The 234,479-nt window shown below is 45.3% G+C and overlaps 6 protein-coding genes across 16 annotated transcripts; 2 read left to right on the top strand and 4 right to left on the bottom strand.

The window, feature by feature from the left end:
• Positions 1 to 30,033: 30,033 nt before the first annotated feature.
• Positions 30,034 to 115,587, bottom strand: LOC111142454 (protein HIRA). 7 transcript variants are annotated; one of them, XM_022495615.1, is made up of 26 exons: positions 97,606 to 97,784; positions 95,444 to 95,554; positions 94,115 to 94,205; positions 92,686 to 92,780; positions 85,596 to 85,691; positions 84,217 to 84,377; positions 82,280 to 82,447; positions 79,898 to 80,011; positions 77,833 to 77,903; positions 77,014 to 77,119; positions 74,333 to 74,548; positions 73,289 to 73,374; positions 68,691 to 68,888; positions 67,388 to 67,549; positions 51,446 to 51,521; positions 51,317 to 51,394; positions 50,858 to 50,962; positions 49,574 to 49,615; positions 49,467 to 49,516; positions 48,107 to 48,268; positions 47,503 to 47,561; positions 46,995 to 47,100; positions 45,251 to 45,373; positions 44,595 to 44,758; positions 42,482 to 42,570; positions 30,034 to 30,924 (listed from the first exon to the last, which is right to left on the bottom strand). In XM_022495615.1, the coding sequence occupies exons 1-26, from the start codon at positions 97,700 to 97,702 to the stop codon at positions 30,808 to 30,810; spliced, it is 2,943 nt and encodes a 980-aa protein (XP_022351323.1). In that variant the 5' UTR covers positions 97,703 to 97,784; the 3' UTR covers positions 30,034 to 30,807. The 7 variants fall into 7 exon arrangements, with proteins under 7 accessions (XP_022351323.1, XP_022351324.1, XP_022351320.1 ...); XM_022495612.1 differs by adding an exon at positions 115,469 to 115,587 and having other exon boundaries at positions 30,039 to 30,924; positions 49,467 to 49,615; positions 51,317 to 51,521; positions 97,606 to 97,668; XM_022495610.1 differs by lacking the exon at positions 42,482 to 42,570 and adding an exon at positions 115,469 to 115,587 and having other exon boundaries at positions 30,048 to 30,924; positions 49,467 to 49,615; positions 51,317 to 51,521; positions 97,606 to 97,668.
• A 515-nt stretch (positions 115,588 to 116,102) lies between these two features.
• On the top strand, positions 116,103 to 120,753 carry LOC111142480 (mitochondrial ribosomal protein L40). Of its 2 annotated transcripts, none has more exons than XM_022495675.1 (4): positions 116,103 to 116,429; positions 117,005 to 117,088; positions 119,334 to 119,492; positions 120,315 to 120,753. In XM_022495675.1, the coding sequence occupies exons 1-4, from the start codon at positions 116,359 to 116,361 to the stop codon at positions 120,637 to 120,639; spliced, it is 639 nt and encodes a 212-aa protein (XP_022351383.1). In that variant the 5' UTR covers positions 116,103 to 116,358; the 3' UTR covers positions 120,640 to 120,753. The 2 variants fall into 2 exon arrangements, with proteins under 2 accessions (XP_022351383.1, XP_022351385.1); XM_022495677.1 differs by lacking the exon at positions 116,103 to 116,429 and adding an exon at positions 116,462 to 116,689.
• Positions 120,754 to 122,472: 1,719 nt separating this feature from the next.
• LOC111142506 (chromosome unknown C22orf39 homolog) lies at positions 122,473 to 128,932 on the bottom strand. 3 transcript variants are annotated; one of them, XR_002640267.1, is made up of 4 exons: positions 128,906 to 128,931; positions 128,590 to 128,757; positions 125,125 to 125,534; positions 122,473 to 123,448 (listed from the first exon to the last, which is right to left on the bottom strand). XR_002640267.1 is itself a non-coding variant. In XM_022495735.1 (3 exons), the coding sequence occupies exons 1-3, from the start codon at positions 128,927 to 128,929 to the stop codon at positions 125,406 to 125,408; spliced, it is 321 nt and encodes a 106-aa protein (XP_022351443.1). In that variant the 5' UTR covers positions 128,930 to 128,932; the 3' UTR covers positions 124,592 to 125,405. The 3 variants fall into 3 exon arrangements, 1 of the variants encoding a protein (XP_022351443.1); XR_002640266.1 differs by lacking the exon at positions 122,473 to 123,448 and adding an exon at positions 124,592 to 124,924; XM_022495735.1 differs by lacking the exon at positions 122,473 to 123,448 and having other exon boundaries at positions 124,592 to 125,534; positions 128,906 to 128,932.
• Positions 128,933 to 130,669: 1,737 nt separating this feature from the next.
• Positions 130,670 to 157,446, bottom strand: LOC111142640 (ubiquitin recognition factor in ER associated degradation 1). Of its 2 annotated transcripts, XM_022495952.1 has the most exons (12): positions 157,337 to 157,446; positions 153,170 to 153,302; positions 152,758 to 152,790; positions 149,776 to 149,897; positions 146,452 to 146,582; positions 144,026 to 144,098; positions 139,024 to 139,092; positions 138,135 to 138,200; positions 137,847 to 137,894; positions 136,987 to 137,075; positions 135,813 to 135,894; positions 130,670 to 131,666 (listed from the first exon to the last, which is right to left on the bottom strand). In XM_022495952.1, the coding sequence occupies exons 1-12, from the start codon at positions 157,337 to 157,339 to the stop codon at positions 131,592 to 131,594; spliced, it is 924 nt and encodes a 307-aa protein (XP_022351660.1). In that variant the 5' UTR covers positions 157,340 to 157,446; the 3' UTR covers positions 130,670 to 131,591. The 2 variants fall into 2 exon arrangements, with proteins under 2 accessions (XP_022351660.1, XP_022351661.1); XM_022495953.1 differs by lacking the exon at positions 157,337 to 157,446 and having other exon boundaries at positions 153,196 to 153,235.
• A 543-nt stretch (positions 157,447 to 157,989) lies between these two features.
• LOC111142691 (cell division cycle 45) lies at positions 157,990 to 190,985 on the top strand. The gene is made up of 19 exons (XM_022495987.1): positions 157,990 to 158,268; positions 158,391 to 158,450; positions 159,446 to 159,538; positions 160,672 to 160,809; positions 161,778 to 161,924; positions 168,521 to 168,576; positions 169,956 to 170,004; positions 171,343 to 171,404; positions 173,288 to 173,338; positions 174,717 to 174,836; positions 176,351 to 176,482; positions 176,734 to 176,832; positions 177,414 to 177,575; positions 182,898 to 183,036; positions 183,120 to 183,203; positions 184,442 to 184,560; positions 187,025 to 187,101; positions 189,250 to 189,316; positions 190,893 to 190,985. The coding sequence occupies exons 1-18, from the start codon at positions 158,218 to 158,220 to the stop codon at positions 189,312 to 189,314; spliced, it is 1,704 nt and encodes a 567-aa protein (XP_022351695.1). The 5' UTR covers positions 157,990 to 158,217; the 3' UTR covers positions 189,315 to 189,316; positions 190,893 to 190,985.
• Positions 190,986 to 193,448: 2,463 nt separating this feature from the next.
• On the bottom strand, positions 193,449 to 194,952 carry LOC111142578 (claudin 5). Its single transcript, XM_022495862.1, has one exon. The coding sequence runs from the start codon at positions 194,763 to 194,765 to the stop codon at positions 194,109 to 194,111; it is 657 nt and encodes a 218-aa protein (XP_022351570.1). The 5' UTR covers positions 194,766 to 194,952; the 3' UTR covers positions 193,449 to 194,108.
• Between the last annotated feature and the right edge of the window lie 39,527 nt (positions 194,953 to 234,479).

The following is a 234,479-nucleotide window of genomic DNA, read 5'->3' on the forward strand; positions in this document are numbered from 1 at the left end:
CGTGCGCGGGAAGGTGGCGGGATACCGGGCTAAACCCCAGCCTGTGCTCCAGGCAGGTGTGCAAGGGAAGGGGGCAGGGGGTTCCGGGCCAGATCCCCAGCCAGTGCATGGGGCAGGTGTACGTGGAAAAGTGGAACGCGTCGGGGGCTGCTCCCCGCGGATACTCGGGACCGGTGTACGCGGGAAGATGGACCGAGTCTCTGGCCGCTGTGCCCAGGACAAGTGTGCGCGGACGGGGACTAGGCGTGGGCTGTCCTCAGCAAGTTTCCTGGGGAATAGGGTTTTCAGAAGAGGTAAATCAAGTTCCCGGACTGCCCTTGTCTAGAGGCTTCCATGTGTTGGGGGTAGCGGGCAGTGGGGGAAGTTCTACCTCAAACTCTGGGCAGTTTGAGGGACAAACAAAAGGGACGCTCTTTTTCAGTCAGGCACAGATGTGCCTAAACACCGTGAAAGGAGTGTGGGAAGTATGTGTGCTGATAAGTGTCTGCACAAGGCTCAGCCCTCGTTCTTGTAGGGAACATCTTTCCTGGCTCATGCAATTTATATAGAGTGTGCTATATCAGAACATCAGGCCGGAGAGCCTGCAAAGATCACATCTAGCAGCAGATGACTAACGAGGGGCCACGGAGGGTCACCTGGATTGGCTGTGGTCGCACAATAGTGGGAGCAGTTCCGGAACGAGAGCCCACACCTGCTTTGCCCAGCGGTCAGTTGTTTTCTGAGGCACCATTTGAAGATGTGTTTTGCATGCAGATGGCTCAGCTGCATAAAAGAGGTTTGTCAGGGAAGGGAAAGCCTTTGGCATTCTGTGTAAGCGTTCCCACAGTGTAATCGATACTCTGTATGCTTCCCTTTGCTCACTGGTAATTTTAAGAAATTAATAGTCCACCGTGAATAACACAGTGATTGTGCAATTATTTGCACAGTAGCTTCACAATCTAGTATCATCCAAAAATATGTTAAAGAAGAAAGGCTGCTCACTTTTCAAATGAAATCACTTTTTCAGTATTAGCCAAGAACCTTTCGCAGACTGCCCTTTCAACATCTGGGTAGCCTCACCATCTAACAATAGATCTGGCTTTTGCTATGGGTAGTACCACCCAAATCTCTCCATTTTGGCAGTTATGCCTGTGACTCCCAAGTACCCTTCACACCAAACATGTAAATCCTTTCATATTAATCCGTATCACTCCCTAAATTACCATTCCCCCCACACAAAGGGGGGGGGCTTTTGAGGGGTCAAAACTAAAAATGTACATCCTAGAAGAATTTCAAGAAAATTGTGGTTAAGCAAAATGATAGGATTCTTAGTAAGTCCAGACCTCGCTGTGTGTCTGTACTTGTAAAGGAACTGAACATTCTGATTTGAGAAGGATTCTAGTATTGTCACCACTGGTCAGTGACCTGCATACATATATTTACAAATTTATATATTCTATATACTTTTTGTATGTGCATTGTGTACCTATTAGCAAGTCAAAAACTTGGATAATGCTGTGGCATAAGGGTATGAGGAGGGCAATTTGGTGATATTTATGCATTTTCTGTTCTGCCTAGGGTATCTATTCTGCAGTTGTTCTTGCAGACCATCCTACAAATAAAATTCCAAGGGAAATTAGCAACTCATGGTAAAAATAGATAGATAGATAGATAGATAGATAGATAGAGACAGATAGATAGATAGCCAGCCAGCCACATGACCACTCAGGGAAACAAGCCACCACAAGAAGCAACCAGGAAGACCAAGAAGCAAATACAGACTCACAAAGGTTGAGAAAATGAGATTATTACAAACAACTTCTAAATTCCTATATTTAAGAGAGTTAAGCAACAGCTTAAAAATACATGTGAGAAAATACATGCAGGAAACCTGAAACTCTAAAGAATGACCCTAACAGGTTTTTGAAAAAGAACCAAATGGAAATTCTAGAAATGCAAAATGTAATAGAGTACATACAGTAAAGCCTTGGCACAACATTGTAAGTGGGCCCAAAATGATCTAATCATGCCGTGAGGTAAATAAAATGAGAATAGAAGGAGGACAGGGGTGGGAACTATCAGTGAGGAACAAGTCAGGAGACAGACATCGCACTAGTTATTTGAACAGAGGGAATTTAATTAAAAAAAATAGTTAAGGGGCGCCTGAGTGGCTCAGTGGGTTAAAGCCTCTGCCTTCAGCTCGGGTCATGATCCCAGGGTCCTGGGATCAAGCCCGCATCGAGCTCTCTGCTAGGCGGGGAGCCTGCTTCCTCCTCTCTCTCTGCCTGCCTCTCTGCCTGCTTGTGATCTCTGTCTGTTAAATAAATAAATAAAATCTTTAAAAAAATAGTTAACATGAAATTACATTACTAACCAAATAGCTGGAAGGGTAAAACAAGAACCCAAGTTATCGTGGAGGTATAAGTGCAGGAATTAGCTACCATACATAGAGCTCATGGATAAATAGGACCTGAAAATATTCCAGCTTCGAGGAAGGCCTCTGGGGAGAGGGATTGATTGCCCAGCTAGGGCCAGGGTCTCTAAGCTTAGGGGAGGGGTCTACGTAGGACTTGTATGTACACTGCTAGGGAGGGTCAGTGGAGCTGGCAGCCAGAGTTCTGAGAAGGAGGTGCTCTTCTGTGGGAAGAATCTGCTGAGCTGAGGTAGTGCTCACAGGAACAGATTCTGTAGTCACTCTCCCTTGTCCTTCGGGACAGAGTCTAATGGAGAATCTGCCAGCACAGAAATATTTGTTTCCAGAGTCAGCCCTTGCACCACAAGGCAGTTTATATAAGGAGAAGGGAAGATAGAGCTGAAAGACAAAACTTAATAACTGCCACAGAAAACCTGTTACATCCAAATTAAAATTCCCATGTGGCTTTCAGATAAGTGAAATTAAAAAGCCCATGGAGGACTTCTGTTTCCAGAAAGCATCAGAGAACTAACAAGGGAATGAATAATGATGAAGTCAATATCCAAGAGAAAAAGGAAATGAGAGGTTGGCCTGGCATTCAAGATGCTTTTTCCTGAGAGGCCAAGTCCAGAGAAAGGGCTGAGAAGGTAGGACTCTGACATTATTTTTATCATACTCATGCCCTAGGTAGACAAAGTTTAAGTCTGGGAACCACCAAGGAGGTACCCTAATGTATTGTTTGGGGACCACAAATTGTTTGGGATACCATTCAAATCATTTCAGTCCTTGCCAGCAGCAAACATAAATTCTCTAGGGAGAGAGATAACCTCATGATGGGCCTCACATCGTTTCTACCATTGTTCGTATGCAGTTGTTACGCTCAATCAAAAATAGGCATCCAAGGAGAGAAGGTAAAAGACTGCAAAACAAGAGAAATAACAGAAAAAAAAAAACCACATCTATAGAGAATTGAGGTAATGCTGTTTCCCCAAAGACTTTTCAAGGGCTATGCTTAATATGGTTAAGAGAATTAAAGACAAGATTGAGAATTTTATCAGACCTAGGAACTATAAAGAACCAAGTGGAAATCCTGTAACTGAAAAATATAACAAGTAAAAAATTCGATGGATAGTGTTTGTTAGCAAGTTATACGTAGCTGAAAAGAGGAAACCAATAAAGCTAGAGTTAGGTCAGAGGAATATTTCCAAATTAAAGCACAGACAGAATGGGGTAGAAAATACAGAATATAGACAAATATAGAGGATACAGTACCAAGGCTAACATACATGTAACTGAAATCCTTGAAGTGGAGAGGATGAGGCAGAAGCAATGTCTGGAGAAATAATGGCTTAGAGTTTTTTGAAAATTGATGCAATAGATCAAGCTTCAAGTTCCAGAAGCATTACAGACTTAAATCAGTATTCGTAAAAAGCAAACCACACTTAGGCATGTCAGACTAAAAATGGCTGAAAACTTAAAAAGCAAAAAAACCTTAAAACCAGCCAGGGTGAATAGACTTTCTAAGGAGCAGTAATTAAGCTGAGAACTGACTTCTTAAACAGTAGAAACCAGAATACAGAAGAATCATACTTTCAAAGTGTGAAGTTAAAAAAAAAAAAAACAAAGCCTGCTAACCTAGTTTTATATTTGCGGGGGGAAATCCCTTAGGAATGTAAGGGAAATTATATTTGCAGACAAATGAGATCTAGGGAAATTTATTACCAGTAGACCCCAACCAAAAACAGTACTAGATTGTCTTCCGGAAAAAAGAAATGATCTCAAATGGTGAATCAGAGATAGCGGAAAATTAAAATTCAAGAAAAATATGTTGGTAAATCTAAATGAAAGTTGACTGTATAGCACAAAATAATAACACCTTCTGGGGTGAAAAAAATATCAGATTTAAAATGTATGAGAATCATAGTCTGTAACTCAGGAGTGGAGTGAATGGATTCAAGGTATCTTCAGACCAAGACCCAAGCATCATCTGAGAAAAGTATAGAGAGAAGTTAGGTTTGTGGTAGATTGAATGGTTGGTCCCATGTCTTAATTCTTTGCAGTAGGATTCATCCACATCCTTGCCGTAGATTTGTCATGAACTAAAGATACCTCTTCACCCCTTGGTTTCAGACTTGGCTCTGTGACTTTCTTTGGCTGATTGGCCAGCAGAGGTTTAAACATCCTCTGTTGTTACACCTGCAGTCTTACAGTTCTGCTGCAACTAGGAGTACAATATGTCCACAGGAGTCCCAGCCTTTTCAGCTTGAAGCTCAGAATGCAGCATGCAGACAAGAGCCAACCCCAATCTGAAGCCTAGATGCAAGTTTAGCCCAAATCATCCAAACCCCAACCAATCCACAGACCCAGAGTGAGATGTAATCTAAAAAAAAAAAAAAAAAAAAAAAAAGAAGAAGAAGAAGTAGGGGCGCCTGGGTGTCTCAGTCATTAAGCGTCTGCCTTCAGCTCAGGTCATGATCCCAGGGTGCTGAGATGAGTATCAGGCTCCCTGCTCCACGGAGAGCCTCCTTCTCCCTCTCCTGCTCTCCCTGCTGTGTTCCCTCTCTTGCTGTCAAATAAATAAAATCTTTTTTTAAAATAAAGTAAATGTGGTTATAAGCATAAGTCACAGAGAGGTTGAGGTTGTTACATTATTGTGGCAATGTGGTAATTACATTATTATGGTAATATTGATGGATACAGAAATTGGTATCTAGAAATGATGTACTTACATAACAAAACCCAGAAATATGTGGCATTGCTTTGGTACCAGGTGATAGGGTAGTAACAAACAGCTTAACAAAGCTGAAAAATTGGAGTTCTGTATTATTAATTGACAAAATTGCCTCTGGTAAATGTTATGGGTTAAAAATTATGTTCCTCCAAAAGTCATGTTGAAGTCCTAAACTCCAGTGTCTCAGAATGTGTCTGTATTTGGACACAGGGTCTTTAAAAGAGGTGATTAAGTTAGATGATGTTGTATGGGTGGGCCTAATCCAATCTGACTGGTCCCTATGAAAAGAGATTAGAAAAAGACACAGAAATGGCCATCTGAGGACACAGGGAAATGAAGGCCATTTACAAGCCAAGAAGAATGACTGGAGGAGAAACAACCCTGCTGACAGTGTTTTTGCTTTTTTTTTTTTTTCCTTAATGTCTGGCCTCCAGAACTTTGAGAAAATAAATTTCTGATGCCTAAGCCTCCCAGTCTTTGGTACTTTGTTATGACAACCCTAGTAAACTTATAGTTTATGGGAAAGAAAGTGTACCAGTTGGGTAGAACGAATAAGGCAAATGTTGAAAACATGGGCTGGTTGCTTCTGTCTTCACTTGATAGGGTTCTACCACACACACAAAAATGCACTAGGAAAATGACCAATTCGTGGGGCACTTGGGTGGCTCAGTCAGTTAAGGGTCTACCTTCGGCTCAGGTCATGATGTCAGGATCGTGGGATTGAGCCCCATGTCAGGCTCCCTGCTTGGCCAGGAAACCTCCTTCCCCCTATCCTACTGCCCCCTCCCTCCACTGGGGCACACTTGTATACTCGCGCTCTCTCTCAAATAAATAAATAAATCTTTTTTTTTTTTTTTTTAAAGAAAATGACCAATTTGCAAGTTGAATTTAGAAGCAATGGCAAGAGTGCAAAAGTTGCAGCATTGGAAGATGAGACTGTTTCTAAACCAAATGTGAGGCCATTACCCACACAACCTTAGGAAGAAGTCTGTATCTAAAACTTGGCCAGTAAAGATTAACAAGGCAGGAAACAATAAATGTTGGCAAGGATGTGGAGAAAGGGGAACCCTCTTACACTGTTGGTGGGGATGCAAGTTGGTGCAGCCACTTTGGAAAGCAGTGTGGAGATTCCTCAAAAAATTAAAAATAGATCTACCATATGACCTGGCAATTACACTATTCAGTATATACCCCAAAGATACAGATGTAGTGAAAAGAAGGGCCATATGTACTCCAATGTTCATGGCAGCAGAGTCCACAATAACCAAACTGTGGAAAGAGCCAAGATGCCCTTCAACAGACGAATGGATAAAGAAGATGTGGGGCATATATGCAATGGATTATTACTCAGCCATCAGAAAGGATGAATACCCAACTTTTTGCATCAGCATGGATGGGACTGGAGGAGATTATGCTGAGTGAAATAAGTCAAGCAGAGAAAGTCAATTATCATATGGTTTCACTTGTGGAACATAAGGAATAAAATGGAGGACATTAGGAGAAGGAAAGGAAAAGTGAATTGGGGGCAAATTGGAGGGGGAGACAACCATGAGAGACTGTGGACTCTGAGAAACCAACTGAGGGTTTTGTTTTTTTTTTAAGATTTTATTTATTTATTTATTTGACAGAAAGAGCACAAACAGGGGGAGAGGCAGAGGGAGAGGAATAAGCAGAGCAGGGAAAGCCCCATATGGGGCTCAATCCCAGGACTCTGGGATTATGACCTGAGCCGAAGGCAGTGACTTAACCAACTGAGCCACCCAGGTGCCCCAAAACTGACGGTTTTAGAGGGGAGGGGGTGGGGGAATGGGTGAGCTTAATGGTGGGTATTAAGGAGGGCATGTATTGCATGGGACATTGGGTGTTGTACATAAACAATGAATCTTGGAACACTTCATGAAAAACTAATGATATATTTTATGGTGACTAACATAACACAACAACAACAAAAAATACAACTTGGCCAGTAAGACATGGACTCAGGGTAAATATCAATTGAAGATGTAGCTGTGACCCACTTTGTTAGGGTGATACTAGGTAGATCCTTTCAGCTGGATAAGGGTGCTCCTATAAAGGTTAAGAGTATGTTTCTGTATGTTTCTGTAGAAGCCTAATGTGCTCAAAATAAATTCAGAGGCATGTCTTGAAAAGAACGTTGGGTGTGGTTTTTGGCACATGGAGTTGACTCATGACTTTGGCCCATGGAATCAAATACTTGGAAAGCCCATTGCTAAGGGGTGAATGTTTGTATCTTCCCACCGACCCCACAACCGAATTCATATGTTGAAACCTTAATCCCAAGACGATGGTATTCAGAGGTAGTTCTTTGGGGGTGATTAGGTCATGAGGGTGGAATATTCATGAATAGTAAGATCAGTGCTCTTATAAAAGAGGCCTGAGAAAACTCCCTTGCCCTTTCTACCTTGTGAGGATGCATGAGAAGCTGGCAGCCTATAACCCGAAAGGGAGCCATCACCAGAACCCAACCATGTTGGATTTCCAGCCTCCAGAATGGTGGGAATAAATTTCTGTTGTTTGTAAGCCACCCAGTCTGTGGTACTCTGTTAGAACAGCCCGAAGGACTAAGACAACCACAAATATTTTGTGAGTGATATTGGTAAAGGCACCATCACAATAGACTAAAAGACAGTGACTCTGTTTGAGATAAAAAGACTTCTGGGCACTGAACTTTCTGCAGGTTGAGCATGTTGAAAAACCTATCACCACCATAAAGGTATTTTCTTTGATGTATTCTTCAGAAGTGGCCAAGGAGATTGATGGAAAAGCAACGATCTCCCAGAGAGTGGAGCCAAGAACAGTGGACAAGGGTGAACGGGGGAACGGTTCACAAGGACAATTTCCTCCCCACAGGCTAGGGATGCCTGGCAACTTGTGCCCAGAACTTTATAATTACTAAGGGCCAGTGATTTCGGTGTGCCTCTCATTCCTCCACTTTACCACTCCCATTCTTTGCCGCTGGGAGTATTTATTGTAATTTTCCTGCCCCTTTCCACCACTGTATGTTAGGTGGGGTTGGGACAGGGAGAGGGGGCAAGTAATTTGTATGTTTAGTGTGTACATCTATATCCCAACTGATACAGATCTTGAAATCTCGGACTTCAAGCCCGATGCTGTGATTAATGGAGGTTTTGAGGCCTTGGGATGGGATGAGAACATTTTTCATGCAGAATTATAATGAATATTCATGAACAAAATTGTGGGTTGAGATAGTTTGGATTATAATTCAAGTAATACTTACTTTCTACTATTCTACTATTCCCACTATTGAGATGAAGTGTATTTTCCTATAGTATTTTTAGGCTTAACCATATGACTTGTTTGGGCCAATGTAATGTAGATGGAAATGACATGGCATGAGTTCTATATCCCATCCTTTCAAGACATCAGTTACTCTTCTGAGAGCTTCCTGTTCTGGCATGAGCAAAACATGCCCCAGGTGGTGAATGTGTCTCCTGTCTGAGCCCCACAAAGAGGTGCATGGACAAAAGACAAAACACAGAGTCTGCTCAAGGAATTTAATAGGAGACCTTCCTCACACACAAGTGGGACCCCAGATGACTCAGCAGCAATCCAGCTCCACTTGGAGGGGACATCAAAGAAAGTTGCTTGGGTGGTTTAACAGAGCAAGGTGGGGAGGCAGACCTCTCTCTAAGATATAAGCATAAGCCAGGCCTTGTACACACTGGCAGGCCAGATTTGTATCTTTTTGTTTGTCCATAAAACCCCAAGCCATGAATTTAGTCTGTGGTGCTCCTAGCCTGGTAGTGCCACCTAGGGGCCTAGATGAAGCAATTCTAGTGACCTTCAGAAAAAGGTACCTTCATCCTACACCTCAAAAGTGTCTGACCAATACTATTCCAAGGAAATTAGTAGTGCACAATCAACTATGATTATAGAAGGAAATAAGATACAGTGGGGTAGAACAAGAAGAAATAAAGACAGCAGAAATTGACCCACAAATAATTCATGTATCGGAGTGATTGTTCAGATGGGAAAAAAAAATTACAGTATCTCAAGTATTTAGAAATAAAGACTACATGGTGATCTAGTAATTCTACTTCCGGGTGTATGCCCAGCAAAAATACATGAATATATTCATCAGAAGACATGTGTTAAAACCAGAACATTCCCCCCATCTCTCTCTGCCTGCCTCTCTGCCTACTTGTGATCTCTGTCTGTCAAATAAATAAAATAAAATCTTTAAAAAAAACAAACAGAACATTCACTGCAGTACTATTTACAACACCCCCCAAATTGAAAACACCCAAATGCCCACTAATAGCAGAATGGATATGAATAAATTGTAGTGTGATCACACAATGGAATGTTATAAAGCAATGAGAATAGATGATCTAAGACTACACACAATGTTATGGCAGAAGCTCGTAGACATAATGTTGAGTAAAAGAAATCAGACAAAAAAGAGGACATATTTATGATGTCATTCATTTAAGGAACAAAAATAGTCGAAACTAATTTATGTATAAAAAGTAACTTGGGGAGCGCCTGGGTGGCTCAGTGGGTTAAGCCTCTGCCTTCAGCTCAGGTCATGATCCCGGCGTCCTGGGATCGAGCCCCACATCTGGTTCTCTGCTCAGCGGGGAACCTGCTTCCTCCTCTCTCTCTGCCTGCCTCTCTGCCTACTTGTGATCTCTGTCTGTCAAATAAATAAATAAAATCTTTAAAAAAAAAAAAAAAAAGTAACTTGGTACTGGGACGCCTGGGTGGCTCAGTCGGTTGAGCAGCTGCCTTCAGCTCAGGTCATGATCCTAGTGTCCTGGGATCGAGTCCTGCATCGGGCTCCTTGCTTGGCGAGGAGCGTGCTTCTCCCTCTGCCTCTGCCTGCCACTCTGCCTACTTGTGATCTCTCTCTCTCTCTCTCTCTCTGTCAAATAAATAAATAAATAAATCTTAACCAAAAAAAAAACTTGGTACTTTTGGGATTTTGTTGTTGTTGTTGTTTGTAGTTCAGGTGGGTTTTGTGACTGGAGAGAGAAGGCAGGGTACATCAGGCATGGTGTTACTGTTCTTCTTATTCTGAGTGTTGATTATATGAGTGTTTTCCTTTTGTGAAAATTCAGTGAGTATTCAATTGTATTTTGTACGGCTGCATAAAAAATTTCCCCAACTTTGCACTTTAAACCAACAAATATTTATTATTGCATACAATTTTTTATAGCAAAATTACCACATACAATTTTTATAGCAAAATTTGTACAAAAATCTTGAATTTTTTGTAAGAATCTGAGGGAGACTGCCTCAGGATCTCTCATGAGGTTGTAGTCAACCTGTCAGCAGGAGCTGCAACTGATGTGGAAAACAAAGAAAAAAAAATTAAACTTCCTTATATCTTATAGCCCATTGACAAGTACTTGGGACAGGCAGGAACTCAACTGCCTCAATGTTAATGCTTTGCTAAAGGCAAAAAACAACCTTAGCTTGACATTAACCTGACCTCCAGGACCCTGTAAGTCTACTTTAACATATGAAAATTCCTTTGGAAACTTCCTTTATCTTTACCCACCTCCCCATCTCCTGACCAAATACATGTTGAGAGTCATCTTCTAAGCATCTGGCCCACTGATATACATCTGAAGGGTCTCATGACTAAAGTTTTACTAGACCTTAAATGACCTCATCCTAACAAGAGCTAGCCCCTCAAGGTCTTGGAAACCTTGCTTCCAAATTCCTCAGAGATTTATCCCTAACCCCCACCCAACTTGGAATTATATAATTAGCTACTCATCACAATCCCAGGGCAGCTCTTTCTGCCCATGGGTGGGTCCTGTCCCTGTGCTTTAATTAAACCACACTTTTTGCACCAAAGATGCCTCAAGAATTCTTTCTTGACCATTTGCTCCTGGACCCCAACATTTTCACATCACAATGATTGGAAGGATCATCAGGAGCCAAAGGTTAATTCACTTGGGTGTTAGCAGGCCTCAGTTCCTCACTGGCTGTTGGCTGGAAGCCTCAGTTTCTCCACATGGGCCCCTCCAAAGAGTGTCAGAGTGTCCTCATGGCTTGGTAGCTCTTTTGCCCCAGAGTGAATGATGAGAGGGAGAAGGTGAAGGTGAAGGAGAGGAGGAGGTGGAAGGGAGGGAGGAGAAAAACCCTGAAGTTTTTTTTTTCTTAAATTCAATTAGCCAACTTACAGTACATCATTAGTTTAGATGTAGTGTTCAACAGTTTATCAGTTGCATATAACACCCAGTGCTCATCACATCATGTGCTTAATACCCATCACCCGATTACCCCATCCCCCTGCCCACCTCCCCTCCAGCAAACCTCAGTTTGTTTCCTATAGTTAAGAGTCTCTCATGGTTTTTCTCCCTCTCTGATGACTTCTCATTCTGTTCCCTCCCTTCCCCTATGGTCCTGTGCCCTGTTTCTTATATTCCATACATGAGTGAAACCGTATGATAATTGTCTTAATCTGATTGACTTATTTTGCTCAGCATAATACTCTCTAGTTCCATCCATATCAATGTAAATGGTAAGTATTTATCCTTTTTGATAGCTGAGTAATATTCCATCGTGTATATATATATATATATACTGCATCTTCTGTATCCCTTCATCTGTTGATGGACATCTTGGCTCTTTCCACTGTTTGGCTATTGTGGAAATCACTGCTATGAAGATTGGGGCTAACAGCCTGGATGGCTCAGTCAGTTAAGCCTCTGACTCTTGGTTTCAGGTCAGGTAATGATCTCAGGGTTGAGAGCTTGAGCCCCACATTGTGCTCAATGAGGAGTCTGCTTGGGATTCTCTCTCTCTCTCTCCCCACCCCTGTGCTTATACACACTCTTCTCTCTCTCTCTCTCTCTAAAGTAACTAAATAAATCTTTAAAAATAATAATAAATTTAGCATAGTGTTTGGAGGTCCATCCATGTTATAGCATATTTCAAAGTTCCATTCCTTTCGTTGAATGATATTCTATTGCATCCAAATTAGAGAGAAAGAAAGAAAAGTATCTCTGTAGGTGACATGATCTTATATGTAGAAAACCCTAAAGATTAGACAAAAACTATTATAACTAATAAATAAATTCATCAAAATAGCCGCATACAAAATCAGTAAACAAATAAATTACATTTCTACCCACTAACACTGAAAAATCTGAAAAAGAACTAAAAAAGACCATTTCAGGGATGCCTGGGTGGCTCTGTTGGTTAAGCATCTACCTTCTGTTCATGTCATGATCCCAGGGTCCTGGGATGGAGTCCCACATTGGGCTCCTTGCTCTGTGGGGAGCCTGCTTCTCCCTCTGCCTGCCACTCTCCCAGCTTTTGCTGACTCTCTCTCTGTCTCTAACAAATACATAAATCAAACCTCTTAAAGAAAAGAAAGAAAAGAAAAGAAAATAGTTCCAGAGGCAACTGCATGGCTTAGTTGATCTGTCTCTTGATTTTTCGGTTGGGTCATGATCTCACGGTTGTGGGATCAGGCCCTGCATCAGGCTCTGTGCTTAGTGGTGAGTCTGCTTGAGATTCTTTCCCTTCCTCTCCCTTTGTCCCTTCCCCCCATTCTCCCTCTTTCTCTCTCTCAAATTAATAAATCTTTAAAAAAGAGAGAGAAAATAATACCACTTACAATAATATCAACAAGAAAAAAAAACTGAAGAATAACAAAGGAGGTAATAGACTGGTGCATTGAATAAGAACATTGCTAAAGGAAATTAAAGAACACATAAATAATTAGGAAAAAACCTATGTTCATAGATGAAAAATCTTAATATTGTTACGATGTCAATGCTAGTTAAAGTGTTTTACAGATTCAGCACATTTTGTGTTTTTCAGCATACAAATTTTTCACCTCCTTAATTAGATTTATTCCTAAATATTAATTTGGGGGATGCTATTAGAAATAGAATTTCTTATTATCTTTTTGGATTGTTTGGATCTCTTTGGATTGTTTATTCCTGGTGTACTATAAACACAACAGGTTTTTCAGCAGCTTTACTAAGCCCTGCAGCTTTACTAAATTTATTTGCTTTAGTAGCTTTCTTGTGGATTACTTGGTATTTTCTATATATAGGATTATTTCACGTGCAAATATAGTGGTATCCTTTCTGTTCAGTTTGGATGTTTTCATTTATTTTTCTTGTTTAATAGCACTGGCTAGAACGTCCTTTACAATATGGGTAACAGTGGTGGAAGCAGGCATCCTGAACTTGTTTCTGATTTAGGGGGAAAATCTTTCAGTTTCCATTGAGTATTACATTAATTATGGGTTTTTAATGAATACCCTGTATCATATTGAGTAATTCTCCTTCTATTCTTAGTTTTCTAGGTTTTTTTTTTAAATCATGAAAGAGTGTTGGATTTTGTCAAATACATTTTCTGCATCAGCTGGGGCTTTTCCCCTTTTTCTATTAAAGTATATATTATATTGATAGATTTTATCTTGACCTGCTCTTGCATTTCTTGAATAAATTCCACTTGATCATGCTGCTGGACTTGATTTGGTAATATTTTGTTGAGGGTTCTTGTGTCTATATGAGCAATGAATATTGGTCTGTAATTTTCTTTTCTTGTGATATTTTTATTTGGGTATGGTATCAAGGTAAGGCTAGCCTCAAAGACTGAGTTAGGAAGTGGTACTGCTTCTTCCATTTTGGGGGATAATTTTTAATTAATTAATTAATTTTTAAAAAGATTTTATTTATTTATTTGACAGAGAGAAAGAGCACACAGGTATGGGGAGTGGCAGAGGGAGAGGGGGAAGGAGAAACAGGCTTCTCACTGAGCAGGGAGCCGACAGGGGGCTTGATCCCAGGATCCTGAGACCACGATGCAAGCCCAAGGCAGACCCTCAACCAACTGAGCTACCTGGGCACCCCCAATTTTTTGGGAAAAATTTAAAGAAGATTTTTTAAAAAGATTTTATTTATATGACACAGAGAGACACAGTGAGAGAAAGAACACAAGCAGGGGGAGGGGAGAGGGAGAAGCAGGCTTCCTGCTGAGTAGGGAGCCCAATGTGGGGGCTCAATCCCAGGACCCTAGGATCATGACCTGAGCTGAAGGCAGCTGCTTAACGACTGAGCCTCCCAGGTGCCCCTTAAGAAAGATTTTTGTTAATTCTTTGTAAAATGTTTGGTAGAATTCACTAGTAAGGCCATCTGGTCCAGTACTTTTCTTTGTTGGGAGGTTTTAAATTACCGTTATTTTTTCAGTTTTTACTTGAATTAGTTAACATAAAATGTAAGTTATTTTCAGGTGTACAATTTAGTGATTCAACACTTACATGCAAAACCTGGTGCTCATCACGCGTGCACTCCTTAATTAATCCCTATCACCTATTTAATCCATCTGCCACTCTGGTAACCATGAGTTTGTTCTCTAGAGTGAAGAGTATGTTTCTTGGTTTGCCCTTCTCTTTTTCCCCCTATGATGTTGGAGAGGATGCAGAGAAAGGGAAATTCTCTCTCTCTTTTTAAAAATTTATTTATTTATTTATTTGACAGACAGATCACAAGTAGGCAGAGAGGCAGGCAGAGAGAGAGAGGAGGAAGCAGGCTCCCCACTGAGCAGAAAGACTGATGTGGGGCTCAATCCCAGGACCCTGGGTTCATGACCTGAGCCGAAGGCAGAGGCTTTAATCCACTGAGCCACCCAGGTACCCCGAAAGGGAAATTCTCTTATACTGTTGGTGGGAATGCAAACTGGTGCAGCCATTCTGGAAAACGGTATGGAGGTTTCTCAAAAAATTAAAAATAGAAGTATCTTACAATCCAGCAATGCACTATTAAGTATTTACCCAAAGGATACAAAAATACTGACTTGAAGGGATACATGTACCTCAATATTTATAGCAGGATTATCAACAGTAGCAAATTATGGAAAGAGCCCAAATGTCCACCAACTAATGAATGGATAAAGATGTGGTATATATATTTTTAAATTTTATTATAATATATATAAAAGATATATATTTTATGTATTTACTTAGCCATAAAAAAAGAATGAAACCTTGCCATTTGCAAAGATGTGACTGGAGCTAGAGAGTATAATGCTAAGCAAAATAAATCAGAGAAAGAAAAATACCATATGATTTCACTCATTGTGAAATTTAAGAAACAAAACAAATGAACATGGGGAGGAAGAGGCAAACCATAAAAAAGACTCTTTTTTTAAAAGATTTTATTTATTTATTTGACAGAGAGAGAGAGAGAGATTGATCACAGAGAGACAGGCAGAGAGAGAGGGGGAAGCAGGCTCCCTGATGAGCAGAGAGCCTGATGTGGGCTCCATCTCAGGACCCTGAGACCACGACCTGAGCTGAAGGCAGAGGCTCAACACACTGAGCTACCCAGAAACCCCCGTAAAACAGACTCTTAATTATAGAGAACAAACTGAGGATTGCTGGAGGGGAGGTGGATGTGGGGATGGGTTAAACAGGTGATGGGTATTAAGGAGAGCACTTTTCATGAGCATTGAGTATATAAGTGATGAGTCACTAAATTCTATACCTGAAACTAATTTTGCACTATATGTTAACTAATAGAATAGAAATAGAATTTAAATAAAAACTTGAAACTCAGGATGCCTGGGTGGCTCGGTCAGCTGAGCATCTGCCTTTGGCTCAGGTCATGATCCCAGGGTCCTGGGATTGAGTCCAGCATCCAGCTTCTTGCTCAGCAGGGAGCTTGCTTTTCCCTCTGCCTGCTCTGTCTGCCTTCCCACTGCTTGTGGTATCTCTCTCTCTCTGACAAATAAATACATAAAAATCTTTACAAAAACCCTTGAAATTTAAAAAAAAAAAAAAGAAGAAGAAAGAAAAAAAATCTGGAAGCATCGCAATTCCAAACTTTAAGTTATATTACAAAGCTGTAGTGATCAAGTCAGTATGGTACCAGCACAAAAGTAGACACATAGATCAATGGAACAGAATAGAAAAAGCCAGCAATGAACCCAAAACTATATCAAGTAGTCTTCGATAAAGAAGAGAATATCCAATGAAAAAAAGACAGTCTCTACAACAAATAGTGTTGGGAAAACTGGCCAGCAACAAGCAAAAGAATGAAACTGGACCACTTTCTTACATCATACAGAAAATAAATTCAAAATGGATTAAACATTTAATTGTGAGACAGGAAACCATTAAAATCCTAGAGGAGAACACAGGCAGTAACCTCTTTGACATCAGCCATAGCAACTTCTTGCTAGATATGTCTCCTGAGGCAAGGGAAACAAAAGCAAAACTAAAGTATTGGAACTTCATCAAAATTATAAGCTTCTGCACAGTGAAGGAAACAATCAACAAAACTAAAAGGCAACCTACAGAAGAATGGGAGAAGAAAGTTGTAAATGACATATCTGATAAGGACTAGTATCCAAAATACATAAAAAACTTATAAAACTCAACAACTAAAAATCAAATAATTCAATTCAAAAATGGGCAGATGACACGAATAGACATTTTCCCAAAGAAGATGTACAGATGGCCAGCAGACACATGAAAAGATGCTCAACATCGTTCACCACCAGGGAAATACAAGTTAAAACTATAATGAGATATCACTTCACACCTGTCAGAATGGCTAAAATTAACAAGAGGGGAAACAACAAATGTTGGTGAGAATGCAGAGAAAGGGGAACCCTCTTGCACTGTTGGTAGGAATGCAAACTGGTGTAGTCACTCTGGAAAACAGTATAGAGGTTCCTCAAGGAGTTAAAAATAGATCTGCTGTATGATTCCAGCAATTGTACTGCTAGGTATTTACCCAAAGAATACAAAAATACTAATTTGAAGGGATATATTCACCATGTTGTATATAGCAGCATTAGCTACAATAGCCATATAATGGAAACAGCCTAAGTGTCCATGAACTGATGAATGGATAAAGAAGAAACAGTATACATACACAATGGAATATTACCTGCCATAAAAAAGAATAAAATCTTGTCATTTGCAATGACATGGATGGAGCTACAGAGTATCACAGTAAGCAAAATTAATCAAAGAAAGACAAAAACCATATGATTTCACTCATTGTGGAATTTGGGAGGTTTTAATATTACTTAAATCTTTACTTATTATAGGTCTGTTGAGATTTTCTATTTCTTCTTGAGTCAGGTTATCTAACAGTTATATAATCAGATTATATCATCAGATATATAAACAGATTATATAATCTGTTGACATATAATTGTTTATAGTTACATACTTATAATTTTTAAAGTCTCTGTAAGGTTGGTAGTAATGTCCCAGTTTAATGATTAGATCTTACTTTCACCCTAAAGTTTTGTCAGTTTTTTTTATTGGTTTTTTTTTTTAATTTTTAATCATTTTTTAAAATTTATTTTCAGCATAACAGTATTCATTGCTTTTGTACCACACCCAGTGCTCCATGCAATCCGTGCCCTCTCTAATACCCACCACCTGGTTCCCCCAACTTCCCACCCCCCCCCCCTCTTCAAACCCTTCAGATTGTTTTTCAGAGTCCATAGTCTCTCATTGTTCACCTCCTCTTCCAATTTCCCCCAACTCCCTTCTCCTAACTCCCCATGTCCTCCATGCTATTTGTTATGCTCCACAAATAAGTGAAACCATATGATAATTGACTCTCTCTGCTTGACTTATTTCACTCAGCATAATCTCTTCCAGTTCCGCCCATGTTGCTACAAAAGTTGGGTATTCATCCTTTCTGATGGAGGCATAATAAATACTCCATAGTGTATATGGACCACATCTTCCTTATCCATTCATCCGTTGAAGGGCATCTTGGTTCTTTCCACAGTTTGGCAACCGTGGCCATTGCTGCTATAAACATTGGGGTACAGATGACCCTTCTTTTCACTACATCTGTATCTCTGGGATAAATACTCAGTAGTGCAATTGCAGGGTCATAGGGAAGCTCTATTTTTAATTTCTTGAGGAATCTGCACAATGTTCTCCAAAGGGGCTACACCAACTTGCATTCCCACCAACAGTGTAAGAGGGTTCCCCTTTCTCCACATCCCCTCCAACACATGTTGTTTCCTGTCTTGCTAATTTTGGCCATTCTAACTGGTGTGAGGTGATATCTCAGTGTGGTTTTAATTTGAATCTCCCTGATGGCTAGTGATGATGAACATTTTTTCATGTGTCTGATAGCCATTTGTATGTCTTCATTGGAGAAGTGTCTGTTCATATCTTCTGCCCATTTTTTGATATGATTATCTGTTTTGTGTGTGTTGAGTTGAAGAAGACACAAAAACATGGAAGACCATTCCATGCTCTTGGATTGGAAGAATAAACATTGTTAAAATGTCTATACTGCCTAGAGCAATCTATACATTTAATGCCATTCCAATCAAAATTCCACCGGTATTCTTCAAAGAGCTGGAGCAAATAATCCAAAAATTTGTATGGAACCAGAAGAGGCCCCAAATAGCTAAGGAAATGTTGAAAAACAAAAATAAAACTGGGGGCATCACATTACCTGATTTCAAGTTTTACTACAAAGCTGTGATCACCAAGACAGCATGGTACTGGCATAAAAACAGACACATAGACCAGTGGAACAGAGTAGAGAGCCCAGATATGGACCCTCAGTTCTATGGTCAGTTACTCTTCGACAAAACAGGAAAAAATATGCAGTGGAAAAAAGACAGTCTCTTCAATAAATGGTGCTGGGAAAACTGGGCAGCTATATGTAGAAGAATGAAACTCGACCATTCTCTTACACTGTACACAAAGATAAACTCAAAATGGATAAAAGACCTCAACATGAGACAGGAATCCATCAGAATCCTAGAGGAGAACATAGGCAGTAATCTCTTCGATATCAGCCACAGCAACTTCTTTCAAGATATGTCTCCAAAGGCAAAGGAAACAAAAGCCAAAATGAACTTTTGGGACTTCATCAAAATCAAAAGCTTCTGCACAGCAAAGCAAACAGTCAAGAAAACAAAGAGGCAACCCACGGAATGGGAGAAGATATTTGCAAATGACAGTACAGACAAAAGATTGATATCCAGGATCTATAAAGTTTTGTCAGTTTTGTTGAACTTTTCAAATAACCAACTTTTGGTTTCATTAGTTTTCTCTATTATTTTCCTATTCTCTATTTAAAATTCATTCTAATCTTTATTATTTCATTTCTTCTATTAGCTTTGGATTCATTTTACGCTGCTTTTTCTGATACCTTAAGTTGAGAACTTAGGTTATTGATTTGACGTCTTTCTTCCTTTTTGGAGTAGATATTTACAACTATAAATTTCCTTTGAGGACTGCTTTTGTGGCATTCCATATGTTTTGGTATGTTGTGTTTTCTTTTTCAGTTGACTCTAAGTATTTTTTTTATTCCCTCATGATTTGTTGTTTAAGAATGTATTGTTTAATTTCCACATATATGTGAACATTTTCTCTTTTTGTCATTGGTTTGTAACTGCGTCCTCTTGTTGTAAGTGAAAATACTTTGTATGATATCTGTTTTAAGATATCTATTGAGATGTGTTTTTATGATGTAATTTATGGTCTATCCTAGAGAATTTCCCATGTGCTCTTGAGAAGAATGTCTGTTAGGTTTAGTTGGTTTCTTGTGTTGTCCAACTGTTTTATTTTCTTATTACAATCTGTCTGGTAGTTCTATGTATTATTGTAAAGTTAGCTATTGAAGTCCCCAACCATGACTGTAGAACTATGTCCCCCTTCAATACTGTCAATTTTGTTTCATGTATTTTGAGGGTTTGTTATTAGGTTTGTAAATGGTATATCTTCTTTCTATAAACCTTTTATTAACATATAATATCTTTATTATAATTTGTTAAATTTAAAATCTATTTGTCTGATATTAGTATAATCATTGTAGCTCTCATTTATTATTTGCATGGAATTTCCTTTTCTGTCCTTTCACTTTCAACCTATTTGAATTTTTGGATTGAAAGTGAACACTTATAGGAAGCATATAGTTAGATCATGTGTTTTGATCCATTGTTAATGACTGTCATGTGACTAGTGGGTTTAATTCAGTTACATAAAGTAGTAACTAATAAGGAAGGAGTTCTACTATTGTGCTATTGCTTTCTTATACTCCTCATAGACTTTTTGTATACCTCATTCTCTCCATTACTGTCTTTTTGTGTTTAGTTAATAATTTCTGCAGTCAAATGCTCTAGTTAATAATTTCTGTAGTAAAGTTTTTGGTTGGCCCAGTGATGAGTATTGAGGAGGGCACATATTGCATGGAGCACTGGGTGTTATATGCAAACTATGAATCTTGGAACACTACATCAAAAACTAATGATGCACTGTATAGTGACTAACATAACATAATAATAAAAAAGTTTTTATTCCCTTATTTCCTTTTGTGTATGTTGTATACTTTTTTTGGTGATTACCATGAGGATTGAATTTAATATCCTAAAGTTAAAACAATCTAATTTGAATTTATACTAACTTAAACTCAGTATCATACAAAAACTCTCTTCCTATACAGCTAATTCTCCCTTTTTTCAGTTTCTGATGTCACAAATAACATATTTATATTTTTGGTACTCAATGCCATAGATTAGTAATTTTTATGCACTTGTCCTTTAAATAATGTGGAAAATGAAGAAATGGAATTACAAGGTAAAATTGAACTAACACATATAGTTTTGATTTTCTGTATAGATCCTTTCATTTCAACTTGAAGGATTCCCTTTAGCATTTCTTGTGGAACAGCTCTAGTGGTAAAACACTCTGTTTTCGTTTATCTGAGAATGTCTTAATTTCTCCCTTATTTTTGGAGGATAGTTTGGCTGGATATAGAAATCATAGTGGATTTTTTTTTCCCTTTTAAACACTTTGAATATATCAGCCCAGTGCATTCTGTCCTCCAAGATTTCTCATGAGAAATCGGTTGATAATCTTATTGAGGATCCCTTCTTGTGAGGAGCTGCTTTTCTTTTTCTTTCTTTTTTTTTTTAAAGATTTTATTTATTTATTTGACAGAGAGAGATCACAAGTAGACGGAGAGTCAGGCAGAGAGAGAGAGAGAGAGAGAGAGGGAAGCAGGCTCCCTGCTGATAAGAGAGCCCGATGCGGGACTCGATCCCAGGACCCTGAGACCATGACCTGAGCCGAAGGCAGCGGCCCAACCCACTGAGCCACCCAGGCGCCCCGAGGAGCTGCTTTTCTGTTGCTGCTTTCAAGATTGTCTTTGGCTTTTCATAGTTTGACTATAATGTGTATTGGTGTGGGTTTCTTGTTGGTTTGTTTATCCTTGTTGGAATTTGTTGAGTTTCTTGGATTTGCAGATTCGTGTCTTGCATCAAATTTGGGGAGTTTTCAGCCATTACTTCCTCACATGTTCTTTCTACTCACTATTTTCTACTTATGCGATTCCCACAAGACATATTCATGTTGGGCTGTTTAATAGTGTCCTACAGGTCATTTAGGTTCTGTTCGCTTTTCTCCATTTCTTTTTCTTTTTGTTCCTCAGACTTTATAATGTCAATGGTCTTATCTTAAAATTTGCCAGTTCTTTCTTCTGCTTGCTCCAATATGCTTTTAAAGCATTCTAGTGAATTTTTATTTCACTTATTGTACTTTTCAGTTCAAGAATTTCTTTTTTGTTTCTTTTAAAAAATAAATTCTAGGGATGCCGGGGTGGTGCAGTTGGTTAAGCATCTGCCTTCAGCTCAGGTCATGATCTCAGAGTCCTGAGATCGAGTCCCACATCGGGCTGCCTGCTCAGGGGGGAGCTTGCTTCTCCCTCTCCTCCCTGCTTACACTCTCTTGCTATCTCTCTCTCTGTCTCTTTCTCTCAAATAAATAAAAAAAATCTTAAAAAAAATAAATTCTACCTCTTTATTGATATTCTCATTTTGTTCATACATCATTTTCCTGTCTTTTTCCATGCTTTCCTTTAGCTCTTTGAGCATCTTTAAGAAAGTTGTTTTTTAATGTTTTATCTAGTAAGTCTGATGTTTGGGGTTCCTCAAGGACAGTTCATTGCAATTTATTTTGTTCCTTTAAATGGGACAAATGTTTGTTTGCTTTTGTATGTTTGTGATTTTTTGTTATTGTTCAAAACTGGACATTTGAATTTCATAATGTGGTAACTCTGGAATAAGATTGTTCCCCTTCCCCAGAATCTGCTCTTTTTTTTTCCCCCCATTGTTCAAGGGTGTCTTTGCTTGAGATCAGCTTGAGATGAAAACCTGAGATCTTCTCTTGTCTTTTCTGAGACTTTGTTTCCTTGGGCATGCATAGAGGTTTTCTAAATTCCCCTGTATACATGTTAGATTTTGAACATCATCATCCTTAAATGTCTGACTCTCAAAGGGGGAAAAGTTTTGTAAAAAGAAAAACAGAAAAAATACCCCAAGGGATGTTCCTTTAAATCCCCTGGAAGGAATTTCAACTGGTGCAAGTTAAAAAAAAAGGGGGAAAAAAAAAAAAAAAAAAAAAACAAAAAAAAACAACAACAGTGGTCAGCCTCTGGACCTGCATCTCAGTGGTCAAAATCAGTCAAAAATCAGAGAAACAAACTGAGGGTTTTGGAAGGAAGGGTAGAAGGAGGACGGGTTAGTCTGGTGGTGGGTATTAAGGAAGGCACATATTGCATGGAGCATTGGGTGTGATGCATAAACAATGAATCTTGGAACACTGAAAAAATAAAATAAAATAATTAGAATACCAAATACCAGTATTTGAGGACAGAGTCCTTATTACTCACAGTGGCAATAACAATCACTAATATTTGGGGACAAGGTTCTTCTTGCCCACGGTGGTTCCAGAACACCACACCAGGAACCAAGATTATGGCTGCTTGCCATAGGCTTGGTGGAAAGAAGATGGGTAGCCATTACTGTGCTAAAATGGAAATTAATAAAAATGAACTGCAATTTACCAGCCAAGCTTTCCCTCGGTAGTGGCAATCATTCAAATAAACTTGAATTCCAGCATATTTATCAGACAGTTTCTGCCAGTACAATTTTCATCTAGGTGGAAAGATTCTTCTTACTGATTCTTCTTACTCTTTATCTTCCTTTACTTCACTCCAATGTTTTAATGTTAATGACATATGTTTTATATTTCTTGTCATATTTCATGCTTTTGTGTTATTGTTAAGAACCCCCAGTTACTAAGATTTCCTCATATGTTTTCTCTTAGAAAATTTATAGTTTTAGCTCTTACATTTAGGTCTTTACTCCATTTTGAGATTTAAAAAAATATATGTTGTATGAACTGAAGTTCATTATTTAAACAAATGTATGTCAAATTGTTCCAGCAACATTTGTTGAAAATTATTTTTCTTTACTGAGTTATTTTGACGACTTTGTTGAAAATAATTTTTTAAAGATTTTATTTATTTATTTATTTGAGTGGGGGGAGAGAGAGAGTTTGATTGATAGAGAGAGAACAAGCAGGCAGTGGGGCAGACAGACAGGAGAAGCAGACTCACTGTTGAGCAGGGAGCCCAATGCGAGTCTTGATCCCAGGACCCTGGGATCATGACCTGAGCTGAAGGCAGATGCTTAACCAACTGAGCCACCCAGGTGTCCCAGGGGGAACCCTCTTATACTGTTGTGGGAATGCAACCTGGTGTAGCCACTCTGGAAAACAGTGTGGAGCTTCCTCAAAAAAGTTGAAAATGGAGCTACCCTATGACCCAGCAATTGTACTACTAGGGATTTACTCCAAAGATACGAATGCAATTATCTGAAGGGGCACCTGCACCGCAATATTCCTACCAGCAATGTCCACAGTAGAGAAACTATGGAAAGAGCCCATATGTCCATTGACAGATGAATGGATAAAGAAGATGTGGTATAGATATACAATGGACTACTACTCAGGCATCAAGAAAAATGAAATCTGGTCCATTTGCAATGATGTGGATGGAACTAAAGGGTATTAGGCTAAGTGAAATAAGTCAATCAGAGAAATAGAATTATCATATGTGGAATTTAAGAAACAAAACAGGATAATAAGGAAGGGAGGGAAAAATAAAACAAGATGAATTCAGAGAGGGAAACAAACCATATAAACTCTTAATCATAGGAAATAAAACTGAGGGTTGCTGGAGGGAGGTGGGTGAGGGAATGGGGTATCTAGGTGATGGGCATTAAGGAGGACACATGATGTGTCATGAGCACTGGGTAATATCACTAGCGAATCACTGAACTCTATCTCTGAAACTAGTAATACACCACATGTTAATTAATTGAATTTAATTAAAAATGTCACAGAATGGATAATATAAAAAATGGATCAAAGTCTTAAATATTAGAGCCAAAGCTATAAAATTCTTAGTAGAAAACACAGGGATAAATTTACATAACCTCAGATTTATCAACAGTTTCTTAGGTATGAGACAAGAAGAATAAGCAACAAATGAAAAAATAAATTGGACTTCACCAAAACTGAGGACTTCTATGCTTCAAGACACTATCAAGAAAGTAAATGTAGGGGCGCCTGGGTGGCTCAGTGGGTTAAGCCGCTGCCTTCGGCTCAGGTCATGATCTCAGGGTCCTGGGATCGAGTCCCGCATCGGGCTCTCTGCTCAGCAGGGAGCCTGCTTCCCTCTCTCTCTCTCTCTCTGCCTGCCTCTCCATCTACTTGTGATCTCTCTCTCTGTCAAATAAATAAATAAAATCTTTAAAAAAAAAAAAAGAAAGAAAGTAAATGTACAACTGCAGAATGGGAGGAAATGTTTGTAAATCATATATCCAAGAAGGAACTTGTATTAGAATGTATAAAATACTCTTACAACTCATTAATAAAAACATAATCCAATTTAAAAATTGGCAAAGGATCTGAAAAGACATTCTCTAAATAAGATATTTAAATGACTGATAAGTACATTAGAAGATGCTCACCATATTTAGTCACTAGGGAAATGCAAGTGGAGATACTTTTTCACACTCAGATGGCTATAATAAAAAAGTTAGATAACAAGAATCATTGGTGAGAATGGGGATAAATCAGAACCCTCATATATTGCTGATAACAAATGTAAAATGTGGGGCGCCTGGGTGGCTCAGTAAGTTAAAGCCTCTGCCTTCAGCTCAGGTCATGATCTCAGGGTCCTGGTATTGAGCCCTGCATCCGGCTCTCTGCTGAGCAGGGAACATGGTTCCCCCTCCATCTCTGCCTGCCTTTCTGCCTACTTGTGATCTCTGTCTGTCAAATAAATAAATAAAATCTTAAACAAAACAAAATAAAACAAAAAAACAAACGTACAATGGTGCAGCCATTTGGAAGGTAGTCTAGAAGTTCCTCCAACAGTTAATTATAGAGTCACCATATGACCTAGCAATTCTACTCCTATGTATATATTCACGAGAAATGAAAACATGTCCATACAAAAATGTGAACACAAATGTTGATGGTAGCATTACACATAATCATCAAAAAGGTGAAATCAACCCACATGTCCATTAACAGATGAATAGATAAGCCAAATGTGGTATTCCAAACAATTGAATATTATCTGACCATAAGAAGGAATGAAGTACTAATACATGCTAAAACATGGTTGAACCATCAAAACATTATGCTAAGTGAAATAAAGGAGTCACAAAATACTACATATTCTATGATTCCATTTATATGAAATATCCAGAATAGGCAAATTATAGAGACAGAAAGTAGATTGATGATTGCTTAGGAATGACAGGAATGGGTCATAATAAAGGCTGTGGAGTTTCTTTTTGAGGTGATCAGAATGTTCTAATAGTGACTATGGTGATGGTTGCACATATGTGTAACTCTGAAAAACCACTGAATTGTACACTTTAAATAGGTGAACTGCAGGTTATGTGAATTATATTTCAATAATTTTTTCAAAGGGCAACATGAGGCATTCTTGTGTTGATGAAAATATTTTATATCTTTAAAAATAAAACAAAACCAAAAACCTAGGAATGGGTCCTATGGTGTGTATTTTTAACTTTATAAGGCACTGTCAAACTTGATCAAAGTGGCTATTTTGTCTTCCTGCTAGCAATGTATAAAAGTTCCAGTTGTTGCACATTCTTATCAATATTCGGTAGTATATATAGTAGGTGTTATATGCAACTAATGAATCATTGAACATTACATCAAAAAGTAATGGTGTACTATTATGTTGGTTAATTGAATTTAAATTTAAAAAAAGAAAAAAATAGGATATGGACAAAGGGGAAACTGTCTGTATATTAGACAGAGCAGAAAGTTAATAAAGAGAGCTACTTAAATGTGTAGTGAAGTTGATTTCAAAAAATGGAAATTCCAGGAAATAAATAGAAGGAGCTGATCTAAAAAGAAATTTTAGATATGTCTTGTTATATCATTGTGGTTTTATCATTTATCATTTGTATTTTCTGAATGACTAATGATGTTGAACATCTTTTCATGTACTTAAAAAAAAAATTATTTATTTATTTATTTGACAGACAGAGATCACAAGCAGGCAGAGAGAGAAGAGGAAGCAGGCTCCCCAGTGAGCAGAGAGCCCAATGTGGGGCTCGATCCCAGGACCCTGAGATCATGACCTGAGCCAAAGGCAGAGGCTTAACTCTCCATGTACTTATTTTAGTTGCCATCCATGTATCTTTGGTGAAGTGTCCTAAGTTCAAAATAATTAGTTACAAAAGTAATTAAATTTTGATGAAATTTAAGATACAAAAGAACAATAATTAAATTTCACAAAAATTTTAAACTTAAAACCAAAATACCAATAACATTTAAAAGTGAAAAACCATCTGGAGAAAATATTTGCCATGTATGTGAAAGGACAGGGATAAGGGCTCTGATATGGGAAGAGGTGATGAGTTTTCGTTCTTTCTCTTGAGTTACACTATGTGTATATACCTCTCACTGCCCCAGACTAATTTGTAAAGGGTTCTGACTCCTTAAATGTGATCTGAAGGCTAAAGCTGGGAGATGCCTAAGATGATCAGGTTAGAACTCTGAGAAGCAAGGAGTCCCAGCCCTGGAAGACACAGGCCCCCAGTGTTCTGCTAGCAAAAGAGGTCAGTGGGCAGAGGTAGTGGGAAGGTGTGGGCATCAGTGGACAGAGTAGGGAGGTCAGCAGGCATTAGGGTAGGGGTGAGGAGAAAAGGACAGTGGCAGAGGGGTCACCAGCAGAAACACAAAGAATAAGAGAGGTGCAAGTTTTAGCCATTATTTCTCCAAATACTTTTTTCTGTCACCTCCTTTTCTCTTCTCCCCTGCCCTTTGAGGACTTCAATTGCTTGTATTTTACATTACTTGGCAGTGTCCCTTGGCATATGACACTATTTTTTTTTTCTTTCCTCTTATGAATTTTTTTTCTGTTTTGGACCATTTTTATTGCTATGGCTTTACACTCACAGATCTTTTCTTCTGCAATGTTTCATCTTTTTCATCTTTAAAAGTTTGTGATTTTCTTATGGTCTTCTATGTTTGCACTCAATTTTTTTTAACACAATGCAGAGTGTTATAATAACCATTTTACTGTCCTCTGCTAATTTCAATATCTGTATAAATTTAGGGTCAGTTTTGATAAATCAGTCAAGATTGATTTTTCTCATTTTGGATCATGTCCCTGCTTCGTATGCCTGGTAGTCTTTGTTTGGATGCCAGACATTGTAAACTTCACTTTGTTGGATGTTGCATACTTTAGTATTGTTATAAAGCCTGTTTTTTTTTTTTTAAGATTTTATTTGTTTATTTGACAGAGAGAGAGAGAGAGAGATCACAAGCAGACAGAGAGGCAGGCAGTAAGAGGGAGAAGCGGGCTCCCTGCTGAGCAGAGAGCCCAATTTGGGGCTTGATCCCAGGATCCTGAGATCATGACCTGAGCTGAAGGCAGAGGCTTAACCCACTGAGCCACCCAGGCACCCCAAAGTCTGTTTTTAATTTTTTTTTAAAGATTTATTTATTTGTCAGAGAGAGAAAACACAAGCAGGGTTGGGGGCAGCAGGCAGAGCAGGCAGAGAAAGGAGCCTCCCCGCTGAGCAAGGAGCCTGATGCAGGACTTGATCCTAGGACCCTGGGATGGTGACCTGAGCCAAAGGCAGCAACTTAACCAACTGAGCCATCCAGGCGTCCCTGTTATAAAGCCTCTTGAAATTTGCTTTGCATGTAATTAATTAGTTGGAAACCGTTCCATCCTTTTGGGTCTTGCTTTTATTTTTGTTAGATGAATCTGGAGTAGTAATCTAATTATTCTTCAATATTTAGGCAATACTTCCTGAGTACTCTAAGCCCGTGAGTTACAAGGTTTTCTAATCTGGTTGGTAGGAATAGGTACTGTTCTTAGCCCTAAGTGATACCTAGGCAATTTTCACTCTAATCCTTTCAGGTGGTTGGTTCTCTGCCTACCCTTGGCGGTCTCATTTCCACACCCTGATCAGCGCTCAGTTAAATATGCACTGATAGGGTAGGGCTCCCTAAACTGAGGGTTGGGTTCTCTATGGAGCTTTTCCTTTCTGGTATTCTGTCCTGTGAGTTCTAGCTGCCTTGGTCTCCCTGGGTTCTCAGCTTTATTTCTTCAATTCAAGTAGTTGTAGGGCTCTACCTCAGCTTCTCCTCCCTTTGCTGCAGCCTGGAAACCCTCTGGGTAAGCTGAGACATCTTGTTTGCTTTTTCCCATCTCCCAGGATTACTGTCCTTTGTTTTCTGATATACAGTGTCTTAAGATCATTGTTTCATGTATGTTGACTGGCTTTTTTGGTTGGTTCAGGGAGGAGGGTCAATTTGGTCCTTGTTAGTCCATCTTGGCTGGAAGCAGAAGTCCCTAACATCTTTCTGCTTATTTTCCTCTCCTCTCCAAATAATAGTGTCAGGTTGCTCAGTTGTTGGTCATCTGACTCTTAATCTTGGCTCAGGTCCTGATATAAGGGTTTTGAGTTCAGGCCCTATGTTGGTTTCTGAGCTGGGCCTGAAGCCAACTTAAGAAACAAAACAAACAAAACCCCCACAAATAAAGTGAAAAACACTGATTGTTAGTTTTCTTTAAGGAGGCATTTGTTAAGCTCCAGGACTTTGCCTGTGTGATTCTGGTTAGTCTTCACAACCATATAGGTTTTCTTAACCTCATCTCCATTTGACAGCTGAAAAGCAGGCCCAGATTTTTGCTTGCTTGTACTCTGGACAAGTCTGTCAGTCCCAAAGCTGTGTGATCCTGTGGCTCCACAAAGTTCTCCATGCCTTGCTACAGAATTGCCAGGGAAGCTGCCTGATCTGCATAGCATCCCTGGCTCCTCATTCCTTAAAGAAAAGCTCATACTTGCAGCCTGGCTTTTGAGGTGTTCATACCCACATGCACTCTGTGCTCTGGCTTTGTCAGCCATGCATGTATGCCTGTGTCTCATCCAGCTACTTGATATGAATGAGAAGGCAGTAAGAAGGTAGAAAAGCATCCAGAGATGGGTATCAGTGGCCAGAGTCACCCATGTCTTCTACTAATTCCAAATCCATGCCTCTTCCACGAGACTCAGGATCCCACACAGCTGGCAGGAAGGCAACAGTGAGATGCATAACACAGAGGTAAAGGTGCTCCATTCTCACCATGCTTGAAGATTCTGTGATTCTAGCTATTTCCTCTCCTGAAGGTCAGCTTCTGGACAACTTTCTAGGAAAATCACAGCTTTCAGATAATTCTTCAGAAAACTCAAGTCTGTTTTTACTGATTTCCTTCCATGAAATTGGAAAGCCAGCTATAGCCCTTTGTGCCTAGCACAGCCAGAAGACCTTGATGACTGGCTTGGAAGAAGACTTGTGTGAGGTGGCCTGCTAGCTGCAGAAGCCTCAGATGCTTCATAGTCAAGAAAGTGACCTCTGTGCTGGGAAATGAATTTCTGCATGGAGAAGTTGGGGCCATGAGATGAAATCAAAGATTCCTTCCGGTTCTGATGTTTCATAACTACCCATTTCTGGAGAGGGATCAATAGCAGGGGAGGAAGGTGGAAGTTATAAGGAAAAGGCAGGGGAAGCCAGGATGATTTGGTATCCAATGCGTGTTCATTTATTTTACACTTACAAAAGAAATCGCCCACCCCTCTGCCCCATTCCCCAAAAAAACAGTCTCTTTTTACAAACATTTAAAAATTAAAACCAAATGAAGATAGACAAGTTAATTTCAGTACAATTATTTTTCAATGTAGCTGTCATAATTAGAGTTTAAATTTCCTACAAGTGACCAATGTCCAAGTGACTTATAGGGAAATCCTGATTATTGGCCAAAAGGAAAATTCCATATTACAAGTTAGCAAATTCTAGTACAAAAATAGTCCATGTTGGAATAGCCTTTCCTTTTACATAGGTCTCAGGTCAGTCTACTGACTGCATAATACACTAACATTTCAGGGTTCTCTCTTTCACAAATGGCTCATTCGTCATAGCTGAAGCAGCACGATGCCTGCAGTGGCAGGGACTAGTGTCCACCTTGGGACCGTGCTGGAAACGGCAGGCCTGGGAGTGCCTCACTGACCCCAGGGCAGCAGGGCAGGGCCCCAGCCCCAGCTCCACACAGGGGTCCTGGAGGGAGGGATGAGTGGCCGGCAGAGCTGCCCCCTTCTGAGGGAGCAACAGGCCCAGGATATAGGGGAAGTCTGCCCAGGTAGCTGGGCCAGCGCTGGCACAGGACAGCCCACCTCCTGCCAGTGTCTCCTCGTCCTTCTGTAGTCTGACGAGGTGAGAGGGGGCCCTGTGCATTGTCAGCAGCGTGAGGGTGGCCTTGCCCTTGCTGCAGCCAGGGAAGGTCTGGGCAGGCTACTTGTCCCTCAGGATGTCGAGCTGCTCCTGACACTCGGTAAAGAGGCGCTGAAAGCGGAGATTCTGCCCGATGACTGGCAGCAGCTCCTTCAGCAGCTCCCTCTTCCGCAGACCCTGTGGACATGAAGAATGACAGTTGAGTGCAAGTGTCAGTGAGGAGACCTGGATGGTGCTGGGTTTCCCTGGCCTGGCAGAGACCCCGTGTCTGCCCATCTGACCCCCAGACACCCCCTGGAGAAAACAGAGATGGATGAGAACAATTTCTCTACATGCAGGCAAGCTAAAAGTCTGAGCTGGAGCATACGAGTGGCAGGGAGCAGGGGAGAGACACAGTGCAAGGTTACAGCAAAGAAAACCAGGGTAGGTTCTACTCCTCTGTGTCCCCTAAGTCTGCTCGCACAGTCCCTGCTGGCCTTCAACTGCACTGATTAGTGGCTATAGTAGCTTAGCCTTCCAGAGCAGGATGGGAGTAGGATATTAGGGTAAAAGGGCAAGTGGATGGCCATCCAGGAGGAGTTGTTCCCTAATGTGAATGCTCTCTGGGGGCCTGAGGTCAAGTCTAGGAGTGAAGAGGCACCTGGGAGGCAGTGGCTGGCCTTGGTTTTATAATCCTGGGGCCTCTGCCCTTGGGCCTTGCCCAGGGCTCTTTCATGCCTGGGTGTACTGGTACCATGGTCTGCCTGGGCTCTTTTGCAATATGCACTGCAAGGAGGGGTCTCCAATGCACAGAACCCTGAGGAGCACAGCCACCGCAAAGAAAAAAAACACTAAACGATAACTCTGACCACTGGAAGAGAAGGAAGGCCCAGGATGTTAAAATAAGAATGGCAGAAAGACAAGGAATTATAGAAAAGAACCAAGTGTAGATATTAAGTTTGAGCAACACAATGGTTGAAGGGATGGGATCTGCAGAAGAATGGCCACTGCTGAAGACCAAGTCAGAGTGGAGTCAGATGGAGGACCAGACCATGCTTGAGAAGGGAGGTACACAGAGAGGAAAATGCAAGAGGAGAAACCATACAGGAAAAGTTAAGGCAGATGGAGGATGACAGAAGGGCCCAATATCTATATAATGGGTCCCACAGGAGAGAGAGAAAGAAGAAAGAAGGAAATATTTAAGGAAATAATACAGGTAGATTTCACGCAACTAAAGAAAGTCAAATGGCCTTAGGTTGAAAGCCTCCCTGAGTGCTGATCATGTAATATATGGAAACAAAATAAAGGCCATATATGAAAAGCCCACAGCTAACATCATACTCAGTGAAAAACTGGGAGCTTTTCCTCTAAGATCAGGACGAAGACAAGGGTGCCCACTCTCACTGCTTTTTTTTTTCAACACAGTACTGGGAGTCCTAGCCACAGCAGTCAGATAAGAAAAAGAAATAGGAATCTAAATTGGTAAGGAGTAAGTAACATTCACTATTTGCAGATGACATGATACTACTATACCATACTATATAGAAAACCCTAAAGGACTCCAAAAAACTACTAGATAAATGAATAAATGAATTCAGCCAAATCACAGGATACAAAGTTAGTATACAGAAATCTGTTGCATTTCTTCACACTAATAATGAAATAGCAGAAGAGAAATTAAGAAAACAATCCCATTTATAATTGCACCAAGGGTAATAAAATACCTAGGAATAAACCTAACCAAGGTGGTGAAACTATACTCCAAAAACTATAAAACACTGATGAAAGAAATTAAAGATGACACAAATAAATGGAAAGATATTCCATGGTCATGGGTTAGAACAGCCAATATTGTGAAAGTATCTGTATCACCCAAGCAATCTACAGACTTAATGCAATCTACTTACTAAAATACCAACAACATTTTTCATAGAACTAGGAAAAAAAAAGTAAGATATGGAAAAACAGATATCTAGACATGTAGAATGAAATATATAGAATTTGAGAGTATCGAAGATAGAAAAATTATGAAAGTTCCTAAAAAACAAGATCATATCACCTACAAAAAAAGAGAGAACAAGGTACACAATGAAGTAATATTTTTAATATATTGGAAAAAAACCTCACAACCTAAACTTTTTTACCCAGTTATTCATACAATAGAGTATAATAAAAAATATTAAAAAAATATTCTTGGGCTTTTAAGACCTCAAGAGGCTTGCTACAAGAAAGATTCACCATGAAAATCTTTTAGAGGAAATACTCAAAGTAAGAAGAGATAAATCTAGATAATGTTACAAGAGATATGAAAAGAAATGTGGATAACTCAGGCTAAAGTTTATGTTGGCCTTGAGAAAACCAAGAAAACAAAGAATGTGGATGGTTTGAGCTTGGTGATTAAAAAAAAAAATCTGTCAGACTGGATAACATAAAAGTCAGCCATCTGATGTTAGTAAGAAATATATAAACATGGATGAAAAGGGGTTAAAAATTAAAGACAGAAAGATACGTTAGTAAAGAATGAAAAGAGAGCTAGTATTTTTAAATTACCAAAGTAGATTTTGTTATAAAAACATCACTGGGGAAAGAGCCAGTCAAAAGAAAGAGACAAAACTACCCTCAGGAAGATTTTAATACACATTTAACTAGTGATGGGTCATGGGAAGGCAAAAATCTGCAGATTCAGGTAATCCGAACTGACCAGTTAGTAAACATGACTAAATGGATATGTATAAAATGAAAACAAATAGTCTTTGGCACACGTGGACATATAAAAAATTGCTCTAAAAGCAAACCTCAACAAAATAGCAGGTATCATGTACACAGCAGACTGGCATACACAGATACAGCCCATTATATATTTTTGTAAATAGTTTTATAAAAATGTAGCCACCCCTGCCTATTTGTTGGTATATCACGCTACAACAGCAGAGTGGAGTAGTTGCAGCAGAGACTGTATGGCTTTGCAAAGCCTGAAATATTAACTCTCTTCCCTGACAGAAAAAGTTGGCCAACTCCTGATATAAATCATCTTCTCTAACCAAAATACAATTGAGTAGAACTCATAACTGATTAATCAATTAAGTTAACTTAGTTAACTGATATTTAAAAATGATTTACAAGTAAATGGTAATAAAAACACTGACTGTTGCAAAACTGTTGTAGAAATGTCACAGAGGTGGGGCTTTATAAGGATACTTACAAACATAAAACATCTTCTATTAGAGAACATAAAAGAATGACAACCAATTACCTGAGTCTGACCTAAGATGGGAAAGAAGGGAGGAAGGCAAAGAGGGAGGGAGGGAAGGAAAGAAGGAAACACCAGAAAAAAATATTTTAAAAATGAGCCTCATGACTGGCTGAGTAGTGAATCCAGTCTGCCAAGACTGGGAAAGGTGGCCATTTTTTCAAATGCCCAATATTCAACAAAAGACCATGGGGCATACAAAGAAACAGAGAAACATGGAAATGGCTGGCTATGGTATTGGCCCATTCAAAATCACAAAATAAACATCCAGAAAACTGACCCTAAAGAAACATAGGCCTAGAACTTATGTGACAAAGACATTAAAACAATTGTCTTAAATATTCTCAAAGAGAACATGAACAGATGGACATACCAGGAAAATGGTATGTGAATAGAATGAGAGTATCAACAAAGAGGTAGAAATTATAAAAAAGAACCAAACCAAAATTCTAGAACTTAAAAACATAGTAACTAAGTAGAAAAATTCACTCAAGTGGTTCAACAGTAGACATGAACAGACAAAGAATCAATGAACTTGAAAATGAAGAAAAATGAAAATAGTCTAAGGACTTATAGGACACCATCAAGCAGACCAATATATGCATTATGTAAGTCCCAAAAGAATAATAGAAAGGAGAAAAGAGCTTATTTGGAGAAATAATGGCTGAAAAGTTCCCAGGGTTGAGGAAAAACATGGATTTACAAATCCAAGCTCAACAAATACTCCATGTAGGAAAACCCCAAAGGAACCCATACCATGACAGATTTTACTTGAACTATGGAACATCAAAGATAAAGAGACAATCTAGAAAGCAGATACTTGACTCACTGTGTAAAAAGCAAACTCAATAAGCATATTTCTCAGCAGGAACACTGAAGGCCAGAGGGCAGTGGGATGACATATTTAAGGTGCTAAAAGAAAAACTGACATCTGAGAATACCATAGTCAGTGAAACTACTCTTGAAAAATAAGGGGAAAACAAACACATTTCCAGATAAATGAAAACTGATGGAATTCATTACTATTAGATCTACCCTACAAGAAATGCTAAATGGAGTCCAAGTTGAAATGAAAGGATGCTAGACAATAAAACAGAAAGTTCTCTGGTAAAAGTAAAAGTAAGGACAAATAAAATAACCCATATTTTGTAATTTTATTTGGTAATTCCATTTTTTTTATTCTATAAGATTTAAAAGACAAAAGCATAAGAAACTATAAGTCTATGTTAAAGCTATAGAATATATAAAGATATAATTTGTGACTTCAATAACAAAGTGGGTGGAGTGGAACTGTAAGGGAGTGGGCAATGTTTCTGTATACAATTGAAATTAAATTGTTATTAGTTTAAAATAGATTGTTTTTGTTATCCCTATAGTTACTAAAAAGAAAATATCTATAGAACATACATAAAAGGAAAAGAAGAGAATAAAAACATGTCACTAAAAAAATCAACTAAAATGCAAAGTAAAATAGTAAAGGAGGAAATGAGGAACAAAAACTATAAAACATACAGAAAATAAATAACAAAATGGCAATATTAAGTATCTGTCAGTAATTATTATTTTTTGCCAGTAATTATTATTATTATTATTATTATTGAGAGAGAGAGAGGAAAAGCAAAAGGAGAGGGACAGAAAGAGAATTTTAAGCAGGCTACATGCTTGGTGTGGAGCCTGACATGGGACTCAATCTCCCAACTCAGATCATGACCTGAGCCAAAATCAAGAGTTGGATGCTTAACCGACTGAGCCACCAGGTACCCCTGGCAATAATTACTTCAAATGTAAATGTATTAAACTCCTCAATTAAAAAAAAAAACAAAAACGGGTAAAAAACCAGAATCAAACTATATGCTACCTACAAGGAACTCACTTCAGAGCTCAGAACACATACAGGTTGAATATAAAGGATAAAAAAGATAGTCCATGGAAATAGTAACCAAAACATAGAAAAGTTGGCTATACTTGTATCATACGAAATAGATGTTATTTCAAAAACTGTTACAAGAGACAAAGAAGGACACTGTATAATGATAAAGGGGTCAATTCACCAAAGATGATGTAACAATTATAAACATATGCACCAAACATCAGAGCTCCTAAATATATGAAGAAAACATTGAGTCGAAAGGAAAAATAATTCTACAATAATTGTAGTAGACTTCAATATCCCATTTTTGATAATGGGATATTGAACAACCAGAGAGAAGATCAATAAGGAACCAGAAGTCCTGAAAAACAATACAGACCAACTGTACCTTATGTACATATATAGGACATTCCACTCAACAACAGCAGAATCCACTTTTCTTAAGTGCACATTAAACACTCTTTAGGAGAGACCACACAGTAGGTCACAAAACAAATCTCAATAGGTTTAAAAAGACCAATATCATAAAACTATCTTTTCCAATCACAATGGGATGAAACCAGAAATTAAAAGCTAAAGGAAAACTGGACAATCCACACATATGTGGAAATGAAACAACACACTGCCTTTTTTTTTTTTAAAGATTTTATTTATTTATTTGACAGAGAGAGAGAGAAATCACAAGTTGGCAGAAAGGCAGGCAGGGGGTGGGGGAAGCAGGCCCCCTGCTGAGCAGAAAGCCCTGATGCGGGGCTCAGTCCCAGGACCCTGAGATCATGACCTGAGCCGAAGGCAGAGGCTTAACCCACTGAGCCACCCAGGCACCCCGAAATAACACATTGTTAAGCAATGATTCAAGAAGAAATCTCAAGGGAAATTAGAGAATATCCTGAGACAAATGAAAATGAAAACAACATACGAAGAAATATAGGATCCAGTAAAAGCAATTGTTAGAAATTTATAGCTGTAAGAATCTACAAAGAAAGACCTCAAATCTTTGAGGTCCATCCTTTGCTTTCCATCCTTTGAAACTAGAAAATAAAAGCTAAACCCAAATCAAACAGATGCAAGAAAATCATTATTTCAGAGAAAATAAAATGGAGAATAGAAAGATCGAGAAAATAAATGAAACCAAAATGTGCTACTACTTGAAAGGATCATCCAAACTGATAAACTCTTAACTAGGTGGACTAAGAAAAGCAGAGCGAAGACTGGAATGACAATCAGAAATGACACAGGGACATTATAACTGATGTCACAAAAGTAAAAATTATAAATATGGGGATACTATAAGTAATTGTTCACCAACAAATTAGACAACCTAGATAAAATGGACAAAATCCTAGAGACACATAGCCTACTAAGACTGAATCATGAAGAAATACAAAATCTGAATGGATCTATAACTAGTAAGGAGACTGCATCAGTAATCACCAACTTCCTAAAAAAAAGAGCCCATGACTTACCAAATGGCTTCACTGGTGTATTTCACCAAATATTTAAAGAAGAATTAATAATAATCTTCAATTGATGCAAAAAATTTTTTTGATCAAGTTCAACACTCTTCATTACAAAAACACCCAGCAAACTAGTAATAGAAGTCAACTACCTCAATATAATACAGACCATATAAGAAAACATCACACTCAATGTTAAAAAAACCGAAAGCTTTTGCTCTAAGGTCAGGAGAAAGGTGAGGATGCCAGCTTTTCACACTTCTACTCACCTTAGTACTGGAAGTTTTAGCCAGAGCAATGAGGCAAGAAAAAAATAAAAGGCATCAATATTGCAAAGGAAGAAGTAAATTTTTTTGTTTGTAGACATCATTTTACATGTAGAAAACCCTAAAGACTCTACAAAAAACTTGTTAGAACAAGTGAATTCAGAAAGTTTGCAGAATAGGAAATCAGGACACCAAAATCAGCTGCATTTTTATATACCAACAACAAACATTCTGAAAAGAAAACTAAGAAAACAGTTCCATTTACAATAGCTCCTGAAGAATAAAATACTTGGGAATAAAAAACTTAACCAAGGAGGTGAAAGACTAGTACACTGAAAACTACAAAATGTTGCTGAAAGAAATTAAAGAAGACACAACTAAATGGAAAGACACCCCCTGTTCATGGATTAGAAAACTTAATATTGCTAAGATGTCAATATCATCAAAAACAATCTATAGATTTAATGTACTCCCTATCAAAATCCTAGTAGTGTTTTTCTACAGAAATAGAATAATTCATCCTAAAATTCAAATGGAATCTCAAGGGATCCTGAAGAGCCACAAGAATCCTGAAAAAGAAGATGAAAGGTGGAGGCCTGTTTCTGACTTCAAAACTTATTTCTGCTCTTCCCATAAGTGGCCCGAGGTGACCTCTGAAAATGGTTCACTATTCACTTGACCCAGAAAGCCCTACAAAAGCATGCAGATCAAGAGGTTGAAAGCTTTGCGTTCACTTTATGAATGCATCAAAAGTTTGCATATCTGAGAAGCCACCACGTATCTGAAGGATGTCACTATATAGAAGCAATGTGTGCCATTCTGTTGCTATAATTGTGGAGTTGGTAGGCGTGCTCAGGTCAAACACTGGGGGTGGACACAGTGTAAGTGACCTGAAAAGGGTGTTGAATTTTTACTGCACATGCTTAAAAATGCTTAACAGTGAACTTAAAGGTTTAGATGTAGATTCTCTGGTCATTGAGGATATCCAGGTGAACAAACCCCCCGAGACGTGATAGGAACTTACAGAATGCATGTTTGGATTAACCTGTTCATGAGCTCTCCCTGCCACAGAGATGACCCTTATGAAAAAGACCAGATGGTTTCTAAACCGGAAGAGACACTTGCAAAGAAGAAAAAGATATCCCCAAGAAAATGAAGAGACAAAAACTTAACGGTCTGGGAATAAATTCTGCATAAAATAAATGTAAGTAGAAAAAAACCCAAAACAAAAAACAACCAAAAACCCCCCCAAACTTACTTCAAAACTATTATATCTTTTAGTTTTTGAACTATGTGACTATATTACCATCCAAAATTAAATTTATTTATTTATTTATTTAAAAATATTTTATTTATTTATTTGACAGAGAGACACAGTGAGAAAGGGAACATAAGCAGGGGGAGTGGGAGAGGGAGAAGCAGGGAGGTGGGGCTTAATCCCAGGACCCCAGGATCATGACCTGAGTTGAAGGCAGATGCTTAACGACTGAGCCACCCAGGCGCCCACAAAATAAAATTTAAAATTAAAAAAAAAAACATCAAACATTTAATTAAAAAATCAAAGAGGATGAAGTAAACTGCTAGAAACAAAGCAGAATATTCTGTCTGCCTGTGGCAACAGCGGAAAGAGAGATCACAAGTAGGCTGAGCAGCAGGCAGAGAGAGGGGGGGAAGCAGGTTCCCCACTGAGCAGAGAGCCCAATGCGGGGCTCTATCCCAGGATCCTGAGACCATGACCTGAGCCGAAGGCAGAGGCTTAATCCACTGAGCCACCCAAGTGCCCCAGCTTTTCTTTTTCTGGTAAGAATGGTAGATGCTGTTGGTACTGGTTTCCCCCCTCCGGCTGACTTATTTGGAGGACAGAAAACAATATTTCAGTCACTATTGGGAGTACCACTTACCTGCAGCTGAGAGCATTTGTCATAGATACCAGGGACCATGAGCAGACTAGCTATGTTAGGCAATTTACAGAAGATGAAAAGCAGGTGGGACCACACGGAAAGGGAGCCCCAGGCTCTTTTGGGCAAAGCTCCAATGAGGTGTCCTGCTCAGAGGTGGTAAGAATAAGTGGCAGGAAGGAGAGGGAGAAAAGAGCACATGGCTAATAAATGGTGGCCTGTCTGTGCCTCCTTTCATCTGCACTTTATTGGCCTAGCACCCCTGCCTTCAGTCTGAGACAGAAAGCTGCTATGTAGAACTCCAGCTCACGTCTTGGGCTAATGCTCCCAGAGTGGCAGCTGGATCACAGAATGAGGCTCTACAACCTGGCTGGGGAAGAGGTTGGTCAGGCACATGCTGACCTATCTCCCACCCAAGAAGACATCCTGTCAGGGCACCCCAGAGCTGACGTGTGCTAGGGAATTACTGGTAATTTGGAACCACCCTTCCTGTTGAGGTCATGGGATGAAGGTACACAAATAGAAATGGACCTCAGGGAGCTAATGTGCTAATGACCTAGGTTGAGCTGGGATGTGGGGAAGGTAGAAATTCAGAGAGGGATGCCTTTGCCTTGGGAATGTTTATTGATGAGAAAAAGGCTGAGCGAGCTTCTGTCAGACTTGAGGGCCTAGGGAGACAAAAGCAGGGGCCAAAATGAAAAGTGGGGATTCCTGTTAAGTCATCCCTCTTTGTGCTGACACCCCAAAGGGATGTAACCCAGAATAAAGGTAAACCAGAAATAAATCCGCCCTTGCACAAATGAGTGTCTGGCTTTGAATCATGAGATAGCCTAGAAAACCTCAATCCCAGAACTGGGCTGAGGGGAGTCTGCAGTGCTGGTGGTGCCTCAAGAACTGGCAACAGCAAATAAAAGCACTCTGTAAAAGAAGGTAACATCACCTGAGGCCTCAAACCATTTCTACAAATAATTTTTCAAACATGTCCAGCGGATAGAAATAATCAGGCATGTAAGGAAACAAGATAATATAAATGAGACCCGGCAGAGACATTTATAGGCAATTGAAACAGATCCAAGAGGGCTCCCAAAAGTAGAACTATCAGACATACAACTTTAAAACAACTAAGGTTACTATGCTCAAGCAGATAAAAGACTAAGTTGAAAATATGGGGGGAGAACTGCAACCATAAAAAATGATACAGCAGATTTTAAAAAGAGAGGACATTACATCTCTCTGAAGATGTGGAAAATGGAAGGGAAGATATCACTGAGGAAGAGAACCAAGGCAGATCCACAGAATGAATGAAAGAAACAGACTTTCAGGTTTGTGAAACTTCAAAACAAGAGAGAGAGCCAAAAGAACTTACACAGCAATGGAAATCAGATTTGCAGCAGAGATTTTAGCAACAACAGTGGATGTTAAAAGTCTGTGGTGCCATACCTTCAAAGATGTAAGGAAGGGGAATTGGACTTTGAAGTTAGGATTCTAGTAACCAACCAAATTAAGATCTACTGCTACAAAATAAAAATCAAATAAAACACACAGGCCAATCACACACCAAGGCCTGTAGAGCTTGTGAGGTCTGACCTCCAGCCTTTCTGACTGCAACCCGTTTCATCCTCCCACTGCCATTCTGCTTGGCTATTCCTTCCACACGGCAGGCCCTTCCACCTTGGGCCTTTAGACTTGCTGTTCCCACTGCCTGGATATTCTTCCCCCAAACATCTGTGGGGCTTTGCCCTTCACCTTTTCTGGTCTCTGCTCAGTTAGTTAAGACTCCCTTGACTACTCAATATAAAATAGCATCCTGCCAGTATGCCCCTGGCCACTTTATGTTTGTTCTCAGCACCCACCCCCACCCAACACAATACATGTACTTGCTCAGCTGTTTAGAATCCACCTCTCTGCACAAGAATGGAGACCTAGGAAGGTGGGGGCCGTGAGCTTTGTTCACTGCTCACTGTCCCATGCCGAGCCAGAGCAGGTGCTCCATCAGTATTTGCTCAGTGACTGCATGAAGCACGGGAGCTAACTTATATTCACAACCCCCAATCCCTCACCAACCTGGTCCTTTCAAGGCACTAGCAGGCACATGTGCAAGCCAAAAAATTTGGAGGTGACTATCCATGTTCATTATTCTCTTTCTCTTAATCTATTCTACCCATCCACCCACCAAGTCTTGTTGGGTCTGCCTCTAAAATACAACTTGAATCTGTCTCCTTTCCCCTCTCCATGGCCCTCACACTGATCCAAGTCACCTTCGTCTATTGCCAGGACTGCTACAAAAACAAGTTCTGACTGCTCTCCTACGTCAGTTCGCATTACCACCCCTGCTAATTGATCTCTTGCCACCAGCTCCTCCAAAAGCTCCAGCTCCTCACAAGATCTCACTGATCTTCTTCCTGCTCCTCTGTCTTACCTCATTTTCTACCACCCCGTCCTTTGCCTACTATGCTGCAGCCACAGTGGCCTCCATGTTTGCATTCACTATCACCTCTACCAGGAGACTCCCAGGTCCTGGTAGAGCTGGTGTATTCTCATCCCTGGGTTTCATCCTAAAAGACCCCTCTCATGTCTTCCCTGGCCACGTGTTCCCAGGCACCCTTGTCTGATTGTTCTGCTTATTTCTGGGCATAGTATAATCCATAGTCTAAAACTATCTTGTTGACTGAATTGCTTCCTTGCTTTTGTCTGCCTTCCTATCAGACTGGGAGCTCCACGAAGGCAGGGAAGGATCTTTCACCTTCTCTACCGAACAAACCCGTAACCCCAGCAGGCAACTCTCCTCAGGTGCATGCGTGGCTGAGCACTTCCTGGGCCCCTGATGCCGAGGGCCCAGCTGCCGCCTGGCAGTGCAGTGCTGGCATTTCACCCTCCCACGGATCCTGGGGCCTGTGGCAGTGTGCTCAAGAAGTCTAATGGGGAAGAATTCCAAAGCACTTTGGCTTATTTTTCATCTCCACTTTCACTTTTCAAGACAGAATTCTTGTGGCAAGAACGAAAGCAGCACCTACCACTACCGTTGACTCCCACTGGCTTCCAGTGGAGTAGTGAACCGGACCCAGTAAGTCCTTGCATATTTCTCGGAGCCGGTATTCAAACCCTAATTACGGAAAAAAACAAAACAAAACAAAACAACAAAACAAAACAGAAATAGGAACACATTACAAAAAGAAATAAAAAAATCAAGAATATGCTAAGTTGTTGTGTATAGCAAACCAGATTGAGCAAATGTTTATTTTATTGCCTGCTTAGGGCAAAATGCCTCTTGCATGTCTCTCAGTTTGGGGCACTGAGATTCATAATGACAGACTCTCACTCAGGAACCCACTCCCTTGACAGCATAAAGAGCAGCCCCTCTGTGTGCTGGGCCCATGGGAAAAATAAATGTGGCCAGCTCTGGGAAAAACTCCCCAAGGTGATGGGAAAATGCAGGAATCGTGGAAGTGGGCTAGTCAGATTTGTTTCAGAGAAGACATGTTGGTAGTGAGAGAAGATCAGCAGGGTCAGTAGGCAGCCTTCAGGAGGTAAGAGATGGCAAGGGTATGAATTTAGGCTGAGGAGGTGGTGACAGAGTGGAAAAGACAGGAGAAGCAGTCACAGGCCTGTCAACTCATGGGTTATGGCACAGGTATGTGGAGTGCCAGAAGTGCTGGTGGCAGAATCTGGGGGCCTGTCAGCACTGGCGGCAGCTGAAGCCACAGGGAATGATGAAATCACCCAAAGATGAGGGTAGAGAGTAAGAGGGTGATGCCGGAATCTGAGGAATTTTAGAAGTGAGAGGGCTCTTCCTTTACAATTTGAGTCCTTTTATGGTCAAGGAAACAAGAGATAGAGTGGAGGTGACTTGTGTATGGACGTAGGAACAGACGTGTGGAAGATGGACAAAGAGAAGCAAGTGGTAGAAGTGATCCCACAACTGGTGCAGGCCCTCGAGGAGGCAGCGACCTCGTACAGGGCGTCAGGATGAGTCCTGATCAGTCCCCAGGATGAAGAAAATTAGAGAAGCCAGGGGAACAGTCTCCCCAGTGGAATGGGGTATGAAGCCCAGATGTGACAGGAGCATCCCAGCAAAGGTATGGGTTTGGGAAGACTGAGTATTTAGAAGAGTCAGTGACCACACAGGCTGGGCAACCACACAGACTGGGCAGGAAGAGGAAAATTAAACTCATGTATGGAGTCTGCTGGGGAGGGGCGAGGGACTTCGAGTTGGTCAGCCATGGCTGTTGTCATCAGAGGTGTATATATACATGTCATCACAGGCAATGTGGCATATCTGAGTTCTAGGAGTGACATTTGTAGGGGTTCGGCATGTTTTTCTCTTTTTCTGTACTCTAAATTTTAAACGAAATAGGGAGGGTGTCGTCAAAAGCAAAGCAGGAAGGCCAGGAGAGGCTGTGGGGAAGGCTGCTCTGTGACCAGGCCTGGAGCTATGCGGTAACACAGGGAGCTTTGGGAGGGCCGGTTCCCAAGCCACAACCCTGGAGGCCAAGCTCAGGGAAGAGGAAGGCTGGTAAGAAAAACACCACACATGCCTAGCAAACAGATGAAAGGCTATTTATTGGAGGTTGCCCTGAAAGCAGGATGGCCACCTCTTTCAACAAACCTAGCTTTCTGTTGGCCAAAAGGGGCAAGAGGAGGTGGTGGGGGAGATACTGGGGAGGGGAAGTGCTGGCAGGGAAAGCTGGGCTGGAAGGCCATGGGAAGGCGCTGGATGGGCTGGCCCTTCCAGGCCAGGAGGGGCTTGGGGGAAGAGAAATACAGGCTCACTGGATGCTGCCAGAAGATGCCCTTCCCTGGTGTGACCGGCTGACCACTGAGGATGCAGGGTGTGAGGGAGGGCAGGAGGGTGAGCATCTCATCTGCTCCTTTGGAGAATGTCTATCTGAGCATCCTCCGCCCCCACCCCCTCCTACAGCCAAACCTTTCGGCCCTCAGGGCCTACCTGATTCAGAGCCTCAGAGCCTCTAATGGGCTGGATGCTTGCTGAGCTGCCTTGATTATAGCTCAGGCTAAGAGATGGGGCGAGGGCCGTCTTTGCCTTGATTCATAGGCTTTCAGGAGGGTCATATTGGGACAGAAATTGAGTCAGTCCCAGGAAGATGGAAGGGCCGCAAGAAACCTCACCTTCATTCACAAGGTACCGAGCGTAGAGGAGGAGCCAATGGCGGTACTCATGGCTGGACTGCAGGGTGAGTGCCGCCGCAACCTGATTCTCCAGGTAGGCCAGGGTGGTCTCCTGCTGCACTACATGAGGCACGGAGAAGAGCCGGGCTGCCTGTCTTCCTGAACTGCAGAGACCGGCAGAGTAAGCATCATGAGGCAGTGGGTACTGCATGGGTCAGGAGGCTGCTACCTTGAGCCCCTGGGCCCCAGTGAGGAGCCAGTAAAGGGGCAGGTGTCAGACACCACGCTGGCTAACCTGTCCCCATGTCCCATGACAGGCCTCCTGCCCACTCTAGCACCTCAGGTGTATCCCACCCTGTCCTTTCTATCTAGGCCCGAGGTGACAGGTCAGCAGCTCATTTCTCCCCAGCCCAAATACTGCCCATCACGGTGTCCATGACTCAAAGCACCTCAGACTGCCATCTATGCCCTGAAGTGACAGGGATTGTGACCTAGTACCCTGAGATATTACCCAACGTGGGCCCACAACCCTTGGCACCTTGAGCCTACTTGTGCTAAGCAGCAGTTAGGCAGAGGGCTGGGCAGTCAGAGAGCAGGCCTGAGTGGGACTGTGCTTGCATGACCCAGCCACCTCCCCCAACACTTGAGTCACCTACGTGGAAGCACGGCCCTGGACTATGGCTAAAGGTCCGGAGCATAGCATGGCATCCTGGGGAGGCAGGCTGCTCCTGAAGTCCGCACACTGGGCCAGGGAGTCCTGCTTGTCAGAAACCAGGTTCCTGGGGAGGCAACAGCAGGAGCAGAGGTCAGAAAAACCAGGAGGTCCACCAGAAAGGCTGGGGGTGAGGCCGCCAAGAAGCAGGTACCACATGACTCTCTGTCAGAGTGTCAGCAGAGGCCAAGTAGCACTGCATTCTCCCCACAGGGCCCTCAGGGACAGGTTTCATGAGGCAAAATCAATGACGGTGAAGGTCATCAACAGGGTTCTTGCTGGGACCCCCTGAGCACCATAGTCTCAGAACTTGAGGACAGGAGCCTGTGTATGAAGTGTACACAGGTGCCCACTTGCTGGGGGCCCATACGGCCTGGTCCTTGGAAGCCTCCAGGAATGCCAGGTGCTAGCCTTCCTGGGCCTCTCTAGCATCCCAAGCAGACAGTTTTCACCTTCTTGGGACCTTTCACATCTTTGTTGAAAACATTCCAGCCACACTTTAAAAATAGTTGGGTGAATTTGTAAAATACCGGGCCAACGTTTCCCTTCTTAAATAACTAGTCTGTTTCCACTATTATAGTAATCACATAAAATACACAAGTTTGCAACTTGGGAGAGCTGGGAATGGGGAGGTTTTTTTTTTAAAGATTAAATTTTATTTTTTTTTAATTTTAATTTTGTTTTTAAAGAATTTATTTAATTGACGGAGAGAGAACTCAAGCAGGCAGAGTGGCAGGCAGAGGAGAAGGAGAAGCAGGCTCTCCACTGAGCAGGGAGCCCAATGTGGGACTCGATTCCAGGACCCTAGGATGATGACCTGAGCCGAAGGCAGCCACTTAACTGACTAAGCCACCTGGGCACCCCTTAAGATTTTATTTTTAAGTGATCTCTACACCCAACATAGGGCTCGAACTTAAAACTGCAAGATCAAGAGTTGCTTACTTTAATGACTGAACCAGCCAGGGGCAGCGGCTCCCCATCCCCCCACCCTTCTTTTTTAAACTCAAGAAAGAAATCTCAGTGGGAGGATAAACTTGTGCCTGGCAACTCTTAACAGAAGAGGGCTGGAAGGCAGCTGGTTTGGGTATGATGGACCAAAGGTGCAGGCAGAAGAAAAGAATTTCTGATTGGCTGGTACACAATGTACACACTTCACACATCTGGATTAAAATCTTGGGGGAATAAAGATTTTGCAAATACAGAAAAGGCCTCCAAACTCCAAAATGGGCTGAGGAAAGACACAGACCATGACATATAGTGAGTGACTATGCAACCTCACTAATTCACAAAGTCAGCCAGAAGTACTACTCAGCTCCTGCTAAGCTACAAGAAGTGCGGAATGATGGTGAAGTTGTTATGAAGCCAACTCGCCTATGCTGACAATGGCTAAGGAGGCAAGGCTGGAAATGTGTATTGACAACCATAAGAATTTTCAAATGCCTGTTCCAAAGTGACCTCAGGAAACAATGTAGAAGGAAAGCATCCCTGCCCACAGGGACAGTGGGGCCTGTACTGGCAGGTTTGAGCTCTCTCTCTTCTCTAGCGGACAGAGTCCAGCAGGGCTGCCACCATGGCACCCACTCCAGGGCTTGACTGTCAGGAGCCGAGCCAGGCAGGCCTGACTGCTTTTGTTCCAGCTCAGATGGACACTCTCCCAGAAGGGTAGGGCCAGGAGCTGGCTTACTTACCATGTAGAAAGTGATGGATTAAAGCAGTATGCCTTCCCATCAGACAGATTCATCACTGGGATTCCATGCTGTGTCAGCAAGATCTGTGACACTGTCATGTCACTTCCTGGGGAGACAGCACAAGAATGGGTTCTTGGGTGTGTTCTGATCAGCAGGTGCCTGCATACACACCTAAGGAGAAATGCAAAGCACAGCTCCCACAGTCCTAGCAACAGGTGTCTTAACACTTACGCATAACTAGTCAGTCACTGCTCTACTCTGCACATGAGGGTCTCACTGCTATCCATAGGCTGTTCATCACCTCTCAGGGACCCATTAAAATATGTCCCTGGAGAGAATGCATCACCCTACAACGTACTGACATCCCCTACAACACGAAATGCCTCAGGCTGGGCCCAGAGCTTGGCTCTCCATCTAGGCTGAACAGGGTGCTTCCATGTCAGGAACCCAAGCTGCCAAGCCCTCCCCCAACTCCAACGTACAAGGGGCGGTCCACTGCTGAGGTTACCTGCCAAGATGGAGTGTAGAGATTCCTCTTTCACCACAACCACCTGTCTGTGAACATCCCTAGGAGGGAGACAGGGAACAGCTTACTCTGCAGCAGGGGTAAAAGCATCACAATGTGCCCCAATGATCAGACCCCACTCCATGGTCCCTGGTACATACCCAGCCCTTGCTTCCAGGAGAGGAGCTCTGTGCTGGAAGTGGCTTCTACTCCCCATGTGTACTACACTACCTCTCCACAAGTCTATAGCAGAGGGCCTAGGAAACAGCTGTAGGGCCCGCCACCAACACTATGCCAACTTTGGGAGAAGTGTGGCCACGCTCTGGCAGCCGAGATCCCCTTTCTGGACAATGGCACATGCAATTAGGCATTGTGATTTGTCGTGAGGTTTCAGGACACTCCCCCAGTGCGGGGTGGCTATCATAAGCAATGTGTGACTGGCTGTTCAGGGCTCCTCAGGCATTAAGATGCCCAGGCCAGCAGGGCCCCAAGACATGTCTGCCGAGTAGCCACCTTTGCTGCCTTCCCTACCCTGCAGTGAGAGGGGACCTGCACAGCCCCATCCCATCCTGCTTAGAGCCCACCCCACCTTGGGCCTGCCTCTCACCAGACAGACAACGTGGCTGCAGCAGTGAGTGCCATGACGTAGGAGCCCGTGCAGTGCAAAGTGGAGATTGGGGACGGCAGGAGAATGGGAGGGAGGAGGCGGCGACCACAGGCAGAGAACACGGATAGCATCCTCTTTTCACAGGCGACACATACCACGTCACTGAAAAAGCAGAGAGGGGACAGGTGTCATGATCATCGGGAGCTGTGGCAGAGGCAGCAGCCCTGAAATGCAGAGCCTTCCCTCTGTCTGTGCTTGACCCGTGCCTGCTGCGGCCTTCCTCTGAGCAGGTGCAGCAAAGGGAGAGGTGGGTGAGGCCTTGTCCAAGGACTGGGGCAGCAGGGCTGATGCAGCCTAGTTTCAATGAAACATCTGATTAAAAAGAATGTGTTCTCTTTCCTTCAGGGGCTGCTTGAGCTTTTCTGAGCTCACACTAATGCTAATCCAGGGGGAGCCCACAGCAACGCCCAGGACACAGGCCCATTTGCCCTTTGTGAGTGCCTGGGATCAGGAAGCTCAGTTTGCTTATCTTGGCAGAGAATGAAAAGGAGGTACAGAAGTATGGTTCCTTTTAAGTGCAACACCATGCACTCACTCAGGGTCCATGGGAACCTGACCTAAGATAGAAGGTCAAGTACTCACAGACATTTTGAAAGCATTGTAGGTGCAGCCTTATGATAACTGACTAAGGGCCTAGTTAAAGTTACTGTATCTAAGCCAATTATGTTTGTAAAATCCTTTTAAGAGTCAAAGACGGTCCTGACTAGAGGCCCTACACCTCAACAGGCACCTGAGGAAAATGCTGGTCCTCTTTCCAGATCAAGCACATGTGAAACAGCGTTAGGGCATCATGGCCTGGAAGTCCATGGGAAGACATTAGGAGACTAACCACTGAGTTAAGGTTCCCCTCAAAGTGCAGAATATGGAGAGGGCTGGGCTGCGGACTCACAGGACAATCAGAAATCCATCGTGACTTCTCTAGAAGAAAATCTGGGGTCCAGAGAAAGAATCATCCCATGTTAGAGAGAGCCAGGCAGAGCTCAGCCTGGAACCTGAGACTTTAGGAATATGGCCAGATAAGGGAATCAGAACATCTGGGTAGAAATCCTGCCTTGGTTGACCCTCAAAGACCGTTTCCCCACCTATAACATGGTGATAATGATACTGACTTTATTAGGTTTTGTGGGGGCTGAGAAGACATGTACACGCTTAGCCTAGGGCAAGGCATGGCACAGGTCTCTGTGGAAGCTAGCATGTAGGGCAATGCCTCCTGCCTCAGACAGTAACAGGGCCATACAGCATAGCACATGGTGCTTGTCTGACATTAAAAGCTGGTTTGGGTGAAGACCCTTGCCCTTACCAGCTGCCGGCAGCGGTGAGGATCCGGCTGGTGAGTACTGTCTCCCACTCCTTCCCTTCCCGGTTACACTTCAAACGACTTAGCTTCACACCCCCCACGGCAGTCACTTCATTCTCCACTTCAATGTACATGGAGGGATCGGAGCTCACCTGGGTGGAGGAAAGCAAACACAATGTCTTTTCAGGTGATGGTGGGCCCACTGAGACTTGGGTCATGTGACAGGTGAGATCATCAGAGGGCCCAAAGTAGGAGAAAGACAGAGAGGCAGAGAGAACGGGCTGGTAAACAGGAGGGTGGCAGTGTGTGCAGTAACAGGGTGGGACGAGAAGGCCAGATATTTGGATGTGTGGCCCCCAGGGCAGGGAGACGGCTGGGAGCTTGCTTGGTCTCATCTCTCATGCCCAAGGAGCTCATGGACTAGATACCCCTATATGGAAAACCCAGGCAGAACGGCTGAATAGTTTGTACTCATGTGGGCACAAAAGTGGGTGACTGGGAGAAAGGCCCGTTTATAGACCCCCGGAAACCAAGAATATCCCCATGCAGAACTCAGTGGTAAAGGTCCTGGATGGGGGTTGGGGGGGCGGTGGCTAGGATTTGGAAGGGGGTTTGTGTGCCCTATCTCCATGCACAACAGCAACAGGAACAAACCACGTGGGTCCCTATCCTTAGGCCCAGAAGACCTGTAGTGAGAAGGGCTGACATCAGCTCTCAGGTATCCCAGGAAGACCAGCATGCATGGGGCAGTTGTGACCAGTGGAAAGTGACCTCCATGTGGGGTCCTAGAATGTGTTCTGAGGACATGCACCTGAGCTGAGGAATAATAGGCATGAACCTATGGCATGTCTAAGGTCAGGTGCTAGATGGAATGAATGGAAGGCTTCTGGGCATAAAGGATTCTTTGTTTTAGAGGTGTGTTTTGAAAAAGCACACAGTCATAAGCTTCTACTTCAAGAACTCAAATAGCCCTGATGATGACAGGGACAGGGCCAGCAAGGGAGGATGATGGGGAGGTAGGCCATTACCATGCAGTCCAACCGTACCAAGCCCAAGGCTGCCCAGGGTGGAGCGTGGAGCTCAAGGAGGCTTCCAGAAGAATACCTGAGACAAGTTTTGAAGGAGCTGGCCATCCAGAAGATGGCAGCAGGACTGTAAGAGCAAAGCATAGAGGAGAGAAATTCGAGGTGGGGGCAGCAAGAGAGTCCCTGGGGAAGAGGGGCTTTGACCCTCAAAGACCGTTTTTTTTACAGAGTTGATCTGGCTCTGATTAACTACAACTTCCCTCAGAAAGTGATGGAGAGCCATTGAAAAGCAGACCTAAGTCAGTGATAATTCGGGTTTTACAGAGGGGGATGGTGGAGAGAGTGTGCAGAGGTGGGAAGCCTGCTCACCTGGAGGGTGAATGCTCTCTGGGGGCCTGGCATGGGTAGTTTCAGTGCAGGTGCTGGTACAGACAAACACACGGCGTCCTTCTCTGCGGTCAGGGCAGCTGGGGACTGCAAGAGGAGAAATGTCTCTGAGCCCCGCCCCAGCACCGTAGGGCAAAGTCAGGTAAAGGTGAGTCACCCAGTGGTGAGGCCAGGCCAGTTCCCCAGGCATTTCCACCTAGCAGATGAATGCTATAAAGACCCCCACTTTCCAGATGAGTAGCTGACCCCAGGGAACTGGTCAAGGACTCTGAGTGGGCTGAGGGCAGATGTGGGGGCCTGCAAGTTTCTGCCGATTGTTCCCACACTGATGAGGCACACAGTGGCACGCACCACTTCTCCTATCGCACTCGGGCACGTGCAGATTCCAGCACTGAGCTCACAAGTGGGCTGGGGGAGACCGCATGGGCCCACTGGCCTCACCTGGACAGACAGAGACACAGGCATGAGCCGAGAGTCCTTCCGAGGCCGCCCTTTTTTCTTCTTTTCCACTGTTTCCACCTCAAGCTCCAGTTTTCGCTTGGACAGCGAGGAGGGCTTAGCCACAGGGACCTTTTCGTCGCTGTCACTGCTGCTCTCCAGGAGGTCCCGCGGCCTTAGCTCCTTCACAAGGTTTTGCTCTTTCAACCTGCACAAACACAGACATCCATGGCCTACTCCATATGACTACTAAGTTTATAATAATTAATAAAATCCATACTCATCACCAAAAATTAATAAATAAAAATAGTAAAAAAGGACTTCTTGTTTCTGCCCCAACATGCGAAGAGCTTGGAAGTCATTACTCTCATTCTTAATGAGGAAAGCTGAAAAAGTGAAAATCAACAACTTTTCTTGGATTCATCAGAGAAGTAAGGTCACAAGGCAAACTACCAGCCTGGAAACTGGAGATGCCAGGTGAAGACAAAAAGTCGGAACGCACCTGGAGCTAAGCCCCTGGAGCCCTAACTGGAAGGAAGACTTAAAGTAACTGGTACACTGCTGGAGGCTGAGTGTGGGCTGGCTTGTAAATCAAAACTCTTGGGGGTCTGGTGGCAGGAAGGTCCCCACACTTATGTTGGTTTTACCTCCAAGAGCTCTAACAGGCTTTCACAGGTGAAGATCAGGGATGAAAAAAATCCCCTCAGTGCTTTTGGCTAGTGGAGGGGAAAAAGAACCATTGAAACACAGTCAGAGTTCCCTTCTCCTTAACAAAAGCCTGCCTTCAAGCGAAACTACTTTACTAGACCCCATGTGACTTAGCGGCAGGGAAATTAACCAACTATAGCCTAGCACCCCCCCCCCCCCCCCCCGCCCGGCTACACAGACTACAGAATTCTTCTGAAGGTCATAGCCCAGGGTCACCAGTCCAAAACAACTAAAAAAGATTTATCACGTGATAACAGAATGCTTCTCCTCCCCGAAACCTCACCACCAGTTCAACATGGCTCTGGTATAACAGGAGTAGAATAACTAGTTTGAAGCTAGCATAGGGTGGTTCATGAGTTTGAAGGAAAGAAGCTGGTTTCATAACTAAAAGTGCAAGGAGAAGCTTCAAGTGCTAATGTAGAAGCTGCAGGAAGTTGTCGAGAAGATCTAGCTAAGATAATTAGTGAAGGTGGCTACACTAAACAGCAGATTTTCAATACACATGAAACAGCCTTGTTTTAAAAAGTAGAAGCTATCTAGGATTTTCACAGTTGGAGAGAAGTCAATGCCTGGCTTCAAAGAACAGGCTAACTCTCTTGTTAGGGGCCAATGCAGCTAGTGACTTTAAGTGGAAGCCAATGCTCATTTACCACCCCCCAAATCCTAGGGTCTTAAGAAGTATGCTGAATCTACTCTGCCTTACCCTGTATGAGTGGAACAACAAAGCCTAGATGAGAGCATATCTGCTTATAGCGTAGTTTACTAAATATTTTAAGTATTTCAAGCTCACTGTTGAGACCCACTGCTCTGAAAAAGATTCCTTTAAAAATATTACTGTTCAGGGGCACCTGGGTGGCTCAGTCAGTTAAGCAGCTGCCTTTGGCTCAGGTCATGTTCCCAGGGTCCTGCGATTGAGCCCTACATCAGGCTCCCTGCTCAGCAGAAAGCCTGCTTCTCCCTCTCCCTCTGCCTGCTGCTCTGCCTACTTGTGATCTCTATCCCTGTGTCAAATAAATAAAAACCTTTAAAAAAAATTACTGTTCATTGCCAATACCCCTGGTTACCCAAGAGCTCTGATCCGGATGTATGAAATTAATGTTGCTTTCATGCCTGCTAACATAACGTCTGTTCTGCAGGCCATGGATCAAGAGTAGTTTTGACTTTCAAGTCTTACTATTAAAGAAATACATTTTGTAAGGCTATAGCTGCCATACATAGTGATTTCTGTGACGGATCTGTACAAAGTAAATGGAAAACTTTCTGAAAAGGATTCATCATCTATATGTCACCAGGAACATACAAGATTCACAGGGTCAAAACAGCAACATGAACAGGAGTTTGGAAGAAGTAGATTCCAACCCTCATGGATGACTTTCAGCGGTTCATGACTTCAGTGGAGGGAGTAACTGCAGATGTGGTGGAAACAGCAAGAGACCTAGAATTAGAAGTGAAGCCTGGAGATGTGCCTGAATTGCTGCAATCTCATGAGAAAACCTGAATGGATGAGAAGTTGCTTCTCATGGAGGAGCAGAGAAAGTGGTTTCTTGAAATGGAATCAACTCCCCGAGAAGATGCTGTAAACGTTATTGAAAAGACAATAAAGGGGACACCTGGGTGGCTCAGTGGGTTGAAGCCTCTGCCTTCGGCTCAGGTCATGATCCCAGGGTCCTGGGATTGAGCCCCGCATCAGGCTCTCTGCTCTGCGGGGAGCCTGCTTCCCTTCCTCTCTCTCTCTGCCCGCCTCTCTTGTGATCTCTGCCTACTTGTGATCTCTGTCTGTCGAATAAATAAATAAAATCTCTTAAAAAAATTAAAAAAAAAAGATTTAGAATACTACATAAACTTAGCTGATAAAACAGTGGCATGTTTTGAGAGGACTGACTTCAATTTTGAAAGAAGTGTTGTGTATAAATGTTGGCAAACGGCATTGCTACAGAGAAATTGTTCATAAAAGGAAGAGTCAACCGATGTAGCAAACTTCATTGTCTTAAAGTTGCCACAGCCACCTCAACCTCCAGCAACCACCACCCAGAACAGTTAGGAACCATTAGCATTGAGGCAAAACCCTCCATTTGCAAAAAAAAATGACTTGCTGAAAGCTGAGATGATGGTTAGCATTTCGTAACAATGAAGTATTTTTTCCATTAGGGTATATATATTGTTTTTCTTAGATACAATGCTGTTATTGGACACTTAACAGGCTACAGTAGGTTGTCAACAACTTTTACATGTACTGGGAAATGAAAAAATTCATTTGATTTGCTTTACTGCAATATTAAATTTATTGTGGTGGTCTGGAACCAAACTTGCAACTCTCCAGCATATGCCTACATGCCATGCTAACTCTAATTGAAAGAAAATTGGAGTAGCTATATTAATTTCAGACAAAGTGGACACCATAGTAAGTAAAAGTATTAAGAATAAAGAGGAACATTACATAATGACAAAAGGGTCAACTTTCCAAGAAGACATAGCAATCCTTAATGTACAAGCCTAACAAATAAGCATCAAATCACATGTGGCAAAACCTGATAGAACCACAAGGAGCACTATACAACTCCACAACCAAAAGTGGAGATTTCAATTTACCTCTATCAGTAACCGACAGATCCAGCAGACAGAAAATCAGTTAACGAATTACTCAAACGAACAGTACTATCTATTCATTTGAATTTGGTTGATATTTATAAGATACTTCATATAACAATAGCAGAATACACATTCTTCTCAAGATCACACAGAATATTCACTAAGGTCACATTCTGGGTCTTAAAACATACTCTAACAAATTTAAAAGGATAAAAAACATACAAAGTATGCTTTAAGCCCACAACATTGAATCCTGAATGTTCGATAGACAACAATAACAGAAATATACCTGAAAAACTTCCAAATGGAGATAGAAGCACACACTTCTAAACAATACATGGTCAAAGAAAAAGTCACAAGAGAATTGTAAAAATATTTAATTAAATAAAAACAAAAATGTAATGTATAAAAATTTGTGGGATGCAGTGGAAACAGTGCTTAGAAGGAAATTTATAGCAGAGAATATATTTTATTTTACTCCTACTATTTTAAAAAATATTTATTTATTGGGGCACCTGGGTGGCTCAGTTGGTTAAGTGCCAGCCTTTGGCTCAGGTCATGATCCTGGAGTCCTATGACTGAGTCCTGCATTGGGCTCCTGAGCAGAAAGTCTGCTTCTCCCCTCTCGTGCCTCTCCCCACTCAAATAAATAAACAAAATCTAAAAAGAGATTTATTTGTTTATTTTTTGGGGGGAGAGGCAGAGGGTGAGAGTCTTAAGCAGACTCTGCACTGAATGTGGAGTCCAACACAGGGCTCTATCTCAGGATCCTGAGATTCATTACCTGAGCCAAAACCAAGAATCAGACACTTAACTGACTGCTACCCAGACACCCCCTTTGTTATTTTTTTTAAAAGATTTTATTTATTTATTTGAGAGAGAGAGAGCACAAGTAGGCAGAGCAGCAGGCAGAGGAAGAAGGAGAAGCAGGTTCCCCGCCCAGCAGGGAGCCCAATGCAGGGCTCGATCCCAGGGCCCTGGAATCATGACCCAAGCTGAAGGCAGGCGCCCAACCGACTGAGCCACCCAGGTGCCCCTTCCCTTTGCTTTTTCTTAAATATTTATTTATTTGAGAGAGAGAGAACAAGAGTGAGGGTGGGGGGAAAGGTAGAGGAATCTTCAAGCAGACTTCCTGAGGAGCATGGACCCTGATGTGGGGCTCAATGTCCTGTCCCTGATATCATGATCTGAGCCAAAATCAAGAGTCTGCAGCTTACCCAACTGAGCCACCTAGGTGCCCCGAGAGTGCGTATTTTAGAAAAAAAGAAAGACCTGAAATAAAAAACTTAAACTTTACCTTTAGGAACTAGAAAAAAGATGAGCAAGCAGAAGCAAATAAATAATAAATAGCAATACAATAATATAATAATAAGGCAATAATAAGTAAAATAATACAAAGCAAGGAGAAGACAATAAATTATAAAAATTAGAGCAGAAATCCATGAAATTTAAAACAGGAAAATGACAGAGAAAAATCAATGAAATAAAAAGCTCGTTCTTTTAAAAGAGTAATAAAATTAATAAACTTGTAGCCAGGCTAATCAAGAAAAGAGAGGACACAAATCACTAATGTCAAAAATGCAAAAAGGTTCTTTACTACTGCTCCCATAGACAATAATAAAAGGAACACAGAGGAATATTAGGAATAATTCTAAACCCAAAGATTGGGTAACTTTGAGGAAATGGATCAGTTCCTTGAAAAAAACAAAAAACAATCAACTAAAACTCACACAAGGAAAAATAACTAATCTGAATAGGTGTATTAAAGAAAATGAATCAATTAACAACCTTCTAAGAAAAAAAAGTACCAGGCCCAGACAGTTTTACTGGTGAATTCTACCAAATATTTAAAGAAGAAATTATACCAATTCTCTACAATATATTCTACAAAAGAGAAGCAGAGGAAATAAATCCTAACACCCATGATGCAAGCATTACCCAAATATAAAAACCAGATACTGATATTACAAGGAAAAACAACTATAGGCCAGTATCTCTCATGAAGATAGATGTAAAAATCTTCAACAAAATACTGGCAAACTAGATCCAACAATGTATAAGAATTATATACAACGACCAAATGGTATTTACTCCAGATACACAAACTACTCAACATTCAAAATGATTAATGTAATCCATCATATCTAATAAAGCTAAAGAAGAAAAATATTATCATCTTATAAACAGATGCAGAAAGGGCATTTGACAAAACCCAACATCCATTCATGATTTAAAAAAAAAACAAAAACCCTCTTAGCAGTAAAAAAAAAACCAACCTCTTAGCAAACAAGATTAGAGGAGAATTCCCTCAATTTGATAAAGGATATTCACAAAAACACCTATAGCTAACATTATTCTTTGTTTTTTAAAAGATTTTATTTATTTATTTGATAGAGATCACAAGTAGGCAGAGCAACAGGCAGAGAGAGAGGGAGAAGCAGACTCCCTGCTGAGCAGAGAGCCCTATGCGGGGCTTGATCCCAGGACCCTGGGATCATGACCTGAGCCAAAGGCAGAGGCTTTAACCCACTGAGCCACCCAGGCGCCCCAGCTAACATCATTCTTAATTGTGAGACACTAAATGCTTTCCCATAAGACTGAGAAGGCAAGGATGTCCCCTCTCACTACTTCTATTTAATATAATATGGTACTAGAAATCCTAGCTGATGCAGTAAGATAAGAGAAAGAAATCAAAGGCATTAAGATTGGGAAGGAGAAATAAAATTATCTTTATTTGCAGATGACATAATTCTCTTTGTAGAAAATCTCAAAGAATCAAAGACAACAACAAAAAATGGAACTAATAAGCAATTATGGCAAGGCTACAGGATATAAAGTTAAGATACAAAAGTCAACTGCTTTTCTACATATCAGTAAGGAACAACTGGTATTTGAAATTCTAAACACAATACTTTTTACATTAGCATAAAAAAATGAAATAATTAGATATAAATCTAACAAAATATGTCTAAATTCCATATGAGGAAAACAAGAAAGCTCTGATGAAAGAAATCAAAGATCTACATAAATGGAGATATTCTACATTTATGGATAAGAAGACTCAATATATATTTTTTAAATTTTTTTTCCCCCAAGATTTTATTTATTTATTTATTTGAGAGAGTGAGTGTGCACACGAGAAGGAGGAGAAGCAAAGGCAGAGGAAGAAGCAGGCTCTGCGCTGAACAGGGAGCCTGAGGAGAGGCTCAATCCCGGGACCCTGAGAATCACGACCTGAGTTGAAGGCAGACGCTTAACTGATTAAGCCCCCAGATGCCCTAGAAGACTCAATATTGTTAAGATGTCAATTTTTCATAACTTGATCTAGAGATTAAATGGAATCCCAATAAAAGTCCCAGGAAATTATACTGAATATACTGACAAACTGATTCTAAAGTTTATATGGAAAGATAAAAGACCTAGGAATAGATCCATACAAATATACTTGAGTGATATAATTAATGCAAAGGCACAGAAAGAACACTCTTTTCAACAAATGATGCTGAAACAACAGGACAACCTCATGCAAAAATGGGATCTAGACTCATTCCTTACATCTCCCACAAAAATTAACTCAAAATGGATCATAGATCTAAGTGTAAAATATAAAACTATAAAAGGAGAACTTAGAAAAAAACATGGTTGGAAGTCTAGATGAGTCTGGGTTTGGCAAATTTATTTTGCTTACCATGGTAAGTGTAGTTACCATCTGTCAGCATACAAAGTTATTACAATATTATTGACGAGTGTTTGACACAATACTGAAAACATGATTCATCACAGAAAAAATCTGGTTCAGTAGGACTTCATTAACATTAGAAATTTCTGCTCCAAGACACTGTTAAAAAAATGAAAAGAGAAGCCAAAGACCGGAAGACTTTTGTATTTGCAAATGACATTATCTGAGTAAGGATTTGTAACCAAAATATACAAAGAATTTGTAGAACTTGACAGTAAGAAAACAAGCAATCTAATCTAAAAAATAAAAAGGCACCCCACCAAAGAAGATCCAGATGGTCAATAAGCATATGAAAAGATGGTCAACATTAGAAGTGAAAATCAGGGAACTGAAAATAAAAACAATAATAAGAGATCACTCAACACATACTAGAATGGCTAAAATCTAAAAAAAATGTATAACAAATGTGACAAGGATGTGGATCAAAGGAACTCATTCATTGTTGGTGGAAATGCAGTCATTGTGAATGACAGGTAGTTTCTTACAAAGCTAAACCTAGTCTCACCACACAACCTAGCGATTGCACACCTAGGTATTAGCTCAACTGAGCTGAAAACATTTATTCACACAAAAACCTACACGTGAATGTTCACAGCAGCCTTATATAATACTTATACATAACTGCCCCCAAACGGAAGCAATCAAGGTGTCCTTCAATGGGGGAATGGATAAACTGGTAGTGCATACAAACTGTGGTACATCCATACAATGGAGTATTATTCAGTAATCAAAAGAAATGAGCTATCAAACCATGAAAATGCACATAAGAACATTACGTTGCTAAGTGAAACACACCCATTAGAAAGGGTATATACAGTATGATATAATTTTACGACATTCTAGAAAAGGCAAAACTATGGAGGCAGTAAAAAGTTCAGTGATTGTCGGGTGTTCAGGGAAGAAGAAGGGAAGGATTAATAGCTAAAGTACAAGGGATATTTAGGGAGGTGAAGTTACTGTGCATGATGCTATAATGCTGGATACAAGACATACATTTGTCAAAACAGATACAACTCTACAACACAAAGAGAAAACTCTAAACGATGGACAGTACTTTATAAATTTTTTAAAAAAACATTTTAAAGTGTAGGACTAAATACCTACTGGAGTATGATAATGGAATGTGATTATGTAGGAGAACATCCTTGCTTAGGAAGTGACTCATAGCAGGAAGGACAGAAGTGTTTTGTTTCTGTCATGTGTGTTGTAGAGTAAAAGTAAAATAAAAACTGGCAAAAGTGATAAAAACTGCTGAATCCAGGTGAAGGATACAAAGAAAGATGTTTGATGGTGCTGAAGGTATGGAAGTTTTCAAAACAAAAGCCTATCAAAAACTCCACTTAGAAGTCCTAGGTACTGCTGACATAGAAACACGGTATCTCATGCATTTTCTTACACTTCTCCACTGGAATCTGTGTATGTGTACGTGTATGTGTGTGTATGTATGTGTATAATGCGTTTATTTTTGGTAACAGCTTTACTGAGATGTAACCCACATACAATTCAGGAATTTAAAGTATACAATCCAATATTCTTGCTATCTTCACAAAGTTGTGCAACAACCGCAATAGCAATTTCAGAATATTTTCATCATCTGAAAAAGAAACCCTATACCTCTAGGTTATAACGCCTTCCCTCCCCCAACAAATTCTCCCATTCACCACAGCTTGGGAAGCCACTAATCTACTTTCTATTCCCATAGATGTCCCCATTCTGGAAATTTTCTATAAATGGAATCACAGAATAGGAAATATCCAGAATTGGCTTCTTTTACTTAGCATGTTTTCAAGGTTCATTTGTGCTGTAGACTGTATTGTACTTTACTCCTTTTTTTATGATTGAATAATATTTCATTGTATGCACAACCACATCTTGCTTACCCATACGTCAGGTAACAGACATTTGGTTGGTTTCAAGCTTTTGGCTATTGAAAGAATGCTGATATGAACATTCACGTAGAAGTTATTTGTGTAGGCATGTTTTCATTTTTCTTGGGTGTTTTTACCTAGGACTGAAATTCCTGTGTCAAATGTTAGGTCTACGTTTAACTTTTTTTTTTTTTTTTTTTTTTTTTTTTGACAGATCACAAGTAGGCAGAGAGGCAGGCAGAGAGAGACAGGAGGAGGCAGGCTCCCTGCTGAGCAGAGAGCCCGACGGGGGACTCCATCCCAGGACCCTGAGATCATGACCCGAGCCGAAGGCAGAGGCTTTAACCACTGAGCCACCCAGGAGTCCCGTTCTACGTTTAACTTTTAAAGGAACTGCCGAACTATTTTCCAAAGTGTCTATACCATTTTATATAACCACCAGCAGCGTATGAAATTCTCAATTTCCTCACATTGATGCCAACACTTATTATTTATCTTTTGATTTCCTAGAAGTACACAAAGTGGTTTTACTTGTATTTCCCCAATAGCTAATAAGGTTGAATATTTTTTCATCTGCTTATTATTTGTATATCATATATATTAAGATTTTATTTATTTGACAAAGAGACAGAGACAGCAAGAGGGGGAACAAAAGCAGGGAGAGGGAAAGAAGGAGAAGGAGAACAGGCTTCCGGCTGAGCAGGGAGCCAATGCAGGGCTCGATCCCAGGACCCTGGGATCATGACCTGAACTGAAGGCAGATGCTTAATGACTGAGCTACCCAGGTGCCCCTATATCATATTTTTAAAGAAGATTTTTATTTATTTATTTTAGAGAAAGAGAGATTGTGAGCGGCAAGAAAGACAGAAGGAAAGCGAGAATCCCAAGCAGGCTCCCCACTGAGCGTGGAGCCTGATGTGGGGTTTAATCCCAGAAACCTGAGATCATGACATGAGCTGAAATCAAGAGTCAATGCTCAACTGACTGAGCCACCCAGGCACCCCTCATATACCGTATTTTTAAAAACGCTGGGGCACCTGTGTGGCTCAGTGGGTTAAAGCCTCTCTGCCTTTGGCTTGGGTCATGATCCCAGGGTCCTGGGATCGAGCCCCACATTGGGCTCTCTGCTCAGTGGGGAGCCTGCTCCCCCCCAACCCTTGCATCTCAGCCTACTTGTGATCTCTGTCTGTCAAATAAATAAATAAACTTTAAAAAAAATGCCTATTCAAATCCTTGGCCTACTTAAAAACTGCATCATTAGTCTACTACTGAGTCGTAAGAATACTTGTATTCTAGACACAAGTCCTTTATTAGATATAGGATTAGTAAATATTTTCTCCAGTTCTACAGTTTTTTCCCCCACCATCATGATGGTCTCTTTCTTTTCTTTTTTTTTTTTTAAAGATTTTATTTATTTGACAGAGAGAGATCACAAGTAGGCAGAGAGAGAGAGGAGGAAGCAGGCAAGCAGGCTCCCCGTGGATCAGAGAGCCAGATTTGGGGCTTGATCCCAGGACCATGGGATCATGACCTGAGCCAAAGGCAGAGGCTTTAACCCACTGCGCCACCCAGGCGCCCCATGATGGTCTCCTTTAAAGCACAAAAGTTTAAGGGCGCCTGGGTGGCTCAGTGGATTGAGCCTCTGCCTTTCACTCCGGTCATGATCTCAGAGTCTTGGGATTGAGTCCCGCGCCAGGCTCTCTGTTCAGTGGGGAGCCTGCTTCCCTTTCTCTCTCTGCCTGCTGCTCTGCCTACTTGTGATCTCTCTGTTAAATAAATAAATATAATCTTTAAGAAAAAAAAAAAAGGCATGAAAGTTTTAAATTTTAATGAAACCCACTTTATCTATTTCTTTGATTACTTGTGATTTTGCTGTCATAGATTATCGAAAAATGCATTAACAAATCCAAAGTAACAGAGTTTTCTAGTTTGGCTCTTAAAATTAAGTTCTTTGATTAATTTTGAGTTAATTTTGTATGCAAAGTGAAGTGAGGATCCAACTTTATATTTTTGCATGTGTGGATATCCTGCTGTCCCAGTAACATCTATTGTTAAGAATCTTCTTTCTTTATCCATTGAATGGTCTTGGCACCCTTGTTGAACATCAACTGATCGCAGACTTGAGCTTATTTCCGGGATTTCAGTTCTACTCTTTTGATCTACATGTCTATCCTTGTGTTAGTACCACACTGTCTTATTATTGCTCTGTACTAAAGTTTGAACTCAGGAAGTGTGAGTTCTCCAACTTTGCTCTTTTTCTCCAAGACTATTTTGGCTGTTTGGGGGTCCCTGTGTTTCTACATGACCTTTGGGATCAGCTTGTCGATTTCTAAAAGGAAGACAGAATTTTGCAAAGGACTGCACTGAATCTGTAAATCAATTTGGGAGCTACTACCATCTTAAGAATATTAAGATATCCAAAGGAATGTCTGTCCATTTATTCAGGTCTTTAGTTTCTTTCAACAATGTGTTGTAGTTTCCAAAGTATAATTTTTATGCTGTATTTCTTTTGTTAAATTTATTCCTAAACAATTTTATTCTTTTATGTGCCATTACAAATAGAACTATTATCTTAAGTTCTTTTTTGGATTGTTCTTTACAAGCGTATAGAAATACAACTGGTTTTTGTATACAGATCTTATATCTTGCAATCTTGAAGTCATTTAGTCTAGAAACTCTAGTACAGTATTGAACAGAAATGGCAAGAGCTGACATTCTTGTCTTGCTCCTGTTCATTTTCCTTAGGGGGAAAACATCCAGTCTTTTACCATTAAGTATGATCTTAGTTGTGTGGGTTTTTCAAAGATGTCCTTTGATCATGTTGAGGGAGTTTCATTCTCTTCCTAGTTTGTTATTTGTTTAGGTCATGAATGGGTGCTAGATTCAATCATGGGGTGTCTGTTTTTATTCTACTGATATCGTATATTACATCGGCTGATTTTCGTATGTTGAACCAACCTTGTATTTCTGGGATAAATCCCACTTAGTTCTTGTGTATGATTAAAAAAAAAAAAAGTTGTATTTTTGAGGATGTCTTCTGCTGTTCTTCCTACCGGTAGCCCTAGGTTATAGAAAGGTAGACAGGCACACTAGGGTCTACAAATCCTGACCTCTTTCCAATATGTACCCATGTACAGAACTGGGAAAACCCAGAAATTCCTAGTTCTACTCCATGAAACCACAAAGCCTGCTCCCCATTCTTCTGACGCCCTACAGCAGAGCAAAACATCCACCTTTGGATGTAACTTGATGGTCTAGACACCCTAAGTTAGTGCTTCCCAAAATCCTTTCAAAAATCCTTTCTAGAATTTATAGACTTTTGTGTAATTATGGTTTTATAAAATACAGTAAGAATGTTATAGCAATGTCAAATTCATATAAGCTTCTAAATTATTTGATCACTTTCTAAACTCAATACCAGTGCATGAACCTCACTTTGCTTAGCACTGCCCTAGCTCAGGCTGTATCACTCTCTATGGCTGAGACTTCTTTGAGAGCCCTCAGGAGTCTCTCCACCTTTTACCTCTACCTGACATCCCATTCAGGGCTCCTAAGGCTAGGGACCCACTGAAAACTGCACTTCCCAGCCTGTGTGGGCCTGTACCAGAGATCACCCAGTACCCCTAGGAGAACCAAGCTATGGATTTATAGCAGCTGTCTCTTAGATCCAGGTATCTGCTGAGAAAGAGCACAGCTGGTCAGAGATGCCACACTTACAAATGGGCTCCATCCTAGGTTCTGCCTGCACAGGCCAACTTGGAACCCTACTCTGTGCCTTTCACTGACACACAGCCCTAAGGCAGGGTAGAGTGGAGGACCCACCCACAGGTTCAACTAGGATGGCCACCCTGCACCTGGGAGGCTAGCTAGGCTTCCAGACTCATCTAACACTCTTGGCAAAGTACCAGTCAGGTTGCAAAGACCAAATTGCCAAACCACCAGGAGGTATAATGAAGGAGTAACAGCAGGAGACCAGGATCAAGATATGGTTTTACAGGCACTGCCTTCCTCTTCAACCCTCAAGATATATCACCTATGAGTTAGGTGTTCCTCAGAGAGCTGTTCTGCCTAGCGGGGAGAGGGGCTGAAAAAGACTGTGTGTCTTGCTTAAGATCACCCCACCAGAGTGGGGAATTAGGACTTAACCTCAGAGTGTATGGCTCTGAGTGCTGCTCCTAACTATGCATGACACTGTGACCCCAAAGGAAGACCTCTACTGATGGGTGATTTAAAGGATCACAAGAAACAGCCATATCAAGAAAGCTGCATTTTGGGGCACCTGTGTGGCTCATGACCTGAGCTGAAGGCAGATGCTTACCTGACTGAACTATCCAGGCACCCCCTCATATCACTTCTTCTTCTTCTTCTTTTTTTTTTTTCCAAGATTTTATTTATTTATTTTACAGGGAGAGACACAGCCAGAGAGTGAACACAGGCAGGGGGAGTGGGAGAGGAAGAAGCAGGCTTCCTGCCGAGCAGGGAGCCCGATGCAGGGCTCCATCTCAGGACCCTGGGATCATGACCTGAGGTAAAGGCAGACGCTTAATGACTGAGCCACCCAGGTGCCCCACACCACTTTTTATTTTTTTTTAAAGATTTTATTTATTTATTCGACAAAGAGAGAGATCACAAGTAGGCAGAGAGGCAGGCAGAGAGAGAGAGAGGAGGGGAAGCAGGCTTCCTGCTAAGCAGAGAGCCTGATGCGGGGCTCGATCCCAGGACCCTGGGATCATGACCTGAGCCGAAGGCAGAGGCTTAACCCACTGAGCCACCCAGGCGCCCCCCCCCCCACCACTTTTTATTATGACTTTTTGAGTATAGCCATCCTAGTAGTATCTCACTGTGGTTCCCAGTTTGCATTTCCCTAATGACTATTGACAGTAATAGTCTTTTATGTGTTTATTGGTCATTTGTATATTTTTGGAGAAATTTCTATTCAAATCCTTTGTTCATTTTCAAATTGGGTTATTAGTCCTTTTATTGTTGAATAGTAAGTTCTTAATATATTTTGGATCCTAAGTCTTTTAGTTGATTTTAGTTGTTTAGTTCTTTAGTTGTTTGTGCTTTAGGTATTATATCTAAGAAACAGTTTCTTAATCCAGGGTCATATAGATCTACATCTGTTTTCTTAAAACAGTTTTAAAGTTTTAGCTCTTACATTTAGTTCTTTGACAGATTTTGAGTTAACTTTTTACATGAGATGGCAGATTAGACTTTCCTCACATTTTATCTTTCATGTCTTTGATTATTTAAGCATATTTATTTTATAGTCTTTATCTGGCAATTCTCTATGATCACATTTATAAAAAGGTCTAAACCCATTCATTATGTCTCCTGACATTTGTGTGTAATGCATGGTCTCTGCATGTTTTTCCTTACTTTGGATTTTGAGTGTCCCTTTTTGGCAGTGCTTCTCGGTGGGAATGCTGGACTTCTTCGGGTCAGGGAAACGTCACTGGGATGGGGTGGAGGGAGGGCGGTTTGCGTCAGTTTTGCCAAGTGCCTCTGGGTGTTAATTAGGCCTAAATCTCCTTTTGTGTTCATTTCTTTGCTTGGTTTCCAGATGACCTGGGTAGCATTAAACATCCCCAATCCACAGGAGGGCAGGTCGGTGGCTATACAGTCTATTTTCCCAACCCGGAGGACTGACTGAGATATTTTAACTTTTTGGCCATGTTCTCATCCTGCCCTTCAGGTTTTTTCTATCCTCTCCCTCACTGGTGGTGTACTTTCTCAAGCAGTTTGACTTAATGGTAGTGTCTTAGTTCCAACCCCCTACATGGCTCAGGCCCAAGGCCCTGTTTTGAATCTGTGTGGCCATTAAAACTCAAGGTTACCATGTCAGTAACCCCCAGCCCAACACCACAGTGTGGTCCTGCCCACTGCTCTGGCTGTCTTATCATCCTTAGATTTCGGCTCCTGGGGCCTTCCCTTACTTTCTCACAAACTGGTTACATGTTTTAGGCATATGTATTGCAGTTCATCCATCATTTCAAAGTACTGAGCAAAAGGAAGGTTTTCAGATCATCCATACTGCTGGACAGAGGAAATGCTAGATAAAGAGATCCCAAGGGTTTCTGTATATGTAAATAGGCATGATCACAACAGAGAAGAATACAGGTCCCGTGCCAAAGTCATAGACGCAGCTGATGACTTGAAGGGAGAGTCCTCCCATGCTCGTTTCCAGAGGCTGTTCTCCAAGGAGAACAAATCCTGATCAGACAAGCAATTTTGAGATCATGAGTCCAGTCCTAGGGACAGTGTCCTACAGCTTTAGCTCTAAGACATTACCTACTGCCAAGGTCAGGTCTTATTACAAATGCTCCCTTCATTAAGTACCTACCTGTTGTGTGCCTACTGTGAGTCTGTGACCAACGTCCCTGAATTTGGCTGATAGCGGCAAAGGGCTGCTGAGCCCCTATCACCTCAAGGTAGAGTGCAACCCCAAGAGGACATCACTTAAGCCCTTTGCCCCTCTGTAGGAAGCTAGCCCAGCCCACCTCTAACCCCCTCAGCCCCCACCTCACTGAGCTCTGTCTCTTGGTGGGTTCATGGTCATGGGGGTGGAGATACGCTCCCTAGGAATCAGAAAAGTACTGTGCCAACAAACACACCTGCTCTGGTCACCTCAAGAGGACTCCTGCAATTCTAAGAAATAGACATCCTAGATGGTTTGGTTGCTGTGTGCTAAGGGAGGTGCAGAGAATGGGCGAGTAGCATAGAGCCTGAAAAGGCGCAGAAGCTCATTTCATAAAAACCTCTTATCACTTTTATCTGAAGCTCCAAAATGCCTGGTCAGTGTCTGAGCAGGCCATTACTTCCATGGTACAACAGTATCAGAGCCAATCTCTTGCTCCACTTTAGGCAAACTCTGGGCTCTATTCAAATGACAACCTTATCTTCAGCATAGTCTCTGCACCGACCAGCCCTGGTGTCATTGTCTTCATTGTCCTTTATGCCTGTTCTGTGCCCGCATGACTCCTTGCAACCATTTTCCCACTTAAAGAAGCTGCTCCTTTCTCTTTGGACACAGAGGCTCCTGGGTACAGAGGGACCAGAGTCTGCTCCTGCCTGGGAAGGCAGGCTGGTTGGTGCAAAAGCAGACACCACACTACTGGCTGAAACTGTACCCTCCCTGGTCTCTTGAGGCCCCACACAGCCACCACCTACCTTTCCACGGCTGTTGGAGTCACACTGGTCAAGGAAGGAGCACCTGGCGTGGCTTTGGACCGCTCCGTGAATCGGGAGTCAAATGCTTTCATGGGTTCAATCTTGGACGGGGTTGTTAACATGGAGGGTGATGATGCAGCAGGAGTAGAGGTAGCATTCACACTGGGGGTCGGGGGGTAAAAAGGGGGAACATGTCAAGCACAATCCATCAAACATCTGGGAGTCCTAGATTTGTGTTACTTGGAGCCAACTAACAGGGGCATGAATATCAAAGTTACATAGAACCCAACTTCAAGATGTAATCTAATACTACTGACTATTTCTTCAATAGTTTCATGTGTTAAAATCTGGAAGTCTGTCTATCTGAGAAGGTCATGAGCAAATGTACTCACATTTCCCCACGGCATGTTGACAGCTTCTGGGGGTAGTATGAGGCCTAGAAAATGGCTCTTACAACCTTTTTTTCTCACCATACAGCCTTATCTCCACAACCTGAATATAGCACCTCCACCCCAAACCAAATCCAAACTCACCAGCTTTTCCTGCTTCAACAAATGGTCTGAGGGAAGTCCCCACCAGCATCCTAAAGCCACTGTCTACACCTGCCCTTCAACCTCAGCCAAAGACTGTGGCCTGGGTGGCCCCTCTCATCTTACCTTGGCAATTATGCATTCTTCATACACTCCTCCAAGTGCACACCCCATAACCCTTGTGTTCTCCACAGGAGGGGCCCAGGCTTGAGCCTGCAGGTTTTCCCCCATGCCCAAGCAGGTCACACAAGCTGAGTCCCAAAGCCATTGGGCCTCCTACTGACCACATCCACCTGCCTGGACCCCGCACCAGACACCTGGCTGGTATCTGGGAGCCCCCCTCCTTGCCCAAGACCTGTAGGGCCAACTGTTAAAATGTCTTACAGATCTGGAGCTGTCCTTCCCCAGATATCCTTTCTGAGATGACTGGTGTGGCAATGCTCCTGACTGTGCAATGAAGGCCTAAGCCACTTCAAATGTAGAACTGCTGATAGGTGGGGCTGACTTTGAGGCAGGTGATCTGTCCCTGGCCAGGTCCCACCCTCAGGAACACATCTTGGGACTCCATCTTGTCCCAGGAGGTAAAGTCCTTATGGTCCTGTGCATCAGAGACTCACCTGAACAAGGTCTCCCTCCCAAGCAGGCCCTTATAAAAAAAAAAAATCAAGCATCTCTTTCTTTTTTTATTGAAGGAGCCATGAAGTTTCAGTGAAACTGTGTCCAAATCTGAACTTTCCCCAGAGACAGGAGCAAGCCTTGGCATGCCCACTCACCTGTCCTTACTGACAGTATCACCAGCCGGCCTGGCGCCAGTTGTAGCCACAGGCTCTGTGGAGGGCTTCGAGGTGCCAAAGGAGTTGGGGGTACTGGAATCCAGTGGCAGTAGCTGTGGATTGCTATGAGAGGAGAGCATGGTGCCCGCCAGGGAGCCTGAGAGTGGGATGCTGTTAAAGAATGCCGTGGAGAAGTCCCTGTTGTCAAGAACAAAAATCAGCCTGGGAAATCAGACACCACATCAAGTACTTTCTGTGTTTGAAGTAATTTTTTTCTGGGTCCATAGATGAAGTATTTTTGTGGAAGAAAATGTGCAAAGTTACAGAAAAGTAAAAAGAAAACTAGATTTATGTCATACACTATGTGTAATTGAACCTAAGATGATCTGGTACTTTATGTACCACTAAGAAAGAAAAAATTACTACCAAATGTAATTGTTAGATGCCACTGATTATAAAATGTACCCTGATTTCAGAGATAGTAAAATGTGCAAACAAGTGTCTCAGAACTCAGGAAATGCAGCATACAGAGCAAAACTCCCTTTCGTTATGGGCTGTATGGATATACCATAATTTACCTAACCAGCCTCTACTGAGGAATGCCAGGGTTTTCTCCCAGCTTTTCCTGTAACAGACACTGCTGTAACAGGAGGCAAGATACTGCAGTGCTAAGGCTAAGGGCCCTGGGCCAATCAGCCAGGTCTCATTCCTTTGCCATACACAAGCTCTGGGATCTTAGGCACTTCAACCACTCTGTGCTTCAGGTTCCTATCTGCAAAACAGAAAGTGACAGGCCCCTCCCCATGACGTCAGGACTGTGGTCAGTGTAGCACATACTTAGAACACATAGTAGCCGCTCAAAGATGCTCCCTATCATAATCATCCTTGCACTAGTTGTTTCACATATTACATAGGATAAATTCCTAGAAGTGGAATTGCAGCAGCAGATGGAATGTTCACTAATGAGTTCTGATTAATAGTTCTAAAGTGCCTTCCGTGGAGGTTTAAATTCCAGCTGCACATGCGAGTGCTTATTTCCCCAAACCTCACCAACAGTCTTACCAAATTTTTTGATACTTGACAATCTGGTAAAAAACAGTAACTTACTATAATTTTAATTTGCAATTATTTTGATGTGAGATTGAAATTTTTTCATATAGAAGCATCTGATTTCCTTTTTTGGTGAACTGTTTATATCCTTTGTATATTGTTCTATCTGGTACTGGTCTTTATTATTGATTATAAGACCGATTTATAGAACTAAAATATTCCTTATATGAAGAATTAGTATTTTCCCTAGGATTTTTTTTTCTTTTAAGATTTTATTTTTAAATAATCTCTACAACCATTGTGGAGCTTGGCTCACAATCCCTAGATTAAGAGCTACGTGGTCTTCTGACTTAGCCAGCCAGGTGTCCCCAAGATGCTGTGTTTTGACTTTTTATGGTGCAATTTTCCTTGCCCCCAAAATGTTATTTTTGTGTGATCTAAATTTTATGTCATTTTAAAAAATGACTTTAAAAAAAAAATCTCTGATATCCTAAAAATATTCTCTTAGGGAATCTTCTAAAATTTTAAACAACAAAAAAGCTAAATATTAAAAAAAAAAAAATCTACGAGCTGTTCAGAAAGTATCTAATTTTAAGTTGTGAGGTAGGGATCCAACTTTGTTTCTAGAGGGTAGGTAGTCCTCTCATTTATTAGATTAGCTGATGCTTCATCACTGATGCAAAATGCTACCTTTAAAATTCCAGTAAATATTTGGGCTTACTTGTGGGTTTTCCATTGTATTTCACTGCTCTAGTCATGTGTTAGTATCTATTTTATTATAGTTCATAAGTTTTAATTTCTGGTGGAGCTAGTCTTCACCATATTTTTCCATTAATTTAGAATCAGCCTAATTCTGAAAACTGCTTTTTGTATTTGTATGGGCTCATGTTCAGAGAGATCATCTTATGATGTTGAGTCATCCTACAGAATAAATGGTATGCATTTTCAGTTATTTCTTTGAATTTTCTTTTAGTTCTCTCAGTATTGAATTTTTTTCTTCACAAAGAGCTACATTTCTTGTTACATTCTAGGTACTGCATTTGTGAAAGTGATTTCTCCCTTTATATCTTCTAAAGGTATAGATCTTCTTGATCGGTTGCATCCAGTCATTTTTTGTCCTATTTTACGATCTATGACAGTTTTCCCAGTTGCCTCTTTTGTACATCATACCGTCTTTAAATAATGACACATTTTACCACCTTCTCTTCAATTTATTCTTTCTCCTGACGACAGTATGAGCTAGGACCTCCAGAACAACGTTAAAGTATAGTCAACAAGAAAGGACACTTACTTGTTTAGTTTCTGAATTTACTTTAAAATAAGGTAGTTTTTAATCAAATTAAGGACATATCCATCTATTCATGCTTAACTAAATTTTAAATCAGAACATTAGTAAAAATGTCTCCTACGCATTCGTGGAGATGATCACATATTTCCTTTGATCTTTTGACACATAGAATCAAATTAAGTTTCCCAAAATTTGAACTGCCTTGCTTCCCTGAAATAAACCTTACTATGTCATAGTGTATTAGCAATGTAACACTGTAAGTGTCTGTTACTATTTTCTTTAGCATTTCTGAACTGACATTCAGAAATGAGACTGATCAGGAATTTATTATGTTCTATCTTTGTCATGTTTTTGATGTAAATATTATGTTCATTTCAAAAAGGTTTTAGAAGTTTTCCTTTTTCTATGCACTGGAGTATTTTTAAGAGTATTACGATGATCTGTCTCTCTAATCATTAGAATGATTAGAATGAAAACTTTATTAGAATTTCCCTGTGATACCTTCTCAGCCTGGTGGCTTTTGGTAGGTTAGCTCTGTGACAGCGTCCTTTATTTCTTCTTTAATAATTTAGTTGTATAGATTTTCTTGTTTTTATAATTTTATTTCCTCAAAATCATCTATTCTCAAATTTATTTGCATAGAATTCATTAAAGAAGTCTTTCAAACTTTTGATTCATTCTTTATCTGTGATTATTTCCATTTAAAAATGCTTTTCTGGCTTGATTAGCTAAGCTAATCGTTACCTATTCTGTTGCTACTCGTTTTAACAAGTAGCAACAGAATAACAAGTAACAAGGAATCAAAGAGGGCAACAAAGCCTTTAAGACCAAAAGAATCAAGTTCTGGTGTCAGAAATATACGCCCTGTAGCACAGACAGAAAGCCACCTACCACCTTTGTCTCCTCATCAAGTAAGGCCTGAAAGGATCCACAGAAGAAAAGTGCCACCATCACCACCACCTCCAGGATCCTCACTCCCACAAGCCCTTCAGTGTTCAAAGCACAGTCACATACCTGTCTGATTTTGTCCTAATAAAAAGTAAGCATATGGCATTACCCACTAGTAGGTTAACAATAGAAAAAGGCTTGGTCAAAGGAAAACCACTCTCTGGGAGGAGTCAGGAGACCTGGTACTGGTTCTATCTGGTCAGGTCTCTGCCCTCCAGGGCTTCAGAACCTGCACACCCTTATCATGAGGAAGGGATATCAGCAAACCATATGACTGGTAGGTTTTTCAGACTTCAAGGAAGATCTAGAACAGCTCGCAGATGAACAACTGCAAAGTGCACAGGACTAGTATATATGTGATGTCCTGAGCAGACTGGTTGAATAGAAAACCAGAATGAATCACCTTAATAGTGGGGGTCTATTTCTTTCATGCAGGACCTTATTATCCTTTGAATCAAAATACATTGTTTTGGGGAGAATGACCAATATAAAAGCAAGCCTGACTACAGATGTTGAGACAACAGCAAATGGTGACTGGGTCCACTTCCCCCTTCTTTGCCCCCTCCAGGGAAATGTGCCTTAGAGCCCTATTCTCTGTCCAGCAATTCCACTTCTGGGAAGTATCCTGAGGTGACAGTCACAGGTGTGCTCAAAGATTTATTTATAATCACAAAACACTGGACACAAACTGTAAGTCCATAGTTAAGGGGCTGGTCAAGTAAATCATGGTGCATTCACAGCCTCGGAACCTGGACAATCAGCAAGCCAATGCTTCAGAGGACTATTTATTAAAAAGGATGCAAGGTCAAGATACAGGAACAAGTGGGGAAAAAAGACCAGAGATACAGATGCCAAAATGTTAACAGTGATTATATCTCAGAAACTGGATTACGGGTAATGTTTATGTCCTTCTTTGGGTTTTTACTATTCAACAGAGTGTATACAGAAGGCTATAAAAGGGAAAAATGAAACAGAAAAAAATCAGTCCGACTTCTCTCCCTGGTGTCTTCAATGCCCCACCAACAATGAGGCAGAGCTGCCCATCTGGACACACTGGCCCTTCGAAGGCGCCTTCGCCCTCTGACTTATCACAGGCTCCTCCCTGCCCACCTTCTGATGAGTCAAATGTGCCTAAGGGCTCTGGAGGAAGCATAGGGCTTTGAGGCTGGTGGGAAGCTGGGCTCAACTCCCCCATTTCCAGATTGGCCCAAGAGCCCATGAAGACCCTGATTATGAAAGTGTTAACTGCTGAAAGGAGAGAGGAAGACCTCCCCAGATAAGGCCACAGAAAGCTCGGTGAGTGAACAAGTACCCGGTGTCCAGCTGTGCTATGCAGAGAGGCGTGATTCTTCTGCGACCATCTGCTGTCCGAGTCTCAACTTGTTTCTTCAAAAGATTCTGGCAAAGGAGAGTGACATATGAATAGAAAAGTTTCTGCTAAGTATCTCCATGTATCAAAAAATAAGGCTTCCAAGGAGATGAATTTTAACTTCTCTTTCTATGGCCTTTCTGGTTCAACTAAACTAAGCCGCTGAATCAAAAACGAAGCATTTTTGTCAGGTGTGTGTTCAACTTCCTGCACAGTAAATCAGCAAGGACAGAAAAGCTCCCAGTTGAACTGGTGCAGCACTTTGCTCTCCATCACCATTACTGCAGGCCTGGCCAGGCTTCCTGGGCAGTGAGCAGGCCCCTCCAGCCCAGCAGCCATGGGGCTCACTGAAGGGATGAAGGAAACCTGCATCTGTAAGCCACTCTTGTCTCTAAGCTGTGATCTGCAGACCTTCTCTCATCAGAGTAATTTCTTCCACTGAAGGCTCATAAAATCAAAGGTTCCCAGTCACACATTGTGTCTCAACTACCTAGGGAGGTTTGTTACCCTGCACAAGCTCATGAAGATGGTTTAAGCTCCCCAAGGGATCCTGACATTTCCTGCTCTGTTCCTGACCCATGTTCACCCCCATTCCACAGTGAGACATGGGCTTCCAGAGAAAGAAGGGGAAACCATAGACATCTCCTCAGGACAGAACCTGAAACCTACCGTTCTCATGATTGAGAATTTCCTAGAAAGGCTAAAAGTGAGGTTTGGAAGTTCCCACAAGAGATGACCTCCTCTAGAGCTCCTTGGGACAAAGAAGCTTTTGACAAAGTGCCTTAGGCTCCATTACTACCTCATGCAGCCGATGGCAACAGGGCTAAGTAGCCCAAGCTGGCTAACCCCTAGGTCCTGTTCTAGGCACAGCATATACTTGCCTCCCCACCACCTGCACCTGTGCTCTGTTCAATGGACTGCATGCGCCCCTTCCCCTGTCCCCGGGTCTGGATCCACGTCATCAGTGATATGGGGCTGAGATCTCACCTTCCTAATGTCTTCCAGACTTTCCCCGTTGACGACACCAGCAACTGAGGCAGCTGAGCTTGTCTCTCTGGCCGAGGCACTCTTCTGGTCCAGCTGCTGTTGCTGCTGCCTGCGTTGGTATTTGAGCATCTCTGGGTTCTCAATGACAGCTGTGGAGAGCTGGGCCTCAGTCATGATGGCCAAGCTCTTGCCATACGTGGACTGATGAATGCGGCTCTAGGGGAAGCAGAGAGAAGTGCAATAGACTAGTTGTGGGCAGCAAAGTGGTGGCTAGTGCCCACCAGTCGGTGAGCTGCATGTTAGGTCTCCTGATTCTGAGACTAGAAAGGGTCCTGGGCAGTGGTCCCAGGGCCCTGGGTGCCAGCTTGCCCTCACCACTCACCCTATTCTGCCTAGAGCTGACTAGATGACTCTGGAGAAGTCTTAAACCCTCTCTAGATGTATAGAGCCTCCTTGTATCTACAGCCAGGGATGAAAATGAATGAGTAACTGATCAAAAAACTGCCATGTGGTCTGGTGCAGAATGAATGGCAATGAACATTTGCTGAATTTAAAGTAAGACACTCAAATTGTTAATGTGAGGTTCTTAAATCACTCCAAGGACCCCAGACATTTTTGGGGAATCAAATGTTAAAATTCAGAGCCTCCTTCAGTGTTCTTGTCTGCAGTCATCAGTCCCATGTGGTTGAAGTTTCCGTGGGGCTGCTAACAGTGTCTTAGAGTAGGGGAAGGCCTGGCACAACAGACCTAGGGAAATCTTTCTCAGCCCTTGCTGTCAGCCAACATGTCCTGACCCTTCCGAGCAGGGCCCCTCCCTCCACCTTCCCAGGTCTCAATCCTATGTGACAACAAGCCAGATAGGACCCCATGTGGGCAGGGACAACCGGTGTGATGAGAAGCAGATTCATACAAGGATGTGTTAATGACCAGTGGAGGCCAACAGGACATATGCTTCATAACAGAGGATACAGGGCAGGGGAAGGTGATGCCCTGGGACTCATTTCTGCAGGGCCTGGTATGCTGTATGTGGCCAAGAACCTTCCTCCCTTGCTACCTGTCCCTTCTCCCCTCAATCCCTCCCCTGGAACCTAGAGGCAGAATTCAATTTGGCAGATGTTTACCTATGTTTCTTTTTCTTTTTTTAGAAAGATTTTATTTATTTATTTGACAGAGAGAGAGAGAGATCACAAGTAGGCAGAGAGGTAGGCAGAGAGAGAGGGGGAAGCAGGCTCCCTGCTGAGCAGAGACATAAGCGGGACTTGATCCCAGGACCCTGAGATCATGACCTGAGCTGAAGGCAGAGGCTTAACCCACTGAGCCACCCAGCTGCCCTACCTATGTTTCTTAAACATGGGGTCCCTGCCTGCCATCTGGGAAATGGTAAGCTAGACAGTATTATTTTGTAGGACTCCCCTTGACTAGCCAGGACTCAATAAAGAGGAGGGGAGTGTACAGTGATCCCAGGATACCTGACGACAGGGTAGAAAGAAGACCTGAGGCCACTGAGACACTCATCCCTTCACTGACCAGTGACTTCTGGGGAGCCAGGCCATTTTAGGTATGTCAACAAGGCAGTCCTCTACCCTCAAGGGGTTTACATCATAGTGGGAGGTCCACATAGTAGCTTATGAGGGAACCTCTACCAGTAATTGAACTTTGAAGGAGAGAGCCACCCACCTGCTTTGGGCTTTTATAAGGCTTCTTTCAGACAAACGAATACATTTCACTAAGTGTCATCAAAGACCCATCTATAGAAATGTCTGTTTTCTAAATCTACGGTCCATTAAGCAGGGCCTGTCCCAAAGTCCCTGAAGAGCACATTGGCCTCCCTGTCCTGGGCAAAGCACAGAGGGAAGGAGGCCTATAGGCGTGAGTCACGGTTCTGTTCTCAAACCTTAGGGTCATGTATGGTCTCTGCAAAGAGCCAAACTATTTTCTAAGGCTTAGTTACCTCATTGATAAAATGAGCCCCTCCTTGAAGGTTTTTGTATAATTCATACAAAATAATACATGCAAAATAATACATGCAAAATGCATGGCCCAGAGTCTGGAATGCAGTAAGCGCTAAGAAATGACCAACATTGGGGCGCCTGGGTGGCTCAGTGGGTTAAGCCGCTGCCTTTGGCTCAGGTCATGATCTCAGGGTCCTGGGATCGAGCCCCGCATCGGGCTCTCTGCTCTCTCGGGGAGCCTGCTTCCTCCTCTCTCTCTGCCTGCCTCTCTGCCTGCTTGTGATCTCTCTGTCAAATAAATAAATAAAATCTTAAAAAAAAAAAAAAAAAAAGAAATGACCAACATTACTGTTATAGTTGATACACCTTGGCAACTAGGTCTCTACAAGACAACGGGGAAAGTGACATGAGCAGGCATCCTTGGGTGTCACTCCTGCTATCTCCCAGGGGGAAAACTTTTCAGTGTGGAGCTAATTCTAAGCTCAAGAAAAGATGCCAAACTTATTCTTAGCTCTAGAACTGATTTCTGACATGAATAAGAGTCTCATCTTTAATCTATACTGTAAAGAAGATAAGCATTATGAACTATAAAAGACAAATACCCAATAATATTTTAAGAAACAATCCTAAGAGGAGGGTCCAACTGAAGGGGCCTCTCAGAGCTATTTCTGTGGCCCGAGAGCAGGTGCAGCACTCAGGCCACTAGCTGAAGGTATAATGTTCTCTTACCTTCTCCTCCTCACTCAAGGGGTCTCCGAGCTCATCCTGGGAGAAATCTAAGAATGCCACAGAGCCATCCATGGAGCACACCAAGATGCCCAGCCCGTTCAGAGTCCTGAAAGAGATGGCCATTAGCAGCCCGGAGAGCAAGTGCCTATGGGGCTTACCCACACCCCCAAGGGTGGACCAGGAGGATGACATGCAGGACTTTATGCAGATGCCAGAAACCCTTCATTACCTTCTGTGGCATTCCCTGGTAGGGTGAGGACAGGAGAGACAATCACGCCCTAGCAGGTTCTGGTATCTTTTAGTTCTTTTTTTTTTTTGTATCTTTTAGTTCTAATTCTAAGCATATGTGCAAAGTATACTTCATCTTCTTTTGTAAGAATTTCATTTTTATTTGTTTTTGAAATCACTTTAAAAAAAACATTAAGTATACATCTAGATGAGGTCGTTGAAAAGCAAAAAAATGTGTCTCCACGCTTGTGCTAATCTGGTTCATGCAATGACAAAGTGAAGTGAAACCAGAATCATAGCACTCTCTGTTTCCCAAATACCAGTTTGCCTAAGAAGTATTTTCTACAGGCAAATGCCAACAAAGCAAGGAGCACAGCAGCAGACATTCTCCCAATGGCAGGGGCAGGTTGCCCTTTTCTGAATCATATGCAAACAGTACCCCAGGGGTCTGGTCTGGCTCCCACACCTTGGAGGGTTGAGGGGTGGGGAGAGTCCCTGGCTACCTGACCCTAATCACATTCAGAAGCCTCGTGTTCCAACATGTGGCTTCTCTTTTCCTAGCCTGTGCATTTTAAAAAGAATCCATCTTACCAGGAAATATCCATGATGGATTTGTCAAATAGTTCATGGATGACAACCAAAGGCCGTTTCAGACACGTGAGCTAGAAAAAAAGAAGGAGGAGAAGTTAATGAAATGAATGAACACTGCTTTATGTCCACTCAGCTCATCAACAGTCCGAGAAGTCTTGATCTGAGTTTTTGTTGACATATAGGGCATACTGGATTCTATTCAAACAGCGACCAGCAAGATCCCAAGCCGTGGAAACTGTGGAAACTTGCCAAACTTGCCAAAATAAACATTTCAGTATGGCCCCTGTCTGAAGGGCTCACTGTGGTCTGCCAGGGGAGATGGATTTATACATAGACAACTAAGAATGGAGAAGGTGGGTCTAAAAAGGCCATGACCTGTGCAGAGGTCTACAAGCAGGGATAGGATGTCAAGGCCTGGGCAGAAAATGAGGCAGCAAAAGTAGCACCCAGGAGAGGAAAAGAGCCTCGGAGAGAAGCCAGGACATCTCCGCCCAAGGAGTTCTGGTATGTATTAATGCAAAGCTCACTGTAACTGGCTACATACATCACATGGGCTCATTCTAAAAAGTGTGTGCGGATAGTCCACCAACACCAAAACAGTTTAAGTTGCCTTGAATCTAGACCCACAGTTAACCACTATAACACTTGAGTTATTTTCTCCTGGTCTATCTTGTGCAAATATTTTATTCTTTGGCAGATGACTGTGCTTGCTTTTCATTTAATACATAATTAGTATGTCATCAAACACCGTAAAAACCTCTCTTTGATGACTGCACAACATTCACCACATGCATACTTGTATCTAGTCGCTCAAAGGCTGGGCTGTGTGTCATCTCCACATCCCTACAGCTCACATGCTAATGTCTGACCACCCTGCTGACAGGTCTAGGGGCCACAGAGTGGTGGGCTGGGATGGGACACCTTCTGCACGGCTCCCATCAGGTGCTGCTTTTGTGGGGGAAGAGATGCTGCAGCTACCCTAGTCCTGAGGAGAGGAAATCTGAGCTACCTGGAATCCATAAGAAGAATCTTGCCCCTCCCCTAATTCTACTTTCAGAAAAAAATAGCCCTGTCTCTTCTCTCAAAAATGTGCCTACAGACCACTCAGAAATCTGGAACCCATGTGAACACCTGACCTCAGCATTCTAAGAAAATGGGATCAGGAATGTTTTGGTCAAAGCAGGCCAGCAGGAGCCCAGGAAGAACATGCCTGGAAGTGCCTATGATAGCACTAAGGTTCAGGTTCTGAAATGTCATGTGAGTAAGAACGTCGATAAGAATGTCATGTGAAAAAAGAACCACAGTGTACACAGAAATCCATTTCTGTGTGACAAACAACTGTAATAAAGGCAGCCTGAGGACAACCTTCAGCTCCACAACAAGTCCATTCTGCTTATGGGGAAATCAGTTAGGAACAAACTATTGATTGCTAAATCCAACAACAAACACAAATCTCAACATTAAATCAAGTGAAAGCAACACAACTGCACAACTTGTTGATGTGACACACATCACTGGAGCAGTTGCCTTGGCCAAAGGGGGTTGGGAAGTGGGGTCTTGACTGGGGGCAAGTGGGGGCGGGGATGAGGGGTTACAGGTTCGTGGTTAGACTGTATATATGTATGTCATACACGTATGACAACGCACTGAGGTGTATACTTTAGGTGAATGCATTTGCTGTAGGTTATTTTTTAAATTTTATTTATTTATTTATTTGGCTGTAAGTTTTATAATTAGACAGAAAGATTTTCCAAAAGGAAGCAAACACAACATACCAAGTGAGGGTATTCCCAGAGTCTGGACACAGAGTTGCTCAGACTGGGGCTCAGGGTGGCCTTTTCTACCTGGGCCCAAGCCTAGTCTTCAGTCCTCCCTTCTTCTTGGGGTAACGCGGGGGCCTGACCCCAGGTGTAGGGTGGAAGCACATACTGAGCACCACTAAAAGTGGCTCTTCCAGGCCTCTGGGCTCCGCCTCCTTCAACAGCCCCTTCTCATTCCCCCTGCAGGAGCCACAAAAGCTCTTGGGGGAGGGTTGGGGGGTTGGGGGGAGGGAGTCGGGGCTCACCCAGACGGAGAGAGAACGGTCCTTGCTGCCAACAGCACAGCAGCAATACGGGCAGCTGGGCTTTGCAGAACTCCCGTTCTTCTGCTTCTTTTTGAAGATTTTTGGGTTGAATTTCTAAAGCCAAATGTTAAAATAATTAATTAAGCATCAAGCATACACCCCATGCCAGGTTCAGAAATATACCACAATACCAGCCTGTCTGGGGGAAACCCACAATGACATTCTCCCAGCCCCAGGCACTCAGCATGCTTGACTTCATCTTCATCACTACCCAGAAGGCATTTTGCTGAGGTTGAAATGGAGTTTCAGGGAGGCCAGGAAAAGTGGGCCAAGTTACCCAATAAGTAAGTGGTGGGACAAGGATTTGAAGCTGGCTCCACCAACTCTCCATTTCTGGGCCTGTAGCCAGGTTGATGGCATGGGAGCTACTGAAATCGGCTCTCTGATTTCATCCTGGCCTGAGAAAGGCCAGTTCCAGGACCTGGCTTTAGGTACAAAGTCTTGACAGAGGTCGGTGGGATTGTCAGATACCTACCCCATTAATCCTTTCCCCTTCACTGTAAGTGATGCTCAGAGTCAAAACTATCTAGCAGATACTGATTAGCCCTGAATAATCTTACTTGGCCAGCTAAGTCATGCTAAAGTCTGTACCGGGGGCTGTCCTCAGTGTAACCTGGGTGCTGCTTTTGGCAAGCACACCAAGAGCTCCTGCCATATTCCTGGATTGAAAGGGATAGGAACTCTAGACTCAGAACTGGAGTCCCCAAGCCAGGACAACTGAGGAGAAGGGTGGCTCCCTGGAGCCTGGTATCAGCTGGCCTGGCCCATAGGGGTTCTAATTCCAGAGGGCAGGTATAAAGACCAGACAACATAGAACCTGGAGGTGTGTACCATGGTCTTGAGTCTCACCCTGACTTGCCTGAGAGGCATCAGTACCATGATCTCACAGTGTCACTCTTACAGTGCCTATGAGGACCACCTGACAGTCATGGGGAAGCATTGTGCTATGCTGAAGCAGTGATTTTCAATCATTTTCATAACAAGGACCTGGGCTCAAACAAAGTCCTACATGGGTTCCAATACAAAAAAAATTAAAGAAGCAACATTTTTTTTGTATAAAACATATATATTCTAAGTCACAACATATAATATTTATTATTATTATTTTAAAGATTGAGAGAGAAAAAAAAGAGAGTGAGCCAGTGTGTGGGGGGAAGGGGCAGGGGGAGAGGGAGAGAATCTCCAGCAGATTTCCCATTGATCTCAGGCCTAATGAGGGGCCTGATCCCACGACCCATGAGATCATGACTTGAACTGAAATCACAAGTCAGATCCTTAACTGACTGAGCCACCCAGGCACCACTATAATATTTATTATTAATTTAAACAATTGGAAAGATTAGCCCATTTTAAGTAACACGAAAAACTGAGATCAGGATCCTGGCTGATTCTTCATCTTTTCTTTTCTTTTCTTTTTTTTTTTTTAAAGATTTTATTTATTTATTTGACAGAGAGACACAACAAGAGAGGGAGCACAAGCAGGGGGAGTGGGAGAGGGAGAGGCAGGCTTCCTGCTGTGGAGGACCCTGGGGTCATGACCTGAGGCAAAGGCAGACACTTAACAACAGAGCCACAGGTGCCCCTGATCCTTCACTTATTTTTAAAAAATATTTTTTATTTTTATTTATTTGACAGACAGAGATTACAAGTAGGCAGACAGGCAGGCAGAGAGACGGGAGGGGGAGAAGCAGGCTCCCTGCTGAGCAGAGAGCCTGATGTGGGGCTGGATCCCAGGACCCTGGGATCATGACCTGAGCCGAAGGAGGAGGCGTTAACCCACTGAGCCACCCAGGCGCCCCGATCCTTCACTTTTGTCAACCCTAGTCCACCAACCTATTTACTTTGTTTTGGTTGCCCAGTGCTGAGAAAACCCTCACTAAAAGTAGCCCGTATCTTCCGATACCCTTCACCCTCCATATCAAGATTGGGTAGGGCAGCTCCAGACTCAGGTGATCCACAGCATGGCCTCACAGCCACACCTGGCCACGGGTGGGGTATAGGCCCACGTGCTTAGCAGGCACATGCTACTGGAGCACTTGTCAGGACCACCATGCTTGAGTACACAGGACCTGACCCAAATATGGAAAAAGGCTAGTGTGGAGCTACAATGTTCCCAATCAAAGACTGATTTCGGTGAAACTCATTAAAATATGTGAGTATGTATTCGGTTTTGTAAAATGTGTTTAAAAATTATGAAACATAAGTAATTAAAATGAAACAAGAATGTAGCATGTGCTGACTCTCAGAGCCCACCACCTGAGCCCCACATGTGACCCAGCCTCGGGGCAAGACAGCACCCAGGTGGAGGCTAAGTACACTTACCACAACAGTCACAGCTTTCCGGTGCCCGACAAAGTCCATGTTGGTCTTCCAGCCCTCTCGTTCAATGATCTGGGCAGTGGGGCCAGAGTTGTTCATGGCGTGGGCAGACACCAGGTAGTGCCCATCAGGTGACCAGCTGAGACGCAACACATGGGTTGTCCCTCCACACTGAAAGAAACATGTGCCCTTGGAAGGAGCTCAAGACCAACTGTGTGACCAAAACTCTGTCCTCAAGAATAGAGTCGAATTCAGATTTATAAATGTATGATGGCAGAGCATGTACACCAGCTTTTGGCTATGCTAATAGCTCTAACGCTCCAGTCCCTCCAGGTGTCTGACAAAAAAGGCTGTAGGTGAGACTGGGAGCTGCAGCACCCTATACTCCCCTATGGGAGCTGAGCACAACACAGTGGCATCTAGATGATCAATAGCCACCTCTTCTGTCAGTTCTGTTTGGGCCAAATCTGTCTGGCCACTGACCTCTTTCTTCTGCCTAGCATGTTAACCTTACCACATGAGATCTGCAGAGCATTCATTTCAGTGGAGAAAGAACTCTGTGGACCTTCAGGAACCCGTCTCTGTGATGCATTCAGTGACCATGAGCCGCTACATGCTTTCTTCAGCCTGCCTCAGCTGAAGACTGGTGGTGCTACTAACTAGCAAATGAGAAAAACTTCGTAAAGCCCATATAAACCATTAAATCCATGGCAGAAAGATATTGTTCCCCTGATCTGGACTAGGCCTGAAGCAAGGCATCCCTCCACATTATTATTCCTGCAAAGTGAGATGATATGGGCCAGAAAAACAGCCCTCTAAAGCTCAAGGTCAGTCCAGGGCAGCCTGAATGACTTAGGAATTAAGATCTTGGCCTCACAACCCTAGAGAAGGGTAGGATGATGCATGGCCTTGAGTGCAGTGACACAGCTGCCTCAAGCCCACTCAGGCCCACCCGAGGCTAAGGAGTCCCACCAGCTCCCTACTGGGATTCCAAACATTCCTGCCTATCTCCATAGCTGCCCCAGGAACCCTGCTAGTGGGATCCTGCTGCCTGGTTGCCGGAACCCTGAGGAGGAGCTCCAGAAGGCATTAGGGCCCATGTCCTCTGTACATGGAGGGCACATACTCCTAAGGAGGGCAGGACTAAGCAGGGTGAATACCAGTGCTCATGTGGTGCTGTTGGTTTGGGGAAAACTGCATACATGATTTCCACCTTCCTTCTGCAGCCAGCCTTGACTTACGGGCAAATGTCTAGACCTCTTGCAAAACTTTACTCATAGCCCTTCCTCTGATGTAATCAGTACTCCTCGGCTGCTTCTGTGCATTCTGGACAACTCCATCACCATACTCACAATGGATGTGAAAGTCTATCTTTCCCACCAGGTTCTAAGCTTCAAGGCAGAGACTCCATCTCAGTCCACTTTCATTTCCTTTATCCAGTACTACCCTTCTTACAGCAGGCACTTAAGAAATATCTAACAAATAAGGGAGACCCTGAACTCTGATTCCACATGAAACAAGAACTCAAATAAAAGGTAGTAAAATACTACCCAAGTCACTGCAGTCTGACATCCAGACATTCTGCATGAGGTACTGCTTCACTATCCAAGAGAGAAGTGGGCTGGCCTGCAGAGTACAAGTCAGTGAGTAAAGCCACAGCACAGTCAGGAAAAAATAAAAGAGAAGGCCTCCTCTACCTGTGTGGCACAATGCTATGGAGGCATCACTAAAGTTCTCTTCAGCTTTTTCTCACTTCAAAGTTGGACATTTCATACTGTCTGAGAAGTGAAAGATTTTCACCATCTGACTCTTTGGGCCACAGTGCCCACCCCAGAGAACCTTGTTGGTTCAACCACAATGTATGGACCCCAGCCAGCTTCTCGTCTGTGCATGGAGGCCAGGGAGGCTGCTGGACCAAACTCCCTGAGCTGTGTTCTTACCTCATCAAAAGGCTTGGTGATGCTGGTCTCCAACTGCCAGTCCAGCGTTCTCCACACCTTTAGGCTGCGGTCATCAGCTTGAGAGGCAATGTATTTACCAACAGGGTCCCAAGTCAACCCCTTTACCAAGCCAGAATGGCCTCTCAGCGTAGCTAGAATTTCTGTGGAGGAAAAGAGGAGATTGGGAAAGCATTAGCTAAGGGAAAATGATGAGTCTATATAGAAACATGAGCTGCAATCCATGGGCTATGGAATGGCTAGCCAAGAGAAGGGATCTCAGGAGTCCATCTTGGCCAGCTCCCATCCCTGGGCACAAGCAAAGAGCCCCCTAATATGATCCCTATCAAGCCAAAAGCAACTTGAAAGAAGGACTACACCCAGGAGCAGGCATTGTGATTTCCCTTTAGCCACAGCTAATACTGACTGAACCTGCATAAGCCCCCTAAAGGGCAGGCAAGCAGGGATCCAGGTTTGGCCAGAGTCAAATTCTGCCCCTTTGACTTGTCTGTGGTTGGCAGCTCTGCCAGTGGTTTCTCCATCTGGAGGCCATGCCCACCTGTGCTGTGACATCGATATTTGTGATTTGAACCTTCCTGGCAGCTAAAAGCAGGCCTAACAGCTCAGGGGATGGAGCACTGTGGTGAAAGTTCTTTGTAAGTCATCACAAAGGACAAAAGTGTATGAGATAGCATGTCCTAGAGACCTGTAATCTAAATGCCACCCCAACTCTCAATCTGGCCCTCTGTGACCACAATGAAAATGCCCCTTGCCCACCCTGCCCACATCTTGGTGGCTTATAGAGAAAATGACTTGGGCCTAGTTCACGGAGGATGCTTTTTAGCCCACGAACAAAACATATTCTAGATACCAAAGAGGAATCAAAGTATCTTACTAGTTATCAACTACAGTGATATGCTAGGTTATGCCATCTGTTTTGACTTTACACACATTAATAAGAAATACCAATCTTTTGCAAAACTGGTTTTGTTAGCCTATATCTGTTTAAGAGCTTCAGAGAGGAGATGGCAACTAAGTGGAGGCCAGAGCCCAGTGGGGTGGGGAGGGTGGAGAGGCATGCCCTCAAGAGCATGTGTGTAGTGGGGAATGCCAGGTGCCAAGCACATGCAATGCCACCCTATCACCCTCGTGATCTGTGGCACATCCACGCTAGCCCTCAATTACTATTTTTCTTTAACATAAACCTCTTTTAAAACCTTAAACAAATGTCACTGAAGAGAGAAAGAACTGAGTTGCTGATGAGACGCACGAATCCCCATTCACTGCAACATACTTGTCACTGCCAGCCTTAGGAGACAGAGAGCCCACCCTGCTCCAGATGATCAGCCCATTTATGCTGCCACCCAGTCAGAGGTCCAGACCTGGGAACTTCACAGCATTCCAGATGACGACAGTGTTATCCACGCTGCATGAGGCCAGCCACGCGTCATGGGGAGACCATGCTACATCCATCACATCTGGAAGACAGAGGGCTGGCGGTGAGCCTCTTATCTGGTGTGCAGACTCAGCGAGGGGGGCACTCGGCAACACCTGTCTGCCAGGTTGGCCGGCAGCCCCTAGCCTCTCATGTTTGAGGAAACTTGACTTGCAATCATCATAACTAAACTCCTTCTTAAAAACCAGTCTGTAAAACTTCCCCACTAAGGTTTATGAACTGGTCATGACATTTGAGGCATCTGAGTGACCTCCCTCACCCCTCACAAAGGAGGTGACTGAGGACATGGCTGACAACTTAGGGCCACATATAAGAACTCTGGCTCTGACACCTGCTGGGACTGTGGCCTCAGGCTCCCTAAGCTTGCTTCTCTGATCCCAACTGGGCCTTTCTGAGAGCCCTTTGAGCTCTACAGGCACCGCTCCTGGCATAATGGCTAGCACAGAGCCAGAGTACAATAGCTGCCCAATAAGTGGGAGGCCATCTTCAGGCCCTTCTCCTCACAAACTGGATCTCATCTCCAAGACCCCACCAGAATATCCCTTCCCTAGAGAACCCCTAAACACAATCACTCATGTTAATTCTTTGTGACTGTTTTCTTATCTATAAAATGCAGATTAAAAAAAAAAAAACCACAACCCTATGCTCAGAGGGTTATTATGAGGATTAAATGTGGGAAATTGCTGTAGCACGGTGCCAGGCACACACCAAGGCATCGATAAAGGTCAGCTGTGACGGTGACGATGACCGGGCCCATCTCGCCGTGCAGGTGTGATTTTTCTAACCTCTGTGCCTGGTGCAGTGCTAGGTGTACAGAAGAATGGCTGGTGAGGTGAAGAAACAGAAACACAGCAGCAAGTTAATAGCTATCTAGTCCTCTCCTCATAGGATTTTTAAAAAGGTGTAAGCAAAATACTCAAAACTTCTATTTTTTTTTTCTATTTTTTACAGTCTTCAGGGACAGCTTGATGAATTTTTTCCACAAGGTACTGCAATTTGTATTTCACACTGCATAAGCGCTAGTGTGCTGCATTTAGTACCCCCACAGCCTATGTGATCCTAAGGGCTCCTCTTGTTTAGTTCTACATTCCATGTCCATAAACAGACCTGATTCAACTATTGACTATCAACTAATGAGCTATTAACTGAGTCCCAGGTTTCATGCTAATGAGCACATGGGTGTACGCCATTCTCCACACTCTGGTTTATTTCTTGTGCCTGGCAGCCCAAAGTGGACTCTGGGCAGAATGCCTGAAGACTTTCCTAAGTCTGGACTCTCTTAACCCCATAGACAGCTTTTCAGAAACCTCTATGACTTTACACTTTTATAAGCAGAAATGTCCATTTCAAAATTCTCTTATTATCTTGAGGATTACGATTTTCCCCTCTAACTTATTAAGTACATTTTTTATATTTTAACTTTACTAATAAAAGTGAAGATTTTTTCTATCTGTCTAGAGTTGTCTTCTTGGGCTATTTTGCTCCCATATTCTGTCTGTTGGGAGGCCTTTTGTGCAGCGGGTCTAACAAACACCAATGCAATGCCTAAAAAAATGAAGAATAAAAACCTCCTCTAAGAGCTTAGAGGCCAAGAGGGGCAGACATGTAAACATCAGAATTTCACCATGGTACCTAAGTCCTAGAGCCGAGAAGTGGTCAGCTGGGAGGGAATTCCAGAAGGGAGATGTGATTTTCCTAGCAATTTCCATGGACTACTGATAATACAGGCATTAGCTGCAAATTCTAACAGTTTATCTTCCTATACTGTAAGAGATTGATATAGTAAAATCTGTGATTCTCCTTTGTGATGTCTTTTATTGCCTGTTAACCTTAAAAAACATTCCCTCTGGTAGCGGTCTGATGAATATTCAGTTCTGTTTTCTTCTGCTTTAATTATTTAGAATGTTTCTCTCTTTAACATATGGAATTTATTTCAGTACATGCTGTATTTAGGGAGGCTCTACCTTACTCTTTCCTCATCTACAAACCATATAATGGTTATTCTATCACAAGTGGGGAACAATTCTTCCCATAACTGATAATTGGTGCCTCCTTCACAATAATACACCAAGGTCCTAGGTACATGTAGTCTACTTCAATGTTGTTAGTTTTGCCCCCAAACTCATGACATTTTAATCATTGCAGCTTTGAATGATTTCTTCTGTAACCTTCCTTACTCTTCCAAGTGCCCTTTGGAGTCGCTGCTGAGTTATATAGTAAAGCCATTTATGGACAAATTTTCCACTAATTTTCTCCCTTAACCCCAGTTTTGGAGCTTCTGTCTTCAGACCATACCATTCCCGCTCTTTCTCTTTGCACATCTACATACATCTGAGACTCTCCTGCATTTGAAGTGTTTTCTGGTCACTGTCATTCCGGATACTCTAATCATCATTCTTGGTGATTCTAGGAGGATGATCTGTTTAATACCCAAGGCTCCTGGATCCTTAAACTCTGCCTCCTCCTCCAGTAACCTTGGCTTCTGCTACCTCAGGCATTCATTCCCAGTCATGCCCAGAGATTCTCCCAAACAACACACTGTAATTCCTCCCTGGTTTGAATGCCAACCCTCCCTTACTCCTACCATCAACTGGTGCTTCCAGCTCCCTCTCAGCTCCAACAGAGCTTCCAGGTGCTATGGGCCTTCTGCTGTCTCCCTATTTGGCTTAGAGTCTACCATACCCTCCACTCTTCTGTGTTTTCACAGGTGCCCAAAACCCAGCCTGGTTCAGTCTAGCTCTGTCCTCTCTTGGGTCTTAACCTTGAGGACCCTCTAATGAGGCTTCCACTGAATTGCACCAGCCTGAACAGCACTAGCCAAGGCCATGGGTGGCCTCCATGTCATCAAGTCCAATGGTCAGTATCCTCAGTCCTCACCTGACCTCAAGACAACATTGGATGCACTGCTGGATTGCTTCTCCTTCAAACGCTCTCTCTATCTTAATTGGTCTCCTCTCCATCTCAGCCACTTTTCACTGACTGGTTCCTTATCACCTCCAAATCACCCCATCACCCCAGCCTCCACCCTTGGCCTCCAGTCCCACATACACTTGTCCCCTATACTCAACTCTCACATATCAAAATGCCTATGCAGCAGGGCTAATTACACCCCTGCTAGGCAATGCAAACTAAACATGCCCCAAAGCCAATTCTTAAACATTTCCCTCAGCAAATATGTCTGTCCCACCTACACACCTGCCATCAGGTAATGGCAACTGCATTCTTGACACCCTCCAGACCACAGTCTGGTACACTGTCCTGATTTCCTTTGCTTATCTCACACCCCATATCCCATCCACCAGGAATTCTCCATCTGATCATCGCTCCTCCTGACCTCCACTACTATGACCCATCTCGCCAGCAGCCTCCTCAGTGATCTCTCCAGTGCTGCCTGTAGTCCATGCAGCTGCCACAGGCCTCCTCACTCCTCTACTCAAAATCCTACTTAGTCTTCCGATCTCACTCAGAGAAGAGCCCCTCACAGTGGCCGTGTCCTAGCTATTCCTTTAGCCTGGAAGGCTCTTTGGATGTGTACTCAGTGGTCCCCTCACCTCCACCTGGTCTCCTGTTGGATGTCACCTCAGTGAGGACTCCTGGAAAACCCATCTCATTTTGCTTCTCGGCACTTATCTTCTAGTTGCTGATGTGACTAGTTGTCTGTCTCTCTTATAAGAATGTAAACTTCCTGAGGGTAGAACAGCACCCAGAACATGGCAGGTGCTCAATAAATATTTGTTAAATGAATTTGGGAAAAAAAATAGTGTCTTTATTTTTTTTGATCTTTCCACTTATGAAGTGGCCATTTTAGCTCTCTCAAAAAAGGTTTGTGTTTTAAGACTTACAGATCTCACACATTTCTTGGTAAAAGTATTCCTGAATATTTACAATTTTTCTTCCTGCTGTATAAGAGTTCTCTTTGTATCATTAGATATTCTAATTGGCTATTACTAGCGAAAGGTAAATAATTTAAAGTTTTCTTTTTTTTTTTTTTTTAAGATTTTATTTATTTGTCAGAGAGAGAGGGAGAGAGAGCGAGTGCAGGCAGACAGAATGGCAGGCAGAGGCAGAGGGAGAAGCAGGCTCCCTGATGAGCAAGGAGCCCGATGCGGGACTCAATCCCAGGACGCTGGGATCATGACCTGAGCCGAAGGCAGCTGCTTAACCCAACTGAGCCACCCAGGCGTCCCAATTTAAAGTTTTCTTATGAGACCAACTCAATGACTCATTATTAGCTCTAGGTGCTTTTCAACGCTTTTTAAGTTCTAATAGCTGCGTGCTACAATATTTGCCATTGGTTTGAAAAAGACATTTCATGTTAAGGAAATAGCTTCCTATGGCTATTTAAAAAATATTTTTATTACAAATTGATGCTAAATTATCTCATATCCCTTTCAGAAAACCTCCTTAGATGACTGTTTTTGTTTCTTAAAGTAGGCTCCAAGTTCAACTTGGGGCTTGAACTCAGGACCCTGAGACTGAGTCATATGCTCTACCAACTGAGCCAACCAGGCGCTCCAAGAGTCTTTTCTCATTTAACCTCCTAGTATGTTGTTATAGTAATACACAAAATTCTTCCATTATAAATCATACTTCATCAAAATGAATTAGTGTTTTAAAAAGTTATCAAATTCACAAGCATTATGTTTCTGGTTTTTCTTTTTTCGTATTCGTCTAAGCTTTTGTTTTACTATTTTTTTTTTTAGGTTTTTGGAACCCAGGGTCACAGCTTCCTTTGAAGAATAAATATTTCTAGGGGCGCCTGAGTGACTCGGTTGTTAGGGGTCTGCCTTCAACTCAGGTCATGATCTCAGGGTCCTGGGATCAAGTCCCACATCAGGCTTCCTGATCAGGGAGCCTGTATTTCCCTCTGCTTCCCACTCCTCCTGCTTGTGCTTTCTCGCTCTCTGTCTCTCTCTCCCCCCAACAAATAAAGAAATAAAATCTTAAGAAGAATAAAGTACCTAAAAAATTCTTAAAAAAAAAAAAAAAAGGAATAAATATTTCTACAACCTGGAATAATTTTTCTTAAAAACTTGAAAAAAACCCCGCATCAACAAATCAAAAAATAAATTAGGATCAGGAAGCATTTATGAGGACTCCAATTTTTTCACTGGTTACTACTTTAAGTTTTCCTAACCTTATGGTATCAATTCTGAAAATTTGTATTTTCTAGAAAATTTTACTTCTCTTAGCATTTTTTTTTTAGTTTAATAAATATTATGTTGTACTCCGTGGTAACTTTTTCCTCTAGGTTAAACGTTTTTCTAGCCCCATTCCCTCTAATTTCTTCTAGGTTTTTTTCTTCCAACCCTCACTCCCCAATTAAATATGCCAAAGTATATGTTTTTCACACTCTGCTTTCAAAGACCCAGTGCTTTCTATTTATTTATTTATTTTTGCGTTTTCACTGATTTTTCTTCTTTAAGAGTTCTGCCCATAACTGCTATCAGGACCACTGAACAAGAAATGGGTGTCCCTGCTGAAAGTGGGCAACCCTACTTCCTGGTAAAGGAGAACCCTGGGATGGTGGGTATGGAGAGAAGTTGAAGTTATGGTTCAGCCCAAGTCTCAGGGTAGGGAACCCAACAAAGGCCTCACTGAGGCCCCACCCCACACTTGAACACCTGCATGGACACTTTCTCCAAGTTCCAGAGGAGTCCAATTAGACTCTGCTTTGAGTAACTGTGAGTAAGCGAGGTTAAGTTACACATTTTTATGGTTATCAACAAGTATACAATACTACTCTGCCAGCTTTCAAAAATGTGGAATTAATCTACGGTCACTAAGAGGTGGGTCTGTTCACCTTTAAAGTGTGTGTAGAGTATTTGCAGAGCATAAACTGTCAGTGGATTACGGCTGATGCCTTCCAAACCACTCACTCTTGCCCCATCTTCTCCCAGAGCTCCAGGCTCAATTCCAAATCTTGTGACATTCTTCCCTGCCCCCACTCCCCAGACTCAGCACATCCCACAATGAATTGGTATCCATCCTCATAAGCCCACTATCGATATAGTCTGAGAGAGGACACCACCGGCTATGCAGGCACCAGCTAGGACTCTCCTTCATCCCTCCCCTGCTTTGTCCTAAGAATTTCTCAAGTCAGTCTCTCCCTCCATCCCAATTATCCCAGGCCTGGTTCAGGCCCTTACAGTTTTCATCTGAACCACTGAAACAAGCTCCTTTCTACATACCTATCAGAATGATCTCCCTCTTACATCTCAAATCTTTTAAAGGCTCCCTATCTCTTCCACAATAAAGGCCACCTTCATTAACAGGGAACACAAACCTTCTATGACCTGGCCCCTGACACTTAGCCAGCTCCACTCTGTACTACTCCCTGCCTTGTATGTAAAGATCCAGCTGTGGTGAAATGCTGCTGACCCACCATGTGCACCAGGCCTTTCTGGCTTCTGCTCTCCCTGTCTGGGAAATGCTTCAGGCCATTCTTTGGCTAGACCACAGGCTTTCCAAGGTATAGTCACTCTAGCACCCTGGCATCTGACTGTACAACACATGGCTTTTAACTACTCTTGAATGACATTCCTCTTCTTTGGTGTAAATTTGTAAAATGTGTCCCTTTCCATTTCAAGTCCATTAAACACTTTTCAAATATACTCAAGGTCAGGTAAAAAACTTTTCATCGGGCCCCTTTTCATGTGTGCTGGTTTCTGTGGAATAAATAAAGTGTGCTTACAGACTTAGTGATCCATTGATGAGGTAGTGATTCAGTTCACCAGGATAAACGGCAGAACGTGGGGAGTTCTACATTGAAGATATAAACATATACCCAATGAGGGCAGGAGTGGGGGCACTGAATGCAGCTGGAGGCAGGCAGTGGGGACAGTGACTGCACAGACCTTGAGGGACAGGCAGGGTGTGACCGATGGTGATGGGGAGGGATGGCCCAGACGCAAGGCTGCTATAAGGACCAAAACAGTCCACCAGGCCATGGAGGTGCTGCTGCTGACTGCAGACAGCTGCCAGGGCTGCCCATCCCAAAAGGCAGCCCCACTCACCGCCTGAGTGACTCCGGAGGATAGAGACACATCGCCACTGCTCCACATTGGCAAGCTTACCACTGGAGCCGAACACGGTGCTGGGGCCGATGTACCTGTGTGAAAGAGGAGTCAGAAAGGCACTCCAAGCATACTCGAGGCACGGCACAGAGATGTCACTGCAGCATGGCTTATCATGGCAGACAGAACAAAGCAAACCAGACAATGGCTAGAAAGCATCAAATTGTTGAACAAAAGGGACTGATTAGGTAAGTTATGTTCCATGCACTTAATGAAATACTAAATAGCCATCACAAATCTTGTGGTAAGAGACTATCCACTGTATGGGGAAATGTTCACCAAATATAATTAAATGAAAGAAGCAGGCCACAGGACATCCTATACAATATGAAGATATCACTATGTAAAGAAAAGAAAATACATGTAATATCAATATCATCTATGCATGGAAAATGGATCAGAAAGACACACATGAAAAATACCAAAATATTAATCATGGCTTTTTTGGATGGTGATTTTCACATACTTTTTCAGATTCCCAAATTATCTACTAAATTCATTATTTATATTGACTAAAGCAGCAAAGCCAACAGTCTTTTTAAAGCTGTCTTGCAAAGCAGTCAAAGCCCGGGTACTAACTGCTTGCCATGCAAGCAGTCGGGTAGGTCCCCATGGAGGTGGTGCTGACACCACTGATAGACAGAGCCTCTGTTAACACACTCTGCTCCCACAACTCTTTACCAACTCACAGAAGGAGCTCACTGAGTGGGCCAAAGGAGATAGCACGCCTCTGCTCTCATGGCCACAGCCAAAGGGCCACTCTGGCTAAGCAGCAGGGTAGGGTCTGGTTCCCTAGTCTGACTAGCTCCCAGAGTCACCTGGGGAGCTGGTTATGGAACAGGCTCCCAGGACCCACCCTGAGACACTCTGCCTAGGTTTAAAGAAAAAGTTTTCTATGTGATGGTTAGTTCATTATGGGTACAGAGCAGGCACTTTCAAAGGGGGCTCCTTAGAGTCCCAGGGTGGGGCTGACAAAGAATGAGGTGAGTGGCAAAGAGGGCAGGCTCCAGATACCACCCCCCCATTCCATCAGAGCACTTTGACTTTAACCTATTCTGTATGTTGGGAAATTTCATTTGAAGAGCAAAACAAAGTTACCAAGGTCAGCAATGGAAAGGATTAATATTCCTTTTCAGATGGAAATGCTGCAGCCCTGGGAGGGGGCGACTGAGTAGGTCTCCAGGCAGGTGGGTGGCTTCTCAAAGACCTAGTCAGGCCCCAGAGGCTCCAGGCCTATGTGTGCTTCCTGCTACTCAGGAAGTTTGGAGCTCTAGGGACTTCAGTGCCAGAATGGGGAAAGGTGACTGTGATTAAGACCAGCAAAGAAGCTTCTAAAAATAAAATGTGAAGAAAGGAAAATGATGCTTACGTAGCCCGCTTCCACACCATAATCAGTTTGTCATCTCCCCCAGAAGCTAAATACATCCCACTGTTTGACCACCGCACACAGTTCACACATGCTGGGAAGAAAAAAAAATAGGGTGATGAAAATCCAATAGTCATGCCCATTTGCTTTATGCAGAGTCTGGCAAGATGCAAAGGGTTTATAAAACCTATTCTCTCTCAACTATTCAAGGCATCCACTGTGGGTGAGTCCCAGAAGAACAATCCAGATTAAATACTATCCTACTTGTACTGTAATAACAAATGATCAGGACAGAGTTTGGCGAGGGGAAGTCTACATAACCTGAGAAGTGTTAGTGCTGGACGAAACAATCAACAGGAGGTGGTTTCCATGAAAACGTGTAACTAAATCTCTATTTCAAAAGGGCTATCTCATGATGAGATGTGTTCCTGAGCAGGGAGAAGTCCTGAAATGAGGGCATGTACTAAAAAGGCTGAGATGCCCTTCACAAAACTTTCAGGGGAGCAGCTTGTTAGAGCATAAAACTCTGACTTCATCCCATCTGTGGCCTTTTTAAATTTGGATTTTCCAAACTTGTCAGCACTACAGGTTGATTGGTTCTGCACTTATAAATTAAGACCAGCAGAAATGCCTCCTAGGCCCCTCATGGGTGAGAGCGTCTGGGAGCACTCACAGCTCGGCCTTTGGGAACCCTGCAATACAAGGGACACTATCCAAGTTGTAGCCCACACATGGCCTGCGAGTGACTTGTGCTCCAAGTCAGAGGGCACTGAGGCACGTTGGGAGAGCAAGAACACACAGAGCTAAGGAAGGGGACATAGCTGTTAATGGAGCATCTCAGTGAAGGCAGCTAGGTTGGAAACCAGAGCCAGATACAGTCACTCTGATGCTCAGAAGCAGGAACCTAAGGCACTAAATATAGGAAAGGAAACCACGACACTGTCCGACCATCAAAAGGATCCTGGCAGAGGGCCTCAGAGTGACACTGTGGCAATCTGAGACATTTTGGTGAGTTGTCTTTAATACACCCTTCCCCAGAACCCTACTGCTTCCAGGTCGCTGGCCCCAAAGCCCCATGGAATCAGGCAGTAACGACTCATGAGCAGGAAATCACCAGAGGTACCTGCAGACTGTCCAAAGATGGTTCTGTGGGCGGGCCGAGTCTTCTGCCGAATAACTCACCCAGGTGTGCAGCCAACATCTGTGCCTTCAGACAGCAGGCCGAGGGGAGTTACCGCCGCACGGGGCCTTATCTTTCTAATTACAAACACATGTGCTAACCTTGGGCACTCTGCCAACACGCAAAGCCTGCAAAGGGCCACTCTGTAATACCTAAGTGATTGTCCATCTGGCAAAGCATCTTGGGAATATTTTCATCCTTCTCGTCATCCTCCTGGAGGACTGGAGACATATTCCAGATCACAACCTTCCCAGAATCCTGTCCTGGAATGAAGGAGCAGAAAAAATTCAATGTGCAATAAGTAGAAATTTGATATTAACTCTGAGACACAGTCTTCACTTAGCTTTCATAAATCATAATGGACTAGACTGGAGGAGACTAAATTTGCATCATTAAGTTACAGAAAAGAAATGAAGAAAGATTAAGTGCTGAAGGGGGTCAAAAAGCATATGGATTTAGTAGTAGGGGGAAGCCAACCTGACTTTGAAAAGAACTCTGGACTAGAAATCAGGAGGGGACTGAGCTCTAGTCTGTCCTCTACAATAGATCCCTCAGGAGTCCCTAGAAGGTCCTCATCCCTGCCCACGAACCAGACTCCTCATCTGTAAGTTGAAGACTGGAAAAACTGATGTCCCAGGACCCTTTCAGGTTTGTGCATGGGAACCTTAGCAACCAAGGGCAACAGCACATTTCTGCCAGTACTTTGATCCCTTTTCAGGTGCTGCCTGGAGTCAAGGGCAGCCCCTAGAGCTGACTGGATGCTTTGAGACCCACGTCTCAATGAAATGTGCCCTGTATACAGGAAAAAAGGCTCATTATCTTCTTATCTGCCCTTTGCTGTCACCTATAGATGGGAGAGCAACCAAAAGAGGGCATTTAGGGATCCTGGATCATAAGGTGATATAAAACCCAGCTAAAAAATTTATCTATGGGGGCGACTGGGTGGTTCAGTGGGTTAAAGCCTCTGCCTTTGGCTCAGGTCATGATCCCAGGGTCCTGGGATCGAGCCCCGCATCGGGCGCTCTGCTCAGCAGGGAGCCTGCTTCCTTTCCTCTCTCTCTGCCTGCCTTTCTGCCTACTTGTGATCTCTGTCAAATAAATAAAATAGAAATCTTTAAAAAAAAATTATCTATGCATTTTGGCAATGATCTTTTCTTTTCTTTTGCAATGATTTTTCTTTCTAAGCTTCTCACCTACTGATAACTGATGAAAGTCTGGCCCCTCATTTAACTATTACAGAGGAAGAAACACCAATAAATGCCTACAAATGGACATGTCAGAATTATCATAAGGCATACCTGAAACTGCCTATTGGCCAGTATATAAAAATATTTCCTAAACAGCTCTTCTTGACCATACTACATACTGAGAAGGGTAGGAAGGTATGTCTTCTTATGGATGAGGAAAAAAACCTTGTCCCCCAGCTTAGTGCAGTAGTCATAGATGACGTCAGTGGGTACCTTCCAGGTGCAGTCCGTAATGTGCTGGAAGGAGATCAAGGGTCCCCTGCATACCCTTGCAGCAGGAAGCTCATAGGCAACCCACCCTGTAGCACCTGGCCCAAGGGCCTGGAACTCACAGAGGCACTCTTCAGGTGCTGTCCAGGAAGGCCTTGGCCAGAGGAAGACGCTGCTCTATAGTGAAGCTGTCGGGGGCTGAGATCTGTGGGAATGCCACCTTGTTCCACCATATATACATCTTGGTGTCCTGGCCTGAAAAATGACTATCTTTCCAAGCAGCACTGTTACTGTGACACTGTAACACCGATGAAGCATGCTAATACTACTATGGGCCGTATTTTCAAATGGCGTAGGCGTTTTTACTTGCCCACAGCATACTTCTCTAACTTAGCTGAATTCCTCTGAGCCCAGAAAAGGCCTCATAACTACATGACTAACTCAAATAGTTTTAGTTTAACCACTTCTTCCCCTTTTTCAGATGAGAAAGTACTGCCAGAACGAAGATGAGGACCCAACCTTGGCCTCAAGGGCTGGGGATCTATCCATGGGACCACCTGCCACTTGCCACCTTCAATAAGCTGGGATTTGGGAATGCAAAATGATTTGAATATTAACCCAATGAATAGGAATTAGAAAGATACACCCACTACTGAAATATTTATATGGAGCAAGCACCCTAGAGCAAAAAAAAAAAAAAGGGTTTTGAAATAACAGATTATAATTGTACATTTTAAATGGAGTCATATCCATACTGAAAAAAGAAAGTATTCTATCTTCAGCTCAGTGGGCAACCAGGAGAAGCAGAGCAAGGTGTCAGGACTGTGCGTGCTCTTTCTGTTACTCTGTGAACGTACCTTGTCCTCCAGTTGCGAACTTGGTCCCGTCAGGGTGAATATCAACTGAAAAAATTGGCTTTCCTGGAAACAAAGGGAAAAAAAACACACACAACATCTATCTTGGCTTGTATTCACTGGAGAATAGCAACAAAGTCAAAATTTTTGAAACAGTGGTTATATGAGTAATATCTCTAATCGCTGCTCCTGGGAAGAAAAAATAGGCTGCCGATAAATTCCTTCTAAGAGTGGAATGATCTAACAGTTTTAGTTAAAGTAGAAACTGCTGGAAGACTCTCCAAGTGACATTAAATAGCTGAGTCTCAAAGGGGAACAAAGCGTTCTGTCATTAGAACTGAGTCCAAAGATTGCTTGAGCGTTTGCACAGAGGTCCAATAGACAGTAGCTGGCCACATTCTGGGGACACACATTTGTTAAAGCTATGAGCTGTTTATGACAGCAGCTCTGAGTTACAGAGCTACATCTTCAGCTACCACTCCATCCCATGGACCTGCACTTGGCTGGCAGCCTGGACACAAGAACCCTGGCCTTTCTGCCTTGCTGAAGCTGGGTAGGACCAGAAGCTGACCAAGACCACAGTTATCACTTCCCTCATTCTTCTGCTTCCAAAAGCCCTCCTATATATTTGTGTTGCTTCGAAGTCTGTGGAGAGTCAGCTTTCTTGGCCTCTCCTATGGCTGAACTTCCTTCAGAGGATGTGCTCTGTTCAACTGGATGCTCAGTCCCTCCAGGGGGAAGAACTGTAGCTACTAGCTCCTGGAGTCCCCACAGGGTGCAGACCCACACCAAGGGCCCATGAAGCGGTGTGGCTAGCTTGGTGGACCAGACTGGTAAGGCGTCATGACAGCTTGAAACCCAGCAAACTGAAGTGTTGCTGGGGCCTGGTCCCTGTGGCATTTGTCAGGCTAACCAGTCTGCTTCCATGCTAAGAGTGGCATGTCAATTGTTGTCAAGTTTATCACCATATCCTCAGCTTCTAGCAAAGGCCTGATGAGTGGTGGCTCAGTAACATTTATTCAGTGACAAATCAGATGCATGACAATAGACTGAACGTCAGCAATCACTAATACAGACAAGGTGCTGTTGCCAAGGAGTCTCTTGGTTAAGGATGCTGTCTCCGTTACCTAAGAGGAGTTGGCATGGACACCAGAAGGAGGGCTACCAGCTCTAGAATCACATGATGGCAAGTGGAGACAGGGCAGGGTGGGGCAGGGGCAGGCGGTGGCGCCTAACAGCTGAAAGCCTTGCCAGGGTTACTGTCCAAATACGGAAAATCAAATATTGGTACCCAAAAAGGCAATGGCCAGCGTGGGCCCCAAGGAATAGACAGCTTACTTTATCTTCTTCCACAGAGCCATACCCCTAACAGGCAAATCGAGCCTGAGCTTCCACAGACAAGGAGAAATGTGCTCTCCTTCCTGTCATTACACAGTAGGGTGAAACAGCTGTGTAAGGACACTAGCAAGCAGGTGTCCCAAATGCAAGGGCCCTATTTTGTCTCAGAGAACAAGCAGAAACCCAAGCAAAGTTGGAAATCGCATCACATACTATTTCATCTCTACTACTTACTAAAATTCAAAACAACAAAGGCTGCTACAGCAGGACCCTGCCATGCTGGCAGCTCTAGCCAGGTTCCCCAGACCATCAGTCACCTCCAGGTCCACACCTAAGAGCCAGAGCTTTACAGTGACAGGTCAAGTTTAGCCAAGCTGCTACTGATTGCCTTCCTGGAGCACAAACATACGGGAAATTCAGCCCTGGTCTGCCCTGAGCATTCACTCCAAGGATTCCCAAGACAAGCCCCAAAACAGCTTGGCACTCTATATAGCTTGGAAGGAGCCAGAACCAGCAGTGGAGCGCACTTACAAGGACGCGAGGAGAGAGAGCTATTGCTATTCTTCCACAGTCCAGATGGGCAGACCCTAATTAGCCCCATTTTTGCCTTCAAAAGAATCCAGAAAACTATGTACAGTAGGTAAAAAGAAGGTAGGGACTGAGAATACAGGTAAAAAAGACTGGAAGTGTTAACACTGGTGTTCCTGTGCCTATGCACTCAGACCTACAATGGCACACCATGCCCTTGCTGGGTCAGGTGGTTGTCTCGTGTGTTAAGCCAGAGAGCCTGACACACTGCTGCTGAGAATGTGCCATGCTTTCCCAGAGGATGAGGACCTAGGAGGGAAGCAGTAGCAAGAAAGTGGGTTTCTTGACCATCTGGGGCACGACAAGTGCCTGACAGGGAAGCCTCAAGAAAAAAGAAAGGACAATTAGGGCTATGAGCTGTGCAGACCATGGCTTCTAGTGCTGAGAATGAGTTGGGCCAGTCCTCGTAGATGCCAGCCAGCTACTCCTTCTGGGAGAGGCAGAGCAACAGTGGGGTAAGCCCTGTGGAGCTCTCCTTCCCAGTCCATGACATACTCTACTAAGCGTCTGATGTGGTCCCTCAAGCCACGCAGGCAGCACAGTCCAAGGTATTCTCTAAATCTCACACCACCCGGTGCAATGGATCGTTCTGACATCCTCATTTGACAGAGGGGGAAACCGAGGCACAAAACTTAGGGAAGTTGCCCAAGGTCATGCAGCTTGAGGGGGCACACTGGATGCTCAGCTTTAAGTATACAATGTGCTGCCCCTTCACGTGAAGCTGGCAAGGGACATGCCTGGACATGCTGGGAGGCCTTTGATGACACTGCCTGGAGGGAAGAGATTCAAAGCCCACAGGTGAAAGGTGAAGTAGGGAGTCAGAGGGAGAGTGAGAGCTATGCACACATGTGCAACTGGTCCTGATGACCTGGACGAGGCCTTGGACTTGCTATACTGAGCTTCGATCACCCCGGACACCTCAGTCCCAAGGCCTGGGGAGACTGCTACTTGGCTAGGTTCTGGTGAAACACATCTCTCAGGACTCCTGCCCTTGCATGCTTCCCTTTCCTTGAATTTGGATTGGCTCTGTGATCTGTTTTAACTAAGAGAATGTGACTGAAGTGATGCTGCTCCAGTTCTGAGATTAAGCCTAAAGAAGGTCCAGCAGTTCAACTTTTGCCCTCTGGAGGAAGCCAGAGCCCTGTGGCATTTGTCTGGCTCCAGTGATCAGGTGGTTGCCATGTAAGAAGTCCAAGTACCCTGAGGCCACTGTGCTGAGACCCCCCAAGCTGGCCAAAGAATCCAGGGTCAAAGGGTCAAAGAATCCAGACAACAGTGAGAATGAGAGCCCTGAAACAGGACCCAGGGTGAACTGTTCTGGCCCCAAACTGCTCCAGCCATCCCAGCAGATTCAGTGCAAAACTAAGATGAGCTGTCCCTGCTGAGCCTGGCCAGGTTTCACAATCACAAACAAATAATAAAATTGCTATTGTTTTAAGCCAGCAAGGTTAGGGGTAGTTTGTTATGCTAATTCATTCGGTTTCCTGCCTAGGGCAACTGGAGCTACATATTTGTCATTTTCACCAGAAAAGTTCTAGCTGACTCAGCTAGAGTCTTGAGAAGGCCATCCATCAGTGGGGAGCATGCACCTGGCCACAGGAGGGCTTTTCAGTTCTGTTAAGTTGTGAGACATTGTATTATATGCCCCCCAAGAAGCACATCAAAATGACTTACATGCAAGTCAGAAACAAACCTGACTCCCCAAGAGCACACAGAGCAGAGCCTAGGTAAGCAGAGGGGCTTCGCTGCACAGGTACCCATCACAGCCCAAGTCTTCCCCACCACACCCACTCATAGCATCGATGGGATGTTTTCTCATCCATCCACCTTTGTGGTTGTCTATGAGCCTGCTATGGGACTAAGCAGAGGAAAGGTAAAGCCAATAAAGGTTCAGCCCTGCCCTCAGGAAGCTCCCAGGGATGGGTGTCTGCACAGGTGGAAAGCTACCTAACTCACCCTGGGCTTTCTACAGAAATCACAACAGAAGTGAGTCCCAAAGTCTGAGGAGGAGTCAGCCAGAAGAGTAGGGAAGGGAATTTCAGGCATTGGGGACATGGCATAGAATACAGAATAATTCTGACAAGCTGCTGCAGAATGTGGGGAGAGGAGGCTTGGAGGAGGGGTAGGGCCTAGCAAGACACCGCTGAGGAACACAGACCTTCCTCTACAGCTACCTCTGAAGCAAGGGAATGCTAAGGTCAGATTCACATTTCAGCTCCACATAGCTGCGTGGAGCATGGGCTTTTGTTAAGACCAGAGGGGGCCTCAAGGCTCCAGAGGAAGGCAGAAACAAGGGCTGGGAACAGTCCTGGGTATGAACAATGAACATGCCTGGGTAGAATTCTTAGCCATGCTACTCAACAACTATGCAGCCTTGAGTAAGTTACTGAACGCCTCCAAATACCAGTTTTCCAATCTGAATGGTGTGGAATTCCCGTCACCCTTAAAAGTACTTTCTCAGAGAGATTAAGATGCTGTGCCACATTGCTTCGAAGATGCACACATTTCACATGTGAACATTTCTGAGATCATAATGTGCTTTGGTGAAAGGTGTGACTGGGGTAATGTTTCCTTCTGTAGAGATGCGCCACAGAGTTGATGAAATATCGCTACTCAAAGCCACCAGCATGGTATTGGCTCCCTACTTCTTTCCAGCACTAGACTCTTCAGTCTAAGGAATACAGCAGTTCACATACCCGCAGTAGGAACAGACCTCCTTTTTCTAAAGGGCTCTTTGAGGCAGAGTAGAGGAAAAGGATCTATGGCCTGATTAGTTAGATAACTTTTCCTGTGGCACAATGTTAAAGATGAATTACTAACTGTTTCCTGCATTCCACCTTTCTTTGTACAAAAACAAAGACAAGGGATGCCTGGGTGGCTCCAGTCACGATCTCAGGGTCCTGGGATCAAGGCCTGCATCAGGATTCCTGCTCAGTGTGGAGCCTGCTTCTCCTTCTCCCTCTGACCCTTCCTCTGCTTCTGTTGTTTCTCTGTCAAATAAATAAATAAAATCTTCATTTTTGTTTTTTAAAAACAGAGACAAAAGAGAAATTAATCCACTCCCTAGGCCCTAGAGCCACCAGGCAATTTCACATCCTCTGAATGAAGTGGCATGTTTTCCCTGCACACCTACCAAAGCCCATTCTCCTTGGGGACCTGCTTTCAGGTGACCCCTCTTGGACACCTTCTTGCACCCCTCCTCAGACCACACAGAGCACCCTCCTGTCACTCTCTCCCTAGAACTGTGATAGTTGGCCATGTTCCCTGCCTGGGGGTTGCTGATCCGACAACTGCAGTGTGAATGCTCTCCCTCTGGCAGGAATAAAAAGTAAGGTACAGAAGCTGAATTTTGACAGGGCATGGTCAGACAGCATCCTCCTCCCTGGTATCTGGGGAAAAGACTCCTGGAGGAGGCCCAAATGTGGAACTTAGTCTGAACCGAGAGCACTGGCCAAAGAGAAGCAGGGAGGGCCCAAACAAGAATGGCTGGCACTCTCAGTGGCCTTCAGATCTTTGGTTTGTGCTCCTCCTGTCTTTGAGTCTTTATGCTCTGAAAGCTCACTGGGCAAATCCAACTGGAACATCTGTGAGTACATACTGCTGGAATGGAAGCTTAGGGGAACCTGAGCCCTTTGCCCACTGTACATTGTTCCTGGAAACGCTTATCCTATACAGCCCATTAATACTTGGTTTTAACAAATGTTGGTGAATTTGTAACAAAAAATGAAACATGGGAAAATGTTTGAAACATTTATTAAGTGAAAAAAATTACAAAAGAATATTAAAATATAAGGTGGGTGCAAAGGACATGATCTTCTATGCAGAAAACCTTGAAGAGTCCACAGGATAAATTTAGTAAAATTGAATGACACAAAATCAGCAAACATTAGTTGCATTTCTGTACATCAAGTGAAAAAATCTAAAAAGAAACCAAGAAAACAATTCCATTTAAAATAGAATAAAAAAATACTTAGAAATAATAAACGTAACCAAGAAGGCTAAAGACTTGTACACTGAAGACTAGAAAACAGCGCTGAAAGAAATTAAAGACACAAATAAAAGGAAAAACTCTTGTCTTCATAAACTGGAAAACTTAATACTGTTAAGATGTCAACAATATCCAAAGCTCTACAGATTTAATGCAATCCCTATCAAAACTACAGTGATGGGGTGCTTGGCTGGCTCAGTCGGTACCAAGCGCGCAAATCTTGATCTCAGGGTTCTGAGTTCCAGCACTGTGTTGGGGGTAGAGTTCACTTGAAACAAAACAAAACAAAACAAAAACCAGCAATGACATTTTTTGCAGAAATAGAAACCCATCCTATAAATTCTTATGGAATCTCATGGGACCCTGAATAGCTAAAAGAATCTTGGAAAATAACAAAAGTTGAAGTCTTACACTTCCTGATCTCAAAACTAACTACAAAACTACAGTAATCAAAACAGTGTGTACTGGCATAAGACAGACATATAGATCAGCATAGCAGAATAGAGAGCACAGAAATAAACCCTTGCACATGTGGTCAAGTGATTTCTGACAAGGGCGCCAAGACCAGTCCATGGGAAAAGGACAGTTTTGTCAATAAATGGGGCTGAAAAAATGAACACCCGCATGCAAAAGAATGAAGCTAGAGCATTATGCCATATAAGGATTTAACTGAAAATGGATCAAGGATGCAAATGTAAAACCTAACATTATAAAACTCAAGAGAACATGGGAGAAAGTTTAATGACAATGGATTTGGCAATGGTTTCTTAGACATGATACCAAAGACACAGGCATTAAGAGGTAAAAATAGACAAAGTGTACTTCTTAAAAATTAAAATCTTTTGCCCACCAAAGGGCACTACCAACAGAATAAAAAGGCAACCCATAAAAAAGAAGAAAATATTTGCAAATCATATATATGATGAGATTTTAATATTCAGAAACACAGAGAACTCCTAAAACTCAATGACAGAAAACAGGAAAAAACCCATTCAAAAATGGGCAAAGGACTTGAACAGACATTTCTCCGAAGAAGATATACAAATGGCCAACAAGCATGTAAAAAGATGCTCAACATCATTAGCTACCACAAAAATGCAAATCAAAACCAGAATGAGATTATCACCTTACATCTGTTAGGTTGGTTACCATTAGAGAGAGAGAGAGAGAGAGAGAGTAACAAGTGCTAGTGAGGATGTGGAGAAAATGGAATCTTGTGCACCACTGGTGGGAGGGTAAAATGTCACAGCTGCTATCAAAAACAGTATGGGCATTCCTTAAAAAATGAAAAACAGAATTACCTGTGGTCCAGCAATTCCACTTCCAGGTATATATCCAAAAGAACTGAAAGCAGGGTCTTGAAGAGATATTGTACACCCGTGTTATAGCAGCATTAGTCACAACAGCCAAGAGTAGAAGCAATGTAAGTGTCCACTGACGGATGCATGGATAAGCAAACTGTGGTATATATATATAATATATACAACAGAGTATCATTCAGCCTTGAAAAGGAAAGAGATTGTGATGCATTCTACAACATGGATGAACCCTGAAAATGTTGTAATTAACATAAGCTAGTCACAAATAATACATGATACCACTTAGATGAGGTCTGTAGAGCAGTCAAATTCATAAAGACAGAAAGTAGAGTGGTGGTTGCCAGGAGCTGGGGGTAGGGAGAATGAAGAGTTGTTGCTTAAGGTGTATATAGTTTAGTTTCACAAAATGACTAAGTTCTGGAGATTGGTTCCACAATAGTGAGTTCTCAGTACGCTGATACACTCATAACACTACTGATTTATACACCTGAGAGACGGTTAAAATGGTAAATTTTGTGTATTTTTTATATTTTAGCATAACTTAAAAAACTTAAAAGAATGCTAACTAAAACCAAACCCAACCAATCTATCTATATATATCTATATAACTCTACTCACCTACCAACCTACCTACCTACCTACCTATCTATAAGGTACAGAGGCGTGGAAGGGTTATAAAAGGATTAATTAGAACTGCTCGGTGTCTTGACTATGGTGGTGTATACATGAACCTATACAAGTGAAAAACTGTATAGAACTAAACACCAGGGGGGCGCCTGTGTGGCTCAGTCATTTAAGCCACTGACTCTTGATTTTGGCTTAGGTCCCGATCTTAGGATCCTCCAATCGAGCCCTGTGTCAGGCTCCGTGCTCAGCACGAGACCACTGCTCCTTCTCCTGCTCTCCCAAATAAATAAAATCTAAAACCAACCAACCAAACAAAAAACCCTAAAACCCAAACAAACCCTAAACACCTACCCAAACACAAATGAGTATAAATGCAAGTGGAGAAGTCTGAGTAAGACAGATGGATTGTTTCAATATCAATGTCAATGTGATATTATGTTGCTGTTTTATAAAATGTTACCAGTGGGAGAAACTGGGAAAAGAGTACAAAGAACCTCTTAGTATTGTTTCATTCCACTATGCGGTAATCTACAACTATCTCAATAATAAATAAATAACTACACACATATACATGGTCTAACTATGTCTCTGCATAGTAATGTATAATAAAAGCAAATATCAAAACATCAGTGGCTGTCTATAAAACTGACTCCTTATGCAGGTGATAACGTGCAAATCTACAACTAGCCATCTCTCTGGAGAGACTTGCACCTAAGCACTCTAACGAGCAGCTCACTTCTCTATCCAGCCAAGTGCAGACATTTCACCTTCAATTTCTTTACAATGGAACTCCTGATCTTCTGGCCTAAACCTGCTCTACCCATCATCTCCCCATCAGCAAAGATCATACCAGGGACAGGGGAAGCCAAGAGGCCCAACATAAAAGCACCACTCCCCATGACTTTTCTGGCCTCATTTTCTGCCTCCTCCCCCAAACACTGGCCCCATGCCCTGGCCTCCCCTCTGTTCCTAGACTGCACAGGGGTGTTTCCATCCTGTGCCTTGCACTGGTTCCTTCCCAGATACACATTCCTTTCTCACCTCCTTTTAGTCTTTGCTCAAATGTCGCCCTCTCACTGAGGCCTGCGCTAACAAACCTACCTGAAAGTACTACTTCCTCAACTTGGCACAACCAATCCTAATTCTCATCTACTTTTTTCTTAGCAATTTCTTACACACTGTATAATTTCCTTTATTGCATGTCTGTCTACCCCAACCACCAGAATGTAAACTCCAGGAGCTCAGGAATTTTTGCCTGTTTTAGTCACAGAGTCACCGTGGTACCTAGAGCTGTGGCTTGGCAAACAGTAGGCACTCAATAAATACTTATTATTAATGGCTGGAGAAAGACTGCAGAGAGACCCAAAATTCAAAACACCTTCATTGTCACTAGGATCCCAATCTTTGAAAGGCAGGCTCCTCATCTCCTGAAGTGAGGACTCAGATATCACCAAACACCTGCAAGTGGGAGGCATGGCCCTGGCCTGCTCACAAAGCCATCTGCTGCTGTTACCTCTACCAATTTCAACCACAAAGACTTCTCCCATCTTCTTAAGCAAGCTCTACCAGGATGACATCTCATAGATACAAGGTGGCTGAGAGATTCAAAACACAGCACAGGAAGGAAGCTGTAGCAATCATGCAACCATTTTGTTTTGTTTTGTTCTGTGTGTGTATGCGTGTATGTGCATGTGTGTGCTGCCACAAACTAAAGTAAAAGAAAGTCACAGGTATATCATTTATGAATCTTAATCACTTCTCTTGCAGCATTTGCCAATGTGTAACCTAGAAAGTTTTGGTAATGGTCACTATTTCTTCATACTTTTTTAAAAAAAAGATTTTATTTATTTATTTGTCAGAGGGAGAGAGAGGGAGAGAGAGCGCACAAGCAGGAAGAGTGGCAGACAGAGGCAGAGAGAGAAGCAGGCTCCCCGCTGAGCAAAGAGCCCAACGTGGAACTTGATCCCAGGACCCTGGGATCATGATCTGAGCTGAAGGCAGCAGCTTAAATGACTGAGCCACCCTGGCATCTCTTCCCCTTTACTTTTACAGAACACAGATATTCTTTAAAAGTTATCTGCAAAATGGATTTCTCCAAACATCATCATCTCTTCTATACAGCTCCACTCGAAAATTAAGAGCAATTAAAAACATTTCTTTGGGAGCAGGGAATGTTAGCTGTTTAACAATTAAGAAAATAACACTACAGTTAATAATACTGTATCCCATACTTGAAAGTTGCTAAGAGAGTAAATTTTAAAAGTTTTCCTCTCAAGAAAAAAAAGTCTGTGACTACGTACAGTGACAGATGTTAACTAGACTTACTATGGTGATTATTTTGTGACACATACAAATATGGAATCATTATGTTGTACACCTAAAACATTAATGCTATATATTATACCTCAATTTAAAAAAGGGGGGGGGTGGAGAAAATAACCTACAGTCTTATTTAAGTAGAAAATACAAAGCAACATTTTACCTATTCGTTATATGTGTAATGGGAAGTCTGAAGGGAGGCTATACAATAAAAACACTGAACGTGCTACAGTATTAGGGATTTGGCTAAGGTCATAAAGAACGTAGATACTTTTACATTGTGATATGTACACTAAACAAAATGTGTGTGTGTGTTTTTTTTTTTTTTTAAGATTTTATTTATTTGACAGAGAGAGATCACAAGTAGACAGAGAGGCAGGCAGAGAGAGAGAGAGAGAGAGAGAGAGGGGAGCAGGCTCCCTGCTGAGCAGAGAGCCCGATGCGGGACTCGATCCCAGGACCCTGAGATCATGACCTGAGCCGAAGGCAGCGGCTTAACCCACTGAGCCACCCAGGCACCCGTGTGTGTTTTTAAAAGTACCAAGTTATCCATTTATTTTTTTTCCAAATGGTCTCAAAGACTATATAAGTTTTAGCATTTTCTAATTTTCCCTAAATTGAACAGGTATTCCTATAATATGAGAAATAATTTTAAGTTCCTAATCACAAAATGCTTCATTATCCAGATCCACTCATACACCATTAGACAGATGTATCCTAGTATAATTATATATGGCAATTGTCTCTGGCCAAAATGTAGGTGTTTGTCCTATTCCTTAACAATAGCTCTAGAATGGAGTTCTAGTGTTTTCAAAAGGGAGAAGGCGAAGAAGCCATTTATCAAATGGGACCTGGGGGAAGCCCTGTGTGGTGGCCTCATTTAGGCAACTTCGTCTAATTGAATCCTGGCTCTTCTGCTCCGTCTACTCTATTCTCTTGCTGATCTCAGTGGACAACAACCCTGCCCTTCACCTGGGAGCCACCCCATCTTACACCCCACATTCTACCCTGGTGACTCTACCTTTACAGTATGTCTGTAACTCACACTTCCTAGAGAGGTGCGAACGTTTGTATTTTGAGTTGGGAATGAATAAGAGAGTGTATCTGTTTGCTGAAATTCATTAAATTGTATACAAACTGTGCATTTTACTATGTAAATTTTACTTAAATATGTCTATAATTTACATATTTTATGTAATTATAATATACAATTACTGTATAAAGTAACATATGTAAGTTATATCTAAAAAAATAATATGTGTACACTCACATAGAGTCCAGTCATTTCTCATCAGCACTATTACCTCCATCACTACCCTGGTCCAAACCACAGTCATCTCTTACCTGGATCACTGTGACTGCCTTTTAATGGGTCTCCCAGCTCTCTCCCTTGCCCCCAAACCCATCCTAGTCCCAGTGCAGAAGTCAGGAAGATCTTTAGCAGTCACATCAGAACACCATTACTCCTCTGCTCACGTGGCACTAGGAACAGAAGTCCAGCAGCCAAAAGGTCCTCCCAGTCCATCCACAGCTCTCTCCAGCCTCACCTCTTAGTGCTCTTGCCCATCTGCTGCTCCAGCCTCACTCCAATCACAAGATATTGGTACTATTCCTCAAACCCGCCAGACAAGTTCTGGCTGTTCTCTCTGCCTGTAATGCTCCTCCCTCAGACAGCTGCCTTCCTCACCTCCACCATGCCTGTCATGGATGCTGTGGTACCAGGCCAGGTCCCTCCCTCCAGGAATGAAGCTCCTGCCCCTAACTGTGGGAGTGTTGGCAGCCTGTGTAAACTTCCAGCTGAGGTCTTCTCCATAGAGGACCTACCCTTAGTGGAAGAACTGCTTTGACTAAGGTCAGGTCCCCTCCCCAGGACAGCCTGCACCCAATGATTGCAGATGTGCATTAGAAAGCCCTGGTTCTTCACCCCAATCCCAGACAACTCATAAGGACTAACTGCAGAGCCCCTGACAGGGTGGGCAGCAGCTTCTGTTGCACTGCACTACAGCTCAACTTCTTCCTGTCCAGCCCTGTTTCCAGCACTCCCTAATAATTCTTCCTTCCTCCGGACAGGACACCCCCAGCAGACAGCTCTCTCAGTCTTACTGGCTAGAATGCATCACATGCTGCTCCTCAAAAGATCCTGTTATGCTACTTCGTTCACTGCTACATTTCTAGCATTCAGCCCCTGGCACACAATTTGTACTCAATATTTGTTGAATGGATGAATTCACTGAGTGCCTCTCTGTGCAGGACCTTCTGATCTGACAGACGATGCAGCAGACCTGGAGTCCATTCCTATGATGGTCTATTCCTGGCTCTCAAATGAGACTCACTGCCTCTTCTATCTGTCCCTCATTACGGTGCCTCTGACCAGGGAAATGTCCCTGTGACTTGGTCTGTCCTACGTGGGTTAATATTCAAAAACAACAAGTTTTGACCTAAATGGGTTTTCCTTTTGCCAGAGGTGTTCTAAAACACCTGCTGTTTGCTTCATCTACTCCCTTTCCTAAAATGCTCCCAACCCTCCCCAGGCCTTTGCTTCAGACACTTCCACAGTGGCAGCACCTTCTCTACTACTACAATCCACTTCCCATCAAGGCTCAGCCCCAGGGTACACCCACAAACCAGACTCTTGTCCCTAGGGCTATACTGGCTCACTTGTGTAGCCCTGGTTTCCACCTGCCCTGTATTCTAGAATGTGGTCTATAGGTCCTCTCCCACCTACACACAAAGGGGTAGCCTTATTTATCTATGATCATCACAGACCTTCTCTCCAAAAGGGTTCAAAGTTTTGTCTATAAATAAGTGAAAGACCCACATGTGTATTATCTAAGGCAAAATCCCACCCGTTTTCTTCTGAATCTTCAGATGCATTCTGGTTATTTATTTATTGATTTATTTATTTTTAAAATCAACCTACTGTCTTCAGGCCTCACTCAGTGAGAGACAGCCTGGAGACAGCTCAGATTCCCTCAGCCTTCACAAGTAGCAGATGCAGCAGGTATTACTGGCTTCATTTAACAAATCAGGAAAGAGATTAAAAAAAAAAAACAAACCTTCTGTAACACATATTTTGTGAGCAGCAGAGCATGGAGATTCAAGAACAAGACTATCTGACTCCCAGATAAACAGCACTAATTCTCATCCTCAAGAAGTTTATAATCTAGTTGGAACCACGAGACAAATAAATGAAAAGGCAAATAACGATAAAGATGTTCTTACATACAGCAGGGTTTCTCAACCTCAGCACCACTGGCCTTTTGGGCCAGATGATTCTTTATTGTGAGGGAATGTCCCATGTGCTGCAGTGTTCAGCAGCAGTCCTGCCCTCTACCTACTAGCTGCCAGTAGTACCCCCCTTCAGTTGTGAAAACAAAATGTGTTTCCAGACATTGGCCTGTTTGAGAACCCTTGATGTAAACGCATTGCAAGGCTTATCTTAATGACCACTGCAATCATAAAATATCACTATTAGGATCCTCCCAGCCTGTTCTCAGAGATAGGTCTGCAGTGCCCCTCTAGCAGCTGTGCAGGGCCTTTCCACACCAGCTGCTGACTTCATTATTCTACCACCGTGCCTGCATTTCCCCTTCAAGCGTACTTATTTATTTTCATCGGTGTATGTCTCAGAACGATGTCTTGAAATCTTTTCTGGAAGGACACAGGGTAGGGGAAAATATAATCCAATTACAGGGCAGGAGGAAAAACACACATCATAAAGCAAATGTGATTAACTGACAAATTACCCCAGTACTGAAAATTTGCCAAATGCCTTTATACAACAATGCCATCAAAGTGTGAGCCAGAGGCCAAGGGAGGACAAGAATTCTTTCAGTTCTGTCTCTTTTGGTTAGAATGGGCTTCCCTGAAGAGCTGAGCATGAACACTGCCCAGGAGTGAAGACTTCCAGACACTCTCAGGAGCAAAGGCCCGGGGATGGGAAGAACCACGAGTCTCAATGAAGTTTTCTAAACATATAAATTATATTTTTCTACAACCAAAAACCCAATCATCCACTTTCCGACCAATATGTGGCTATAACCTAACTTAGAAAAGAACCTTCAAGCCTAAAATAAAATCAAATATATAAGAAATACTGTATCCAAGAACACAGAGTAAAATAGGTGTAGGTGTTAACAGTGTCTGGCACATACTTCCATATATATGATAAATGTTATCAGCTCTTATTGTATATCTTCAGATAGCTTTCTTATATTTGGGTACAGGGTGAAAACACAGGAACAAATCTTTATATTTCCTCAACTTTACCTAGAAGTGGAATCACAAGCCCAAGAATTTACAGCTAATACATGAAATGCATCTTGAATCCAGTTTGATTCCTTGTTCAAGGCTCATTTCACTGTGATACAACAACTTCAAAATTTGTCAACTTACGGGATCACCTTAGAGCAGTGATTCTCAACTGGGGCTGATTCTGGCCATCGCGGCTCTGCTACATTTGGTTCACTGGTATATTTCCAGCACTCAGCCCCTGGCACACAATCTGTACTCATTATTTGTTGAATGGATGAATTCACTAAGTGCCCCTCTATGCAGGACCCTCTGATGGATGATGCAGCAGACCTGGAGTCCATTACTATGATGGTCTTTTTGGTTGTCACAGCTGGGTGTGTGTGTGTGGGGGTGGTGGTAATGGTATCCCAATGGGTTAAGGCCAGGGATGCTAACATCCTACAGCACACAGTATGGTCCCCACAACAATTAGGTGGTTCAAAATGTCAATAGAGCTAAGGTTGAGAAACCCTACCTTAGAGGAAAGGTCTTACCACTATTATTAGCCAGGAAAATGGAGACCGAAAGTATGCTTACATCCCAACAGATATTTCTTCCTTTGCCTTTAACCTGCTTTATTCTAGCTGTCCTCTCCACCATGGCTGAATGGACACTGCTACCACAGGGAAAATACTGGGCTCTCTGCTCCTTCCCTCTTTGGACTCCCAGACACCAGAAAAAGTATGTTCAAGCCAAATAACAAGTCAGGAGATATGAATGCAGAGTCAGGAATCCAGGAAGTGCAATGATGCACTCTCCACAGCACCATGGTCTTCTGGGTTTGTTAGTCCAAAGGAAGCATGATTTTACTGGCCACCACCCACAACTCTGGTTTCTGGCTAAGCAGCTCCTGCTCCCAGCAGCTCCCATTATTTACCAGTCTTTAAAAGACCACTCAGTAGTGATCCAGATTATTATCATGTCCTTCAGGACAGTGGTAATTAACCCTGACAGTCCTTCTGAACACTTGAAAAGACAGAGACTGATTTCAGGAGATTTTAAAAGAAAGGAAACTTAACTCCTATCCTGCCAGAGTTTCAATTTCTTTTATTACTACCTTTTAGATTTCTAAAGCACTTTATAGCCTGGGGAGCTTTTTTGTGTCTACCTTTGCAACCAAAGATCACAACTGTACTGTGAAGAAACCAGAGCAAATTATTATCCTATTCCATTCTAGGACCATGGAGGGAGAGACTGCAGCAACAAGAGGCCAGGGCCCAGTGCTCTGTCCACTCTGCCAGGTTGGAATGTTTGGCTGCTGGCCTGGTTGCAGACTCTCGCTCATTTGTACCTAGATAATTGCTTGAGCATCTTGACACACTTAATGCTTACATAGCATAAAACTTGTGTCCTACAAAGGAGTTTATCACAAAGTTAGAAATTATATGGCAAGAGATAGAAGAAAGACTAAAGAAGGGTAAATTATACACAAAAATTGATCTATGGGGTGATCTCGGGGTCCTGGGATCAAGCCCCTTCTTGGGTTCTGTGCTCAGCAGGGAGTCTGCTAGAGGATCCTCTCTCCCTCCGGCTGCCCGCCTACCCCAGCTTGGCTTCTCTCACTCCTGCTCTAAAATAAATAAGTAAATCTTTAAAAAAATGATTCAGGGATGCCTGGGTGGCTCAGTGGGTTAAGCCTCTGCCTTCCGCTCAGGTCATGATCTCAGGGTCCTGGGATGGAGCCCTGCATCGGGGTTCTCTGCTCAGCAGGGAGCCTGCTTCCTCCTCTCTCTCTGCCTCCTTCTCTGCCTACTTGTGATCTCTCTGTCAAATAAACAAATAAATAAAATATTTTTAAAACAAATAAATAAATAATCCAGACAAAGCATTTTAAAACAAAAATTCCTTTAGATCTTCACTTATACAGCAAAATTTTTCCCTTCCAGACTCATGAGCACCATAATTTATAATCACTGAACATTTGCCCAATTCTCCAGGGAAAGATCTACAAACTACACATCAGGGAATGCTCTTGGAGGTCAGCACTTGGAAAAATCCAACTAAAGTTCACCACTTTTGCTTTCATGCACAGTAAGTCTAGTTGTGTCTTTGTAAATTACGCAAACCTCAGCTTACCTGTTGCAACCAATATTTACCATATACCCTTTGTGTGAAGGTACTGTTGAATGTGGTAGGGAATACAGAGGGGACTGTGGCAGTCCCCTGCCCTGAGAGAGCATATGGAAAGTACACACACAGGGACTAGGCACATCTAGTGGAATAAAACAGGAAGAATGTCAACAACAACAAATAAGGTGAACTTATCTGGACCCTGAAAAATGAGAGAGATGTCATATAAGAAGACAGAAGGAGAAAATACTTCTGACTGAAAGAACATAGATGTTCAGTTCAGTTGTGGTAGTGTACAGCACCACGGGATTAAGTTCAAAACTAAAAAGCTCCACATGTATAAAAAAGGGGCCTTACTTGCTCTCAAAGGAAACACTAGCTCCCTCTAGTCGCCTTGCAAAGCAGATATGAGGAACAAGACAGAATCAGGGTGACCCTTTTCCTGTCAGCACAGACAGGCTGGCATCAGGGATACAGGCCCTAGGCTGGAGGAGTGCTCCTTGGGCTTCAGCGCTGTCAGCAAGAGGATGGGGGTCTCTCCCACCTCACCTCTCCCGGGAACAAAGACCAACTCCTGCAGTACTTGTGCCAACAGAGTACAATTATGACAAACTGCTCTACCAGTTTTGGGGGCTTATATGCACTCAACCAGAGGACTAGGAGAGTCTGTTCCCCCAGGGTGCGCTTTGGGACCACCGCCACAGGGTTAAGGAAGGCCCTATCCTAGATCACTCCTTGTCCTACAGGCTCCAACCCAAGCCACCCTGATGTCTCAGCTCAGCATAAACGTGGTTCGTTCAGCTGGGGGACCTTGGGGACCAAGCCATAGTCCCCCAAATGGGGGCACTGTCACCAGATTCAGGTCTCTGGCAGGAGCAGTAACAGTCCCACCAGCTGGGCAGACATGCAGATTGCAGGTGTTCACCCGGCCACTGAAAAGCCACACAGGGAAGTGGGCCCCAGTTTCACACACTGGACCATCTGAGCACATCCCGGCTGCTGTAGACGAGTGGCAGGAGCTGGCTGGCGCCCAGGGCCGCTCCCCGGAGGCAGGCCGCGGCTCCTCCACAGACCACGGGTGGGCGACTGAGGGCTCAGTGCAAGTGCCAGGAGTGAGGGCGGATTCGCTGAGGACAAGCGGAGCACGTGCCCGTGCTCGCCGGCTTCCTCGGGCGGAGGACAAAGTCCGCTGCCGCCGACCCCGCAGTTTGGGCACCGGGCGCGTCGGGGCCGAGAAGGGCAGGGCCTGCGCTTGGCTCCGACCCCGCTCCAGACCCCGCCTCGACCCCCGACTCGGCCTTTCGCGAACCCGGCGCGCACTCACCATTGTGGTTGACCCAGGTCGGCTTCAGGAGCTTCATTGTTCGGCCGCCGCCGCCGCCGCCGGGCTGAGGCGAGAGCCGCGTCCCTCAGCGCGCCCGGGCCATGGAGCCACCGCCGCTGCTTCCTCCCGCGCCGCCCTCCGGCCGCCGCCCGCCCCGCGCCCTCAGCGCCGCCGCGCCATTGCCGGCCCGCGCCCCCCTCCGCCGCCACAGCCGCCCCCCGCGCTCGGCCACCGCCGCCGCCGCCACAGCCGCATCCCCTGCGCCGCTCCTCCTCCGGCGGCTCCCGGGCAACGCCGGAAGTCACGGCGCGCACCTGCCAAATCGCCCCGGCGGGAAACCGCTCCCCACGCGGACGGGGCCGCACGGGCTTCTTCGCGGGCAGGGGCAGGGCAGTGTGACCCCACCTGGAGCCCGCCCGGGGCGCGGTCGCCGACGAGGGGCTCGACTAGGAGGGCGGCTGGCGAGCTGGGCCTCGAGCTGCAGCCCGGGCCGGCGAAGCCAGTAAGGGTCGGGATGGCGTGAACGGCCCTCTCACCAGCTCTACCTCGCTGGTGCCGAGTCCGACTAATTAGCTAGTTTCCGTCATTCATCAATACGCGTTTGTTGGGCATCTCGCGAGCGCCAGGCCACGTGCCGGAGCCGGGATGCTCTGGCCAGCAGTGGCCGGGGCCCCGCAGTTAGGACGAAATGGCGGGAGGGAGCTAGCCCTGAGGGCTGGGACGGTGGGTGGTCGCGGGGGAGACCGAGACGAGTGCGTTTAGGAAGATCGGGACCATTTTCAGAGACGTAGGCACTTGTACCCGGAAAGACGCCCTCTCGGTCACTCTGGCTGCACTGCGGGGTCTCAGCCCTCGCAGGGACACAAGCCGACGAGCTAGAGCAACCGCTGATGGAATTGTACTCTCAGCAGGGAAGAGCTCGCAGTGACCCGCAGATACGGAAAGGAAGACGCAGAGCTAGGTGCAAGCAGCTCGGGGCGTGCCCACGCGCCGCCGGGGCGTGCGGGGCGGGGCCACGTCGGGGGCGGTCCAGGTTCAGCCCAGCCTTCTGTAGCCGGAACGCGGGAACGCGGAGCGGCGGGAAGGCCGGAACTTTGAGAGGGGCACTGCGGACCGGATCGCCAAGGGGCGGGCGCCCGGAAGCAGCGGGTTGACTGCCAGAGGGGCGATGGCACTCGCGGCGCTAGGGGTTTCCGCTCGCGCTCTGCGCTCACGGAGTTGGTGAGTGCGGACCCCAGCAGGGTCGTGGGGTCCCTCGCCTGTGCTCTCTCTCCGACCGCCCTTGACCACTTTATCTCAGGGAGGAGCTAGCTAATTGCGCCTCTTCCTGTAGATGAAAATCCAAGGACCCTGGCGAGCTGGGACTCTGCCCAAGTGCTCTCTGGTGTGAACGGGGGGTTTTGGCAAGTCTCCCACGTTGACTTGTCACATCCAGCAGTTACCAGGGCCCCAGATTTTAAGGATAGCATATTTTTTTGTTCTTTTCCTGTTTAGTGAGGAGAGTCAGATATTTATATATCCTTTTGTCTTTTTCAGGCTCCTGGGAACTTGGCAGACACAGATTAGAGATACCCACCAGCGAGCTTCTTTATTGTTCTTCTGGGAACTAATTCCCATGAGGTAAACTACCCTGGGCCCGACCCTTTGGGGGTGTCTGCAGGAGACTGATGTGCATATGAACAGAACAAGACTACAGGACATTTGGTTTGCAAAATTATTTGCCTGCAAAATATCTTGGTTAAATTTACTATTTCTTAAAGATTTTGTTTATTTGACAGAGAGAGACACAGCGAGAGAGGGAACACAAGCAGGGGGAATGAGAGAGGGAGAGGGGTTTCCCCTGACCAGGGAGCCTAATGCTGGGCTCAATCCCAGGACCCTGGGATCATGACCTGAGTTGAAGGCAGACACTTAAGGACTGAGCCACCTAGGTGCCCCTCTTGGCTAAATATAGCCAATATATATATATATAAAATATATAAATTATATATATATATATATATATAAAATATATAAATTATATATATATATATAAAATATATAAATTATATATATATAAATAATATAGCTAAATATGCTTTTCTGTTTTTCAGCATTCTATATGTGGAATACTGCTGCCTGTAATCAGAAAACAAAAATTAAATATAAAAATGGATTAAATAGGGGCGCCTGGGTGGCTCGGTGGGTTGGGCCGCTGCCTTCGGCTCAGGTCATGATCTCAGGGTCCTGGGATCGAGTCCCGCATCGGGCTCTCTGCTCGGCAAGAGGCCTGCTTCCTCCTCTCTCTCTCTCTGCCTGCCTCTCCGTCTACTTGTGATCTCTCTCTGTCAAATAATAAAATCTTAAAAAAAAAAAGGATTAAATAAAAATTAGTTTTAGGGGTGCCTGGGTGGCTCAGTGGGTTAAAGCCTCTGCCTTCGGCTCAGGTCATGATCCCAGGGTCCTGGGATCGAGCCCCGCATCGGGCTCTCTGCTCAGCGGGGAGCCTGCTTCCTCCTCTCTCTCTGCCTGCCTCTCCGCCTACTTGTGATCTCTGTCAAATAAATAAATAAAATCTTTAAAAAAAAAAAATTAGTTTTAAAGTGATTGTTGTATGTTTTAAAAGACACAGCACAGATGTCTGATTTCCCAGAGAGGTCTAGAAAGGCATGAGGATTAGCTTTTCCACCTAGGAGTCTGGATGCTTTCTAGGGACTTGATTCACAAGGCTCAGTCTTGATGCTAGAGGATTTACTTCTTTTTTTTTTAAAGATTTTATTTATTTGACAGAGAGAGATCACAAGCAGAGGGAGAAAGAGAGGAGGAAGCAGGCTCCCCGCCCAGCAGAGAGCCCGATGTGGGACTTGATCCCAGGACCCTGAGATCATGACCTGAGCTGAAGGCAGAGGCTTAAGCCACTGAGCCACCAAGGCAGCCCTACTTATTTTCTTTCTTAAGATTTTATTTATTTGTTTGAGAGAGAGAGCGAGCCCAAACCAGGGGAGGGGCTGAGGAAGAGGGAGAAGCAGACACCCTACTGAGCAGGGAGGGCCCCCTGGCTGGCTGTGAGGCTGAAGCCCAGAATCTGGGGATCATGACCTGAGTGGAAGGCAGATGGTTAACCTACTGAACAACCCAGGGGACCCAGAGGATTTACTTATTTTTAATAGTATATTATCCCCATAGGAGATCTGTTCCTGAGTGTACACTGGACTTTTGTGAATGCTCTAGGATGGGAAATTTGTTAAGAAATCCCAAAAAGTAAAGAGAGACCTACCAGTCACTTTTATTACTCAGTTGACTTTTACAAATCACAAATCCTGCCTGGGGTCCTGGGTGGCTCAGTTGGTCAAGGATCTGTCTTCAGCTCAGGTCATGGTCCCAGGGTCCTGGGATTGAGCCCTGCATTGCATTGGACTCCTTGCTCAGAGGGGTCTCTGCTTGTCCTTCTACCTCCACCTTGCTCATGCTGTCTCTCTCACTCTCTATCTCAAATAAATAAAATCTTTTTAAAAAATGACAAATCCATTTAAAATGTGAGTAATGATTTTCTAATTCATCAGTTTGGTGTTTTTAGTTTCCACTGCAATCCCAAGACACACCCAAACCCAACATGAAAGATGAGTACTTATTTTTAATTTATATCTGATGGCCCATGAAGTTTTTCTAGCCCTTCCTGGGTTGCCAGTGCCCACGCAGTTCTGACAAGGACCCTGGGTTGGAGGCCGTCCCCTTTCACACTCAGCTCATGAGGTTAGACCCACGTATAGTTCCTTTCCCAGTGGAGAGCACAGTACAAGTTCCGGGCACCTCACCCAGCACCACGTCTCTCAGCAGGTTTGTGAGACTGAAGAGGAAAATGTCTAATGTTTGCTTTATCCATTAGAGCAGAACCTCTGCGAAAGAAGAAAAAGGTAGATCCTAAAAAAGACCAAGCAGTCAAGGACCGTCTGAAAAAGAGGATCAGACGGCTGGAGAAAGCTAGCCAGGAGCTAATTCCCATTGAAGATTTTATTACACCTGTGAGGCTCTTGGATAAAGCAAGGTAAGAGTTCTCTAGGGTCAAGGTTCTCAGGACAGAGTTCCATCATCTTCAGGTAGTTGTATCTGCATTTCACACCCGTGAGATGAGTGGGCATGGGCTGACTAGGTCCCAGTCTGAGTCCTCTTCTCCTTGACTGTGTTTTGTGGGAGGTGGTGAAAGCATTCCTGGGTGGTGCTCCTGAATGGCTGACATGGGAAGGAAACTCAGAATAACTGATAAGCCAGTTCATGTTGTTGCTTTTTTGCAAGCTGAGTTTTAGCTGTGACTGATAACTTGAGCCTTGGGTCTGCAGCCCTTGCCTCATCTTGATGGTAGAAACCCCTTAGCCTCTAGCTTTATGGTACAAATGCTCACAGTTGGAATGTGATGTGTACAGGCCTGGCAGGGTTGCTGCCTTGTAAAAAGCGTGAACCATTTTTAAAGTAACAGCTTGCCATACAGGTGGGACAGAGCAAGTGCTTTTTTGGTATTCTGTGGCTGATCTGGGCTCTTGTCTCCTTGGGACTTGGGTATCTATTTCATGACACCACTTAACATTTCCACACTCACCAAAGGTAGTCTCAGCCTGGGGTAAGGGAAGGGCTGCCAGTCTTCTTAGAGCCTCACTGTTTCTTGTAACCATGTAACTGATGCTTCCAGCATCAGTTGCATCCGCTACCACATCACTATTCCGTTATTTAATTTATCCCTAACTTCCATGTTTTCCAAGTCCCATCTCTGTCTGGCAGTGGGGACTTTTTGGTCATAGGCAGTCACCCAGCCTACCTCGCCAGTGAGATTGGTGCTTCCCAGCTTTACACCTTTGGATTTGTGTGTTCCCAGACAGCGGCCTCCTGTGGAGCTTCCCTTTGAGGAGAGTGAGCGGAGAGCTCTGCTTCTGAAGAAGTGGTCCCTGTACAAGCATCAAGAGCACGAGAAGGAGAGGGATGCCATCAGGACCATGCTCAAGTCCCAGCAGGAAGCTCTGCAGGAGCTGCAACTCATGTCCCCAGAGCTACATGCAGAGGCCACCAAGCGGGACCTCAATTTGTTCCCCTTTGAAAGAGAAGGACCAGATTACACACCACCAGTCTCCAACTACCAGCCCCCTGAAGGCAGGTACCATGATATCACTAAGGTATACACACAGGTGGAGTTTAAGAGGTAGAGCTGCAGGCACCTGCCTGCAGAACACTCTGCCCTTTAGAGCCAGGAGGACGAGGGCTCAAGTTTGCTTGTCACAGAACCAGGGATGCTGTGAATAAATACGTTTAATCAAGTGTCTCTGTCTTATGCTTGAGTCAAAATTAATTGACCGGAAGACTGATGGAGGTGAGAGATGGCGCCCTTGTCTGGTACTGGGGAGCGAATGACCAAGACATTTACCGCTGCTCCCCAGTAAAAAAGATTCTAGTTGTGTGGGGCAGACACCACCAGCAAGAGGCAGCTAGGTTCAAGAGCAGAGGAGAAGGATGTGCAGACTGTGTGCTGTGTGTTGTCTGTGTACCTGTGCAGACAGGAGAGGCTGGGCCTTCCCACTGGGGAAATGGAACACGGGACCTTCCCCACATCTCTGGCAGGGCCAGCTTTGGGTTTTAAGCTGGGGAGGGAAGTGGAAGAGAGTGGAGCAAGTCTGGCACCCACTACTTAAAGTTGCTGTGCTCCCTAGGAGGGCGTAGCACCCGGCTCTTGATTCAAGTGTTAGTCTGGGATAGTGAATGTGTTAGTGTGCTGGGGCTGCAAGAGCAAAGTACCATAGTCCAGGGGCTTAAACCACAGAAATTTGTTTCTCATAGCTCTTGAGGCCAGAATTCCCAAGATCAAGGTGTTGGCAGGACTGGTTTTTCCTGAAGCTGTTCTCCTTTGCTTGCAGAGAGCCACCTTCTCCCTGGGTCCTCGTAGGGGCCTCCCTCTCTGCCTGTCTCATGTAATAAGGATACTAGTCAGATTGAATTACGGCCCAATATTATGACCTCCTTTTAAATTAATTACCTCCTTAAGTACCTTATCTCTAAATAGTCCCATTCAGAGGTACTAGTGGTTAGAGCTTCAAAACAGGAATTTGGTGGCAGGGGGTGGGGGGTGGGGGTGGGGAACAACACAATTCAGCCAGAAATAGTGAAGGTCCAGTGAGCAAATAGAGCCATTTCTCCTAGTGACTTGCATTGCTACCTCAGAAAGAGTTTGGGTTTTTCACCGCCTTAGTGCAGATAAACCAAGAAAACATTTCATTTGAGGAAGAATTCAGATTATTTTCTTCAGGTATGGGGTTCACTTTTGGTTTAAAAACTTACTAAACATTTTTACTGGATAAAAACACTGCCTAAGGATTCTGAGTTCATTAGTTCGATCTTTGAGACAAACACTGAATATGGCCACTTTTCACAACCTCACTGCTCCCTTAAGGTCCACACCACTGCCACCTTTTGTCTATTCCACTGTTGCAGCAGCCAACTGATGCCTCCACGTGGCCACTTCCCCCCTGCCCTCCCCGACCCCCTGTAAGCTGCTCTGCACAACCAGAGGGCTCTGTAAAGCACAAGCCAGGGCCGGCATTTGGCTACTCACCACCCATGATCACACCTTACACACCCCCATCCACCTTCCCCCCATCAGCACATGGCACCCAGTTGTTCCTTGTGGACTGTGAGCTGCTTCCCCTATAAGGCTCAGGCCTCTTCATCCAGGTCTCGACTTAGATGCTGAGGCCTTCCCCACTTCCCTGTTGGTTTTTGTTTGTTTTGTTTTTAGTTTTATTTATTTGTCAGATAGAGCATAAGCAGCAGGAGTGGCAGGCAGGAGAAGCAGGCTCCCTGCTGAGCAAGGAGCCCAATGTAGGACTGGATCCCAGGACCCTGGAATCAGGACCTGAGCTGAAGGCAGATGCTTAACTGACTGAGCCACCCAGGCGCCCCTGCAGGTGCTTTGTTTTAGTGCTTTTCAAACAACAGGTTTCATCCATTAGGTTATATAATCAATTCATGGGGTCAGGGCCAGCAGTTATAACTTTTTATTTTGAAGCAGTTACAGATTTATAGGAGGCTGGAAATAAAGATGCAAGGAGAGGCTGTATGTGGTTCTCCCAGCCTCCCCAAGTGTTAACATCTTACACGCCACATACAGTGTGTGAGAAAGAGACTGACATAGGCAGAGCCCAGAATGCATTCAGGTTTCCCACTGTGTCTGCACTCACCTGTGTGTATGTCTAGCATTGCACAATTCCATCACACATGCAGCTCTGTAGGAGTCAAGGTTCCATTACCACAGGATCCCCTTATGTACCCTATCCACATCCACACCCTCCTTCCATCCCTAACCCTTGGCACCATTAGCCATTCTCCATCCCTATTATTACATCATTTCACCAATGTTACATAAATGCAACTGTGTCATATGCACCCATTTAAGATTTTTTAGCTCGGTATAATTTACTTGAGCTTCACCCAAGCTGCTGCACATACAGCAGTTTCTTTTCAGTGGCACAGAACTGCAAATGTCAGTGTATCACGCCTTGTACAGATAAGGACTGTTTTGTGAGGCTTATTTCAATCATATATGTAGCATATAAAGTATGTACCAGATCATAAAACTTGTTACGGGTTTCATGCAAAAAATTTGAGAGCTGCTCTATCTTCTCCCTGCCCATTTTCTTCACAGCACTTACCATTATTTTAGACTTATTTAATGATGTTTAAATGTTTATGTCAGGCCCCTAAACTCAACTGGAGCTCTTTGAAGGCAACTTGCCCATTTCAAGAGTGCAATCCCAGAGCCAAAGGCCCCACCGGGCAGTGTAGCAGGTGCTCAAGAGTGCAATCCCAGAGCCAAAGGCCCCACCGGGCAGTGTAGCAGGTGCTCAGATGTTGGGAGTTAAAAGTTAAAACAGGAGCAGACGTAGGAACATTCTGTGCAGCAATGATATCTGTCACTAAGACTTCCTCACAGAGAGCGCATTCAGTGGCGGGCAGCCTCCAGCCCTAAATAAGCACATAGAGAATGTGGATCCCTTGTGGTGAGCCCTCAGGACTGCTGTGCTGGCTGCCACTGCAGCACCCCCCTCCCCCCGCCCGCCCCGGGAACCCCAAGGGATCATACGCAGATTGCGAAATTCCAGTGTCCCTTCTGTTTCAGAGTGAAGAGAATGCCTGTAGCTCCCCAGCTTCCCACTCTCCTCCTTGGCTGGAAATGCTCCAGAAAGTAGCCACAGACACAAGGCAGATACCCTGGCTGACTCAGGTATCAAAACACCCACGCTGAGATAGGCTCTTCTTTATACTCACCCCTCTGCTCCTAGGCTCCTATGTGCACACCCCCCACCCACTCACAGGTACATGCAGTCACAGGAAAGGACCGTTGGGGGCCTGTGTGCAAACGCCCCTACCACTCAACGGGTACACACACACACACAGGGAGAGGCTACTGGGGACCTATGTGTAAACCCCCCCAACACACACACATACCCTGGTACACAGAGTCACAGGGAAGGATCACTGGGGACTTGTGTGCACACATCATACCACACACAGGGAGAGGTTATTGGGGCTCTATGTGCAGATCCCCCCAAACTTACAGGTATGTGCAGTCACAGGGACTCTTGGGTTAATACAGGATGATAGGGCAAAATCTAATTTTTAATTTGTGCCTTTCTGAAGTGATGGGATTATTTTGCCCCAAAAAATGAGTTAAAAGATGTCTGACCCACTGCCTGTGGCCAGGTTGGGGCCCAGTCGTGAGGGGGGCTACTAAAGTGGCAGCTTGGCCAGGAAGAAGCAGAGAGGCTGCGGAGCACACAGCCAGCCTCGCCCTCAGCACCATGCCACAGGACCTGCTCTGCAGGCACGAGATGCTAAATCATTTCGTTAGTGATAAAAAGACCTCTTCAGGGGCGCCTGGGTGGCTCACTGGGTTAAGCCGCTGCCTTCGGCTCAGGCCATGATCTCAGGGTCCTGGGATCGAGCCCCGCATCGGGCTCTCTGCTCAGCAGGGAGTCTGCTTCCTCCTCTCTCTCTGCCTGCCTCTCTGCCTGCTTATGATCACTGTCTGTCAAATAAATAAATAAAATCTAAAAAAAAAAAAAAAAAAAAAAAAAGACCTCTTCAAAAACTCGAGTTCTTGTTGGCTCATATGCATATATTTTAAAAACACCTACAGGTGTGAAGGATACAAAATTCCCATACTCTTCTGAGTACAATAATGTCAGATGCTAAATCTAACAATCTCAACTATTAAATTGTGGATTTAATTTTCAGTCTGTCTGAAATCACATGTGTAAAATGGCATTTGAGATAATCTACATTTTCTAAACCGACCAAAGGAAATTTTAAAGGAAGGAGACTAAAATTCCACGCATCCTGGGCTTGGGTTTCTTGAGCCAAGAGTCTATGATCCCGTTTAATGCGAGACTGTGTATTCCGTAGCTGTGTTCGTTTCTTAAAAACCAAGAGGCCTATCTCCTACAAAGAGCAATGCCACAGATGAACTTAGTGAGTGGGCTAATAACTCCATGTAAGCACCAGGGGCTGGCAATGCACACTGTCACCAAGCCAAGACCAGGAAAGGTGTTCCCCACAGCACGACCATTTAGTTACCTCATTAGGAGCCCCCCTCCCCCCAATGTGTCCACTTGGGTCCGGTCTACTGCTCAAGAGTTTACCTGAGAATGCTGTTGTCCCTGGGAGTGGAGCATGAACTGGCCTGACCTGGCTGCTCACTGGGATCTGCGGTGGTGTTTGGCATCCTGGGAGCTGTGCGGTGGGCGAGATTGTCTGCCAGAGCAAGGCAGCAGCGGGGGTGGGCAAGGAGGGCTGGAGACCCCAGGCTCTGTGTTCTAAGCCGTGTGGAAAATTCAGGGACCCACTAGACTGAGCCGGTCACTGTCCTTAGGGCGACAGCCCCACTTCAAACAGATGAGAGGAAGCCGTTCCGGAGTGCTCATCACTGGTCTTTCTCCTCTTGTGGTAGAGGGAGGTGCCAGTCTGCAGGAGGGCTCTGCCTCAGGGCCCACACCAGGGCGTGCTTCCGTGTAGCCTGGACTCTTGCACGCTCGCTCTCACAGAGGGACCGCTGTGCAAAGGAGACCCCCGGTCACTTCCAGCTCACGTCGCCCCTGTAACTCCCTTCTCCTCAGCCCCCTTCCGAACAAGCTGGAAAAATGAAGCATAAGGCACATACCACTCCAGAACTTGGCTGCTTCTACCTAATAAACCTTGGCGATTATTCCATACTAAAACACAAAGATCTAGATCATTCCTTCTCCTAAGCTACTGTGAAAACTATTGTACAGATCACCATCATTTGAGTAAAGTTTAAAATGTCTTCTTCTGGGCCTCAGGACTTGATGCCTTCAGTTCAACCTAATCAGATTTACCTGCTGAGACCAGCATGAGGCCAAGCTGAGAGGAGAGACAAGAGTCTGAAAGAGTGGCCTCAGTGGGGAGGATGAGTAAGAGACACATGCTAAGGGAGCTATGGACAGGGGAGGAGGAATCCAGACAAAAGACAATAGGTACCACTCAACCAGCGGGCTTTTCTCTGCTACTCTCTTCCCAAAATAAACACAGGGCAGTACCTTATAACCATGAAAGGTGCACTTGGTAGGTGCCAAGCACTATGTTGGCCTTTTTACAGATAGAATTTCACCTTCTCTATCTCATTGTCTGTCTTTGCTCAAGCTCTACTGTCTTAAACAGAATGTTTTTGTTCTTACTTAAAAAGCAATCAGAAATGCAAAGGATATGAAAAACTCCCAGACCTCTGTCCCTGTGGTGAAACTAACAGCTTCCCCAACACAATTTTAGACCCAAATTTTAGTGCTAATAGTGTTTCCCTAAAGATGGAATAATCTACTGCCTAGTGTACTTCCATGGTTTATCACTAGGTATACTATGGGTACCTTTCCCTGCCCAGATAGATTGCTATCTATTTTTTTTAATGGCTAAGTTGTACCCCACTGTGTGGAGGAAGTTACTTGATTACACGTCTACTAGCAGCATTTAGGATGCTTTCAGTGTTTGTACTATCATAGTGATGCAACAGGTATTTTGAATTTTTTTTAAAAAGATTTTATTTATTTGACAGAGAGAGCACACAAGTAGGGGGAGCATCAAGCAGAGGGAGAGGGAGAAGCAGACTCCCTGCTGAGCAGAGAGCCCTACGTGGGGCTTGATCCCAGGACCCTGGGATCATGACCTGAGCTAACGGCAGACACTTAACTGACTTAGCTGCCCAGGCACCCCAGGTATTTTGAAGTTTTAAATGCACTGTTACCCAGTTACTTCCCAAGGATGGACTTCCAGAAGTAAAATAAGGAGGTCAAAAGGTATCCTTTTGACAGATAATCAGGATAAGTCAACACTCCACCAACACTGCACAAGGGCCCCTGACTCTCCAAACCCTTATCAACACTTTTGACATTTCACTGGGCAGAAATCACTTGTCATCTGACCTTATATACCAGGTCATTTAATTTTCTTTTTGAATGAATTCCTTCTTTGTGCCCTTTGTCCATTTTTTTAAAAGATTAAAAAAAAAAAAACTTACTTGAGAGGGGGGTGAGAGAGAAAGCAGGAGCAGGGGGAGGGGCAGAGGGAGAATTAGGGAGCTTGCTCAGCAGGGAGCCGGACACAGAGCTCCATCTCAGGACCCTAGGATCATGACCTGAGCTGAAGGCAGATGCTTAACCGACTGAGCCACGCAGGCATCCCCTCTCCCCACTTTTCTATCCTGAAATCATCCCCATTTTTGTGATAAGAAAAGCTCTTTCTGAGCTCTCCCTAAAAAAGTTATTAATTTCTTGCCATACAAACTACAAGCTATCTTTCCCAATTTTTTGATTTCCACTTATACTAGACCTGTCATCATTTTCTTTTATACAGAAGCTTGGTTTCCACATCTGTTTGTCTGTTTCAATAATCACATACATTTAAGCATGCTGAAGCAGCTGCCAGCCCTGCTTCCCCCTTCACCATGAGCACTGCACCCTCAAGCTTCTCTTCATGTCCCCATCCAAAATAGTTCCAAGGCACCACTACCTATTCTAGACTGGAATGAAAGTGCCAGAAGGGCAGGGGCTCTGTTCTCATCACTCCTCTATCTTTAAGAGCTCCCAACATGATAAATATTCGCTGAATGAATAGAAAACCAGAACCACCTCCTCACTGGTCTCTTTGGCCCTCCATAATACACTCTCCCACCCTGGCAGTCAGACTGATAAATATCTATACCTGTGTGTGTGTGTGTGTGTGTGTGTGTGTGTGTGTGTGTGTGTATATATTTTTTTTTTTAAGAGAGGGAAGGGGAGGGAGGGGTGACGTGGGAGACAGAGAGAAAGAGAGGGGGAGAGAGAGAAACCCAAGCACACTCCCTGACCAGCATGGAGCCTGATTCCACAATCCAGAGATCACAACCTGAGCCTAAATCAAGAGTCTGTCACCCAACCAACTGAGCCACTCAGGCACTCCCTGCCCCCCACCCCCCTTTTTAAGTAGGCTCCATGCCTAACCTGGTGCCCAATGCTGGGCTTAAACTCCTGACCCGGAGATCAACACCTGAGCTGATGTCAACAGTCAGACGCTTAACCAACTGAGCTACCCACGGCTGATCTTTTCAAGATATAAATCAGATCATGCTTCCCATGATCTGTAAACCCATCTTTAAGCCCCACCAGGTCCCTGGTACCTCTCTAGCCTCATCCCCTACCCCTCTATAGCCCACGGTCCTTCTGCTCCAAGCACCTGATCCTTCTTTGTGCTCCTCAGATGCGCCCCGCCCTGGGCTGGGTGAAGGCTGTTAAGGCTGGTTCCCGGTCTTTCAGGCCTCAGCAATATCAACTCCTCTGCAGGCCTGCTGAGGACACTAACGCTATTAGGGGATCCCTCCTCTCTCTCCAAACCACTCTACATTCTCTTCCTTTCTTCGTTTTTCAGTGTCTGAAACCCCCGTTGATATACTAATATTTGTTACTTCTCAAAAGGAAGGAAGCACAACCAAAGGGGGACCCAGACAGTACTCCTCTCCAGCGCCCCCGGGCCTGGAACGTGGGGAGGGTGTGGTCCGTGCACTCGGACGCCGGGGCAATGCACCCCCACGGCCCAGCGCCACCCCCAGCTCCCCAGTGCACCTGGGCCTCCGCGCTCCGGCGCTCCTCCCACTCCCGGCAGCTGGCCAGGTCGCGCCGCCACTGCTCGCAGGCCGGCCGTTCGCCGTGGACGTAGTAGTGGTGCAGGAAGTGTCTGGCGCTGCGGCAGAGCTTCCACTCCGCGCCGTAGACTTCGCAGGGGCGCGGCGGCTGCAGCGAGAAGCACGCCTGAGCCAGGAGCCACCGCACTACCCGCCTAGGGACCTCCATCCCGCCCCTTACTTGGGAGAAGCCTCGGGTAATCCGGTCGTCCGGCCCAAGAAGGTCCCTGCACGTCGCGGGGGCCCCTAGCACTCACCCGCCAGCCTCCACCATCCGCCATGTCCGGGCGACTGCGGAACCCCGCCTCTGAGCTCGCTAGCCAATGAAGATTGAAGAAAAGGCGTACCGTGTGATAGACGGATAGGAACCAATGAACTCTGCGCTGTGACGCTGGACTCCTCCCCCACCTCCTTGAGACGCGCCAATAAACAAGACTTCCGGGATGAGCCGCCAATAACAGCCGGGGGGCGGTGACGAGCAGAGGAGGTGCTCAGGATGGCCAAGGGGCGGAGCGGGCGGGGGTTTGCCGGGAGGTAGAAAGCACGGTGGCGCGCGGGCTGAGAGGATGAAGAGATGTCAGTGGCCCTTCCTCTGGTGCCTGGCGGGCCTCCCGGGATGCACAGCCACCTTGTTAGCTATTTCTGAAACCACGGGGTCCACGCCGGTTTTCAGCAGTTTTATTAAATCTCAAAAGATAGGGTTCGTTTTCATAAGCACATACTGATCATCGGCTCGTGTGGCAAAGCTGTCAAGTCTGTGGATGCAGCGGACTCGGTGAGGGTGGCCCGCTGTGACCTGTTGGGAGTTGGGGCTCTAGGGCGCCGGATGATCTCTGGAGGGAACGCAGGCTGGTAGTGGAGGCGAGCGAAGGGTGTTCTGAGCACAGTGATGAGCTGGTCAAAGGCGTGGAGGCTGTGTGTGACACGGGGTAGAGGGGAGAACCTTGCTAAGTGTGGGGCGCCTTGCATGTCTGATTAGGAGTGAAGGCTTTACTCTGAGGCGTGGGAAGACATGGAACCTTTATAAAAAGGAGGTGACAAGAGGCAATAAAAGCAAAGAGGCTGGTGATCTGCGGAGGAGACCTGCAGTACCTATGCAGGGGTTCTCCAACTTCCACAAACTTAATCCTCCGGGGGAGGGGGGTGCTTACAACGCGGTTGCTGGGCCCACCCCAGTATCCAGACTGGGTCAGACTCCCTGAAGGTGGGCCAGAAAGCTGCAATTTAACCAGGGGTCCTGCCAAGCTGGTTCACAGACCAAGCTCGAAGACAGAGAAGGCTGCAGGCCAGGGTGCAGCAGTAATGACCAGGATTTTTGCTCTGGGTGACCCCCCCCACCCACCGCGTTACCAGAAGCTCACCAACAGGATCCACCCCTGGCCCAGGCAGGAAAGTGTGGCTCAAGCAAAGGACCAGGAGTGTTTTCATTGCTCACACAGAAGATGTTGCTTAGGGAAGACAAAAACCCAAGGCCAAACAACGTCTTACTGTAAAATTCATTATGCATAAAATGACACATTAGCCAATGTGATCCTGGAAATGGAGGCTGCCTACCCACCGAGGGGGGCTTCCACCTCAGCTAGTGAAACAGAGACCCCTTAAGGGGAGGGTCAGGGAAGTCACAGCAGTGCTTCATGCCTGTTGAAACCTTGCCCATCGTCAGTGGTGACCCTTTGAGCCATAGCCCAGCCCTCATCTTCATGACAATCACCTATGCTCTTGATCTGATGACATGTGGGTGGACCCTGGGCCACCATCCTGAAGGGAACATCCTCTCTTGAGTGTTGAGGGAGTTCTATCCAGAGACTGGATAGGATACCAGGAGTCCTCCTACAAAAGGAGACCCTGTTCGGGCTGACCATCCCCAACGCAGGGGTCAGAGAGCCTCATCTCTCCATACATTCTCCAGAAGCCTCCCAGAGGATGGAACAAGGGACACTTGCAAGCAAGTCTTCCTCCAACTCCTGGTTGGTGGCCCAACCAACCCATGTTGATACCTAATCAAACATTTAGAGGCAATCCAGGTTTAATCATTGCCTGTTTTTATTTGAAATTCTTGATGTAAAACTCTTTTCAAGGAACAAAAGAGATTAAATTAGATTAACATGTCAAAAGAGCTCACATTATAGAAAGTGATCCGAGACCAAATTAATGCTAATAAAAAAGGTAGGCCAGCAGAACCTTGGATAATTTAATACATTAAAACTGGGAGTGGGGGGTAGGGAAGGAGAAAGAGGACTGTATCTTTAGCACTTATTTATCCTAATATTCCTATTTGTGCTTCATCATGAAGCTGTTTTACTGTAGAACAGATTCATTAAGGAGCTAATTATCTCCATATGAAATCAAATTACAAGATGAAATATATTCAGATCAGGAATCCGCCTTCTGAAGAATGGTTCTTTGAGCGTGGGGAGAATATCAAAATGTAAAATAAAAATAGAAACACCCTTCCTCATACAATTGCAGCCAGAGTAATGGGATAACCACTATTTATAGAGCACGGATCTATTTAAGCCACTTTTTTTCTAGGCCAAAGGCAATGTTCTAAGCTATCGACGTGGAAAAGCAAGGAATAAGTGAAAAAAAGAGAAACACCTCAAGTTAGAGCAGTTCAATCCCCTCCATTGACTTCCATCAGGAATTAGGGAACTCTGCTTTGGCTAAGGCAGTGGGAGCAACCCCTCAAGGGCTGAAAGCAAGAAGGGGCGAGGAGGAGGCTGCCTGCCAGACCTCAGAGTGAGGTTTCTCCTTCCCCAAATCATCCACCGAGTCTGACTGTTTCACTTCCAGGTCACACGCAGTAATTCTTAGGTAACTCTAAACAAAACCTAAAGTGACAGAGCATCTTCTGCAACAGTCTCATCCCCATCAGAGCCAGTAACTAAAAGCCATTATGTTGCAATTGATTATTTTATTTTCCAGTCAGCCAAGAGTCCCAACTTATGGCTTTCTTCCCTTTTTACGCAACGACTGTCCTTCTCCAGAGAAAGCGACGAATCTGCCTCCAGCTTCATCCTGAGTGTGAAGATAAAATACTATTTTCAGAAACTCCTTGGAGGCTTAGAATAAACACTTGATTTTGTTGACTCATGTGCCAGCCACCCATGTCCCTTACTTCCCTGTTATTCATAATACTTTGAATAATGGCTTTGAAATAGAAATCATAATCTACTCAATTAAGAAATGAAACCAGAGGGACGCCTGGGTGGCTCAGTTGGTTAAGCAGCTGCCTTCGGCTCAGGTCATGATCCCAGTGTCCTGGGATCGAGTCCCACATCGGGCTCCTTGCTCATCAGGGAGCCTGCTTCTCCCTCTGCCTCTGCCTGCCATTCTGTCTGCCTGTGCTTGCTCTCCCTCTCTCTCTCTCTGACAAATAAATAAATAAAATCTTTAAAAAAAAAAAAAAAAAAAAAGAAATGAAACCAGAGAATTATAACTATGCCTCGACCACATCCTTTATTCTCAGGTTGAATGTACATCCTTCTGCAGAAGCACCGCCATTTTCAAAATGTAAAAAATGCAAAACACACCCCCAAAAGAAAAATCATCGATAACTCCACCATTCAAAAATATTTCCGGCCACTTTACTATATATGCTTATGTAAATTATTCCCATACTTCCCCAGTCTCAAGTCGATGAATTTCTTTTCTAGTACGCTCTAAAGGCTACAGAGAATTCCATCATCCGGGAGAGGCAGGCTTTCACCACTGGATAGTACTTCCAGGTTGGGGTATTTTAAATTGCTGTGGTGAGCAGCTTCATGTGTTTGCACACAGCTCTGATTTTTTTCTTGGAAGTGTTATTCTACCATAAAAGGCCTGCATAATTAAATTTTTTCTTTCTTTTTTTTGGGCGGGGTGTTGCACGTATTTTTAAGGCTCTCAATAATACAGTCACTAACAGGCCCTCAGAAACATTCTACTAAGCTATTTTCCCACCAACAGCAACAGGGCCTGTTTTTTTGCAACTGAGAATAGCAGGTACCTTTAAGGAGCTTATACTGCTAGTCAGTAAGAGGCATTCTCCACGGAAGGAGAGGATTTTGTACTCCCTGATACACAGCCCTGCACCTGCCCTGTCCCTCCCCCCCACAGGAGTGCATCGCTGGCAGGGCCTGCACACGGCTTTATGTGGTGGCGACCATGTACATCTGAGTCATAGCTGAGCCATTCAGTCTTCCTTTCCTGCACAGCCTTCTGTTTGTCCCGCTGTCCCTGTGTCTGATTTCTCTCTTCTGCATACATTCCATCACAGCAGGCATCCTGCTGGTTGTGTCTGTTTGAAGGTGTATCTCTGTGGGGACAAAAGGCTGCTCTGCCTGACTGGCCATCCTCTTGGTGCTGCGACGGCTTCAGGGCTCCCTGTTTCCTGGATCTAGGTCTTTCTTATTTCTACTTTATGTCCTCATTTTAGTAGGGTACATCCTCCAAACACTTCCTGAGAAAGGGTGCTTCAGGAATATCCTTTTGTGAGATCTTACATGGCTGAAAATCGCTTTTTCTCCTCTCATTTTCCCTGACAGGTTGACTGGTGTTACCATGCTAGGGCTGCCTTAACAGAATACCATAGACTGGGCGGCTGAGACAAGAGACATTTAGTTTTTCATAGTTCTGGAGAATGGAAGCCTAAGATCAAGGTGCTGACAGGGCTGGTTTCTTCTGAGGCCTTGCTCTTTGGCTTGCAGATGGCTGCCTTCTTGTGATGTTCTCGCATGGTCTTTCCTCTGCACATCCAACTTTCCTCTTTTTATAGGAAGAGTCAGACTGGGTTAGGGGCCACTCTACTGGCCTCATTTTAACTTAATTGCCTCTGTAAAGGCCTTATCTCCAAATACAGATCACATACTGAGGTGCTGGGGTTAGAGCTTCAACAAAGGATTTGGGGGAACACAATCCAGCCTGTAAGAGCTGGGTACAGAATGTTTTGGAAAAGTTTCCTCTCAGAATTTTGGAGAAGCTACTCCATTATCTCCTAGCTTCCTGTGCTAAAATGATGCTGTTCTTAATCAGTGATATAACCTCTTTTCTCCTTCTGGAAGCTTTAGATCTTTGCCTTGATAGGGGGCTATTTTCATTCATGGGCTGGACACTCAGAAGGTCCAATGCAAGGGCTGCAAACTCATGCCCTTGCATTGGGGAAAATTATTTTCCTGATGGCTCCTGAACCTTTGGTCTCTCTAATCTCTTTTCAGAACTCTTCAGAAAGTAAAAACTTTCTCGGGGCGCCTGGGTGGCTCACTGGGTTAAAGCCTCTGCCTTCAGCTCAGGTCATGATCCCAGAGTCCTGGGATCGAGCCCCGCATCGGGCTCTCTGCTCAGTGGGGAGCCTGCTTCCTCCTCTCTCTCTCTCTCTCTGCCTGCCTCTCTGCCTACTTGTGATCTCTGTCAGTCGAATAAATAAATTAAAAATCTTTAAAATTAAAAAAAAAAAAAGTTGTGCTAAAAAAAAAAGAAAGTAAAAATTTTCTGACTGCAGTCTCCACATTGGAGGAAGTTGGCTGGGATATTCCTCAGAGGTTGCCAGACTATCCAGAGAAAGCTCCTCCAACTGCAATGAGCAACCCTGGCAGCCAGCGTGGGAGGCAAGCAAGGGAAGGACACCGAGGGCAACAATTCAGAATTCACTCATTCTTTTAATTCTGTCCTGCTATCCACTGTGTTGATGGCCCCAATCTAGGGACCTGCCATAATGCCTCTTCCAGAAGATAAGCCTCCAGCCTTCTCCTGGGGTCAGGCAGGTACAGCCCCATGGTGGGGAAGGGTGCTGCGGTTCTAAGTTCTTTGTGACACACATTCCATCTTTGGCCCCCCATTTCCAGAGGTACCTTTCAGGATCTACTATCTAAACCAATCGGCCTTTTGGCTTTCTCCACAGGCAGCTCAGGATGCAGCTTCCATGGCCTGTGGTCTGTTACCTCTTGTCCTTCTGTTCTGGGGCTTTCAAAGTTTTGTAGCAGTTGCCTCCTCTTTTCATCAATGTCTTTATTACCTTGTGCCACAGCTTTAGTGGGGGTTCAGGATGGGGTAGAGCTAAGTGTGTGCCTTCAATCCCATCGTCAGCCGTACATTCCTTCTGGACTGGACTTATGGATTAAACAGCTCCAGCTATGCCTGCCAGCCTTGGCCTCCCTTCCCCTCATCTCCCACAGTCAGGTCACAAGTCAGCCTGCAGGAAGCCCATGCTGAGGCCTCTAGGCCTGAGGTAGCAAGCCCCAGCCTGTAGCTGGCAAAGGCCTGGAAAGGCACTCGAGGAGGAATCAGAGGCTGAGGTCTCATTGAGGACCACACTTGTTTCCCTGAGCCTGAACGTTCCCCAATCACCCCCCAGGTAGAGGGGAAGAGTTCAGTGGTCAAGAGGCTGGTGATGGCCCAGCAGGCAGGAGCTAGCCAGTGACTGATCCTGTTTAGCCGCCCATCCTGAATAGGCTCACAGAACATCTGCCCTCTAGCCTACCCTAGATGCCCAAGAGACTGAGCCTTTGAGAAGAGGAACCAGGAGAGTGGTGGATCTAAAGTGTTGGTGTTCTAGAAATACACAGCACAATGGCTATGGCTGCTGGGTGGTGTGGGGCATCTGCAGTAGGGTGTGCTGGGTTTTCTGAGCTGGTTTCCAACACTTGGAAGAAGTGCCCACAAGTTGGGAACGTACCCTTTGCAAACACCTGCCCCAATCTGCAGCCTTCCCTTCCTATAACAGGGAATTTCTGGGCCAGGGGAGGCCATGTCTAGAGGGTGGTGGCACAGAGGCGGCCATGTAGTGGTCAGGAGCTTGTCTCTGTGGCCTGGGTGCCCTCACCTCCACACATCATCATGCTCAAATCTGTAAAAATGTGGATAATCACAGCAGCCACCTCAAAGGATGGTGCTGGGGATTAAATAGTTAAGTACAAAGCACCAGCATGGGGCCTGGCACTTGGGTCAGAATTCTGTGAGCTGGTATGACGCTGATCACCACTACCAGGTGTCACCAGAGCTATGGCCTGTGCACACCCCTAACACAGCCTTAACAGGACAATCAGGGTACCAGGGAGAGGGGAGCCCCAGGCACAGGTCGGGGGGGTGGGGTGGGGATATGACAGAAACGGCCTCATTCAGAATGGGAAGAACTCTCTAGTCATCGCTAACAAACCAAACTTCTCATTACCAGTGAAATAAACTCACCTCTTCAACCTTTTTGACCAGTGGACGTGAATTTCTGATGAAAGTGATCTTACCCAGTTTAAATTCATAATTGGGAATTCCTCTGTGAAGGAGAGGAAGGAAAAAAATGGAAAAATGTTAGTTGTGGGAGAAAAGAATTAAAGTTTGTTTCTGACCATTGAGAGAAAATCAGGCAGAAAGAGGCAAGCGTCATCCTAGTGACTCACTCTGGGCTATAGCACTGTACCCATTCTGGGCTTGGCCAGCCCTCTGGTGCTTCCCAGCCTCCTTTCTGAAGTAACCAGAAGGCAACTGGGGCGGAGGCCTGTGGACCTGATGGATGGCCTGCTGTGGAGGATTGGGGGGCCCTTACAATCTCTGTCCTCTAGTCTCACAGACCCTGCAAGGGCTATATTCTCATTAAACTCTTTATGCTCTCTTAAGAGGCTGGGTAAAAACCCACACTTCCAGGGGAGCCTCACTGGCTCAGAGGGTCGGGCATCTGCCTTCACCTCAGGTCATGATCCCAAGGGCCGGGGATCAAGCCCCATGTCAGTGGGGAGCCTGCTTCTCCCTCTCCACCCAGTTTGTGTTCTCTCTCTCTCAAATAAACAAATAAAATCTTAAAAAAACAAAACAAAACACACCAAAAAACCCACACACCCAGCATTCTCCTTCTGCTCTAATACACGAGGTAGACAGGTGACATATGTCATCCCCACCACCTCCATGACAGCCGCCAGAGCAGGAAACCTGCTCTGAGAGTCCCTGAGCCAAATGACAAAAAACACATTAAGGCAGCTCCGGCCTCCTGTTTGAGGGAAGTTGACATAATGGGACTTGATCAATTATGGGAAGTCACAAAACAGGAAAATAGAGAGATGACTAAACAGGAACCAGAAAGACCGGAAACAGCAGGGCAAGCTGATCAGGTACCACTTGGAGGTGGGCGGAGGCTGGACCGCAGTGGGAGAGGTTTGGCGAATGAGGCAGGGCACCGATCTCCTCCCCAGTGAACCCCCGCCGGGAAACACGGGCTCAGGTGGTGCTCCGGCCCACTGAGGAGAGCAGGCAGGGGCCAGTCATCCACACCACCAGCCTCCTTGGTCCAGGCTTTGTCTCCAGAGCTTGAGTGAGGCAGCCCCGGCTCAGGAACCTGGCACAGAGTCTCCCTAGAGGATGACAGAAAACCCACCTTTTGATGTCTCCAGGCTTGACTGGGGAAGGGCTGGGTTCTACACCTTTCTTCTTCCCATCCAGTCTATTCCCGGAGCCAGAGAAGGCCTAGATGAGGGAGCAGGAGAGTGCGAAAGAGCTGGTGAGCACACACATACATCCTGTGGCCAGAGACTGATGCCAGGATGTATGGGGGAGGTGCTGCCCAGAACCCTTAGGGACTGAAGCCCTCACTCCCCAACTCCTGGAGTACAGCAGGCCAAGAACTTTCCACCAGCCCCTCAGGGGATTGCTGTGAGATGAAAGGAGCCTACTGCTCAAACACAGCCACCCTACATGGGCAGCCAGTAGCTAAGGACAGGTTGAAGGTTCTGGCTCTAGCCTCTGTGGGACCAGCCAGTTCGGTGCCCTAAGGGTGGGCGAAGGCCTCTGTTGCAGCTGCCACACACAGCTCAGCTCCGCTTTCCAGGCCTGACTCCTCTGCCGCCTCCCAGTACCCTGGTGCCAGAGCCCTGGTTATCTCCACCTGCTTCCCAGGGAGCCTAGCTGGCCGCAGTGCTGGGAGGTCACGCTGCAACTTCCTTTCAAAGAGTCATGTTCTCAGAGATAAAGCAGAATGTGGTCCCCTCTGGTGAATATAAGAGAAGGGTATATGTGTGTCCTATTTTAACTTTTTGGTAGGTTAGAAATCTTCAAAAAGAAGAAAAATTGGAGCCTGCCTTATAGAATTGTTTGGAGGATTCCAGGACAAAGTGGATGTGAAGGACCATGTCACCGAGAAAGCACCAGATACGTGCGTGCACGAAAACCGCATCCCTGCAGAGGAACCCAGATGGCACGGCGGGAGCACAGAAAGTGAAACTGTGGCCTGGTACTCACACGGAAGCCCAGCTCTCCGGCATAACCGCTGTGGTCAGCTTCACCCTCCTGACGGGGACAGAAAGACGGGTGATGAGCCTCTCACTGTTACTGCTATCCCTGCACCCCCAAAAGCTGGGACATGCTGTCCCCTAGGAGCAGGACACATGGCTGTGTCAGCATCAGCAGAGGCCAATCGCGACGTGTCCGTTGCCACAACACGCGCGGGACACCCTCCCACAGAAGCCCCATCACTGAAGAGGGCAAACAGTGCCAGGGCTGTGGAGGGACGCCAGACAAACGACTTACAGTAGACTCCTCATGCTGGACTTGTCTTTCGGGCTCCTTATAGCCCAGTGGGGCATCGAAGTCCACCTGTGGTCCCAAAGGGAAGAGTACAATTTTGAGATATGGGGGTACTGAGGCTTCCTTAGCATTTGTGTTTTCACTTGAGACAACCATAGGTTCACATGTGGTAGCAATGCGACAGAAAGCTGCCCCTGTATACTTTGCCCAGATTTCCCCAATGGTAACATTTTATAAAATCACAGAGGATCACCGCCTGGATGGCAATAGTGGCACCGTCCTGCCCTCCCATTCAGATTTCCCACTTAAGTTCTCACTGTTTTATCACGAGTTTAAGTCAGTGTCTCCATTGCCACAGTTGAGACACTGATCGTTCCGACCTCAAAGGGACCCCTCAAATTGTCCCATTATAACCACACCTGCCTCTCTCCTGGCCTGCTCCTGACGCCTGGCAACCACCACGTCTTCCATTTCTAAAGTCCTGCTGATTTCAAGAACGTAGCTAACAAATGGAACCAGAGAGAATATAACCTTCTGAGATTGTCCCCTCTTGCTTGGCAGCGTTCCCTGGAGACCCATCAGGCTGATGTGGCTACCAGTAGCTGCTTCCTACACAGAAGCTGAATAAGCTTCCTTGGCTTTCCAAAATATCCACGCTATGGCATGTCTGCAGTGCTGGTGAGTGCGGCCACCTCAGAACTGGCTACAGCTTTGCCACCTCGCTTGGCCTCAAGTAGGTTACCAGGTCCGCAGCCTCCTCTCAGTGTTCTGGTATCACCTTCTTCTGCCTCTGTCACCCACATGGTCCCAGGGGCTGCATGACACCCTGGTGGGGCACTGAATGCCCATCTTCCCCTGGTCCAAGCATACTGCAGGCAGCAGAGGTACTCACGTTCATATCACACTCAATGATAGATACGGCCTTGTCAGGCTTCGTCTCCATCACCCGCAGCTCATAGATCTGTGGGCAAAACACAAAAAACAGGTGCGCGGTTTCATGGGCTGTCCCCACTCACGTTACTGTGGCCCCCTGCCTAGCTCCTGCGGACATGCTGTTCACCTCCATGACACCCTCCCCCAGCCGCCACCTCTTGCTGTGACGAGGGGGCTGGCTGCCTGCTTGGATGCCTTCCCATCACTCAAAAGAGGCTGTTCCCTATAAGTGGTTCAAATCAGGCAGGGTAGTTATGCATCAAATTGCAAAAGACACAACCTTTATCCCAGGAAGTTCACGTCTAGGAATTTATTCTGAGTAAATAATTAGCTAAACAGCCCAAGAGAAAATTCTGAGACGGCTCTCTCCAATATGACTAATGATAGTGCGTGCTCAAAATACCTACCGATAAATCAGTTAAATGAGTGTTATTTGTTCATATATAAAGAAATTAAGTCACCAGTGGAATACTATGCAGCCAACAGGAAAATAAGTTTAAAGACCAGTCACACTGCTGTGTGTCCCAGTCGATCTCAAGTATGTAACAAACATAAAAAAGCTCTGAAGGGCAAGAGTTGAAAGTGGCGGAATCTGCTTTTTCCTGCATTGTTTTTGGTATTTTAGCTAGGGTATGCCTTGCTTTTCTAAAGAACAGTCTGGAGAGTCCCACCATTAAAAAAAACCCTAAACATTAATGAAGTGAGAGGGCTTTGGGTCCCCAGCCTGTTTTCTAAAATTTCCTCATGGGGCTCCTGGGTGACTCAGCCAGGTAAGCATCTGCCTTTGGCTCAGGTCATGATCCTAGGGTCCAGTGACTGAGTCCCAGGTCCGGCTCCTTGCTCGGCAGGGAGACTGCTTCTCCCTCTGCCCCTCCCCCACTGCTTGTGTGTGCTCAATCTCTCTCTGACAAGTGAATAAATTAAACCTTTTTAAAAAAAATAAAGTGTCCTCATTATTTATTGAAGATAAGCAGCAAGGCATGCGTGCCACTGTGTGGATATAACCCAGTTTCTCCACTCAATACCTGGGCTAACTCCACCGGTTTGGCCATCCCGTCTACACCACCACCAATACTGCCAAGATATCCGTCAACACTGGGGCCACAAGTTCTGATTTTGTTACAGTCGTGCTTTCAAACTGAAGGTCACAGCTGATTAGTGGGCCATAAAGCCAACTGTGTCATAACCAGAGCTGGGAAAGAAAAATTTTGCAAGGAGCACAACAGAAATACTAGACTGCGTTGCATGCAGTAAAGAGAAATTCTTGTGACTTTTTTTAGTTTTTTTGTGTGGTCATGCTGCCTCTAAAACAGTCATTTTATTTATTACTTATTTATTTATTTTTAAAGATTTTATTTATTTATTTGACAGACAGAGATCACAAGTAGGCAGGGAGGCAGGCAGAGAGAGAAGAGGAAGCAGGCTCCCTGCTGAGCAGAGAGCCCGATGCGGGGCTCGATCTCAGGACTCTGGGATCATAACCTGAGCTGAAGGCAGAGGCTTTAACCCACTGAACCACTCAGGCGCCCTAAAACAGTCACTTGAAAGTGTTTTTAAACATTCAACACGTACAGAGAGTTTCTAGTTATTTTTATTGATTGAATATTCTCATGGAGTGCAAAGAGAACACTTTCGTTCTTCTTTTCCAGTATTTGGGATGTCCTTGTTTCAGGCTCACATGTTAAATATTATTTCTGCTTTATGTGGGATGTTTACCAAGATTTACTTCGGATTTGCTAGTTTATTTGTTCGCCGTTCCTTTTGGCACACTGGTCTTTCCTTCTAGGATACTGCTTACTCCTGAAGCTCATGCTTTTCAAGTTCCACAGGTAAATAAACTCTCTTGGATTTTGTTAATCTGGAAGTATTTTGATTTTGCTTTCATTCTTTAAAGATGAAGATGACTGGTGACAGTTCCTTTCCGTCCTCCTTTGGAGATACAGTCGATCCTTGAACAATGGGTTTGAACTGCACTGGACCACTTACCCGGGGAGTTTTCACAGTCCAGTGCCTTAAACCTGTTTTCTCTCACTTGTGACACTTAGTAACATTTTCTTTTCTCTGGCTCACTCTACTACAACAGCCCAGTTTATGACACACAACCCTACACTACGTGTGTTAATTTGCTGTTCCTGTTTATGGTAAGGCTCCCGGTCTACAGTAGGCTATTAGTAGTGAAGTTTTGGGGAGTGTGAAGTTATACACAGATTTTTCACTGTGCGGGGCTGGGTGGCCTAACCCCATATTCTGCAAGGGTCAACTGTTTTCTGTTATTTTAGGCTATAATGGCTACCATTCTTTTTAAGTACCTTCTCTCTGCCTACCTCTCCATATCCTATTCGGTGTCTGCAACTCACCCTGTGGGATATACACTATACTCCCTGTAAATGTGGGGTGAAGGCCAGCTCTAAAGCAATTTCCCTTACTGCCTCTTCACAACAGCGACAGTCCTCCGTCCTCTCCTGCTGGCATTTTCACTGAGTATGTGTGACTTTCTCAGGATCCCCAGTACCCTAGTTTCCCCTGCGCTCATGGCTTTGACTCTCTGTGTAGAATTCTAAGGCCCTTCTGCAGATTTAGCTTTCATTTCATGAATTCTCTATCAGCTGTTATTTAACTCTTTGACTGTTTTTTCAAATGTGCCTAGTTATTTTTGGTAGTCTTTTGCTGATTGCTAAGTTTTATGATTCCATTTACAAAAATTTCTTTGAACATTTTATACGTAATTACTTGATGTTTGCATCTGAAAATGCCAATACTGGGTCGCCTGGGTGACTCAGTTAAGTGTCTGCCTTTGGCTCGGGTCATGATCTCAGGGTCCTGGGATCGAGCCCCATGTCTGGCTCCCTGCTCAGTGGGTTCTCCCTTTCCCTCTGCCCTTTCGCCCCCTCCCAATTCATGATCTCCCTCAGATAAATAAAATCTTCCAAAAAACCCACAAACCCCACAAAAGACAAGAAAAAACGAAAATGCCAATACTGATTTCGCTAAGGGTCTGTGTCTGCTTTTCTTGTCTCTGCTTGGGCATCTGGTGGTTTTATTATGAACTCCTGTTTGCTTGCTCAATCTACAGTAATCCTGAGGGTTTAACTAAATGGGGGCTGCTTCTCCCATAGAGTATCTGAGTTCCTTCTCCTGGGATGAGGACAACATCCACCTCTGGATCTGTTTAAGCCCCTTTAAAGGCCTTACTTTAATGTGAAAGCCTCCAGTTCTGATCGCTCACTGACGCATTGGCATGGTCATCTGCACACAGGACAACACTGAGAGAGATTCTTAAAAACCTCCTATGTTCTGGGAGGGGGGGGGTGGAGTTATGGACATTGGGGAGGGTATGTGCTATGGTGAGTGCTGTGAAGTGTGTAAACCTGGCGATTCACAGACCTGTACCCCGGGGATAAAAATATATTATATGTTTATAAAAAACAAACAAACAAACAAAAAAAAACCCCAAAAAACCTCCTATGTTCTAAGCAAGACCAACAAGGCAGTCACAATCTAGACTTTATCCTAAAGAAATTGGGTTTTATCAGAAAGGCCCTTTAGAGTATCCACCCTTCCCAACTTCCAAAAGCAGAGGTCCAAACAAGCATTTCATTTCTATGCCACTCACCTTCCCTCTTCATGCAAAAATTTCAGTATACTCCTTTATCATCAATTCGGATTATATTTAGCATTACTACCTTCATATTAAGAATGTTTACATTAAAGCGGCCCATAATTAATTATGAAAGCTTCAAGTATTCAGTTAAGGTAGAGAGCACCTAAATTGTTTCCCACTAGCTAAAGGGAACAAGATTATTTTTTAGTTTATGAGAAAACATCAAAGTGTGATTCAAAAACCACAAAACTGAAAAATAAGGATTCTCAGCAACAGATGCCTCGAACAGAAGGAAACTGAGAACACTCTGGATCCCTACATTGACATGGAGGGAGCAAGCGGCTGAACCCAGGTACCTATTCTCGGTTGTGAGAGCCCGAGTCCCCGACGGGACGGGACAGTGTGTGAAGGGGCAAGGAGCTGGCCTTGGGGAAAGTCGAGCAGGGGCTGTGGTCACTCCTGAGCACCAGGAGGTCTGTTCTGGCAGCAACTCCACGAGGGTCACCATCCACAGTCATAGCGGGTGAGGGTGTCCACATGGTTGTGCTCCATGCCTGTGGCAAGATGGGGAAGGGGCAGGCTTGCCAACTATGACAGCTCTCCTCCGCCTGTTGCCACAGATAATGGGGACGTGGATAGCGTCTTGAATTTTGTGTCGCTTATACAGGACACAAATGAGAAACAGGAGGACGAGAGACATTGTCTAGATCTAGAGAGCTAGGAAGCACTGAATCACAGACGAACATATACGGTATTCAGACCCAAAAGATTCATGTCCCAGGGGAGCTTCCAAGGGAAAACCAGGGCTGAAGAAAACAGGAGGAAGAGGACATGTGCTCCCGTGAGAAGGAGAGGTGACCTCATGTAACACTGTCTGTAGGCAGAGCCAGGCTCTGCTTTCCCTGTGCCCCACAGGACTTGGGGCATGTTGTAGGGGGCCAGCTCCTCAAATCACAAGGACAAGGACCCAGGCTGCTTTGTTTCTGTTTCCCCAGACCAGCAAAGGGATTAGCTCAGATTATGGGTGCAGTGAAGAGCTTCCCAACAGAGACACAGTCAACACTGTTGGCATCATGGGACGCACACACATAATTAATAACGTGAAGCTCAGGCACCTGAAAACGCAATCAATCAATTCTCGAAACAGAGCTGATGAATGAATTACTACAGGACTCTAAACATGAACTCATGGGGACTTAAACAAGCAAGGAGCAGGCAGCCATCATGATAAAAGCCAGGCATACTCTGCCTAAAAAGAACCCCCATTCAAACCCCAGAAGGACACTGTTGGTACCCACTGGCTGTGACCTCTGCTGACCAGGACTCCAGGCCCTGCTGGCCTTATGGTGGAGACACTCACCTTCTCATTGTAGTTGATGGCAATCACATCCCCCGTGGTCAGACAGGCAAAGTTTCTCAAGGCGTTTTCTAATCTGCAGACACACACTGTCAAGGTAACATGGCAACATGGGCACCTCAAATCTGAAACAAGTTCCATGAGGGGTTTAGATAATCACCGTCATTAATTTCTACCACACAAACAGTGGGATATGACTCAGCAATCATTATGGAAGGGTAAGCTCCTGGCACGGATGAATCTCGCAAATGCCGCTGAGGGAAAGAACCTGCCACAAAGTGTTCCCTCAAGAAAGGCAGCTCTCTGAGGGCCAGGAGGCAGTGGGAAGTTCCCAGGGCTGGAGGTCGGGTGAAGATGGGCAGGCAAGGGCACAGAGGACCTCTTGGAAAGATGGAGACGTTCCGGATATACAAGTGTTCCCATTCGTCAACCCATCAAATTGTGCATTTTACTGTATGTAAACTATACCTGAACAAGTTGATCTTAAAAATCCCATGGGAGCACAGAAGAAAAAAAGAGTGTATGATAAACAGGCCCCCTCAAAAATCAAAAATGTTCTGACACTTTCATTGTTTCTATCTTTTGGGTGGTAACCCAATTTTAGGGGTATGTTTAAAGAGGAAAATTAAAAAAAAAAAAATTAGGAAGGAAAAAGTAACCTATAAACTTTTTTTCTAATAATAATTAATAAGAATGTCTTAGAAACTGAATAATCCAAATGCCCAGGCGAGGGAGTAATGCCTATTCACACGGAATATTTTTACCACGTCATCCTCATCAATTTGGAGGATTATTTTAAATAGAAAGGTCACATATACACTGTGGCTCCAGAACCCAGCACTGGGACATGGGACAGCACGTGAGGCTCTCAGAGTTTCACGGAGGGTACAAGACTCAGCCTGACTAGAATCCCTACTCTTCCTCTCACCCTGTTTCTTACTCAGACAGTCTTCCAAGATGAGAACAGCTTTGTGTAAAGGGTATTCTGTGCATACTGTCTTTGTCCCCTTGCATAAAATGCCACGCTGTTGGGGTGCCCTGCCCTAACTCCCCCGGTGGCCCTGGGAGGCAAGAGGCACTGAGCTGTCCCAGCCAGCCCTCTGGGCCTCTGGGGGCGGAGCTGGCCTCTGCCTCACAGCTGTGTGTGCCCTCAGCCTCTGGGCTGAGTCTGGCTTTTACTATGAGTGTCTCTATCCTGTCAGCCTGCCCGGGGAGCACCACACTGCCTCTCAGCTGACAAAGGGGACACTCTTTCTCTACGGGCTAAAAAGTTAACCATGAGGCTCTAGAAAGAGCCTCTGAAAACTGTGTGGTAATTCTATGTCGAAACACACATGAAAACCAGAGAAAAACCGTAAGGGGCTGCAGTCACGGAGGCAGACACTTCTGGGCCCCGCAAGGCAGGTGAGTATATCCAAGGCGGAGCTCTGAGGTACCCGGGCAAGCAGATCTTGCCACAGGATGTCATCCTACCTGTAAGTCTGGAAGCATTCAACAGTGAGTGCCAGTGAGCACAGCTCCCCAGACCCCCACAATGTCCAGGGCCCTGTCCTAGGGGACTTGACAGGCTTGTCCACAGACATGGTCAGCAGAAGACAACACAGTGCACCCACATCCAGGACGTGGCCAGCAGCAGGCTCGCTCCTGGGTTTGGGGTGGGGACGGGGATGTGCAACTGGGGGGAGGCAGTGGAAAGAGACCTTTTTTTTTTTTTTAACTGTCTACCTATCTGTATTGTTAAATTGTGTTTTTTTTCAAGCCTTTTAAAAACAGGCAGCAGAGTGACAGCTCTGTAACATGATGTGAATAGCCAAGATGGGGCCTCCAAGCCAGAGGTCTAGACCATAGAGGACTTACAGCATGCTCCTTGCCCATGCCGGTTACTCCTTTAATTATCAACACACATGTCTGGCTTACGTTCAGAGACTATACCAAAAACCACTAAAACCTATAATCTTTTCTTTCTTCTTGCTGACAGAAAATGTACTCTGTCAATGCTCCCTACTGGTTTGGAGTGCAAAGTGCTAACCCTGGGTAAAAGGTGAGGCTGAGAAGTGCTCATGGCTGAGGTGGGGCACCGGGGGCCCACTGGGGTAGGGCCTGGAGGGAGAACAGCCAGCCTCCTTCCACCAAAGCACACTGAGCTTTGTGCCAGGTACCCTAGTCCACCTGGAGGAAGGGCTCCATTTTGCCCTCAAAGAAGTGTCTGGAAGAGGCCCGCCGTAGAGCTCCTGGAAAGATTGTCCAGGGCCAGGCCAGGGTGGACATGCTGGCCAAATACCCTTCTTCTCAAACCACAACTTCAATCACAAACAAATGTGTGGTCCTCAAAGCCGTGCGGCACATGGTCATCAAAAAGCTCGCTGTTTACCGACTGCCGGCACACCCCTCCTTTGTCCAGAAGAACCCTTCTTATCGCAAAAGGATACACTGCTTTGGGGTTGGTGATGTCCAGGAAGTCAGGGCTCTGAGGCTGGAATTTGGAGTACGTGGCCACTTGAAGGTTGACACTCTCCACCTGAACCAAGCCCCCTTCTTCCAACAGCAAATTCTGCATCATCTAAAGGAAGAAGAAGGCTACATGAGGCTCTTGGAAATGGCCAGCGTCAGTGCCATCTAACCACACATACGGCAGGCCCAAGTCCAACATTCAGACAGCCTCATTCTTGGGTCGCTGGAAGAGGAGTCTGAGATGAGGACTTGAGGACAGGTAATTTAACCGTAATTTGACATTAGGAAAGAGGACAAAGCAAGCCAGGACACAAGTCAAGGACATGAAAGGAAGGCCTTGGAGTGCTACCAGGAGGCTGCCGCTGGCAGTGTGGGTGTCTCTGCCAGCCTCTGAAAAAAGATGGTCCACTGGAAGGGTCACCTAGAAGGGACAGCTACCAGTGCTAGGTCTCTTACAAGCAAAGTGTTTCCCCATGGAAGTTCACCGCCCCTACTCCTTGAGCTATCCCACATCCAACTTACAAGGCCTTGGGGTAAACGGCTGCAATGGAGGCAGGACAGTGATGACAACCAGTGGGCTCACCTCACATGGAATGGCCCCCTAGCTAGGGCACAGGGCAGTGACGAGCCCTCAGAGGCATCTGCTACAGGGGGTCATATAAAACTGACAAGACAACCCCACACCTCTATGTAATTGTCCTGTGTGGTGGATGCTGGCTGAGAAACAAGGTGCAGAGAGAAGAACATAGGCCTGTGAGTACCTGGTGGGCAGGAAATCAAGATACCACAACCAGGCTGACACTTGGGGGTCAATGAGGGTAGGCCAGAAATGAGAAACCCTGCATGTCTTGGAATGGTTTTTTTGCTTTTCTTATTTTAGAGTCTCCCCCCCCCCCACAAGATTTATTTGAGAGAGAGTGAGAATGCGTGTGCACATATGAGTTTGAGCAGGGGTAAGGGCAAGGGGAAAGGGAGAGAGATCTCAAGCAGGCTATGTGTGAGCGCAGAGCCTGACGTGGGGCTCAATCCTATGACCGTGAGATCATGACCTGAGCTGAAACCAAGAGTTGACCTCCTAACCGACTAAGCCACCCAGGCGCCCCTTGGAGTTTCTTACAGAGAACTTCAAACATATAAAAGCAGAAAATGGGAGGGTATCTCGCTTGCTCAGTCAGTAGGGCATGAGACTCTTTGATCCACGGGTTTTAAGTTTGAGCCCCACAGTGGGTTGTAGATTTAAAAAAAAAAAAAAAAAATGCGGAACTGCATGAGTCAGCATCTACACACCCACCCCTGGCTTCAACAGTGATCAGGTCAGTTGACCTTGGTTCCTCAGTCACTGCCCCACTTCCCGGCCCCATCCCACAATGGGCTGCCCTGGAGCTGGTCCTGGGCATCATATCCCCTCAAGAACACTTAACCCAGATGGCACTGTCAAATAGCACTGCTGACCACAGAGGCTCCACAGAGGTAGCTGGAGGAGGAGACTCTAAAGGTCCAAGGACAAGATGCACATAAGAGGAAGGAAGGCCAGGGCCAAGGTGGGCAGAGGTCATGAGCAAAGCTGGAGAATGAGTAGGGCCCCTCAGACAAGCCTGCTGAGGTCTCCACAAACTCTCATTGGAAGGGTGCTCACCAGGCTGGAGAGGCAACAGACCTGGTAACTGGGACATTCGGTGACCTTGGAGAGGGACGTTTTCCTGGGAAGTGCTGTAAGGACTGGCAGTCAGTCTGTTGCAGCCCAAGCTCACAGTCCCTTAGGGATTTCCTTGGGAAATCTGCCATTGAAGACAGAGGTTAACCGATGGCTGGAAGAAGGTCACAGCCATTGGCAGCTCAAGGAGGAAAGGCAGGAGCCCGGGTCCCCTGCTTGTGGTTGAATCAGCAGGCTCAGACAGGACTTTGGGGGGGAAGTAGTTGATGGAAGACCCCAACGGCAGGGAGGAGGCTTGCTCCAGGGCTGGCCTGCTCCTTGTGTGCACAAGCCCCTGGAAGGCACTGGTCACCATGGAGTACAGGCAGTATGACAGTCACCTCGCAATAGGCATCCATCCACACGCTCCCAGTGTCCTGGGCAGGATCTTGGTCTAGGCCAATAGATGAGGCCTCGGGTGCTAGAAGAAAGTCCAGCATCTGTTCCAGGCTGACTTGCCCTGAAGAAACCTGGGAGCTCCAGGTGGGACAGAGGCCACCAAGCAGCTAACAAAAGACCCCTGCTCACATACCCACTGGGGGTGGAAAGATCCTCAGGCTGGTTCTGATCCCAGCAGTAGCTGGGAAACCCCAGGCCAACCATCCACTCTGGACAAGAGCTGGAAGACCAGCCCAGATAGAAGCAGGTCCACGTTATCTAAAGAAACCTCCCAGGGGATACAATATTCCTCAACAAAAGGGATCCAACCAGTTTTCTGATCCAAAACGGTCTGAGAGCCTGGACAAGGGGCCACCCAAACCCTATATCTGTACGGTTTTCCCCAGGTTACTGTCTCCTCTTTTACCTCTTTGTAAGAGTCACAAAGGGGTTCTGAGGATTCAGAATGACCTGGGGAAGTAGTCAGTGCCCAACACTTCAGCCACCTACAGCACTCTATCTGATGAGTAGGACAAGGCCTCATGCCCATGAGGGGCACCTGTAAACCCACAGGACAATAAGGCAAGGTTTTGAGCGGCAAGTGCTGGGAGAGCAAGTGAACAGGGAAGCAAGTTGAGTCTGGGCTTTGAGGCATGAGTAAGAGCTCCTTGGGGGACTGAGGCTAGGAAAACAACATAGGAGAGGTAAGGCAGCAAGTGAGATGAGAGAGTAGGGTTCCTGGTAGGGAGGGGGCTGGCCAGGCCTAGCACTCAGGAAGAACCCAGGCTCAAGAGAAAGTCTGAAGGCAAAAAAGAAAGGCTTTGTTTCTATGGCAAGGAAGTGATGTGCTCTGGAAGGACTCAGTTACAGACAAGCATGGAAGCACACGAGCGTGTACATACCCACGCGTGACAGAACTGGGGAGAAATTAGTAGAAGTGGGAGCAAATGTATTAAAACATAGAACTCGGTACTCAGACCACTTCAAAAATACTCCTGCTCTATTATTTTTACAAAAGCCTTACCCAGGAAATGGCAGGTAAAGAGCATGGCTGCGGTTTCTGGGCTATTGGCTGACCAACTGTCAAAGAAAAGGCCACCCCCCAGCACACAAAGCCTTGCTTTGCATCCCATCCTTGTAGTCCTGACACACACTGGGGGCTACCCTCCTATGGGGCCCCAATCCTGAGATAGGCCTATAGATTCTCAGAGACCGGCACGGCCCCACTCACCCAGTGCGGGAGGTAGCAGATACCCTCGTCAGCCACGAACTCCAGCACACCGCAGTGCGTCATGCGGTCGGAGTTCTTGTTGGTCAGTTTGAACAGCATGGGGTAGGTAATGTTGAGTCGGCCTAAAAAGGAGAGAGAGGATGAGGCACAGCTTCTGTGAGGGAGAAGTTCTATTCCCCAAAGGTGCTCCTCTGAAAATCAGCCTCCCTGGGTGCCCCTCATGGCTCCACAGGGCCTAGTTCCCCAGAGCAGGCAGACCCACAAGGCGCTCAGGCCCCTGGGTGCCTGCCCACACTTCTCCCATGCACGTCACCTGGCCCAGAGCGCAGGAACGTTTGGTCACCTGGGGATACAGTACTGGCTTACGCTTGAGGCTTTCGGAAATCCCAACTTTAAAAAGTAATATGGTAACTCATGTGTTTGTAAATAATTTAATTGCCAACCACATGTTGGACAAAAACCCCACCTGCAGAGGTTTCTAGTTAGAAAGGTGGGTAGGAAAGAAACACGTGCACCGAGATGCTGCAGTGCAGTGGGAAGGGTGGCATGGGGGAGGCAGCACTCCTGCAGTCAGGCCTCCAGGTGAGTCCTGGGCAGGCCAGCTGGGGAGGGAAGGCCAGAGAGGAAGCAGCCTGAACAAAGGCATGGAAGGAAGGGGAGCCCAGGCAGTTTGTGAATGGCTGGCCATCAGGTGAGACTGGGCTGAGTGTGGTCAGGAGGAGAGGGAGGCTGGGCCAGACACTAGGCTGGGTGGGAGCATTCGTCAAAGTGGGCTCTCAGCAAGGTCATGCATGACACAGTACGTCCCCTCACTTTAGTGGTCCGGAGACCAGGCTGCACGGACAGCCAGAGGCAGGCAAACCCAGAAGGGCAGGAGGTACAGGCAGTGTGAAGCAGGAGACCCAAAAGAGTCAGGGATCTGGGGATGGGTCTGGCACAGACTGATGCAGTGACAAGTAACAAGTGTTTGCTACATTCCAGGCTCTTGCTTACTCTTTCCATACCAGTGAGGTAAGAATGACCGTTACTCCTTTTATCTATGGGGAACTAACATGCCCAGTCAGCAAGAAGCCCAGGAGCGACAGCGCTAGGATTCAACCCAGGCTGCCGGCCCAGGTCTGAGGCTTAACCACCGAAGCTCACTTTAGCCTGTCAGCTTAAGCAGATGTGGCCACAAAAACTTCATTCAGTGGCAGGAGGTATGGCAGACTCCGCCTGGGATCTCCCTGAAAATTATGGTGATGCAGATCAAGTAAGAAGCTTGGGCAGGAAGCCAGAGACGGGGGAGAAGAGCCTCCAGAAGTGGCAGCAGTGGGCGTGGGTGTTCTCGCCCCATCACCAAGGGTGACTTGGAGGCTGGAGTACAATCGCCAAGGGCCCAGAGGCCAGGGCTTCTGTCCCCACTGCACCTGTCAGCTTCGGAATCGTGAAGCAGAACAGTGGTCAGTCAGGGCTGTGAAGCAGAAGTTCCAGCCAAGGAGCCAAGATTCTTGTGGTTGGAAGAAACCCCTGTGCTCCTCAGGCTGGTGGTTTTTACAACACATTTTCTGATTTAGAGAAGTGTGTTGGGGCTCCTGAGCCCTCTGCCTGTCTCACCTCCTCCAAACTGAGCAGTGACCCTTTTATAAATGAAGACTCTCTGTAAAATTTCGTTTGGACAAAATTTCTTCCATGACTTAAGAGATCCAAACGCTGATCTAAGCCCCCTGTCCCGATCCGTGTCTCTTCTCAGACACCTGTAACAAGGGTCACACCTGGCACTCAGTGCCTGGCTCAGCTCAAATGGAAAGGCAGGCTCTCTGGGGGGCCTTGTTTCCATTTCTGTGATAGGGCTATGAACCCCATGGGTCTGTTAACCCCCTGGCTGCACAGAGGCCAGAATTACAGGCCTCCACCGGGTGTGGCCACTGCCACTGCCAGCACTGATTTAGGCCTGCTGGCTAAAGGCGACCTCCTGCCTTAACTGGTGTCACATGGGCTTGGGCTATTTACACACCTCCCATTGGGCACCCTCTCAGGAGGAGGAACTCCTGCCATACAGAAGCTTTGACAGGTGGCTGCTGTGTGTCCCTGTTTAAAGATGAGAATACTGAAGTTCAGAGCCCAAGTCACTAGTCTACAGGCCAGGTGCAAAGCCCAAGCTGGAATGCACCAGACCCACACCCCTTCTCAATGGTGCTGCCCCCCCCCCCACCCACTATACCAGACACTGAGTGTGGACCTGCCCTCTGGTGGCCTCCAGGGGTTCCTGCCTCAGATAAGAGAAATTCACACCAAAAACACCACTGAATCTCAAAAGGAACTGATTGCGCCCATGGCTGGGGGGCATGAGGTCTCCATGGGTTGTTCTCAAGGGATGAAGGGTTGAAGAAAGAGGAAGTATAGCCACTCCCACACCCATGGGACTTTCTCACTCCTGCTATGAAAGAAAGGACCGGATGAGCGTGGCAGCAAACAATAGTTCAGTTTTTAATGTGCTTTTCAATGCAGAGGGGCAGACAGCGCTAGGAATTCGGGCCTGGAGCTGGGGGAGAGATGAGAAGTCTGCTGCACAGCACACTCCTGGGAGCCCACTGCCTCCTTTAGGAAAAAACCTAGTGAACCCAGCCAGTAGCATCAGGGTGATGCCTCAGCAGGGTGGAAAAAAAGCACTGGTGCTCGAACTTTCCTTTAGTCCTGATGGATCCGAATAAGGTGTATATATGTGTTGCGGGGGGAGTGGGGGGTTTCACAAGAGTAGAACCCCCTTCACTGGGGAGGGACCTAGAACTGAGTACTTGCTGGCCCTTGGACAGCTGGCCACCACCTCGCCAGGGCATCTGCAGGCCCAGCTCTCCGGTCCAGCGTGCACCCTCCATGGACAATTCCCAACCAGAAATGATGAAGGTCGCCTATGTCTGGACATACTGAAGAGCATGTGCCAAGTTTCTGATGTACACATGTAAACAACCTCGGTTCCCCAGCCATGGAGAAAATACTTACTGAGTTGATCGAGAGCTGAGGGCGGCATAATTACTGTGGAAAGAATATTTTAAAAACATTAAGAAAATAAAATTAAAAAGGCAGAACAAAAGCCAAAATTTAGTCTCTGTCGTATCTTTAAAACATACTATATGATACTTGTGAGGTAGCCAGCATTTCATGATGGTCTTTCATGAGGAATTTTACTCGCTGTAATTCATGGTGGGGAACCCAATAGCTATTAGCCATAAATCTAATCATAATTAGGACTCTCCCCCCCACCCTAGGCCCCCCTTAGCAAGTCTAGGGCAAGTAAGAGTATCGCTGTAACTAGCTTCTGGTTACACATGCAAAACAAGGGCTACTGAAGACTATAAGCACTGCAGGTTGAGGGCAGGAAAGGTTACTATTCAAAATAAAAACGAGCACATACTCTTCCCTCCTTTCTCCACATCTGACCTGTCATTAGGCCCTGCGAGCATGGACACGGAGAAGCAGCGGTACTGTGTGGAGAAGCGGTTCTGGAAGACCCGGGGAATCGGGTGGTCAAACATGTTGAAGGAGAACTACAAGGAAGGAAAGAGACGTTGGAGTTAGAACAGAACAAAGGTATATTTCTCACGTCGAAAGCCCAAACAGGGCAGTTAATGCGGCGGAATGTTCTGGAAGAACAAGATGCACCAAAATCCTGATGGAGCACAGCAGTCTGCTGGAAGCACTTACTTCCCCGGAACATGGGAATCTCAGATCTGTTTCTACACATTTGGCCCTGCCCAGTCTCGTCCCTCCCGTCTCGATTCCACTGCTTTTAGAAGGTTCAATCTTATTAAAATATACAATTGGCCACATTAGGCCTGTCATTAACCTTTCTCAGTCTCTCACCCCTCATCCAAGGATGCAGGCCAGACCTCACATGTACCTCAGGGACTCATTACTACGGTCCACAATCTCCTACACCTGCCACACCTGGTTCCTCCAACTGGAACACTTTCCCTCTTCAACAATTAAAAAAAAAAAAATCTATTTTTTTAAATTTGAGTGCCTGCTATCTGCTAGGCTCTGATCTAATCACTAGCAGAACATCAGTCTAGGCTGTTTGCTCATTGACAAAACAGGTACAACATCCACCCTGGAGGAGCTGGCATTTAAGACAAGGGAAACAAGAGAAAATGCCTGCTGTGTCTGGTGCTGATCAATGCTCTGAGGGCAAGATGGGGTAAGGGACAGAGAGCTCCTGGGAATGCTATATTTTTTTTTAAGATTTTATTTATTTCTTCGAGAGAGTGAAGGAGAGAGCAGAGCACTAGCTGGAGGAAGGCAAGAAGGAGAGGGAGGAGCAGACTTCCCGTGGAGCAGGGAGCCCAACATGGGACTCAGACCTGAAGTCGGATGCTTAACCGACTGAGACACCAGGTGCCTGGGACTGCTATTTTAAGTGGGTGGTCAGGAAGGGACTCTGCAGAGACTTGAATGCCAGGAGGGAGCCAGGCAAAAACAAACAAACAAAAACAGGGAACAGCATTCTAGACAACAGGAAGAGCAGGCATGAGGTGTTTGCACTCCTTCCCCTGGCTTCCATGACCATCCTTTCCTTGCTCCAGGAACCTTCCCTGCTTTGCCCAGGGCTTGGACTGGTGCCCCTCCAAGGTGTTCTCATGTTGTTACACTGTGGTACGCCCTCATGTTAATAAGTAAACTCAAGACATGGTGCCACCAAAAAGGTACTATCCCAGGTCTTAACATGCGGATTATGGTGAGGCTTAGAAAACATGTTATACAGCAATCTGGGGTCTTCTCAAGTATTGCAATTACCGATGTCCCTCCTCCCAACCCCCACTAATGTAAAATTACACAACAGGGTACATATCCAAAAGAACTGAAAGCAGGCTCTTGAAAAGATATTTGTCTCATGTTCGAATGTTCATAGCAGCACTATTCCTAATAGCTAAGAGGTGGAAGCAATCCAAGTGTCCATCAACAGACGAAAGGCTAAAAAAATGTGGTCTAGGGGCACCTGGGTGGCTCAGTGGGTTAAGTAAGCCTCTGCCTTCGGCTCAGGTCATGATCTCAGGGTCCTGGGATCGAGTTCCGCATCAGGATCTCTGCTCAGTGAGGAGCCTGCTTCCTCCTCTCCCTCTCTCTCTCTCTCTGCCTGCCTCTCTGCCTACTTGCGATCTCTCTCTTTCAAATAAATAAATAATTTTAAAAAATGTGGTCTACCCACACACAATGGAATATTATTCAGCCTTTAAAAGGGAGGAAGATCACGGGGCGCCTGGATGGCTCAGTCGTTAAGCGTCTGCCTTCAGCTCAGGTCACGATCCTAGCATCCTGGGATCGAGTCCCACATCGGGCTCCCTGCTCAGCGGGGAGCCTGCTTCTCCCTTCCTCTCCCTCTGCCACTCCCCCTGCTTGTGCTCTCTCTCCTGCTTCCTCTCACTCTCAAATAAATAAATAAAATCTTTAAAAAAAAGGGAGGAAAATCTTATCACATACTACAACATGGATGAAACGTGAGGACATTACGCTCAGTGAAAAAAACCAGCCACAAAGACAAATACTATTTGATTTCACTTATATGAGGTCCCTAGAGTTGTCAAATTTATAGAGACAAAAAGTAAAATGTTGGTTGCCAGGGAACAGGTGAGGGGAAATGGGGGAATTGTTTAATGGGTACAGAGTTTTGGTTTTATAGGATTAAAAAATTCTGGACATCCAATACACAACAATGTGAATATACTTAACATTACAGAATCTATGCTTAAAAATTGTTAAGATGGTAAATTTATGTGTTTTTTACAAGTTTTAAAAAACATCTCATAATGAACAACTATTTCCCTTTTTTAAAAAAAATATTTTATTTATTTATTTGAGAGAGATCACAAGTAGTCAGAGAGGCAGGCAGAGAGAGGGAGGAAGCAGGCTCCCTGCTGAGCAGGGATCCCGATGTGGGGCTTGATCCCAGGACCCTGAGATCATGACTGGAGCTGAAGGCAGAGGCTTTGACCCACTGAGCCACCCAGGCGCCCCTGAACAACTCTTTCTTGACTGGATTCCAAATACACATTAAATAGAGGCAAAGCCGTCTACTGATAAGGTCTATTACTAGCAATTCCAAAATTAGCAAGATGAATCTGCGATCTTCCTGAAATACAAACACAGTATGTTCCTGCCTAGAATCTCAAATGGCTCTTCAATCCCTGGGAGCTTTAGCATAGTAGTTTTCAAGGGTTTATCTCTTCTTTTAAGCACAACTCTGTTCCACAGTCTTGGCCAGAAGCGTAACAAATGTGAAGGTAGACCAGTGGGGGATTCCCGTAGCTTTTCACTACACCACCCCATCTAAGCCATTTTTTCTCTTTGCTTTCATTCCTTCTTAAATTAGAAACCCCCCACAAAGTATTTAATGCCCCTAACAACTTGCCTTCAATCCACCCATGAACCTGCCCTTTTGCCCCTCCCTGCTGCTCCCAACCCCAAGTCCTACTTTCCTTTAGGACTTTCCTTTATAATCCCAATGCCTAGCATATTGCCTAGACCTCTCAGGCATTCAACGTGTTTAAGTGGATGAACTTGAGAATGGAAGCATGATTCAACAATGACACACTTCGGATAAAACCTAATAACCATTACTTCTTTTTGCTAAAATAAACAAGTGACACTGAGGCAATGCCGTACAATGGCAACAGGACTAATCTTGCGGCCAGACACACTTGGCTTCAAATTTCCACTCCCACTTCCCTGATCTAAACTACTTTTTTAATTTTATTTTATTTTATTTATTTATTTGATAGAGAGATCACAAGTAGGCAGAGAAGCAGGCAGAGAGAGAGGAGGAAGCAGGCTCCCCGCTGAGCAGAGAGCCCGATGTGGGGCTCGATCCCAGGACCCTGGGATCATGACCTGAGCCGAAAGCAGAGGCTTTAACCCACTGAGCCACCCAGGTGCCCCCTAAACTACTTTTTTAAACCTTGGGTGTTTTCACGGTTAAAATGATGATAATCATCCTTACCTCCAAAGGCACTGTAGGGATTAAATGGGATGAGGAGTAATAAGGGACTGTGGGTGTTAAAAACTGTGTAAAAGAAAGAGCGCCAGCAAAAACTAGCTACTACCGTTATCTTTACTGAATCGCTTAAATAGCCAAAGGCGTCGTTACAACCGAGACCATGACCCAGAAGTACCGCGCTGGAGGAGAACTGGGGCAAGGGCTGAGTGTTCCCGCCCATGGGAATGGCCCCCAAGCATTATCCCTGGGGGGTCCCCCGACTCGGCTCCTCACCCCCAGCAACTTTTCCATTAATTTGGTGTTATGGAAACCTGTTACATGCCTAGCACTTGTGAGACCCATGGGGTGGACCTAAACGTAGAAAATTCCTTTTCACCCTAAAAGAGTTTAAGTCCAACTGAGAGGAAATTCGAACTGTGCCCGGGAACAACGAAGACGAGCCAAGGCCGTTCGTGGTCAAGGGTCCGGCTCTTGCCCGGCCCGGGTGACTCGGCATCTCCGCGGCCGTCCTGTCAGCCCTGCCGGACTCGGCCTCGGCCCCTGGCTCCAGCCGCCAGCCCCAGCTCCCAGCCCTCGCCAGGCCGCGCTTACCATGGTGGACACCCCTGCCTCGAAGATGCCGCTTCGCCCAGAGAACGTTACGATGAGAGCCCGCCGACCCTCTCTGCTCGCAGCAGCCGCAGCCGCCGCTTCCGCTCGGACGCCCTGGGAGGCTCACCGGAAGTGCCGGACCTGAGACCCAGGGGGAGATGAGGAGGACAGGGGTCGGCTGCAAATGAAAAGAAGCCGGGCAAAGGCGCTAGAGTCTAAAACTTCTCTGGAGTATATACTAAAATACAAATTCCTATTTTTTGTCGCTCTTGGGTAATTTTTATCATTATTTTAAATTACATTTTAATAGTACTCCCCTCTAGAGGAATTTAGTGAGGTCCGCTCGCCTTTTCGACTACACTACCCAGAATGCACGTAGACTTCCCGGCTTTTGCTGCAGCCTTCGAGGATGCTGGCGGAAGTAAGCTACACATCAGCCTTCGAACTACGCCGAGAGCTTTTTGAAGTCGTAAACTGACGACTCCGTTCGTTGCATAAGTGGATTTAATTTATGGAGAGGTTTCTTTTTCCTGGAGTTCCCAGTGGGAGGCTATAAGCTTCTCTTCCCAAACTAAAGATGTCCACCAAGCGTCAGATTTGTGGGTAAATGGGAGTCAGGATTGAAGTGGGCAACCGTGCTTGCGTACTGCCTGTGGATGACGCTCCTTTAGGAGCCGGCCTGACTTTTCCAGCCTGAATGGCGGAGTGCTAGTGCCCGCCTCCAATATGACCCAATGAGAAAGAGGGAAAGGCAGGGAACTAAGTAGCGATTGGTTGGATCCTGGGCCAATCGGACGAGTCCTGATTTGGCGGGAGTCTTGACCACCCCGGCAACTCTCAGGAGTTTCTGCAGTAACTCTCGGTGTCCGGCCGCCGTGGCCATGTTCGTGTCCGATTTCCGCAAGGAGTTCTACGAGGTGGTCCAGAGCCAGGTGACCCCTTTTCTTGGACCTCGTGGCCTTGTCGGGGGAAGGGATGAGAGGGAGCGGCCGTGGGAGGGCACCAGGGGCCAGTGTTCGGGTCTCTGCGTTCAACTGCGCTCTTCTCCCGACAGAGGGTCCTTCTCTTCGTGGCTTCGGACGTGGACGCTTTGTGCGCTTGCAAGATCCTCCAGGTGAGCCTTGCGTATTTTGGAAGGGAAGGGCCGGGACGAAAGGTGAGGATGCAGGTGGGGCCCCAGGAGGAGTTTGGTGCCGGGTGGGCTGGAAGTCGGGGCTGGAGGTGAGGAGCAGAGTAGGGAACCTTTCTTCACCCCAGCCCCCATGATGAGAGCTCAGGCTACCATAGGGGATGGAGCAAAGGAAACCTAGGGAGGGGCACTCGTCGCTGGCAGGAGTATTGGGTGGGTCAGGGAAGGATTCGGCAAAAAGCAGGAATACTAGTTAGTATTTTGCAATAACGTGGGACAAAAAAATGGTTGCATTGGAGAGACCCTTAGACCCCGCGTGTCTTCGCGAATGTGGGATTTCAGACAGAGGACTCTGTGATAACTGAGGGCACCGTGGTTTCATACACAATACCAGAAATTCAGATTCCTTTGTCTATTAGGGAAGATCATTGGTTCTATTTTGAATATGATCCAGTTTACATGACCTTTGCTCAGGCCCTTGTGTGAGGCACTGCTTCTCAGAAGATCTAGAAATAAGATCAACTTTCCCCTCAATGTTTTCCTTTAGTAATTTTCAAAAATTAGGCAAAGTTGATAGAATGATACAGTGAACAGTCATATACCCATAACCTAGTTTTCCCCATTAACATTTTACCATTCTTTTTTTTTTTTTTTTAAAGATTTTATTTATTTATTTGTCAGAGAGAGAGAGGGAGAGAGAGCGAGCACAGGCAGACAGAATGGCAGGCAGAGGCAGAGGGAGAAGCAGGTTCCCTGACGAGCAAGGAGCCCGATGTGGGACTCGATCCCAGGACGCTGGGATCATGACCTGAGCCGAAGGCAGCTGCTTAACCAACTGAGTCACCCAGGCGTTCCAACATTTTACCATTCTTACTTTATCACATGTCATTCATTTCTCAATCCATCTTTTTTTTTAAGTGCTTTTCAAAGTTAATTGTAGATATCCTAAATTTAATAGGTTTGAAATTAATATCTCTCAGGCCCTGTTCCAGTGCGATCACGTGCAGTATACCCTGGTTCCAGTTTCTGGGTGGCAAGAACTTGAAACTGCATTTCTTGAGCATAAAGAACAGGTATGGAAGAAATATTTTGGAATAATTAGTCTTATTTTACTCAGTTGCAATTTCTTACTACACAGCATTCTTTCTATGTCCATGATAGATTGTATGTATATTTAACTATCAGCTATATTAGACAACATGGAAGGAAAAAATGAGTTATACAGGGTGACTTACCCTCAAGTTGTAGAGACAAAATTGACAACCAAAAAAAAAAAGATAGTGACGGCAGACACCCTCTGCCTTTGAATTTGTGTTGCAGACATTTTCATTGTAAGCTGCTTAGAGTTTAGCAGTTAGTTTTTTATATGGCCTAGTTAAAATTATGTTACACTACACCACTAGTTTACATTCTCTCTCCAAGAAAAAGTATCCCAGCTTCCAAATGTTAATCCAGGAATATGTCTTCTCCCTTTGCAATTTAAACAGTAGAGGCCAGGACTCCTGGTACCTCTGCATGGGGCTATCCTGAAAGATGGGACATTTTAGATCCCACAGGGTAGGGCTGTGGTAGGGAAGAGGGTCTTTGGGGTCTGTGGCCACATTTTGGACTGTCTAGCAGAGATAAATCCTTGCCTGGAGCTCCTGTCATCACGGAAGGAGCATACTGGTGCCAACTTGGTGTTTACAAGGAAGGGATTGTCTATAGTGATAGGACGTAATAAGACTTAATTTAATATTATGTGCCCGTTGAGTATGGGCTGCCCAAGACTTGCTACAAATTTAGACCTGTATGACATTGTCAGTACAGAGAGGCAACACCGTCCGGTAGGGTGACTGAGATCTGCAGAGGCTCTGTTATGCCTTTGAAGTCTTGGTCTATTGCTCGTCAACTTCTTGGTCCTGTGCATGAAACTGAGTCATGCTGAGCCTCCACGTGCTGCTCTGAGAAGCAGAGACAGTCACAGGGCTAGCCATGGGGCCTGTCTCATGGTGTCATCATGGAAATGAAATAGCATGTGGAGTATGTTAAAGCACTAACACAGACCAGCACTTGCCATTTTTGGAGCCTTTCACCATCCAGGCCTTGCCCAGTGCCAGGGGCTTGATGTGTCTCAGAAGAAGGACTTAGGGGCCTAGTAGGCTGAAGTGAAGAACCTCCTCAAGGCACTTACTTCACAACGTCCTCTCCTCTTTCTTCTTTCCAGTTCCATTATTTTATCCTCATAAACTGTGGAGCTAACGTAGACCTGTTGGATATCCTCCAGCCTGACGAAGATGCCATATTTTTTGTGTGTGACACCCACAGACCAGTCAACGTCGTGAATGTGTACAATGATGCCCAGGTATCTCCACCTTTGGGGCACATGTCTTCCCTGAGTTCTCCTGTCCGTCTTTCTGTACCTCTTATATTATGGACAACATCGCATCTGGTGATCTAAGCAAGGCACGTATCCACCTCTGCTATAGGAGTTGGAACAGCCTGAGGGGCAAGAACCTGGTCTTGCTTTTCTCTGGTGAGAAACTGGCGCCTAAGCCTTGGAGGCACTCAGAATGCATTTTGGAATTCACTTCACCTTTGAAGTGTAGGGATCAGAAGTCTGCACTGAGCCTGCCCTCTGAGCTCAGGCCCAGCTGACCTCATTGAATAAAAGGATCTAGAGGCATTAGCCCTACAGTGGGGCTAGCATTTTCTCTGTCCAGCCAAAGGGTGGTGTGAGGACCAGAAGACAATAGTGTAAGAGGCCACTGTTAGCCTAAAATGGCCGTGCTGTGCTTCCTCTTTGAGCCCCAGCAGCAAGCATGGAGCCTGGCACAGGGTGGCCACCTAACCATTCTCTGAGTTGACCCTCCCCAACCCCCAGCCTTGTTATCAAACTGTTGGCCCTAAAGTTCTCTCTCTAAGCAAAATCAGCTTGGCCCTGCTTCTAGAGACAGCAGTTGTATGCACCGAAGTGTCACACATCTTCAGGTTTTCCATCAGAGTCCAAGTTGGAGGGTATTCATTTTGTTTGCTTAGTGTGTGGCGTAAGAGGGAGCTTTTTTCTCAGACTTCAATGACTGGGGATAGTTTTAAATCTTTGGAATTTTCTCGTATTGTGTGGTACAACTCCAGTGCCTCAGGGAGTGGAAATGAAAACAGGAAAATGCTTGAGAAGTCGGAAATTCTTCTCTCAAACAGGGGACTCTTTGTACAGAAAACTGAATGAGTCAGCTCATTGGGAAAGAAGATTCTCCAGGAGAAAAACATGTGACAGAGAATTTTCTGTCAATGAGAGAGGAGAGCCTTGATTGCTTTTTGTTTTAACCTTAGATCAAACTACTCATTAAACAAGATGATGACCTTGAAGTTCCTGCCTATGATGATATCTTTAGGGATGAAGAAGAGGATGAAGAGCATTCAGGAAGTGAAAGTGACAATGGGTCAGAGCCTTCTGAGAAGCGCACACGGTTGGAAGAGGTGAGTTTGGGACTTCCCATAGTCTTGAGGAACTTGTCATTCCCAGAGGTCAGAGCTCAGACTGGAGCCTGCGGGGCCCAAGGTTGGCTGGGACTCAGCAGGCATGGGTCTTGACCCTGAGCTCTGCCATCCCCTGTCTGTGTGGCCTCAGGCAGGTTACTGAACTTCTCTGACCTTTGACATCCTTGTCCATACAGTAGAATTTCATCAGATGAGATGAAACTTAGAATGGCTCAGCTCTTCGCTTAGAGAACATACTTTTTAAAAAAGTGATACAGTGGGGTGGCTTGGTGGCTCAGCCGGTTAAGCGTTCTACTCTTGGTTTTGGCTCAGGTCATGACCTCAGGGTCTTGAGGTCAAGCCCCATGTCGGGCTCCACACGCAATGCAGAGTCTGCTCAAGATTCTCTCTCCCTCTCCTTCCACTCTGCTCCTCCCCTTGCTTTCTCTCTCAAATAAAAAATAAAATTACCAAAAAAGTGATAAAGAAAAACAATAAATAGCATAAACATCAACTCTCTTCCTCATTTTCTCAAGACTTGCTCTCTGCAGTCACCATGAGGAACAGCATGGGTCTGTGGCTCTCAGCTAGGCTCAGTCCCTAGTGGTCACTCCAGGGTAAGCCTCTTGCATGCAAAAATAAGAGTAGTTTGAGCCTCGTGACTTTTGGGTCTGAGGTGCTTACCTGATCTGGGGCCTGGCCAACAGAAGTAGCTTACCCAATGCAGTGGCTTCTGCTACCTGGGAAATTAAAAATGGCAGATGGTTATTCCGTTAACAGGAGGGCCATGTTTTATTTTATTTTTTTTAAAGATATTATTTATTTATTTGACAGAGAGAGAGAGAGATCACAAGTAGGCAGAGCAGCAGGCAGAAAGGTGGGGGGGGAAGCAGGCTCCCTGCTGAGCAGAGAGCCCGCTGTGGGGCTCGATTCCAGGACCCTGAGATCATGACCTGAGCCGAAGGCAGAGGCTTTAACCCACTGAGCCACCCAGGTGCCTTAGGCCATGTTTTATTCTAGTTTTCAAGTGTTATGGAAGAAGCTGAGGCCTTTTGGCTCCCAATCCTTGGTGTGCATGCTGAAACTCGCTTCTGAAATGTTTTGGGCTCTTCCCTTCATCCTTGGCCTGACACTTCCTAATAAGGTGCTTGAGCAGAGCTCTTTTGAGCCAATTTGGGGACATTCAGGACATTCTGTCCATCTAGAGGGCATGTTCTGCAAAGGTAGGAATGTTTTCTCCTTGCCTTCCCCGCCTTTGACCAGTCCCTTCTGTAGAGTTTTGGGTGGTCTGATCGGGGACCTCAGGCACATTCTTAGATTCTCTTTCCTCTTGACCAACTCTTTATCTGTTCCACTCTCTGGCCAACTTGTGGTCTCATCTTCTAAGCTTTGATTTCTAAGAGCTCTTTTTTTGTGATCTGATGCTCCTTTATTTATAGCATTCTTTTCTCTGTTAGTGAGTTGCTTTCCATCGGGCCCCACATATCAGTATCTGGTGGGATTTTTCCCTGGGAACATTCACGTTCTGCAGATTAGAATCTTGGAATTCTATATCCTGACTAATAAGTATATCAGCACCTAATATGTGCCAGATATCGGTTAGGCTCTAGGGTCCCCCGGGGAGAACAAAGTCCTGTCTTCACAAAGCTTCCTTTGCAGTGGGGGAGACGTATGGAATGTATAAATGAACGCAGTTCAAGGATGGTTTCAGGGGGAGAGCTGTGTTGCTTGAGGAAAACTAAAACAAGATAAGGGGCTGGACAGGGAATGGGCTGCTTTCATGAAGGTGGACATGGACACTTGACCTGAATGAGGAAGGAAGGAGCCAGGGAAATCCCTAGGATCTTCCAGCATTCAGTGTAGTGTGTCCACAGATACAAGGGCTCTGTAGGGGGATAAGCAAGCAGAACTGACCAGTGGCTTTGGTGTTAAAGAGAATGTCGATGGTTCCTAATGTCAGAACCTGTCAGAACTTCCATTAACTTTCTTAGTGCATCTATTTGGAATCTGAGTTTGTGAATGCTTTCTATGATACTCATAATGATATACATAATTTTCCACCGGCTTTTTTATTTCTTTTAGAAGTTTTATAATTTTAGTGTTTTTTTAATTCTTTATTTAAATTCAATTTAGTGAACATATACTGTATTATTAGTTTCAGGGGTAGAATTTAGATTCATCATTTGCATATAACACCCAGTGTTCATTGCTTCAAGTGCCCTCCTTAATGCCCATCACCCAGTTACCCATCCCCCCACCCACCTCCCCTCCAGCAAACCTCAGTTTATTTCCTAGATATCCATGTCTCTTATGGTTTGTCTTCCACTCTATTTTCATCTTATTTTATTTTTTCTTTCCTTCTCCTATGTTCATGTGTTTTATTTCTTAAATTCCACATATGAATGAACTTGTGTGGCATTTGTCTTTGACTCATTTCGCTTAGCATTATGCCCTCTAGTTCCATCCACGTCATTGCAAAATGGCAAGATTTCATTTTGAATAATAATTCCATTGTGTATTATATATATATATATATCGCATCATCTTTATCCATTTATCTGTTGATGGACATCTGGGCTCTTTGCGCATTATGGCTGCTGTGGACATTGCTGCTATAAACATTGGGGTGCATGTGCACCTTTGAATCACTGTGTCTGTATCCTTTGGATAAATACCCAGTAGAGCAGTTGCTGGGTCGTGGGGTGGCTCTATTTTTAACTTTTTGAGGAACCTCCATACTGTTTTCCAACGTGTTTTGATATTTTTTTGATATTTTGTTTTGATATTTTTGATTTTTTAAAATTTTTTTCTAACGTGTTTTGATATTTTTCTAACGTGTACAACAGTTAAAAAGATAGTACAGTGAATACCCATAAACCTTTCATCTGGATTCAGCAATTTTTCACATTTTCCTTTTTTGCCAGTTTGCCTTCTTTCTATGTATGCTCCCCCCCTCCCCGGTTCATTTGAGAATGAGTTGCGGACACCATGATGCTCCCTGACAAATTCTTCCATATTCATCTCCTAAGAACATTCTCTTCTATAAACACAGTACCATCATCATACATAAGAAATTAGTAATGTCATCTATTCAATCCATATTCCAATTTCTTTAATTGCCCCCAAAGTAGATTTTTTTTTTAAAGATTTTATTTATTTATTTGACAGATAGATCACAAGTAGGCAGAGAGACAGGCAGAGAGAGAGGAGGAAGCAGGCTCCCCACTTAGCAGAGAGCCCGATGTGGGGCTCAATGCCGGGACCCTGGGATCATGACCTGAACTGAAGGCAGAGACTTAACCCACTGAGCCACCAAGGTGCCTCTCCCAAAGTAGATTTTATAGCTGTTTTTGTGTCTGAATCATCCAGCCAGAGTTGACACAGTTGTAACTAGCTATTCTCTTAATCGTCTTTTAACCTAAACCAGGATCCCATCTCTTTTTTTCTGTTTTATTTTGAATGACATTGGAAACCAGTCCAATTTTCTAGTATTTATCACTTGTTCATGGAGTGTTTTACTTGCTGCTCTAAATTTGTATTTGCTCTCTTTCAAGTTTAGGCCTACATACCTGATTTTAATAAAAGTTAACACTTTTTTTTAAAGGATTTTATTTATTTATTTGAGAGAGAGAGGGAGAGCACAAAGGGAGAGGGAGAGGGGGAATCAGACTCCCCGAAGAGCAGAGAGCCCAGTGTGGGGCTCCATCCCAGGACCCTGAGATCATGACCTGAGCCTAAGGCAGATGCTTAACCAATTGAGCCACCCAGGCGCCCAAACACTTTTGAGAATACTTCAAATGTAATTAAATCCTCATGATTTGTAAATAAACTGGTATCCAAGATATATTCTCAGAAATATTTTTATTTATAAAGGTGCATACTCAGAGAGATTTAGAGAAAACAGGCTATAAATGTAGAAATCTTAGATTCCTTTACTTCCCTTATTTTCCTCTATTTATAATGTAAGTTTTTAAAAAAAATAGTCTCTGTGTACATTTAGATCCACATGGGCTGTCCCAGTGGGATAAATTTTGCTTCAACAACAGAGCGTGATTATAAAACTCAAGTGGATAAGGGAAGCCTATTGTATTTACCTAGTTTCTACTCAGCATGTTCTTTCTTCCATCCTGACATTCCAGGGTTTTTCTTTTCTCATTTTCTTTCTGTTTATAGAAACGCCCTTAACCATATATTTTTTTCTTTTTTTTAAAGGCAATCTGCTGGCAGTAAATTCTCTTAGTTTTCCTTTTTTTGAGACTTTCTTAATTTTTTTCTCTTCGTTCCTGAAAGATATTTTCACTGTGTGTGGGATTCAGGGTTAGCAGTTCTTTTCTGTCAGCACTTGAAAGTTATGCTCCTTCTTTCAGCCTCTGTGGTTTCTGGTGAGAAATCTGCTGCCATTCAAACTGTTTTATCCTATAGGTAAAATGTCATTTTCATTTTGTTGTTTTTGAGATTTAAAAAAAATTGGGGGCTCTAATGGTCAGAAGTTTAATTACAATGTGTCTTGGTGTGGATTTCTTTGGGTTTAACCTATTGGGACTCAGTCAGCTTCTTAAATCTGTAGGTTTATGTCTCTTGCCAAATTTTGAGCCATACTTCTTCATTTTTCAGCCATTATTTCTTCAAGTGGGTTTTCAGCCAATCCTCTTTCTCCTCTCCTTCCAGGACACCAATGACATGAAGGGTAGGTCTTTTGTTGTAGGTTCACATGTTAATGGGGTTCTGTTGGTTTGTTTTTCCAGTCTGTTTTCCTCTCTTGATCAGACTGGATAATTTTTATCATTGTACCTACTGGTTCTTTCCTCTGTTCCTCCATTTTGCTCTTGAGCCCAGCCACTGAGTTTCTATTTCAGTTATTATACTTTGCAGTTGTAAATTTATCTTTGGTTCTTCTCTATTCTATTTTTCTACTCATTCGTAAAAGCTTCCTGGTTTTGTTTTGTTTTTTTTTTTCCATGCATTTCAGCTACGTTTCTAATTGCCCATTAAAGAATTTTTGTGGTGGCTGCTTTAAAATCTTTGTCAGATACTTCTAACATCTTTGTCATCTTGGTGTTGGCATTTATGGGTTTCTTTTTTCGTGTGTTCAGTTTGAGATATTCCTGGTTCCTAGTGTGATGAGTGCTTTTCACATGAAACCTGGACATTTTTTTTTTTTAAGATTTTATTTATTTATTTGTCAGAGAGAGAGAGGGAGAGAGAGCAAGCACAGGCAGACAGAATGGCAGGCAGAGGGAGAAGCAGGCTCCCTGATGAGCAAGGAGCCCGATGTGGGACTCGATCCCAGGACACTGGGATCATGACCTGAGCCGAAGGCAGTGGCTTAACCGACTGAGCCACCCAGGCGTCCCGAAACCTGGACATTTTTATATTATGTTTTGAGATTCTGGATCTTATTTAAGCCTTCCATTTTATCTGCTTTCTCTGACATCATTCTGGCAAAGTAGGGGGCGGGCAGCATGATCCCTTTATAGCCAGGTGGAGGTAGAATTTCAAGGTTTCCCACTTAACTTCTGTTAGCTGTGAGAGGAGTTGCTCTTTGTTACCACTGGGTAAGGAAGATCCAGGCTCACTATTTGGCCTCTTCTGATACCACCACAGTTAGCATGTTGGGAGGTGTTGCAAGTGAAAGGTGGAGGTGTTACAGGTGGGAGATATTTATCAGGGTGACAGTCTAGGCTCCCACTTGATCTTTGCTGGCTGGATAGGGGTGGGGCCACAGTGTTTTTGGTGCGGTGGCTTGAGTGGGCCAGTTATTATCTCAAAGTTTTCTGTCTTTGGAGGCTGCTCCTCTGGGTCCTTGGCTTTTGTTGGGGACTTTTTCCTCTGTGCCTGTTGGTGTTTCCAGATTGCCGGCTTCTTCAGCTTCAAGTCTGGGATATATAAGCCCATACGAAAACCTGGGGAACTCATCTGTACCTCACTCCTCAGGTCCTAGGACCCCCAGCTTGTTGGCCTTCCTCTCCACCTTCAGTCTTTTGTTTGCTTTCTATATATATCAACAGGGTTTTCAGATATATTTACATTTCAGACATATAGGGAAAATTAGATGGAAAATTTCCATCTTTCTGGAAGCAGGAGCCTTGGGACCATAGATTTGTAAACCTGCCATGCTACTCATGTCTTTGCTGTAGGAACTAAAGGGATAATTCTATCAAATTAGAAGAGTGACTGGCACGTGGAAGGATATAGGAAACATTAGTGCTTATTAATCTGGTGGGGAAGCCAGTATGAAGTGGCGATGTACTTATCCTGGATCACACAGTGGTGGGGAGAATTGAAGGCTGGAATGGACAGACGGAGTGCATGGCCAGTGTAGCGGGACCAGGCACTGGAGAAGCATCTGCTCCTGTCCACAATCTGGTATCCTCAGAGCCACTGGGCCAGAGGAGTCCTGGCTATTCCCCATCTCAGTTTCTCCCTCCTCCAGGACCAGCCTGAGCTCAGACATGGGAATGAATGACCTATGCTTTCCCTCTGGGGGATGGGGGCCCATGCCTGGTGGCTTGTGCCTCATCAGAACCTTCTTAGGCTACAGGGATAAATTCCTGGCTTCTTTGTTCAGCCCTTTGTTCTCTTTGTCCCCGCATCAGGAGATAGTGGCACGAACCATGAAGAGGAGGCAGCGAAGAGAGTGGGAGGCCCAGAGGTGAGTATATATTTGAAGCAGTACGCTGTGCCACAGAGCCCGTAATCCCTGTGGAATACTTGTGTTTTCCATGGGGCCTGGATACATTTTTTTTTCCCACTTGAGAATAGTTCATTTAGTTTAGAAATTCTGGGCCAGTGGCTCCAGGAGTGAGCATGTGGCCCCTGCATTGGAGGAGAGCTCTGGGTCTCCTCTGTATCACCCTGTGATCTCACGAGTGGCAGGACTGGGCCCAGAGGTCTCCCAGATACATGCTGTTAGGGGAAACAGCTCCTTGTCTTTTATATTTGTAGTTTTCCAGATGTACTTTTATTTGTTAAGTTCTTTCTAAACGAGATAGATGCTAATTGTGTAAAGGTTTTCATAGAAAAAAAGCGTGTGCAAAGGAAACCGAATTATTCTTAATTCCTCTCCATATTGTCAATTTTAAAAAGTGAAGGGCTCTAGGGATGCAGGGGCGGCTCAGTTGGTTCAGCAGCCAACTCTTGGTTTCAGCTCAGGTCATGATCTCACAGTCATGGAATCAAGCGCCATATTGGGCTCTGAGCTCGGTGTGGAGTCTCCTTCAGATTCTCTCTGCCTCTCCCTCCTGCTCACTATTTCTCAAATGAATAAATAAAATCTTTTTTTAAAAAAAAGTGAAATGCTCTAAAAAAAAAAAACAACAAAACTGGAAAGGTGACTATAGCTCGAGGTGACTGTGTAGGCATGCTGTTGAGCTGAGAATTCCTTGCTAGATCCAGTCCTTGATTTGTAAACAAGTATTGTGCTCAGCGACCCCCTCGTGGAAGGACATTGAAAAACCATTTTGGGGAGCATAAGGAAAGAAGAATGAATAGAATCCTATTCACTGATTGGAAGAGATTCTGACTTTGGGTCAATCTTCCTGGGGTAGCCATACTGTGCATATTTTATATGATCATAATATGCACACCATTTTGCATTTTTTCACTTAATATAACCATTTTTGATAGTTCCAAGCAGCTTTTATAACATGCACTGTACTTAACTTGGCCAGTCCCCTTCTTTTTTGAACCAGAGGTTACTTCCAGTATTTTGCTGCAACAAGTAGGGAGACGATGAACAGCCTTGGGCACACAGTGCTGTTTGCTTGTTCCTTTGAACTGTTGTGTTAGGGTAATTTCTTAGAAGTGGGATTCTGGGACTAGTCTATGCCATTTTACATTTTTTGTTGCCGTAAGCCTTTTATGTCAATGTCACTCCCTTCCCTGCCCTATACATGTATATCCTGTGAAAGGGTCCGTAAGTGGCTGACTTAATCAGTGTTTCTCTGAATACTGTCAAGTTTCAGCATTTTCCAAATGTTGGTCTTCCTTGCACTGCTTCCTGCTGAGGGCCTGCATTTTATGTCATTACAGAAGAGATATCCTCTTTGACTACGAACAGTATGAATATCACGGGACTTCGGTATGTACGGATGGGTGTACTTCACCATAGAGTTCTGATTCTAGGGCTGTGTCCTAAAACATGAGGAGGAATGAGCATAGGTTTTAAAGCCACAAAAGCCTGGTTTGAACCTGCACCCCACAACTTCTGCTGTGTGACCTAGGGCAGATGGGGCAGCCCCTCTGAGGCTTAAGCTTCTTCTCCATAAAAGGAAGAGTACTGCCTTCATTTCCGAGGCAGGTCTTAGGTTGGTCCTGCACACTAATAGATGCCCCTAGGACAGCTGCTTTTATTTGTGTTCATCATCAAAAATACAGAACAAGTCTGTTTTAGTCTCTAAGAAGAGAAACCTCGAGAATTTCAGAGAATTGCATATTATGGTGTGTGTTACGGAACAGAATTTCATATGGAAAACGTACTGTGTTGACTCTGGAAGTGTCGAACAGAGCCCAGGGCTTTAAGGAGCCCTCGAAAATAAGTTTCCAGTAAAATATCTTGTGTTCAGTTTTAGCATTTGGCCCTGGGACCTTGAACTCTGAACACCATATTTCTAGTATCCCTTTTCCTGTCAAGGTCCCATCGTCCTTTGAAGGATTGTCTTTGCCCTTTTGGCTCTGCCCAAAGACATGGAAAATTCTAAGCAGTGGGTGAGGTGGGTTGGGAGACAGAGGCCTGGCTCCTTTCACATGTGTGAACCATTCCCTTGGAAATTCTGGTGGGCAGCCCAGTGTCACAGCTAATGGGACTTCAGAGTCTTCTGGTTGGACACTGATGTCTCTTGTTGTCTCCCACCAAAACCCAGACTCTGCTCACAGGGAGCAGATGCTTCTGTCTGCAGACAGCCCTGTTAGAAAGAGCTCCCCACAGAGGTCCTGAGGCACCCTCCCTCTTTAATGTCCAGGTAACGGTAACAAAGGCCCTGCCTCACCCAGCCTTCCTGGTAGTATGTGTGTGTGTTTAAGGCCGCCAGCCTTCTGGGAAGAGCATGTGGACATGGGCCCCAACCCATGGGGGCTTCAGTGCCTCCCCGGGTATCACCAAGGCACCAGTGAGATGTGTAAAGGCCCAGGACGGTGCTGTACCCAGATCTTCTCCCTTGCATGACAAAGTGTACACACAGGAATGGTGAATTAACAGAGGACCCCCCGTAAGTCACTTGAGTTACTCTGTCTTCTTCCCTCAGTTTGACCAAGAATCCACCCACGCTTCCTTCCCTAGCTGGGAAGACCTTCAATCTTCAGGGGCTTGGCTGGGACCCTAGATAGCTCAGGTCTGGCCCAGGTGTACAGCCCAGCCCCAATGTGTACCCTTCTTTTGAGCACAGCTGCCTTGAATCTCAGCCTTCTTTCTTTCTTGTAGTCAGCCATGGTGATGTTCGACTTGGCATGGATGATGTCCAAGGACTTGAACGATATGCTGTGGTAGGTAGGCCCCACCAAGACCAGTGCTGTGTGGGGCTTCCTTCTCTCCAAGCAGCTGTCCTCCCACAGTGAGAACAGGGTCTGGAGTAAGACATCTCTGTGCGGTTTCCCACCAGGAATATCAGACACAGCCCCTTTCCGGGAATTTTCATGGACCTGCTTTTCTTCCTGAGACTCTTGCCTGCCTATAAAGTTCTGGGGGAAATGGAGGGGACACTGTTGGATGCAGAGGGTCGAGGGTGGGGCCTGACTACAGCTCTGCCTTTCCCACCCTATCATTCAGCTTTGATGCCTGGTCAATTTGGGTAACAGAAGGAGTATGGAATTTGAACAAAACAGGCCTTGCTAGACATGTTTGCATCCCTAATGTGCAGTGGAATCCAGCACAGGAATACCCATTAGCCCACCCCTGAGTTTGAGACGCAGGCCATAAGCACGAGTGCTCAACACAACTTAGGCTGGTTTAGAAACTAAACCGAGTCTGAGCAAAGAAAGTCTGGATCTGGCCTGCTCCACCCCCCTCAGCCCTCTACTCGGGTCCTGGTTTTCTCCTCCATGAGATGAGGGGGGGAGGCCCTTCCTGGCCCTGAGCCCATAGTGGGGACTATAATGGTCTTTGCTGAATCAGGGTTTTAGGACAGCCAAGGGCTGGGGCAGGACCAAGGCACTGGCCACACTGAAGCCCAGAGTTGCTGTATCATCATCCTGAGCTGGTGACCAGCTGTAATCCACAGACACTTGGCTCAGCTCTCTTTGCCTCAGGTCCTCGTCCATGGTGTGGACTGACAATCCCATACCTTGGCACAGGGGCCATCTTGTAAATCAAGAGATCTTGCAGCAAGGTCAGGTGGGATCCCTCTACCGTGCCCTGTAGCCACAGTGTGTGACTGCCATATCAGCACTGCGGAGCCTTTGATGAGCACCTGCTGTATGCTCAGGAGTACCCTTGACAGCCCACTCACGACAAGCACCCCAGTTGAGCACTGATGTCAGAATGTGGCCCTGTGAAATACCTCCAGAAAACTCCAGAAACAGCACAAGGACAAAAGCAAAATAACCTGATATGAAATGCATGTGTGGAAAGGTTGGAAGGAGGAAGGGTAGGTCAGGGAAGACATAGCAGGGTGGCCTTTTTTTGAAGAATACCTTCTGAAGAGATGCTTGCTGTACTGAGATAGGGTGCTCAGACACCCTGCCCCCAGGTGAACCTTCCAGGGCGTCCCCTGCCTTACCTATACCCAGCATCTCTGACTATTCTTGGCTCTCACCCCAGAGGAGGGTGTTGAAGGATGCAGCCTGGAGACTGACCGAGGGTACACACCCAAGGTCCTAGTCCCTCTTGCCAGGGGCTGGGCACAGCCCTGGGGAGGTCAGGCCAACCTGGGTCTCCATGATCATCTCATCCACAATAGATGAGCTAAGAGACGGGACCTTGGAAGGCTCTTAAGAGGCCTAAATGCTATTGCTCCATGTCCCACCATTTTAAGACAGGGAGACATGGGCGTGTTGAGGGTCTGCTATCCTACAGGGTATATTGCATAGTGGGCGGGTGGCACGAGGGGCTAGGTGGGGGAACAATGCGTCAGGATCCACTAGCACCTGAATGCGGTGTCTGCTGTAGCCCCACTCCAGCAGGATGAGAGCAGAGAGTGGTGGGGTCAGCCAGGACACAGAGACAGTATCAGGCCTGCCATCCTTGCCCTGGGAGATCTTCCTCCTGGGTCCCCAAAGCTCCCACAGCAGTGACACTGGGCCGGGAGCTCTGAGTTGGCCCCATAACCTTTCTACCCTGCAGTGGAGAGACTGCCTGTCTGATGGTGGGCCCGGGCCAGGCCATGTTAGCAGGATGCTCCTGTGAGCTTTGTTGCCCTCTTCTCTTCCAGGTGGGCCATCGTTGGACTAACAGACCAGTGGGTACAAGACAAGATCACCCAGTAAGCATGTGCTCCCTCAGACTGTCTGAGGTTGGCTTATGCTGTGGCCTTGGGCCTGGCCTGGCTGCAGCCCCATGTGGTAGTGGGAAGTTGGGTGGCAGAGCCCTGTGGAGGAGGGAGCGGGCCTTGGGCCTGGATCCTCCTCACTGAGGAAGGGCTTAGGACTAGGACCTGTGGTGGAGTGGTGTGTGGCCTGGTGTGGATGCTGTGTCCACCCTTGGAGAGCCCAGCAGATGGAGCCAGAGATGAGGGAGGGAGCTCAGTCTCCCTGCTCTCCATATGTCCTTGTAGGGGGGAGCTGGGAGGAGGAGGTGAGGGCCCCAGGAATCCTGCCAGGAAGGGTGGATGTGATCTCAAAGACACAGAGAAGGCTGGCAAGGACTGCCAGGAGGACTGGCATGGAGCCGAGTTCTCTTTTGCCTCTCGGTGGGCAGGCTTTTGTGCTCCCCATCCCTCCTGATGGAGAGCTAAAGGGCTACGCCAGAATGTAGACACTAGGGAGGCATGGGGTACTGGCACCGACTCTCATCCCCATTCTGGTGACCATCAAATGGGAGCTCCAAGGGAATCAACAGGGTCCCATACCCTAACCTTGTCCAAGGGCACCCTTGCCTATCACATGGCACAGCTTTTGTGCATTCTGGACCCCTTATGCATTTTGCAGAGATCCCTGTGCCCCCTGTTCCTGCCTCTCCTACCCCACTCTGCCCACCAGTGTCCTGCGGTATAGCCCAGGGACCAGGAGGGTTCTGAGTCTCATAGGCCTGGACACCTTGCTGGGCCTTGCTCCCCCTTTTTTGTGTTCAGGATGGCATGGGGCACGTGCCCTTCCAGGCACTGTCCCTTACCTGTGGCAGCCCCTCTGGTGAGGCTCCACTGTCAGTGTCCTGCTCAGTGGCCACCAGCAGAGGGACCTGGACTGGGGTCTGCCCTCCCCTGCTGTGCTCAGGAGCACTTCCTGTGTGGGATCCACACCCTCTGCTGGGATTACTGACACTATGTGTCCGTCCACTTGACTGTGGCTGGAGGATGGGGTTGTGGCCTCTCACCGTGCCCACCCTCAGGAGGCCTCAAAAAAGTAAGGGCCGGACAGCCACCACACAGAGGAGAGTGGAAGGGGGACAGGGGCCCAGCCAGAGCACACCTCTCCCAGTCTCCTCACAGCCACGGCCACCAGGCGCTGGTGCTGGAGCCACACTTGGCTTCTCTGCAGTGGTGGCGGAGCTCCATCAGTGCTGGCAGGTACAGCCCGTGCGGTGGGCCAGCGCCTGAGCCTGGGGGGGGGGGGCCCTCCCGAGGGAAGAAGGGAAGCCGCGTGGCCTGGCCGTGTGTGAGAGGAAGGCGCCCACCCAGGCGGCTGGCGGGGCTTTCTTTCCAGGATGAAGTACGTGACCGACGTCGGCGTCCTACAGCGCCACGTGTCCCGGCACAACCACCGGAATGAGGATGAGGAGAACGCCCTTTCTGTGGACTGTACGCGGATCTCCTTCGAGTATGAGTATCCTTGCAGCTCAGGCTCGCTCAGCTCCACACCACTGGTTGTGTCACGTCTGTGGGCCCAGCCTGTGGGTGGTGTGGTTGGGGCTGCGGAGTGGCAGGTGTGGATTGTGCTGCCAGGAGAGAGGGGCCCTGGTGTGCTCTCCAGGCCAGGCAGAGCACCGGGGACTGGGGAGTGGCCACTGTCCTGGTGCTTCTGGGTACCTTTGGCTCTGAAATGCCAGCCAGTACTGTGTTTGGCAGCATCATCTATTTCTTTAGGGCTTATTGTGGGCCTGGTGCGTGTGGACAGGTGCCTTGCAGGGCCCACCTGTGCAGCATAGGTGGTTTAGCAATGAGCACAGACTCTTGCCAAGTCATTCAGCAAGAAGTAAGCCAACATATGATTACAGAGCACCAATGTTTCCTGAGAAGAAGGTAGGGCATTGATAGAATAACCAGGGGCTTATTGGGTGGCAGTGCCCAGGAAAGACCTTCAGGAGGCCACATCTCAGACTGAGACTTAGCCATACTCCACGGGATGGAGGATAACCTGGGCCAGGGCTGTGGCCGTGCAAAGACCCTGAGGTGAGCCTGAGGAAGGGGCTGGAAAGATGGGTGGGGTCTGAGGGTCAGAGGGCCTAGGGCAGTGGGAGGTTGAGGGGGTTGGGGAGTTTAGTTCTTTGTGCTTCAGAGGTCCCTGGGCTGCTGGTTGTGGAGAGACAGACTGTGGCAGCCACAGGTGCAAGGCGTGGCTAGGAGCCTAGCTGCTTCGGTGGTAGGTAATGATGGCAGGAATGATGCTGCCCTGTGCCTACTGCAATGGATGGGGACCAGTAAACACGGGTCTAGACAGGTCAAGTAGGAGGTGGTCATACCATGTCTAGGAAGAGGGGCCAGATGTGAGGCAGCAGAGATCCCAGGAAGGGGAGCCCCCCAGGACCTGACATATGACGTCTGGGGATCAGGGCCCAGCCATCAGGAGGGGCAGCACAGAGGACGGAGCCCACCACGTGCCCAGAGGCCAGGCCTCTAGGGGCATGTGCGTTGGCATACGTCAGAGCATCAACATGACTGGCATCCTGCTGAGGCCCTTGGAGGAGGGCACAAGAGGCGTGCAGGCAGACAGGATCGTCCTCACACACAGTCTCACAGCCCCACCAACAGTAAAGAGCATGTTTAAGAAGGGTGAGAATGGGGGTCCCAGCAGAGAGACAGGTGTGGGGGAGGCCCGAGCTAGGTGTAGCACAGGAAGCAGATGGGATGACAGCTTGGACTGCCCTGTGTGGCCAAAGGACTCTCTCTGTCACCACAGGACACAAACTGTCAGAACCCCCATGCCTCAGTTTCCCTGTCAGTTCAAGGGTGATAATGGTGTGTGCCCACCCCCTTACACGTCCTCTATATGGGTCAGGCTAAGCCAAGAAGTTCAAAGAGTGCCAGGTTGCCCATGTAGCAATGGGCTGTGCGGACAGGCTCTCCCAGGATGGGCGGGGCCATGTGCAGCCAAAGCCACCGCCTCCTTGACTGCCCCAGCCTCCGCCTGGCACTCTACCAGCACTGGTCCCTCCATGACAGCCTGTGTAACACGTGCTACACCGCAGCCAGGTTCAAGCTCTGGTCTGTGCACGGGCAGAAGCGGCTCCAGGAGTTCCTCGCCGACGTGGGGTGAGTGACCAGCTTGGCCCAGAGGCCCCCGTCCCTCAGCGCCCAAGGGAAAGTTCTCTCCCTTTCATTGTGACCAACATCCAGGGGCTGCTTGTTTCTACCAGAAGCACCTCACCCAGATATCATCTGAATATCATCCCTTGTTTGCACGTTCTGGGACTCCTCACAGGGTGCTTTCCGTCCTCTGATATCTAATGATCTCCCGTCTGAAGCCAGGTCGCTTATATGACCAATGTTCGTCATCTTTCCAGCCTCCCCTTGAAACAGGTGAAGCAGAAGTTCCAGTCCATGGACATCTCCTTGAAGGAGAATTTGCGGGAGATGATCGAAGAGTCTGCAAATAAATTTGGGTAAACACATGTTTTTCTGTATTAACTTTCCTTCAGGCTTCAGCTATAACCACATTCCTAAGATAATGCAAAAGCACGATGGCACAATATGAGTGTGACCTGTTTAGCCTTTCCCGGAGTTTTGAGTTCTCTTTGGGTTAAAAGTAGGTCCAGGTCCTTAAATCCTGGGGCCAAGGTACAGAGCTCTAGTTTGACCTGGTTTAGCCCTCACTGAACACAGGAAATGGCCCTGGGAAGGGCCCACTGGGGCCAAGTTCAGGCAAGCTCTGCCTAGAGAGTTCTGTGGCTACTCCTAGCAACCTTGGATGTAGGAAGGGGCCTGGCACATCCCTGCTCTGTCCCCCAACCAGTGAAACAGCTTTGGACAAGGCACTCAGTGCCCTGGGTTACAGGACTGGGATGTCAGGTCTTCTGACCCCCTGCATTCCAGGACCAGAATGGTCTTGCCATGAGCATTAGCAGAGGCCAGGGAGGGACAGTAGTACATCTGCTGGCCTGGCCTGGCAGTGAGAGCTCACCCACAACTCAGTACCCCCACACGCACACAGGGATGACAGCCATGTTGCTTTCTCCCACTGCAGGATGAAGGACATGCGCGTGCAGACTTTCAGCATTCACTTTGGCTTCAAGCATAGGTTCCTGGCCAGTGACGTGGTCTTTGCCACCATGTCGCTGATGGAGAGCCCCAAGAAGGACAGCTCTGGGACAGATAACTTCATCCAGGCTCTGGACAGTCTCTCCAGGTAGTGGGTGTGACTGTGGGGCACTGTCCCCCCTCCACTCTCCCTACAGGCCACCTCTGGCCCTCAACCTAACACTCTTCAGGGAGGCAGGTCACAGGGACCCCAGGGTGTGGTGGTGACTGTGTTCTGCAGAAATTGAATCACAGTCTACCAGAACTAGGGGTGCATGTGACACATTTCCCATCTATCTTCAGTATGTGTCATTTCCTCTTAAATCCTTTTAATCTCCTTTCTTTTGATTTAAAAAAATTTTTTTTTGTTTTCACCTCCTTTTCCCTCTTCAGACATTTGTGGTATTTATTCAATCTTGTGATTTTTATGATTTTCATTCATCAGTTATTTTCCTTTTATTTCTGATTTTCTCTTATCTCATTTCCTGAGATGTCTTATTTTATTTTTTTTTAACATCTCTTAGCTTGCTTTGAAATAGAACAATACAATGTTGACCTTTTGGGAGCATATCTTTCTAGAGCACTTTCATTGTTGATAGGGATGCTGTTCTGCTCCTTTTTTTTGATAGTAACTTTGAGAGGATTTGACCTTGGTCCTTGTCTCTTGCTCTTTTTTGTGTGTGAATTTCACTTCCTTGACTTTTTCAGAAGAGGCATAATTCAGACAGCTTTTCTAACATGAGAGAATTGCCACTTCTGTTGCTTTTGTGCAGTGTTAAAAAATGTAAGGGTCTGCTTTCTGAGGTTTCCTGGCCCTGTTCTCTAGCATACTTTTTTAAAGCAGCTTTACTGAGCTATATATAATTCATGCACTATATAATTTGCCCGTTTAAAGTGTTCAGTTCAATGGCTTTTAGTATGTTTACACAGTTGTAAACTGTGTGTTACACCACTACCTAACTTTAGAACATTTTCATTGTCTCAGAAAAAAACCCTGTTTCCCTTAGCCGTCGCCTCCTAAATCCTCCATCTCTCCCAGCCCCAGGCAACCACGTATCAACTTTCTGTCTTAACAGATTTCCTATTTTGGATATTTCATATAAATGGATATAAATGGACAATACACGGTCCTTTATAATCATAAATTTGAGGCTCCTTTCCCTCACACTAATGTTCTCAAGGTTCATCCATGTTATAATATGAAGGAATTTCTTTCCTTTTTAGTGCAAATAAAACTCTTATCTGGACATACCATATTTCATTCATCATTTGATCAGTTGACAGACATTTGGTAGTTTCTACCTTTTGACTGTTACGAATACTGCTGCCAGAAATACACATAGATACATTGTGTGGACATTTATTTTCACTGCTCTTGGGTACACACTTAATTGCTGGGTCACATGACGAGTCTGTTTAAGCTTTTGAATAATAGCGAGACTGTTTTCCAAAGTGTCTGCATCATTTTACATTCCCTTCAACAGTGTATGAGAGTTTGAATTTCTCCACATCCTTGACAACACTTGTTACTGTCAGTTTTTCTCATTGATAGCCATCCTGGTGTGAAGTGGTATGAAGTGGAATCTTGTGGTTTTCATCTGTGTTTCCCTCATGGCTAATGATGTTAAGTAGCTTTTTAGGTACTTACTGCCATTTGTAGGGCTCATTTGGAAAATTGTCTTTTAAAGCCCTTTGTCCATTTTTAAATTGAGTTGTCTTTTTATTACTGAGTTGTAAGAATTGCTTCACATATTCTAAACACAAATCCCTTATCGAACCTATGATTTGCAAATAGTTCCTCCCATCCTGTGGGTTATCTTTTCAACTTTCTTGAGGCTGTTCTTTGAAGCCCACGCTTTTAATCTTAATCATGTTCAAGTTATGTTTATTCTTTTGTTTCTTATGATTTTGATGTCATATCTAAGAAACCATTTAAGAGTTTTATAATTTGGGCCTTTACATTAGATATGATTCAGTTGAGGTATATTTTTGTGTCAGGTGCAAGGAACGATTCAACTTAATTCTTTCGCATGTGGACATCCAAATTGTTCTAACACCATTTGTTGAAAAGACTTCTTTCCCCCATGGAATCATTTTGGCACCATGTTGAAAATTGTAAGTGTGGGAATTTATTTCCAGACTCTCAATTCTGTTCCATCATCAGTATATCTACCCTTGTGGTAATACCACACTGTTTTGATTACTATCACTTTATAGTAAGTTTAGATTAATCCATGTTCCTTGAATTTCCATATACATTTTAGGATCAGCTTGTTAATTTCTGCAAAGAAGCCAGATTGCATTGAACCTATAGATAAATTTGGGGAGTATTGCTGTCTTAACAATATTAAGTCTTCTAGTCCATGAACATGGAATATTTTCCCATTAACTCAGATCCTTTTTAATTTCTCTCAACAATGTTTTGTAGTTTTCAGAGAATGAATTCTTCTTGTGCTTCTGTGTTAAATTTATTCTTAAATATTTTATTCTTTTTGATGCTATTGTAAACGGACTTGCTGTCTTAATTTTTGCCTGGTCATTGTTATTGCATAGAAATACAGTTGATCTTTGCAGATTGATCTCGTACCCTGCAACATTTTGAATTTGTGTAATAGTTCTAATGGTGTTTTAGTGTATTCCTTAGGATTTCATATATACAAGATTTTGTTATCTGCACATAGAAATGGTTTTACTTCCTCCTTTCCAATCTAGCTGCTCGAACTTCCATTACTATCCCTGTGCATTTTTATCTATACCTTCTTTTTCTCTTTTTATATTGTCTCTATCTTACTCAATTTTTATTCCATTCTCAGCATTTTCTCCTCATGTGGAAAGCAGTTCTGACTCCGGAGCTAGACCACTCTGGCCCCCCTAGTCTTTACCATAGCCCCTTGCACTTCACCACAGCTCCTTGCACTCACCTGTTCTTGGACAGGGCAAAACTCTCGCTTTGGCCTGCTGTTCCCAGTTGCCTGGAATTTTCATCATTCTTAGGTCTTGCTACTTCCCTGCTCCCTCCCACACTGACTCCAGCAATACAACAGTCTTGTGGCTAGTTAATGGTCTATTGCCCCTGCTTATATTTATTTTGAGGTCTGTAGTGTTCCTTTATTCTCTTGTTTTGTTGTGAGAGTCCTAGATTTTTGGTTTACAAAGTGGTTGCTCTACCTATGTTTATCTAGAAATTTGAGGAAATGCCATAACCATAGTATAAACTGTTAACTGTCCTCATCCCAGAGTTGATGGAGCATTTTTAGACATTGTCTACTGACTTGTTGCTATGAGGGGACATTTATTCCTCTTTTGCACTCCTTTCCCCTCCTGTGGGTACAGTTATGCCACTATTTGTAGCTCCACGCCTACATCTTGTTCTATCACCATTGTCTCTTGTCTCCCTACTTTGTAAGAAGAGGATATTAGCATTTTTACTTTTCTCTTTCCCCATAACTTTCGCTTTGTAAAATTTATACTTTTACATTTTCAGGGTTAATAACACTTAATCTTGGGTTACAGAATAGAATGCAAGTCATCTCACCCTTGGCTATGGGTAGATTCTAGATGATGAAAATCAATAGTATTACTTCATTGTGCTAATAAAATATAACAGAGTCCCTCATGCAGTGATTATATTACTTTCTGGTACTGCTTTTTGTTTTTCCTGGAGATCTTAATTGCTTTCTTTTCTATATCCCGTTTTCCCCAGCTCTCCTTCCAGGATATATTCCCTGAATCCTTTTTGTCCAGGAAACCCCAGGAAGGCCTGGGTTTCTGTCTTCTGACACCAGCCTGGACCTGCAGCTCTCTAGGCCTGCTGTTTGCTGCCACCACTGTTGGCCCTTGACTGTGCCATGGGTTAGAGCCAGTGTTTCTTAGGATCCTTATCTTTGGTTTTTTTCACTCTTTCATTTTAGAGCACAATTCTCAAGTAACTTTTAAAGACAGCACATGTGCAGTAAGCGTTCTAGTTCTTGCATATCTGACAATATCTTCATTCTTCCCTCCTCTGGTTCCTGGTGTAGCTTATTTACAATTCAATGTTGAAGGTAATTTCCAGGTGAATGTGGATTCCATTGCTCCCTTCCTTCTAGCAGGAAGTATTGCTAATTGAAATCTGAACCTTCTTGGTTCTTGTTTCTTTGTAAATGCATTCCCATCCCACCAAAAGAAGCTTGAGGGATTTTTTTCTTTTCTTTTCAGTGTTCTGTGATTTCATCATGACGTGCCTAATGTGGATCTTGCTTCATGGATTGTACTGGGTTCTCAGGCGAGCCCTTTCTATCCAAAGTCCTGGATCTTTCAGCTTAGGCATGCTTTTGTACTATTTCTTTACTACTCCTCCCACACATACATACATCACATACATTTTTAATTCTTTCTTTCCTGGCTTCCTGGAACAATGCTCTGCCTCTCACTTGTGCCTTATGTTTTCCATGTCTGTCTTGTTATCAATGTGAAGGAAGCTTCTTGACTGTATTCTCTAGTCTTTGAGTGAATTTTTAATTTTTTTGCTGTCACTTTACTTTCCACAAATACTTCCAGTTTCTGATTGTTCCTTTTTCATGGCATCCTGTTAGTGATTTTTGAATTTATTTGTTGCCCAGTCTCTTTGAAGATATTAATTAGAGTTCATTTTAAGTTTTCTTTTGTTCTCCAAATCATGTGTTTCATCTAGGGTCATTTATTTAGGGCACAGACATTTCTGAAATATCTGGTGGTCCTCACTTTCAAGAGGGTGGGTGTAGAAGCCTGGTGAGGCTTTGGCATAGCCTGCTGGCTACAAGACATTGCTTCATCTTGGTGGGTAGGGTGTCATTATGACACTTTGGGGCTCTTAACTTCTGGATACACTTCTCCACAGAGAGTTCATTTTAATGTATTTAGAGAAGAACCCTCCTTTCTGGGGGAGAAAGATAAAAATCCACCCATCAGGTGGGGGGGACACTGGTCCTCCATTTGGCCTTTACCCTAGCCCCGCCTCTGTCAAAGTCCTCCGGGCTTTCCAGAACCTCCTGCGCAGTGTCTTCCCTCTGTTGGCTTTCAGTTTCCTGTCTTCTGATACCAAGAACCCCTTCCCACCTTTTATATTGGTCACTGTGGGTTTATACATGTTTTAATCCTTCTTTCCTTCCTTCCTTCCTTTTTCTTTCTTTCTAGAGAGAGAGAACATGAGCGGGGCTGGGGGGTGGTTGGGCAGAGGGAGAAGCAGAGAAAATCTTCAGCAGGCTTCATGCCCAGCATGGAGCCCAGTGTGGGGCTCAGTCTCACAACCAAAACAAAGAGTCAGATACTGAGCCATCCAGGCACCGCTAATCCTTCCTTTCATATGCTAGGGAAGGCAGGAGGAAAAGAGTGAAACTCATCCCCACCCACCCTCTTAGGAACCAAGTGTTCTGTTTGTGACTGTGCCAAAGTTGTGTCTGCCCCGTTACAGGAGTAACCTGGACAAGCTCTACCATGGCCTGGAACTCGCCAAGAAGCAGCTGCAAGCCACGCAGCAGACCATTGCCAGCTGCCTTTGCACCAACCTTGTCATCTCCCAGGGGCCCTTCCTCTACTGCTCCCTCATGGAGGTCAGGCTTCCCATGGACAGATGGGTCCCAGCACATGCCTACCAATAGCCCACTCTGACTATCTCTGTGTCCTCCCCGTGCAGGGCACTCCGGACATTGCGCTGTTTTCCAAACCGGCATCCCTGACCCTGCTCAGCAGATACCTGCTCAAGTCCTTCGTGTTTTCGGTGAGGAGCTGGGTGGGTGGATGCCAGAAGGTAGAGACTCAGAGCTCTTGACCTCCCCGTCCCCGGGACAAGTACAAAGGGACCTCGCGGAGGGTGTAGGGCTAGGGCTATGTTCAGCTCTGCCTAACACCCTTCTTTTCTTGGCCAGGGACACCCCTCTCCCCCGGCCCAGCTAACATCAGAGCCTCACTCTGCTTCCTGGGTGAGGGTTTACGCTGGGGGCTACTTTAAACAAAATGTTTAATAGGAGGTTGACATCTCCTATGGCCAAATTGACCTATAAAACAATTAGCTGATGATTATGTGAAGACAATCAAATGATGACAAAAGATGGACTAGGGACAAAACACGAGCTCGAGAGTCCTCTAGGCTCTGTTCAAATCTCAGCCTCCTCCTTTACCAGTTGGGTGACACGAGGTCAATTATTTGATCTCTGAGCCTCAGTTTCCTCATCTGGAAAATGGGCGAATTTTCCCACAGGACCCATCACTTCTCAAACTTTTTTTTTTAAGGTGTTATTTATTTCTTTATTTGAGAGAGAGAGCATGAGCGGCGGGGAGGAGCAGAGGTAGAAGCAGACTGCATGCTGAGCAGGGAGCCAGACACAGGGCTGATCCCAGGACTCTGGGATCATGACCTGAGCTGAAGGCAGATGCTTAACCCCACCCCGGCACCCCTCAGACATTTCTTGAGCAACCCCCACCAGCCAGGCTCTGATGTCATAGGATGACCAACTATCCTGGTTCATGCCCTGGGATGCCCCTTCAGTCCTGCACAGACCAGGATAGCTGGTCACCTTTGTTGTAGCATGTGGGTGCAGTGGATACAGCAGTGAAGGAAACACTTGAGTCTCCGTGTCAAGGGAGTATACATGCCGGCAGAGGGGACAAATGAGGAAAGATTTTGTGCAGTGTCAGATGGTGGCACACACCATAGACAAGCTGAAGCAGGATGAGAGGAGGGTTGGTTGGGGAAGGCCTCCGGGAGGAGGTGACAACTGGGTCAGGACCTAAAGGAGGTGAGGGAGGGAACCGCCAAGGGGTGTTGGCACAGAAGAATGCAGGGAACAGGGTGTCAAAGCCTGGGAGGTGGCTGCATGGGGACTTGAGACTCTCTGGTGAGAGAAAGCCCCTGGAGGCTTTTGGGGAGTGGGTGGCTGGCCCTGTTAGGGCTCCTAGGCGCTGAGTGGAGCAATCGCTCCGTGAGGCCGTGATTAAGGGTGCACTTTGCCTCCGCAGACAAAGAACCGGCGTTGCAAGCTGCTGCCCTTGGTGATGGCTGCGCCCCTAAGTGTGGAGCAGGGCACTGTGACTGTGGTGGGCATCCCCCCAGAGACCGACAGCTCTGACAGAAAGAAGTGAGCCAGGTTTTGCGTCTCCTGGGCATTGGGTGCCACTGGCCTGTGGGCTCTGCGGAATTAGGGGATCTTTGCCCTCAATGCCAAAGTGAGGACAGCCTCTTCCATCACATGGCAGGACTTGGGGGTTTAGCTATGTGGGCTGCAGAGTTAGCCATTGAACTTCTACCTTACCCCTTGACTGGACTTTGGAATGCTTCTAGTTTGTTCAAGGCCTCCCTCCCAGGCAGCGGTATCTGGCTCCCCGAGGAGGACCAACGTCAGACCACCCCCAGGAGAGGCTACACACCTACAGTGAGGTGTGATTAGGTGTCCCAGCTCTGTGTGGCCTTGGGTGGGAAACTCAGCCCTCCCTGGTCCTCAACCCTTTTTTCTGAGGAGCAGCTTATACTGAAAATCTGAGAGGTTTCAGGTCACCCACCCCAGAAATTAGGCTACACCGGCAAAGTTCCTCAAGAACAGCTCTGTGTGACGCCTTCAGAACCCTCATGAATGATCATTCACCAAGAGTATTGTTTGGGCTTCACACTAACCCTTGAGGAGAGCTGGGCAGTGTCTCCCATCCCCAGCCTCACCCAGGTGAGTCAGATTCACTGCTCAGTGAATCCCAAATCCAGGCATTTGCCAAACACATTTTTTTTTTAATTTTTAATTTTTTAAAGATTCTATTTATTTATTTGAGACACAGAGTGAGTGAGAGAGAGAGAGAGAGTACAAGCTGGAGGAGGCACATAGGGAGTGGGAGAAGCAGGCTCCCTTCTGAGCAGGGAGCCTGATGTGGGACTTGATCCCAGGACCCTGGGGTTATGACCTGAGCCGAAGGCAGACACTCAACCGACGGAGGCACCCAGGCGTCCCTGCCAAACACATTTAAAAGTTCAGTTATAAGAGCTGGAATACGAGAAACTGTTTAGTGTTGTGTGGGGGATGTGCACCCCCAGACGAGCTGCCTGCCAGAGCTTGCTACCCTTCTGGAAGCTGAGCTCACTTGTGCCCCCCGATGGTTTGGGCAGCGGGTAGAGGGTCCAGCTCCAGCCCCAGCAGAAGCTAACACAACTGCTTAGTCACTCAGACTGTGGGGTTGTGGCTGCTTGTCCTCCCTCAGCCTTTTCTTTATTTAGCATCTAGGAAACATTTTGGATTTCCGTCAGTGGTGTAGTTCTGTTTTGTTTTCTCGCCAAGCATCAGCCCTCTGTGCACATTTTTACAAAAGTGATTTCTAACCATAGGAAGCCTCTTAAGTGGATGACAGTTTACCTGTCATCGCCTATTGGACGTTCAGGCTGTTTCCGACTTTTTGTTATAGACAACGTACCGGTGGGTTTGTGAATGTGTAGGCTCATCTTCTTACGCTTTTGAGAAGCTTTTCTCACTGTCTTCTCAATGTTTCCCCTACGTCTGCTGGCCTAGGTTCTTTGCATCCTTCTGTAGCAAGGTCAGGTTTTCTCCTGCCCCCTCCCATCCACACCTGGTTTTGGCCTACAGGCTGGACCCTGGGGGTTCCCTGGTTTTCCCTGTGGCTCCCTTCATGCTCTGTGGCCTTGTGACTTATCCCAGGGGCTAATGTCACCATTCTTGGGGGTCTTTGTGTCCCTGGCAGAGTCAGTACCCCAGGCCTGGTGCTCCCCAGCACATCCAGAGAGGTGACCTTGGTAAGATACTGACAGCTGGCAGAAAGACACCCCCATCCACCTCCCTGGTGCGATGGCTTCGGGAGCCAAGGACCACTCAGTGTCCTGTGCCTCTCAGTTTTCCCAGTTAGCTCTTACTGGCCTCTGCTGTGGAAGACACTGGTCTTGGATCCGGATCAGCCCTAGCCCTGCTCTTGTGAGCTTTGACCTCCTTCTGTGTCTGCAAAGGCCATTTAGTAGCAAGTTGGGAGAGACAATGGACTTTTTTAAGATAAGTGCTTGCATGTTGCTGGGCTGCTTTCCAAAGCCATGCCGTGGGTCTTGGATTCATAGTCACACCGGGCGGAGCTGGCCAGGGGCTCTTGGGCTGGGTTCTCAAGGCAGCCAGCAAGCCCTTCCCCCACGGGCCACCACGGCCACCTGCGTCCTCTATCTCGCCAGCGATTTGTTGCTGTACGTGGCTGTGCCAATCGGTGGTTAGCTCTGCCTGCTGTGCCCAGTCCCGTGTGAGAGTTACTGTGGGGACTGTGGGGGCTGGGAGCACACGCCCCTCCTCTGCCCATCCTCCCTGACCGTAGCCAGTTCAAGAGTCCTTTCCCCATGATGATCTCCCTCCATGGCCAGCCCTTACTGCGTGCACAGCCCCCTGAGCCCCCCGGGATGGGTGTGTGCTCCTGGCCATCTCCCTGCCCCACACCTTCGCACTCAGCAGCCCAACAGGCAGAACTGGCAGCCAGGGAGGAGTCTGGGCCAACTCCTGTTGTCTGTCCCAGCAATTTAGGAAGGTTCCTCACAGTGGGAGGGCCCCCAACATCCCTCTTATGTATCTACAGCTTTTTTGGGCGGGCGTTTGAGAAGGCAGCGGAGAGCACCAACTCCCGAACGCTACACAACCATTTCGACCTCTCAGGTAAGAGTCTGGGGAACTGGGGCCCTTACAAGGTCAGTGCTGGCCTTGAATCAGGGAAGCTGGCATTGACAAAAATACCATGTCAGCACCACTCTCGCTTTCCTGGAGGCAGCCCTGGGCCTGGCTGCTTCAGGTGGCTCAGGGAGCTCTGGGATGCGTAGGGCCTCCTCTCTGGGCCCTGATGGGCAGCCAGGGGGAACAGGTGTTGTCCATAGAGCTGTGGGCCTGGTTTTGACCTTATAGTCTAGCCCTTGAGAACACTTCCCCGAGAAGTCTGGAGGACTGTCACTAGAGCCCTCTGGGCCAGCCTCATGCATCAGGGTCACCTTTCCCTCCAAGGCTGTGCTGGTCACTGCAGGCCAGCAGCTCCTGTCTGTGTGGTCGTGAAGGGTCCCGCGTCAGGCTGCCATGTGGTCCTGTGTGACCATCTGTGCACTGGCCCTGACCTAATGTTGCATGAGTCCAGGGAATGGAAGAGCCCAGTCCAGGTGGTGGCTGTGCAGGCTGGCCAGTGCTCCCCACAACACCCCACAGCTTCTCCATAGCCCATTGTGGAACATGGGTTATATGGGGCCACATACGCTTTTTCTTCTAGCTGATAGATCTTTTTTTTTAAGATTTTATTTATTTGACAGAGAGAAACACAGCAGGAGAGGGAACACAAGCAGAGGGAGTGGGAGAGGGAGAGGCAGGCTTCCTGCCCAGCAGGGAGCCCAATGCAGGGCTCGATCCTAGGACCCTGGGATCATGACATGAGCCCAAGGCAGACACTTAACAACTTAGCCACCCAGGTGCCCCAGCTGATAGGTTTTTAAGACCCGTCACCACTTTGTATCGGTGTGTTTGGGCTGCCCTAACGACATACCATAGATTAGGGGGTTTAAACAATAGAAATCTATTTCTCACCGTCTGGAGGCTTGAAGTCCGAGATCAAGGTGTACACAGTGGCTGATTTTTCTGAGGCCTGAGGCCTCTCCTTAGCTTATAGATTGCCGTCTTCTGGCTGTGTTCTCCCATGGTTGTCCCTCTGTGTCTGTGTCCCAATCTCTTCTTATAAGAACCCCAGTCAGATTGGATTAGGGTGCATCCCTGTGATTTTGTTTAAAGATCTTCAAAAGCCTCATCTCCAAATCCAGCATGTACTGCCTGAGGTGCTGGGGGCTAGGCCTTCTACACATGAATTTCAGGAGAATATACCTTGGCCCATAATTCCCACCTGTCAGAAAGGACAGTTTCTTACGTCAAATCAGCCGATCTGTTACAGTGAGCCCTTGGCATCAGAGACCCCATGTTCACCCCAGCTGCCTCTCAGGCTGCAGCTCTGTGTTGGGTAGGTTCACCCCTGCAGCAACACCTCCATTCCTACTTCATGCCCGAGATGTGGGAGAAGCTGGTGCTGGCTGGCCTGCAGGATTTCCCAGCTTCTCACAGGGAGAATTTGTGGGCTGGCAGTCGCTTGGCTTCCCGTGGGGGAGGAGAGCTGGGGGAGAGGGGACTGCATAGCAGAGGGCAGGCAAGCACCCTCCTGGGTGGGCTGGGCCTGGGTTTGCTGGAGCCATGGCCTGTGACACAAGTGGCTCATAGGACCAGGCTGGCCTGGTTTTGCGCTGTTCGATGAGGGCCCCCGGAAATGGGGGCAGTTCGTGTCGTGTTTCCCTTCTACAGAAGAGGATACTGAAGCAGAGAGACTGACCAGAGCAAAGCTGCAGACTAGCCTCCTGCCGGACCTCAGGGCCTCCTACAACCCACAGTGGGGCAGGGAACTGTGTCCAGCAGGGTGGGAAGGCCTTTCTCTGCCCGGACCTGTTCTAAACTATCACATCCCTGTGTCTCCATTGGCTGTCACTGCTGGTCCCCTAGCAGCCTGGAGGGCCCTCCCCACAGACTGTAAACCCAGCCAGCCTCACCAACAGGGCAACCAGCCATTTCTGAGGACTAAATACAGAGGACAGAGAAATACAACCTCTGAGCTCAGAATATTCCAGGCCACTAAGGGGCTGAGTACATTTTGGAATGCGCCAGAGGGTGGTTCCCATCTTGGATAACCAGAAAGAGGGAGTTAATATAACCTGCCTTGTTTTTCCTACGGCGCCTCACTCTCTGCCCTACTCCTCCCCCTCACGAGCTGTTTTTCTTTCATTACTTCAGTAATTGAACTGAAAGCCGAGGATCGGAGCAAGTTTCTGGATGCGCTTGTTTCCCTCCTGTCCTGAGGGTGAGATGTGGGGGAGGGGTGGGATGCTGGAGGGTTCTGGTGGAGGGGAGTCCTGCTGCACAGCCAGCCCTGTTGAAGTGTAAAGAGAGCCCCCCATTCCCTCCTTTTTCCCTTCTCAAGCCAAGGCTTATTCTTGTGTTTCAGACCCAAGCAGGGTTCCTGAGGAGATATGGGGGCAATGCCTTTTTCCCAAGGGTGTCTGTCCCTGGGCTGGTGGCAGTGTCACAGTGGGATATTACTGAGGGAGCTAATTTCATTAAGCTCCTGGGACCCCTTCAGCAAGAGTTGGCATTTACCCTCTCCTGACCGCACCATGGGCTGGGCATCAGTGAGGGACATGCAGGCCTCCTGGCACTGCTTGGGGAGAAGGCGACCCTTAGGGGTGGGGAGCCTCCTGGAGCTTGGTGCCCTTTGCAGCCTTAGATCAGGCCCTGGGCTAGGGCCCACAGAGGCTTCTACCCAGGCTCTTGCGTGCTTGACTTAGGTGAAAACAAAGCTGTTGGCAGCCACACGGCTGATAACTAGGAAATGTTGTCTCTGTGGGCCTTGCATGAGCGTGAGGCTGTCACTAGGCAGTCCATGACGATGCTGCCAAGCCAGGGCTCTTCCCAGTGCCACACATGCCAGCTCTTTCTTGAAGGACCTCTTAGCAAACGGGCCAGGCAGCTAGGCCCACTTCTCAGCCCAGGGCCCCCCACACTGCGGATGCCCACGCCCAGCCCTGCCTCTCCCTGGGCCCCGGGCTGGACTCACCGCTGAGGCAGACAGGCCTGTCAAGGCCCTGATGTAGAGGGTCCCCTCCCGCTCCCCCACCATCCCCTGTGAGCTGGAAGCTGTGGGGGGCAGATACTCTTCCTCTGCTGGGGCCTTAGTGGGCTCTGCTGAGGACGGTAGAGGGGACCTCAGGGACCCACAGTCCCTCTTTCAGGGTCTGCAAGGGTGTATAGGGCTTGGGGTGGGGCTTTGGGCTCAGACCCATTGGGTCTTTAGCAAGGCGTGCTGGGTACCTAACTGGGCTCTGGCTGTTTCCTCAACTGAAAGGGGGCCAACACCCCATGGACAGTGAGAGCCAAGCCTTAGGATGGGGGCAGGGTGTAAGTTTATGACCCACATCAAAGGTTACTGGCAGGGGCTCTCAAGGAGGCCGCTGGTGTCTGTGGCCTCGCCCTTCCCTGTAGGCTGCTTAGTGATGACACCAGCACTGCTGTGTGTCCTGTCACCAAGACTGGGTGCAGGGTGGGCCAGCCAGGCAGGGGGAGAAGGCTTGTGAGGGCCCCCTGGACTGAGGCAGGGTCTGCAAGGGTGATAGGGTGGTGAAGGGCCATGAGGCCCTGAGGGTTCTCAAGCATGTGACAGCCTGGACCCAGCTGGAGGGGTGAAGTGAGGCCGGTGGGCACTTCTGTGGCTCTAGGGTGGCTCTCCTCCCAGGGTCACCACCTCTCTCCCCTGTGAGTGGTGGAGGCTACCCAGAAGCAAGCCCATCAGGACAGAGGGAAGGCCTGGGCCATTTGTTTAATTCATAGGGCCATCAGAATTGTTGAAAATATACTTATTTTTTCCTTTTTTTCTTCTCTAGAGTTTGATCTCTGCAGACACGACCTCCTCCTTATTTATATTAACTGGATTTTATTTAGACTCTAAGTTATGGACATAGTTTTAGATGCAGGGACAGCTGGTTTTTAATGGAATAAAATGTTCATTTTAGTTTTGGTGCCTCAGTCTGGGCTATGGTCATAGGGCCAGCACTTGTTTTTGTCCTGAGCTTTCTTCGGGTACAGAGGAGCCTTTTCCTGTGCCTGGGAGACCTCGAGGCCCAGCAGTAAATCAGCATGGGGGATGGCCTCCAGGATCCCTGGAGAGCAGCAAATGGAGGCCGGGCAGCTCAGCACTGGAGCTCCACATGGTTCCTGGACCAACCACTGCCCAGCCATGCCAGCCGGGGCCCGGCTCTGCCCTCGCACCACCTCTTCCTGTCCTCCTGGCCCTGGCAGCGGCTCAGGCCCACCCTCCTGACTGTGCCTGCCTCCCAGGCCCTACTTCACGGCCATCATCTCACCCTTCCGCATCTCCTGTCCCAGTACCCCACCCCCGCCATCCCCACAGGTACATGGTCCCCCCCAGGCTAATGGGACAGTTGGGCAGATAACAAGTACAAGGTCCCCACCCTTCCTGGCTGAGGGGCCCCGGACAGAGATAGCTTCACCACATCCTGATCATAGAAAGTTCAAACTGGACAGAACCACGGCAACTTCCAGAGTCTTCAGAATAGCAAGAGTTCTCAGGAGAGCTGTGCCATCAGCTGGATCCACTCTCTGACACATCCCCAGAGCCCCTGTGAAAGTTGAGGGGGTCTGGAGGCAAAGACAATGCCATTCCTGCCCTTTGGGGAGGAGGGAGCTGTTCACATAAGTGGCAGAGGCCATCTGGCTACTCTGCCTGGGAGAAGGGTGCTGGCGAAACAGGCAGGCTGGAGCAACATGGCCACCCGGGTGTGGCACCTGGGGCCTTAGGCAGGAGGAGGCAGAGTGGTTTGGGTAGGCTTTAAGCTGGTAAAAATCCCAGAAATAGTGGCCTGGAACTGAGGCGACAGATTGGTGGAGACAGGTCACAGGGTGGCTCTTGGGAAGGGGTAGTGGGCACAGAGGGATTGGCTATGCTGGAGACCAGCTCCTCTTGCCTGATCTCTGGCAAATGGAATGTGCTCCTGGCCTTCCTGACATGAGTCAGGCAGCATCAGCTGGACTCCTCCGGCCCTTAAGCTGTCTACCTTGAGCATTTGCATCATTGGGACTGTACAGCTTCCCTTTGGAATCCTGCTGATTCCTGGGGCCTGAAGGAATTGGAGATCTCTGGGCTTGTGTGGGATGCAGCCTTCGGTCTGTGCTCCTGTCCAAACACTAGCCTGGCTGGCCCCAGGACCTTTGTTCCAGCAGCCCCACCAAGGCCCCAGGATCACACACTTTTGCACTTGAGGACCGTTTGTGGGCCTTGCACAGGCCCAAGGGGAGGCTGCCATGGGGGGTGGCTGAGGGCCTCTGGGCATTGAGACCCATCCTGCTGCAGCTCATCCCACTGCAAGGAGCTCAGGCTACCAGATAGTTCGGCCTCCCTTGAAGTCCAGCTCCCTGGCTCTGCTGCAACTTCGGGGATTCAGGGCAGTGTTCGGGCTCTTCCCCTTCCTCACAGTGGGGAGCCTGGCCAGCCCTAGGTGACTCCTTGCCACTGGATTTGGCCCAAGCATTTCTGGACAGAGCCCCCAAGGCCAGGTTTGGGGGCAGATGCCAAGCCCTGCTGGCTGGGCTTGGAGCTCCTCCCTACAGGCCCAGGCCAGCACCGGCTCCCTGGGGGCGCCACTCACAAGAGAAAGGTTACGCAGGGCACTTCCAGCAGGGGCTGGCACAGAAGTGGTGCTAATGGTTAGCACAAGTCTGGGCTGGCCGCCAGGCCAGCAGGATGAGCACAGGCCCCGCGCAGAGCTGTGCTGAGACTGGCAGAAGAGCCAGGACCAAGGGGCTGGAACCCTGCCCGGGCACTCTAAGCAACCTGCACAAGTGCCTCCTTCCCATAGCAACGTGCTTGCGGTCTTGCCGCTAGCTCCGGTGGAGCCTAACACATCCTGGATTCGCCCCTGTTCCCGCTGCACTGTTGGCCGGAAGGGCCCAGTCAGTGCTTTACAGCTGTCTGGCCATTTGGTGCGATCCACAGATTGGCAAGCCCTGAGAGGGCAGTGGGAAAACACCCAACCTGTGGGGCATGGAGCCAGCCTCTTAAAACCAGCAGCCTGGCAGCCCACCCTCGACTCTTCCTGCATCCAAAGACCCCACACTGGCTGGGGGGGTGGGGGGTGGATTTCCAACCTGCATCCTCTCCCGGGGTCTGCATCGTCCTCTCCCCAGGCTCTTCTGACTACAGATCTCCCCTTCCTGGGTTGCCGAAGACTGTAGCTGTGCTTCCCACCCAGTAGAAAGGTGCCTAGGTGGCAGGGAGGGATGGGTCAGGCCACGGATCCTCTGGAACACAGGGGCAGTGCTGGGAGGTCTCAGAAAAGGCTTTTTAGGGAGCAGTTGGTGGGCGGGTGGATGAAGGGGGCTGCTGGGCATGAGTAGTGACTGGAAAGAGAACAGGACACAGGTGGGAGGGTATTCAAACCATTTACTAAGCAAATTCTTACCCTCCCCACAAGCTACAAAGGAGGGCAGGGCCCCAGCTCCACACTCAGGATCTGGTGCCCATAAGCATCTCCTGGGGAGCTGCCGGGGTGAGGCAGGGAGGTCCAGGCCAAGTCTTTTAGTCCCCCTGGGTTCAGGCCCCTGCTGTTGGGGGAGAGGCCAGTTGTATACATCCCTCCCGCAGCCCAGGCTGGGGTCCCTGCGCTCTCTGTCTGCCCTCCTGGAATCCGCAGGAGCTGCTGGTAAGGATGACGGCATCCAAGACCCTGAGGGTCTGGGAGGGAACTGGCATTTCAGTCCATTGTCCACTCTGCCAAAGGGACCCGCGCCCCACCCACATCGGAGTAAGCTCTGCGCACAGAAAAAGAAACCGAACAAGTCCTCTCAAGTGTGTGGCTCCTGTTCAGAGCAGGGCGCGGCCCAGGACCCGGCTAGTTGCTATTGGAGAGAACGGGCTGCGGGCGGGAGCTGGGTCTCTGGCGGTCGGTGTGCCACGTCCAGGCGCAGAGCGGGCGGTTCCGCGGAGACCGCGCGGGGGCGGCCTCGCCTCGGATGCCGTCCATGCGGGGCTTCCCTAGCCAGTTGTCCGGCTCGTGCGAGGGGCCCCGCCGAGTCCGGCGCCCTCAGACGTAGTTCTTCTTGTCATAGTCGCCGGTGGCCGTGGGCCGCCGCGACGCGGAGTACTTGACCGGGAAGCTGAAGTCGGGGCGGCCGACGCAGACCCATGCACCGCAGCACACGAGGCCGCCGCCACACATGAGCAGCGCGGAAGCCGCCCAGCCGATGTACAGCGCTGCGCCCAGCTCGTACTTCTGCGACATGGGCACCGTCGGGTCGTAGAACTCGCGGACCACGATGTTGGCGAACCAGCAGAGCGGCACGAGCGCCAGCAGCCCGCAGAGCGCGTAGAGCGCGCCGCCCGTGAGGGCCACCCGCGCCTTGGCCGGCCCTGGGGCCACGCAGGTGGTGCACTGCGCGCCCGCCAGGGTCACGAAGAGCGCGACGAGCGCCAGCAGCACCGCGCCCACGGTGAGTGCCCGCGCCGCCTGCACCTCGGTGTTCAGTGCCAGCACCGAGTCGTATACCTTGCACTGCATGTGCCCGGTGCTCTGCACCACGCACGACATCCACAGCCCCTTCCAGGTGGTCTGCGCCGTCACGATGTTGTGGTCCAGGAAAGCAGTCACCTGCCACATGGGGAGCCCGCACGCCAGGATCAGGCCCACCCATCCCACCAGGCACAGCACCAGGCCGAGGATCTCCAGCGCCGCCGACCCCATGGTTGGAGGCGAGACGGGCGCCCGACGGCCCCCGGGCCTCCGGGCAGGGCGCGACGGTGCCTCGGTGGAGCGGCTAGGCGCCCTGAACTGGCTCTGGTGCCTCTGCGCCGGGGCGCTCGGCTCACCGCCTCCTATCCGCGGTCCGGGAGAGTCTGCCGCACAGCCTCGGATCTGCGGGTGCTTGTGGGGGGCTTCCCATATGAAGGTTCGGGGGCGGACTCTGCCTCGCGGCCCGGCCCCTGGTCCCCGAGCAGCCAATCCGCGCGCCGGCCGTCGGCCCTTAACCAATCACAGGCGCCTCCGGCAGCTGGAGTTAGGAAAACCATTGCCCTTGGGGGGTAGCGGAGGGCGCCGACAGCTCCCTGCCCCGCCGCAGCCAGCGATCCCTTCACCCGCTGTTGTCCAGATCTCGTTCCGGACTGACTTGGGGTTGCTAAGCGCGCGCTCCCCGGGCCACCTTCCTGTGTCCCAGCCTCTCCATTTCAGGAGCCTCATGACTGTACCAGCTTCCCCCGCTACCTCCCGGAGTGAGTGAAGGTCTCTACGCCCAGGCCAGCTCCGCTCTTGCCTGGCCAAGGTCTGCGGGAGGCCCCACCATCACCGTCGCGCAGAGGTTTGCGTGAGGGACTCTTGGGTCCCTTTTCCTGGGTTAGCCAAGCACAGCTCGGCCTATTACTACAGGAATCTCGCCCTGGGGTCCAATCCCATCCCTGACCCTTTCACCACTGCGCGGTTTCCCCCTCAGTCCTGGCATTGTGTCTCCCAGAGACCAAGGGGCCGGCTGTTTGGGTCAGGCTGGAACCTCCAGCCCCAGGTCCTGACCAGCGCCAGTGCCCAGCGGGTCGCCGCCTAGCTGGGGCCTGAGGCCCCAGCAGGAAGCAGGTGGAACAGGGATCTTAACCACCACCTCCGGAGACCCTCACTCTGCCCCTGCCGCCGGGATTTCCCAGACCTCTCAACCTCTGCACTGGTCGCTCCTCTTCCTGAGATGCTTCCCATCCCCCATCCTTTGAGGCCCAGCTCAGGCGACACCACTTTGGGAAGTCCCCAGTGTTCTCCAGTCACTCTACAAGCAGGCTGTCCTCCTAGGAGCAGCCCGTGGCCCCAGGCTTGGGGGCCTACCCGAGCCCTCAGAGAGGAGAAACACAAAGGGACACAGAGGTGCTGTGCTCTGCCCTCCCACCGGTGGAGGTGCCCTGGCACCCCAGGCCCCAGGCCACCCTCCGGAAGGCAACTTGGAGTTTCCTGGCCAGGAGGAAGAGCCCCCATCCTCGCTAGAGGCGGGAGGCTCGGGATTTCCGGGCATTCTTCTGCACAATGGCCCAGCCATTTCTCAAAAGGCCCGCTGGGATGGACATTGGGCCCCCCTGAGACTCAGGTGGGGGCACCAGACCCTGCAGCTCAGAACGCCATGGGGGCACCAGCCCTGTTCTGGCAGCTCCCTCCCTACTCCCCATCAGCCCTTTTGTTTCCAGCAAAGTCTGTACTCAGTCTTGGACTGAGGTGGCTGGGACCCTGGTTCTTTCTTCTGGTCCAGGGTGCTTGGCTCGGCTGGACGGGGCCCTCCACAGAGAAAGCCTGGACATTGAGGTCAGCCACAGCCTAGGAGTTTTGCTAAATCTGTCCCTCCTGGGACCTGATTCCTTCTCCCTCTGCATATGGCTCTGAGATAAGGCCAATACCCTGTTCATCCCACATGGGGAAGTACCCAAGGCAAGTTTGCTGGTCTGTGAGTGTGAAGGTGGTGGGGGGGGGAGTTTTACCGCTTTCTTCACCCTCCAGCCTCCTTGGTCCCTGCATGGGTTAGGGCTCTGTGGGCCACTGGCTCTTCCCAGCCATCCCCTCACTGCTTCCCTCCTGCTGCAAACTCCTCGGCCAGTCTCCCTCCACATTCCCGATTTCGCCTCCTCCTGTCCTCTCCAGGGAGCTCAGCTGTACCACGCACCCCACCCTCCCAATACTACTCCCTTCTGGCCCAAGTCCAGGGACCTTGCCCAAGGTCTCCCACCACACTCCACACTGCTCTCTTCCTGGGATGACTCCTGTAGCCTCCTCAGGCCAGCTGGGCCCCATCCTTGCCCACTCAGGCTGTTCTCCTCAAGGCAGGGAGGCCATGCTGGCAGGCCCCTCTCCTGAGGCCCTTCTGCCCGAAACCCACATCATGGCTCACACTGCCCATGGACAAAGTGCTGGGTCCTGGGAGCTGCCCAGGGTGACATCCACCTGCCTGCCTGCCTGTCTGCCTTGGGCCTGACCAGTCCAAGAGCACACTCTCTGTGCTCTATCCAGACTTGCCTTTCTTTGGGCCCTCAGGCTGGTCTGGCTTTCACCACGGCCTCTTAGGCCTGCAGTGTATCCCTCAGGTAGAGGCTGCTCTTGTAAGTTGTGCTGCTGAGATCAGTTGCTCTTGGATGCCTTTCTGCCCCTGTCTCCTAGCCTTGCTCCCTGAGGCCCAAGTTGGAAGTGTCCGTCCACTTACTGGATTTCCCCATCACCACCCAGGATTGAGCTTCCTCGCAAGAGCCCTCTTTATGCATCTCTCTCTGGCGAGGGGCTTCCTGTGATTCACGGCCGACCTCTGGCCATGCCACCCCTTCTAGCCAGCTTGGAGCTGCAGCCAGCACGAGGATCTCCCCCTTTGCCTGCCTACCTGCTCCTCCCTCTCCACCACCTTGGGCCTATCCCAGGGCTCACCCCCAGCCTGGCACCCCAGGGTGGCCCCAGTGAGCCTCCATCTCTTTGCAGACAGCTTCACAGTATTTTGGGGACTTGATGGAAAGGCCTCAGTTTCCACTTATCCCCATCAGATTTCTGTCCCAACACAACTGTTTTGGTTGTGGCTCAGGGCTGCCATGGAACCAGAGTCCACTCAGAGAGGCCCAGCCCGGACCTAGGAGGGGCATGAGATGTGCCTGCCCTCCCTCCTACTCATGGTGGTCTCCTGACCACCTGCTTCGCACTGAGCTCTGTCTCTGGGTGGAGGACACACCCAGCAAGCTCCTGCCCTCAACCTGTAATTGGGTAGGGCCCTTTCAGGTGTGTCTATGGCCATGGGCTAGAGAGATGGCAGTGTCATGCAGAGGGATAGAGTCCTCTCTAAGGAGATAAGAGTTCAGCCAAGATCTAGGAAAGAAGTTCCATTCGAGAGTGCAGAGGTGGGAAGGGGCACCGTGACTGGGGTGCCCATGAAGCTCCATGAGACAAGGACAAGACAGTGGGCAAGGGCCTGCCGGTGAGGTCAGAGGGGTCTAGGGCTAGGCAGGGTCATGACTCCTTGATCTCTGGAGAGGGGCTCCCAGGCCAGCATGCCAGCCAAGGCCACCTGCTCATCTGCCGCTATTGTTCTGCTTTCCCAGGGGAAGAGCGGCAGGATCTCATTAATTGTGTGAGGGAAAGGCCTGAATCAGCAGAAAAGCCAAGTTTATCTTGAGCAGCTGCCGACTGACCCTGTGCCAGGGTGATCCAGTGACCTTCCAAGGACAATCTAAATTTAGGCGCCAGATTCCTGGGTATTGGGGTTAGGGAAGCTCCTAGTAGCCAATTTCAATTCAGAGGAAGTGAAAAACAACGTTCCTTCTATCTTTTGGCTTCAAAACAGTTAAGGATGTTTTCCTCCAGTGGAGCAGAAGTTTGTGGAGTCTCTGATCACACACCTCCCCCACCGGTGCCCTTTCTTGGTAGCTGCCCAGAGGCAGCATGAATCCTCAGATCACTTGGCCCTGCTCTGGGGGCCTAGAAGGGGAACAGGGGCTTGCAATGATGTGCAAAACACCTTTTGACAAAGAGCCAGTGAATTCACAATTCAGACTAGTGAATTGATCTCTCCTTGCCTTAGTTTCCGCATTGGTAACAAAGCCCTCCACAATGGAGGCTGCAAGTTTGGAGGGGAGGCCATCACCCATCCCTGGCCCTCTGCTGCCATTCCTGAGCACACTATAGGGTCCTGAGATGTTCTCTCTGACTCCCTTGACCTTTGCAGCTCATCTGACTTCAATCCTCAGAGCAGGTGCCACTGGCTGTTTGTCCAAATTGGAAGACATTGTGCCTTAAACTTCTCCAGTGGGTAGAGGAGTGAGGGGCATGGAGCTCTGGTCGACAGAGACCTAGGGTCTTGTAGGTCCCTCATACCTTCAAGGACTATAACAGATGGTAGTCTCTGCATAATCCAGGACCCCTTTGGGAATCTGGAGGAGGTCAGCCAATGGCAATAGTGTCCTCAGGGGCAAAAAGTGGCCCTCCACCCCACTCCCACTCCTCACCCCTCATATCTGCCCTGGTTCCATGGCCTCTCTGTCCACCTTCTCTCTCCAAACCCCTTCCTTCTCTGATTATTTCCTTCTTTGCATGCTGCACTTTGTAACAATTTTAGATTCTTTCCACTTAAAATCATAAAGTGATTCTAGATTCTCTTTTTTCATTTAGCATCATATTATAAACATGTCTACACTTGTTAAAAACACTCTCATGGGGGCACCTGGGCGACTCAGTAATTTGAGCCTTCAACTCTTGATCTCAGCTCAGGTTTAGATCTCAGGGTGGTGGGTTTGAGCCCCTCATTGGGCTCCACACTGGGCACGGAGCCTACTTAAACAAAACAAAACAACACAAAACACCCTCATAATTACTATTGTTTCTAATTGCCTGGAAGATGGCCTCAGGGGTTGGATGGAGGTAAAATGGAATCTACCTCCACCATTCACAGGGGTGGGATGTGACTAGAGCAATGTATTCTGAGGTTCTGTAAAATGCAGATGATAATGGACTTAACACCAAAGGGTTGTCAAGGAACTTAGTAGATAGCATTCCCTGGCTCAAGGTGAATGATGAATTAACAATGATGATGATTAATTATACAACCATCCTTCAAGACATACTTTGATAAAAGATGATTTTTCTGTTATCAATAACACTGCTACCAAAGTAAGCCTTGGTATTTTGGATGATTTCCTCAGGAAAAATTCCTCAAAGAATTTCAGCTCACATCCAGGAGGTTGTGTCACAGAGACCTCTTATCTGAGTATGTGTTTTCATTGCCTCTCACCAGCATTGGATATTCACAGTTTTAAAACTATACTTCTTGAGTAGGTAGAAAATAGTATCTTTTACTCTCATTTCTCTGAACAGTAATGTGGTTAAAATTTTTTTCAACTTATATTGTCTAATTTTATTTCCTCTTTGGTAAATTGTCTGTGTACCTGCATAAATATAGAGCATTGATGTTTTTCTCACTTTATAAGTTAGAAACATTAACTGCTGTCATGTGTATGGCACATACCTTTTGCCATTTGCTATTTAATCTATTACTGACTTTTTTCAGGATGTTATAAAAATTGGAACTTTTGAGTATTTAAATCTATTAAGGCTTTCCCTATGTGATTTGTATCTTTATTTTTTTATTATTTTAAAGATTTTTACTTATTTATTTGTCAGAGAGAGAGAGGGAGAGAGAGCGAGCACAGGCAGACAGTATGGCAGGCAGAGGCAGAGGGAGAAGCAGGCTCCCTGACGAGCAAGGAGCCCGATGTGGGACTCGATCCCAGGACGCTGGGATCATGACCTGAGCCGAAGGCAGCTGCTTAACCAACTGAGCCACCCAGGCGTCCCTGTATCTTTATTTTTAACTGTTAAAAAGCCCTTCTGTATAAAGAAGATAAAAATTAAAAAAAATTTTTTTACAGTTTTCTTCTACTTTTCCTCATACCAAGGAGGGCTTCCATTCTGACAAAGATGGATGGGACTAAACAGATTAAAGTTCTGCTCAACAGCAAAATGGAGGGGATAGAGGAAAGAATAAATAAATTTGAAGATAGAACAAGAGGATTATTTCATCCGAACAAGAGAGAGAATGTGGAAAAATTTAAAAAAAGAAGAAAAGAAAAGAACTAAGCCTTGGGGAAATGTAATATGATAACTAAAGATTTAACATCCGTGTTATTGTGTCCCAAAAGGAAAAGAAAGAGGGCAGGGATTTAAAAAAAAAGTATTCAAAGAATTAAAAATTTAAAATTTCCTAAATTTAGCAGACAAAGCAAAAACCAAAAATCCTGCAGATTCAAGATGTTGCCTGAATCCCAAGTAGGATAAATCCAAAGAAACTGACACCAATACCTATCATAATTAATTTTCTGAAAACTAAAGTCAAAGAAAAATATTGTGAAGAAGCAGAGAAAAAGGACACCTATAGGGGAAAAACGAATCAAATGACAAAGTTTCTCATCAGAAACCATGGAAAACAGAGGAAGTAGCACTTCCTTTTTAAGCATTGGAAGAAAAAAAAATGTCAATGCAAAATTCTATATCTGAATAGATTCTTCAAGAATACAAGGAAAATAAATATATTCTCAGATGAGGGAAAACTAAGAAATTTATCACCAGGAGATGTACCCTAAAAAAATGGCTAAAGGATGTTCTTTAAGCAGAAAGGAAATGATAAAAGGAGGAGTCTTGAAATAGCAAGAAAGAAGAACATGGTAAACAAAATCCTGATGAATATAACAGAGTCCCTCTCCTCTTGAGTTTGCTAAGTTATATTCGATGCTTGAAGCAAAAATTATAGCACTCCCTAAAATGGTTCTCAGTCTATGTAGAGGACATATCTAAGATAATTATACTATAACTGGGGGAGGGTAAAGGGACATAAAGGGAGGTAGGTTTCTACACTCCATTCTAACTGGTAAATACTGACACCAGTAGACTTTGATGAGTTATGTGTAGTTAATGTAATCCTAGATCAACCATTAAAAAGCTATACAAAAAGATACACTCAAAACTACTATAGGTAATTCAAAATGGAATTCAAAAAGATGTTTAAGTAAACCACAGGAAGACAGGAAAAAATAAACAGAGAAACAAAGAGAGAGTGCAAACAGAAACAAAAATCAAGTGGCAGACTTAAGCTTTACCATATCAATAATTACATTATTTTAGATGTATATGGTCTAATAACAAACAACAGATAATGGTAGAGTAGACAAAAATATATAACCTAAATATATGATACTTAAAATTAAATCACTTCAAATACAATGCCATGCATAGGTTGAAAAAGATGCACTGAGTATTAAGATGTACTAAGCAGAGTGCCTATATTAATGTCACATAAAGTAGATTTCCTAAGAAAATTACTAGGAACAGAAGAAAACATTGTTTAGTCATAAAAAGCGTCAATCCATCACGAAGATATAGCAATCACAAATGCATATACACCAAACAAAAGAGCTGGAAAGTAATGTGAAACGATAAAACTGAGTGGAGAATTACACAAATTGACAATTATAGTTGAAGCTTCAATACTCCTCTCTCAACAATTGATAGAACAACTGGACAGAGAATCAGGAAGATAGAAGACCATTCATATAGTACTACCCAACGAAGCAGAATACACATTCTTTTCAAGGCCCAGAGAACCTACTCCAAAACAGACCATATCCTGGGCCATAAAAAAGAAACAAGAAAACAAAAATCCTCAAAATTAAGTGAAAACAAAAGGTGATTGTTTGAAGTTAATAAAATAACAAAACTTTACTCAAATTGACCTAAAAAAGGGGAGAAGACTCAAATTACTAAAATCAGGAAAGAAAGATGAGATACCACTAATGAATGACCTTACGGAAATAGAAAATGATTATAAGGGAGCACTATGAACAATTGTCTGCCAAGAAAGTAGATAACTAGGTGAAACGGACGATTTCTAGAAACACAAACTACCAAACCTGACTCAAGAAGAAATAGGAAATCTGAATAAACTGCAACAAGAGGTTGAGTTAGTAAAAACAAACAAACCGAAAACTGCCAACAATGAGAAGTATTGGACCAGATGGATTCACTAGTAAATTCTACCAAATATGTATTTATTTATTTATTTTTAAAAGATTTTATTTATTTATTTGACAGAGAGAGGGAGATCCCAAGTAGGCAGAGAGAGAGGGGGACTCAGGCTTCCTGCTGAGCAGAGAGCCTGATGCGGGGCTCGATCCCAGGACCCTGGGATCATGACCTGAGCTGAAGGCAGAGGCTTTAACCCACTGAGCCACCCAGGCGCCCCTCTACCAAATATTTAAAGAACTAACACCAAACAATCTCAAACTTTACCAAAAAGCGGAAGAGGTGGGAAAACTTCCTAAGTCACTCTATGAGACCAGCATTGCCCTGCTCCAAAGTCAAAACTAAACCCAGTAACATGTATGTGTGTATATATGTATGTGTACATATATATTATATGTATATATAATATTATATATATTATGTGTGTGTGTGTGTGTGTGTGTATGTACACACACACACACACATACATACTATACAACATGACCAAATCCAAGTGATTTATTCCAGGAATGTAAAATTGGTTTAATGTCTGAAAATCAATTAATGTAGTACACCATATCAGTAGAATCAAGACAATAACAATATGATCATCTCAATAGACACAGAAAAAGCTTTTAACAAATCTAATATACTTTCTTCATAAAAACACATAGCAAGCTAGGAATGAAAGGGCTACTCCTCCCTCTGATAAAGGGCATCTGTGAAAAACCCACAGCTAATATCATATTAATGATGAAAGAATGAATATTTTCCCCTCTGGGATCAGGAATAAAACCAAGATGTTTATCCTCACAACTTCTATTTAATATTGTACGGGGGATTTCAAACTAGGCAATGAGGCAAGTAAAAATTAGAAGGCCAAGTCTGGAAAGGAAGAAATAAAACTATCACTACTTGTAGATGACATGGTATTGTATATAGGAAATCTTAAAGAAGCCCCTAAAGAATTATTAGAATTAACAAACAAGTTTATCAAGGATACAGGGTACAAAATCAAAATACAAAAACAACTGTATTTCTATACACTAGCAATGAACAATCTGGAAGTTTAAAAAATGATTCAATTTGCAATGGTGTAGAAAAGAATAAAATACTTAAATAAAATAATTACAAATTTAACAAAAGAAGTGACGAACTTACACTCTGAGAACTACAAACATTGTTGGAAGAAATTAAAGAAGACCTAAATAAAAGGAAAGATATTTCATGTTCATAGATGACAACACTTACAATTTTAAGATGACAACACTCCCTAAACTGATCTACAGATTCAACGAAACCCCTATCAAAATCCCAGATGGCGGAATTGACAAGCTGGCCCCCAAATTCATAGTGAAATGCAAATCATCCAAAATAGCCAGAATGATCTTGAAAAAAGAACAAAGTTGAAGGACTCCAAACTGATTTCAAAACTTACTACAAAGACAAGACAATGCAAGAACTCTGCTTTCACCACTCTTGTTGAATATAATGCTGGAAAAAAATAGAAGAGGTACAGATCAGAAAAGAAGAACTAAAATGGTCCCTATCCAGCTGCAAGCTAAATAGGTTTTGGGGATGTATTGTACAACATGGTGATTAAGGTTAAGAAGTATTGTTTTGTGTATTTGTAAGTTTCTAAGAGAGAAAGTCTTAAAAGTTCTCATCACAAAAAAAAAATTGTAACTATGTGAGGCATGGATGTGTTAAGGCAATTTATTGTGGTAATCGTTTTGCAATGTATGTATCAAATCATTATGTTATACACCTTAAAATTCTACATACAGTGTTATATGTCAATTATATCTCAATAAAGCTGGGGGAAAACTGTCCCTTTTTGCTCTTGATGTAATTGTCAATATAGTAATTTCATGGAATCTTTTTTATTTATTTAGAACAATAGTAAGTATTTATTAATTCACATAGTTTCTTTGTGTTCAGAATTTGGGGATAGTTTAGTTGGTGGGATTTTTAAAATTAATATATAATGTATTATTTGCCCCAGGGGTACAGGTCTGTGAATTGTCAAGCTTACACATTCCACAGCACTTACCATAGCCCATACCCTCCCCAATGTCCACAACCCAACCTCCCTCTCCCTACCCTTCCACCCCACAGCAACCCTTGGTTTGTTTCATGACATTAAGAGTCTCTTAGGGTTTGACTCCCTCTAGATCCAATCATGTCTCATTTTTCCCTTCCCTACCCCCCCACGACCCCCTGCCCTGCCTTTCAGATTCCTCATGTCAGAGAGATCATATGATAATTGTCTTTCTCTGATTGACTTATTTTGCTCAGCATAACATCCTCTAGTTCCATCCACATTGTTGCAAATGACAAGATTTCATTTCTTTTGATGGCTGCATAGTATTCCATTGTGTGTGTGTGTGTGTGTATACACACACAAATATATACCTCAAAATATAATCTCAAAATGAATATGTGTGTGTATGTATGTGTATGTATATATGTATATATATGTATACATACACATACATATCACATCTTCTTTATCATGGAATCTTTTTTAAAAGGCTTTAGAACTAATTAATGAATTCAGCAAGATACAAAGATTTAAGATCAAGGTACAAAAAATCAGTTTCCATATCTATATACTAGCAATGAAGCTGTGAAAACCAAAATTAAAAATTCAACATCATTTGCTCTCAAAAACAGAAATACCTAGATGTAAGTCTAATAAAATATACACAAAAGTTGTATGCTGGAAACTGCAAAGCACAGATGAAAAGAATCAAATATCTAAATAAATGGAGAGGCATTCTGTGTTCATGGATGGGAAGTCTCTATGTAGTAAAGATGTTTATAGTGCAATTCCCTTCAAAATCTCAGCAAGATTTCTTATGGCTATAGACAAGATTATTCTAAAACCTGAAAGGAAAAGAAATTAAAATAGCTTTAAAAATCTGAAAAACAAGAATAAAGTGGGAAGAATCACTCTATTTCATTTTAAGACTTACTATATAGATGTTAATGTATTGCTTATTAGGGGACAGAGACATTGTTCAATGGAACAGAATAGAGAACCCAGAAATAGCCTCACACAAGTAAGTACAGTCAACTGATTTTTGATAAGCATGCAAAAGTAATGGCCCAAAAGAATTGAAAGCAGAGCCTTGAACGGTATTTGTACACTAATACTCATAGCAGCATTATTCACAACAGCCAAAAGGTGGAGACAACCCAAATGTCCACCAATGGATGAGTGGATAAAAAAAAAAAGTCGTTTATCCATAAAATAGAGTCTTATTTTTAAATAATATAGTATAGTTTTTAAAATGGAAGGAAATTCTGACACATGCTACAACATGGATGGACCTTGAGGTTACTATGCTATGTGAACCAAGCTAGACACGCAAGGAAGAATATTGTATGATTCCATTAACATGAGGTACCTAAAATAATCAAATTCATAGAGACAAAGTAGAATGGTGGTTGCCATGGGCTGGGGGAGGAGGGAATGGAGAGTTGTGGTTTAATGGGGACAAAGTTTCAGTTTGGGAAGATGAAAAGTTCTGGAGATGGATGGTGGTGATGGTTGTCAAAAATGTGAATGTAGGGCTCCTGCGTGGCTCAGTTGGTTAAGCAACAGCCTTCAGCCTGGGTCATGATCCTGGAGTCCTGGGATTGAGTCCAACATCGGGGTCCCTGCTCAGCAGGCAGTCTGCTTCTCCCTCTGACCCTCTTGCTTCTCATGCTCTCTCTCTCTCTCACTCTCTCTCTCAAGTAAATAAATAAAATAAAATAAAAACAATGTGAGTGTACTTAATATCACTGAAATGCAAACATTGTTAAAACAAGAAGTTTTATGTGATATAAGTTTTACCACAATAAAATAAAAAGCAACGCAATGGAGGAAGGATAATCTTTTCAACAATATGCTAAAGCAATTGGATATCAATAGGGGGAAAAAAACCCTTAATCTAAACCTCACAGTATTAAAAAAAATATCAAAATGAATCCTGTTTTAATTGTAAAATGTAAAACTAAAGAACTTTTAGAAGGTAACTCAGGAGAAAGTCTTTGAGACATAACCATGATACAAAAAGCTTGCTCATAATGGAGAAATTGATCAATTAACTTTACCAAAGTTAATTTTTTCTTCATGAGACACTTTTAAAAGAATGAAAAGACAAGCTACATGCTGGGAGAAAATATTTGCATTCCACATATTCAACAAAAGACTAATACCCATAACATGGAAGAACTCTAAAAATTCAGCATTAAAAAAACAAGCAATCCAATTAGAAATGGGGCAAAACCACATAGAAACATTCCATCAAAAACATGGCAAGTGAACATATGAAAAGATGTTCAAATCACTATCCATTAGAGAAATTAAAATTAATATTTTAAAGATGGCATGATCATCACATATTTAAGGATAAGATATCATTACATTTATTAAAACAGCCAAAATAAGGACACCTGGATGGCTTAGTCAGTTGAGCATCCCACTGTTGGTTTCAGCTCAGTTCGTGATCTCAGGGTAGTGAGATTGAGCCCCACATTGGACTCCACACTCGGTGGGGAGTCTGCTTGAGATTCTCTCCCTCTCCCTTTCCCTCTGTCCCTACCCCGAAAAATGAACAAAAAAATCTTAAAAAAAAAAAGAAAGAAAGAAAACAGTCAAAATAAAAAAAAAAAATAACGACAACACCAAATGCTACTGAGGATGTAGAGAATCTGAATCTCTGATACATTGCTGGTGGGAATGTAAAATGATACAGCCACCCTGGCAAACAGTTTGGCAGTTTCCTAAAACACTAAACACATACTATCATATAGTCCAACAATTGCACTTCTGGGCATTAATTACAGAGAAATAAAATTTTATGAGTGCATGAAAACCTGTACATGATTGTTCATAGCAGCTTTGTTTGTAATAGCCCCAAACTGGAAATAACCCAAATGTCCCTTAGTAGGTTTGTGGTTAAACAAACTATGGCACATCCATAGTATGGAACAGTGCTCAGCAATAAAAAGAGACCAAATGAACCATTGAAATACACAGTAACTTGGATGGACTTGGATGGATCTCAAGGGTATTAATTGAAGAAAGCCAACGTCAGTTGGCTACATACTCTATGATTCCATTTCTATAAAATGACAGAATTATGGAGATAGAAACAGATTTGTGTTTCCTAGGGGTTAGGAATTGTGGCAGAGGAAGAAGGTGGATATGGCTATAAAGGGATAGTACAAGGCAGATCTTCATGGTTGTGGAGTAGTCTATATTTGAATATAGCAGTGGTTACATGAATCTACACATTTGAGAAATTACATGTGTAGAATTACATATACACATCATGTATACCTAGTGATATAGAATTAGACACACACATTGTACCAGTGTCTAGTTCCTTAAAAAAAAAAAGATTTTATTTACTTATTTGACAAAGAGACAGCAAAAGAGGGAACACAAGCAGGGGGAGTGGGAGAGGGAGAAACAGGCTCTCCACTGACCAGGGGACCCCAATGCAGGACTCAATCCCAGGACCCTGGGATCGTGACCTGAGCTGAAGGGAAATGCTTAGCCACTGAGCCACTCAGGCGCCCCTAATGTCAAATTCCTGATTTTGATACTGCACTATAATTATGCAAAATGTAATCACTGAGGATAGCTGGGTGAAGGGTACATAGGACATTTTTATACTATACTTGTAAGTTCTTGTGAATCTGTAATTGGTTCAAAATAAAATTTTTTAAAAAACAAAATGAAAAATTTTTTTCAAGCATAGAAGAACTGACAGAATTCATCACCAACAGACCAGCACTACAAAAGATATTAAAGGAAGTCCTTTAGGCACAAGGTAAATGATACCAGATGGGAATGAGAACATACACAGAAGAATAAAGAGCTCCAGAAATCGTAAATATGGGAGTCGATTTAACAAATTTTAAATTATTTTTAAAACCTCTTTTAAAATACTTAATTTTTTAACACAAAATTTATAACAATGTATTGTGAGGATGGACTTGTAAAATGGATGGCAATATTTGCACAAAGGCTGAGCACTTATGATGATGATGAGGATGGTGATGATTAAAGTATAGTTAACATACAATGTTACATTAGTTTCAGGGGTACTGTGTAGTGATTTGAAAAGTCTGTATATTATGCTATGCCCCCCACAAGTATAGCTACCATCTGTCACCATACAAGCTGAATATATTATTGTAAGGTCTATAAAGTGTATGTGAAATCATATGCTATCATGTGATAAGTTAAAAATCTCTACTAGAAATAAAAAAGCAACCACTAAAAAAAAAAAAAATGAAACAGACCAAAGAGATATAGTTAATAAGCAAAGGAGATAAAATGGAATCCTAAAAGGTACTAAACCCAAAAAGACAAAAAAATTAGGAAAAGGAGAACAAGTAAGAGATGAGATGAATAAAAAAAAATAGCAAGCTGATAGATTTAAACCCAACCATCTTAATAATCACATTAAATATTAATGGTCTAAATATCCCAATTAAAAGACAGAGATTGTCTGATTGGATTTAAAAAGCCACATCCAACTATATGCCTGCCTATAAGAAATTCATTCTAAATAGAAAGATACAAATAGGTCAAAGTAAAAGGATGCCTTGGGGCTGAACAAGATGGCATAGACTGATCTCTCCCTACTCCTTTCCACCAAGCACAATGACAAACCATGGAAATAATTCAAGAGTCACTCAAAGAAGAACTCTGAAAGGTGGTAAGAAGAAAGTGAACTGGTTTGGGGCTCCAGAGCTGAAAGAGCAACATAATGGTAAGAGACTCTTAGTCCCCCACCCACCAGGAGAAGGTGACACACATCTGGTGTCTCCCAACCCCCAACATAGCAACAGAAGACACTCAAAGCCGGCTCACTTCCCTGAAGGTAATGGGAGGCCCTCTGACAACACCTAGCACACTCACAGCACCACCAAAGAGAAGAGGCCATGGGGAGAGCTCTCTTTCTCTGCCAAAAGATACCGGGTAGCTGGGGGTCCCTGGCAAGTGTGACTCTGCCACAAGTGGCCTGGCCTGGGAAGCATCTTTGAGTATGTCTTATAGTGGCACAGGGGAGAAAATCTCCGATTTTGAATTCATTTATTTAAAGCAACACCAAGCCAAAGAAAAAGTCTTACGCGCCCCCCCCCCCGCCCCCCGCAGAATCTCACTGTACAATGATCGAGACTTGAGAGAATTTAGGATGAAGGCTGTCTGGGGTCTGAGAAGGGGTTGTGGGCCCCAGAGTTGGAGTGACCCACACCATATAGAAATGAACTGGAATGGAAGCCGGAGGAATGTATACGAACAAGGTAACAAGGTAATCAACAGAGCTGGTTTTATTTTCTTTAATTTTGTCTCTTCTGTTAAATTTTCTAGGATCCATGTGTACTATGTGTACACTGAGGCAATGAATACCAACAAGAGGCAGGGAAGCCCATGGCTAAAGCTCAGGTTCTGTGGCTGGGCTATCTGCACCTAAATCCTCCCACTAGGTAACTGCGTGCTAGGTGGGTGTACCAGTTCACTCAGCTACAAGGTGGAAAAGTAAGGACAGCTTCCTCTTGGGATATGGTAAGGATTAAATCAGCTCATGGATTAAAGTGCTTAGAGCAGTAATGGCCCATAAGAAGTGCCTACATTTTAGGGTTACAATTTTTTTTTTACTAGATTCCTTCCTGGATTCTTTATTATTTTTTTAAGATTTTAAAGGATTTATTTATTTATTTATTTATATTTGGCAGAGAGAGACATAGTGAGAGAGGGAACACAAGCAGAGGGAGAGGGAGAAGCAGGCTTTCTGCTGAGCGGGGAGCCTAAGGCGGGGTTTCATCCAAGGACCCTGGGATCATGACCTAAGCCAAAGGCCGATGCTTAATGACTGAGCCACCCAGGCACCCCAATATTTTTATATATTTATTTGAGAGAGAGAGAGAGAGAGAGCATGTGTGAGTGGGGGGAGGAGCAGAGAGACAGGGACAAGCAGACTCTGAGCTGAGCACGGAGCTTGAGCCCACAGCCCTGAGATCATGATCTGAGCCAAAATCAAGAGTTGGATGCTTGACCAACTGAGCCACCCAGGTACCCTCATTTCTGGATTTTTAAGTATTTTTGCCACTATTTTAGATTGTATCTTTTTAAAATTGTATTTTCTAAGGGATTTTTGCCAATATATAGAAATGCAAAAGAATTTTGCCTCTAATCCAGCAAACTTATTTAATTCCAACAACTTACTTGCAGATGTTTTTGGGTTTCCATATAATCACATCTGCAAATACGTTTTGTGTTTTTCTTCTTTTTTTGGTTTTGTTTTTGAAAGAGAGAGAGTGTGTGCAGGCAGGGTGGGGGAAGGGGCAGAGAGAGAGAGAGAGAATCTTAAGCAGGCTCCATGCTGGGCACAAGACACGGGGCTTGATCTCACAGCCCTGAGATCATGACCTGAACTGACATCACGAGCTGGACACTTAGCCGGCTGAGCCACTCAGGTGCCCCTGTAATTATCTTGGTAAATCCAGTCCCTTTTATTTCCTTATCTTGTTTTACACCCCTGGTTAGGATGTCCAGTAGCTCATCTAAAAAAGTCCTCATTGTGCAGCACCTAGGTGGCTTAGGTTTACCATTAATTTTTTTCCTTGTCCTATTCTTGCTAAGTTTGTATACTAGGGTTATATTCACCTTATAAAAATGAGTTGAAAACATTTCTTATTTTTCTATTCTCTGAAATAGTTTGTACAAGATTAAAATGATCTGTTTCTTGGAAGTTAGAATTTGCATGTAAAGCTACTGAAACATTTAGGGAAGAGGAGTAGTTTTTATTTATTTATTTATTTATTTGTAAAGATTTAATTTATTTATTTGATAAAGAGAGAGACAACAAGAGAGGGAATACAAGCAGGGGGAGCAGGAGACGGAGGAACAAGCTTCCTGACAAGCAGGGAGCCCAATGCAGGGCTTGATCCCAGGACCCCAGGATCATGACCCCAGCCGAAGACAGACGCCTAATGACTGAGCCACGAGGGGTAGTTTTTAAGTTACTGATTACATTTCATTAATTGTAAGACAAATCAGGTTTTTAAATTTCTTTTGGAGTCCATTCTGGAAAACTATTTTCCAAGAAATTACTCAGTTCATGTTTTCAAGTTTGTTTCCACACACTTGACAAATAGCTCCTTATATTTCCGTTTACTTGTGGAAGCATTTGTGGTTAAGTCTCCTTCTCTTTCTTCCTTCCTTCCTTCCTTTCTTTCTTTCTTTTTCTTTCTTCCTTTTTTTAAAAGATTTTATTTATTTATTTGACAGAGAGAGACATCGAGAGAGGGATCATAAACAGGCAGAGTGGGAGAGGGAGAAGCAGGCTTCCCGCTGAGCAGCGAGCCTGATGCAGGGCTTGATCCCAGGACCCTGGGATCATGACCTGAGACAAAGGCAGTTGCTTAACCGACTGAGCCACCCAGGTGCCCCCAAGTCTCCTTTTCTTTTCTACTGTGTTTTGTTGTTGTTGTTATTTACACTTTTTCTTTTTCTTGTTAATATTACCAGAAGCTTGGCTTTATATTTGTATTCCCAACAAATCAACTTTGGGCTTTGCTGCCTTAAATTGCATTTCATCTGATACCGACACAGCTCAAGTTCACTCTTGGCTAGTCTTTGCATGGTGTATCTTTCTCTCCCCTGACCTTCAATATTATATTTGTTTCAGGAGGGTCTCCTATAATTGCAGAAAGCTGGATTGTTTTTCATATAATGTGGCAATCTTTTTCTGTATCTGGAGCATTAGGTCCTTTTACATTTTTTGTGATTACAGTTATATTTGGATTTATTTGTAACAAGTTATATCCAGATCCCCCTCTCTACTCCTCCTTTCTGTCTTCTTTTGGATTGTTTTTGTATTTTTCTTATTTTTTTCCCTTGTGCTTGTTTGCAAATGGACCTTCCTTGCCTATTTCAGAGGTCACCTTCTAAATCAAATAACCTCCAACATTAATATCTCTGTTCTCCTCCCACCAACACCAAAACCTTAGAATGTTTCAACCCCTTTACCTGCTGCCAGCTCTCATGTTATTGTCCCTGCTGCCCTGTGATTGTTTCATACACTCAGGACTGGTATGCAGGGTCCACCCGAAGGGCTGGGAGAGGATCCCCCCACCTCCTCAGACGGTGGCCGCACCCAGCTCACCAGACGGAGAGCCAGAGCAGGAAGCAGCTGTAAACACAGGCTGGGTACCCACACTGTTCCCAGGAGCTGGCTCTCAGATCCTATCTCGTTACTCCCCTTGCCTTTGTCAAGCTCTCAGGACTTGGCATCTAGGCCAGCATTTTGCCCAAACAAGGAGTGAGTCAGAACTGGACATCCAGGGCCAGGCTGACCATGCCAAGGACATGGGGACACTCTCCCAGCCTGCTGCCTTCCCAGGACTGGAGAGGATATGGTGCCTCCCAGCCTGCCCGCTTGCCTGCCCTCCCAGGGAGACTAGCAGGGCCTGGAGCATGCAAACTCATCCCTTATCTGCCCTTGCTTGCCCCCTGGAGACACCCCCTTTCTCTTCACACTCTCACCAAAGAGGTAGAGCTGGAGATTGACCTCGGCTGGGCCTGATCCCTGTAGCACATGCTGGCTGAACTCAGACTATGACTTCTCCTTCTCTCATCCCAGACCCCATAGACAGAGTGACAGTGGGTGCAGAAGTGCTAGGCCGAGGAGACCAGCCACCTGTCTGAGAGGCTGGGAGGTTGTAGAGAAAAGTTGCCCTCTACATGGGTTTAGAGGAATGAGTAGGAGTTCTCCAGGGTGGAGATGGGAACAAGCTTTCTGGGAAAGGGGAGACCCTGGGTCAGAAAAGTGACAAGCACCAGCAGGATGGGCTAGGGGAAACAGCAGTAGAACAATGGAAGAACCAGTGTGCTGGGCTTGGCCTGGGTGGTGCCTGGAAGAGAGCTCAAAAGAGCAAAATCGAGGTTCCACCTTTCCAGAAGCTGCTATTCCACAGTAGTCGCATGGCCACATCTAGATGCCAGGAAAGGTGAAATGTAGTTTTTCAGCTGGGTGGACACAAACTCAGCAAGCCTCTTATTTCCAGAGGGCAGGGACAGCCCCCAGTTCATGGTGGGCTCTCAGGGCTCACCAAGCTCGGGACCTGAGAGGCAAGAGTGAGTCAGAGACCCTGGGCTGAGGATGGGGTTCAAGACAGCAGCCAGAACCCACCCACAGACTCCCCTCTCTCCCATTATAGAATATCTCATTGTGCACTACACTAACCATATTGAGGGCTGATAAACAAACCCACGGAAAATAATTTAAAATTCCATCATTGGACCAGAAATTTTGAGAGACTTTGAAGATTTTTTGGAAGATAGGAAGGAGATAGGATCAGATGGAGGGATTAACTGCAATGGAGATAAGTATGAACCCTGTGGGCAGACGAGGAGCCCTGAGACGGGAGAGAGGGCTGCAGCTTCCAGGTGTATCCCTGGGAGCCACTTTGTCCTGGGAGGGCCTCCCCAGTCAGGCTGTGGCCTGGGAGGATGCAGGCCTGCACCTGTGCAAATGCCAGCCCGCCCCTGAGCAGCTGCCAGGAAAACAAACAAACAAATAAACAAAACAAAAAAACAAAGTGGGTCAGTTAAACGTCTCCTGGCCCCCTTGGGGTGTCAGAGAGGAGGTGAAGAAACAGGCGCTCTCACACACTTGATGGGGGTGCGAGCTGGTACAACCACTTCAGAAAAGAGTTTGCTGTTCTCTCAAAAAGTTGACTGAGCATCTATCCCATGAGCAGAGAAACAAGTGCCCATGGACACTGGGGTACAAGCCCAGGAATGTCCTTAGCAACATTGTTTTTATTAGCCCCACACTGGAGTGTCCCTCCTGTGGATGGATAAATATGGTGGCATATCCACTTGGGGGAACAGTACACAGCCCTGAAAACTTAGCAACAATCAACTTGTGGCAATGGCGGGTAAGAGATAAAAAACCCCCAAACTATAAGTTGTATGATTTGGTAGCAGACTGTATTTTCCAAAGATGCTATAAACGCAAGAGCTATCCAAAGACATTGTTTATACGTTCTGTTCTTTTAAAAATTTAGGTTAATTTTTTAAAATATTGTGGTAAAAAACCACATAAAATTTATCATCTTAAATTTTGGGGTGTGCATGTCAGCAAAGTTAAGTACATTCACCACCATCACCACCATCCATTCCCGGAACTTTTTCATCTTCTCAAACTGAAACTCTATACCTATTAAACAATGACTCCCCATTCCCTCCCCCAGCCCCAATGCCCTATCTTCTGTCTCTATGAATATGACTACTCCAGGTCCCTCATATACATGGAGTCTGACAGTATTTGGCCTTTTGTGACTAGCTTAGTTCATGTAGTGTAATGTCTTCAAGGTTCATCCATGTTGTAGCCCATGTCAGAATTTCCTTCCTCTTTACAGATGGATAATATTCCAGTGTATAGAGGGACTCTATTATGTTCATCCATTCATCCGTCAATGGACACTTGGGTTGCCTCCATCTTTTGGCTATTGCAATATACCACTTTGCACATGCGTGTACATGAACATGATCATCTTGTAGGTTGTTGATTTCCCTCCCCCAGGCCTTGCCATTATAATATGCGGGTCTGTGTTTCTTCCCCTAGGATCTGGGAGGGGCGTAACAAGAATGATGCTGTATGCCTTCCAGGCTAAGTCCTAAAGGGTTATACAGCTCCCTCCCAGTCCCCTTCAGCAGCTACTTCTTGGAGCCCAGGCACTGTGTAGTGAGTAAGCTTAGACTGGACAAAGAGGCCACGTGTGGATGGTCCAGCCAACAGCTAGCATTGACTACCAGAGACAGAGCAGAAGAGTTCCAAAGGTGCCCCTTGCCCCCATGACCATATACAAGGCTTTGAGCAGGAATCGCCCACCCTGAGCCCAACCAGCACAAGCTCTTGAGAGAAAATAATAGAATTATCCTTGTTTCAAGTCCCTGAGGTTTGGGGAATTTGCTCTGAAGGGATAGGTAACCAGATTTTACTTCTATAAATTTAAAAGCAGGCAGAATTAAACCACATTGTATAGGATTACATATACGTGTGGTGAAACTATAAGGAACAAAGAAACAGTTACCATGAAAGTGAGGATAGTCTTTACTTCTGGGGAAAGGTGAGTAGAAGGACTTACGGAGTTAGAGAGGAGAAGGGAGTTGGGGGAAATTGGAAGGGGAGGTGAACCATGAGAGACTATGGACTCTGAAAAACAATCTGAGGGTTTTGAAGGGGCGGGGGGGGGGAGGTTGGGGGAACCAGGTGGTGGGTATTAGAGAGGGCACGGATTGCATGGAGCACTGGGTGTGGTGCAAAAACAATGAATACTGTTATGCTGAAAATAAAAAAAAATGTTAGCAAAAAAAATTTAAAAAAAGATATTAAAATCAATAAAGAAGAAAAAAAAAAGAAGGACTTACGGAGATCCTGCGGTGATATCTGGGGAGTGACTACATGAATGTTTGCTTTCTAATAATTTGTGAAGCTGTTTATGTTGAAGGTTATCTTTCACAATAAAAAAGCAATTTTTTTTTAAAGAAAGGCAAAAAGAAAGTAAGATTCTCTGGGCTTGGATGATGTGGGGCATAGCCCCCTCCAGTAGCCCCCACCACACATCTTACAGAACAGCTTGGCCGTGGACAGGACCCCTGCACCCCCCCAGCCACCCTCCCACATGGATGCAAGCCCTTGGGATGCAGCAGACCAGCATGATCATGAGGGAAACCCATGCCAGCCACTGCAATGACTGTACAGCCAATCGGGAGGTCTCTGATGGAAGCCAGCTAATGAGAGAACAAAGGCAAACATTGGAAACCTTGACAACATGAAATATGGTAAAGTCACTAATCTACTTGCAATCTCTATGAATTAGTCAGTTATGGACATTTCATGTAAGTGGTATCATTTAATATGTGGCCTTTGGTGTCTGGCTTCTTTCACTTAGCATCATGTTTTTCTAGGTTCATCCACATTGTAGCCTGTCAGTACTTTATTTCTTTTTATGGCTGAAAAACAGTCTACCATATGGATATACAGTTCTCCCTTCTCAGGGGTGGGGGGGGGGGGATATGTTCCCAGACCCCCTGTGGATGCCTGAAACTGTGGAAAATACCCAATCCTATATATACTATGTTTCTTCCTCTACATACCTACCTACCTATGATAGAGTTTAATTTATAAATTAGGCAGTGAGAGATTAACAACAGTAACTAATAATATAACAATTCTAGCAATATACTATAATAAAGGTTATGTGAATGTGGTCTCTCTTTCCAAATATTGGACTATGCTCACCCTTTCTCTTCTTGTGATGATGTGAGATGAGAAAATGCCTATGTGACGAGATGAAGTGAAGTGAATAACGTAGGTGTTGTGATGTAAGGTTAGGCTACTACTAACCTTCTGACACTATTGTTTCCAGACTGCACGTGACCATGGTAACTGAAACCACAGATAACAGAGAACTAACTACTATACTGCATTTTGTTACCCATTCATCCATTGAGGGACATTTGGTTTATTTACACTTATAAGCTATTTTTAATAAAACTACTATGAACATTTATGTACAAGTTTTTTTGTGTGGACATAGATTTTCATTTCTCTCAAATAACTAGACAAGAAATTGTTGGGCCGTATGGTACTTATATGTTTAACTTTTTAAGGAACTGCTAAACTTTTCCATAGCAGCTGTACCATTTGGCACTCTCACCAGCTATGTATTCAATTGCTCCACATCCTCACCAACTCTTGTTACTGTCTTTACTTTTTTATTAAACCCAGTCAGGTGTGTGAAGTGATATCTCATGGCTTTGACTTGCCTTTCTCTGATGACTGATGATATTGAGCATCTTTTCATGTGCTTATTGGCCATATGTATATCTTCTTTGGAGAACTGTCAGTTCAAATCCCTTGCCCGTTTTAAAATTGAGTTCTGGTTTTTTTTTTTGTTTTTTTTTTTATTTTTTTTTTTTTTTTTTTTTGCTGAGTAGTAAGAGTATATATATATTCTATATACTAAGAGTATATATATTCTATATACTCAATACTTACCAGATAGAGGATTTAGAAATTTTTTTTAAAAGATTTTATTTATTTATTTGACAGAGAGAGATCACAGTAGACAGAGGCAGGCAGAGAGAGAGAGAGGGAAGCAGGCTCCCAGCTGAGCAGAGAGCCCGATGCGGGACTCGATTCCAGGATCCTGAGATCATGACCCGAGCCGAAGGCAGCGGCCCAACCCACTGAGCCACCCAGGCGTCCCGAGGATTTAGAAATTTTTTTTCTTATTCTGTGAGTTGTCCTTTTACCTTTTTTTGATAATGTTCTTTGTTTTTCTTTTAAGATTAGAAAAAAAAATTTTTAATTTTTTATTTTTTATAAACATATATTTTTATCCCCAGGGGTACAGTTCTGTGAATCGCCAGGTTTACACACTTCACAGCACTCACCATAGCACATACCCTCCCCAATGTCCATAACCCCACCCCCCTCTCCCAACCCCCCGCCCCCCAGCAACCCTCAGTTTGTTTTGTGGGATTAAGAGTCACTTATGGTTTGTCTCCCACCCGATCCCATCTTGTTTCATTTATTCTTTTCCTACCCCCCACACCCCCACATTGCCTCTCAACTTCCTCATATCAGGGAAATCATATGATAATTGTTTTTCTCTGATTGACTTATTTTGCTAAGCATAATACCCTCTAGTTCCATCTACGTCATCACAAATGACAAGATTTCATTTCTTTTGATGGCTGCATAGTATTCCGTTTTATATATATATATATGTATGTATGTCACATCTTCTTTATCCATTCACTTGTTGATAGACATCTAGGTTCTTTCCACAGTTTGGCTATTGTGGACATTGCTGCTATAAACATTCGGGTGCACGCGCCCCTTCAGATCACTACATTTGTATCTTTAGGATAAATACACAGTAAAGCAATTGCTGGATCATAGGGTAGCTCTATTTTCAACTTTTTGAGGAACCTCCATGCTATTTTCCAGAGTGGCTGCACCAGCTTGCATTCCCATCAACAGTGTGGAATTGTTTTCTTAATTTCACTTTCAGATTGCTTATTGCTAGTGTATAAAAGTGTAACTGATTTTGTATATTGATCTTGTATCCCACAACTTTACAGAAAAAAAAACATTTTTTAAGCTTCTTAGGATGTTCTATATACAAGATAATGTCATCTAAAAATATAGTTTTATCTTTTCCTTTCCGATCTAGATGCCTGTATTTCTTTTACTGTCTAATTGCCTTGCCTACAACCCCAAGTACAGTGTTAAACAGAAGTAGGAGAGTGGACATCCTTGTCTTACTCCTGATCTTAGGGGGAAAGTGTTTAGTCTTTCACCATTAAGTATAATGTTAGCTCTGGGTTTTTCATAGATACCCCTTATCAGATTGAGAAGTTTCCCTTCTTGTCCTGGTTTGTTACATGTTTTTGTCATGGAAGGGTGTTTAGCTTTGTAAATGTTTTCTCTGTGTCTGTTGAGATGATCATGTGTTTTCCCCCCTTGGTATATTTTATTGACTGGTTTTTGTATGTTAAACCAAATTTGAATTGCTAGGATGAATCCCACTTGTTTGTGGTGTGTAATCCATTTTAATATGCTGTTGGATTCAGTTTGCTAGTATTTTGTTGAGGATTTTTGAATCTACATTCATAAGAAGTACCAATCTGTATTTTTCTTGTGGTGTCTTTGTCTTTGGTGTCAGGATAACACAATTTCATAGAATGAGTTAGGAAGTGTTCCCTCTTCTGTTTTTTGGATTGATGTTAATTTTTCTTTAAACATTTGATAGAATTCATTAGAGGAATCATCTGACCCTGGGCTTTTCTCTATTAGACATTTCTTGATTACTAACTAAAATTCATCAAATTTGGGAAGAGTTCAGTCTTGATTTTTTAGCAGAATCAGTCTTTTTTCTTTTTGATATATAACACTTTCCATTTCTAATTTAAGGTTTTTTTCATAGAAGTATTTTTTTTATTTTTTAAAGATTTTGAGAGAACGTGAGTGTAAGAGAGAACACAAGCAGGGGGAGGGGCAGAGGGAGAAGCAGGCTCCCTGCTTTCTGTTGAGCAGGGAGTCCAATGTGGGGCTCTAATCCCAGGAACCTGGAATCATGAACTGAGCCAAAGACAGATGTCTAACAGACTGAGCCACCGGGTACCCCTCATTGAAGTATAGTCAACACACGATGTTACGTTAGTTCCAGGGGCACAACATAGTGATTCAACTTCTCTGTATGTTATGCTGTGATCACAAGTGTAGTGACCATCTGTCACCAAACAGCACTATGACAACACCATTGACTGTATTCCCTATGCTGTACCTTTCATCCCTGTGACTTATTCATCCGATCCGTCATTTTTCTGGAAGAAGTTTTTCCCAGGCTGCTGCAAGCCTTTGGTTAATGTTCTGAAGTTAAAAAAAAAAAAGTTGATCCTGAAATTTTCTGCCCATGTTTTCAATTGTTTTACAATGGAGTGGAGTGGAGAGTTCCTTACTTCTCCATTTTTGCAGATGTCATTCCTTAGTTGGGTATCTGATAGACAAAAGCATCCCAATTGATGAGATGTTTTTAGTTATAGAGGTAGGCATTAGAATGATGGTTCTCAAACTGTAATGTACAGAAGAATTCAGTCGAGATGATGATGATAAAAACGCACATTCCTAGGTCCCATCACACACTCAAATAATTTTCTCCAGGGGCCTGGGAGTTTGCATTTTTGGCAGGCACTCAGTGGACCCTTTGGCAGCACTGGATTTGAAGAATAAAAAGTAATAATAAGCAAAGGTCATGTAAATGTGTTCATTTCACATTTTTTTTTCATAGATCACGGCCAAGAGAAACTGTCTACAGTTGAGAAATGAAGACATGGGTGTACATGGTAGAGTTAGGGAGGTAACCATAGTAAGAACTGGAAACAGAAATGCTGAAGGGAGGTGGACTTCAGGGAGGGGACTGGAGTGAGACAGAGCAAGTTTGACTTTTTTCTTTATAGTTTGAACTTTCTTTTTCAAATGCAACTGTGATCTTTATAATGAAACAGATGAAAACAAAAGCAACAGGGAAATCAGTAGGAGGGGGCTACTGGCCAACAACTCGGGCTTGGCTTCTTGGTACCCCGGCTGCCCAGTCCTTCCCACCACCTCTTGGCCTGTGGCTGTGGCTACACTGTGCAGCCTGGCACCTTGAGCAGAGTGCCCCAAAGTAGGGCTCCTCTCTTTTAGCGTGGACCATGCCCTCACTGCATCCCTCCAGAGAAGAAGGTGCTGGCAACAGTGTGGCAACAAGTTGAGGAGAAAGCTATAATCCAAGGAAGCCTGAGTTATGACCTGGAGTCATAGATGCTGCAAAGGGCCAACCCAAGGTCACACTGTGACCCAATCCTTCCCAGAAACAGTAGTCTTTTGGGGCTTAAAAACATAAGCATGAAATCAAAGACAAACTTTACCTGGAAGCTGCCGTGGGCAGTTGGCTTAGCTTACACCATGGATTCACCAGCCAACTGTTTGAGAGGCCTGGGCAGGGGGCCACCTGACAGGATATGCTGGGGAGCCAAGCAGGGATGACTGCTTCTGGGGAAGGGATGGGCGATGACAGCCATTCCCCTGCACAGTGGAGGGATGTGGCTCCCCCAGCGCCCTTGCTCTGCAGGGCTGTTTTCAGGGTGAAGGTTATCTAGACTGTCCAGCCCAAAGCCCTCCGGTCCAAAGCAAATGCCAGAGACTCGCTGTCCTTTCCACGGTGGAGGTATTTCTCCCTTCCCAAACATCCTGTGCTAGTGTGGGAAACACCTCCAAACAGAAACGTCAAAAAGCTTCTCTTTTTGATGGAGTCAGCGGTCTACTCAGGAGCAGAGATGGGGAGGGAAGGATTGATGGAAGGTGCGACTGGGCTCAGAGCCTTCTGAAACCCCTCAGCCAGGGTGATGCTATACTCTGAGGAGGTAAGCAACAGACTTGAGGATTTAGTGTTTGGGGTTTCCCACAGTGCCATGAGAAGTCAGGCAGAATCCCTGTAGAAGAGAAGAAGCAGAACGTGAGCTAAGCCTAGCAGCCGGGCAAGCTCTGGGCGAAGGAAGGCGGAGGAGCATTCCTACTTTCGGGGACAGGAAGGTGCAGTGACATAACGTGGCTTCCCACTCAGACCAACATTGACTCTTGCTCTACAGGCCTCCTGAAATGAGCTCAGGGAAGCTGGGGGAACCCTACAGGCATCACCATATATGACCCCACCTAAGAAGTCCCTGACACCTTCCAGTCCACAAGGCAAACACTATCTTCTTTTTTTTTTTTTTTTAAGAATTAAACTCTAAAAAAATTTTTTTTATTTATTTAGGGCACTTGGGTGGCTCAGTCAGTTAAGTGCCTTCAGCTCAGGTCATGGTCCCAGGGTCCTGGGATCAAGTCCCACATTGGGCTCCCTGCTCAGCAGGAAGTCAGCTTCTCCCTCTCCCTCTGCACCTGCCCCGGCTCATGCTCTTTCTCACATGCTCTCTCTCTCTCAAATAAATAAATAAAATCTTGTTTAAAAATTATAGTTTATTTAAGTAATTTCTACACCCAACATGGGGCTTGAACTCTCAAGATCCTGAGGTCAAGAGTTGCATGCTCTTCTAACTGAGCCAGCCAGGCACTACACCACCCCTCCACTGTGTGTGTGTTTGTGTGTGTGTGTGAGTGTGTGTGTGTATGTAAGGTAGGCTACGTGCCCAGTGTGGATCTTGAATGAATGACTCTGAGATCAAGAGTTATAAGCTCTACTCACTGAGCCAGCTGGGTGCCCTGAACACTATGCTTTTTGAAAAGAATTCATGTTTATGTTGGTGTTATTTTTTCTGCTCTCAGCCTTGACTTTGAGGATGGTGAGAACCAGCTCTGGCTCTTCCTCAATTCTTGGCCAGTTGTGGTTGGCATCTTCTACCTTCTACTTCTTCACCTACCTGCCATATGGACCTATAGGTGCGTCCAGGGTGTCATCAGCACAATGCCAAAACCCATCTGAGCTGACTGGCTAGTGACTTACTGATGACAATAGCCACCAGCATACTCACCTTGCACTGCTGTGTGCCAGGCACTGTTCGAAGCAATGGATCTATATGATTCTCTGATTCTGCTCCTAATTTTGACATGTAGGACTTTCCCCACCACTAAGCAATTCTCCTGGGTGTCCTGCAATTTAACTCAATTCTGACACTATCTACCTGGGGATAGCATCAGATTCCACAGGCTGGGGGCTCAGTCCTATAAGACTGCCCCCACCTTAGATGCCAACCCCAAGTCCAGGTGGTCACCTGTGCTTCTTGACCCACTGGCTATAAATCAGAACTTCCCATGACCCCCTCCTGAGGTTTGATAATTTCACTGGAGTGGCTCACTGAACTCAAAGAAACATTATACTTACTAGATTACCAGTTTAATATAAAAGGATATAAATCAGGAACAGCTAGATGGAAGAGATGCACAGAGCACTGGGGGAAGGGTGTGAAGTTTCCATGCCCTCTGAACACACCATGTTCCCCAAATCTCCTTGTGTTCACCAACCCCAAAGCTTATCAAATCATGTCTTTCAGGGGTTTTGTGGTAGTTTTATTGCATAGACACAACTGATGAAATCATTGCCTATTGGTGACTGAACTCAGTCTCTAGCCCCGCTACCCTACCCAGAGGGCAGGGGCATGGAGCTGAAATTTCCAAACCTCTAATTACAAGCTTGGTTCCCCTGGCAACCAGCTCCCAACCCTAGGTGCTTCCAAAAGTCAACTCAATAACATAAGAAAAGACACCTTTAGTACTCTTCTCATTTATGAAATTCCAAGAGCCTTAGGAGCTCTGTACCAGGAGCAGGACAAAGACCAAATAAATATTTATTATAAATCACAATATCACAGACTCTAACCCTTGCGTGCAGCCACCCACTGAGAGGAAGACACAGTGGCACATCACTGGGCTAGGGACTGGCACAGTCGGGATCTAACCAGGCCATCACTCTTGGCCACTTGTTATTCTGCCCTCCCATGAGTCCACGAGAACATGACTGCTCATCTCTATAGCCATGAGGCCCCACAAAACACCAGACACTTAACCCAGTGTTTGCTAAACTGAAGAGTGGAAATGAGTTTCCACAAACCTACATAAAATAGACTGTTACTATAATGGCAAGGGATGCAAGTAAAATTAACATAAGGTTATCAACATATCCTCTGGAGCCACAATAAAGCAAATGGTGACAAGTGCTGGAATCCAGGCGACCAGCTACAACCTTCATATCATAAGTGGAGGGTTGCATAAAGATGTAAGACATTTGCAAACAGTGTGTACTCTGTAGAGCTGGGAAATTTTTCACTTTTTCCATTCTAGGTTCATTGGCTGGTCTACTAATTAAGCTGATATAAGACAGATTCACAGAAGAAAAACCAACTTAATTTCATACATACAGGACCTCCAAAAGCATGAGACTCAAGGGCAAGTTGCATGGTTGAGGCTTATTTGCCACCGTGAGCTAAAGAATGGGATAGGGACCTGGCTGCAAAAGAGAGGAGGGTAATTTGCAGCACTGTACAAAGAGCAGACGTTTGGTAATTAGATGTGTGCCCTGCCAAGCAAATCAATCTTTCAGATAAAAAGTTATCTCTGGTAATAGCTCTCTTTCTGGGCCAGGCTCCCATCTAAGTTCTTTTAAGTAATTAAGAGTGAGGTCAAAGTTTTTTTTTTTGAGTCTGCTAGGTCTTGATTGACTTCAGCTCAAAAGAATCCACACACCAAAGTGACCCATTTGGGGATGGCATTTTCTGTCCCCCCTCAACACTCAAACTTCTGCCCTCTGCTGCTACTTCTAGGGGTTCTTGTGATTCCATTGTGCCCCAAACCATCAATAATGAGCACTCTCATTTAAGGTCAGCTGATTATAACCTTCATTCCATTGCGGAGGCCCTTCACAGTAGTACCAGGAGTACTATTCAATTGTACACCTCAGGGAAGGGAACTTGGGGATCTACCTTCTGAGCTTCTGCCTGCCATGTTAGGTCTTTGAAAACTGAACCCAAAGACCACACAAAAGAGTGATTGAACCGAACTAATGCAGAGAGAGCTGACAGCACCAAACTTGCTGCTGCCCACCCAAAAGAGAAGCCCACCGCTGGCCACAAGGTCTTTTCTAACAATGAGTCTGGCATGAGTCTTTCCTAACGATGGGAAAGAGCAGGGTATTCCGAGTGGTAGGTGATCTGAAGTGTGGTGGCGGGGCCTGGCTGCAGCTTCCAACATCACTGCCTTTGCTAAGACAGAGGGAGCTTCATCTGAGCAGTAAGAGAGGAGAAATATGCCTGAAGGGCTGCCTTCTGAAGGTGAGGGAGCAGAAGAGCATCCAAGACAAAGAGGAATGGGGAAGCCATAGAAAATTGAAGGCAAAAAAGGGGTGCTCTCAGATTCAAGGTTTTTAGTCTTCACTGTATCCGATTTTGAAGCCTTCATTTTAAAAGTTTTAAATTTCAGAAAATAAATCCATTTTGGTGGCCCGTGTTCTGGGGAATTAGCAAAGGAAGTAGATGCAAAAACATATTTTTATAATTGCTTATTTTTGCTTCTTAAATGCAGTGGACTCTGAACAAGGCTGGGGTTAGGGATACTGACCCCCATGCAGTTGAAAATCCACATATAATTTTGATTCCCCCCAAAACTTAACTACTAACAGCCTACTGTTTACTGGAAGCCTTCCTGAGAACACAGTTGATGGACACATATTGTGTATGTTATACATATCGTATACTGCATTCTTACAGTAAAGTGAGACAAAAGAAATGTTATGAAAAAATTCCTAAGGAAGAGAAAATACATTTACTGCACTGCACTGTAAAAAATGTTTAAATGGACCCACACAGTTCAAACCTGTGTTGCTCAAAGGTCACCTGTATAACTCAAAGAGTGTCCCTGGGACATTTAGAGTAAACATTCTGCAAACCGTTATGGGTAAGCACACCCAAAGTCATGGCCGATTTTTTCACTGCATTAAAGAAGTGGGATGTGTGCTCATCTGTGGGGTCTCACAGTGGCCTCCAAGTAGGAAACCTAGCCACATGGACTTCAGGGAGGCCAAAGACTGGCTGGAAAGTGGTCCTTTGGGTGTACAGAAAGAGCCAGCTTCTGTGTTTGATGGATGGGTATACAGCTTTGATGTACCTTTAGAGTTCTTGTAGGGCCCGGCCTGCTGCTGCTGGTTGGTCCAGGAACACTGACAGGTGCATACTTCTCCAAGCTTGTGTGTGGCCCTGGTGATGGCCCTTTACTCTCTCCTGGCCACATGGCTTCCCACTAGGAGTCTGGCTCTAAGGGCACCCTCCCATTGCCCTGGGACCCTACCATTTCTGCATGAATCATATCCTCGTTCAACACCACAGCATCAGCCACACTCCTGTGTGCCTCTCATCTTGGTTACCTTGCATGTTTCAGAGGCCTCTAGCACCATAGTTATGAACTTGGGCTCTTGTGTTCAAGAGGCCTAGGTTCAACTCCACCCCCAAGTCTACTATTTACTCACTAAATACAATCTCTTAACCCTAGTGAGCTTGTCTCCTCACCCATGAAATGAGGATGGCAGTACCCACCTCATAACCTTTAAGGGTTTATTTACTTGCAAATATTTACTAAGAACGTTCCAGTGTTCTAGGTACAGGGGATACAGCCGGACAGCCACAGTGACTGGTCAGCCTGTCTAGGGCCCACTGGTAGCACAGCAGGTCAGACTGTGCTGAGAATCAGGCTCCCAAACTCCTGATTTCTTGAAAAGCTCTTCACTTGTAATGTCCAGTACATGGCACTCTCCTGGTTCTTCTCTCCAGCTTGACATCTCCAATCCCCAGCAGGATCCATTCCCATTCTTGTTCCCAAAGGACTATGATGGTTCTCATGTACCAGTGCTCCCAAAGACAAGGACTCTTTTTTACAGACAACATTTGGGAGAGTGCTCCCTGTTATAGCAGTTAGACTTTCAGTACCTGCTGATCAAGAAAATACATAATGGGGGGCGCCTGGGTGGCTCAGTGGGTTAAAGCCTCTGCCTTCGGCTCAGGTCATGATCCCAGGGTCCTGGGATCGAGCCCCATGTCGGGCTCTCTGCTCCGTGGGGAACCTGCTTCCTCCCCTCTCTCTCTCTGCCTGCCTTTCTGCCTGCTTGTGATCTCTCTCTCTCTGTCAAATAAAAAAAAAAAAAAGAAAAAGAAAATACATAATGACAGGGCAACTGGGTGGCTTAGTCGTTGAGCCTCTGCCTTCGGTCCGGGTCGTGGTCCCAGGGTCCTGGGATCAAGCCCTGCATCAGGCTCCCTGCTCAGCGGGGAGCCTGCTTCTGCCTCTCCCACTCCCCCTGCTTGTGTTTCCTCTCTCCCTGTGTGTCTCTCTGTCAAGTGAATAAATAAAATCTTAAAAAACAAAACAAAACAAAATACATAAAACAAAACAAAAAAAATACATAATGACAAAGGTATGAGTTCAGTAATATTTTAAGTGATTTGTATTTTATTAACTGCAATAGCAGCTACATACACTTGAAAAATACTATCAAAAAGAAAACTACAGGCCTAAAATGGAGTCACTATGCTAGACCATGTCACCAAACCCAGACTTAAATACTTAATCTAATTGCAGTTTCAACTTCCCCCCGAAGAGAACTAGTCTTAGTCTTAACTAGTCTATCAGGAATTTTCTGGTCAGTACCAATAAGGAAACCAGTCCCTTGGGCTCTATCCATTCCCCAAAGGAGGATGAGGTTATCCAACTAAGACCCTATTTTCCCTAAAGGAAGATGACCTCACTCAAAATAATCTTTTTTCTGTTTATGACTTCCTTGTCTTGACTTTAAAAACCTTTCCCTTTCTGTGACCCTTTGGAGTCCCTCTATTTGCTAGATGAGATGCTGCTCAATTAATGAATCGTTTAATAAAGCCAATTAGATCTTTAAAATCTACTCCGGTGAATCTGGTTTAACAATACAGTTAACAAAATAGCATGGAGGACAAGGGGAGTTAGAGAGGAGAAGGGAGTTGAGGGAAATTGGAAGGGGAGGTGAACCATGAGAGACTATGGACTCTGAAAAACAATCTGAGGGTTTTGAAAGGGTGGGGGGTGGGAGATTGGGGGAACCAGGTGGTGGGTATTGGAGAGGGCACGGATTGCACGGAGCACTGGGTGTGGTGCAAAAACAATGAATACTGTTATGCTGAAAATAAATTTAAAAATTAAAAAAAAAATACAGTTAACATGAGTCACACATCATATGTTCTGTAGGTTTATTAACAACATGTGCAATCAAATGACTGAACTATCTCATCACAGGAGGTATATAAAATTGCTTTCTTTAGTTGTTGCCTTCAATCAATCCTTGTCAAATTTCCCACATTGCCTCTTAATCATATTTTGGGCAGAAAATATAACTTCCCAATGCCTAGCAATTATTCAAAGTCCAGCCAGTTCAACCTCAATACAAGTTAAACCTTTGCCCACCCTCATTGCCAGTTGGGTTTATGGCTTTAGGACCTTAAGAGGAAGGGTGGGATGTGGCTATCTCTTGATTACCCCTCCCCCCCCCCCCCCCGCCTCCTTAGGATCTTGCTTCTCTGATACTGGGTTATGGAGAATGAAGTAGGGAAAAGAGTAAAGATCTCTCTACCTAAAGGGCCCACTGGTTGTAGTTTCCTCTCTGGCCAACACTAACTGCTTTTTTAAAAATTCAGGTATACTTTGTAACAAAGTCCACCTATTTTAAGAATATAATTCAACGAGTTTTGACGAAAGAAGTCCCGTATCCACCACAATTATGATATAGAACATTCCCATCACCCGCAGAGTTCACCATGTGTTCCTTTGTAGAGAATTCTCTCCCCGTTCACAACCCCTAACAGCTGCTCTGCTTTCTGTCACTATAGTTTTGTCTTTGGAACTTCACAAAAGGTCCATGTAGTCTTTTGGTGTCTGGCTTCTTCCACCTAGCCTATCAAATTTCAGACTCATCCATGTTCTTGCATGTATCAGTAGTTCTGTTTTTGAAGAATATCCCATTGAGTGGATCTCTCACAATTTGCTTACGTATTCACTAATTGATAATATTTAAGTTGTTTCTAGCTTTTCAGTAGTAATATTGCTTCTGTGAAGAGCTTAGTAGAAGTCTAGTGTGGCTGTTTTCATCTCTATTGGGTAAAGGAGGGGTAGGATTTTTGCTGGGTTGAATGGTTAAATGTATGGCAACTTTACAAGAAACCACCAAAATGTTTCCAAATTGATTGTACCATTTTGCACTCTTAGCAACAATGTACTAGAATTCTTGCTCAAAAACCTAGAAATTGCTCAAAAAAAACTAGAATTGCTCAAAAATCTCATCAACACTTGATGTTCCCAGTCTTTTTTAATTGTGGACATTTGAATAGATGTGTAGAGATTTAGTGAGTGGTGTCTCACTGTGCCTTTATGCTTCCCTAATGATCCTTCATGTGTTTGCCATCTGTACAACTTCTTTGTTGGTGTATCTGTTCTATTTGTAGTTTTATTACAGGGTTGAGTGAGTTCTTCATGTCTTCTGTATAGAATCCATTGATTTTTGTTTTGATTTCCTCTGAGTCTGTAGCTTGCCTTTCGTTTTCTTAATGGATCTCTTAAAAAATTAATTTTCTTCAGGTTTATTGATGTTTAATTTGCATAAGTAACACTCACCCTTTTTAGGTTTACATTTCTACAAAATCTAGCAAGACAATCAAGATACGGAATATTCCCATCACTTTCCCCAAACTCCCCTGTACTCTCTTCTGGTAGGTCTGGTTCTACAGCCCTTTAATAAATTCTGCTTATATGTCCGGTATTGTCTTTACTGTGTGGGATATTAAACACCTCTGGGTCATGTTTGTGCCCTGACTCATAAATTCTAGGGTAACAGGAAAAGGTCCATTAAACATCCTGTTACACACAACTCTAATAAAAAACAGTAATAATAACACCCACATGCTCATATACTGCTTGCTAGGCACCACTCTCTCTTTTACGAATTCACTTGATCTTTACAATAACCTACCCTGTGAATTCGATCCCTAACCCCTTTTCCCAGCTGAGGAAACTGAGGCACAGAAGAGATAAGGTAGACTGGCCAAGCTCTCAGGGCTAGTGAGCCATAGAGCTGCAATCAGACTCAGGGAGTCTGGCTCAAGTGCACAATGCCAGGCGCCACCTGTGCTGCCTTCTACGTGGGAGAGGCAAAGCCAAAGTTTCCGCCGGAAGGTACAAATCTCAGCTGGTCTCTCTGCTTTGGCGGCGGCGATGGAGGAGGAGCCCCGAGCACCGTGACCCCCAGGAGCTCGGCCCACTTCCCGCTCCGCAGCACGCTCACCTCCCGCCCTCTGTCCAGTACCCCAATCCGGCGGGCGCCCTGCGCCCTCGCCTGCCCCACCCCCCCAGATCCACAGCCTTCCCCTGCCGGGTGGAGGAGGAGAGCACAGCGACCGCGCCGGCCTCTCCCGCCTCCTGGAACCCCGGTATTTCCCGGACCGGGGGCCAGTTCCCGACGACGTCGGTCGCACGAGCCAACAGGCCGCCGCGGCAGAGCCCGGGGCTCGTGCCAGAGCGGCGGTTGCGCATGCGCAAGGGGTGCGTGGCGGCGCGTGCACGGACGCGCGGCGGGTGGCGGCGAGCAGCGCATGCGCGCGGGGCGCGGCCAGAGGCTGGAGGTATCCCTAGATGAGGTGTAGCGAGGTGAGCTCGGCCGGGGTTTGTCCTTGCGGGTGCGGGACAGTAGACAGCAATTTTCCCCCAAGTTCTGGCAGAGACTAGTTCCAGGCGTCGAGTGTCAGAACCGAACACCGGGCTCCGCGGCGAAGGAGCCGCAAAGGGGCGGACTTGAGTCTCCACGAGCGCCAGTGGCCTCCGTGCGGAACAGCTAGGGCCCACTCCTAGGCCGCCCCTGGTTTCTCACCGCCCTCCGTCGTTTAACTGTTGGTAAATAAGACTTATGATCAGAGGGTGTAGGGCCCAGCTCTTCCCGACACTGGCACCGTGGCTTTGGGCCAGGCACGTCATATTCCTGAGCTCTTTATTCCCACTGTTAAAATGAGGGGGGTGCGCCGCTCTTCAACATCGCAAGTTATTAAATTGAAGGAAACGGGACGGCCACTTGACTGACTCATGCACGCGCTTGCTTTGGATGTCAGACCTGGCCTGGCTCATCTGCAGAGATCCCGTGAGGGATGGAATAACCCGGAATTTGTGGTGACATGAGTAATGTTGAAAATGCAGTAGAAGACAGGGTGGAGGCCTGGTGTGAGTTACGTGTGGGAGGGGGAGAGCCAGAGCAGGTTTCACCCAGGAGATTACCTCTGAACTGAGCCTTGAAGGACGAGTGGGGTGCTCCTGTCATGGGGGGGGGGGGAATGCCTGACAGCCTGCATAGGCAGGCTGTTGATGTGTCTAGAGAGTTCTGGGATAGCTGTGAGGTAAATGCTAAGTTGGTGGGGAGTCAGTAGGTGGGCTGGAAGGGGAGAAGCGGGGAAAACTTGTGGAGGGCCTTTAAAGCCCCTGCAGGCCTGGGGAGGGGGAGGACTACAGAATGTCTTTACGCATGGAACTGACATCAGATGTGTGTTTCAGTAAAGTCATTCTGGCAGGAACTAGACAGGAATTGTAATTATACAAAGGGGATGTTGGAGGAAGGAAGTTAATCTCATAGTCCTGGGAGTAATGAGGGCCTGAGCCTGGGAGTGCAGTGGGGATGGAGACAGAAGCAGGATATCAGGGAGATTTTGAAGATAGTAACTGACAGGCTTCAGTGGCTCCCTGTTACAGCCTACTGTAGGATAACTCCACGGTCTGGAAAACCAGGGAGGAATGAGTCATTAAGATATCTGAGTTTCTACCAAGTGCAGACCTTTTGCCAGGCACTCAGCATCCAAGATTTTTAAAAACCCAAAAAACAAAAAACTAGTCTCTGCCTTCTAGGTGCTCGTAGTTGAATAGAGAAGATGGACATATAACTAGCTGACTATATCTTTATCCTTGTGGTGTAGAGCATTACAAGTGTCCCTACCAGAACCTGGGGTGGGGGTAAGGACAGGGAGGGCTTCTTCCAGGAGGGAGGCCTGCGATTCAGGGAAACAGGAGTTCCTAAGCAGTGTGGACATCCAAGGTACAGAAGATGCATGGGTGGAAAGGCCAGGCCATCTGTGATATGCTTAGAGCACCTTATGCAGATGCAGGAACATAAAACTAGATAAAATAGTGGATCTAGGTGCTGGAATGTGAGATGGGAAGTAAGGCTTGAGTTTTATTCTCTGTAGACTGGCAAGCCATCACACGGCCTCATGCCGAGGAGGGCTTGTTCATATTCTCTTGGGATGGCTTGCCCTGGGTGCATTGTGGAGAACAGCTATAAAGGGAGAAGCTTGTGGGGAGGGGCTGTTGCAGGAAGTGCTAGTGAGTTAGAGTGGGGGCTGAAGCTGGGCGCGGTGGGGCATGCAGGGGGAGAAGACTGGTATGGGGCCAGTAGAGTGGGAACTGGAGGTTGGGGGTGGCACATGAAGCCCTGGGAAGGAGGACTAGAGATACTTAATGGCAGTTTACTAGCTTAGTGGAATGGCAGTTCAGTTAACCTCGCTAAGCTTGTCTTCTCATGTGCCACATGGGGCTGGTAGTACCCACCTCATGATATTGGGGTGATTCACTTGACAGAGATTTACTTAGCACTTTCCAGTGTTCTAGGTGCCCAGGAAACAGCTGGCCTGCTACAATATAAAATACACAGGAAATACATACAGATTAAGTTCAAAAGAGAGGGCACACCTAGATGTGCAGATTTGGCTATGATCCACATTTAGCTCCCAGAAAAGAGGCAGATGAGCCCAGAGTGAACAAGATTCCCCCAGTTGCAGGGCAAGATGGAGGCTGGCCCCCAGGAGAAACTGAGTTCTGGTCTATATCTGAATGGTGTTGGCAAGGCCAACTTTAAAAGGATGGTTTGGGACTGGATGATCTCTAAGCTCTTGCCTTGTGTCATAACTGCTGGTGATCACCTGTGTGCCTCCATTTCTGTGTGTGGAGGAGCTGACTCTGAGTTTAGCTACATGGAACTAAGATCGTAGAGGTCTACTGGGAGGACTCTGGGCCTGTGGAGCTCTTCCAGGGGCCTGCCTTTCTCTCAAAATATATTGAGTGTTTTCCAAGGATCATGTATTTGCTAGGTGCCTAGGAGGAGACTATTGACTTTTATCACCACTCTTCAGAGTAGGCTAATTTTTGTTCTGCTTTATAGTTGAGAAAATAAAGGCATAAAGAGATTAGGTATCCTGTTAGAGGCTACACAGTTATCTGAAGGACTTTTCCTTTTCCTTGACTATCTGAGGTGTGTCCCGGAAGTATTTCAAACCTCTGGTCATGTCAGTGTAAGTACACATCAATGTGATGTTGAAAATGGAGTAGCAATAATAATTTTTCCTATGTTAATTTATAAATAAAGTTGGAGTTTTTATTTATAATTTTAAACCAAATTTAAAATCTTCAAAGGCTAATAAAATAGTGGTTAGTATTTATGAGTGCTCATAAACATAGTGCAGTTGACCCTTTAACAATGCAGGGGATAGGGACACCAACTCCCCCATAGTTGAAGATCTGTGTATAACTTCAGACTCTCCCAAAACCATTAACTTCAGACTCTCCCATAACCACTAATAGCCTACTGTTGACTGGAAGCCATACTGACAACATGAATAATTAACACATGTTTTGTATGTCATATGTTTTATATACTGTATTTTTAAAATAAGCTAGCAAAATGAAAATGTTAAGAAAAGCATAAGGAAGGGGTGCCTGGGTTAAGGGTCTGACTTCAGTTTGGGTCATGATCCCAGAGTCTAAGAATCAAGCCCCACGTCAAGCTCCCTGCTCGCCAGGGAATCTGCTTCTCCCTCTTCCCCTGCCCACGCTGCTCATTCTCTCTCTCTCTCTCTCTCGAATAAATAAACATTTTTTTAAAAGCATAAGAAAGAGAAAATACATTTACGGTACTTTCCTACATTTATTGAAAAAAATCTGTGTGTAAATGGACTTATGCAGTTCAAACTTGGGTTGTCCCGGGTCATATAGACATGGATGCTTCATATGTATTTTCTCATGTAATCTTCACAACGTCCTCATGAGCTAATGGTGATCATTACCACCATTTTTACTGTCAGTAAAGTTGGAGTAAGGTTGGAGTGAGGTGGAGTAAAGTTGGAGTAAGCTTACAGTAAGATTGGAGTGAGGTGGAGTAAGGTTGGAATAAGGTTGGAGTGAGGTTCTTAAGGTTGGAGTAAAGTAGAATAAGGTTGAAGTAAGGTGGAGAGAGGTGGAATAAGGTTGGATTAAGATGGATTAAAGTTGGAGTTGAGGGGCACCTGGGTGGCTCAGTGGGTTAAGCCTCTGCCTTCGGCTCAGGTCATGATCCCAGGGTCCTGGGATCGAGTCCCGCATCAGGCTCTCTGCTCAGCAGGGAGCCTGCTCCCCACCCCCCGTCTGCCTCTGTGCCTACTTGTGATCTCTGTCAAATAAATAAATAAAATCTTAAAAAAAATGTTTAAAGTTGGAGTTGAGGTGGAGTAAAGCAGAGTAAGGTTAGAGTGAGGTGGAGTAAGTTTGGAGTGGGGTTGATAGGAGGTGGAATGAGGATGGAGTGAGGTATAGTAATGTTGGAATGAGGTAGGGTAAAGTTGGAGCAAGGTGGAGTAGAGTATACAGTAAGGTTAGTGTAAGGTGGAGTAGGGTATACAGTAGGGTTAGAGTAAGGTGGAGTAGGGTATACAGTAGGGTTAGAGTAAGGTGGAGTAGGGTATACAGTAGGGTTAGAGTAAGGTGGAGT

This window comes from Enhydra lutris, unplaced genomic scaffold (genome assembly GCF_002288905.1).
Source record: "Enhydra lutris kenyoni isolate GAN:26980312 unplaced genomic scaffold, ASM228890v2 scaffoldscaffold8, whole genome shotgun sequence".
In the NCBI taxonomy this organism is placed as follows: Eukaryota; Metazoa; Chordata; class Mammalia; order Carnivora; family Mustelidae; genus Enhydra; species Enhydra lutris.

Excerpts from the sequence above, each read along its gene's own strand:
- LOC111142454 (XM_022495610.1), bottom strand. The coding sequence starts at position 115,505 with ATGAAGCTCCTGAAGCCGACCTGGGTCAACCACAATG. Across the intron at positions 97,669-115,468 it reads GACCTGGGTCAACCACAATG|GAAAGCCAATTTTTTCAGTT; the intron begins GTGAGTGCGCGC and ends CTTTGTTTCCAG. Across the intron at positions 68,889-73,288 it reads ATAGCACAGCTGGACACCGG|GGACTTCTCCACGGCATTCT; the intron begins GTACTTGTTCAC and ends TCTTGACAACAG.
- LOC111142480 (XM_022495675.1), top strand. The coding sequence starts at position 116,359 with ATGGAATTGTACTCTCAGCAGGGAAGAGCTCGCAGTGACCCGCAGATA. Across the intron at positions 116,430-117,004 it reads AAAGGAAGACGCAGAGCTAG|GCTCCTGGGAACTTGGCAGA; the intron begins GTGCAAGCAGCT and ends TGTCTTTTTCAG. Across the intron at positions 119,493-120,314 it reads AGGCTCTTGGATAAAGCAAG|ACAGCGGCCTCCTGTGGAGC; the intron begins GTAAGAGTTCTC and ends GTGTGTTCCCAG.
- LOC111142506 (XM_022495735.1), bottom strand. The coding sequence starts at position 128,929 with ATGGCGGATGGTGGAGGCTGGCGG. Across the intron at positions 128,758-128,905 it reads CGGATGGTGGAGGCTGGCGG|CCGCCGCGCCCCTGCGAAGT; the intron begins GTGAGTGCTAGG and ends TTCTCGCTGCAG. Across the intron at positions 125,535-128,589 it reads GCCGGAGCGCGGAGGCCCAG|CGGTCCCTCTGTGAGAGCGA; the intron begins GTGCACTGGGGA and ends TCCTTTGCACAG.
- LOC111142640 (XM_022495952.1), bottom strand. Across the intron at positions 137,895-138,134 it reads TCCAGCATGAGGAGTCTACT|GAGGGTGAAGCTGACCACAG; the intron begins GTAAGTCGTTTG and ends TGTCCCCGTCAG. Across the intron at positions 131,667-135,812 it reads TGGTCAAAAAGGTTGAAGAG|GATGAAGCTGGAGGCAGATT; the intron begins GTGAGTTTATTT and ends CTTCACACTCAG.
- LOC111142691 (XM_022495987.1), top strand. The coding sequence starts at position 158,218 with ATGTTCGTGTCCGATTTCCGCAAGGAGTTCTACGAGGTGGTCCAGAGC. Across the intron at positions 170,005-171,342 it reads ATGAATATCACGGGACTTCG|TCAGCCATGGTGATGTTCGA; the intron begins GTATGTACGGAT and ends TCTTTCTTGTAG. Across the intron at positions 183,037-183,119 it reads TCTACTGCTCCCTCATGGAG|GGCACTCCGGACATTGCGCT; the intron begins GTCAGGCTTCCC and ends CTCCCCGTGCAG.
- LOC111142578 (XM_022495862.1), bottom strand. The coding sequence starts at position 194,765 with ATGGGGTCGGCGGCGCTGGAGATCCTCGGCCTGGTGCTGTGCCTGGTG.